Consider the following 250001-nt stretch of genomic DNA (forward strand, 5'->3'; position numbering starts at 1 on the left):
CAACGGGTCGGGTCGGATCAGGTTGAAGACCGACCCGCCCCGACCCGACTGACCCGAACCGTGATTGACCTGAGCCGACAACCCGACCCGAGCTGACCCGACCCGACAACCCGACCCGACATTTTTTTTTCATTCGCTTAGCGGCATTCAAAACCGGCGAAGTATCATCATTGCGAATGATTTCTCTTTTGGGTTTATTTATTTCATAATTTTGAAGAAGGAAAAGGAAGGGGAAAAGGACGTGAAACCAAAACAAGGGATTGGACAAAAAAAGATAAAACGAACAAAAAAACAAAAACAAAAATAACTAAACAATATTTGCTTAACTCTACTCTCATTTCTAGTCTTGTGAGATTTTGTGTGTTTTTTGTTTTATTGAGTTTGTTTGTTACGTGTGTGTTGTTTTGTATGTCGTATGTTTTGTGTCTTCGTGTTTACCTATTGGTCATCTTCTTTTCTTCAGGTTTTCATTCTGTATGTTTGGTTTCTCTGGTTGCTGCGTGCATTTCTCTCCTGTGTGTTCTATTTCACATTTGCACTATTTACACTGGCTTTTCACCTGTATATTTTACCTCCTTTCACTATCTTGCATCAACACTACACTACACTCACTACATATATTGACACTGACTGCTTTTGGTGAAATCACTAACCTTCACCAACTACTACTTACACTATGAAACACACACACTACACTTACTTTTATCTAAATTTTCACATTTTCAAAACTTTTAATTTTCTGATGCTACTCTATAAGCGTTTCCTGTTACTTTTCCTTTGATGCTTTAGTGTTCTCACAAGTAAACCTTACGTTTGGGTGAATCGAGTTGCTGACGGAGACACATATGAGAAAGTAGTACTAAATGTGGTCAGTATTTCAGTGAAGTTATAGGTGCGAAGCTCCAGGGGTTTAGGACATATAGCTACCAGAACATTACATGGAAGTACAGAATAGTCTTCATACAGTTGGAGGTAAAAGCTCTATAAGACCTCTTGTAACGACAAAAGATGAATAACAAATATATGGGTACATATTAGAACTAGGGGGAAGTCATATAGTAAGGGTATACCTGACGGCGGCCATCTTGAAATCCGCCATTTTGAATTAAGGTTAAGTTTTTAAAATAGGAATAGGGTCATGTGATACATGATTTAAGACTCGAATTTAATCAGAAGAACAATGGTGACGCTAATTTTGATTTACGGGCAATTGGTAAAAAGTTACAGGGAAATTAAATATTGTTGCAGCATATGTATTAGTTCTTTACCCCACCTTGTAAATTTTGTGTTAATGATAATAATTAAATAAAAAGCAAGTGGATAAATATTAGGTCTATGGTAAGAGTTGCCTTGATGGCGGCCATGTTCAAATCCGCCATTTTGAATCAGACAAAAGTTTTAAACAAAATGCATAACAGTGACATCTTATTAATAGCAAATTTGCCATAAATCCAACGGTATACCCATTTTTGCTTTATCATTATTCAGCACAAAATTAAATGGGAATAGAGTAATGCAATAGATGACTTCGGGCTAGAAGTTAATCAAAAATAGAATGTTGGCGTTACAATGTTAGTTGTTTGATGCTGTACTTGCACGCCATTTCGTTGTTTTTCTTGTATCCTGTTCACATCTATTTCTCGTTCGCTATTTAAAACTTTGTCTGATTCAAAATGGCGGATTTGAACATGGCCGCCTTCAAGGCAACTCTTACCATAGACCTAATATTTATCCACCTGCTTTTTATTTAATTATTATCATTAACACAAAATTTACAAGATGGGGTAAAGGACTAATACATATGCTGCAACAATATTTAATTTCCCTGTAACTTTTTACCAATTGCCCGTAAATCAAAATTAGCGTCACCATTGTTCTTCTGATTAAATTCGAGTCTTAAATCATGTATCACATGACCCTATTCCTATTTTAAAAACTTAACCTTAATTCAAAATGGCGGATTTCAAGATGGCCGCCGTCAGATATACCCTTACTATATGACTTCTCTTTAGTCCTAATATGTATCTATATATTTGCTATTCACCTTTTGTCGTTCCAATAGGTCTTATAGAGCTTTTACCTCCAACTGTATGAAGACTATTCTGTACTTCCATGTGATGTTCTGGTAGCTGTATCTCCTAAACCCCTGGAGCTTCGCACCTATAACTTCACTGAAATACTGACCACATTTAGTACTACTTTCTCATATGTGTCTCCGTCAGCAACTCGATTCACCCAAACGTAAGGTTTACTTGTCAGTTGCGTATCAATGCCAGTTTCCACCCATTTGTGCTGGCTTGAGGTCCAGGGCCCACTCAGAGCACTTAGTGCAGGCCCTGGTCCGTTTTATCCTTCGGCCGGCACGCCCGGGATGGGCCGTCCTATTGGCGAGAGTTACTCTACGTTTTCTCTCTGAGACACTATCCTCGCTTCACCTCTACTCATGCACTCACGCAACATTCACGCTTGCACCGGAGTTCCTTTCCAAACCGAGAGGCTGGAGGTGCAGCACACATTCTGGTCCTCGGCGAAAGCACGGTAATCCAGTGCTTGGGTTCCAGGAGTCTTTTCTCCAGTCCGAGGACCTCTTCACACATTCTTGCACTTGCACTCATCCTTCTATTCTTCTTCTGTAAGTTTTTGTCTTAGTTCGGAGTATTCATTTGTCAAATTTTCCAATTTTTGCAGTCTTCCTCTACTTCTATTATTTCTTTCAGCGGTTTTTCTCTTATTTGAGTTCTTAGTTCTAAAATTTCTTCTAATAATGGACACCACATGACATGGTGCTCAGGAGTTCCTTCTTCGCATTCACGTTGGGCTGGGTCTTAACTTGATTCTGTGGAGGGGTTGTTCGTATGGTCCATGGCCTGATAGATAAGGAACCAATCCATATGTTGGATTTAAGTGATTTATTTTTAGTCTATCGACGATGCTACGAAAAATTCTATGTAATCGCTGCGCTCCATTGTATTCCTGCCATTCTTTATCCCATAGTTGTATTATGTTGTCGTTAATTTCTTTCTCATCTTTTAGATCCCTGTTAAACATTTCTCTAATTTTCCTTTTCTCTTCTTTCCTTAACCAGTAATTAGTTGCCCTTTGCAATAACACATAGCTCATTGCTTGGATACCAAGGATTATACAGAGTGCGCTATGCGAAGTAGTGTTAAAAGCTCCAGACATTCTGATTAATAGGTTTCTTTGTCGTCTATTGATTTGATTTTTGTAGGTCTTATTTCTTAATAGTCTATCAATCCAAACACTGGATGCGTACGCCATGTTAGCTGACAAAATAGTTTCTTGGTATAGTCTTAGTATTTTTAATGGTAGCCTGTATCTGTTTCTTGCAATAGTGGTCAATTTATTCGCTACACTGTTTCCCCTTTTTACTATCTATTTCAAATGTTCATCAAATTTTAGTCTATCGTCTAGCATTATGCCAAGGTATTTTATGCTTTGCACTCGTTCTACTCCTACTCCATTTAATTTTATAGTAGGATTTCTTTATAATTTTGTGCCGAAAATTAGATATTTGGTTTTCTTTGATGATATCCTTAATTTACTCTCCATACTCCATTCTTCAAGTGTTTCTGTTTTCTTTTTAACTGTTTCTTCTAATTCCCTTCGGCTGTTTCCTGATGTTGTTATTACGACGTCATCGGAGAATGCCACTATTTTATCGACTTCTTGTTTTTTGTTTATTTTTTCCAAGCATGGTTGTAATTCTATGTCCCATAGTAGGGGTCCTAATATTGATCCTCGCGGACACCCTTTCTCTGTTTTAATTACTATGTCGCCCTCTTCATTGAGTATTATTATTTTTCTGTTTTCTAGATAGTTTCTTATCAAATTCAGTAAGTATTCTGGCATTTCCAGTTTTTTTTTTTTTTTAACATTTTCAATCAAGGATGGAAACCATAAATTATCAAATGCTCCTTCGATGTCAATGAAGAGCGCTAATACATATTTCTTTTCGTATATCTTTTCTTTGATATCATCTAGAAGAGTATTTATGGCGTCTTTTGTTGATTTTCCTACTCTGAATCCAAATTGTAGTTTGTCTTAAGTTACGTTTCTGTATTTTTGAATTCTGTTTAAATTACTCTCTCAAAAATTTTTGATATATTTTTAATAAGCATATAGGTCTATATGAGTTTACTTCTGATGGATCCCTTACTGGTCCTTTTGAGAGAATAATTAATTTTGATGCTTTCCACAGCTCTGGAATTTCTTGTTTCTTTATTAGTAAATTGAAAAGCTTCGTTAGGTAGGGGACCCATAAATCTTTAGTCTTCTTGTATATTTCGTTTTTGATGCCATCTACCCCCGGAGATTTCTTGTTTTTAAATTTTCTAAAGATCTTTTCTATTTCTTCGTTAGTGACTTTGTCCGATTCTGGTACAGTTCCTGTATGTTGTTCACCCACTTTGTTTCTTAGTACTGTGTTTCTTTCTGTGTCGTTATTGTTTTCATCTCTGGGAAAAATTTGTTCGCTAAAACTTTTAGAGTTTCTTCTCTGTTTGAGGTGTATGATCCATCTAATTTCTTGACTGTATTTAATACTAATGGGTTTATTTTTTGTGTTATGAGTTTGTATGGAACACCCTATGGATCTATTTCAATATTTTTCTTGAGGTAAAGATCCCAACTTCTTTTCTTAGCCTCTAATATCGCTTCCTTATATTTATTCTTTGCGTTTCTATATTTTTCTAATCTTTTTTCCTTTAGTATTGGGTTATAAGTTGCTTGATAACTTTTCCGGGCTGACGTTGCAAGTCTTTTTAATCTTTGTAGTTTAGGTGTCCAAAAGTCCACATATACTCTTCTTTCTTGACTTTCCGGAGTAGCCTCTTTTAAAGCTTTTTTTGTTGCTTGTTCAATTTCGTTGATTATTTCGGTCAAGTTTTCATCTTCATTTATTTGGGGTAGATTTAATTTGTTCTTGAAAGTAATCCAATTTGTCTTAGCTATATTATTTTTTTTGTTCTTTTCCATTTTTTTCAATTTTCATATCAAATAGTATTATTTCGTGGTCGCTGAGGGTGAGTTTATCTTCAATCTGCCAATTTTCAATCCTACTTGTTATTTCAAATGTTCCGCATGTCAAATCAATATGAGAACTGCCTCTATTCCCTACAAAAGTTGGTCTGTTTCCAATGTTTGAAATTACAAGTCCGTTTTGCATTACAAAATATTCAACTATTTCTCCTCTATCATCTGTTTCCGGGGCACCCCATAAGATTGATTTTGCATTTGTATCGGCAAGGATTAATATTTCCGTATTATTCCTCTGCCATATTATCTCTTGAATTTTGTCTATGAAGTCACGTGTTTCTAAGCTGTATTGGAAATACGCATTTATTAGCCAGAATTTCATGTTTCCACACTTAACTTCAGCTGTTGTTATCTAATTGTTACTATATTGGGTTAGTTTAAGTACTTCAATTTCTCTATTCATGAAAACTATAACTGTTTTAGATTCCTGTCCTCCGTACATTATTTTTGAGCTTGCTGGAAAGGTTGTTAATTTCCCTTTTAGTAAATATGGTTCTTGTATTGCTACGATATCAATCTTTTGCATTTCTATTAATCTTCTAAGTTCCATTGTGGCTATTTTACTTCATGTGCGTTATTCTGCATAATTTTCAAATACTTCTGATTTTTATCCATATCTCGTATATATGTAGGCATCCGTTCCTGATTTCGTTGGGTCGAAGTATACTCTACCATGCGCACGCACCAGTTGTTTGTAAACATTTTCTAGCGTCCAGTATATCCCTCGTCTCTCAAAAACCTCATCCGACCCAACAAGACCTGACCCAACACGACCCGTAACCCGACCCGAGCTGACCCGATCCGAGTCGGGTCGGGTAGGGTCACGGGTCGGGTCGGGTCAACCCGATCCGTTTGAGAGCACTATAATCACGGCACTGGGTGAACGCCAAAATACATTCCCATTGGGAATTAAACCCAGACCACGTGTACCGAAGTCTTACACGTTAACCACTAGCTAGATCAAGCGGGGGATTTGTATGCATCTTAATGAATATTTGGCACTTTCGAGGTTTGGTTATTTCTTTTTATAACTGATACCATTGTCCGACGTGGGAGAAATTTATTTTTTTCTTGCTTTAGTTCTATGTGACGAAATTTTTATTCAAGGTCAGTGTTCTCACCTGCTTGGACGGCAGGGGGTCTTCTCGGAAGGCAGTAGCAAGAGTCTCTTGGCGGAGACAAAAGGAAATCGTTTAACTACAATGATAAGTTGCCGATACCGAGCGAAGTTGCTCAAGTGGTAGAGCGTTGGCTTCGCATTCGGGAGGTCGCGGGTTCGAATCCCGTTGCCGACCATGCTGACCGAGGTTTTCCAGGGTTTCCCTCAGTCCTACCAGGCAAATGCCGGGATGGTACCTACTAAACAGGCCCTGGCCGATACCTTCCCAAATCCTTCCATTGTTGTTGTTGTTGTATATCCAGTGTAAAATGGCCTCTGAGCTGTATCTGGTGATTGTTAAATAAATAAAATAAATAAATAAATAAATAAAATAAATAAGGTTAGAGGAAACAGGAGAACACCTGTGATTTTTTCCAACCCTTCAACTTTCATTCCAAAATAGAATCTTATGATTCCGGGACCCGTGCCACTTTGATTTTTCTTTCTCGGTAATTAAAACGTATTTTACAGTATATATAGTTGCACGTAAGAAGATACATAATATGAATTTTGTAATTTAAAATTTAAAAATACAGTATGATATTTAATTATAAAGTACTAATTTTATTTCATCACTTTCAGCCCAACAAATGAAATTCAAACAATTCGCTCCCTGGGTCTTGGTCATCAATATTGCGTCTTATTCTTTGTCTTGCAGTCAAGTCTTGATCCTGCATTTCGTAATCTTAGTTGTCTTTCATGCTATACAACAGCCAAGAATGCTCGTCTCATCGGTACAAATGAAGACCAAGTGTGATTTTGATTATGGTCTTTCATACTATACGAAAAGCAAGAAAATATGCTCATCGCTACTTAGTGATCACCAAAACAAGGCCAAAAGCAAGATTACTATGCAATTCGTCTTGCATATCCAATCTTTATCTTGTTCTTGTATCGATGTCATTGGGCTTGGTGAAATAAAATGAAATATTCAGTTTAAGGTCCCTCGATTCTGCATCGAGGCTAAGGGATACGGTGACCATGAGAAATGAATGAAATGGTGGAATGAAGAAAGTGGGAGGAAACAGGAGAACCCCGAGAAAACCCACTACACTGCGTTTCTCCACCACAAAGTCTACTTAGCACAAGCTGGGATCGAACCATGGACACCATGCACCAGACATGAATTCTCTACCACTGGCCACCGCAGCCCTGCTTGGGCTTGGTCGTCCATATCCAATCTTTCTTTTGGCCTTGCTTAAACAACTTCTAGTTTTGTTCTAAATCCAGACTCCATATTAGCGTAGATATTAATATTACAGTTGATTGGTAAAATCAATCTTCCACATTTACAAATTAAAGTACACACAAGTACAAAAATAAGCATTTACCATAAAAGCACTAGCTGCAAGTGTTCAAAATAGATTTATGGCTTTATAAAATCAATTGAAAATTGCTATTTTTAATTAGGCAGCTAGTGAAAAACAGCAGCTTTCGACTCCAGCCGAGTTTAAGCTCAACCTAAACTCAGTTGACCAAAGTGAACTGACGCGACTGACCCGACCCGACCCGAGCTGACCCGACAACCCGACTCGAGCTGATCCGACCCGAACCGATCCGTAACCCGACCCGTTTGATATCACTAGCGTGGACACATCAAAGCTCATTCACATCATCATCTAATGTTATTCTTTTTCCAGGAAAACACTCAGACCTACATTCACATGTGGCAATTAACGTCACACACTTTCTAAACCTTGTCAAACATGATGAATCCATTAAAATAATGGAACTCAAAAGTCTTTGACGAACCGCTGCCATCATTCTACTTACTACTACTACTACTACTACTACTACTACTACTACTACTAATAATAATAATAATAATAATAATAATAATAATAATAATAATAATAATATCAGCTGTTAGCAGTAGTAGGTTTAATAAAGGAAGCTCACACATTTAAGCATTTATTATTAAACTAAGTAATACAGTGAAACCTCTCAAAACGGACATCGATGCAACACGATATTTGTCCGTAAATGAGAGTGTCCCTAAAAGAAAGGGTTTTCTCTTAACACCACACCATAATATTTATGGCATGGAAGAATAAAAAAGTTTGTCCTCTTATGAAGGTGTCCACTATTGAGAGATTCCCGTTAAGAGAGGTTTCACTGTATTAGGAATTAACCACCACTATTTTACCCAGTAATTACATATGAATTGATTACATACGAATCATTGTAATCATTTTGCAAAATTCTGCCATTATTTCATGGATGATTTTTAAGAAAATATTATTATAATTGGGAAAAATTCCCTCGTCTCATGCTGAAATCACATTCGTTTAGTAATTAATACTGTACATAGTTGCAATTTCATTATTTTAATGTTCTAACACTGTTGTTAACGTTAATTGTTGTGATATTATTTGATCTCTTAATCTTCTCTCCTGCCCCTTCCTGGCTACGTTATTGGCTCTGAATATATTTCATAAGAAATTTATTCATTGATTTAATTGTTTTCCAGAAATCCAGTTTCTCAATTTACAAATATTTTGAATCTTTCTTTTTTTTTAATGCAGCGTAATTTTAATAATCCACTCAATGAATTTACGTGAATAAAAATGTACTTTACAAAAAATTAAACTAGCAACAAATGCGTTCCAGCATAACACTTGACTCAGTCTAAAATATAAATAATTCTTCCTTCGATCGATCCCCTCATTTCTAAAAACGTTTTGACTACACCCTTCTAACTTCCGTCCGTTGATACACCACTTGCAGAGTAGCACTTACCATCTTATTCTGATACAGGTTTATTACTTATTGTAACATTTTTCTTTTTGAGGAGGAGGTAGGTGAATGACCGCTCAAGACGTTGCCAATCAGTCATATGCATCTGTCCATCAAACTCTTTTCTCGGCAACGACCGCGGAGCCCAGGAGGGTAGGTATTAATGGGTATGTTTTGTCAATTGTTTTGATGGAAACACCGTCCGGAAGAATGAGGTCATGTGGTTCTCAAAGCCGTTCATGAGAACGAGGTCACTTCGTATTTTGAAGTGAAATAAATAAATAAGAATATTGCCTTCTTTCCTAAACGTTATACGTTTTTTAACTTGATGTCATAAATAACCTATGATACCGATTGATACGATTGGATTTGGGGGATTATTCCTTTTCCATCCAGGGGTGTGTGTGAAGAAATTTTGAGGTGTGCTAAGGGGGGAACTCCCTGTTCACTCGTAATCTACAAAAAGAAAAAGGAAATCAATAAGCATATAAGAGAAAGTCTAACTTGAAACTTCGTGACGTCATCGTTACGTAAATACGTTGTTTTTCAATTTGGGCAATAGGGGGTGCTACTTGAGCCTTGTAGACTATTGGATGATAGTCAGGATTAGCGAAAATTCTCACAGGTAGGAATAAAGCAACATTCGGGAAATTCCCGAGTGCTAACGTATGTTTATGGTGTCAAATTGCGACGTTATTTCGTTTATTCATTTCATTTTTAATTTCATTTTTTCTTCTTACAATTTTGAAAAAGATTGTAAGAAATATAAATTTTCTTAACTGGAAAACCTGGAATTAGATGAAAATTAACTCCTGCAGTGTTGCAAGTTCCACGAATATTTCTCTTTTTTAAAAATAGATATAAGTTCCGTATCAACTTCCGTCAAAATCAACGATACAAAGACTTTATACAATGTTTCTTTCAGGGAATGTCCAAGGAAATAACTTCTTACACCCCAGAATTCGATATTAACTCTACAGAATATTGTTATGGTTGCTACAGTAAAAGCAGATTCTGTAGAAGAAAAATGTTTGGAAATACTTCTTAATTTTACCATCAAAGTTGACAGAAACGCAGTACATTTGACCGCCATGTATTCTTTGTTTGTAACTTTTGATCATATTCAGCTGATTAGAAAATAAAAGAAAAAAAAATAAAAGAAAAGCGACATAACTCTTTGTCGATTTCCATAGCATATGCTTTCAAGGTCATTTCCAAGCAGGTGTACAATTCTGCCAATTCCTGGCAGAAGTCTGCATGACAGTGTATGAAATTAAAATTCGTTCTGAGTTTAATTCTAGGTTATGATACACTAAAAGCTGCTGAAAGGAACGCTGATCTACAAACAAACCAGACGCCACAGACAGTTTTATCTGTTTTAACTTGCACACACATTACCAAAATTCTGGGTTAGTTACTAGTGGGCGTCAAGAAAATAAGAGTTTAGATCAGGGGTTCTCAACCTTTTCCATACCAAACTATATTATTGACATTATCATAAGTCATATGTATCACCAAAAGCAGCTCACGTACCACAGGTTGAGAAATCCTGGTTTAGATTATACTAACATAATAATTAGAGTAATTTAACGTATAAACTTAACATTAAAACAAATTAATTATCTTATGGTCCCAGGATTGTTAACTTATATGCAAATTTAAGAACGAAATAACCATATGGGTAAATACAACAATACTGCAGATAACCCTTTACCAGGTTTGACTTTAGGGTCTTAATTTTGAGTAGGCCCGCTCCATCGCTTATGGATACAGATGCACATTTGATAGATTAATGCCAGTAGGAAATTAATTTACAGTAGTGTTAAATAATTATCTACCATTATTATCTACGGTTAAATAATTATCTACCATCATAAAATAAATAGTGAAAAATATGTTCACTCTTTATTGTATCTTTTAGCGTTTATATAATTTTCAAAATTTTTGGGTAAGCCCGTGCCTACCCGCAAAAGCCGCCACTGCTATCTTCTATGTGATAATACTTGAGATGTATATTAATTCTTTTTGTAGATTGTAAGTTCGAAAAAAAAATAAATAAAAAAAAAAATGCGAGACTTAAAATAAGTGGAGATGGCAACTCTGCGAAGTTAAAAGAAAGCAGCGTTTGTATTGTTTTTATTTAACAACAGATGACGACGGATGGTTTTTAAAGATAGAATTTATAGTTGAGCAGAGACAATTCAGGAGTGTTCTTAAGTATGTGTAATAGATAATATTGTGATTAATAATTAGTGTTTAGTGCGAACAATACTGTAGTGAAAGGATGGCACCTCCATTTGTGTATACAACTATATTCTTTGGTGTTTTAGTAGGATCTCTCATATATTACGTGTACAATTCACAGAGAGAGCGCCAAAGATATGAAAATTCTTACGAACCTAGACAACCACCACCATCACCACCTCAAAATGGTGATAGACGCCATGGACAGAGGTAAGAAACAATTTTAAATTAAATATTGCTATATTTAATACTAAAGACCGTGCAGATTAAGTTTAAGTACACCACTCGAAAGAATCTTCGAATAATTATAATTATCTCAGTGTCTTAAATTCTGCAAAAGATTTGCGTTGAGCGACATGGCAATACCAAACTTAGCATAGGCAGAAGTGATTGCTGAAAAAGATAGAATTCTTTCATGTCAGTGTCCAAACTTACGTCAAAAACTAGTGGACAAAAGCCACAAACCGATCCTATTAGGTGGCCACTATGAAGCACGAATGCTATCTAACCGCGTCAGAGCGGGGCCACGGTGGGTCAGTGGTAGAGCGTTTACCTCTGTTGCGTGGGGTCCATACTTCGTTCCAGGCCAAATAAGTTTGGGCTAATATTTAGTAAGGCTTGTGTATAGCCCGCTCCCCCCAGTTCGTTGTCACCGGAACTGGAAGAGTCACTACTACTACTACTACTACTGCTGCTACTATTACTACTACTACTACTTCTGCTACTATTACTACTACTACTACTGTTACTACTAATACTAATATGTATATCAAGAACAGAACCCAACCAACCCCTGCGGGGCTTCTAACCCGTTCCTACTACTACTACTACTTCTATTGCTACAAACTACCACTACTACTACTACTACTTCTATTGCTACAAACTACCACTACTACTACTACTACTATTGCTACTACTACTACTTATACTAAAGCTTCCTTACTGCAAGATTTACATCTTAAATCTTTATAACATGCGATTCCGATTCATTACGAACTAGTATGAATCGTTGGAATCACTATGAATCGTTAAAAATCACTGGGGGGAGCGGGCTATACTCAATCCTTTAGTATTTCCCCCAGTCTTGCACATATAAGATTTACAATGTGTTACGTACTTTACAAAATATAGCTGAGCTAGGGACACCTAGCGAAGGGAGTTAGAAGCCCCCAGAGCCCTTGTACTTCTACCTTTATTACAATTTAGACAACAACTAGGTACTCGGTTCTGGAACCATGAAACGAGTTGGGGGAGATACTAAATGCCATCCACAAATTCTTTCATTCACTAGCTTTAGGTATCGTCTCCCTTAGCTTAAATGGCATAGGGACCTAAGCCTTGGACGTTAAGCTGGTGGATTTCATTTCAGTAAGTGCTTCCGTAGTGAGTATGTGCGCAGGCGGCGAGAGCAGTGAAAACATGTGTGTTTTCGCAGTGGTATGAGGGGATATTTTGGGATTTGGGGGGCCAGAATTGTTTTGGTTAAAAGTCGTACTTTTTCGCTATATTTTCTGTATTTTTTCTTCAGATTAGGTAAGTTTAGGTAAATTTAGCATTTAACTAGTAATTACATTTTCGTAAGATCAACTCGTTTCCCCTGTAAAATTTATTATTGTTATTATAATTTACCTGATTCTGGCCCCTCAGATCCAAAATTATCCCGGTTCGAGTTACTGACACTAGTAACGCTGCACTTGTAATCTAAAACTTTGGGTTTCCTGTACCTTGCAGAGGGTTAACTGTCGCAGATAGTGGTCCCGAAATACAAAATTTACGGAAAAATTAGTAGAATCATACGAAATGTCAGCATAAGAGTAACAAAAAGGGCAATAACGATCCACAGTGTAAGATGACTAATTAGGGAGAAAGACTAGGTTAATTCTGGACTATATGAGTTCACGGATTGATGCGATAATAGGCAAACAAGCAACAAAGCATGTTATGGCAGTGTTTTAAATCCATTATGGCAGTATCTTATTAACTATCCCAGGACGTATATACTGCTGTAATGGAGGGAAATAAATGTAGAATGGAAATTAATAAGAGGGGTGCTAAATCTGAACTGAATGTACTGTACTGAAATGGGGCAAGATTTTGAGTGCTATCAATTTTAATGTGTGTGTTTAAGTGGGGAGTATAAATTTGTAAAATCTACCGTACGGAAAAAATATATTAGGCCTACTTGATTTTACTGTAAGGTTGCGCAAGTAATGCAAATACAACGGGATCTTATATCTTACATGTATATTAAGGCAGAAATACGAAATGAAAGGTGTGTTCTTGTACTCCAGGGATCACATAGCGTTCGTGCTTTTTAGTGGCCACCTAACACAAGTTGGTTCGTGTTTTTCATAGTTTTTATACCATACGTCCAAACTATATTAACACTCAGTCCTCCAGAAGTCAGTCTGCAACTAGTAATCGAGCTCATCATTTTGTGTATGTTACGCTAAAAGAAAAAAAAATATTAATATAAGTATGCATAAAATGAGATAGCACGCAGGAAAAAAGTATTTTTGTATGAGTTTTGTATTTTTTAATTTCTAGGGACATACGTTTGATAAGGAGCACCGCCCTGTAGTCCCCTCTAAAGGCTATTTATGTAATACTGTAAGGATTCATCGTTTTAGTAATTTCTGAGCAGTGCGTACTTAGGAGCACTTAACAGTTGGAGGATATTAATTTTGCGTTGGAATACTTTATAGATGCATACGAATGTAGGAAAGAGCAAAGGTAGCATAAAAGTAATTGTAATTGATAGTAAAAAGTGAACGTCGGAAATGAAACAGGAGTAATTGTAGGTAAGTTATACTAATATAACAGCAGGTTTTGTATATCTTATCTAGGGCCACCATGTGCGGAAGCTTAGGTAAAGTCATAATATCTAATGCAGTCCTTTTTCATATACACTTACTGAATATAACAGCCCTATAGCATTTGTAATCATTTTACACTAGTAACTCTGTTTATGTGAACAAAAACTACAGCTGTATTACGTACTATTTAATTCAGTCGCTTGCGAAAATTTGTTCCTTGTAAACATGTCTTTCCATGCCGTGTGTTGAATTTTACCTGTAAATTTTGTAAAATGTGGTCCTGCACCCTAAATTTAATGTTATACAATTATATTGATATACAGGTTCTCTCACAATCTAATTTGATATTAGGGTGTTTATCAAGGTAAACGAAGTTAAAACGTGCTCCTGAGATATATTCGGGAAATGTAAGTAATTTGTTAAGGATTTTCACTTAACAAATTGTTTAAAAATGCAATTTGTTGATTGACTTTAGGAAGGGTAAGCTTTATAGGTGTAAGTACGACGTATAAGCAAATGCCGAAGAAACTACAGTGCAACAATCACCAACCAACTTGTGCTAGATTTCCACTAAAAAGCGGGAATTGCATCTGAGTTAGCGCAAGAAGCATATAGCAGTTGAGCCCGCGCGATAAAGCGGGGTGCGTTCGTAAGGAGGAGGTGCGATAGCGACAGTGAGCATACGGGTAAAAGATGATGTTGCAGAAGAGTAATGTCGAATATAAACCCTTCACGGTGAACAACAAGAAAACGATGGGGTTAGCTATCGTATGGCGGCCCCGAAATACAAAAGTTATACGGAAAAACGATCCGAGCTGGACAAAATTTAAGCATCAGACTAAGAAAAATGATAATCAAGTGAATAAGGACAAATAGGCTGTCCCTCATTATATCTTGTTGGCTGCCGGTAATGTGTGGGGTACCCACTTGCTTAATTTGTATGACTTCCCTATCCCATACAGTCTGACTGTTCCGCCAGAAACATGGAGTCTTTCTGCAAGTTCATTACACGTTAGAGCACTGTCCTCCTTGGTGGCTGCTGTCAAGGCCTCGTCATCCACTGTGATGTTCATCCGGAAGACTCACATCTCCCGAACGGAATTTCTGGAACCAATGTCTGGCGGTGTGTTCGTTTACGGCATTCTCTCCAAATGCCTGGCATATGCGGCGACTTGATGCAGCAGCTGATAGGCCCACTTTGAGGTCATACAACAAAGTCATAAAGTCATTCCTGAAGGTCGATGGTCAGACTAACCCTGATCGCTTGGCAGATACATCCGTCATTTCGTTTCCTATCTGCGAACGTATGATTAATTGGACGTCAAAAACGGCAGAAACATTTATTGTTACCTTGTAGTATGACTCGCACAAATTGTGTAGTGATTTATAATATGCGTGGAAGATATACCATAAAAACAATTGGGAAAAACGCACGATCTGTGCTAGGTGGGTATTACAAGCAAGATTTTTACCTATTCATATTGAGGATAGGGCGAAGCTGATGTGCTGTGACCGTAAGAAGCAGGCGCGAGGCGACGGTAGGGATGCGTATAATCGAAAACTGCATTACAAGCTTCAGGCACTACAAAGAACGTCTTCCCCTTCTTTAACCAAGTTCAGGCAATTTTTTCGCTTAAGGGTCATGCCAGGTTGAAGCAATGCAGTATAGGGTATAATCCTCACCATCTCAGATTATCATGAAATTTCGGACAATTATAGTGTTCGTATAAACTTGAAAAAATATTAGATAACATGATAGTTCCGAAGACATCCATTAGGCCTAAGTTTTGTCAAGAACTTAAGAGACGTTGGAAGTATATAGTTCAATTAGTAGTGAACTTAAACATTTTTTGTAAGATGTGTATCCATTTTTGTTTTATGCATTTATGGATAGAATGTTACATTTTTCTATTAGGAATAGTATTGTATTTGAGATTGTTGAAGATAGCTACTTTTTATTTTCCAGGCGCAAACGCAGGTCAAGTGGTTTCGATGTCTGCACAATTTGCCAGAGTGCCATATCCAATAAGGCTGAAGGAATTGAATTTTCATGTAACCATGCATTTCATATTGGGTGCATTCAGAAGTGGCTACGAGAGGTTAGTTATTTTCATGTTATGATGATAGGAATTCAATACATTTTGGCTTGACTTTGTGATACATAGCTTAGAATAAAAGAGAACTTGAAAAATGACTGCTTCTAGAGTTTATATATATATAACGTGTGTGTGTGTGTGTGGGGGGGGGGTTATATTCGAAAAAAACCCTGGTAAGTATTACATATGTTGATTTCTGGTCTTTAAAAAAAATCTAGAAGGAGGGAATCTCACCGTCTGAAGTATTATCTCCGAACCAATCCTCGTGAAAGAATCACCATTTTTCCTGTTTCCAAGGAGATAACAGTTTCCTCTGCAGTGACATTGCATTTCTTTCATCTGATTCTTTGTTTCAGACGCTCTCAACAATCGTGTAGCAACTGGAGCAAGTTTAAACTTCTATTGAGTCAATGGAAAGGGTTAACTGTCATGTGAAGGTGGAAGCAGCAGCGTTGTCGGATCATCCACAGTGTTGTTAGTATCGTTTTTTAAAACCACCCAACTACTTTTCTTCTCTAGGTCGAAGTAAGAAAAAGAAGAAAGAAAAAAAAAAAGCAATTATTTTAAGTGAGAAGTCCAGATATCAAATTTCTTGTCTGTAATCTTAAGGACTCCGAGATATGGATAACTTAGCAAAATAATTGCAATCCTTATTTTTCCCTCTTACACATCGAATTTTCAGAAATTCTTCTTTAGTAACACCTTACGTCACAAGTCATATGTACTGCCCAAATTTCAAGTTTCTAGCTTAAGCAGTTTGGCTTCGGTGTTGATAGTCAATCACTCTTCTTTTGTACATGGTGAGTTTTTTAACTTAAGACAAAATTTGTAATTTTATAGTAATAAAAGTCACGGAAAAGCAAATAGCAATAGGGGGAAATTGTTTATCTTCTTCCGCGTCTAACACAGTGTCCACTCAAACTCAATTCTGAAATTCCCTGGCATTTTCCGGTTTTCCCTGACAAACAATTTCAAACCTATGAAAGGCACTTTTCATACAGTATTAAATCCAGTGATTAAAAGATGAAATGGTAATTCATACACTAAGAACGGGGATCCAGCAAGGATTGTAATTACATGTACAATGATAAACTATTCTACACAAAATATTAAACTCTTTTTTGTTCATGTACCTTTGTATCAGTTGAACACTTTGCTTTGTACATGCCATAAATATGAATATAAAAAGGTACGTACTTTGTTTCATGTTTCTAACTGATGATCCTGGTCCTGGTTATGGGTTTTGCATCTTTCTCCCTTTCTCTTTTGTAACTTACAAATAATAATAATAATAATAACTGGAAGTGCCAGTTACTATATTCTGTTAATTAATACCTACAAAGTCAACACAACTTTTATACATTGGACAATTATTGCAGTCCTCTTTTTTTTCCACTTGAAAACATATTTAAACTCTTGTACATACAAAATATAACTATATAATTGATAACCTATATACATAACGTACATTATGTAACACCTATCTCACTGTTTAATTGCCACAATTTCTTCCTTACTTGCAGCAAGGGACTATCGCGCCTCCTCCATGATCTTCCCTTTCTTCTCTTCCAAATTCTTCAGCTGTAGGCCTATTGTCCTCTCCTTCAATTTCTCTGCATCACTTATTGCTTTTGTCTGATTCTTTTCTTTCAGCTTCTTGATGTACACAGTATGAACATTGTCTGCAGCATGGATAGTAGGGGAGCTTAGGGGAAGTATCCTGCACTTTGTGTTAAAAAGGTACCACTCGGATATGTTGTTCCCCTGATCCAACTAAGCAGGAATCGAAGTGGCCCCACTCCGACAGGTGGCCAGAATCCAATATGGCGGCTATCAAAGATGGCCGCCTCTGCGAATTCATAGTGTTGGTTTTAGAGGCATATATCTCCTTAACTAATAGTCCAATCTTTACCATTCAAAAACTAAACGATGTAGAAGATAACAGGGTCTAATAAATTGGCAAAATGTTTTACCTAACACTGAAATTAACATCTACAGAAATTATTTAATTTGGAACTTTACATTTTTTATGATCGAGTTTACTCATATTTTTTAAAATAACAAGTAAACGGCTGGGATTATCGAAAACCATGTCGTATAACTTTTCAAAGAGTGTTAAATTATCTTTCGTTTGGTGTATATCTCATTCATATTGGTTAATAAACAACGAAGTTATGACAATTTAAAAATTCGCATTGAGTCGATTGATTTTCCAAAATGTCAAGCGAGAGTTCATTTACCCTAATAAAACATCACTGATGGATGCTGCATTGTACGAAACAAATCATTCTTTTGTGATGTATTCTTCATAAGTCTCACTTTCACTAGAAGCACAAAGTAGCCTGACCAACAGGCCCGTATCCAGGGGGGTCTAGGGGGGGCGCCCCCTAAATTTTTGCTGGCCCCCTAAAATTTTCACGGTAGGCTTGCAAATGAACTATAATATGGTGATGAATTATAATACGGCTGGCTACGGGCCCCCTACATTTTTGGGCTGGCTACGGGCCTACTGACCAAGCCCGGTTATGATTCCAATATGGCGGCCATTAATTATGATTCATAAAAATTAGTTTCTATCGAAATATTGACCTGAGTATCTAGATTTGTAAACGAATACGGACAAAGTAATATAACCTATTCTATTGCTATTCACTTTTATACATGAATCAAGTTTAAGAATATCTTAAGAAATTACGTGCGTAGCGTCACGATAGAAAAGTTTTATTGTTTCATCTGAATTGAAAGAGAACTGCACAGGAAGACTAAGAAGTAAGTTCATGTCTTTAAACCATAGACATTGTCTTTATATCTTTTACAATATTATAAGGAAATTACATAAAGCAATATTTTTTTTTTAATTCTTTAATAATTTCTTTCGTATTGAAGAACAGAAACACTTGGTTCGATAATTTGAAATTCACAATATATCTTTTGGATTTTCTATGTGTACAAACAGTTTTATGATTTCGACGAACAGTTAATTACTTTTTGTACAAGCTATTCTATAAAGAATCATACATGTAAGTTTATCTATTTATTGGTACGTTTCCAACGTGGTGTAAATTTAGTGTGGATCAACTGAATATTCAAAAATAATGAGTGCTACTTACATGAAAGTTCTATTGGTCTAGATCTTTGTTTTCAGTTTCCATCACCTTTCCACATGTTCCCCTACACATAGAACTAAAAAGCAGCACGGGACGCTTGCACTTCTACAACGACATCTTGGGGTACATGTCTTGCGGGCACATTTCAAAAAGAGTTTCCTACATGCTTCGTATACAACTGGAATGGAAGTCCATGTTGAAGAAAGTTCACTTCCATTGTCAGTCCATCCCCAGTTTACTGGTGAAGGTATATGTGCTATCTTCTTTATTGCCTGGCCCCAGATTTGTCCAGCTTGGTATGCTGCACGCTTGGTGTGAATAAGCAAGGCATCACAATTTGGAGAAAGTGCAGTAAGAGGTCTGCTCTTTTCCAAAAAGAATTCTCGCCGGGCTTCATTAACTTTAAAATTTTCACTTGTTTTTGAATATAATAGGACAACATATCGTTGCAGTGAATTAAAACAATCTTTGCGTATGTTGATTACAGGGCGTGAAATAGTTAAGAAAGCTGTGGTCACCTCTGGATACAAAAGCCGTGTTTTTCATGCTTATAATTTTCCATGTCCGAGAAAGTATGACATTGTATCACATCCTGTAAACGCGTGGAGGCCTCGTAACGCAGTTGATTTTTCTTTTCTTCATGCTTTTGAAATATGATGAACTGGGAGAAATCAATGATGTTTCTTGGTACCGAAAGATATCCATAATTCTTCTAAACCGTGTCGCTCAAAGTCGTGGAAAAACGATACAGTAAGTACACCTGTATCTACATCTGTGTCTACTGTGCGGATAACTATCTTCTTGTGTGCATTTAATGCTGCATCAAAGCAATGTAACATGATCCTACTATCAGCTTCTTCTAAATGATTTCCTGATGATTTGTTTGAAAATGTTGGAAGAATTCTTGAAGTTTCTATGTGATATCCATTACTGGTTTCTACCTCAAAGTTACTTCCTTCCTTTTCACACAGACTTTCCAAAAAAAAGGAACAGTTCTTATTTATTTGCGTCATTACGAAGGAAATCGTTCCACTTGCTAGGAATTGGTGTAGTTTGTGTTACTTTTGTCCTTACTCCTACACCTTTGCTTTCTCATGTGGAAGATTTTATGCTCTTTGAAGAGTATCTATCCCATATCAGATCCACTTGCTCTGCATGGAATGTGTCTGCATCTCTTTGAACATATTTAGAGAAATTACACTAGAAATGATCACAAAATGTTTCTACTGATACTGGTTGCAAAATGTGAATCAAAATTGCTCCATCAAATAACGAAACATCACAAGAATTAGGAAAGTGTTCTTCTTTGATGTTGGCTTCACTCTCTAGAAGCATAACTAAGTCGGACTTTTTTGAGGATTGTGAATTATGGCAGAGAGACTGTGGAAATGGTTGACTCTCGTGCTGAAAGAATTCATCAATGTCAAGTCGTCTTGTTTGACTGACGCGTAGTAAGCGAGAGAATAGCTCAACGTCCATCTTAAGTAATTTTATTTGATTTCTATTTGTTTTATTCTTTTGAAGGGAAGAATGAAGCACTTGAACAGATATTTTTATGGGCGAAAAGAATGGCTTGGTACATTCTACTTATATTTCTTGCACAAATTCCTTGTACATATTAGACCCTTTTTCTTCTGCTGAATATAGGGATTCAATTATATTACCGCTATAGATGATTCTGGAAGCAACATTAACAAGTCCACTATTTTCTTCAAACGGATTCCCGAATTCGACGAAAACTTCTTTCATCTTTTCAACAGACGATTTAAATCTTTCTTGCATCGACGAGTAATCTTCATGGTGCTTATTATCAGGATCATATTCATTATATGGTATTTTGAATTCATTAATTAGTCTACTAATTTCTGGTCCCGTTGTCATCCATTTGACAAGATCATTGTCGTCGTGTAAGAGTCCAATCGCTCCGCCATTCCCTTTTATAATTTTGTTATTTTATTCATGAGCTTATCTATAGCTATTGCAGAGAAGGGTTTTGATGTCTTTCTTATCACAAAGTAACCCATTTCGAAAGCATAATCTCAGGATGTGTTTCTTCCAACTTCTTCAAATCAAAAATGCGAACGGGAAGCCAACGAGCATAGTTAAGGTAATCCATTCTGCCATTAGTTTTAGTGTTTCAACGTAGAGCTTAAAATTTCCTTGACGTATGGCTCTGATGTAAATTAAGAGTAAAATGACGAGACGGTAATATATTATCCAAAACTTAAACGTTGGACACGAAGATTCCTTTTCAGATATCAGTCATTGAAAGATTGCCCTGATGAAGAGTTCTGATATGCATCACGCAGCAAATGATGTAAAACTGTCAGAGTAATCTGATGAGCAAAACGAGCTTTTGTAATGTGAGTTACTTTTGATATACTGTCAGCGGTTCCTGGTGTTGCTACATCTGACTTGTATAAAATTTCTACCCAACCACTTCCATCTAACCATTTGCCTATAAGATGCAGGAAGGCTTGTTCGATGTGCAATCCTCCCAGCATCAGAATTTGATGATCTCCGCCATATAACTCTGGCCAATTCCATTGAATTCGTTTCTCCAAGGCAAGTAGTGGTTGATCCATTACAAGAACCGGAACTTGTCCTTTGTTGACTTTGTCTGTAAGTTCTCGTACAACATTCAATTCGTGCCGTATCATAGCAACAGATATAGAGTCTTCCCTAAACAACGGAAGCAGGCAGCATATGCTTGGCAACTGCAGAGTTTCAGTTTTCGAGGCATGGTGTACAGACCAAGTGCAAATAGTGTCATTTTTTTTAGCATGCTTCAAGCCAACACTCCCAGCTTTTTTTTCTTCTGCGAAAAATCCATTTCGCGGAAGAACTTTCTCTACAAACTGCGGATTCTGTTGAGGTAAAACTGGTTCCTTATTAGTGATATAAGCAGGAGGTACTAGAGCAGGGATGCAAATAACCACTCGCTCGGAGCGAGTGGTTCATCGGTGCGTTCGAGTATTTAATATCATAACCAAGGTAAGTAAATGATTTCTATTGTGGGATGTAGGTTAGTAGCTTTTTTCTTGGGTGAGTAAAATTTTGTTGCTTATTTGCATCTCTGTACTAGAGCATAATTATCGGGGAGAGCAGGAGCAGTTCTCATTTTTATATTCACTTATCCAGTGAGACATGGTCACGTCGAATGCCACGGTTATCTTTAGAAGGATGCTGGAAAATAGAAATGCTCGTACCATGAAAAGAATCCCTTGATGTTGTGCTAGAAGGATTGTAGTCAATATTATCTAATGTTGCAACGGTTAAAATGCCTCGACGAAGATTGGAAGGACAAACCCATTTCGCCACTTTGATTTATCAAGCACTGAGAAAGACTTGAAGATATTTCCTGTACACGTGTAGACGAATTGTCTTGTGAATGCAGTTCATTTATGAGAGTTTTTTTTACGAGTTTTAGCATACACGCTCAGCCCAACATAGAGGAAGAGGTGGCTCGCGATTGCTTTATGCCTTGCTGCTTCTGTTTCAATATCGCCTGCTTTCCTATGTAAATTACAAAATATAAGTTGGCTTGCTATCAGGCGATAAGCTTGAAGTTGCTTGACTGCGTTGCTATCAGGGGTGACAGATGAATCATAAAGTAACATATTAACAGCAGCTAGCAGCTATTATTGAAGGAGGAACAGAATCTTCCTGGCAGTGATTCTCAAATTTTCTTGCAAAATGACTCTTGTGGTTTGCCATATCCTTTCGAAGCATCTTAACAACACAACTTAGCGCCATAGCATCTTCATCTGTCTTTCTCCAGCTCACTTATTATGTCAGATCCTTCTGAAAGCAAAACATCTCTGCCGGACAGATGAGCTGTTAGCTCTGGCCTGTGACGAAAAATCCTTTCACGAAATCTTGTACTATGAACTTCTATTTCTTCTGATTTAGGCTTCTTCATAATCGTCATTAACCGTGTTTTGTACAATTCAAAAACATCTCTCATTTTGAATCGACGACTTCTTGGTATCACAAGAATTGCGTAGGCGCCTCGAACTTTGCCTTTTTGTGTGATTCCGAACTATTCCCGTCGAAACATTACACGGGATTTACGCCATCGTTACTTTCAATGGAAATACTTCGAGAATAGTGCAGTTGTTATTACTCCAAGTTTTTTAAACACTCAGTTCTATCCGATTCTTTTGACGTATTTCGAAACAAGATTTGGAGTTCATTCCTTCCCATACTTACTCTGTAGGGCAGAAGGATGGGGGAGAGAAAAATGTTTGTTATTGCTTTGTCGTACTTGTTTATAAATCTAGATATTTCAATAAATATTTCGAAAGAGACTTATCCTTATGGATGATAATTAATGGCAGCCATATTGGTTTCATATAACCGGGCTCGGTCAGACTGTCTTGTGCTCTGGTGAAAATGGGACTTATGAAGAACACATCACAAGAGAATGATTTGTTTCGTACAATGCAGCATCCATCAGTGATGCTTTATTACGGTAAATGAACTCTCGCTCGACATTGGGGAAAATCAATCGACTCAATGCGAATCTTTAAATTGTCATAACTTCGTTGTTTATTAACCAATCTGAATGAAATATACACCAAACGAAAGATAATTTAACACTCTTTGAAAAGTTATACGACATCTTTTTCGATAATCCTAGCCGTTTACTTGTTATTTTAAAATATATGAGTAAGCTCCATCATAAAAAATGTAAAGTTCCAAATGAAATAATTTCTGTAGATGTTAATTTCTGTGTAAGGTAAAACCTTTTGCCAATTTATTAGACCCTATTATCTTCTACGTCGTTTAGTTTTTGAATGGTGAAGATTGGACTATTAGTTAAGGAGATATATGCCTCTAAAACCAACACTATGAATTTGCACAGGCGGCCATCTTTGATAGCCGCCATATTGGATTCTGGCCACCTGTCGGAGTGGGGCCACTTCGATTCCTGCTTAGTTGGATCAGGGGAACAACATATCCGAGTGGTACCTTTTTAACACAAAGTGCAGGGTTTGGCCATTTTTTTGCCTTAAGCTCCCCTACTAGGATCATATCCTTTGTAATTACAACCTTGTCAATGCTTCCCATAACAGCTACATCATCATACACTTGTCTCTGGTTCCAGAGATGCATTCCCATAAAATAAAATGAGTACCATTTTGAGAAATGATCTCAAACTCTCTGTGGTAAATGGGACTCCAGGAAGAACACTGCGAAGGCAGAAGTAATATAACCTCTTATTTTTTGGAACAAAATTCACAAGCATGTCACTAAATGCTTCTTATTACAGACAAATTCTTGCTTTTTTTAATCAGCTTCACTCTCTGAGGTCCACTTATTTTCCACGAACACATCCAATGCAAGAGGCATACGCAGCTTTTTTTTAAGTGTAAGAATGCCTTGTATTTTACGAACAATCCATCATATTTTTAAAAAAAATCTTTCTCATATTTTTTTAAATTAAGTTTTGTATTATTAATAGAATCTACCTTTTTTAACGTTTCACGATTCTTTTTCGAGGTAAAGAGACGGTGGTGACGACAATTAAGGAAATGGTAACAAAGAAATTGGGAGAATATGGGAAAACCCACGCACACGATATTGCTCCACCACCATTCTGTCTGATGTGTTTACAAGTCTAAATTAATGTACTATTGAACTTCCCTTTGTATCATACGTTTGCTTTCTGTATTGCATTTGTTTTCTGCCTTTTTGCCCTCTTACCTTGAAGTTTACTTAACTTGTCATAGCCGTGTTTCCTTTGCAATCAGTCCCTATTACTTTTTGTGCCCTAATATAAGCATATTTAGTTATTTATATTAGTCCTCTACAGAACCAAACTCCATTTACAGAGGAACATAGGTATAGTCATATAATTACATATGAAATACATATATTTATCTATATATTGAGAAAAAGAAATTATACATGTAAAAAAGGAAAAATTCAAATTAAATAATAAAAACAATATTAAAATACTAGTAGTATAAATATTTAAAAAAATGAAAAATAGTCTCCAGTACAAATTCAAAATTCATAGAGATAACGCTTCTTACTTAATTAATTGCTATTCCATACATAGTGTCTCTTCAAAATAATATTTTTTAGAGTAGGCAAATATACAGAGATAGAATAACAGAAGTCAAGATCCAGGACTGATTGAAATTTTTACAAGCTCTATGAATGACTCCTGGTGGATTGTAATGTAAGATCTCGTTATGTTAAATACTAAATTCCTACGCAGTGAACTTTCTGGGATATTGAAATTAATATATTGGAGTAAATTACAATTATCTGCCACTGAGTTTATTATTTTGTACAAATGTATTTGTTGAATAAGAAAACGTCTATTGTAAAGAGAGTGCATATCAAATTTAAGTGAAAGAGAAGAGTAAAATATCTTATTTTTAGTTGCTGATATATGACACAATTTTGAATAAAGGTGTTTCAAAAATTTAAATTGGACTCGTTTTATGTTATTTGCTTGTAATTTATGAATAGGATCCCAAAGAACACAACAGTATTCCAACTTATTTCTGATCATCGCTAAAAAGAGGTGTTTTAAAGTTTGGATATTGTGTAGATTTCTTATACTCCTTATTAAAAGCCCTGGGCTCTGTACGATTCTGTAATAATTTTATTTATGTGACATTTAAATGTAAAGTGTGATCTAGTAACACACCTAAATATTAATATAATATACTCTTTTTAACTTTTCATTATTAATCTTATACTCAAAAGATGGACAATTAATTTTATTTGAAAACGTTATAACATTACATTTTTTAATATTAAAATATAATTTGTTCCTGATACACCATTGCATACAACTATTAATATCACTTTGTAGTTCATGCAGATCATTATTCACTTTTATAGATTTTGTTCGGGCCATTCTGCCCTCTGTTTGTTTCATAAAATTAATTTTAAAAAGGAGGCTTATGTTTTTTCAGTGTTTGAGCCTATTGTGAGCATTTCCAAAACTTGGAACAAAATATATGTTTTATGTAGTGTCAGTTTTGCTGTAGAGATGTCTCTGCAGGTCAATATGGTTTATATTTGTAGTATCTTACTCTGGCGGTCTCTTGTCTTTCTTTTCAAAAATACCGTTAGGCCGCCTCCCGCATCTTTTGTCAGTGTTGTGTTGTGCTTTCCTGCAAAAGCCTCGTGTGCGGGATCTTCAGTGTTTGTGCATTGGATTTTTTATTAGAACAATTATTAATTCCAGCAACTATACAAATTTATACAGTCCACAAGTCCAAATGCAAAATAAATTATTGTTGTTTTCAGTAACCCATTATCTGTTTAATTAAATGCGCAAAACAATAAATTATTGTTTGGTCGGCGTATACATGGTCCTCCGGGCCGGATTACTAGTGCCTATGTGAACTGTTGCTGTGAACAATAATAGACTAGTGATTGAGTGTTTTTTTTTTTTCTCACGAACATAGTGCAGTGTTTTAGAGATGGAGCCGCTAAAATTTAAGAAAAGAACATTAAAGTCAAGAATTACGCGCGAAGAAAAAGCCATCACAGAGTTGGACGCTACCGCAGCGGCAGCCATCTTGGTGCATCAGGCGAAGGTCAGTGAACTCCAGCAGGAGTGTTCAAAGCTGTTGGATGATATTTCGGCAGTGGCAGGAGACGAGGAGTTCGAAAATGAAGAAGAAGAGTTAGCGGAAATGGACAAGAGAATAGTCCAGATGTGTGTTCAAGTGATGGATTTTCAATTGGAGGGAAGTAAAGGAGCTCAGGCTTCGTCTTCGTCTGAAAGGCAACCTGCTAGTGACGTAAGACTACCGCAGTTTCAGTTGCCAGTGTTTTCGGGAAACCTCCACGAGTGGTTATCGTTTCACGATTTATTTGTGGCTTCAGTACACAATAACAAAAATCTCTCAGGTGCTCAAAAGTTGCAGTACCTCAAAACATCCTTGAAAGGGGAACCAGCACAACTTCTTCAAGCGATGCAAACCACGGACAGCAACTACAAAGAGGCGTGGAACATTTTAAATGCACGGTATCACAATAAGAGGGAAATAGTGAACGCGACAATTAAGCGCTTAGTTACGCAACCCGTAATACAACAAGAATCGCCAGCCGTCCTACGTAAGTTAATTGATACCACAATGGAGTGCACGCGGTCCCTCAAGGTGCTCGACCAACCAGTCGAACACTGGGATGTTATCTTGGTTTATCATATCACGGATAAACTGGACAGTGAAAGTCGTAGACAGTGGGAACTTTCATTGAAAACAAATGAACAGCCATCATTTGAGCAGCTCGCAGAGTTCCTCGATAACAGAGCCCGCGCGCTCGCAGTGTCTGCCGGCGGGAAAACACGCGTCGCCGGAAGTAGTGAGCAAGTGAAGAGTCGCGACAAAAAACAAACTTCCTCCCATGTTACCACCAGTGAACGTGGTCAAACATTATGTGACGTATGCAGTGCAATCCACCCCCTCTACAAATGTGCTGAGTTCACAAAACTCAAAGTGTCTGATCGTGTCACCCTAGTGAAAGAGAAAAAACTGTGTTTTAATTGTCTTCGGAAATCGTGTAGAAAGGATACGTGCGCATCTAGTACGTGTCGCAAGTGCGCTAAAAAACATCATACTCTCTTGCACTACGAGAGAGCTGAGTCACCAGTGCGTGAATCAAATATCACGGCCCATGTTGCAGCGGACGCAAGTGTACCACAGGTGTTATTATGTACTGCCATCGTGAAAGTAAGAGGAAATAATGGTGTGTATTACCCCTTCAGAGCGATGCTAGATTGCGCGAGTGAATCTAGTTTCGTCACCGAGAACTGTGTACAAAAGCTGGGTCTCAAGAAAAAGAAATCCAGTATTGTGATTTCCGGGATTACAGGAGCAGGAGTGACGACAGCAAGTGCAATGGTGGACTTAAAGTTTCAGTCATTCGGGGGAACAAGTGAAACTTTTGAAACTCGTGCTGTGGTAGTTCAGAAAGTGACATCTGATCTACCCAAACAAAAGTGTCCTAGTGCTACAAACTGGTCTCATTTAGAGGGCCTAAGATTAGCAGATCCCACTTTCAACGTAGTGGGCCCCATTGACATTCTGTTGGGAGCGGACGTGTTTCCATCACTTATGTTGAGCGGGAAGTGTATGGGGCCACCCGGGACGCCTGTCGCATTAGAAACTAGTCTCGGCTGGGTGCTATCTGGCAATATAGGTCCGACAAGTGGGAAGCTAACGGTGACGTCACATCGAGTTTCCTGCGAGATCGATGAAGCTCTTCGCCAATTTTGGGAGTTAGAAGAGCTCCCACTTACAAAACACATGTCAAAAGAAGAAAGGAGCTGTGAAGAACACTTCGTAGCTACACACCACCGTGACGAGCACGGAAGTTATGTGGTGAGACTACCCTTCAGGGGTAACACAGCCCCATTAGGCAGATCACGAGAAATTGCAGTGAAGAGACTATTAAATACCGAACGAAAGTTAGCCAAACAACCCTCCCTTCAGCAACAATATCGCGACTTCATGAGGGAATATATTCAGTTAGGGCATATGGAACTCATTCCCCCAAGCGAGAGAAACGTTCCAGTTGAAACTAGTTGTTACCTACCACATCATGCTGTTTTGAAGCCCACTAGCTCTACTACGAAGGTGCGAGTGGTCTTCGATGGGAGTGCAAGAACAACTTCGGGTGTATCTCTGAATCAGAAGCTCATGGTGGGGCCAAAATTGCAGGACGATATTTTCCCGATTCTTGTTCGTTTTCGTGAGCATCGTGTTCCCTTATGTGCGGATATTGCAAAAATGTACCGGGCAGTGTTAGTGCACAAGGACGACGTCGACTTCCAAAGAATTGTGTGGAGAGATTCTCCAAGTGCTCCAATCGAAGACTACCGTTTGTTAACAGTGACGTACGGTACTGCGTCTGCTAGCTTCTTGGCAACCAGATGCTTGCTCCAGGTAGTTGAAGAAGAAGGGGAGAAGTATCCTTTAGCAGCGAAGGCGGTGAGAAGAGATTTTTTCATGGATGATTTCCTCGGAGGTGCAGCTAGTGTGAGCGAAGCAATTGAGCTACAACAACAGCTGATTCAACTTTTGCGAGAAGGAGGCTTCGAACTTCGAAAGTGGCTATCTAGCGAACCGGAAGTGCTCCAGGCTGTTCCTCCCCATATGCGTGAAATTGACCTACAATTCAACTTCGACACCGATAACAACATCAAGACCCTCGGAGTACAGTGGTCACTTGTTAGCGACGAGTTTGGGTTCAACGTAGTGCCTCCCTCTCCCCCTGCAGTGTGGACAAAACGAAAAGTGTTGTCAGAGATTGCCAAGATTTTTGATCCCCTTGGCCTTCTCTCCCCAGTAACCATCAGGGCCAAGATGATGTTACAATCATTGTGGAAGGAAAGTTTCGGTTGGGATGACCCCCTCCCCTTTGAAATAAGTACAGCCTGGCGAGAGTACTGCGATGAGTTGTTTTTGCTCCGTGAAGTGAAGGTCGAACGAGCATTGTGCCCTCTGACGCCGTCAGCTGTCAATTAATAGGCTTCTCTGATGCTAGTGAGCGGGCCTATTCTGCAGTCGCCTATTTACGCGCAGAGCGTCTTGACGGTCGTGTCGACGTGAGACTTATCGCTGCAAAAACCAAGGTTGCTCCCATCAAAACTGTTTCCCTACCCCGATTGGAACTGTGCGCCGCATTGTTGCTGGCCAAATTGTTAAAAACAGTTGCAAGTTCCATCAGTGTAAACGTCCAGGATACAAGGGCTTTCACTGACTCCACTGTTGTGTTGGCCTGGTTAGCCCAGTCACCTGACAAGTGGAAAACTTTCGTTTCAAATCGGGTAGCGAAAATACAAGGAATTTTGCCTTCGTCACAATGGTCACATACCAAGAGTGAAGATAATGCAGCTGATTGTGCGTCAAGGGAGGTAAAGCCCAGCGAGCTCTTAGAACATTCCCTGTGGTGGAGCGGTCCAGAGTGGTTGCGCGAAGCAATGTTGCCAGAGCCTCCATATCCTCTCGCTGACTTTACTACAGAAGTGGAAGAAAAGAAAAAATGTATCACCGTTATGTGTGTGCAGTCTGAAAATGACATTGTGAACCGTTTCTCCTCCCTAGTGAGATTGAAGCGTGTAGTGGGTTGGTGTCGCAGGTTTGTTTACAACTGCAGGAATCCGGTGCAGAAACGCCAGGGGGCACTTACATCGGAAGAAATGGAAGAGAGCCTTTTGTGTTTGGTAAAGGAGGTGCAGAAAAGAGAATTTCACACCGAAATCCAGTGTTTAGTGGATGAAGAGCCCATTTCAAATAAGAATAATATCTTATGCTTGTCTCCCTTCATTGACGAAAATGGCATCTTGCGTGTGGGGGGGAGATTACAAAACGCCGACATTTCTGTGGATAGAAAGCATCCCGTGCTGTTGCCCAATAAGCATAAATTAACGGAACTTCTGATCAATCACGAGCATTTAAACACTTTCCACGGTGGCCCTCAATTAGTGTTATCTACGCTACGGCAACATTTCTGGATTGTGGGTGCGAGAAATCTAGTGAGGAAGATAATCCGGAAGTGTGTAAAATGTTGTCGGTTTGAAGGAAGAACAGAGACGCAACTAATGGGTTCCCTGCCCCCCTCTCGCGTAAACCCAAGCCGATGCTTTTCCCACACAGGTGTGGATTGTGCAGGGCCGGTGCTACTCAAAGCCAGCCGGGGGCGCAGCCGTTTGAGGTTTAAGGCATACATCTGTCTTTTTGTGTGTTTTTCCACTAAGGCTATACACCTAGAATTAGTAGCGGATGCAAGCACTACTTCCTTTCTCGCTGCCCTAAGGCGTTTTGTGGCTCGTCGGGGGCGTACCTAGTGACATCTACAGCGATTGTGGGCGTAACTTTGTAGGAGCTAGCAAAGAGCTAAAGGAATTGTTAAGAGTGAGTGTTCACACGGCCAAAAATGAAGAAACTGCTGCCTACCTCAGCAAACAAGGAATATCTTGGCATTTTAACCCCCCGTCCGCACCTCATTTTGGTGGGATTTGGGAAGCAAATATACGTAGAGTAAAGCATCATTTCAAGCGCATCGTGGGAGAGGTGGCGTTGAGCTTTGAGGAAATGTATACCACGCTAGTTCAAATTGAAGCAATTCTGAACTCCCGCCCCCTCACTCCTCTCTCGGATGACCCCAACGATCTGGCCGCTCTTACACCTGCTCATTTCCTTGTGGGAGAATCATTACTTTCTATCCCGGATAAGGATTTCACTTCATCCCAGCTCTCTCATCTGAAAAGGTGGCAATTGGTGCAGCAGTTGTCGCAGCATTTTTGGCGCCGTTGGTCCCAAGAATATTTGTGCAGTGTCCAGTCAAGAACGAAGTGGCGGAAAAACCGAGACAATATCAAGATTGGTGACATGGTTATTTTGAAGGAATCCCATCTGCCTCTCCAGCAATGGAGATTAGGGCGTGTTCAGTGCATATTTCCAGGAAATGATGGCTTAGTGCGAGCAGTTACTGTAAAGACTGCCTTCGGGGAGTTGAAGTGCATCATTGCGAAGCTGGTTCCATTGCCTTTCAACCCTTCAAAGTAAAGTGAAGTCATGCAAAACGCTACAACCTCGCTCATCAAGCAGGTCTTATCATTGCATATGAATATTTGTCTTGTGTTTGTTTGTTTTTTTTTTTAATTATTACGCATTATTATTATTATGTTGTAGTGTATTTCCGGTGTGAAACTAGAGCGTTTCAAGGTGGGGGCTATGTTCGGGCCATTCAGCCCTCTGTTTGTTTCATAAAATTAATTTTAAAAAGGAGGCTTATGTTTTTTCAGTGTTTGAGCCTATTGTGAGCATTTCCAAAACTTGGAACAAAATATATGTTTTATGTAGTGTCAGTTTTGCTGTAGAGATGTCTCTGCAGGTCAATATGGTTTATATTTGTAGTATCTTACTCTGGCGGTCTCTTGTCTTTCTTTTCAAAAATACCGTTAGGCCGCCTCCCGCATCTTTTGTCAGTGTTGTGTTGTGCTTTCCTGCAAAAGCCTCGTGTGCGGGATCTTCAGTGTTTGTGCATTGGATTTTTTATTAGAACAATTATTAATTCCAGCAACTATACAAATTTATACAGTCCACAAGTCCAAATGCAAAATAAATTATTGTTGTTTTCAGTAACCCATTATCTGTTTAATTAAATGCGCAAAACAATAAATTATTGTTTGGTCGGCGTATACAGATTTAAATAGTTTCATATCATCGGCATATAATAATTACTATTGTTACAACACTTCGTAAATCATTAATGAATAATGAAAATAGTAATGGGCCCTTTGATCCTTGCGGTATACCTGAATTAGCTACGTAAATAAGATTTTACAAAATTATAATTGACAAAATATTCTCTACCTCGTAAATAAGAGATAAAAATATTTATCAAAAGTTTGAAGGTCCCATAGCCAGAAGCTTAAAATCGTATGGTTTAATTTATCAAATATTTTTTGAAAATCCGTATAAATTACATCAATGTAATATCCATCATTCATAGTACCTGAAATAAGTTGGAAAGAAGAAGTTAAATTAGTTGAGCGTCCTGGACAGAAACCATGCTGAAAAGGTGAAATATAGGATTTGACATGCGAGAAAATTCTATTAAATACAATTTGTACAAATGTTTTTGAAGAAAATGAAATTAGGGCAATAAGTCAATAATTTTCAATATTCTTAGAGTTTTGCGAGTGTAATATCGGTGTTAATTTAGTCAGTTTCCATTTATCCGGAAACGATTGAGTTTTCAAAATTAAATTAAATATAGTGGAACTAATAAAGGTTCAGCACAGCCTTTAAACCAATATGTGAGAAGTTTATTTGGACCACTAGCTCTACTGGATTTTAATTGCTTTATTGATTGTTGAATTTCATTTTCAGAAATATGTGTTATTGCTGAGCTATGGCTTATAACTGATTCATAATTTTCACTCAAAGTATATTGTAAAACTTTGTCCCATATAAGTTGTAGGTAGAGCGTTAATAAAAAGGGAGTCTGGAATCGACTCCCACTATCGGCTTTTATTATAAAATTTCCACTATAAACAGTATTTTACAAAAATACTATACAGATAGTTTCTCCAAGTTTGTAAGGTTAGATATAGGTAGTCTTTGACCGTGAGGTCGCAGACAGGATCTCTACAAAGCCCCGTAGCATGCTAAGCAGAATGGAGTTACGGACTCAATGCTCTGTGACAAGCAGAGGGATGGTTAGGTGTTCAACAGAGGCCCGTAGCAGGTTAAGCGGCTGAGGTTGGATTCCCAAACAGAGCCCTGTATCAGACGAGGCCTGGGGTTAGGTTACTCTTAATGTTCCATTGCAAACAGTAGAAGGGACGCCAGAAGACTGGTACCTATTTGCTGTCGTCCATCATATTTATAGGGATCCTCGGGTGGCGGTGGCGCTGTTGCTCCGTTGTCATCGTCTGCTCCGTGGGAGGGGCCAGAAGTCCGTCATTTCTAGGTGATAGTGGATCCATCTGGTGTGTAGAATCCTCTTGCTAAACCATGTGGTGTTTGTAAACATTAGTGTGAAGAGTTGGTTATACACAACACCACGTGGGACATTACACCCTTCTGGCTTATTTAAAAAATAAGCCGAAAGGTTATTTTTCTTCTCGTGGAGTTGGCAACACTGTGGAGCTACACACAAAAAATCACTAACAGCACTAATAACACTGGAAAAAAATCACATTTCGGAGCTCTATTAAGGCAATGGAAGAAAGCACTAAACAATTATTCCCTAAACACAGGCATGTATCAGGGCCTTCCGTACGTGTCCCGAGTATTTAGTAAGGTGTAGGATATTGAAAGGAGGCGGGAATTCTGTTGCATGTTTGCACCGTCCTCCGGAAAAGTGTTTTTTCCTGACCTAGTATGAGGCATACACTAAAATGAAGTCAAGTCCGAGTCACTAATTTCACAGATAAGAAAATCACATACCTATGAGAAAAAGTTCACTTCCAGTTAATAAAAATACCGTCCGGTAGGGGAGTATTCAGATCAAAACTGAGCCGGTCAAAGCCTCGACCATGTAAAACTTTGTCTCATATAGGTTGTGTCCCATATAGGTTGTAGGTAGAGTGTTAATAAAAAGAGCGTCCGGAATCGACTCCCACTACCGGCTTTTATTATAAAATTTCCACTATAAACTGTATTTTACAAAAATACTATACAGATAATTTCTCCAAGTTTGTAAGGTTAGATATAGGTGGTCTTTGACCGTAAGGTCGCAGACAGGATCTCTACAGAGCCCCGTAGCAGGCTAAGCAGAGTGGAGCTAGGAACCCAATCCTCTGTGGCAAGCAGAGGAATGGTTAGGTGGCCAACAGAGCCCCGTAGCAGGCTAAGCGGCTGAGGTTAAGATTCCCAAATAGAGCCTCGCAGCAGGCTAAGCCGGGAGAAAGGATAGGCCAAGAGTCCCGTAGCAGACTAGAGGCCTGGGGTTAGGTTACTCCTAATGTTCCGTTGCAAACAGTAGGAGGGACACCAGAAGACTGGTACCTATTTGCTGTCGTCCACCATATTTAAGGGATCCTCGGGTGGCGGCGGCGCTGCTGCTCCGTTGTCATAGTCTGCTTCGTGGGAGGGGCCAGAAGTCCGTTGTCTACAGGTGATAGTAGATCCATCTGGTGTGTAGAATCCTGTAGCTAAACTATTGGTGGTGTTTGTAATATTAGTGTGAAGTGTTGTTTATACACAACACCACGTTGGACATTACAGTATGTAGATGGCTAGGATCATAAACACTGCCAAAATACTTAGCGAACCCATTTGCAATTTCTTGAGGTGAATTTGATAAATCATTCATATATTGCATTACATAATAATTAATTTTCTTTTTCTTTTACTATTCAATAAATTCCTAATTTTTTAAGGATCGTGTTTGATTATTTCTTCAAAAGATTTAATATAGTTATTATAAGCAGTTTTTATCATTTTTTTCGAATATCTACGAAATTCATTATATTCCACGTCATGATAATTTGAAGTTTTTCTCCGTCTCTTATGATACTCTTTTGTTTTTAGAACATGAATTATTTCAGCATCAAACCAGAATGGAAAATTTTCTTATATTTCTATTATTAAACTTGCATACGTGTGTTCGAATGATTTTACATAATACAGTATATCGTAGGAAATATCTAAAGCCTCATTTATATTTCTAACATTTCTTAAGTCATTCCATGTTTGATTCTTTAAGTCTCTATAGATACCACAAAAGTCTGTCCTACGATAATTATAATAAGGAGAGTCACATCTCTTTCGGATGTCCTTATAATTACATGGACTATTAAATACCAACGGCGGGTGATATACACTCATGTCAAAATTATTGTCGCATATCTATAACTGTCTTCTTGTAAGAAAATAATTCGATAATGATTTTGCAGGGTACTTTTAATACTCATACTATGTGTATAATCGGGAAATGTATGTTCGTGATAAATTTCATAGGAAAAGAATTATAAATACGAAAATCAGAATGAGTTAAACAAAATGATGATAAATGAACAAGAAAATTTTATTTTCGTTTTATTGTTCTTATTTACTGCTCTTTCGACATGAAATTTGTCACATAAATGTCTGTACCGATTATACACATACTAACATTATAAGAAGTATCGGGCGAATTCGTTGTCAAATCATATTCAACAACAACATATTTATAGACATGCGACAATATTTTTTGACGTGAGAGCACATCAACTGATACCAGCGGTGAGGTACATAACTCAACTTTAATTGCATTATCACGGCCGCATAAAACCAAATCAAACATTTAAGACATTATTTACATTTGTTAAACCTAACAGTGATATAAAATTATTAATTTCTGTGATGAAGATATCATTTGCATTCTAATTTGTTGTAGTACCAGTAAGTAATGGTATGTTAAAGTCGCCTATAATTAATAATTTATCATTATACTTGACAAATAAATATTTTATTTTTGAATACGACTCTGTAAATATCAATACTTGTGCCAGGAGGTATATAAATCACAAAAACCATTATCGTAGTAGCTCGAATGACAATTCGCGTACAAACAATTTGAATCTTACCCTGAATATACAGGGTGGCCCAAAAGTATGTATACACTCCTGCATTGATCAAGTGTAACATTCTAGTTTATGGGTTTATTTGTTTCGGCTGTTCCGAGCTTAACATATAAGTAAAAATACATTAAGAACAAATAATAAAGAAACTAAGTCTACCTGATGGATAACAATAAGAAATTATATAAAATGCAATGAGCTGATCAGTACTGTACTGTATACCTACTTTTGGGCCACCCTGTATAAAGATTAAGAACCTTCTTCAGTGAGTTCCTGTATTAATTTCTTTCGAATTTGAAATGCTTTTACTGAGTGTTTTACAGGATAAGAACTGGTTATTGTGACTCAGTGACACAGTCAATACAGTTAGTTCACTATTGTTGACTACATAAGTTAATTTCAACCTGGAACACTTTTATCCATGGTACGATTAATAATGCTTAAGACTCATAAATCGAAACCACATAATAGTTTATACATTATTCTTGCAATTTGCATTTTCTTGCAAGTACAGTAATTGTCAGAATTTTAAACGCTACGGTCCCCTTGTTCCTTGCAATTAATAATAATAATAATAAAATGAGTCAAAACCGCCTTCACTGTGTCCCACCGACAATCTCTGCGACTTCTTGGGTGTTTGTAAACTATCAATTGAGAATAACTGACCTAAAAACATGTACCTGCTGTTTCCGAACGAAGAAAACTATGAATCCTAGATATTGATCGTCTGTATTTTTTGTACACTGATTTATCATCCATAGTATTTATTGGATTGATATATCTATCGAAATCCTAGTTCTTCCTCCAATATGGAGGCACGATGGCTGTGATGAAACTGTCACTTCTTGTGCAAGATATCCGTGATTCGATCCCTGATTATAAAAGTTTGTTGGACAACAGCGTTTCCGTGACTTTTCTTGGAAATTTCTCGTTTTGTCTCACACCCTCATTCCATGAATTCTTTCGTAAACCGTGAGACTTTCAAGATTTCGTTTCATTTCAGTTCTTCCTCTGAAAGTTTATTCTGTACTGAAACAAAGTAGATTAATTGAAGATTGTCATATTCTGACGGTGTTCTTCTAACTTGAACAATGTATTATGATTTTGACTCGTTGAAATATTGTATTTGATATATTTTCTTATTGAACTTTGATAAAATATCCTGGGAATTCTCCAGTTTTTGTGGGGTCTACCGTTGCGCCACCCATGCATCACACTCGATTGTGCATTAATGGAATCTACAACTAAAAATAATTAACATTTCTGCTGGTCATAGGGCTGAAAGGAAATTTTTTATACCCAAAGGAGTTTATACCTTATTTTGGTATTAGGAATCATCTCTCAAATGTCGATGTTGTGTAGAGACACCCTGTATAAAATAAGAATGTTCAGTATTTATCAAAATACAGCTCAGCGATTTTTTTTAAATCCACTTAAGTCCTATGGTTCTGCTTTTTAGACTCAAGGAGTGGATGAAAAATGAATGATGAAAGAACAATACATTATATTAATTCCTCAGGTGAGGTTCGAACCCACGATAGACAGGTCTGGCGATCGTACTTTATTATTTTTATCTTTTATATACCGTTCGACCACGTCAGCCGAAAATAACGTGCCATAATAATGAGAGGTAACTAGTAATGATATGGTGGTAACAAGGCTGAAGATCCTCTGTAATCTACTTTTTTTAGTATTTGCATATCGACTGATTTTTACTTTTATATTTTACAGAATAAGAGCTGTCCCAATTGTCGCAAGCAGTTGTAATATGGGCTTGCAGATACCTTCAGTGGTGTGATATTGTGACCCATTTAAGGCTGTGGTGTGGTCTGAAGACGTATGGGAAATGGTATACCTCATATTGTTGGTTCATGACTGGAAATTTACGTTTGTAAAATGGAAATGGAGAGCACGTTATTCCTTTTTAACTACTAGTTACCTTGACAAATATTTTAGATTGTGTGACATTCTTTGCAATAAGTTCCAGCAATGTGTTAGTGGTTCAAGACATTGACTGACATTTATTAGGTTGTGATGAACCCTGTTGAATAATTTCCAATAACTTGCCAAATGCTCATTGAGATAAATTTTTTACTTGTACATTCGAATATATATATCAAATGTTTGATGTACTATATTTTAAAATAAAATTTTCCACGTAACAGATACGTTGTTAATTATTGTAGCAGCGGAAATTGGGTTAGTAAAACTTTACTTTTTGCATAGTATGATTACGTAATTAAGAGCATTGGTTAATCCCTTTATCCTGTTTCCAGTTTTAATGAAAACATTTTAGAAATTTAAGAAAATTTGATGATTTTGCATCTAAGTTTACTGATTACCAAAGCTCGTATTTCTAAGATGTGGTATTTTTGTGTTGGCATCTTCCAACGTGTCTAATTGAATGTAAACAAGTTTCTGACTTGCAAATATGAAAATACGGTTTCTATTGGTCACGTAAATACATATTTGAACCATATTTTAGCTTTTGGTTCTATATGAGGTCGAAGTGATAAAGGCATATTTTTTGGTCATGTATTGGCATCTAAATTATTTTGAACTTTTTCTCAGAAATATGTGGTCTTGTGTGACGGGATTTGAAGGAATACTGTACAGAGTGAGTGGCAGTGGTTCTTGAGCTGGTATAGCGTCAACCACCTTGAAAAGAGAAATCACCACTTCATCCTCCAGGGTTTGCCCAAGTAGGCCCAGTCCGAAAAAACCCACCTGGGTTTTTTGTTAGTATATTATTGTTATAACTAACGTGATCACGTTGAAAGATTTTTTTATCATCATATTTTGGTCTTTCCTTGGGTGAATTAGATGCTTTCACGTTAAGGTACACAACAACATTCATCATAATATTTATACGGTTCTGAAAAAAAAAAAAAAAAAAACTTGCCTTAGCTTGAGACAATTATAGAACAAATTACTGTATGGATTATGCTTATACGAGGGCCATTTATATTTTGAGCCTAATAATGAAAAAACAGTAATTTGTCATTGAAAATTGATTTATTGTTTTTCGAAATATTCTCCTTTATGATCAATACACTTTTGCATTCGTTCGAACCATTTGTCAAAGCATTTTTTCCAGTTTTCTTGAGACACCTCCATAACATGGTTTTTGAACGCATCAATGGCTTCTTCCGCCGACGAAGGTCGTTGTCCACGCAATTTATTCTTGACATTCGGGAACAAGAAATCATTGGGTGCCAAATCAGGACTGTACGGCGGATGACCCATCATTTCGATTTTTTGAGAGTTCAAATAGTGTGTTGTTAGACGAGATGTGTGAGAGCTCGCATTGTCTTGATGAAGAATGATTCGACGGCGCTTGTTTGTTTTCCGTATTTGACCGAAGACCCCCCGCAAACAAATTGTTGTGTACCATTCAGAGTTGACCGTTCTACGTTCCTCAAAAGGCACAGTTGCCACATGACTGACCAGTTTTCCCGAAGGAAAAAAAAAAAAAGGTGACCATTTGTTTCGATGTGCTTCGAGCGCGAACACCTTTTGTTGGATACAGTCCACTGCTGTTCACGTTCCGGCTCATATGCATATGTCCATGATTCGTCACCTGTTACAATCTTATATACGTCTTTTGAAGCACCGCCATTGTATTTATTGAGCATTTGTGTGCACCAATCGACGCAAGCTTCTTTTGAGTTTCTGTCAAATTATGTGAGATCCAACGAGAACAAACCTTTCTCACAGCTAAATGATCATGGAATATTTTATATATGCTGGTGGAACTAATGCCTAGGGTTGCCTCAATCTCACAATATGTCATATGATGATCTTGCAGTATTAGGTTCTGCACAGCATCAATGTTTTCTTGAATAACAACTGATTTTGGACGACCTTAGCAAATTTCGTCATTGAGCGAATGGCGGTTACAAGTAAAATCGTTATACCAGCGTTTTACAATGGCAAAGGATGGGGCTTCATCGCCAAATGTGGAAGTTGATCGATGTATCTTGTCTTGATAATCCACGTCGAAAATCGTAATAAATCATCGCACGAAAATTTTCATAAGTTAATTCCATTTTTCTGTTGTCACGCAATCTTCAAGTCAACGTAAACAATACAAATACAGCTATTAACAAACCATTTGAAGTACGTTATGGTCAATAATGTCAAACGTTTCTGTGCAAACAAAAAATAGCGCCTAACTACAATCAGTGTTGTCAAGGCTCAAAATATAAATGTGGCCCTCGTAGCCTGTTTGAAGTAAAATATGCAATTTTATATTTTAGAAAATACTTTCCGTGAATAGTGTGTACTCGACGACGCCAAGGGACGTTATCCCTCATACGTTTGACGGGTTTAAGGCCATAGGCGCCGGTACTACCAGTAAATATGTAAATACATTAGTAAAACTATTAGTATTATTTCTTACCGTTGACGGTAACAATTATTTTTCAGTAAAATTTCATTTTCCAACAACAATAGTTTAGTTCAGTCTTTTGTGTTACTCTTCAAATAAGTATTCTGTAGAATCAATACTGGCAATAGCATAAAAATTCTTGTCAAATTTAAGAAGCTTAATGCTTGGAGTTCCGATGACTACGTAACGCTTACTATTTCAAGTGCTGAATTCAAACTTCTGTACTAGTGGAAGTTTCGATATACAGTAAAGAAAGATGCATTTTTGGGAAAAACCCACCGTAAAAGAAGTGCTCGGGAAATTCCCGCAATTGAACGCACAAAGCATTGGAAACGAATACTTCAACAATAAAACTATTTATTTCACGCTGGAAGATATTTAATTTCATGTAAGACATTGTGAAACATTTACTTCATAAAATATAAGTTATATCTTTGTTTTAAATTAATATCTTTGGTATTCTTATTTGGCGAACGTCACTGAGGCTCCTAGGATGACTCAATCTACATTTGTTCGTTTGTCTCCCTGTACCACACACACACACTACAGGGCACAACTTTCGGTCTTTAAAACTTCCCGCTATTTAAAACTTCTAGGGTACAAAGACGAGACACTCTAAATTTCCTGTATATATTTTTGGCGGCGTACCAACTTAAAATTTCAAAATGGCGGTCTTTTTTTTTTTTTTTTTTTTCAAAATAGCGGGTATCCACGCTACAGGGTGCAATTTTCGGATTTTTAAGTTGAAATTTTGAGGGTAGGAGCACGAGACATTCTAAATTTGCTGTATAGATTTTCTCGCCGAAATTTCAAAGTGGCGGCCACTTATTCAAAAGAGCAGTGAATAGAAAATTGTTACAAATTGTGACAGTGAGAATCTTGAAATATAAATCATATTTTAATACTTTTACCCCAAAGACATTGAAATATTTTGAGGGGAAAAAAAAACGAAAATATCCGAAAAACCCGTATGGGGCCCAGGTGAGTTGATTTTTTTTTTCAAACGCTGTCAGTCTCTTTCCTGCAGTCAGGATTTAAAAAACTAGACCCATTTGCCATTTTTCAAGTTTCATTTTTTTTTTTCGGATGTCGTTGACGGAAGTGTTTAAATGTAATTTATGTATGAAGATATCATTGTCATCATTTACAGCAATGTTCTCTTCACTGGTGTATTATTCATTATTGTCTATTTTAGACCTCCAAACTATGCAATGCAGAAGGATCGTGTTTTATAGAACGCCTACGTCCATCTGCCAATAAGTATCAGAGCAAAAACGGAAAGAGATATCGAGAAGCAGTCTTTTAGAATTGATTCAGGGTTCCAACAATAGATCTTTCGTCCGTTAACCCTTTATTCAACCGGAAAGTGGTAAAAGTGGATTATTTCCGTTTTTAATGCTGACCGCCATAGAATAAGAAATATTACAGGTAGACAAAATTTTTGGGAATCGATTCAGTGTCTCAAGAAAAGATTACAGAAGGTTGTTCGCTTTATATTCGACCATTTTTGACGGGTACTTACCTTAAGAAATACTGCGCCATCACCATCGATCATGTTCTATTGGACCCCCAGCATTGTGGACTATCAGACGGCATCGCAATTTCCATTGCAGCAAGTTCCGGCACAGGAGAGGCATGGGAATTCTGTCCCACTCCTCCCTGCAATCTTTCCATAGACCATCTAATGTGCGCGGGCAGCGATGTTGAAGACGTTTCAACAGTTCAAATGAGCAAAAATTCATTGGACTCGCATCTGGGTTTTTCACAAAAATATCTTCAAACGAAATGACATGAATTTCTAATTCCTCTGCCATTTCCTGATAAAAACGTAGTGATGTTCTGGCGGTATGACTCAAAGCCTTGTCCATATGGATCATTACCTGGTTCGTGTCCATTCCATACAATTGTGGGATCTCTCTCCGATAGATAGTTGCCAGAATGGATTCTTGGAAGTATCTTGCATTTACCTTCACGTTTTTGTCCACTTTGCGTATCAGTAACTTACCCTTATATTCGAATCCCGTAACAACCATAAAGCCACGAGAGAAACTTTTCCTGCACTGACAAAGTTGCTACGCCTCTTGCCGTCAATATCACGGTTGTGATCGCCCGAATATGACCACCAGCAGTGAGATGCACATGTTTATGCATTATGACATCTTTCTTCTATTTGGAACCCGCCAGGTACTTTTCATACAGTTTCCTGCAGTTCGTCTTACGCTCGGCAATGTGTACACGGGCCTTCCGCACACACTTCAACCTGAGGCGCTTACGAATTGTTTTGTTTACAGCTGACGGTGCGAGGTGGAATCTGTGATCCATGTCACGTTTCGTCGGGGGATCTTGCACGCCAATCGACGAATCCCCCCTAGCACTACAGGTGTCACTTTGCTTGCACACCCTTCTCCTGGTGGTTTTCGTAGGTGAATGTTTTGCAAGGGGAGCCTGTTGTGTGTAACGTGCCATAATAGCTTTTGCAGTAGTCATTCCAAACGTTAACCCATTCTCCCGATACTGTTTTACAATGCGTACGTATGAAAACTTAGCATGGAAAAGGGTCATTACGTAACCCTCCCAATACCGGTTGATTTTCGGCGCCATTTAATAACACTCGCGCACATACATGGTCAGATACAACACTGCTCCCACTAGCAAACCTTCAATTCCAGCATAATACGCCAGGTAGCACCGAATTGAAAACGGTCGGGTATTCAGCGACAAATCTTTTGTATATCGTCATTCGCTTCTCTCCACTATAACTGGAAGTGGTAAAAATTTACTACTACTTTCGGCTTCCATATTGGTCTCCGTAGCGCTAAAACGGTAAGAGAACGAAAAGCGTTTATATATATAAAGGTATCTATTGATAAAGGTATCTCAACAATAGTTCTATCTACTCCGTTTATCCTCTAGTCAAACCAAAAGTGGTGGAAACAGAGAATTTCCGGTTCCAGCATTGATCGTCAGAGTGAAAACGGTTAGAAGTAGCTAGATTTTTTTAAAATCATCGATTCAACGTCTCAAGAACATGTACAATTTTACCCACATTTCTCTACTGAAACTGGAAGTTGTAGAAATTTACAATTATTTTCGGTTTTAATACTGATCTCCATGAAGCAAGAACGATAAGAGAGTGAGTGGAGCAGTTTTCTGTAGTCAATCAAGCTACTTCTAGTGCGACAAATAAATCTACTACCACCTTCCTTCACCTTCACATAGCAAAATCGGTACTTTTTTTTTTTTTAAATAATTTGTCTTTAGCATCCCAGGAATAAGTTCCGTCTATGAACTTATTCGCGCATTAAACTGGAAGTTACACTGTGGAGCTCAACGAACAGTTTGAGTATTGTAATGATAGAGACGGTAGTTTTTTTTCTCACCCTTTTATTACAAAAGTTCTATGTCCTCTAAGAAGTTAGACCTGCATGAATCAGCGCGGAGGTGGGTTGGTGTCCCCTGCCCAGTGCGGCGCGGAGATAGGACAGAGGCCTCTTGCGCGAGCACGGCAGAGGTAAAGTTAGGGAGTCTCTCTTGGTTAGAGTAGCGCGAAGACAAAGGTAGGAATGATCAGCTGGAACTGATGACTTCTTGGTTTCGACGTGCTCTTTTATAGCCGTAATTTGGAGGGAGAGCCTGTGAAGAGCTTGTACGAATTCTTCGTGGTTCTCTCTCTCCTTCGCACTTGTTCGTAAATGGTTTCTGTCGGCTGCTTGATGGCCTTCCTCCTACTTGGTTATAGTGATTCAGATGTAGAGGCAATCATTTAGATGAACAACTTTCTTCTTTACATTCCGTTTTCAGGAGTCAACATTATATATATATCTTCTTCCTTCCTTTAGCTGATAGACATAATGCAACAACATTCCTATCTTCCGGATTTCTTGGTTCTTCCATTTTCTGTGACATTTCTGCAATAAATATATTTTTTTAAAAGCAAAAAGTGCATTCACTATGATTTCAAGCTGCTCGTGCTACTCCAACAGTGGTATCGCAGCGAGACAAAACCAATCGTTGAGTTGACTTTGAGTTTAACGTCCCATTCAGCAGTAAGACTATATGAGACGGGACCTACTGATTAACGCAGGATCCGAACCACATGAGCTCCTACCGGGAATCGAATCCGGGTCTCCCACGCCAAAGTCGCATACGCTAATCGCTTAGCCATGAAGGAGCTCTCAAAAACCAATCGTTGAAACCTTTTGAAATTTTGCAGTTATAAACGGTAATATCACTTAACTCTTCCGAGGTAGAAATGAACGCAAACCCCGCAAAATTCAATTATTTACCGTTATTTTCTTTCTTCTGTTGCACTGCGTAGCATTCGGACAAGAAAAGCTTTGAATCAAAAGCCGCTCATCTTCACTTTGCGCTTTATTGTTGTGGACAAGATCCCTCATAAACCCAAACTCACTTTCCAAACTGCTTTTGTAAAGGTTTATAGATGGTTTTAACAGGAAAATCAGTGAAGGAACAGAAAGATATGCTCTCGAATGATTAAATGCTACTGATATCTCAATTTTCGAAAAAAGTGGACAAGAGCAATTTTGATAACAAACTCGACATTTGTTCGGTTTCGCTTTTACGTGTGTGAAAAAAAATGGTAAAAATTGACAGAGATCTAATAAAGAGATAACGTCACTCTCAATCACTGTTATGTGAGGGATTAAAATAGCAACTATGTGCATCCGGTTAGGTAAATGGGAGTACCAAGATTGATGGATTAATCTGTATCAATGGTATGGGCAGGGCGCTTACTCGGCTCAAGCCATCACTTCTTTAGTACAGTGATACCGAAATGGATTCTGCTTTTATGTAGTATGTTCCATTTGTGTCTTCAATGTTATGAGTCATGTTTTACAGAAAAACATACTTCCCTTAAGCTCTATCTTTAACCCTACACAAGATTTCAGCAGGTTAGTTATATACTGTATTATTATTATTATTTCGTTTTCTTTACCATATGCATCAAAATTTACCATCTGATGATGCGAATAGAAAGCATTAAAAGGGAAAGTAGATTTTAAGTTTTATTATTATATTATTACTGTTTAGCTCCAGTTTAACCGCATTGTTAGTGTGCGTGACCTCGGAGTGCATACCGTGGTTCTGTTCTGGCTGGAAGCGCAAAAATTTCCTATTATTGACCTAGCATCACCAGACAATTGTAAAGCTCCCTGAATTTAGAGGAAGCGAACTCCGATTCAGAAAATCAGAAAAAATGGCGTTTGGGAACCGATGCGCTGGCCACTTCTCATCCAGTTAAACGTGAGCCATCTGCCTGGCCATAGCCTCTCATAGTTGTGGCGCTATGAAGTTTAATTTAGTACTTCAATATATGAACTAAAGTAATGAAAAGAATGTGACTTCTTTCTTATCTCTCCCTCCTTAATTGACAAATCTCTGACTGTTGACAAATGCCATTCCAATCGGAAAGGGCGGAGAGCATCATTGCTAAGAACAGCATGGGACACAATATTGTAAGGTTCCGCATGTCTCCGTAACATGCGATAACCATGTGTGTACTCCACGTGCCAATAATAAACAAAAACAACGCAGACGACGGATCCGAAGAGGAGTCGCCAGCAGTCGGCAAGACGTAGATCACCGATGGCAGCCGACACTCCAGGATAAAAGAGAGCGGCACGCATCATCGAGCATCTATCTACCCAGGTTGATCAAACCACCTGAACGCCTCTCACGACGCTTGGTCAGCGAGAGGTATCTCACCTGCAAAAGCCCTAAGACGCTTGGTCATTGGGTTCCTTTCTTTAAAGTATTAGTGGAACTGCTTATTGTATACCTTTTGTATTTAAGAAGACATTTTTATAATAAAAGGTGATGGGAAAGTCCAAATTCCCGTGTACAGTAATTGATCTACTTCTTTAAACTGAAAGAATTTTACACTACACTGTGGCAGTTGAATACCATTTTTTTCATTAAACATAAAACCATATCTAATGTAATCTTTACTATAAAAATCTTCTTTTTGAACTGGAAGCTGTCATTTTACTTCTCCCACACACTGACACAAACGAGAAATTACAAAATTAATACAACATTCACAACACCACAAAATAAACTCAGATCAGAACACAGGCTGAAAAATTAATGAAGGACAATAGCCTGTGAATGGTTCCAATACTGTAGCTGTAGACAGTTTGCGTTATGTTTATTATTCAGAAGCACAATAGTGACGCTGTAAATTAATATAGGCTTTTCATATGTTAATTATTACCAACAGTGCCCAAAATAAATAAATAGTGCTCTACCCTCTTTCGACATTATCCGAAACCCTTCGTTTTTAAAGCTGTTGAACAATTAACATTAGTTTAGAAACAATTCATAACTTGATTTACAATATATATATCAGGGTTGATATGTTTAAAACAAAATGTTTAAAACAAGTGTTTAAAACGAGGGCTGTTGTTTTATTCAGTTTGTTTTAAACAAATTGTTTTAAACGTGTTTTTTTTTCGATGCTGGTTGGACATGTTTAAAACAACTAAAATATCAGATTGAAGAAGCTAATTTAATTTTCTAACAAACAACCCATCCTCCGCAGGGTTTGTGCATGGAGTAAATTACAAGCAGAGTTATATTCTTATTATAACAGCAATTACTGAACGAAATTCTGCACATCAGTGTGCTTATAACTAAACCAACAGAAGTTCAAGTGAAGAATTTGAACATTTCATGAGATATACACCATTGAAAAGCTTATAGACCACAACTTCCAACGAGATAATATGCGTGACATTCCCGCCGTATTCGTAGAAAAAGAACAGACATAAAAAATCATTAAAAATATGAAAATATTGACTTTGCGGGGCCCTGGCAACCCTTGCAGTTACCTGCGCTGACAAAATGATGCTAATGTGTAGGCCACATACTTGTGACAATAATATAAGAAATGGTAGCCATTGCTGCCATTGCGTAATGAATTCGTTTTATGTAGGAAATATTAAAAAAAAAAAAATATGCGCAGAAAAACATTCATTGAATTAGACATTCTCTCCCCTCCCCCACTATAGTACCACGTCCATATGCAAATCATTTTTGCTGCACACATCATGTATACGAACAAGAATTATGCTTCTAGACCACTTCAGTGAAATATATCTTGTGTTATACGGGACCGTCCCGAAAATAAATGTAAATTAACCAAATTTGACCCCCTCTTCCTCTATAAACAACAAGTACACATACAGGTTACTATCATGTAGGGGACTACTTCATTGCTTCACATACCAATTTTTATGGATGTACGACACAGAGGGGAGGAATACCCGCCAAAACCTGATGAAAAAAAAATTGATGAAAAAAAAATTGATGAAAAAAAAAAAAAACTTCATCCTCCCTCTCTCGGCCGTACATACGTACCCCGTATATACATAAAATGCAAGTGACGGAAAGCTTTATCTCTCAAAAATACTTTGGTACCAAATCACCTTTCTAGCTTAATTAAGGACTGAGCTATTGATGTTTGTTGTAAAAATAAATGTAATTTACGTCGAAAAACTGAAACTCCAAAAATTGGCTAACTTTGTCCCCTCCGTGCTCCCCATAATAAGCAAGAAGTACAAATCAGGGTTGGCAAAAACCATGGTTTTTATTGAAAAAACAAAAAACCGTTTTTTTGGTTTAAATCAGGTTCTTTTGGTTTAAATAATTTGCTCTATATATTCATATCATATATGGACAGAAATAAGTTTGTTTCGCCTTGATGTTATTATGCAACTACCGGGTTATGCTGGAAGGGATCACATAAGCTTAAAGCAGAATAAAAATCGTTTCTCGAGTTACATCCGAGAGAAATTGTCCTCCATTTGAACTCGGAACCAGGACTAATTGGCCACAAATGCGATACGTCTGCCGACTCACTCACGAAGGAATCCTGATAAAAATACGTTGTACTGATCTTTACATGCTTCTTAATATAACTGTCAAGAGTCATTTCAGAAGGACAAAAAGATAAACAGTTGCACAAGTGAAACCATTATACAGAATTACATATGGACAATTTCAAAGTACTACGGAGTACAGAAGAACTAATTTAGTTCGAGTTAGTTAACAGCAACTTTTATTGGTCCAAATTAAAGAAATACAACGACTTAATTTGCATATTAGTAAGAAAAGTGAATAAAGATACGAATTATTTGAGTCCACTTTGGCTCAGACTCATTTATACATAAATAAATACCAAAGAGACTTCTCATTTCACTAAATGTCTCTCGTGGGGTCTGACCCCCCTCCCTCCACACACAAAAAGTACGGCATTTCGATGTATTTTATCAATAGTAAACATTGAAACGAAACAATATTTAGAACTTTTCTTTGATTGCAATTAAATAAAAACAATAATAACAACTACAAAAAAAATCACAAAACAAACATTTATAAACTTATATATATATATATATATATATATATATATATATATATATATATATATATATATAAGTTGCTTATGCAGTATAATCTTTTTGAGCAATGAATGGGGAAATTTAGGTCTGAATATAATACGAATAATATACGGGAGTGAAACGTGATAACCCACAAACGTGTGTTCATCAAGATTTTACAAACACTTACACTTTTAGGAACATTTTTCGTTTTTTGGTTTAAACCAGCCAACCCTGGTACAAATACACGATATTACCATGTAGTAACCTACTTCATTGCTTCATGTAACAATTTTTATGAATCTATCCCCCAAGAGGGGGAACAGCCCCAAAAAACTGTTGAAAACAAAACAAAAAAAAAACACGATATTTACCCTCCTCCCACATACATAAAATGCACACCAGGAAAGTTGCATATTTGAGGAATAAATTAGTACCAAAACCATCTTCCAGCCTTAATTTGAGGTTTAAGACTGAGCCATTGAGGTTTAAAGCCCTGACACAGCAGTTGCGTCAATGGGAGTTTAAAGATGAAGAATGCAGACGACCAGTAGAACGTAACACAAAGAAACTAAACTACATATTCTGTGAACGGAGATCGGGAAAATCCCGATTTTTTCTCCGGAATTGAACATTTGGGCGGATCGAGATTAGGGAAGTTCCCGAAATTTGATCTAGCGGTTGAATATAGATGGCAAGCAGTACCTAAGAGTGTAAAAATGTAATATATATGCTTATGTAGATTATTGTTTTAAACAAAATAAACGTTTTAAACATGTTTTTTTCTTGTTTAAAACAAAGTACTTTGTTTTAAACGTTAAAAACGTTTTAAACAAAAAAAAACATGTTTTAAACATAAAAAACGTTTTTTATGATTTTTTTTAAAAAAACATGTTTTTTTTCAACCCTGATATATATATATATATATATATATATATATATATATATATATATATATATATATATATATATATAGGGGTTAGACAAAAAATCTAAAAACACTTCATACAGGACACGTAATTTTGGCCCTCCACTGTACAACGTGTGTTGCGATTGCCGATCGTTTTTTTTTTTTTTTTTTTTTTTGTTTTGTTTTGTTTTCAATGTGTCATGTAGACCTTCCTCTTCCGTCAGCAGTAACCAGTTCACCTGTGAGTGTCGTGGTGTGAAAGTGGTGCGGTAAAACGGGCGACCTGACAGACTTCCAAAGAGGCATGATCGTTGGTGCCCGTCTGGTTGGAGCTTCAGTGGCAACAGTGGCGAACATTGTGGGGGTATCAAAAGGCACTGTGTCCAATGTCACGAGGGCATACACAATTCATGGGCAAACGACGTCTGCAAAGCACAACAGTGGTCGAAAGACAATCCTGTCAGATAGGGACCGGAGGGTATTAAAACGGATTGTAGCTGCTAAAAAGAAGACCACTGCAATGAAAATTACGTCTGAGCTCAATTCCGGCCAACAGAACCCGGTTTCGTCGAAAACAGTGCGATGGGAACTTCATAAAATGAAAATTCATGGCAGGGTCGCTATCGCCAAACCCCTGGACACAGCAGTAAATGCGAAACGGCGTATCCAGTGGTGAAAGGACCACAAGGCGTGGACTCATGAGCAGTGGAAACACGTAATGTGGTCCGATTAATCGACCTTCACCTTGTTTCAAACAACCCGTCGCGTTTACGTATGGATAACACCGTGGCAGGCCTATGATACACACTATCTGCTCCCAACTGTAAAGCATGGGGGTGGTTCTGTTACAGTATTATCGTGATATCGTGGTTTTTCGCAGGTCCCATCATAGCCCTGCATGGAATGATGAATGCTAAGGCGTATGAGGCCATTTTTGGGGAGCAGGTTCTACCCATGGCCCAAACCTTGTTCCCTGATGGTGATGGCATCTATCAAGATGATTTGGCACCCTATCACCCTGCAAAAACGGTGAAATCATCGTTTGAGGAGCATGACCAGGAGCTATCACACCTCCCCTGGGTCCCACAATCACCAGATCTGAACATCATCGAGCCATTGTGGTCTGAGTTAGAAAGGCGTGCTCGGTCTCATTACCCTCCACCAGCATCCGTTAAGAAACAGGAGCATGTTTTTGGAGGAACAATGGTACTGATTAAAATTAAATAAGTAGAATTAGGTATGGTAGATGATTTACACCAATTTGTAATTTACAATAAGATTTACGTTAGGAGATTAATTATTACGGCTTAGAATGTTTTTTTAGCTGAGTTTTACTAGAGGTAATTGAACTTGCAGGTGAAGGTAGAGACCTCTCATCAAAAATCCTTGGATTAGTCCTATCCACATGATTCACTTTAATTACCCTTGACGTTTAGGCTGTATTAGTCCTCCTTTTCTTTTTTTTTTCGTCCCCTTATATTTTTAATTTTATTAGTATTTTAATTTGACATTAAAGATTTGATTTTTTTTTTTTTTTTTTTTTTTTACAAAAAAGTCGCATTACTTTCTATTTTAGGACAAGTTGTTATGACATATTAATGTTCCTCTTTTTAAGTTTTTTTTAATTATTTACTAAGGCACTTACTTTTTAAACAACTTATTATTTCCATTTATTCATCTTATATATATATAAAATCCGGTTACAACACAGTACAAAATTCCACACACCACGATTTAGGAGCTGTATACGTCCATTCCACGTCGGATCCAAGCTGTTTTGGACGCAAAAGGAGGTCCCACACCATACTAGGTATGATTTTCTCACTTTTGCAAACGTTTTAGATTTTTTTGTCCAACCTATATATATACTAAATTACGATTTTCCTTATGGTTATTTAACATGCAAATATTACAAATGTTGTAACAAAGAGGTATTAAATCAAATATCGTACAAATGCAAAATAACTTAGTAAGAATCGTGGTTTCTTACAACCAGATTTGATAATACTGCACTACAATGCCATGCAGAAATCTTGCTGCAAACAAATATAAACTCCTGAGAATAGGATATTATTATTATTATTATTATTATTATTATTATTATTATTATTATTATTGAAGATTTGATAATTGAAAGCTGTATCGCAAGTCGCAGAAAGGATCAGCCAAAAACCACGTATGGCCAACGAGCAGAGAGGACGAAAGACGTAGAGCATGAAATACGCAAGGTTTATGAAGGGGCCGCCAGGTAAACAACGCTGAGAACCACTGCATTAGACGAATAAAGTGCATTTAAAATAATACATAACTTTAGCACTGAATTAAATAAACACCAGATGCAAATGTATCATATTTAACTATTATAATCTATCTTTAAAAACGTAAATCCTACGCTGAAATGAGAATATTGAGAACTAACTTTCGTGTGACAAATACACAACACAGACATGTAATGCTATTACACTTTTTACTAAACTAGTATTTAACCTCTACATATAATATACCGACGTTCTGTGAACACCCATCACATCTCAGATCTTATATTTTAAACATAATAATTACTTATGTCTTGAAATGATTGTATGAATATACTGTATATACAACTGATTTATTTTAATGTAATTATTTATGCATTAAGGAATATACCATTAAATACCAAAAATTTAACCCAAACGGGAATCAAACCCGTGAACTTAAAATTAGAAGTCCCATGCTTTACCACTGAGCTACCATGAACACTCCTGCTGAGTTCCTTCTGAATATAACTAAATCTTAAAGACGATGCGATTTAAAATCTGTTGCAAATGTTTTTTCTCTTCTTTTCATTCTACTATGGATGTGAGAACCATGTTCGCTGTCTTTCCTTTAATTGGAAATGTTCTTTTACATATTGAAACGTAAATGACAAAATCAGCGTTTGCTCACATGTGTACACAGTTTTGAATGAAATACTATTATCATTATGCATTTCAATGAATGTTACTTCTTTTCTACACTTAATAAAATTTCAGCATATCTTATTACACTTAAAACAAGAAAAACACATCTGTACAATTTTTCCTGATTGCGAAAGTTGGCTTGAGGCTCGAACTTGCCATTTTTGGTTTACTATTTCCGAAGATACCCGAAGTTGGACTTGGAAAATTTGTAGCTCAAAATATCCATAATCGATGCGCTCAGTCACTTGAAACAATTTACACTCGATTTCACTGTTCATAATTATTTTAATGGAGCTATTTATACTTCTGAAGTTATACAAACACCGTACAAGTCTCCAATCTCTTGTTGGTATTTACCAAATTACAAGCCTACCAGAAGGTATGAACAAGTATTAGTAGTCTAGTAGCTTTGTGAAATACTTCCTGGAAGATTAAACCAGCTAATGAGATTCCAAATATTCCTAACACTAGACGCTATGGCATCTATTGACAGTATGCAGAACTTATTTTTCCTTCTTTCCTTATAATGGTTTGAGATATGTTTTTCACATACATATTGGAATACTAAACAATACAAAGTCATCCACGAAGTTTGCAATATATAATCTCAAATGCAGATTTACATTAAGCTTGTTCTTACATTATTAGGGTAAGAGAAAGAATTCACTAACTCGGTATTTGTGAATGATAAGGGGAACTTAAATGCCTTTACACTAGGTTACTTATAATCATCATTAATGTTTCTATCTAAAAGCTGGAAAGATACTGAAATCAGTATCTTTAAAGAAGAACGAGTAGAACATTTAATCAACTATTTTTTTTTTTTTTTTCCTGTGATTGCTAACTTTCTGCTTCTTTAAAATGATCTTTAAAGGGGTCCGCAATACAGTTTATTATTTTCATGTCCATGTTTTAGGAAGAAATGCTCGAAAGGTAACTTATGCCCTTTTAATACTTTACTATTCTTTACTTCCTATCTTTTATTAGATAACAAGGTGTGTAGTGTTTCAAGCACCTCAGCCTGTTTTTTTTTTTTTTTTTTCCCTCTCTCTCTCTCAAACGCACGACTTCTTAAAGTGAGATTATTACTTGGACTCGATTTCGCGTAATACTTTAAATATCATAATGAGGAACTGGTCTGATGTTCTTCGTTAAGTTTATTTAGTTTTGAGATGTCTGATAAATACACAAGATCTTTGAGCCAATCATCGTATGAAACTTCTAGACGACAGGAAAGGCTGAGAAAGGGAGGAAATGGACTTCAGGCTTGTATTCTTTGTTTTATATGTTTTATAACGCTGGATAAAATGACTGTTTACAATGTAGGTATTTAGTTTCCAACTCGGCTGTTGCATAGTGAAGAATGTTTCACGCTGCCATTGTACAGTATTAAACTTACTGACACACAATACATAAGGTATTTGGACACACTTTATCCCCCATAAATGAAAGCTGATATATACCAGAAAATAATTTTTATATATCTATCCCATCTGAGAATAACTTGAGACTTCTAAGGTCGACGGAATGATTACCCACATTAGGTTTCTACTTTTTAACCATTGATCCATTATTAATACATTCCAGAAATAATCGAATATTGTAGTGAAACTCGAGAAAATTAATGGCTAGTATTTTATTTATTCATTGAATAACCTTTATTCACTAATAACAAACGCTTGAATAGTTATTTGTTATAACAAATTTATACAATAATAATATTTTACAATATAAGTATTAACATATAAGTCAACAATAAACTACAACTTACATTCCATAATACTTTGGCTGCCGTATTTGTCGTGTTCGTGTAGAACTAAGCATTGCAGGGGTGACTGGATAAATATGTCTTACACGTCGCCCTTTTCCATCTACACTATCAGTGGATGATCTCCTTTGAGGTGATGGAGAAGTAGCTTCCATTTCATCACTCGTATCGCCTCGTTCACTCGGTTGGTCCACACTAACATCACACACATTTAATTGTTCATCTGAAGTCTCACTAGGTTGTTCGGTTACCGAAATAGTACTTGATTCAGAAAGCCCGGATTTTTCCTCTTTATTAGTCACTGATTCCGGAGCATCGTTTATACCATCCTCCGATTTAGGTTCTGGAAACAAATTATCACTCCCCACTGAGAATACAATAGGTGTTTCTCCACCGCCATCTTTGCTATATACAGACGGGTCCTCATCATCTTTGGCAAAAATAATTGGAAGTTCCATAATGTTTGCGGGAGTTAATGTATCGGTGCTCTCTTTTAAACCACTTTCTGAAGTTTCTACCGGTTTCCCCCTATCTGGTGATTCAGTAATAGTAGTAGTAGTTGTTATTGGTGTTGTACTGACATGTGTCATCACAGATGTACTGGTCTTTTCAACTTTGGTAGGTGTTGCAGCAGCTGATATTTTGGGTACCACAGCCATAGACCTTCGTATATTTTTCTCTTTATTTCCAGTTAACGGAAGAATGGTTAATGGAGAAGTAACACTGGAAAGTGGGACAAGAACTTGGCTTCCAGTTACTCCTTGAGTCGTTGGTTCAGCTAACATCATGACATTGCTACCAAGCAAACTTTTGCTTCCAGAAGTTGTAAGCACTGTCAATTTGGACAAGTCGACCGTACGACTAGAAACCATGCGGGCAGGGGTAATGACTGAAGTACCCACTACACTTGATACAGGGGAAGTTTCTTCACTTCCAATCACTGAAACATACACATACGTATTAATAGTTTAGTTTAGTTACGTATCTTTTATTGGAAAATTCAAAATAGTGTAGCCTAATCATTTTGCAATGACATTTAAATTTCAAACACATTAACGAACAAAAGATAACATGCAGAACTATAATTAACCAGATGTTACGGGAGGAAGCAATATTAAAAATCTGCGTGTTACGTACATTTTAATCGCTCACTCATTTACATGAAACAGTAATCATTATGCTCTCTCAATTTTAAAATAATATCAGGTAGTCATAGCATGTGGATAAAAATTATGTAATTCTACATATGATTTTAAATATATTGTAAGTGGAGTTGTATTTAAGAACACCAAGTACGAATCCCGGATCCAGCCAAAAGATGTAGCAACTGTATAGGTGGAGCAATTCCAACATGGTGCTCGAATATCCCGAACATGTTACACAGGGAGTTCAAAAACGTACTCACTTTACTACTACGTGTATCAACCTGGGACGACTACAAGTAGGTGTTCAGACAGGAAGCAAGTCGTACAGATGCTGAAATATATGTTTGAGGTATTATATACCGCTTCCCTGTAGATTTTGGGTCAGTTGGGCAGTGGTTGTTGCTGAAATTTAGTTGCTGGCTACGTGCCATCCCACCATGTTTCTCGCATGCTCGATGGAGTTAGGTCTGGAAATCTACGAGGCCAGGGTTGAAAGTGTATACGGAATAGAGCATGCCAGGTTGTTCTGGCGGTATAGGGACGCCGTTATTCTCCTAGAAGATGAAGTCCCGCAAATGTTCAGATAAGGTCAGAGAACATAATAGTTGACGTCACAGTCCATTAATTTCCCTGAATAGACTAGAGGCCAACGTGACGTGTAGCTTATTGCTCCCATACTAGAATGCGAGGTACTAAGTATGGCGAGTGCGAACACATACTGGATTTTCTCACACCTGCACGTCTACTGACACTCACACAGTAGTCATTGTGCGCAACATAAAAATGACTCAACAGAGTACTACCATTCTCCATACGCTTCATCACTTCAGTCTCTCCCGATACCACCGAAAACCTTCTTGCCGATGAGGTGTGGTAGTGATCGTCCGAAAGGAACGCATGAATGTTCATCTAGCTCCAACAATCGATTCTGCGCTCATATGGTGTTTCACGGTGGCTGTGATTACGCTTGCGGTCACCGTTCTGTCAATTCTGTCACTGTTTTGTATATCGCTGAATGACCACTGATACGTCACGACTCACGCGACGTTCTGTGGAACGATCACCTATCCTCCTGCGGGACAATATATGCCCTCACCCGAAGTTACTTACACATTTGATGACATCATTCTAGTATCGTTAATGCAAATTTCTTATTTCACAAAACTCGTGTTGTCGCATGACATTCAAACTACTAGCAATATGATCTCTGCAGGGATTATGAATAGCTTACCCTCTACGATTCCCGGTGTGCTTGGATCTTCAAGACTGCATGTCCTTATACAGCACATTCTGTGATTTTGCTGAATTATACGATATATACACGGGGTGTTCTTAAATACGGCTCCATAATTAAAACCGTCAGTTACACAAAAATTAATGAATGACCAAAGAATAATAAAAAGAAATAATGTCTGAGTGGCAAGACATTCTAATTCTCACCGTTTCTAACATTTTTTTTGATATCTTCTATTTTTTTTAACAAAATCATAGAAATTTTGTACAAATATAATTCTTGAGTACAACCAGGGACGTAGTGTCCATTAAGGCTATAAGGCTTAGCCTATCCATTTATTTATACATCAGCCTGAAATGTTGCTTTTGGATATTGGTACAATTAATTTTATTGAAATGGATTTATTTTATGATGCACTGTTTAAACATCACGCCAGAATAGATTGAAGCTACTGCAAGAACGCATTGTAGGCTATGGGCCGTTAGCCTTCCTCCTTTCTCATGTAATCTTGAGAATGGGGCGGTGCCAATCGCTTTCCCGTCAACCTCAGCAGACGAAAACCACGAGCAATACACAAATTCAACACGATGCAACAAAAGTGGACGAATGCTGACGAAAGGCTAGCCATTCGGGTGTTTCGGAAACAAAAGCGACAGGACAGTCTTGTAAGAAAGTATAAAAGATATACTATGAAAAATTTAAGGGCTCGCATTCAGTCACAAGTTCTGACAAAGCAAAAAAAGAGAAAGAGAATAAAAATCTTATGAATACTACTAAAACATCAGAGATCTTATTGCGTACCGGTTTGCGTTATCCCAGCGTAAAATTTACATTTTAGTTGATGATAATTGACATAGCAATTATAACTGCTTGTTGTATTTTTTGCGTTGCGACCCGCAAGTTTTGCGAAGATCGATACTGAATGAAGTCTCAGATGAGGTATATTTTCTTTCTTTCTTTCTTTTATTGTGCTTACAATCTAAAAATAGTTTTCTTTCCGTAAAAAACATCAATTGACTGTGAGCTGCAGCACTACTGTTTTCCATTAGTATGCTGATATGTGTTGTTGTGGGTGATGAGCTTAAGTTTGTGTCTATGATTTGGGGAATTTGAAATGAAGATAGCCCTATATCCGTTTTTATTTGTTTCTTTGAAATAGTAATACAGTGTATGTGTGTTATGCGAGTATCGCATACGTAAGGAAACCGTATATGTAAGTGAAATATGAAGCAGAACCAATGTTATACTTTTTCTTGCATTGTATGAAAAATATATTGCACGAATTAGCATTTTTCTACCAAGCATTACAGCCAGGTCCGTGGTCAGAACACTAAGACGTCATCGTTTAAATAAGGGTGGGATAGTCTCTTTTGGGGGGGAGGGCAACTGGAATTCATTTTATACTCATATATACATACAACAAACAATTGCAAGTTTCAGGGGACTGGGCCCCTCCTAGCCACCCTCTAGCTACGAATCTAATTTCAGCCTACCCATTTCAAAACTTCACGCTACGTTACTGAGTACAACATGGATAAACTACGCACCACGCAAAATCAGTACGGACTGTTCAATAAGTCAAGCAATTCATAACAATACGAAGGAATGGTGTTTCTCTACCTTGCAGATGAATGAAGTTGTCTTAACATGTTTCATTTTCTTAACGTTATTAATACAAAGCTGGGACAAAATGCACAGATGTAGGTAACTCCTCAGATATCGAGTAGCAAACACCTTTGCAACAAATGTGAGGTCAGAAATATTACCGTTTCATTGAGAAAAGGTAGTCCTGTAATAGTGCTAACAGAGTATGTAACTTATACAGAGGTTTATTCAGCTATATTGAACCAAATTATATATGCAACTGCACCGCGTATGCGCAATGCATTGCCGTGAGATCACCACGAAACAATATGTATCTCGTTAGTCATGCAATAGAGCAGTATGGTAGAGTGCAGTCTGATGCGATCGGAACTGAACAGATTCTGCAAAAGGTTCATTATGGCCATTTCCGACGCTAAGTTCACGGTGTCGCGCATCGTAGAAATGTGCAAAATGAGTAATTTTCGTGTAGATCGTACTACTGTGAACCGTATTATACACAAATATGCGGCACAGAGTCCTGGGCCCACTACATCGACGCGAGCAACTACAACCGTTTCCCAAAAGTGTTCATGATTGTGGCCGGTTCCTTGTACAGGGACAAACTGCGTCTCCGAAAGGTAGAACGATACGTTAAAATCAATGCTGCGTACTACCAGATGAATGTCCTGACTGAAATGTACCAGCATGAAATCCTAGCATTGTACGAACAGGACTTGAATAAAGTTGAATTGCACCAAGACAACGCATCCAGACACATGGTGAAAACATCGCTGAGAATTCACACAAAACACACTAATATAAGATCATCAGCAAAACTACGAGAACAGCAAAAGTGCATACGTTATGCACTCATAAAAATTTTTCTATGAATAGCTTTGTATTAAGTGGTCTAATTTTGATACAATTTTCTGCTATTTAAATAAAATTAGACTAATGCAAAGACTTATTATTAATAATGTGTTTCAGTTTCGGGAATACATCATTGCCTTCATCAGATAATGTGTCTGCTGTGAAGGCATTGTTGAAACACGGATTATTTAATAAGTTGTTTGCTTTGATCAGATTTTATTCTTATTTAATTTATATACAGTACCCAAGTTAGAATGAACACTGTTCTGTAATTAACAAAAAGCGCATTAAGATATATAGTATAAAAAAGTATACTTAAATTATAAAAACACATCAAAGACACTGCCGGTATAAACTGAAAGGATATCATCTAATTTGCTGGAGAACTATACACTATATATTCGTACATGATAAGACATTAGTATTAACTCTATATTACTTTAACGTACATAATTTGTGTAGATACAAATTTTCTTAATTTCGTGATACAAGTTTTTGCATTAGGTTTGAAGCGCCCTCTCACAGGAAATGATGCGGAATGAATTTGCAATTAATGCGATGATTTGATTATGTTTAGTATACCTATGAACTGTTTCAACTACTTAGAGTGAAAAGACTACGTAACTCCTTATTGCGAAACCGGTGATATTACCTTTCAAATGGTAATTGAACAAAGACCGCGAACCAATCTGCGATCACAATATATATCGGGATTTCTTCACAAGAAATTATTGTGCACTTCGCAGTTCACTGGTATTACGAGTATTTTCATTTATGTTCTATAGTGTCTGAGGAAGGATACGTTAGGTATCCGAAACTGTTACATATTATAGTTTAGAATATAGTGGGTTTGAAGCTTTGGCCAGTGTTTCTTTTGTTAAAATTACGAGTATATATCTATCAACTGCAAAATGCATAAAAAGGTCTTTCATTATCGAAAATCAGCGCTTCTTTATCATCGAAATGATTTTAGTGTATTTTTTTTTTTTTTTTTTTTTTTGTGTGTGTGTGTGTGTGTGTATTGTGTAGTTCCTTTGAGTGTGAGATAAGGTTCACAGCGCCATTCTTGTTGACCCATGATGTTCAGATCGATTTCTATTTTGGTCTTCCTTGCAATCCAATTTTCAACGAACTTCAAAAGTTGGTTACTGAATTCTCTATGTCTGTCTGTCTGTCTGTTATTTGCGATTTTTTTCAATTTTGAACCCTGCAATCGATAGAGCATCAAAAACTATCTGAGAAAGTGGTTAAATTTTCCGCGTCACTCTTACCGTTCCCAAGATACTGGCCAAAAATGGCCGATTTCCAGAGATTTAAGGAGCCATATCTTGATCAATATCTAACAGGATGGTAAATATTTTGGTACCAAATAGCAACCAGTGGCCACTGGCCAAACCAGTGCCCAGTTGGATAGTGGCCATCAATTAATGTCGGTACGAAAATGTTTAACATTCTATTAGGGATTGATTAACACCAATATCATCTTAATATGACTTAGTGTTCCCGTGATAGCCAAAAATGGCTAATTTCTAGATATTTAAGGAGCCATAGCTCGGGAACCATAAGTTGTAGAGATGATATTGATGTTGATCAATATATAACATGATGGTAAATATTTTGGTACCAAATAGTAACCGGTGGCCACTGCCCAACTGGCCACTGGTTTGACCAGTGGCCATCGATTAATATCGGTATGAAAATGTTTAACATTCTATTAGGAATTGATTAACATCAATATTATCTCTCGATGATTTACGGTTCCCGTGATATTGGCCAAAAGATCATTCCAATTTCGGGAGATTTAAGGAGCTAAATCCGGCAACCGTAAGTCACACAGAGGTCATATTGATGTAGAACAACACCTAAGAGGATGGTGAACATCTTGGTACCAAATAGTAACTGGTGGCCACTGATTAACTGTCTACTGGCCAACTGCCCACCGTTCACCAGATATTGGCCAAACAAGTTCGAATTTCTAGATATTTAAGCAGCCGTATCTCGAGAACTCATAGAGAGATGATATTTTGCTAATTTTTGCTAGAAAGAGAAGAAGGTGCGGATAAAAAGATTTACTTTTACATCTAGGGACAGTGACAAGTTATCTTTCCGCTCCATCTCTCCATTCTTTTTAAGTTTGTTCTGGCAATGCTCTTGGAGCATTCTCAACTGGTTAATATTGGGGCCGAAATTCATATTACCTTTGGTCTATATACATGAGAAAACGGTAACGAGAATACGCATAGCTTGCAAAGCTAAAAATAAATAAAATAATAAATAAATAAATAAATAAAATAAAATAAAAATAAAAAAAAACACTATATGGTGCACTTCATTTAATGACACTTAAGAACTTTCAGTTTCTCTCACACTGTTTACTCAGAGATTCTTATAAAAGAACACTAATTTGACGTTTAGTGTCATGTTAAAAGATTTGAGATGAAATCTGTCAGTTTTACGTCCCACGATTACGCCGGCTAGGCTAAAGGAGACGAAAGATGATGAGAAATGAAGTGGGAGGAAACGAGAGAACCCCGAGAAAACCATGCACACAGTGTTTGTCCACCACGAAGTTCAACTGACACGAGCTGGGATCGAACCAGGGTTCAAAGATTTGTTGCAAGCAATCAGATCATAAGTCATTTATATTAATACAAGTGAAATAGCCAACTACTTCAATTTAATGGTTTAAACCGGAACTGCAACTACGATATTTAGTACGCTCCCAATACTCGACATCAGCACTTTTATTTACAAGAAACACATATACAGTATACAATATAATGCAATCAGCACTTTGTTTTTACGACACAGAATAATATTACGTAAAATAATCAAACTAAACGTAAAATTTGATGATAAAATTACTGTACTTCATCCAAAATTAAATAATTGATTACACAGAAAGAAATAATTACAAATCATAAAAAAGTGGCAACATTTAAAAATAAAAATTAGAACAAAAAAGTGACGTTTAAAAACTTAACAGAAATTATTTCTGTTTTCGTCACATTATCAACATAACAAATCACAGTAGAATTCTTTGTACTTTTTTCTTCCTTCCCCTTTTCATTTGAGTTCTAGGGAAGTTTTAATAGATTTATTCCTGGAAGCTACGGTATCAAAGGAAACTTACATTTGATCTGTCCACCAGTTTGCGTGATGGGAGATGCTAGAACCACATTGGATGTTGAAGCAACCAATTTACTTCCAGAGTTGAGTAGCGACGACAATGACGCCAATGATCCTCCTACTCGATTCCTTTTTCCTTGCACGGAGACTGTCCGACCTTCGGCTATTTGAGCAATCGGTCGAGGCTTCTCTTTATTCTTTGCAGCTTTATTTTCTTCAGTAGGATTCAACTGGAGTGGTCCTACGGGGGCTAGACTTGCTATAGAGCCGATATTGACTGTAATTCCACTCTGGTTTGTCTGTAATGAATTGAAAGACAAATACAGATAATTTCAATTAATATTGTTTCACAAAGGTATGTGTGTGTCTCAGCTAGCAACCAGCCTGAACAAATACTACTTTCTCCATTTCCAATCAAATAGTGTAATTGTAACGCATGAAATACATAAAAAATGTGCTCTAATTTTTCGTTATACCGATGACAAATTACATAATTTGTTGATAATTCATAACTGAATATTTAACTATTATAAGCACTACTAAATTACTGGAAGTAATTTTTATCGTATTTTTCGAATTTTCAAGCTCAATTCATTTTAATATTTGCTATATTAAGTTAAAAATTTCTCTTCGGTTCAGCGAAAAGTGGGTGCTTAATGATCTGGAACCTCTCTGCTTATGAACAAAGTCAGTTTCAAAAAGTATCAAATGAGTTAGGACAAAGTTTTAGTAAGAGAATAAATAAATAAATAAAAATTGTATATATAGGGTAAATCATTTATTTTAATACGCCTTTGTAACTTTTAAACTAATATACAAAAAATGTTAAAATTTTGTAATACGCAAACATCGGCAAGGAGACGTTGTTCGGCATACTTTTCAATCTACCAGATTAACTGTGTTGGCAACCCAACATTTTTTTTTTTCAAACGGCACTATGTCAGGTTATTATATATTTTAAATCTACATTCAAAACGACAACTTACAATATCACATTTGTTATTCAGTTTTTGTTTTATATGGAGATTTGAAATATGTTAAATAATGTGACGTAATGCCATTTAAAAAATACAGCTTTATGTTGGGTCGGCAACACTGTTAATCTGGTTGTATAATTAAGTATGTCAAACAATGTTCCCTTGTTGATATTAACGTTACAAAATTTCAGAGTTTCGAATCAATTAGTTTAGAAGTTATAAGGGCGTATCAAGATAAATGGTTCACCTTATATATGTATATATACTTCATATAAAGGGAGAGGCAGCGTTCATAGCGTACATCATATGCAAATAAACATTTTAATGTATTACACAATGTCAAATACCAGTTATAAGTATACCATTTGCGAATTTGTAAATCAATGTTTGATTGGATTAATTAACGTTTGAATATGACTGTCTCTAAATGATATCTCCGCTTCACAATACATTCATCTAAGCGATGTTGGGAATTGTTCATAACTCGTAACATATTGCCTGAAATATGCCCACGGCAGTTCTGATGCGGCCCTTCAACTCAGGAATGGTGGTGCAGCGTGTTCGAAATACTTCTTGCTTGAGGTGCCCCCAAAGGAAGAAATCAGCATATGTGAGGTCGGGTGACCGCGTCACCATAACGAGAAATTCCTCTCTCCGGAAAGGTCTGTCGCAAAAAAGTGCAAATCCCGGCTGTATAGAACGTCGCTCGTTCTTGTTGAAACCACAATTGGTCCATATCCACATTCAACATTCGTAATTGAGGAACAACGAAGTCTTGCAGCATCCTTAGATAGCGTTCATTGCTAACAATTACAGCTGAACCTGTATCATCCAGGAAAAAATAAAGCCCAATAATCCCAAATGAAGCACCACCATACTATATTGTGACACGAAAGCTGTACTAGGGCTTGATGTGCAGTTCACGCGCGTTTACATCGCTCCAGTAACGTAAATCCTCTTTACTCACAGAACCATATAACTCTAAATGCGCTTCCATCTGACATCATTATGGCGTGCAACATTTCTGGATTTTCGCGGAGATCTCGCATGGCTATGCAGAACTGTTCTCGTGAAACGCAATAGCAAGGCTTAATTTCATGAACAATTTACAGCTTATAAGGGTGGAAATGAAGATCGTGCAATATTCTCCCGAATGAACGATGGACATTTGTAAACACTGGGAATGCGAACGAGCAGATCTTTCTGGGCTACGCAACACCTGTCAATGGCTTCCGGTGTCCGCACAGTTCTTTCGCTTCTTCCTGGTTTGCGATTGCGAGCAGAAGCTGTTAATGGATATGAACGTACTTATCTTACAATGGTCCGTCCACTTGGAACTTTCCCATGACGCCCCACGTTCAAATGTTGCCTGAATAGATGCCGGGCAGCAATTATAAAGTCTTTAATTCTTGAAATAACTTTCAACGACAGAGACACGTTACTCTGCACTCCACCGATCCATGTTGAACTAACAACAGAAATAGCAGCGAATCAAATTACGTTATGAATGCTTTTGTATACGATTCTCACGGATACGGATAGTATTTTGCATAGATGGAAATATTTCTTTGATAATCTGCTCAATACACAGCCAAAAAATGATGATCGCGGAGAAAGTGAAATGTATACAGTAGAACCGTATCCAGAACCAAATCGAACAAAAATAGAAATTGCTATCAAGAAATTAAAGAAACACAAATCTTCGGGTGTAGACGAAATTCCTGATAAGTTACCTTTAGCTGGAGACGAATAATTATGGAACGAGATACATAAATTCATTCTTCTCATCTGGAACAAGGTGAAATTGCCACAAGAATAGAAAGAATCAATGTTCCAATTCACAATAAAAGCACGATTGGCACCATTTCTAATGAAATTACTGGAATTATTAGTGCAGATATAGACGAAATCAATCAACAATCAACCACATGTTTACCATTCGTCAAATACTCTAAAAGAAATGGGAATACAATATCCCGGTACATCCCTTATTTATTGATTTCAGAGAGGTTAGGATGGAAACATGTATAACATTCTTACCGAATTTCCTATACCGAGGAAGCTAGTTAGATTCATTAAGAAATGAATTCCGAAGTCAGGTCCGAGTAGGAAAATACCTGTCCGCGAGCTTTCATGTAGAGAATGACTTGAGACAAGGAGGTGCATTGTCGCCATTTTATTCAATTTTGTTCTGAAATGCGCTATAAGAAAAATCAGATACCAACCAAGGACTAGTGCTGAATGGCACTTACTACGTTAAGGCTATTGTTGATTATGTAAATCTGATACGAGATGATATAAGGACAAAGGAAAGAAACGCTGACGTTTTATTAAACTCCTGCAGGGACAGGAGTTTAGAAATAAATGCAGAGAAAACTAAACACATAAAATTCACCGTGACTATAATACTGCAAATAATGGACATGTTAAAATATCAAACAATACTTTCGAATATCTGAGATCAACATTAACAGACTTAAACCATATCCACGACGAAACTAAATATCGACTGAAAGCAAGGAATTCCTTTTACTGTTCAGTTCAAACTCTTTTGACCCCGCGAATTCTGCCGAAGATTTGAAGCTTAAAATATACAATATGATAATTAAACCTGTTGTTCTGTATGGTTGCACAGCTTATGTGGCTTATTTGGAGGGGTAAAACTCAGACTAAAAATATTTGAAAATAAATCCTCAGGCAAATATTCAGATTCAAAAGGGACGGGAATGGTGAAAACTTCATAACGAGGAAGTGAACAATTTATACGGTTTATCTAACATTGCTAGGGTCATTAAGTCTTGAAGTTAAGGTAAGTAAATCATGTAGCCAGAATGGAAGAAAGTAGGAACGCTTTCACAATTTTATCTTGAAACCCAAACAGAAAATGACCATTAGAAGACTTGGGTGCAGATGGGTCCAATATTACGATAGATCTCGCAGAAATAAGAATACAAAGTAGAAATTGGATCCAGTTAGCTAAGGACAGAAGTCAATGGAGAGTTTTTGTGAATGCAGCGTTGAACCTCAGGGTTCCATAGGCCATAGGGTTAGTTATTTAATATATACTCATCATTCGAACAATCTCTCTCATGAAACTATATTTTCCACATTTATTTGTCTGAAGCCTTTATTTCACACCTTAATATCTAAAAATGTCCTTGTGTATGAGATAACTTTCGAAATAAATGATGACCTTTGTTCATTATCGCTGTACCTAATACGTTGTACAAACTAGAAAATTCACAAAGAATGAAGCACATCTATTGAAATTATAATAGTATTCTTCAACACGAAATTACCATCTTCCTTTAAATTCTGATGCGTTGCACTTCGATGCCATCGTTTCACATCACGCGCCTTCTTCATGGAGAATAAAAATAGAAGTAAAAGTGACAAAAACATCAAGGAAATATAAACGAATGGATTCACCGGGTTAGAGCAGTACAGAAGCACCTTGTCAATTACTGCAAGGCAGGGGCGGATCCAGGACCGACTTCTGGGGGGGGGGGGCGGTGGGTTGTCATACTGCTACTTTTAAGGGCTCCAAACTTTGGGATGGGTTTTATTTATATATAAAAAAATCAGAAAACTTCCTCTTCTGGGGGGGGGGGGCGATCGCCCCTTCCCCTGGATCCGCCCCTGCTGCAAGGATTCTTATGTTCAGGCAGAAAAGGCTGCCAGCTTATGTTGTTCTTCCAACTGGATGTATGATTTGATTACCACCTCCCATTCCTTACTTACTCAAACTTTATCTATATTAAATTTTGAATGGTTTGAAGAAAGAAAAAAATCCAAAAACAAGTCTCTATTTCATTCTTGGCTTCAAATAAAATTTTTGAATCTATAAGATTATGGTGTGTTCTTTTAAAGATTTCGAGAAATCTACAACTGGGTGTTCTGTTGTAGCATCTTTTAAGATGTTCTTCGACACAATTGTTAAATGTATTTCCATCATGCCTATATAAGCCTTCAGGTTTATATAACCTTCCTGTATTTTATATCCTAGATTTTCATTGGAAACCAAATAATAGCTCTTAAATTGGGTAATACTAATGTTTCTTTCGGAATATAACACTGTGTAAACCATCCTGTGTGAAAATCATATTTAATGGAAGAGATCAATCTAGGAAATATAGTTTTAAAAAAAAATCTAGGGTCTGTTTCAGATCTGTCGAAACATTTCCATTTAACCTGATTGTACCAAATTAATAAAGTGTAGAAAGGGTATCTACTCAAAACTACCTAGCCGCAGCAAGTAAGTGATTTTTTTAAAAATCAAATTCTAAAGAAGAAAGCCTTAATACGCAGAAAAAAGGTTTATATATATATATATATATATATATATATATATATATATATATTAGCTAATACTAGTGAAAGCTGTGACGAACTTACTATCATGTCTTCTACTGTTACGATCAGAGTAGATAAGTTTGTTGCCCTTTTTAAGTTTTAATGTAAATTTCAGTAAAAGACTCCCACCTTTTCGTAAACAGATCACTAATAAAAACACGGGACTTTAGCAGTATTCCCCTCAACTGCCCTTCTATGTTTTTTGAAGTTGTTTCAAGTTTTGATAAAGAGTATAAATGACACATAATAGTTGTTTCATACTTATTTTTTATTAAAACAGTGAAATAAAAGTAGTGTTTGGTTTAGACGGAAATGGAAGAACGAACTGGATCTAAGCAGCGTTTGACTAATTTGCAAATTAGAATAGACCAATAAAGAAAGAGAAATTAACATTTGTGAGACATAACAAAGGTTATTTCCCCAGAAATGGAAGTTTTTCAAACAACGAAGGTTTAATTTAAAAACTTGTAATTTCAATTCCCGTTTCTTGACGGCATTACAGATTCCCACTTCTATATTTCAATCAATCACTCAAAATCTTATGCTACTAGCTTATGTTAGTTGAATGACACAGTTAATACTTTTTAAAATATATAGTGTGATTCACGAAATCCGTAACAGGGCCTTAACGCAGCTCCAAGTGCACAGAAATTTTTGAAACAAAAAATGTTAATCTCCAAGTTCATGTGCCGAATCACATAGTGATGCTTCTGAAATCAGGGCGTCTCGGGAATTCCTCTACGGGGGGTAACTCCAAAACTTTAAATGGAAAAAGAAGGTTGATTTTGTCCTCATTGAAACAATCGCTACATTTTGAACAACTTTGAGACGAAACACTTTGCCATATCTCTTACCATTTAGCAGCTACGCGAGCTCATTAATAGGTCAATGCCAGGGTTTCCGCACGCTGCAATTCAAAACAAATAGTAAATGATTGTTTGAAACTAAAGCGAAGTACAAAATTGCATATGCAGAAACAAACGGTGCAATTTTCGAAAATCTCCGGGAATACTTCTATTGGGGAGCGGCCAGTCTCGAAATGTCAAACAGAAGCAGCAGTCGACTTTGTTTGCGATGAAAGAAACGCTAAATACTGTACCACTTTCATAGACACTAGTTGATGACAGTTGGTAACGTGTTGTTGATACAGAAGCTTGGTAGGCAAAAGCAAAATGATGAGATATGATTTACGATGTTAGAACAAAACGAAATAGGAAACAACTGGTCGAAACGAAGAAAACAATAATGAATCTACAGTTACCAAAGAGTTGAACACAACATGGGGGCATGAACTTAATTATTTGCAATAGAGCAATTTCAGAAAGATGACTAGATAGCTACCTCTGTGGAGTGTAAACGATAACCCTTCGCTTCACAAATATTCAAAGTGATGTCCACGAACATCAATACATCGATTTATTTGCTGCAGGCCCGCCGCCAGCCCAAAAATGTAAGGGGTCTGATCCAACCATATTATAGTTCATTTGCAAGTCTACCGTGAAAATTTTAAGGGGCAGCAAACATTTACCCCCCCCCCCCAACCCGTGGATACGAACATGATTCGCTATACATAATTGTAAGCAACAGCTTCAAGCTTGGCCACCAGATGTTCCAGAATGCGGCTGTAATGTGCTGTTTCATGTTGCGAATTGTAGTTGGTCTATTAACATAAACAAGGTCCTCAATTCGACCCCAGAACAAATAGTCCATACAAGTAATGTTGGGAGACGTCTGAAGAAACTGTGGATTGGAACCTCTCCCGACCCAGCGATGCCGAAATAAACATTTTACTCTTTCCTACAAATGTCAGCATTATGTGCTGGACAGCTATCTAATTGAAACCACACTGCCCGACATATATGGAAAGGTACGTTTTCCAATAGCGGCTGTAATATGGGGTTGATCACGAAACACTGCCCCTGTTAAATGACCATCAAAAACTATGGCCCAATGACCTGTCTCTAGAATGCAGCCCCACACATTAATGATCCATCGTCGTTGCCGATTGACTTCTCGCATCCAATGCGGATTCCCCACTGTCAAGCAATGTACATTGTGGAGTTTCATGTTGCTGTCACTGCAAATCCAGTTGCAGAACAGATGCCGTAAATTGCAGTCAGCATTACTTATTCCTGATGCAAAGAAAGATGGTACGCATGAAAAGTGTATTTCCACAGGATACACAGTACACTACCTTGACTGACACCTCTAAAATAACTACTCTTAAACTTTCTCAACTTTCAATAACCTTCTTCCAGCACGTTTTTGACTAGAGCATTTTGTTCTTCTGTAACTTTCATAATTATTTTTTTTTTTAAATATACATTTTTAATATCTAAAATATTTCCAATGTTAGAACATTTCAGAGAACTTATCGAGTATTTTAAACTAGCTAATCAGAACGCGTTATTTTTTTATTGAACATCTACTTCGATCTATCTTTTCTAAAAGTTATTAGGTGTATTCATGTGTTATAGGGAAAAAAAAGGAAAAAAAAAAACTGCTACGTAAAAACAACACTGAAACCTTCTACAAGGTTACAGAAAGAGGAACTAATCCGTGGCATCAAACCAATTACAGGTTGTTTTTCATTCCGTGAAGTAAGCAGTGCATTTTTTGCAAGTTTCGCGCTTTATATCTCCGTAACTAAGAAATATTACTCCGACATTTTTAGTATACGCTATATTAAAGATTGTGTTAACATGAAGAAATCATAAAATTTAAATCTTCATAAAATAAATACCCATTGCTTCATCACATTGAACGCGATCTCGAACAATCGTAACATGTTTCGCACTTATTTCTCACTTTGCACATCCCAGTTTTATCATAACGTATCGTAACTGCTTCCTTTATATAATATTGCCTGAACATAATTACTTTCGTATCTAATTTTTGTCAGATTTTTAAAAAGTCAACCTGAAGGAAGTGATATGATGGCATGTTTTAATTCGACGTAACTTACTTGGAATAGTTGTGATGTACCTCTCACTAAAAATAATATCAATCGTGGCACGTCTTATAAGATTTTCTTATTACATATGAATTGTAATTAGTAAAACAATTGTGAGTTGAAGTACGCATTTTTACGCTAATTTTGTAACAAAGAATTTGCTTCTCTTATATTACGTGAATTTTATTTATCCTTGACAATGATTTCAATTGATTCATCTTTAATCTTCGTCCGGTAAACTTTACTGTACATGACTACAAATCTATTATTAATCAACCGAAATCATTATCAACGATAAATAATATTGACACAATATATGAGTATAAACCGTTGTTTCGACAGAGCGAAGCAATTTACACAAACATGTTGCATTTATACTAACTCATTAGTTCTTTAAATACTAAATATCAAATAAGGAACTCAGAAAAGACAGACACGAAAAATCCTTAGAAAATATGGATGGTTTCAATCAAATGCAAATCTTATACAAAGAAATACTAATAATGAAAGATAGCAATAAGTAACACTCCATACAACAATCAAGACAATATATTCAAATTCCCACGAGAAATGACTTTTGATTTTCCTTGATATTCCGAATACTCTTCCTAGCGGATCATGTCGAGGAAGAAAGGAGTATAACTACTCAGTACAGCACTCTTTAATAATCACGTTCTTAAACAATTTTTACTAACTCTAGTCGGTATTTGGTCATTAACTTCACGATCAACTATTTAATATAATTTAGAATTTGCATATATCCAATGAAACTAATATTTCGATGAACATTAGGGGGAATCTGGAAATTTCAAACCTGTCTAGAACTGATAACAACTATTAAAAAATTAATTACTAAGCAGTACACCTTTTATAGTAGTAACTATTTCATCAATATACAATGAAAACTACTGAACTGCCATCAATATTAAAAGCGGATTGAGAGTATAATTAGTTGTTAACAGTCGAGTATAATTAGTATGTCGTAGTATTACCAGTAAGAATGTCTAAGATCAACAAGCTACCAAAATGACGGAAGATAGTGTGATCTATTGTCAATCGTATAATGTTTATTCCATTCCATCTCTCAGGGAGGAGCCAACCGTTTCAAAGGCATATTTCACATTAATGATGCTACATTACAATAGCATATAAATCGCTATAACCACATATGAAATGATACATATCCGCAAAGTCAAAGTTATCTATGACTATCAAACAAACAAATCAGTAAGATCTGGGCTAACGTTGTTTATTAGTACTTTTGCCGCCACGCTTGGAATAGACATAAATGAAGTTCCAGCGATGTTTTGCCGTATTGTAGAGAACATATCTTATCAACACATTAAATTCCACAACGTTATCACAACGTCCCTCTTGACCACGACAGGTGGTAGTTCCGTACGTGCCTTTGGCGTGGGAGAGCCGGGTTCAATTCCCGGTGGGAGCTCATGTGGTTTACATTCCACGTTAATCAGTAGGTTCATGTCTCATAGCCTCGCTGCTGAACGGGACGTTAAACTCAAAATCAACTCAACAGGTTGTAGTTCCAACACCACCGCGCTACCACAACGTCTACTGTCACGCAGACATATTCTCTTATTGTTAAACAGTACCAGGAGATCATATTCCTTGGTCACTGCCTTCACCGGACCTTATTCTTCCCGTCTGAAAGCACATTACGTCGTTGGTATACGAAATCCTAAGAGAAATGACGTAGTTGCTAAAACCGTAGATACTTGATGCTGTGAAAGGAGCTTTGAAAGTTAGTAATGTGTTTATGCAGCTCAGCATTTGTTGACACCGGTGGTTGCCAATTCGAACAGTTAGTATAAATTACACGATTCTATATTACGTCATAACAGAGGTTACAGAAAGGTTTTGAAACTTATTACCCGGGACCTGTTCATATCTTGTAACAACGGTATGACTCAACAACTGTATACGAAATACTAAAAGTTAACAGCACTAGCATTTATAAATGATAATTACCAATTACTTCTGTTTGTAACATTGTACTATTTACAAGTTTTTAGAAACGGGACTCTTGAATCAAATTCTAGGGAATCTAAACAGACATGAAAACCTTAACTCTAAACAAGAATCCCGAACCCCTCTACCATTCACATCATTTTGAACTTTTTGATATGGTACAACATATTTACATGAGTGAATCCCCCTCCCCCCTCCTATCCTCGGACTATAGGTTTACATAGTATTCGAAGTGCAGAGGAAAATCAAAGGACATTTTCGAAGAAAAATATAAAGCATAAATTTGGAGTAAAATATCACGGTTAATTTTCTGAAACACGAAATTTTTTACTATATGATAAACCACTTATAGAAACATATTTGTCTCGCCTATTGCCCCATCAGAAAGCACCCTAAACCCTCACCTCACTCTGTTCAGTGGTGCTTCCCTCGTTGCCTTTCTCTGGTGTAACGGATGGGGATCCAGTCCAAGTGTCCTGCTCCAATGGAGCAAGGAACATCTTTTGAACGGACCGCCGGGGCTTGCGTTGAGTGCCTGCAACATTTTCAGCTATGTACTTGAAGCATCAACACAATTAACATGTCATACTTTACAATAACATTATTACAATGTACTATCAACAATTACAGACTGGAACCACAATTTACTTTGAGGGCAACAATTGACGACACATCGATCACAATGAAACAAGTCACAAAATACGCCTATATATATGTATATCAGGGTTGGCAAAACTCTGAAAAAAAAAAAATGTTTAAGTAGATTTGCTTTACAGAAAAAAGTTTACTTGGCCTTATGTGACAATAGAGATATGAAGAACGGGACCTACAGCTTAAATACGGCAAGATCTTACGTCTTCTCCATGTCTTACGTTCTTCTAGAACGTTATATGTTTTTTATTATTTTCCCCGTAAAATAACTTTTCCGTATTCCGTATTTCCCGTAAAATGGACAAAATTATAGTCCTGAAAATTTTAAAAATGTTTTCATACGATTTTTTTTCTTTTTTTAATTAGATGATCTCATTTCTCACAAACTGCTGACAACGCAACCCAGCAACGTCACTTAGTATTCAGTGAGAAAATACAAGTTGCCTTTTTACCTCCTACGTATCTCCCCTCCCCCCCAACCCAAACCTTATGATTAAATTAATCTGGTTTTAGAATTTGTCAATATCTTTTCGATCATATCGCAGTTTCGGTCGATCGTGATACACTGATGCGAGGAACAGAAACTACTGTGAACCAATAAAAGCAGAATTTCAAGTGTTGTGTGTAAGTAAATATGTCCCGCAAGTATTTTTGAACGTATAAAAAAGGATGTGGGACTGTTACGAAATGCAATCTTCTTTAAAAACAACTAAGAATTGTGTAATATAGGATTTGGGTGATTGGATTTGAGTGTAATGTCTCTTTCAGCATTGCGGTTATGTAAGACGAGGACGTGTGGCTTAACATGTGATCTGTGCCACATGATCTCCCATTGGGAACTGTAATATACTTTTTTGTGTTCGTTTTGTGTGTTGCATTTTTTTATTTTTATTTTTTTTTAAATAAAACTACTGGTTTCAAATTAAATTCATTGTGTTACTATGTGAAATAAAATCTCTTTGTTATATGTAAATTCTCCATATCACACATCTTGTTTTATTATTATTATTATTATTATTATTATTATTTTTATCCTTAAAAATCGTAAAATCTTCCTATATTTTTCTCTGAAAAACTGCCAACTCTATGCTTAAAGTGGGATGCGAACCAATACTTGGTCTGCACCCGAGGAAATTAGTCCTCCATCTGAACTCGAATGCGGGACCCCTTGAATACTAAAGCGGCGAATTTACCGACTTATCCAGGGAGGACACCTAATAGCAATACGTTGTACTGATCCTGCATACTTGTGAATCTTTTAGTCACTTCAAGACAAAAAGGCACATAACTGCACAAGTGAAATCACATACAGAGTTACACAGGTTATTAAAATAAATGGACAATTTCAAAGACTGCAGAGAACAAAAAGATCTAATTTAGTCCACGTTAATTCGAGTCAGAAATACAATGATTTAATTCACTTTGCATATCAATAAACGAAGTGAATATCAATACAAATCATTTGAGTTTACTTTGGGTCTCAATCATTCATACATATACATATGCACAAAACAGTTTTGATTTCAATAAAGCATTTACATCCATATTTCCTGAATTTGTAATGTATAAGTAAAGATTTTCTAGATTGGTTTGGGATACGAGGAAATTTCAACATGAAGTTCATACGATTTGTGGCATATTTGCTCTTAAATTTATTTATTTCGGTTTAAATATTTAAAAAAAAAATAATACTTTGTTTAAGCCAAACAACCCTGATGTATATATATCAAAGCGCAAAAAGGCAGAAGCATCCAACTCAGTTACATCCTATCTCATTGTTTTTCTACCGTTCCTCAGAATTCATTAATATTATAAATTGTGGTGATTTTACTCAAACTCCAAATATAATCTTAAAGTAAAAGCTCTGGTTTGATTTTGAAAAAGTTCTATGGCTTACCATTTCATAGCTCTCCTTTTCAGATATTAACTTCAATTGACATTTACACGTGAAGAGAACAGCAGTGAAATAGCAAGTCGTAACGAACAGGTTCACTTTTATCTGCTTTTTGTCTTTATGTTTGGAGTTTAGTAACACCCACACAATTGACGAAACATTAACGAATCCTGAACAGGTATAGAAAGAGATTACGAATACGTGTCACTCAATTTTACGTGAAAAAATAATTCTCGAACACTTAATGAATATCAATTTATCAAATAAATAAGAATCACTTAAACAGCGCTTCAAACCTCTCTCTCTCGATTTATAAAATATGAAGAATAAAACTGAAATAACAGTCGCAGACACTAAATATACGAAAATAAGAAATCTTCAAATGGAAAAGTATCCTCTCAATGCACTGGTTTTTCTTCAAACTTTTGTGGAATGGAAAAAATCGGTTCGATACCAAAAATAAGAGGAATAATGAAACGCCTGAACAAACGAAAAATAAGTGAGATCACTGGTAGGGAAAAGTATACGAATACTGAAGAATGTACTAAGAAAAAAGATGACACAAAAAGGGGCCAAGGTAAGACATTTACAGTATAAGGGAAAAGAATGCGGTAACAGAACCATAAACAGAACAAAATAATAAATAAGCAGAGCTCTCAACAAAATTATTTCACAAGGAAAATATTTTGTAATGACAAAGTGTATTTCCTGACAATCTCGCATTTATTCATATTTTTATCCACTATGCAAAACTACTCGAAGTATAAATTACAATTCTAAAGTAGCATAAGCTAAACATTTGAAATACAAAGTATTAATTAAATTTACACACACACACACTGTTTATATTCCTTATGCACTGAATTAATCTATTTCAACCTTATGCAACTCACAATTCACGGATAAATTTATTATTATTGTGAATTTCATACTAAATATTTGTATATAAAATTGTCAATACAGTGCACAAATTGCTTACCCTGAGATCCAGCTGTAGATGTGACTATTGTAGGAGCTAGAGTTACCAACCCAGTTTTGCTTGCAGCAACATTGACGTTCACTGGCGTTCCTAAAAGAAGAGAAAATTTTTCATAATAATTACACGAAATAAAGATTTGGTAGGGTGAGTGACATGTCCGTTCATTTTTGAAATCATCCGATCATATATTGTTACTATTATGCGGAAACACCAAGCATAATTATCGGTTAATAGACGTGGAGCGTATGGCAATCATTACGTAAATATTTCCACGTTTCCGCAATATAGTCAAATTGAGACGGTCAAATATGGAGCTCGATTAAGTATTCGTATACTATTAAAAGAAAGTACTGAAAGCTAGGAAAATTCAAAGGAAATGTGTACTGCGGAAGAGGAGAGAAATGTGAATATTTCGGTAGCCCAAAAACGGTTTAGGCAATTCAGGTCAAGCAACACAAACGTTGCACTGGGAGACGTTATTTGTAGAAACACACGATAGCCAAGTGCTAGACTAGTTCTACATTTGATTACAAAATATCAACGTAATATATGTATCTATTTATTTAAAATTATATTTTACTGTTTTCAGACTGAAAACTATTAGCATTAATTTGGAAAATTTTGATGATCCTAGAAGGCGCTACAATAAAAATATTTTTACCAGTTGCACCCTTCTGAGTCTTGAGCTACCTGAATTTGAAATCAGAATTTTATATTAATAGCCGCTTACAAGTAATCTGCATTCACATCTAAAGTTACCTTAATCTAGAATCAGAATTTGTCTACCTTTAACGGTTCCCCAGATCATATGGCTACAGATGCAGGGACGGAAAGACGAATATACGAGTGTAAGTGTTTTGTCACTTCATTAAAATAATGCCAACTAAAAAATACGTAAAAAAATGGCTTTAAGTTTTACGTCCCACATTTATGCAGGCTAGGCTAAAGGAGACGGTAATGATAAGAAATGAATGAAATGGGAGGAAACAGGAGAACCCCGAGAAAACCCACGAACACAGTGTTTGTCCTCCAAAAAGTTCACTTGGCGCAGCTGGGATCGAACTAAAGACCCCATGTACCAGAGGTGAACGCTCTACCACTAAGCCACCCCCTGAACCACCCAACCAATCTCGATCAAATTTTTAACATATATGAGGGTCGGGCATCGGGTGTTTTTATCGTTTCACTTTGACAAGCCAACGTAGGGGAGGGGGAGGAGAGAGATATATGTAAAAAAAAAAAAAATAAATAAATAAATAAATAAAAATAAAAATGACTGCCTCTGTGACTTCATCACTCTTGAACCACCTGACTGATCTCAATCAAATTTTCAACATAGATTAATTTAGGGGCAACGATTACTTTATGCTATTTTTTGACGATGCAACGTAGGGGAGGGAGAGAAATTTAAAAATGATAAAAAATGACCGATATTAGTGTTGAATCAATAGTTTTCGGGATCGATGAGAGAAACAGTGACATTTCTTATGCTGTTTCAATCCAAGTTCACCCCTGATAGTTGGGAAGGGGGAGGTTACAACGTAGGGGAGGGGAATAAACATTTAAAAATGACTGAAAATGTCAAGTTGAGTTGAATTTCAGTTTAGCGTCCCTTTCAGCAGCGAGGCTATTTGAGACGTGGACCTACTGATTAATGTGGAATCCGAACCACAGGAGCTCCCGCCGGGAATCGAACCCGGGTCTCCCACGCCAAAGGCGCGTACGCTAACCGCTTAGCCACGGAGGAGCTCTAATATTAGTGTCGAATCCATAGTTTTAGGAGTAGCTGAGATTAACAGTGACAATCCTGATGCCGTGTGCCGCAGCACGGAGGAGGGGGAGCTATATATAATAATGATCGAAAATGACCAATATTAGTGTCCAATCCATAGTTATCGGACTCATTCAGATGAACAGTGACATTTCCGATCCGGTTTAAATCCAAAATCAGCTCCGCCACTTGGGGAAGAAAGAGATATATAATAATCATCGAAAATGACCGATATTAGTGCTCAATCCACATTTTTTGGGGGTCGCTGAGATGAACGGTAACACTTCCGATGAGATGGAACGCAACATGGGGGAGAGGGATATATATATATATATATATGTAAATGATCAAAATTGACTGATACTAGTGTTGAATGTACAGTTCTCGCGGACGCCGAGATGAACAGTGACACTTCTGATACTGTTTAAATCCATTTTCAACCCCGACACTTGGGGGATTAGGAGGAGTGACATACATGAAAATGATCGAAAATGACCAATATCATTGTTGAATCCATCATTTTCGGGATCACTAAGATGAACATTGATACTTACGATGCAGCGTAGGTTCAAATTCAACCATACAACTTGGGGAATAGGGGAAGGGGGACATCATACTTCAGCATAAAATGTAAGTTATTATCAATCTACAACATCGTATTATATGATTTTCGGAACTTGGTTACAAGCTACATGATTCGTATCGTAAGACATAAATATAAAATGGTAAGAAAAATGGCAATAAATGTGCATTTAAATTATTTATTTCAACCCAGCAAAGCGGATTATATATGCTAGTACATAAATAAATAAATAAATAAATAGCTATCGAATACAACACTTTAATAACTCAAAACAAAAGTACAACCATTGCCGTACCAATTGTTACAATGACAACCTAATGTTATAAGCCTTCTACAAAGTTAAAAGTGTAAACTTTGGAAAGTCATAACAAAAATGATACATTGTGCACTGTAACACCAAAAAACTTCTGAAAAATAGAAACAGACCGTGGCCTGCTGACAAAAGGTGTCCGCCTCCTGGAAAACATTGCACTCGTTCATTGATCGAATGTTGGCCAGACAGATGCACGACCCTGGGTATGAAATCCGCCATAGTTTGCGTTTTCTTTTGGCCGCACACTAACTTCATTCCATTTCTTCCCAACCATGGAGTCATTTCCTAGAGGCAATATTTCTGCGATGTTATCCGCTGCTTTCTGAGGTGCAGTAATGGATTTTGGACCACTACACCTTACTTCACGTTCGGACCTCACAACATAGCAACAGTGCAGTTACGAGCTGTACATTATCACATGACCTACAAAGGTATGCAGGATTACACATGTAAAATTTCATCGCTCTACGATATATGAAAAAGGTTCAACGTAAAACTTTCTCGCACACCTCTCGTTAGTCGGCAAATTTCAAAGAAATCACACATGTGCAAATTACTCATAAACTATTGATGTGCGATCCCCGGTTCATATAGGTAACAATGTTCCAAAGCACTTGTAGAATATCCCCTTGCAAGGAATGCATCGAATTACCAGTCACCCTGTATATGATAATTAAGCCTGTTTTCTGAATGGATGCATAACATCATCGCATACTTTGAGAGAAAAACACATACTGAAAATATCTGAAAATAAATCCTAAGGCGAATATGGGACAATGGGTGTATTTGGACCCAAGAGAGACGGGAATGGCGGAAACTTCATAAGGAACTGCATAATTTAGATCGTTTACCTAACACTGTGAGAGTCATTAAGTTAAGGAAGCTCAGGTGGGCAGGTCATGTCGTCAGAATGAAAGAAAATATGAACGCTTTCAAAATTTTAATCCAATCAAATGAAAAAGAAGGAAGAATTAGGCGAAGGTGGTAGGACAATATTAGCTGGACCTACGAGAACTAGGAATATAAAGCAGATACCAGGTCCAGTTAGATAGAGACAGAAGTTAATGGAAAGCTAACTCTATGGCCTATAAACCTTAGGCTATAGAGTGAGTTAGTTATTTAGTTAACCTAACACTGACATCACAGGAATCGAGAACTGTTACGAGTGTATTTCCACAGCTGATACGATTTACACTTGCAGAACGAATCATGTAGGTTCTTAATAGTACAAGATCTTACCTGGACGAGACCTCTTTGTAGATGGTGACGACGGTTCGCTGTCAACGGAACTGCCAGCTGAATTTTTTCGTCTTCTAAAGCCACTACGTCGATTTCCCAGGTCTACAATTGAAAGGCCTGAAGATCCACTTGCATAAACTGATGTATGCATCGAGGGTGGTGGGGGTGTAGGTGGTGGCGGCTGAGTCAGAATTGTTCCCAAAAAATCTCCCACTTCATCCTACACATGAAATAAAACAGAAAATTTAGCACTGCGTGATTTATTCACTAAGCATAGTACATTTCTCAATATTTTAAATTCTATTCTCATCACTTTGAGTCTTTAATTTATTTAGCTGTTCTGAATTTAAATTATAGTAACTTTAACTGATTACTTTTACTATCTGTCCTCTTTGCTAGTCCTGTGAGTTATGTGCGTGTCATCATCGGTGTTTCTACGGCCGCGTTTAAATTCAGCAAACCACTTCTCTACCATTTGTCTCGATGGAGTCGAGTCCGAATAACACTTGTCAAGCCACTGCTTTATTTGAACGGTGATTTTCCCCATTAAAAACCAATGCTTTATCAACACACGAAATTCAGATTTTTCATTGTTTTCAAAATTACAGAAGTTGCCACTAAAACCACTATAACTTGTAAACTACACGTCAGATTGTGCAATTGTGACACGTGTCATTTGAAGGTTAGTACTTCCTAAACATTGTATGGATTTGTGAATAGTGGCGACATCTGTATATCATCCCACGAACTTATTCAGTAATGTATTATCTAGAAAATGGAACGAAGGAGAGTACATACGGAAGATGAGGCAGAAGCTATTTCACTACGTGGTAGGATTAAATATATATGGTTTGCAGATATGCCACTTTTTGCGGGAGCTGAGCAAAGAATTGATATATTAGAAAATGAGGAAATGATGCAAAGAACATGAGATGAAAACAAGAAGACAAAAGCAATGGGCACTGGAACAAAGTGATCAGTTTCAAATATAGTAGAAGGAGAGAGAACAGGTGACTAGCTTTCGGTACCTAGTCACCGAATATTGATGGGTAAAAAATAAATTTGACGTCCCACGGTTGTGCCCTCTAAGGACAGGAGATGGGTGATTAATGAACATGTATGATTATGAATCAATTGGTGGGGTGATCATGTGGGAGGAAATGGGAGAATTCCGTGACAACCCACGGACACAATGTTGTCCATCACAAATTTCACACAACCTAAAATCGAGCCAGGAACCTCCCTACCAGATGTAAATGCTCACTATTGAGCCCCCGCTTCCCTTATTGGTGAAGATATGACGTGCAAACGTGCCACACTTCACAAACGCAAGAAATGTTTATATTATATTTCATTTTCACTAAGACAGATATATATATATATATATATATATATATATATATATATATATATATATATATATATATATATATATATTACTACTTTTGTTAACAACAGTTTTGTCTCCTGTTTATCGAAGTTTAACACCTTTACGCAAATTAAGACACGTAAGATTAAACACACAGTTTAATTCGGGATTCGAACTTCATATTGTTACATTTCATACGATATGGAGAGAACGACTTTCGAAATCTTTAACTGCCTATTGAAGCTCAGATTGGAAGGCAAATAACTAGTATGAATTAGTCATGAAGCATGATAACTGACAAAGTGATGAAGTAAAACTTATAAGCTAGTATACAAAACTCCACGGAGTAAAGTGTAAAAGAGCAAATAAAGCAAAAAGTTGTCGACATATAATGAGTTGTATGGAACCTGGTTACATACCACAATGCATCGATCCACCATACTCTGGGTCACTCCATCCATTCTCTTTTTGATACTAGATACCCGTAATTGATCGTCGGCTGATCCTACAACCACAAGCCCTGTTTCAACGCGCATTTTTTCACGCATCTCTTCTAGATCATCTTGGCTACGAGAGAATAAGTTTGAGATCAATTACATGAATAAAGTTGGTAATTAGTTTGTATTACACATAAATAAATGGTTACGAAATTTCACACCTATATAAATATTATTGAAGAAATCACTTATCTTATACCCACAAAATTCAACATATACCGGTACCGACTTTTCTCTCCTCCTTCACCCTCCCACACACACAAACATATATATACAGGTTAACTTGTTTTATGCATATCTGTTTATCTAGAAACTGAAATTCACGAAACTGTAGTTATTTTCAGCCAGAAGAAAATATAATTATCTGCAGAAAGAAAGAAATCTCAAAGAAAAAAAACCCTAGAATGAACAAAAAAGACTGATCAATCAACAGCGAACAATTAAGGCAAGTGTCGAATTGTAAGAACAAATTTCAGTTGTTATAATCGACGCCGCTTGGTAAGTAACTTCATTTGATTAATATATATATATATATATATATTTTGACTGAAATATAAAAGTAATTGACCATTTTTATTTTGTGTACAAAATTACGTTCACAATCATATCAACATTTAAACGCAATCTCTTTATATGCTCAGGAAACAATGAAGAGCAAAAATTGAATATGAATTAAAGAATACGTGCATCATCTCTGTTGCCATTTAGAAAATTAACTTTGTCAGTTTATAAATTTCAGTTTCAATATAATGTTTTCTCCCTAAACCTCTAGCTCCCTGATAGAAAAAGAACTATGTTTTTCAGCAAGGATTATTTATATCCGTAGATCAAGTAACCTAGTTTTTTTTTTAAAATAATGATCTTTATAATACTATAAATACGATAATTTTGTTCAATATTGTAACTTAATGTCAAATTACGTTTATTTGCAATTTACAATGGAATCTACGTTACTTCTGACTAAATACTGACTCATTTAAAATTGTAATTAAACAAATATTAATAAATATTTAATGTGCTCAATGGCGAATTTGTTACCAGAAGAAAAGGAAAAATGAATATGCTTGAAATTTTTTTCGTTTATTGCCGAATAGTTAAAACAGTAGATTCGCCTACTAATTAGAAATAATATAAGTTCGTGTTAGGTATATAGCGTACAAAAAACTTCTGCTACATAATTTTTTTACTGTTCTGATTCGAGATTTAGTGCATATGATAATGTGCTGATTTAGCAATAAGGTGCATCATCTATGTCTTAAGTAGCTGATGTTTGCTAATAAATTATTTTCTTAATTACTGGAGAATTCATCCTGTAAGTTTTATTAAAAAGAGATGATATATCTTGTATAAATTACAGAAATCATGGAAAGTGTGGAAGGTTGCTTACACATTATTAAGACTGTACCTAGGGCCATTTTTTTATGAGGCTATGATCCAATTTGCATCTGTAATTTGCATTTTGGAGGAGATTTAAGATTTATACATTGAAAAGAACGATTTGTATAAGAGCTATTCTGTCGGATGAGTCCGTACCTCCGAGCGTATGCCACGTCAGAAGCTTAATATAATTTACAGTTGTCTCCCAGTGCTCGTTCCTACATATATGGGCTGCCGGTATTATATTATGTAACCCGTTTCTGTACAATCATTGAGCATAATGTCAGCTATCAATACACAGTGTTAACTTCCTATAATATATGTTCGATAACGCATCCTTTAAGTTACGACAGATTTCATTCCTGTAACAAAATTTGAAAACTAAGAGATATCTCTCCTAACATGTTACTCATTTTAAGGATAACAGTCCGTTTTTTCTTCTTTTTTCTTCAGCAAAGGCGAGCTTGAGAAGATTCTGAACGGATACATCCAAAACAAATTATATTCTTATCACTCTCTTGTTCTTGTCCCGGTTGTTTAGTGAGGAAAGGATGTTTTTCGGCTAATTTTGATAGTTTCCTGATAGCTTCATAGACTCGAGACTTCAATGGGAAGAAGCAGCGGCATAATTATATTTCCGAAGAGCTAACTTTCCTATGCTAATAGTTACAATATAGTAAACAACTAACTCACACATAGGTAGTTACTACTCATTACCCTTTCACAGGTATTCTATATAGAAACTTCGACTGATACTGTTTAAAAAGTACTCACTTGACGGTCGAAGAGTTTTGTCCTATCACAAAAAGAGTTGGAGTTCGTAAATCGAGTATGCTATCATCTGGTTCTCCTCGTTTCCCTTCCACTGAAGACAGGGGAAACCCTAAACACACAATGGCTGTTACTTGTTCTACCAGCGCTACCTGTTAATTACAAAAGGAGTTCCCATTATATTATTAAAATAACATTTGGCTTATAACTTCATACTATTCTAACATGAAATCACTGGCCAATCCATTAATACTATTCTTACACTCTACAATATATATATATACACACTTGATAAATTGAGGAAATAACTGATTCAATCAGATACAAAATTATAAGAACAATCTTAATAACACACTATGCTTGAACTCTAAGCATTAGGGGCGCCACCTTTTGGTAAGCCTAAAGCAAAACATTTATTAAGCCATGTGCAGAGCGCCAGTTCCTTATACCCAAATTTGTACACAGAACAATTTATTTAAAATAACAGCAAGGAACAATTGTATTCATCAATGAAAATTTAAACCTAAAACACCCGAAAGAGAACTCAGCATTAGCTTGTTGGCGGTTAGATTAACAGAGCTAATGAATCACTGAACCGGTATATAAAAAATCACTGGCATGTTACCAACAGAACCATATCGATAATTTGATAGTCATAGGACAGACAAATCGTGAGTCGAAACTTACAAATGTTCCTAAGAATTTATGTTACATATTTATAAGTGTTTTGAATAATTTGGCATCCCACCATAAAATGCGTCCCTCTTAGGCGCCGAGACGCACAAAAAACTTAAAATTCGTGATGTTTCACCTAATTCTGGAAGGTGACGCACTCGTATTATTATTTACTTGTAGAGTTGGTGAATTCTATGGCACACAACCGTTTCCTCCTTTTCATATTTTTGATTTAATAATTTGTAGATGAGGAACTCACTATTTTAATTCTGAGCCCATACTCCAAAAAGCTTACTGGGATCAAATTATCGAAATAAAATGACATGGAATATCATTCCCTGTTTGAAATCTTTGAACTTAGTGTCCGTTATGGTGATGGGATTTCTTTTTCGTAGAAGTACAGTTGTAAACTACACTAATATAATATAGTATGCATATATATATATCTTAACCAACGGAACGTTGGAATGTTCTTTACTTTACTGTGGCTTCTATCCAAACTTGAAACCTGTGGTCCCGCGTAGCGTAGTCGCTAACACTCTCGCCTTCGGTGCGAGTGGTCCGGGTTCGATTCCCGGTGGGGGCACTCGATCGAAAAAGTGTAAAACTCTTTTTCAGGCCAGCCACCCTGAATGAGGTTTTCCTCATTCACACCAGGCAAATGCCGGGGTGGTACCTAACTTATAGGTCCCAGGCCGCTTCCTTCCGTCCCCAATCCTTTCTTTCTTCCCTTTCCCCGGAGTGTGTGCTCGCCGAGGGACTTCATCCCTCAAAACGTGAAGGGCTAAATGGCCTTAGATGCAGAAAGCCCAGAAATGTAAATCCTAAATCCCAAACTTGAAATCTAAAATTAACATTTGTAAAGCTTAAAAGAGCGCCTTCAATATTGTAGTCTAGAAATTCGATGTTTAGAAGTTATTTTGAAGGAGAAAAAACGAAACCAGACAGTATTCCGAAACTTACACGTCACGTTTTCAATCAGTGTATACATTTCTAAATTATCACGTACTGATGATGATATCAAGTCATTGAAACGTCTACGAATATATATATATATATATATATATATATATATATATTTAATACAGTCCCTAAGTGGAGTTCATTAATAGATATGGATTCTATCAGTTTATTTAGTGATTTCAAGAAAAGTCGTGTACAATATATTGATACAGAATAAATATGATGTCTTCTTAATTGTAGTTTATTCGCATCACTTTGAACCTTTAAAAATCTGTTTTACTTTGCTATTTATAACAGATTTTTGGTCAATTAAAAGTAACAGTCAAAATTACAAAGAGTTCTCAAATATTTATTTAAAGGAATATGTTCATTACGGTATGTACGGCACTGAATATTAATTGCCAACATTGTTAATAAGAAAGAAACAAATATAGTCAAATGATATTTTACAATCGATGTTAATAATACAACTGTGCACAGGGAAGCTGAAAACCAAAAGATAGGCTTATATTGACTACTTTACAGAGATTAGACGAATACGTCGATATATAGGGTGGCTAGTCCGAAACAAATGGTCATATTGTTTTCTTATTTTGGAACTAGTAAAATGCAACCGAGTAGATATTATTCTTCATCCAGGAGAAAAATAGATGTACTGGGAAGGGCCGGGCAAGTTCAACAATTAAAAATCGGGGAAGTCAATAAGGTGTAGTGCAATCGAAATAATAATAATAATACATATATTGCGAAACAGCCACCATTGTAGCAGGCAACTAATAAATAGAGAGATTAGAACAGGTAACTTTAATGTCAATCCTACAAAATCTGTAAATACACGAGCAAAGAGATGGATCTTTTACGGAGTGCACTGCAGAAATATTTTGAAAGTGGTAACTTCAAATCTGCATATGACGTTCATTTTGTCTCTCCTTATATTCAAAGAAATTCATCATCCTTTGAAATATGATGATGTTCGACGATGAAACATGTTACCGGAGAAGTGGTCAAACAGTTTCCAGTACTCATAAAATACGAACTACCATTGATTCATCAACAGCACGCTGTAAGGGTCTCCACAATTGGAAATTTATTTCCGTATAATGAGTGCCCTTGAAGGGAAAGACCGCCATCCTTAAGATTTCTGCTAAGACAGGGCGCCAACTCATGCAGAAATCGTACAAGCTACACAAATTTATCTGGCGCTGGTTTGCGAGAACTGTAAGATGGCACCACAATCACTTGACTTTTTAATACAAAGATTCTTTCATATGAGGAATTTTGAAATCGCATATATATATATATATAGTCAAAATCTGGAGTCGGGATCATCTCCAGAAGTGATATTCATTGCAACGGCTGCTGTGGATTCTCATATGATCACGCGAATTGCGAAGTTAACAAAAACAGATCTGAAAATTGTGGCTAGCAACTGCAGCAAATTTTGCATTAAGACAACATTTTTGTCAGTTCTATCGCTTGTTCCAAATTTTATAATCATCACCTATTTCGAATAATAGCTTTGGTCACTTTCAGCACGGAAAAGGCAAAGCAACACACGCAAAGTTACGTAAGAGTGCATTAATACAGCGACAGCGATAAAAAAGCATTGTCGATAAATATACGAATTACGAAAAACGGTAAGTTCGTATCGTGCACATACTGTAATGAATAAAACTTACAAATTGTTTACCTAAATGAATGCAGTTTATTTTTCTGAATACATCATCTAAAAAAGAAAAGAACTGTACATTTGTAGCAAGGTAACCCAAAATACAGACGAAAAAAATAAATTGAGTGCGTCTAGGTAAATAATTTAGTTTTCAGCCAAAAAACATTATTTTATCCAATATGGTATAGAAATGTGCTTGACGTGATAAAAAGTGAACTCTTACTTTGCATTAGTTCTTTATTAAATTGAAACAATTAAAACTAAATGTTGAATTCAGTACAGTTATACATTCATTGATTGACCAATTTATCTACTAGTCGCATCAGATTACAACATCGTAAGCTTTCATAATTAACTGTTGCTATCACTTTAAATAGAAATAAGGAGTTTCTTTTAGATCAAAAACTTTATCATCAGTTTAATCATTCTCAAATCATATTAGATACATCACTACAAAAAGACATAATTTATACCTTTTTCAACAAGTCCCTTTTGTATGTCTCAGCATTCTTACTCTACAATGTTATTTTACCTGAGTTGTACTACCTTTTTCCAGTTTGAATATCAGCAAAATTATTGTTCGAAAAATATTGATGTGTTTTCTAACCTCTGGAAAATTAGTAAGGTAAGACTAATTATTATTATTATTATTATTTTAAGAACAGTATTTATTACCTGACATGCCATAAGACCCCCAACATTCCAGCCAACCATGATAATGGGCCTTCCTGGACAGCTACTTCTCAACTCACTAACTTTGGCACGCATCACTGAAACCATCTGATCCAGGTAACTGCTAATGCTCATCTTGCCACTACCAGAAGCTGGAAAGAAAAGTAAATACACATGAACACGCTGTTTATTTGGTTTCTTGATTCTCTGGTTTATTGCTGTTAAGAACAAAAACAATTATACACGCTTATCTGCAAACCATCGAATATTCAGATTTTACCTAAACACAGCTCATAGATTATTGTCTGAAAGTAAGTACTACACAGATCAAGTAAAACTGCTACACAAACTGAGATCTAAAATATGAACTGAATTTCAAAGTTGCACCGCATAATTTACAACATTAGTATATACATATATTATCCGGTAATCTCACTTCTTCCACTCAACTGTACCGCAGTTCAAGACCTAATAATTTATTTTATGAACAACGAAATAATGGCCTATAGCCCGTGAAGCCAGCCAGATAATTTACTGCACGTCTTACGTCAACAAATTAACTGCCGTAATTTCTGCGTTTCTAGAAAGAATTCGCCACCTTTCAGTTAAATTTGTTTCCTATTGCCCAACAATGCTAGGTGAGCATCGAAAATTCTGGGCCCCACCGAGAATAGAACATTAGACTGTGCACATTGAAGGCAAAAGCCATTTGGCAACACAGGAACTACGTCTTACATCTCTCTTTTAATGTTTATTATTATATTTTCATATTTTTTATTTTATACTTATTCATTATTTTTTGTTAACCTCTTCACTAGTTTTTTATTCCAATTTTTCTCTTAATTTGTTATTCCTTTGTTTTCCGGCACTTCTACCGAGTTACCCATCCCATTGCTTCTGTCTTCCTCCACTTAACTTCGTCTACTTACAGCCTATTAACTAGATCCTAATCACGTGACCTTGCATTTCAACATGCTTGTTTTTTTTTTATAATTTTTTCTCTATACTTTTTCCCGTCCCTATCTGACAAAGTGCTTTAGCAAAAAAATTAATCTGATTTTATTGTTACTGTAATGATTTTTTTTAAAAATTTATTCGTTATATGAAGTAAAATTCTCATATATGCGTCTACTGTGGAAGGTTACATCGGGGAAAAACAATAGAAATTTGTAGTTTACGTTGAAGTCGGTAAAATAAAAATTAAGGCAACATCCTACGTGCACATTAATTATAGTTTCGCTAAAACACTTAATAAGACGCTTAATAATTAACACTCAGCAAATCTGGAGGGCAAGAAATAAGGAATAAGGAAATATTAAAGAACAGAAAAATAACTGAAGCGGTCAGGAAGAAGGCATGTTGGAATAACAAGGTCACGCGTATATTTCCTATTCTGTTTTTCCTCTGACGAAGTCTTCTGCAGCAATGAATACATATATAAAAATTAAGTTTCCTATTTAATGGAAGAGTTAAAGTCAATAATTGTTTCACAATGAAACACTTCTATTGCGACTGGCAGCGTCGTTACTACGCTTTAAGTTGAACCATAAACAAGGGTTTGGGTACAAAACCTCGCGGCCAGAACATCGCGGCGACAACCTCGCGGACCAAAACCTCGCCTCCCAAAACCTCGCGGCCCAAAATCTCGCCAGGCCGAAACCTCGCCGCCCAAAACCTGGCGGGACAAAATCTCGCCAGGCCAAAACCTCGCCGCCCAAAACGTCGCAGGGCCAAAACCTCGCCCGGCCAAAACTTCGCGGGCCAAAACCTCGCGCCCCAAAATATCGCCATACCCAAAATCTCGCCTCGTTGTAATGATCTCGCGACACAAAATCTCGCCTGGTCTAAATTAAGCGAGACGTAATGTCGCCTGGGAAGAAATGTCGTCAGGATAAAACTTCTTCACGACGATTTCTTCAATGTAGAATGTTCTATCGCCAGATTTACAAAACTTATTAGGTTTTGAAACTTGACATTTTGTATAAATCTTCTTGCTCCACAAGGGCACAAGCTCCAGATAAGACAATATTTTGCGAAATGCATGCCCTAAGGAGGAATGGAATGGAAGGCCTTGAATGAATTTTGCCGTTCTCCAGATCTAAAAAACTACTAAGCATAGAACCTTTACGTTTTGGTACAAATCTTCTCCTTGTACCATACGAAGGTATGTTGCAAAATGCTCCTCGTAAGGGAGTGTTGAAGTTTGGATAATTCTTGAGTGTTGGCTTGATCTCAGGACCCACGAGGTTTTCGCGGCGAGGTTTTGGCCACGCGATGTTTTGGGTGGCGAGGTTTTGGCCCGGCGAGATTTTGGGCGGCGAGGTTTTGGCCAAGCGAGGTTTTGGCCCGCGAGGTTTTGGCCAGCGAGATTTTGGGCGGCGATGTTTCGACCGCGAGATTTTGTCCGTATCCCATAAACAAGTGCTCCCCTATGAACTGCATAATCGCGCTCAGAAGAGAATTTAAACGTGCTACTATTTTTTACCTCTTCCGTGGAAGACATGTTTAATCCATATCTCTCGTAGTCTTAACTGCCTTCTTCAGTGACAAGTACACTAAGAAGGTTGTTTTAAGTATTTGCTTGTGAAATAAAAATCGTTTCAATAAATCAATTTTTTTAAAAGTGAATATTCCTCGCTACCAATGACTGCGTTGCAATTACAATTATAGGAAGATTTTGTGACATATTGGATGAGAATTCACGGGAAAGTGGTTCTGGTAGCTCACAGTGGCGTGTTGTGAAGGACTTTGGGTAAGCAATCCTAATTATAATATTATTACAACGATTCCCCCCCCCCCTGCTAAACTTAAACCGGTTCTCTCCGCATTGAGTAACTCCAGAAAATACAGGGACTCCAAATTACTGAATCTTTCTCTCAGTTGCTGTAATGTTACGTCGAATATTTCACAATACAGACGTTTATATTGCGTTTTGCAATCCACACTACCAGCGCTCTTTTGGCGTTTTGTTGGTGGTTCTTGGACTTTACGTATTTTAGTCCAAAATTCCTCAAATACTTCTCTCTTGTTTTGCAGGACTCTTTCGAATTTCTTCACTTTATCTACACAATAACCAATGCCAGAAGCTTTAGTCTGCAAGATATCATAAAGGGTATCCGTAACTGGGAAAATACAGGCACATACCTCTAAGAGAAATATGAAGTTGAAGTCACCCATTGTACTTAAAATTCCCCGAGTTGCTGTAAAACACTTTTGACCCCAATTCTCTTTGAAGCTGGAAATAATTTCGAAAAGGTCCATAAGTTCTTTCTTGTGCTCATAGATCGTTTGAACAAGACGAGAATTGTAATTCCAACATGTCTGTGAAACACGAGGCAGTCTCTTTTGTATCTCTACATCTAGAGCGTGGTTCTCTTTGTAGATGTAGAGAAAAATGCAGCAATTCCATTGAGAGTTAAGAAAAATATCCGACACTCTCTAACTTGAGATGCTGCCTGAGAGAGAACTAGATTCAATCTATGAGCAAAACAGTGAACAAACAAAGCCTGTGGATATGTCTGTTTTACTCTAGCTTGTAGACCGTTCAAATGACTCGCCATCAGAGCTGCACCATCATAACTTTGCGCGACGAACTTTTCTCCACAGTTATATTCTTTCATGAGGTCACTCATAATATTGTACAAGGATTCAGCTGTCCTATTCTCAGAAATATTTAAAAATCTAAGAAACCTTTCGTGAATTTCCCCTTCTACTGTAACGTATCTCACGACTACAGAAAGCAGAGCCAAACTAGCGACGTCTGTAGTTTCGTCTACTGATATAGCTATAAACTTTGTTTCTTGGATTTCTTTTATAATATGTGTCATCATAACATTACTGATTGATTCAATTAAATCATTTTGTATAATATTTGACAATCCAGTGAATACTGTTCCATTTTCTACGAATGTTCTCAGGTTCTCATCATACTGACACAACAACTTCACAAGCTCGACATAATTTCCTCTGTTACTAGAATCAGATGATTCATCATGTCCCCTGAAAGCCAGTTCTTGTTTACCTAAGAAACATACGATGTCAATAAGGCGTTTCATTATTTCTCTGTTTCTTCTTACAAGTTCGATGTGCTGAGAGTCCCTCACTTTCTTCTGAGAATCCAACATGTACTCTATTCTTGCTTTTCCAAATGTTTTCTCATTTATTATGGCCTGAAGATGATTTTGAGTTAAACTATGCTTTTTATGGCCTTGTGAACGTTTCCAATATCACTGTAACCACAACTTGACCGCACACTTTTCTCTTTTGAAAAAAGAAGACAAGACAACAATAGAGCTTTCGTTTTTCGGGGCAAGCGGTCAGCCATTCGTTGCTTTCAAAAAGTTGAATATTAACTTTTCTTATACATGTTTCTGAAGCAGTAGTTATATTAATGTCGGGCGTAAGTCTGTCTGCCGTAATAATGTTTTTCTTTTCTTCAAAGTTCCGCGAAGCAAAACTCTTCACCAATATATCACAAATCACGCACTTCTGTTCTCCGTCTACACCACTGCATTTACGAGAGAGATCCATGTTCATTCTCCCTGCCGAACCACTAGCGAACGCAACTTATTGGATTGCTTATCTTTGAGTACAACTCGCGAGCAAGTCTCCCTTATAAAACGTACAGCAATAATAATTGAATAGATGCACTGGAACTAACACTTATATACAAAAATGTACCATACACTAAGTATTACGTACTTAATATTATACATACACCTATAAGAATTAACCACTAAAAGCCACAATTTTTGTTTAAAACGCGGTTTACGATTAAACTGAATATGCAACCAGGTTCCGCAACTAAGAAGATTGCTTTTCTTCACGAAAGGAACCGAGCTAACACGATCGCATCCGATCCACCGGACGATTTCTGCTAACCTCGCCGTAAATGACCGTGCAGTGCAGCTAGAAGATGAGAAATAGAAGCAAGCGAGAGCGTTTCATATGGTAACGTACAGCAATACAAAGCTTTCGATAAATAAGATAATTTTTATAGCAAATAAAGTAGTAATGATTGCTTTAGGTTTTAATTTATAATTTAAAGGTAAGCAGTGCTTACCTTGCGTATATTAAGAACACGCCACTGGTAGCTCAATTGGTTAGACTAAACGAGAGATCAGGTTCGCGCCCAAGGCAGCACAGTGTCTCAATTTTTCAGTGTTAATAGACCGTACTATATAGCATATTATGACTGATTTACATCAAATTTTGACACCTTCCATTTATAAGTATTTCTTATATTGTAACTTTTAAACACACAACATTTTTTTTTTTTTTTATTTTATTTTTATTTTATTTTATTTTATTTGTTCACTGATAAACAAGTGAACAACTCACCTGGATGTGCAGAAACTGTGACCACTTTTCCCAATGCTGCGAGATGGGAGCTCCAAAATCGAGCTCTTCTGGAATGTTGCATTGAAAAACTTCCCGGACTTGACGGAGCTACAACTATTATAGGGTTTCCAGGTAACTTCCTCTGCAAATTTAAGTTTTATCATTATTATTATAATAAATAAATTTTCTCAAGTTGAAGGCAAACAAATTTACACAAAAACCTTTATATATAATTGTATGTAAACATCTAATAATGATCAAAGGAAACTTTCTCGAATGAATGAATGAATGATTAGTAATTGATGTTCATTTTTCCCACCAAGTCCATACAGGACAGAACCTACTGCTTATAAAAAGAACATTACAATCAAAAGTATTAAGATATTTCATAAAAACTGAAGAAAGAAAGAAGGAATAAAATAACTTACTTAAAGAAGATCATTTGATTCAACCAGTCCTTAAAGCTTTGCTGTGAATGATGGAGGGGATGGGTCGTAACTATTTGGAAGAAAAAATATAATGGTTTAAAAAAGGGGAAACAAAGCGTGATGGTGGTGTATCAATCTGAATTCGTTATCTATAAGATGGTAGAGTGCGTTCGAGTTTTTGTTCATCTCCTATTTAGTCATCGTCTAATAACATAGGTCTAGAAGTATTGTATAGAGAAAAGAATCTTTTAAATTCACGTTAACGGATAATCGTTAATCACTTGTAAGTAAACAGGTATTAAATCAATAATAGCAGTATATAATTACATCAATAAATAAGCAAAGAGGAAGGGACCGCGTCAACGTGTGCGCACACATCTTTGATACTGCAACTGCTGTTTCCACAAACTACTACTGATACTTTTATGCATAATAATATAGAAAGTCGTACGCAACATTTACAGAGAAATATTTGAACTGCTATGATCAACAGTTTCTAACAAACATTAGCTCCACAGATACGTGATAAAGATATTCATGGATGCTAATACACAAAAGTACAGTGAGAGATAAAAAAGATAGATCTGACTGATCGAAGTCCCTCGAAAGCTGTAATGTTACCGAGTTTCATTGGATACTCATGACGAGTAGTGAAGTATTTACAAATGTCCTAAATACGAGAAGTTTACTCGATATTCGTAACACACTTTATAGAAGTAATTTTCAAAAACTAATTTTGGTATCCTCTAACGAAAATGGATTGTTCGAGTAACATATAGGTGTCCCCGTCCCGTGACTAGCGTATGTGCCTTTGGTACTGCACGAGCGTTCGGATTTGACTCGGTGGGAAAGCAATGAACAAATTACGGTGGTTCGGATTCACTTTAAACTGTAGGTCTAGTCTCCTATAGCTCGATCGGAAAACATACAGCTTATCAAAACAATACATGTCAAAACAAAACAAACAATCGCACTCTTCACCTAGAGTTATACTGGATTATTCATAATGAACTTGCAATTGCTAACGTTAACAATTTACATTTATTATCACGGGCATACATAAAGAGGTATCAGTATCAAAGGAAGAAGAAGAATAAACTTAAATAGTTTAGCAGTAAATCTGATGGATATTTACGCATTACCACCAGGCAACAGTACACATGACGGCAGAAAATTATGAGAGAAAAACTTCTTGTGTGCAAATTTTTCACATCAAGAAGTCTGTTATTACCGTCCAACAAAATTTTAGAAGTAAGTTTGAAGGAGATCCTTCCAACGGGCACAGTATTTTTAAGTATTACTCCAATTTAAGACAAGAGGATGCATCTGAAAGAAAAAATCGTCCGACCGCCCATCGGTAAGTGAGGAAACAGTGGAATGTGTTCGTGCCAGTTGCACAAGAAGCCCACACAAATCAATAGTGAGAGCAAGCACAGGATTGAACCTACCGCAAGCGACAGTGTGGAAGATCGTTCGTAAACGTCTAAAGTTTTACCCATAAAACTAAACTGTTGTTCGCCCTGAAGCCAAATGACAAGAAGAATCTTTCTGCTACAACATGCAAACCCTAATGAAAACTGATAATTTCATAATATCATTAGTGTTCAATGATAAAGATACCTTCCACTTACCATGTAAAGTGAATAAACAAAATGCGACAATCTGGAGTTTGGAAAATCTTCATGTGTATGACGAGCATATTCACGATTCCCTCAAGGTAAATGTGATTTGCGCTGATAGCCAAAAGAAATTGTACGGCTCTTTCTTCTTCGACGAGGATACTGTTACAGGACTTTCGTACCTAGACATGTTACAGACATGGCTTTATCCGCAACTAGAAGGATAACAGGAGGATTTTATATCACAGCAGGATTGGGAACCACCATATTTCCAAATTCCCAATAACGTCTAGTGATATGGCATGAACTGGCTTTGTATAAAATAGAATGAGGTGTTGATGAAAATATTTATATGTTTATCTCTGGTTTATTGTCGACTCCGAGTAGGTTTGTTTGTGGATTACAGCTTTTGAAAGAGAAATGTTAAAATCTATATATATAAAAGAGAACGTACAAATCCTTTGTGAACTCATCACGCTAATACGGCTGAACCGATTTCTTTCATTTTTGGGGGGTTGTTAGGATTTGGACCCTAGATGGTTTTTATCATATCACTTTAATTTTTAATTACCAGTGTCTTGAGATAATGGACCATTCAAGTCTCCATAGTTCATCATAGGTAAAAATAAACGTATGTATATGCAACCCGCATGAGCACGTGACTCGGCGGGTTAACATAAATGACAGGCGCTTGCAATTTGAAAGCGAAAAAGTAAAAATTATCTAAGTAACAAAGTTTATTGCGTTCCGGGGTGACCGCAGCGAAGCGGGGTGAACGCTGCTAGTGTTCAATAACTGAAGTATGTGAATCAACTCAAGTCCTGACTGAATGTGCATCTGCTCAGTGGATCAGCAGACACGCTGTCGTTTTTGTTTCTAACTTAATTGTGTAAAGAAGAGTTATGAATTGAAATGAATTGTGTGAATTGGAGAAATTTGAGCGTATAATTGTACATATTAAGAATGGCTGTGAATTGAAATGAATTATTCTTGGAAGGCAGGTTTCCGTTATTACTGTATAATAGTGTAACTTTGTGCACACGAGTTTTATACATAAGGAAAAGCAGCAATTATCAACAATCGGAATTTAGTGGTAAGTGTGTAAGTGGATAAATTGTGCCCTTGTAGTTATAAGACTTGCATAAGCAAAACAAGGTTCTATCAAGGACCTGAGTGGCCTACTTCGGAACTAAATAGTGATGTCCAAGAAACTTATAAATAGACTATAGGATTCTTGAAAATTCGTTCACAAGAAAAGAACGCAAACTAGGTGGTAAAGTACATATATAGATTTACATAAAAGGGTGTAAAAAAACAGATAGCACAGATAGATTGCAGCATGTGCATCGGGTGTAACTAACACTTTCTGATATAGCTAATAATATATCTTAGAAACTTAATACTTTAGTAGATAAATAGTGCATGTTTTTTTTTCTTTTCTAAATAACAGGAATTGGGAAAAGAGTTATCATATTTTAAGTCTAAATTTAAAATAAATATGGATAAGAGTAAAAATACCTTTTACTTTCAAAAATTCAAATATAAAGGAAAGGACAGTGGAGACAAAATGGTTGCCTGTGATCTGTGTGGTAATTGGTTTCACCTACTCTGTATAGGAATAGCAGCTGATGAAACAGAAAGTAGAGACATAAAAATGAAGAAAGTAAAACGCAAAATAGATGAAAATGAGATAGATGGCTTTTGGAGCTGTGAAAACTGCAAACGGGAATGGATAGATTTAAAGAACGGGAAATATAGTAAAACAGAAGACGTACAAAACTTATTAACTATAATACAGCAACTTCAGACAGAAATAGACGAACTGATGAAAGTAATACAAGAAAAGTCATGTATATGCGGAGAAGAAACCAACCAAACAAACACAGGTAAGCACTTAGGAGATAAGAAATCGGAGACGGTAGAGGATAAGAAACAAGACAAAACAGTGATGAAGAATCGAGCAAAGGAGGTGCCAAAGTCAAAAAGCAAGGAACAAAATTTTAAAGAAGCTACAAAAGAAAGAAGCTCCGAAGTAAGTGAAGAGAGTACATACCTACAGAGAGAGAGCATACCTGGAAAGGAAACAGGTAAAAAATTCAACACCAAACATAATAATCCTGAGGAAAGAATACACAGAGACAATTGGAGATAATGAAAGGAAAAAAGGAAACTGAAGTAAAAGAATAGGAAAGAGAAGAAAAAACTAGGGAAGAAAAACAGCAAGTTATACAAAATAAAAAAAATAGGCAGTAAGTGAACAAGAAGAAAAATACTGGAAAATAGTAAAAAGAGGAAAAAGATCAAATGTAAATATAGGAAATAAGCAACAAAATCCAAATGTTAAAAATATTTTACAGGAAGATGTATTAGTAATAGGGGATTTAATGGTAAAAGGTGCAGCGAAACTCTGCGAAAAGAATGGAGTAAAAACCCAGGTTTTCCCAGGAATTAGAAGAAATGAATTAGGGAAAATATTAGAGAAAAATAAAGAAGAATATAAAAATCCAAAAGTAATTGTAGTGCATGTAGGAACAAATAATATAGGAAGAAGAAACGGAAAGCACCTAATCCAAGAAATGTGAGAGTTCCTAGAAAAAGGTAAGGAACTATATCCTGAAAGTAAATGGGTCGTAAATGGATTAATATATAAAAATGATGTTTATGAGGATACTATAGAAAAGCTGAATGATGGCATAAATTGAGTCTGTAAACAGTTAGAAACGGTATATGTAGATGCAAATAGAAGACTAATCAAATATGAAGCAGCAAATGATGGTATACACCTTCACCAGAGAGGAGGGTGTTTCTTAGGACAACAAATCTTGGAAGAATGCGAAAAAAAAATCCTTGAAATAAGAATTATGAATCGGAATTACTGACTGGAAGGGAAAGCAAGATGGAATAAGGTTGCTAGAAATGAAAAAGTAAATAAAAATAATTTCTGTGAATATCATAAAAATAGGTTGTTTAAATATTCAGGAAGGGGGAAATCAAATAGAAAAATGGAAGGAAATTATTGATAATATGGAGGAATTAAATACGAACATAATGCTAATTACAGCAACAAACATGAGGGATGAAATTACCACACCTTTGGAAGATACTAAGTATAAGTGGGAAGGAAGAAATAGAAAGACTGGAGATATTAAAGGAGGAAGGAGTTGGAGTTATAATAAATAAAAATATAAGTATCATAGAAAACAAATTAAGATGCAAAATCAAGGACGTAAATGATCATTTATGGATAAAGGTAAAACTAGAAAAAAAGGAATTTTATGTAGGTGTAATATATATAAGACCCGAAAGAAATCTAGAGTGTAAGACGGAAATATATAATTGTGTAAATGAAGATTTAAATGAAATAAGAAAAGAAATTGTAGATTATATAATAGGAGAAGATTTAAATGCGCATTTGATAGAAACGAAAGGAGAAGTAAACAAAAATGAGCAGCTTTTATGCTCACTAGTAGAGCATTTTAATTTAGAAATAATAAACATAAGTTAAGAAGACATACTTCAAAAGAGAGATAGCTACTACTATTGATTACTTTCTTGTTAGTAAAAAAAAGCAGGAAAATGGTTAAAGAATTTGATGATGAAGAGGGAATTTACAGTGTAGGAAGTGATTATAGATTACTAAAAATGGAGCTATTTGATCAGGAGGGCAAGAGAAATTACTCAAAAATAAATAAATAAATAAAAGAGATCAAAACAAACCTACTATTAGAAGACTGGAAAAAGAAGAAGATATAAAAAATATAAAGAGAAGTTAGAAAAATAATACATAAATGAACAAAACTATGAATCTCTAGAAACAAAAATTAAAAGTGCTGCAGCTGAAGTCACAAATGTGAAGGAAGGCAAGAAAGGTTATAGAGAAAATAGTAAGTTCATTTGGACCAAAGATACAGAAGCAAAAATTAATAAAAGAAAGGAAAAAAGCCGAACCCATAGATTAATACTAAAGAAATTTAGGAAAGGAGAAATTGGGAAAGAAGAAGTAATTCTAGCATGGAATGAATATATAAATAGCAAGAAAGATGCGCACACAGCTAAAATGAAAGAAATAAGAAATTTCAATGAAGAAATAGCAGAAGAAATTAAGTCAGGAGGGAGAGAAGCAGAGAAAAGATTTTGGAGATATGTCAGACAAAAACAAAACGAAACAAACAAACAAAAAAAAAAAAAAAACACGAAAGAAAAACATTCTTAGAAATGAAAAGGGACAAATGCTGAAAGACAAGACGGAAATTGCAAGACTGAAATTGAGGCGTACTTAACAAATTGGGCGATGAAGCAAAATTATGAAGAACAGATAAATGAAAAAAATGAAATCTTTGAGTTTTACGTCCCATGGTTATGCCGGTTAGGGCATAACGGGAGAACCCCGAGAAAACCCACGCACACGGTGTTTGTCCACCACAAAGTTCACTTGGCGGGGGCTGGGATCGAACCCGGGACCCCAAGCACCAGAGGTGAACGCTCTACCACTGAGCCACCGCGGCCCCGAACAGATAAATGAAACAAATAAATTAGCAAAAATAAGTAATAAGAGTGTTGAAGAATAGAGTCAGGAATTAACATATAATATTAAAAATATGGAAATAGAGAAGGCTAGGAAAAAGCTAAGAGGGAAAGCAACAGGAACAGATGATATGTTAAATGAGATGTTAATAAACCTAGATAATAAATCTTTGGAAAGTTTAAAGGATATTATGAGTAATGTACTTGAATCAAGAACCATTCCTCCAAGTTGGAAGCAAACAAAGATTAAGCTAATATATAAAGGAAAAGGAAAAAAAAAAACATGACATAAAAAATTATAGACCAATAGTTATTACCAGCTGTGTATATAAGTTCTTCGCAATTATTCTAAGAGACAGATTAATGAACTGGCTAGAGAAAAACAAAATATTAAGCGAGTTACAAAATTGATTCAGAACAGATAGAAGAACAACAGATAAGATTATAACACAACTGATAGAAATATGCAGAGAAAGAAAAGATTTTACAGTAGCATTTATTGATATTGAAAAGGCGTATGATACAGTCAAGAGAAAGATATTATGGGAAGTAATGGAAAACTTAGGAATATCAAAGAAATTTATTATGCTCCTTAAGGAACTATATAAGGAAAACAAATACAGATGTGAAATGGGAAACATTAAATCAAAATGGATAGACAGTAACAAAGGTTTGTAACAAGGATGTCCTCTATCACCAGTTCTATTCCTCATATACATACACGAAGTGGAAGAAGCACTGATCAAAACAAACAGAGGGATAGAATTAAGATTGCAAGGAAAAGAAAAAGTAAGAAAAATCCCTGGCACTATTTGCAGACGATGTAGCATTGATGAGTAATAATACTGAAGACCAAGGAAATGTCAGAAACAGTAGTTAGGAAAGGAGAAGAAATTAATTTAAAAATAAATGAAGAAAAAAGCAAGTTCATGGTTTTTAGTGGAGACATAAAGGATCAAAATATACAAGAAGGAAACATAGTAATAAACAGGACTGAAAAAATAGAATTTTTAGGAATTACACTTGAAGGAGAACAATACTTACTTGAATACGAGAAAAAACTGAAAAATAAACTACAAAAATATACAGCAATTATAAAAAAAAAAAAAAGCAATGTGGTCATACAACAGATATGAGATGTCAAGAATACTATGGAAACAAGTAGCAGTACCGGCGCTAACATATGCAAATGAAGTAATAACTTTAACGGATAAAACCAGGAATATTTCACAACAAGCACAAAATCAAATAGGTTTGCCCTAGGAGCAAATAAATTAAGTGCAAATGTAACAATAACAGGAGAGATGGAATGGAGTGATTTTGAAAAAAGAGAAGTTATGAGTAAAATAAAATATCTTGGAAGATTAAAATTTATGGAAGAAACAAGATTAGTAAAAGTTGTGCATGAAGCCACTAAACATATGAGAAAAGGGGAGAACACAAAATGGTTTAGGAGAGTTAGGAAATTAGAAAGAAAATATGATCAAACTACCCGCTGGCACGGAGAAGAGAATTATAAAAATTGGGGAAAAAATCACCGAAAAAACAATTAAAAAGAAGGAACAGGAAAAGTGGTATGAAGAAGTAATACACATATAAAAAGCGTTATGAGAAAATAAATTATATGGACAATGATTTACGGAGCATTTTACTTTCCAAAGCCACGTCAAGGAGCCTTGAAACAGGAGTAAAATTGAAAAAATTTAAAGAAGTGAACGAAAAATGTCAACTATGTTTTAAAGATGATGAAACACTAGAACACACTGTTAAAATGTGAAGAAACCCTAAAAATAAGGGGAACATGGAAATGGAACGATGACATGGAAAAGGAAGGGAATTTGGTTAAATTAGCTTGGAGGCTAGGCTTTAATGTAAATGGAAAGAAAGTAAGAAAAAAATGAAAAAAAAAAAAAAAGAAACCAAAGAACTTCTTGAATTTTGGTGGAAAAAGAAAATGGAAAACGTTAAATGAAAAATGAGTAGTACATGTTTTTTTTCTTTTTTTTCCTCATGATTTAAAAAAAAAAATATTTTCAGAAACCAAACTTCTGAAGAGAAGGAAGAAGAATACCTTGAACCTTGAACCTCCACAAAGATGCCAAAAGTGATCTGAACAGAAGACTACCATAATAATTGACTGGAAGTGTACAAATGAAGTGCTTCTTTCTTAACTGTGAAACTCATCACTCATTGTTTATTTGACCATAGCAAATAAGAAGTATATAATGGAACTTGTAACACAACATTACTTACAGGTTTGTGCTGGGTAAGACTAGACAGAACAGGATCCCACGGTCGTTTCATCAGAAAGGTCATGGTTTCCGAACTCATGGTGCCTGTACGATTTGTTCCTGTTGATATACTTATCATCTTATCCACAAGCGACGGAACTTTGGATTTTAGGGTCTGTAATAAAGTTTTTAAAAATATAAAACAATAGCTTTTCTACTTCTTAACAACAATGTCGCATATGAGATATTTTGAGTTACGTCTCGTTCCCATATCTGGAAATTAGTTAAGTAGATACATAATTATGTACATAAAAAAAATTATTTACCTGTATGTCTTCTTTCTTTATTACTATTATTATTATATTTTACCCTATATTTGGTAACTATTCTGTTATCTTTTGCGAGGGCGAAAAATTTGACGAAGATAAGATTTTCCTATGGATTTCATCCCTGTTGTGATTTCTGTTTTTCTAAACTCTTGGTCCTTAGTTCTGATGTAAAAAGTTTCCCCTGAAGTAGCTTCTAGTCCTTTCTTACAAACGTTTCTTGTGTTCATTATCACAAACAAATAAATAATATCTAAATATGATGCTCTTGAGCATAAGTATAGTATTTCAGTCTTCCTGTAATTCCATATATTGTTGCAGTGTTGCCACTCTTTGATTCCACCTTTTTCTTATTGTAAGTTCAAAAAACAACTAAATATTGTAATATCCTATGTGATGTCGTAAACAAGCAGTTCCACGCTTCAATGTTTACAAACAACACCACATGGTTCGGCAAGAGGATCTTCCACCAGAGGGACCTGTAATCACATGCAGACGACGGCTTCTGGCCCCTCCCACGGAGCAGAAGACGACATCGGAGCAGCAGCGCCACCGCCACCCAAAAGGACCCTATAAATTGGATGGACGAAGGCAACTCGAGACCAGTTTTCTGGTGACCCTCCACTAGTCTGCTACGGGACTCTTGGAGTAACCTAACCCCAGGCCTCTAGTCTGCTACGGGACTACGCCTATCCTATCTCCTGGCTTAGCCTGCTACGGGGCTCTGTCTGGGTATCCCAACCTCAGCCGCTTAGCCTGCTACGGGGCTCTGTTGGCAACTTAACCTGCCTCTGCTTGCTACGGAGCATTGGTTCCTTAACTCCACTCCTCTTAGCCTGCTACGCGGCTCTGTTGGAGATCCTGTCTGCGACCACTCGGTCAAAGACTACCTTTTACTCACCCTTTTAAATAGAGACCAAATTGTATAGTATTTTGTACAAATACTCATATTTTTATAATAAAACTGGTAGTGGGAGTCGATTCCGGACACTCTTTTTATTATCTGCTCTACCTCTTCCTTATATTGTAAACGCTTACTTTTTTTTTTTTATAATGTTAATTTAATGTAAATATTTTATTTTACATTTATATCTAGTACGAATCATAAAATTTTAAATAAATTTTGGAGAAAGAAAAAAAAAATCCTATTCATGATGTTTTCCTTTTAGGACATAATTACTGGCTCGTCTATACCCCACTGAACAGATGCCCGAAGAGTAGTGTGGCCACCACCACCATTCGCGCGCCAATCCAATGCAGTACAGAACAACCACAATGGCCTAAAAGGATTAACTCAAATTCTGACCAGACAAATTTTGTTTCAAAAATTAACGAACGTTTATTGCATCTGACTATTTAAAAAAAAATGTCGTGTCATTAATTCCAAGATCTTGCTGAAGCGACACCCAGCATCGAAACCTTTAAGCTTTACTTAAACGAAGACTATCATTAATCTTATTTATAGTACTTCAACTTGAAGACGATATTAATCAGTCAACTGTATGTACAAATATGTACTGTTTCGATTTGACCAAATAAAATTTTAAATATTTGTATATCTTTTATTGCAATTTCATATTCTTTAAATAACAACAATACTCCTTCATCTCTTAAGGAGTCAGTTTCAAGAACGGATAACAAAATTCCTTTAAGAAATTGGAAAAGGAAAAATAACTCATTGCTATCACTAAACATAGTATCATTTACAGTTGAGGTTAACTCCATATCTCACCAGGCGTGCCCATCTTATAATCTCCAATCAATAAACACACAACAAAAAAAAAATGTTACTATTATTTTCCCTATAATTCAGCATATTTGAAATACTGAATACACTCCCTTTTACGGAGGGCAAAAGCTTGATATTTATATCTCATTTCATTTAACGATATTCATTTAGTTATCCGCGAGACCGTGCATGACATTAATATCAAAGCAATATAACACACAATAATAAAGAAATCTACCTAACTAATCTAATCTAACCTAACCTATAGCTATTCTACTTCTACCTCATTTAGCACAAATATTTAAACCACATTTCATATTTAAGAGGGCGGATAACTTGCACATTATATATATTTATATGTTCACATCATACAAAATTCACACAATAATAAAAGAAATCAGACACATAAATAAATTGCACGCTGGAGTTGCCTCAACATCTATTTACGCTATCAGGAATAACAAATTTGTTTTTCAATAGTTTCTCGAAAGTATGCAAATGAGGTTTTAATTATACAGCATAATTCAATTTCTGTGGAATTTTGAATTTATGTTAACCGTATCACAAACGCTCATGAAAGAAAGAAAAAAAAACTAACTTAAAGTGACTATGGAATCAGTACCGTCAACAGTATCAATATATATTTATCAAATAACGTGCTTTTAAGATGTCAACATCAAGACGATGTGCAGAGCTTTCACTATCTGGTCTCATAGCAGCAGCTAATTATAAGACTCGAAGTTCGTGACTATTAGATTTTGTCATTACTCATTTCCTTCCCCTCTAAAGACTGTCTGAAATTGTGTGACTTAGCGATACGCTTAACAACTCTTCATCATAATCACATACATAACGGAGAATTGACTATTGTCCCAGATTAACAATTTTGAATTCAGTCATCAAGACAATGTCACTGATACCCCAAAGTCACTAATACTTCAAGTGGTTTAAAAAGGAGTTCTCATGCAACTTCTAGAAGTCAACAAAATGGAGGATAAAGTCACTGACCTGTATTCTGAGATGCTCACACAGTACCAAAATTTTACCACCTGGTTGACTGTCTGGTTGGTTCCAACATTACCTGAGCATCCTTCTTGTTCCCAAATTACCCTGAATAGCACCGAGAAAACATCTTGGACGGCTTCTCTTCATTTTGATTAACCTCCGTTTGAATTGCCATGTTAAAGATAGGCCGTCTCCAAACGAAACACTACTCGTTATTATTATTATTTCCCAAGAGCCCCATTCTGCCTAATTGTGCCAGGTTAGTCAAATTTCTGGTTTTGACAGGGTTTACGGTCCAAAATTTCCTTTTAGATGCACATTTTCCTTTTATATTTTAGAAGGGCTCTTGGGCTCTTTCACTATTATGTTATTTATAGGATCTTCTGTACACCTTACACACCCCCTCTTGACAACACTAGATTTAACTATAATAAGTGTTGATATTTAATTTTTATGACTCTTAATATATAAAATCAGTTTTAACAAAAGAAAAGAGAATTTATTTATTTATTTCCGCATATTTCATTATTCTTTTTCTTCTATATTAATTATTTAATTTGGCTATTCCCACTTTGAGACATACCAACATGGCGAACGTTTGTTTACATTTCGAAAAGACGCACAATTCATGCAAGGTCAGACTTCAAAACCCCAGACCAGGTAAGCTTGTCACGGAACACATTAAGGTGTTCGTACTTTTATGAGAATCATGGCAGTTATGCTAAATATACTTTGAATCTCTATAAAGGTAAACAATAAATTCTATCTTTCTTCCGGTCAAACATTAGGCCTAAAATTATGTAAACAAAATTAACCTATAACGTTCTTTCGTACATTAATGCCGAATAACTTTTGGATTTAAAACAATTTCATTATTATTAACTACAATCGTAATAATAAATAGGTTATCTCATGTCATCGTAGTATAATTCCGTAATATTAACAAGATAAATATAGTGACTTAAATATAGTTACTGCAAAGCACACCATCTGAGCCGTCATACTACATCACTTACGTTATGCAGCTATCAATGTTATATTGTCGGTACTGATTTACAATATGCTAGTCAGCAGTGATACATATTATAATAAAAATAACCTACCGATAAAATGTACAAGGAATATAACCTACCGATAGAATGTACAAGGAATACTGTAATATAGAATTTTATCTAATGTTACCGGTAGTGAAAAACATACCGTAACATTTTTCCCCGGCCGTTAAGAAAAAAAAATATGAAGCATGTTTAAAGCTGAATAATTTTTTTTTATTTGTAATCCTTTAATAAATCTACTCTCTTCTCCACCGAACAATCAAAAAGTTTTACATTACTTAAATTTTGTTTCGGTACTTCTCTCCCTTTCAAATCTTTCAAAAACACAGAATTGTGATGAATTCGAACCACTACATAAGGACCCGTGTATACGGGCATATATTTATGAGTGATTCTTTTATATGCATCTGAAAGAAAGTGGGTCTTAACCATTACTAAATTACCCTCCTGTATAACTACAGGTTGCGCCGATTTAGCACATAATTTCCGCTTACGTTTGGTTAACATTCGAGGAAACGCCTGTAGATATCGCCTTGATTCCTCTACCCCCTGCAATTCCAATGCCCAAGGGAAACTTTCTTTAAATCTATCAATAGCTGAATATGAAATGAAAAGTTCAGCTGGAGTACCATTTATCGCGCTGTTGTACGAATAATTTAACAAATCTTGAGCATCTTTTAATACATTTTTCCATTTAGTGTGATTCTCGTAACACATTAATCGAATAATTCGGTTTAATTCCCGATGGGAACGTTCCACGATTCCGTTGGCCTTAGGATTATAGGGTGTAGTAAGAATATGATGCATCTTATGCTCCAAACAATAATTTTTCCAGCGATTGGAGACAAATTGTGGTCCTTTATCTGATACTATTTGACAAGGGTAAGGGAACAAATAAAAATAGTCTTTATCTAATACTCGAATGAGTTCATTAACTGTAGCTGTTTTCAAAGGTAAGTAACAGACAAATCTAGTATAAACATCTATGATTGATATGAAATAATACCCATAACTACATGGAAGTTTTCCGACAAGATCTACACATAATTTTTGATGGGGCTTTTCGGCTTCAATATGTAGATCTTCCCGAGCAATTATACGATTGGAGAATTTTGTTTTAGCACACAATTCACAGTTTTTAATATGTTGTACAAAAGTACGTCTTTGGTTTTTCCAATGGAATAAGCTTCGTGCAAGCTGTACACATTTATTTATTCCAAAATGACCAGTGTTATGTATTCTCTCAACTACTTTGTCTATTAGGGTTACCGGAAGGACTAACAACCACGTATGAAGTTTTAAATTCTTTATAAATACCAAATCATCTACGACTTTGATAGTTTCACAGTTTGGTGTTGAATGCAGTTTATCTTTCAACTGCATACAATAAGGGTCGGACTGTTGTAACTCAATGATTTCTTGATGCTCAAACCAAGTTTTCTCTTCATATCTAATAAAATTTATTTGATAAGTGTCTAATTCGGTTGGAATCTCAGGAGTATTCCTACTTAACGGATCAGCTATTTTATTATCTGTACCCTTAATATGTTCGAAAGTTAAATCAAATCTTTGTAATTTTAATAAAATTTTTGTCGTTCGCATATCCAAATTTTGGAGAGTAAAAGCATACGTAACAGCGTTGTTATCACAATGGACCGTTACATTTCGTCCTAGAATATAATACGAAAAACGTTCGCAAAGGAACAATACAGCCAAAAGTTCCAGTTGGAAAACAGAATAAGATATTTCATATAATTTTAACTTTCTACTGGCATACTCAATGACCAGTACATCTCCATTCTCATTATATTGTGCTAAATATCCCGCCAAATTCTCCAACGACGCATCTGAAAATAAATGGAAAGGCTTTGTAAAATCCGGCTGGCTTAGCGCAGGAGGTTCACTTATCAGAATTCTCAATTCCTGAAATAGATCTAAAATTTCTGACGTAAGCCGAAATTTTCTGTCTTTCTTTAACAGATCAAATAATGGAGCAGTCAATGCTGCAAAACCTGGGATAAACTTCCTTCTCCAGGAAAGAATTCCAAGGAAAGATCTTAATTTCTTTTTAGTAGTAGGTATCGGAAAATATTTAATGGCCTCGTTTTGCTTGGGATTTGGTTTTATCTCGATCCCATTCACAATATGACCGAGGAATAAAATTTCGGTTTGTAAAAATTTGCATTTCTTGAAATTCAGAGCGAAATTTCCATAATCCAAAATTTTGAACACATTTTCCAGGTCTTTAAAATGATCCGAAATGTTGGAACTAAAACATAAAATATCATCCAAGTACACCACTACGAACTTTCTTGTACTTAATCCAAAGTATGAATTCATGATTTTTTGAAAAATGCTTGGACTAGACTTAAGGGGATCTTCTACCATCTCCGCTTAGGTTTCTAACTCTCCATTTGATAACATGTAAAATTTAATATGGTAATTTCTAACAAAGTATTGCAGGTAATAACTTGAAATTTTTAATACAAATACACAAGACCCATATAAATCCAACCACGGTCTCCAATTTACGTTACATGCGTTAGATTAATTGCAATATATTCTTCAGTAAGTTTGGCAACAGAGAATAAAAAGTATGCTGCAGAGGGGAGAGGGCTGACCATCTGTTTGCTTATTAGCTACTTTTAAAAGGACGCTCTTACCAGAAAAATCACGTTGTGATTCTCACTTCTCAGTGGTTAGAATGGTCTGGACTGGAAGAGCCCAAAACCTCTTCTTTCTTCCTTTCACGGTTTGTTTGTTTCTTCCACCCCCTGCTGTCACAAGAAGACAACTTGTTTCGGAAAGCACTTTGAATTAGTAGCGAAAAGCCAAACTGAATGACACCACGGACGGATTAAATGGAGGGGCGGTCACTCCCTCCGAGAACATTTGAATACTTTGAATAATCGGAGTAAGAAACTAGAAATTGCGTAATCTAATAAGAAAAGTTTGTTGAAGTATACAAATCAAGACGCATTTTAAGTGTCACAGCATTGTACTCTCATCCCCTCCCCTCCCAATTCCCTTCTGAAGAAGTTCTCTTTTGTTTCTCTGTTCCATATTAGCCTTTACACTTACACTTTCATTATCCAGTATTGATTTTTACCATACCATCTGCACAGAAGGCGAATAAGGTTTACGAGTCCTTCCTGCCCCCTTTTTTTTTAAAATTGCTAATTATAATAAAATTTATCGAAAACAATTCATCTCAACGATAAAGACTTATACACATTCATTATTGCAATTTTAAAATAAACTCGCCGCCTGTCGCGTATGCTAGCGATCTAATATATACGAATAGATGAAAAGTTAGTTTGAAGCGTATTGTTTTTCTGTAATTAAGTCCGAATTCATATTTGTTTCTATTGTTGCATCGACAAAAGTGAGTGCTAAATCGATTTAGGCTCGTTGGTCTTTGCGAGGTCCCTCAAGATGCAAGGCCGTGGGCAGTCGCCCACCACTTGAAACGCCTCTGCACTAGAGGTCTGCACGTGCTCGGGCCTACAAAGAATGTATCACTTCGGGCCCGGGAGGGGTTCGGGCAGTAGCGTCATTTCAGATTTGGCTTGGGGGGCCAAGACCCCTTGATATATGTAAAATTTCGCGTTTTTCACTGATTTACTACTATGCTATTGATAAAAATTATATAAATCTCAAACTCGGGAGGGGGGCAAATGCCTCTCCCTGTCCTCCTAAATGACGCCCCTGGGTTCGGGCTGTGAATTTTTAAATATACAACCATATTTCTCGGACTTTTTCGGGCCTAACTTTGTAAATATAGTGTAAAACGATACAAATTGCGCTGTTCTTTCTGGAGGACTTTTAAAACACAACTGCAAAATCAAACCTCGAATTGCTGTAAATAAAAATACAATTTTGCATTAATAATTAAGTTTCTGCAATTCGGGCTTATTTCGGGCTCATTTGATTATCACAGAGCTCAGTCCGGGCTAGGGCCTAAATGCTAAGACATATTTTGGACTCGGGTCGGGCCTCACATTGTAAATTCACAGGCCGGGCCCGGACTGAAAATTCCGGCCCGTGCAGACCTCTGCTCTGCACCCGCACACATTCCTTCCTAGTCCAGAAAATCTCCTCCCCTCCGCATCGTCAATAATGGTAAATTTGTTCCTCGTATATTTGCTTATTATTGTAAGAGAAGTTCAAACCAGAACTCTAAAATTTGTTCGTTCTCTGGGGTAATGTGAGTAATGCAAATTAAGAAAGATATGCGTAATATACAAATGTCAGAAAAACTTGATATCAATTTGAATAACCTTTTACGTAATGTTTATTTTAGAAATAATAAACTTATGCAAGTATATCGAGGCATCTGAAATTTAATGTTAAATAGTGGCGAGTGAGCCAGAAGGGGCGTGCACTATTCAGTTAGTCAAAGAACTCATATATGTAGCTTGAAAACTAATACTATTTAAACCAATATTGAATTAGACAAATTTGATCACTCTGGCCACAGAAAAGGCGTCACCTTCTATGGCCCACCCATCGCATGATGGGAATGAAAGACAGAGGAAAAAAAAGACAAATTTGTAAAAAGTAGGATAACCATAATTGGAAATAGTGTGTGTATTTTTTAAGGAGGAAACCCAGAAGTACATTCTCGATATAATAATAATAATAATAATAATAATAATAATAATAATAATAATAATAATCTTTCTCACTTCAATCATAGGTTGATGCGCAAGAAGGAAATTTTAAAACTTTTCTCTCCCCTGGGAGAGCTGTTTTATAATTTGATAAGGTCTCTTCTTCGTAACTGCATCTATCCCTGATCGGGCCGCGGTGGGTCAGTGGTAGAGAGTTCACCTCTAATGCATGGCGTCCTTAGTTCGATCTCAGCTCGCACCAAGTGAACTTTGTGGAGGACAAACACCATGTGTGGGGGTTTTCTCGGGGTTCTCCCGTTTCCTTCCACTTTCTGCATTCCAGCATTTCCTTCTTTTCACAACATCACTAGCTCCTTTAACCTACCAGGCATAACTGTGGGACGTAAAACTTATAGATTTTTCTATCCTTGATCTTCCACTTCCTGGTTTTTCTTCTACCTTTTCCCCTATCAACATGGTGATCCAATCGGAGTGCCGAATAAGATGTCCAAGCATGCTGTTTCTTTTTTTTTCCTATTATCTTCATGATCTGTCGTCCTTCATTAGCTTCCTTTAGTACGTCTTCATTCCTTTTCCTTATACAGTATTATTATTATTACACAACCACACAAAATAAATAAAAGTTCTGTGCACTGGACCCCAGGGTATTGATTCGATGTATTTTGGTACCCAGAACCCAAATTTCGAAACTCCAGGACGATTTGATCGTGTCAACTTTGTTTTATGGGCGAAGAACGTAAGTGCTGTTTTACGTTTGCTTATGTTTATCGCCCATTTAAAAACATATCACGGTCAATCGTCCTGGGGTTTCGAAATTTGGATTCTGGGTACCAAAATATTTTGAATCCATACCCTGGGGTCTGGTGCACAGAACTTTTATTCTTTTTGTGTAGCTGTGTTATTATTATTATTATTATTATTATTATTATTATTATTATTATTATTATTATTATTATTATTATTATTTTCCATGCGTACATTTTCTCGAAAATATCCTCCCCCTAAGAGATGATCAACAATTCATTCCTGAATAGTACTCAGCTTCTTTTCCTACTAATGACTATTTAGGAGTTTTTCCTTAGCTGAATCTCGTTATATTGTGTCTCCATTGTACGTAGAATAGGATTCGATTGCCAGTGTAAGCTCACAACTTCCGAAGTTGAGTCAACATCGTGAAAGAAATGGAGAACTATCCGAATAAAGTGGTAGCGATCTCTGGCCAAGAAAGACGAAAGGATTGTTTGATGTCATTGCACTGATCACGATCTTCTAGGTTGTGAATGTTTACCAGCTGGCATGTCCAGGCCCCTATGGGCTGTATTGCTGAGTTTAGATTTTAGACTAATAAACAGCTGTCTTTAGAAAATAACCTTGTAACACAAATATGATAGTCATGAGTTCCGAACCATAGTGTCAAGTGGTATAAATCTCACTTGGGTGGTAAAATTTGTTATTAGACATTCGTGGAAATCAACTGCTCTGTTAAAATATTTCAGTTTTCTAACATTGTTATGCCTAATTATTATTAAGCATTAATAATTAATTATTATTAAGAAGAAGCTGAAAATCGAGAAACATGGAAGAAATATTTCAAGGTCCAAACTGAAAATTAAGAAGAAACGAAAAAAATCTCATCTGTCCCAGGACCGGCCAAAAGGCAGAATACTTAATAATAATAATAATAATAATAATAATAATAATAATAATAATAATAATAATAATAATAATAATAATAATAAGAATTTTAAAATTTCTTTCTTGATTATAAGAATACATTATACATTATAAAAGTCGTATACAAAGAAATGTATACATCCTAGAAATAGTATATACATATCAACGAAATGCCTTACTACTGTCAAACAACATTTGTACTGTGTATACATTTATATTAATTCTATAGACTGTCACGTCTTTTAATCACGTGGCTTCCCAGCTTGGCTCACAACGATGAGCAAACGCCAATGATTTGAGTATTCTAGTAGGGAATCGAACCTAGAATCACGCGAACAGGAGTCAAAAGTTCTAATTACAAGACTATGGAACCCCTTAGTATGACGTTATGCTTGAAATTCAAATGATTCTACCAAAAACAATTATCAACGAAATAGTTTATTACATCTCTAACACATTACATTTATACTGTGCATACATCTATATTAATTACATTATGAAAAGGAGTAGAATGACTATATGCCTGAAATTAAAATGATCCTACAAAAAGCATATTTTTCAACGAAATACCTTCCTATTGTCATGTATACGGGTAATTTTATTCGTGGGTGGAAGGAGGAGTCGCCCGAAGTAATGAAGAAATACAATACTCTCCTATCTGATAATTGAAATCATGAATAAATTTTATTATTATTATTCTTTCTGTATATGTTCATTTTCGAGTTAATCATTCCATATCGGACTCCCGAAGAAAAAAAAAACCTATCGAAACAACTTATTGACCGTGCTGATAGCGACTACTCCCCGTCACGACACCGATTTTCAGTTTTGTTAGTGTTAGGAAAAAGAAGAGTGAGAAAGAAGAGTAGCAGAGGGAGGCAGGGAAGAAAAGAAAAAGAGAAAGAATGAAGAAAGATAAAGGATTGGAGGAGAAAGGATTACTGGATAATTCAGGAAATATAGTAATGAACTTGAATGGTTATTAACGAAGGATCAATTCCGAAGTGATCCGGAAATAGACACATGTCCATAAATACGAGCCTGGTCTGGGTCCAGGCGACTGCACAAGAGGGAGTTGCCCAAACCCAGCCCAAGCTAGGTGAAAATGGAATTTAATTGGTTGTAAGGTAATCCTGAATGGTAAATATTAACTATCCAGTCTCTGAACTCCATACTCTGAGATCGACCACACATATGAATTAGCTTGGCGAGACTTCTTTTTTGGAAGGAGAGAGTACCAAATTCTTTTCCTCTTTGATTCCTTCATTTTGTCACACTTCTTGCAACACAGATATTATAGCACAACGACAGTAGAATTTCCAGTAAGTGCACTTTGCAGTTCGTTTCAAGACTATTCTAAAACTCAAGGGTCACAAAATCACCCTCCCCTCTTTCCCTTTTCGAAGGGATCTTTCGGGGGAAAAGGTGAAAAATGTGGAAACAATTGGATACAATTACTAAGAACATTTTCCTTCTTCCTTCACAAGTCTCTTGTTTATGGTCATTTCGTCTTGTGTGATAAGGCGGACTTCAGAACACAAAATTGCAACGCTCCAGATTCCCTACCCAAATTGTCACGCGGTTCGTATGTCAGTCTTCGAGTTTCTTCAAAGAATGTTACATTATCTGCTATGAATCTGCAAACGATCTCCATTGTATAACTGCTATCTCGATAGAGGCAGTGGACAAAACTGAGGACAAAGCTGCCCAAAACAAGTTTTTGACAAAAAAAAAAGAAAAGGAAGAAACAGAGACAACATTTGTTTTTAGCCAGAAGCGCTCATAAATCACTACCACGTGACGCGAAGACTATTAGGGCTAGAGGTTCAGCAGAGAGCTCTCAATTCCTGGAGAAATTCTATCCTCTACGTTGCCAAGTGTAAACGGAAGTATACATTATAATTAATCTAAATTGATCTAGGGCATTAAATCAAAAACAGAAACCATGAACATATAGGTATTGCTGTTGGAAAATATCATGGAAAATTTTGAGACGGTAAGTGCAATATCTTGTTAAATATTCACATAGAAATATCTACGTGTTATCTTATAGGGATCCTGAAACACTTGCAAGTGGGTAGACATCCCCTTAAGCCCCATAGGCAAAAGGCACAATACGTATTGTCGACCTAAATAAATAAAACTAGTACAATCATAGGAATCAGGGTGTAATTTTACGCCATAATAGCCCATCGTTGCATCCATTGAACTAAAGATATTTGATCCAGAAATGCGTGTCAATATTTCGTTAATGGGTTCTACCTGTATTTTAGGCGTTATTACTTTGTTATTCAACAATCTCAAATCAATTACAGGTCTAACTCCTCCTGATGCTTTTCTTACACAGTGAATAGGGTTCCGATAACAACTTGGTTTCTCCTTGGCAATTCCTAATTTAACCCACTTATTTATTTCTTCCTCAAATTCCCTTTGCATCGCCTGGGGAATTGGGTATAATTTTCCAACAACCGGGATTTGATCTGTTAATTCAATTTTATATGGGTCACATTTTATAGGTTTCGGATATTCACAGAAAAGATGCTTATACTTGATTAGCAGTTCTAGTAGTTTAGTTTTAATGTTTGAATCTAAATCTTCACGATGATTGACGTACTCTCTGAGTTCAGATTCAGATATCTGACCATAATTCTCATCGCCGGAAAAAGAAGATGGAATATTGGACTCATTAGACATATATTCACTGTTCAACTGTACCAATAATACTTTCGGGTAGGCAATATCTAAAGTTACTTGCTCCTGACTACTATTCTTTAATATCAATGTGCGATTTTCGCTGGTCAATATTACGCTAAATTTTTCAAAGAAAGGAGATCCTAACAACATATCGGCTTTCATGTCCTTAACAACAAATACTGGGACATCAAATAAGCTACCCTGAATATTTAAGGTTAATTCAATGGATCCCTTTACTACAAACCTATCTGTTCCGGCAAATGCTTTCAAACATATTCTTGATGTAGGCTTAAGCTTTGCAGACCGAAAAGAATTTTGTAATGTTTCCCAAATTTTTATAATTTAAGAGATTTACTTCAGCTCCTGTATCTAATATACAATTTATATCTATTCCCCCTACTTCACAACATATTGTTGGGGATGGAAACACTTCAACACCATGATGGCCATTTTCGTTTTCCTCCTCCTTTTTCAATACAAAACGAGTGAAAAATTGTATGGGACCTACAAAGCTAGAATCTAAGACCGTATCTATGTTATGTATTAATCTTTCACTTAATTGATTTATTTGTGGGGAGAGAAGTCCCGACGAGCAGACGCCGTCTCCCCTTAATGGCGACTGCTCATTATGTTTTCCGATCCAGTATTGTAATTAGTATTTGAATTACCAGATTGGAAAACGTTAGAAGTACTTGGATACACTCCTACTGCAGAATATGGGGGAGTCAGAGCAGATGTCACTGTAGTAATTCCCGGAACCGGTAGAGGGGTATTCGGTGTAAACAACGTGACCGGAGGAAATGCGCCAAATGGTGGCTTCGCTCCATATATATTGGTCACATATGGTGGGGGAATATTCCCATAATTTATTCCTGGAACAAAAGAATTACTGTTATTCGTTCCGGAACGCCAACCTTGGTTAAAGGAACCGAATCCTCTATTCGTACGTTCATTTCTACGTTGAGTATTATAATTTTTATTTCTGGAAAAATTCTTTCTATTTCCAGTCGAGTAATTTTTTTCAGATTTTGGTTCTATGTTTATAGGTTCCGTTTGAGCCGAATTGTCAGTTCTCAAAAGCTTATGCTGACCTATACTAGTTTGTCTAATATTGGGTCTCTTTAATTGAATCTTCAAATTTGACGCATTTCCGGAGTTACCAGTAGATTCACCCTCCAATTCTGTTAATCTCATCATTAAATCGTGAACAGAATTTACAGAACCCAATTTTAATATTTTTTTCTCGTCAGCAGGTAGACAATCAAGAATTAAGTCCTTTAATTCCGAATCTGACGGTGAACTTACGACCAAGTGATATGAATCAATTATCGACCAGGCAAAGTCAGATAAAGAAGAAAACTTAGATTTGTCATATCTCATCGAATAGAGATGGCGTTTCTGCGCCCTCTCCATCCGAGGAGATATATACTGATTCCTGAAGAGGTTGACGAAATCCCGGAAAGTTCTTATTTTGTGCGAAATACTACGATACCAGGATTTCGCAGAGTCTTCCAGACACCTAGCTATAATGTATCTTCGATCTTTTTCTCTTAATTGATACATACTCATGGTTTGGAGTAAGTCCTCCAGGAATATTCTACCCGAAGTAGTCATTTTACCATCAAATTTTGGAAAATTGTGCATTTCCCGAAGATACGCACCAATTGGCCTAGGTGGTGGAGAATCATCAGATTCGTCACTCTCTTCAAGAGTTGTTTTTGCCGGTACTTCGACTATTCCTAACTTATCATACATATCCGTACCAGAATCTAAATTAACATCATGCGGTTTAACCCGGTCACACCGATTTGCATAAATTTCTCTGACTTTTACATCTTCGCCGGATATATTTCTTTCGCCTATTCGCGGAGGAATTTTCTGAGTTTCTCGGCATATTATGCTCATCAACCGTATCCTTCCCTTGGTCGGATTCGGATGTTGAGCAATCATTTGAGGCTCCTATCCCATTACTGGTATTCTCTCTATTTGTCTCTGTCACCGCGAACTCTTTCAATAATGTTTCTAAAGGACCTTCAGAAATTGGTTCCTCTACTTTATCACGAGTGGGATGAACTTCTACCCGTGTCCTTCGACCCTTACGAGAAAGAGAGTTCTCCCGGATTACCCGCTCGCACCTAGCTTCCTGATTATCGAGTCGATGCGACAACTTTTCTATCTTTTTCTCAAATTTATTAATATTTTCAGTAATGAGACCTTCGCATCTAGTTTCCGCCATAAGAAACCTTTCGTTTACTGTCTTTTCAATACTTTCCCTAGTTTCACGGCATTTTTCTAAACTGTGTTTAAACGCAGCTACTGTGTCACGTTCTAAAATTTTCACATTGTTAGCTATTTTCTCATTTGCATCTTTCAGGTCTCTATACTCTTTAATTTGTTGTTCCTTTACATGATTGTAATTTACATTACAATTCTCTTGACAATTCTCTATGTCAAGTCTTAATTTTCCTAAATCACTATTCACATCGTCAATTTTGGAATTGATTTCTTGGGATACTACCTCTCGATTCTTTTCAACATCATTTGCTAATTTTTCTAAATCAGATTTGACTTTATTTACATCACTCACTGCAGAAGCTATCTCACCCGAAAGTTCTAATCTAACCTGGTTTAAGTTTTGCATTAACTGTAATTTTACTGACTGAATTTCAGAGTTTACAGTCGACAATTGACTCTCAACAGAAGACAACTTTTTGTCCAGTTTTGTTTCCAAACTCTCAACAGAAGACAACTTTTTGTCCAGTTTTGTTTCCAAACTTCCTATTATACCTTTCAGACTTTCCAATAGCGGCCCTCCTGCTATTTCAATTTGAGGGACCGATTTACGTGACACTACCGTGTGTTCTCTGTCAATTTCACTGGGGTTATCACTCGTCTTGTTCATGGCTGAGCACTTTTGACAAATCCATTTACCTTCATTTTCTTTAATATTTGTCACATCAGCCTGACTTAACTTAATACATGTTGTGTGGAATAGTTGTTCACAACTATCACATCCTACAGATTCCACACAATCGGAAATTCGAGTCTTTCCACAACACTTATGAGTATCTGGCTCACACCTCTCTTCATCAAAATTAATGAACATTATAATATCATATTTCGCTTGTCACACAATCTCAAACAGATCAAAAGGGGGAAGAAAAGAAACTAATTTAACCTCATTTGCTTTTCGCTTACTTACCCTAAAGGTTTCGTGCCAGTAAATGTACACTCCCGCTTTTATTTTATTCCCATATATCCCTGGCTAAAGGGTCGCCATTTTTGTAAACGCTTACTTTTTTTTTTTTTTTTTTTTATAATGTTAATTTAATGTAAATATTTTATTTTACATTTATATCTAGTACGAATCATAAAATTTTAAATAAATTTTGGAGAAAGAAAAAAAAATCCTATTCATGATGTTTTCCTTTTAGGACATAATTACTGGCTCGTCTATACCCCACTGAACAGATGCCCGAAGAGTAGTGTGGCCACCACCACCATTCGCGCGCCAATCCAATGCAGTACAGAACAACCACAATGGCCTAAAAGGATTAACTCAAATTCTGACCAGACAAGTTTTGTTTCAAAAATTAACGAACGTTTATTGCATCTGACTATTTAAAAAAAAATGTCGTGTCATTAATTCCAAGATCTTGCTGAAGCGACACCCAGCATCGAAACCTTTAAGCTTTACTTAAACGAAGACTATCATTAATCTTATTTATAGTACTTCAACTTGAAGACGATATTAATCAGTCAACTGTATGTACAAATATGTACTGTTTCGATTTGACCAAATAAAATTTTAAATATTTGTATATCTTTTATTGCAATTTCATATTCTTTAAATAACAACAATACTCCTTCATCTCTTAAGGAGTCAGTTTCAAGAACGGATAACAAAATTCCTTTAAGAAATTGGAAAAGGAAAAATAACTCATTGCTATCACTAAACATAGTATCATTTACAGTTGAGGTTAACTCCATATCTCACCAGGCGTGCCCATCTTATAATCTCCAATCAATAAACACACAACAAAAAAAAAATGTTACTATTATTTTCCCTATAATTCAGCATATTTGAAATACTGAATACACTCCCTTTTACGGAGGGCAAAAGCTTGATATTTATATCTCATTTCATTTAACGATATTCATTTAGTTATCCGCGAGACCGTGCATGACATTAATATCAAAGCAATATAACACACAATAATAAAGAAATCTACCTAACTAATCTAATCTAACCTAACCTATAGCTATTCTACTTCTACCTCATTTAGCACAAATATTTAAACCACATTTCATATTTAAGAGGGCGGATAACTTGCACATTATATATATTTATATGTTCACATCATACAAAATTCACACAATAATAAAAGAAATCAGACACATAAATAAATTGCACGCTGGAGTTGCCTCAACATCTATTTACGCTATCAGGAATAACAAATTTGTTTTTCAATAGTTTCTCGAAAGTATGCAAATGAGGTTTTAATTATACAGCATAATTCAATTTCTGTGGAATTTTGAATTTATGTTAACCGTATCACAAACGCTCATGAAAGAAAAAAAAAACTAACTTAAAGTGACTATGGAATCAGTACCGTCAACAGTATCAATATATATTTATCAAATAACGTGCTTTTAAGATGTCAACATCAAGACGATGTGCAGAGCTTTCACTATCTGGTCTCATAGCAGCAGCTAATTATAAGACTCGAAGTTCGTGACTATTAGATTTTGTCATTACTCATTTCCTTCCCCTCTAAAGACTGTCTGAAATTGTGTGACTTAGCGATACGCTTAACAACTCTTCATCATAATCACATACATAACGGAGAATTGACTATTGTCCCAGATTAACAATTTTGAATTCAGTCATCAAGACAATGTCACTGATACCCCAAAGTCACTAATACTTCAAGTGGTTTAAAAAGGAGTTCTCATGCAACTTCTAGAAGTCAACAAAATGGAGGATAAAGTCACTGACCTGTATTCTGAGATGCTCACACAGTACCAAAATTTTACCACCTGGTTGACTGTCTGGTTGGTTCCAACATTACCTGAGCATCCTTCTTGTTCCCAAATTACCCTGAATAGCACCGAGAAAACATCTTGGACGGCTTCTCTTCATTTTTGATTAACCTCCGTTTGAATTGCCATGTTAAAGATAGGCCGTCTCCAAACGAAACACTACTCGTTATTATTATTATTTCCCAAGAGCCCCATTCTGCCTAATTGTGCCAGGTTAGTCAAATTTCTGGTTTTGACAGGGTTTACGGTCCAAAATTTCCTTTTAGATGCACATTTTCCTTTTATATTTTAGAAGGGCTCTTGGGCTCTTTCACTATTATGTTATTTATAGGATCTTCTGTACACCTTACACACCCCCTCTTGACAACACTAGATTTAACTATAATAAGTGTTGATATTTAATTTTTATGACTCTTAATATATAAAATCAGTTTTAACAAAAGAAAAGAGAATTTATTTATTTATTTCCGCATATTTCATTATTCTTTTTCTTCTATATTAATTATTTAATTTGGCTATTCCCACTTTGAGACATACCAACATGGCGAACGTTTGTTTACATTTCGAAAAGACGCACAATTCATGCAAGGTCAGACTTCAAAACCCCAGACCAGGTAAGCTTGTCACGGAACACATTAAGGTGTTCGTACTTTTATGAGAATCATGGCAGTTATGCTAAATATACTTTGAATCTCTATAAAGGTAAACAATAAATTCTATCTTTCTTCCGGTCAAACATTAGGCCTAAAATTATGTAAACAAAATTAACCTATAACGTTCTTTCGTACATTAATGCCGAATAACTTTTGGATTTAAAACAATTTCATTATTATTAACTACAATCGTAATAATAAATAGGTTATCTCATGTCATCGTAGTATAATTCCGTAATATTAACAAGATAAATATAGTGACTTAAATATAGTTACTGCAAAGCACACCATCTGAGCCGTCATACTACATCACTTACGTTATGCAGCTATCAATGTTATATTGTCGGTACTGATTTACAATATGCTAGTCAGCAGTGATACATATTATAATAAAAATAACCTACCGATAAAATGTACAAGGAATATAACCTACCGATAGAATGTACAAGGAATACTGTAATATAGAATTTTATCTAATGTTACCGGTAGTGAAAAACATACCGTAACAATATGAGACGAATTTACACAAAGTTTTACATGGTAGAGGCTTGACCGACTCAGAATAAACTCTGAATACTCCCCTACCGGACAGTATTTTTATTAACCGGAAGTGGACTTTTTTTTCTGTGGAAGGTATGTGAATTTTTTAAAGTGTTAGTGCTTTTAAGTGAACTGAATTTTGTTTATGCCTCAAACTAGAACTGGTAAAAACACTTTTCCAGAAAACATTTTTAACATGGAGCAAAATTCGCGCCCTTCTTTTAATATACCACACCTCACTAAGTATTCGGGACACGTTACGGAGGACCCCGATAGATTTTTTATGCTTTTTGACCATCTTGCATTATTGCATTCGTGGAATGAACAGAAAAAGAAAGAACTATTACCTATGTACTTACAAGATGTAGCACTTGATTTAGTACTACAGTTAAAGGCCCAGAATCAGTTAGACGCGCTTAATTATGCCCAATTAAAAGACAAATTAGTTGCACTGAGTAGACCAAGATTACCGGCATATCGAGCGGAATTCGAAATTTTTCAAGTCCAACAAGGTGAAAACGAGCCAGTAGATGCGTATTTTCTCAGAAAATTAAGGGTCATTAGGCAAGTTTTGCCTCAGGCCACCGAGGAGCAGAAAATAAATTATTTATCCTTAGGTTTAAAGAAAACTTTTTTGCAAAAGATAGCGTTAGAAACATTTACAACTGTTCACGCCTTACAAACGCATTTACACAACCTCGAGAAAGCAAATGACCTCATGAAGAAACGTGATTACGTGGAATTACAACAGGCATTCTATTCACTCTGCGATCAGAGTACACCAGTCAGCAGTTTACATTCATCAGCAGTCGCTGGCGCTTCCTTCCCTGTACATCATCAACAACTGACCTATCCAATATGTAACCCAACACCTAGTTGGAATCAATACCAGCAACCAGCTTCAGTTTTTCCTACACCTTCAGCACCACAGCTACAGGGTGCATCACAAAATCAGATAATTCCAAATCCTTCCCCCCAAGTTGCTAATCCGAATCCCCCTCCCGAACCCCCCGCGCCTAGCACATCTAGTAATTCCAGTGCAAACAATTCATTAGATTTTACTAAATTAGCAAATCAAATGGCTGAACTATCTCTTCTTGTAGCTCAAAATGCCATTAAGAACTCACAATTTAGAAGAGGTGGCCGTAACAATTATAGGTCGAAAAGTACAAATAACGGAAATCAAAATCGGCAGAGAAATGGAAATAAGAGCAATTCTAAAAATAATAATAAAGATAATAATAGTAATCCTAGGCCGGAAACTGTTACAGTATGCGGTACGTGCTATAAGAAAGGTCATTCTTCCAGTACATGTTATAAGAACAATCAGCAGGGAAACGCCTAGGGGGGCCCCAGGACACACCCTCTCAAGAACATGTTCTGAGGGCCGAGAACCAGGAAAAAAGTGAACAACAAAGATTGACAAATGCATCACTTTATGCAGTAGCTCCGTTATCAGATAGAAGGGAGAACATTAAAATGTTAAACCAGGAACATAATTATTAATTAATGTAACAATTAATAAAGAAAAGTATCCTGTGATCATAGACACTGGCAGTTCATTGAGTCTTTGGCCTAAAAATTGGCTTCCACCAAACACAAAATTGATTCCTTTTAGCACTAATCTACGAGGAATTGAGAATTCTGTCGTAAATTTACGCTATATAGCTTTGATTACATTCAGAATTGGCTCAACAACATTTTCTCATTATTTCAGAATTTTAGAGCATGGAGATTTTTTGCCTTTATTCGGTGAAGACATTCTAAATCGATTACAGACCAAAATTGACTTAAAGAATAACATGTTGTCAGTATACAAGAAACCACGGCCTCCGCAGTATCCAATTGAAATTGATACCCAGGAAAAATTATCTGCTAACGCTATGCATACAATAAACAGCACAAGTCGGCTGATGTTTATACAACACGAAACGTTACCATGCCAGCCAGGTCACATTTCTTTTTACCAATTAATATCAAGAATCGGCAAAAGAATAATAAATACTTTTTTATCTCTCCATTAGAAAATTTGCTGGACAAATACGGACTACAAACGTTGCCTACTAAAGTACCTAAGAATAATTTGACTTTATTGATATCAAATCCTACAAGTAGACCGGTAACGTTAGTAAAGAGCACCCCAATTGCGTATGTTGAAGAGAATGTTCAAGAAGTAGATTTACAGGGTGATTACCAAAAAGATGAACAAAATGACGAAACATTTTATAGAACGGAACAAGAAATTCAGAATAGGCTGGAAGAGACCAAGTCACTTTTTGATATTAAACTATTTGACATCAATCCAAGTTTAACGAGTCAGCAAAAGAAAGCTGTGCATGATCTACTTTTTAGATACAGGGATGTCTTTTCTTATACACCAACTGACATTGGCTACTTTCGTGGCTATGTACATAAAATAAGAATAGATAAAGGAGCCTTTCATCAGAGATCACCTCCCATTCCATTGGCAGTAAGACCCCAAATTGACTTACAAATTAAACAACTTTTAGATGCCAATATTATTAAAGAAACTAGTGACAGTTCTTTTTCCTCGCCACTTCTCATAGTGAAGAAGCCAAATACTTCAGAGTTCCGCTTAGTTCTCAACCTCCAAGCTTGCAATAGGTTCTCACACTACTTAAGTATACCATTTCAAAATACGGAGGATATTCTACACGTTTTAAGAGGAAAAAGCTCTATATCCACAATTGACATAAAAACCTCGTATTTCCAGCTATTATTGCATCCCAAAAGTCAAAAATACATGACTTTTGAGCTCAATCATACTAGGAAGGCATATAAGTTTCAACGTTGCGTAATGGGACACACTTCGTCCGCCGCTGCCCTAAGTATAGCTGTACGAATGCTTTTAGAGGGACTACCACCGCGCATAACAGCCTTTGCGGATGACCTCGTTATAGGAAGCAAAAACTGGAAACAACAATTGTCAGACTTGGAATTGCTCTTTAAAAGGTTAAGGAAACACGATTTTAGAGCAAACCCGAACAAGACCCATCTATTATACTCGGAATTAGAAGTTTTAGGATTCACAGTTAATGGAAAGGAGATTAAAATATCGCCTAAAATTTCCAATAAAATACGCAATTTTAAGAAACCAACCTCTAAACGCACCTTGAAGAGTTTCCTCGGACTATGCTCTTATTTGAGGGCACATATTAAAGATTTCACGGAAAAGGTGGAACCATTTCAAATTCTTTTAGACAAAAATTCAAAATTTAAATGGACAACAGAGCATGATGATCTATTTGAAAAACTTAAAACGGATATTATACAAGCTCCATCTTTATTTCATTTTGATCCATCATTGGAAATCCGAGCATATTCAGATGCTTCGTCAACCTCCGCAGGCGGCATATTGGCTTGTTATGATACTAAAACCAATCAGGAACGTGTTGTTTCCTATTGTAGTCGACGTTTTACTAAAACTGAGAGAAAGGCCTCCACATGGCAAAAAGAACTATATGCACTCATATATGTTCTTCGAAAATTTCGTTATTTCTTACTGAATAGAAAATTTAAATTATTTATAGATGCTAAATGTTTGACTTCACTCACTACCCAACCGGACAAAGTCGGAAAATTTAGTCGTTATAAAATATTTTTGGCAGATTACAATTTTGAAATACAGCACATTAAAAGTCAACAGCATCCTGCAGACATTTTTAGCCGCTTAGAAGACAAACAAGATATACAAAAGGACGAGAATCAAGAAGTTGATAACTTCTCCGACACAGAAGACGCTAAAGTTTTTGCTTCACATTCTTTAGAGCACACTTTTCAAATCGACCAGTCCATTATGTTACCTAATTTAGCAGATGAACAAAGGAAGGACCCTTCATTTTCGGACATCATTACTGTATTGGAAAATAAAGAACCTAGCAAATTATCTACACTCCGTGCGGCGAAATATTTTTCTCTTAAAAATGGATTATTATATAGGACTCAGAAACACCCTCAATTAGGACTGCTGTATTTACTTTGCGTACCAAAATCTTTACTAGGCAAATGGTTCGAGGCTATTCATAACAACCCAATGGCACCACACTTTGGTTACACCAAGACATACCAGTCGGCGCTTAGGAAATACTATTTTCCTAACATGAAAGCTTACATAGCCAATAGAATAAAGACATGCAATCTTTGTCAAAAACTAAAGAAGTTACCAGCTAAACCAGCGGGCCAATTGCTGCATCACCCATCTAAACCCATTGCCACTGCTTGGCAGTACGATTCAATTGGGCGAGTGCCAGTCGGAGATGGAAAATTCAAACACATACTAGTTGCTATAGAAATGTCCACGCGATACTGTGTCACCAGAGTTGTAGACAACATCACAGCAGAAGAAATTGAACAATTTCTCATATATGACATTATTCTTAAGTACGGAGCTTTTTCATACCTGTATTTGGATAGACACCCTGTACATAACGCTAAGAGACTGCAAAACTTAGCAAAATTCTACAATTTTGAATTTAAATTTTGTCCAGCATATGACCACAAAAATCTGGGTGTAGTGGAAACATTCCACAGAATAATACAGAACGCTCTTAAATTTTTTGTACAGGAGAATCAAAATCAATGGCCAAAACTAATTCCATACATAACATTCGCAATTAATACATTTGTGCAAGCCGGAACTAAATACTCATCTTTTTTCCTCATGTATGGATACGAACCTAAGACCATCTCTGATATTGCATTAGCGTCAACTCCAACATTATGTGTCAACAAAGAACATTTGAATAAGATACGAGGGATCGTTCAGGATAATTTAATCGCAAGTTATAATAAACAGAAAAAATATTTTGACAGCAGACATTAACAAACTAATTTTGATAAGGGACAGAAAGTACTTGTATTCTTTCCCAATCGTCAAGTTGGGATACCAGAATCATTTTCATCCAAATATGTAGGACCTCTAGAAATTATCGAAAGAGTTAATCCTAATCTTTATAAGATCAAATTTCCAAATTCATATCGTCAAACAATACAGGAGATTTCAGTGGACCGGATCAAGCCATTTCATGAATATAGAGATCATATAGAACAAGAATAAATAACTTCATTTTATTTTCTACACGAGCGAAAAAAAAAAAAAAATGCAGTACTCACCACTAAGAAGAAAGAAAATACAGAGACGCGAGTTCAGCAGATAAAACACTCTTCATAACGACACAAACATTCATTTCCTTTTTGTTTTATAAAAAGCTGATTCATTTATTTTACGGCTGAAGAAAAGAATGCTGACATCTCCATTTTTGCATTTAAAAGGCAACTGACCTTCACAGGGACAATCAACTTATAATCATACAACTTCTTTATTCTTTGAGCTAAATAGTGCTACCAACATAGAATATAAATATTCTACAGGACGTTCCAAAAGTTATGACCACTTCTACATTATACAGGATGATCAGGAATTCAGGACCATTATTACTATTGTCACTGACATTTAAAATTGGATTATTTTATTGAAATACATATCTTTAGTGCAAATATTTTAGAAACTTTTACACCTTATACAGGGTGACCAAGAAATCACGCCGTTCGAATCAGAACTTTCCAATATAAATTATCTTTATATCTCAGTGTCAATAGCAGCTTTTTTAATAATTCTAACTCTTATTATTTTATACATATTATATCGTCATCTTCGCTCGTTACCAAACAAATCTAGAACGAACCGCATAGAAATTTCATCTCCTATTCCCTTGGAAACATTTAATACCAATAATACAACTAAGGAGCAACAGCTAACACAGACTCCAAACCCACTTACTATAAGTGAATTAGTATATATTTATTGACGCCAAGCCAAAAACAGCCCTACCTCGAGGGAAATGAAGTGACATATTAAAATGCGCCGATCCTGCCTGTGATTAGGGACTAACTGTTTAGTGCTTTCTTCCGCTACCTTATTACTGCTCCGAAAAGTGATTTTTTTGTGTGTTGCAAGTGTTATTAATGTTTTAGTGCTTTTTTTGTGTGTGTGATACCTCAGTGTTGCCAACCCTCATATAAAGAAAAATAACCCTTCGGCTTATTTTTTAAACAAGCCAGGGGGGTGTAATATGTGATGTCGTAAACAAGCAGTTCCACGCTTCAATGTTTACAAACAACACCACATGGTTCGGCAAGAGGATCTTCCACCAGAGGGACCTGTAATCACATGCAGACGACGGCTTCTGGCCCCTCCCACGGAGCAGAAGACGACATCGGAGCAGCAGCGCCACCGCCACCCAAAAGGACCCTATAAATTGGATGGACGAAGGCAACTCGAGACCAGTTTTCTGGTGACCCTCCACTAGTCTGCTACGGGACTCTTGGAGTAACCTAACCCCAGGCCTCTAGTCTGCTACGGGACTACGCCTATCCTATCTCCTGGCTTAGCCTGCTACGGGGCTCTGTCTGGGTATCCCAACCTCAGCCGCTTAGCCTGCTACGGGGCTCTGTTGGCAACTTAACCTGCCTCTGCTTGCTACGGAGCATTGGTTCCTTAACTCCACTCCTCTTAGCCTGCTACGGGGCTCTGTTGGAGATCCTGTCTGCGACCACTCGGTCAAAGACTACCTTTTACTCACCCTTTTAAATAGAGACCAAATTGTATAGTATTTTGTACAAATACTCATATTTTTATAATAAAACTGGTAGTGGGAGTCGATTCCGGACACTCTTTTTATTATCTGCTCTACCTCTTCCTTATATGAGACGAATTTACACAAAGTTTTACAATATTAATGAGTAATTTGTTGAATTTTAGGGCTGTGTTAATTCTATGGTTTATCGTATTGAATGATTTGTTTCCATAACTTATCTAGCATTCCGATATCATGGTTTATTCACGGTTTCTCATTCTAATAAAATATGCGTCACACATAATTCTTTCTGTTTATGAAGACATCTTGTGAGGTACGTTTGCCTTGTTTATGAAGTGCTTAGTTTCCATTAGATGTCTTGATAAGCCTGACACTGCTAGATCTTTTTACCTTCGAGTCTCTCAGATATTCTTTTATTCTTGTTGCTATATATTTAGTCATGTCTATGTAAATATACTTACACTGACACGTCACCTAGTAAATGCCTGAAAGGCTTTGGTTTTCTAAATAATAATAATGTTTATAATCTGTTAAATACTTTTCTAAATCTGTAGATGCTTTTAGGATATAGGATATCTATCTATCTATCCTAAATCTATAGGATGGATGGATGGATAGATATCAAACATAGATAATGTACAGTTAAATAATTTACCTAATATTATCATATACTTAAATATACATACAACTACGTATATAAAGATGAAGACTTTATCAATAGATACATAATTATCATTTTTCATGTTATATTTATTTATGAATATACAACTAAAATTTTGAAATTTAAAAGCCTTGTAAATACAATTATATAATAAAGGCTCCTAATTTCAAAATGTTTCCAAAATTAACATCATTAATTATAATATATTTCGTTCGTTGATACCTGACATAGATTAAAAAGAAGGAAAGAAAAATATTTGAGCAGGATAAAAAGGGTAATTGACTCAATGCTTATGGTCGGTTTTCCAAGACGGATTGTGTGTGAATATGACTTTTTTTTTTTGACGTCTCTTGACGAAACGTAAGATTTCTACTAGTTATATGTTTTAATTGAGAGTTTTCCTTTCAAATCGATTTGTTTTATTTATATCTGATGATTTAACATTATTATTATTATTATTGAATGGTGATAGAATATAGGAAGTTAAATTTTAATTTAAAATCTGGCCTATAGATTAATGGGCATTGTACTCCATAAAGGTCGACCTTGAAACTTATAGTCACACGGCAAGCGAGTGAATGATAATCACTTACATTATTTGGAACCTTATAAACATTAATTTAATTACTACAATTTTATTTTAAAAATTACAAACCTGTAAAATATCCAGATATGCCGCTAAATATGGTGCATTAAGATTTTCAGTTAACAACAGGTGCAGCCATTGAGTAAGTTTTGTGTCCCAACCAACACTTGCCAATGCCTGACGGAGCCTCCATGCACTCTTGTCCACAGCAATACGACGAAGAACAGGCTCATTGAGATGGTCTGCATATGCAAGCCTCGCTAATCGATCTGCATTCAAGGCACGAATGACTTTGTTATACAAACGATTCTGAGTTGGTGTCCAACCAGTTCTATAAACCAAAAATAAAGCAAAGAAATTAAACTCCTTTAAACCTGTATGTAATGTTAGACATATAACAAGTGATATTTATTATTGTATTTTGGACAGCGCATTGACAGCATCCATTAAAATTAGCTGATTCAGTATCAATAAATATGAGATTTCCGCACATCTATTTACACATTCTGTCAACATGTAGTGACAGACAAAGTTTTTGTAATGTTAACTTTCAAGAACAAGAATCCATATTTTATCAAAACGATTAATGTCTTTAAAAATACATAAACATCTACCAATTTACAAAGTTATATGCATATAGTACTCGCTGGCATAAGCGCTCAGTATAGATGCTACTATATATATAAAAAGTGTTCAAATGAAAAGGTTCGAAACGTCGTACAAACTAAGCCGGTTGAAATCGGAACACGCCGCTTTGGGTTGTTGAGTTGATTTTGAGTTTAACGTCCCGTTCAGCAGCGTGGCTATATGAGACGTGGACCTACTGATTAACGTGGAATCCGAACCACATGAGCACCCGCCGGGAATCGAACCCGGGTCTCCCACGCCAAAAGCGCGTTCGCTAACCGCTTAGCCACGGAGGAGCTCTACGCCGCTTTGGGATAACGTAGTGCGACATCTAGGGAAGAGAATGTAATGTCCAGTGTGGTTGTGCGCACGCGCAGGCGCCTCTCTCACATGACACAGAGACGAATTAGGCAGTTGTGTGTTCCGTCTAATTGATGCTGCAGTGCATGTGAGGAAATCATAGTGTCTACACTGAAAAATTCTCCTATTGAGGAGTAGTGAGGTGTTACCAGATTTCTGACTACGGAATGAGGTAAACCAGCCGATCTTCACCGGATGGTGGCCGTATACGGGGGAGACTGTGTCCAACAAGACAGTGAGAAAGTGGAGTGTTCGTTTTCGTGAAGACAGGGAGAGTTTGAATGATGACCCGAGACCAGGCAAGCAAACACGGAAATCACGGCCGAACTCATCGACAAAGTGAACGATTTGTGAGAAGTGGTCGGCGTGTCACAATGCAAATATTGGCAGTGATGATGGGAGCCAGCAATTAAAGTGTGGACAATTGTGCACGACAGGTTGGGTTACTGGAAGGTGTGCGCACAGTGGGTTTCGAAGATGCTCAGTGAACCGCAAAAGGAACTGTGTGTTGCTAGCACTGCAACACTGTTCCGATATCATGAAAGACCCCGCAATCCTGGAACGGATCGTCGTCAGCGACGAGAGCTGGTGCCATAATTTCAAGCCAGAGACAAAGCGAGACAGCATGCAACCTCCTCCTAAAAAATTCAAAGCTGTGTTCTCAGCAGGCAAGGTGATGCTCACCGCCTTTTTCGACGTTCGAGGTCCGATGCTCATCAAATTCCTCGAGCATGAAAAAAACATTAACAGTGACGTGTATTGTGAGACACTCCGTAGCCTACTCAAGCCCATCAAGAGTAAACGGCCTGGGCTGCTTACGAGGAAGTGATTCGGCTTCACAATAACGCTAGTCTACACGTCTCGCAGGTCACACAAAGTGTACTGGACAAGTTCAAGTGGGAGCAGCTTGAGCAATCGCCCTACTGCCCGGACATGTCGCCCTGCGACTTCCATCTGGTCCGCTAAAAGAACATCTCAAAGGGAAGTGCTTTAACAACATCGGTTAACCTTTGTAAATTAATCCTAGACTGTTTAACGTCAGAAATTGACGCAAGTTATTAATAATTACTTTAACTTGCCATTTATTGCATCCTGCTATAATTCTTCTATACAGTTTCGACAGATTACCATAGATTACCAATTAAGGTTCGAGCTTTTACTAGAAAATTATTCAAATCAAAAATGAAAGGTCACCTTGTACTTTTGTACGTACAGAATTGATTAAAAATGAGGCAACAAATTTTAGCAAACTGGAGACTCATTACTTCAGAAATCTTTGAACTAGAATACTAGAGACGAGAACTACAATAAAACTTAAAGACGAGAACTACAGTTCTTAGAGATTCACGAAGTGGAACACAGCTTAAACTTCACACTTATTGCTGTAAATTTCACTTTAACAGAATATGTGAAATAATAACTCAAGACTACATTGAGTATTAATATGCTGACGGCTATGAATATTTACTTCCTATAAGCGAAAAACATCAAAAACTAGCTTAAGACAATGAATTGAATTTCTGTTGTTTTTGAAACGTAATGAAGGAAGGCCAATCTGCCGAAATTGTACACAAAAAGTATAACACGACACAGTAAGCAAAAAGTTAAACTAATTAATCACAGACTACGTCTCTGCAATGAACCACACCACTTTCTTTCTGTATTTTAATTGCGCACGCAGCGAAAGAAGTCATAGAAACTGAGAATTACTGGGAATATAACTGAAATTTATTCTTGTACGATTCTTACCTATTAATATTTTCCTCCCAATCGTCCAGAGAATCTTCCCCTCGTTTCGAGCTGACATAGTACTCACTCTCCGTCATCAGTCCTTTCGCTTTGGTGCCTTCGTAGGGAGGTGCTTGCGCTGGAGGTACGCTTTCCACATCAATAAGATCATCTTGACCTCTGCAATATTAAAAATTTACTATGATTAATCCCATTTTCAACCAAAGCCATATAGAAATTTTCAGCTCTCTTTCCTTCTCTTTCTCACTAGTTTTCAGCACTATATTCTATGTTAAACACATCACATTCGTTCTAAACCTTCATCTACATCATTTGGATAATGGCAGGACACATATGCAGAGACTTATTGGTAGGATTTGATTTTGAATCTCGCCCCTTCTATCTCTAGAATTATGTCAAAAGAAAAATTTTCTTCCATTTCTATTTCTAATGTCATATCTTTCTCCTATCTTCGATTTCTTTAACACACCTCTCCGGTTACCTCTTCGTGCCTTTCCAAATCCCCCTTATATGCTACAATAATGGAAATAAGCTTTTTAGCTCTTCTAATCAAAAATGTTTAATTAATCTACATTTTCATGTAATCTTAGCACCTCTATAAGTCTCTACTATAACTTACATATGTTAAAAGCCAAGACGAGGCACAATTCTTGAGCTCATGAGGCACACTCGTAACATTTTATCAGCCTATAGTAAAAAACATAAATTCATCAAAATAATAAACAAGAATAACAAATTCAGAAAAATCTGTTTATTTTTTGAGAAAAGGCGAAAAGTTACGTAAGTGAAAGTGAAATGACAAGTGAAGGATTACGAAACATAAGCTCGATTGACGATTATAGGACATTTAGAACCCTAAACACAATATCTGGGCTAAAAACTTGATTACATCGCCTTATGGAAAAAGCTAATTAATGTTACGTAACTAGGTGTGGATAATTATATAGGTACATAAAGAGACCCAATGCGTATTTGTGAAATACATACCCGAAGTTCTGTGATCTTGGAACTCGATGTACGAATAACCTTTTCGCTGGTTTAGCTAAACAATTATCAGATCGACAATTCCAAGGTTTGGAATAACAATGGTCCATCATTATAAAATCTGCTTCTCTTTCCTGTAAAATAACACTCAATATTATAACATATCGCTAATAATCTTACATGAAGTACTTTAATTATAATTTCTCAAAATGTGTTCTAAGAGAATCCTCAAATATACTCATTTGATTCAATTACTTTACTTTTAAGGCTCCCCTACTCCCTATCTTTTTCTTAGATGCACTTCCACGTCACACCTCTAAAATAAGACTGTCATACTTCTAAAACGTCAATTTTACAGGTAAGTCAAAAAATATCTTTGTATCTGAAGAAACTTTATTATCTTTAATGTTTTTGGGAATTGTAACGCTATTTCAATATGTATAGTATTAATTATTGTACATAAAACCTTTCTTAAATACATACAAATTACAATTATTACACATTAAAAATTGATAACAATTAAAATCTATTCTGAGTTACGACAGCCTTATTCTGGAGGTGTGATGTTAAATATTTTAAAGCAAAAGTCAGTGAAATATATATATATATATATATATATATATATATATATATATATATATATATGGGTGAAAGCAACGTGACGTACGTAACATGTTGACTTCCTTTTCTGACTTTCTTTGAGAGTAGCGACCTTCATAGTAACGATATCGCTTTACTTCTTTTTTTATTGGACAGATAGGAAATGCAGCTTTAAGATGGTATAAAATACATATCAATCAATTACCAAAAACAAATTGCATAAATGTGCAAAACTTCGTGACGTACGCACAATGAAATGGACATTGAAGTCAGACATCCAGAAGAAAACGATAAATTCTGCTCTGCTGTTGCATGTGTATGCTCGAAGAAAATTACGTGTATAGGTGACTACTGCTATGCTATTTCTGCATTGTAACCGGAGTTTTCGATGCATCGGTATCTTAGCAAAAAAATCATAACTAGCGTGACGTACGCACATATTTCGTGACGTACGTAACAGCGTGCACTTTGACTAGAAGAAACAATTGTAGAGTGGAGACTCAAAATTGAAAGTTTCGAAGAGAAATCGATCGGAAAGCCACAGAACAAACATAAGTTACTGATATTTGTTGATGATAACGGACAGTCGTTTGGAAGTAGCAGACATCGTAAAATTCAACATAGTATGAAAAATATAAAAATGTGCATACAAATGTACAGTGTGCATTTTAATTTGTAATGTTCAAGTCCTTCAGGTACTCGTGGGCAAAAGTGTAGTGATCTCGTTTCTCACGGGGTTTGGAAGAACTTTCTGGATACGATTTCGTTCCACAGAATCAAAGTCATCTACACGTGGATGACAAAAGAATGTGTCTTTTCCCTGATCACTTTCACGCATGTATTTCACTCGGTGCATTCCATCACTTTCGACAGTAGGTATGTGTCCTACATGTTTTATGTTTCGGTCCGACTACATGCAACGTAACTTCCGACTCTGATGTCAACATTTTAGGAGGGAAGCAATTTGTCTCTGACACTTTGCGAAATATTTTTTCTCAGGTTCATCTCGATCTGAATATGTATCACTTGCACTGGTGCTGTAAATTGCAATGTGCAATTGGTACGAGTTTTTCAAGTGTTACGAGTTCGAGTCGGCACTTGTGTTTCATATATCACAACAACAAACCTTTTAGCAGGAACAACGTATCTTGCGGACTTGATTGTTTTTAGTTGCTGTAAGTTCACGTCCATGAAGTGTATAACAAAGGGAAAGTCGTAGTTGGCTATGTCTTGATGCAATATAAAAAGGTATTCAATTTGCTGGGTGTTTTCGAGAGCGACGGAATGGAAATCACTAGCGTTTTTCATTATTATTTTACCTTGAAGAACACGGAACCAAACTTCTCTTTTCACCTTTGCTCCAACTCCATCATGTGTCCATCTTCCATGATAGCTTTCGTGAAAGTTCCTTTCTGTTGGCACAATTTCATTTAGTAGCTTTAGATAGACAATGGATTTCCAGTTCCTAAAATGTTGGCTCGCTCTGCCTGTCCACTGGTGTATTTTTTAATGGACACTTCCAGCAAAATCTTAAATCATTGAAGACGGCTACTTGGAAAGTACCATTGTTTTTCGTGTCAGATATTACTCCGTAACTTCACTCTCCATTGCTGAAGTATGCTACTGTGATGTAAATAGTGACAGTAGGATCGGCTGCGTTTGACCAGTGGGTGGCCATAACTTCGTTTTGATGCTTAATTGCGTAATTTTCTGCGAAGTCTGTCTTCAAAACCACTTCATCTATATGGAGCCGTATTTTCATTTCTTCTTTGAAGGTGCTCAGCTCCTGGTTTTGTTTTCTTATGTTGTATATGTGACACCGATACAATAGTCACTGTTCCACCATTTCTGTCACATATTGGAAGTCAAAATGAACAATTTCTAGGTTGCCTCTCTTCCACTGATAAACTTCAACCAATTCCTCACGATCTTCCGGTTCACACAACAGACTTGGATGCATGTTTTACGTTCGTACATGTCATGCACTTATTCATACATATCTCACTCTCTGTATCGCATACACTTCCCTCAACAAGCACGTTCTTTGTCATGGTAGCTGATTCCATTTCACTTTGGCGCCAATCATTTTTTGAATGTTCTCACAGTATGGACAAGCAAGACAAGTGATCCTACTTAGATACAGTAATGCATTCTTTGGGGCGAAGGTTTACGAAACTAGTTTAACTCATAGGTATATTTTTGCAAATTCGGTAATGAAGAGCTGATAAGTCTCGCTGATGTAAAACATCACGAGTCTCTTTTGCATCTTTCCTTTTACCCATCATTGCTGTACATGAAAACGGTATACTCTTCCCAGGGAACATTCAGAATATATTGTCACTCTTGTAGAAATTAATTACGGTTGCTTTTGCTTTGCTTCTTAGTACGATGCTTTTACATTGTTGTGTTTTCTTTTGTGCCACACCAAACAGCTCCACTATTTTTTTAATCACTCTGAGTTTTCTTCTAGGGCTACTGGGGAGGGTTTTTCTCGCTCTTTGCACTGATTTTGCTAACGATGCAGCATTCTGATAGCCCATACTCGATCCAGATAGGACAGATTCTTCTCGGTTCCTTTCGCTCCGGACTTCTGCATGCGTATTTTTGTCTGTCGACGCACTTTTTGCCTTCGATGCTTACATTGTCTTTCGGTACTGCTGCATTCTACGCTTTTCTTTCTCACGATTTTCTGCTTTTTCTTCTTCACTTAACTTCTCTAGAGTTTTCCATTGTGGACTTCTGGGGCTAACCGATGCCATATTTATATATGGAAGTTGCAGAAAAGAAATGAGAATGATGCACTTTCAACACACACCATAACTGAAATCAACGCTAAGACAATCCTGTCTCTAATGAACACACAGCAGTCGATGCAATGCTCCCATTTGTACTAACAATACTACTCGATTCAGGAACAATTAATATATATTGTTTCCAATGCTAAAGAAGGCTAGTATCAGGCATGACTAGACATTATTTGCCGTGACCTACGTAACAAATACCGTTATGTTACGTACGTCACGCATTCAGTTCGTTGGTCACGCACTTTATTGGCTAATCAGATGTCACAAAGATTTGCGGTAAATTCCTACTGTTAGAAGGTATGTTCTATTTGAATAATTTAAGAAACGAAAGTTGTCCACGCGCTTTTCATTGTACAGGAAAAACTTAACCCTCTTTTCCGTGACGTACATAACATAACACCACGGGTCTTCTCGATTTCACTGCTACTAGCGATGCCTACCCACACAGAGCTGATAATTTCTGTTTTGGCCTGGAAGATAACGTTCCATAGACGACATTTCTATGAAGAATGGTGAAAGTATTTCACAGATGCTCAGTGGAACAATAACTAAACTATGCACTCCCCTTTCATTTCAGAACAGCACATTAATACACTTTCTGTTACAAAGAAGCTGATTACTTTACAATAAACAACAATTTCATAACAAATTCTGCAAACCATGTAACTACACTTCATTCTCTTTCTATTGATGTATAGCATGTTATGGTGGAAGCATTATGGTTTTTGCCCTTCAATCTCCTGAATTGTTTGCTTTTACCCATATATATAAAACTACTTTATTACTGCAGGCATATCTGCCAGATGTAAATTAATTGTAAAATTTGTAGCTTTATGAAACTTAATATTATTTTTAATAAAATTAACTGTTCGTATGTTTGAGACCACCCTTCTATTTCTAGTCTTTGGAAACAATAAATTCAGGTCTGAATTTCAACTCGATAATGGGAAGTTGCAACTTCTATTAACGTTTTCGTTCCGACATATTGTATATATTGTTTAATTATTGTCTTCAAATTTCTACTAAACCATTCCTTATCTATCGAAGACCAATCTTTGAGTTTTACTTTTGTTCAAAGTAAAATTCTTGAACCTGTATTTGTTTCTTTTAAACGCTTCGACCATCTGAACTACTTCCGGGAAAAGTTACAATAAGTCAGTTCATTCCCTAGTCATATCTATATATCTATCAGCAAGAATTCCTCCCCTTTTGATTCTTCACAATTAATTTTCTGAAGAAAAACAGTATTTTTACAAGAGAAAGCTTATTTTAATTTAGTTTATCTAAAATTCCCTGCACAACTATACTTTTCGGTATTATGGGAGTAGAATTACCACGTAAAAAAGAATGTAGGACTCGATAGACCGAAAAGAAGAAACCGAAAATAAATGGGGTGAGACTATCCCTATATTTACCACTATGTAAGGTATCTTTACTGTATGGACAACGCGTAACAAAACAATCCTATCAAATATCATAATCACCTACTTAAAGAAATATCATTTGATAATAATAATAATAATAATAATAATAATAATAATAATAATAAATCAACAGTTTATGAAATATAATGTGGTTGTCAAGTTAATTAGATATAATAATATTAATCCCTTCTTCCCATAAGCTTGAAGAAATCTTTTACCTCAGATAGAACACTTTAACCTGGCATAAGGAGAACACGCGTCAAGCCTGAATCCCTAAAAATAAACCCACAAAACACGGATCCCTTCTATAGTCGACGAAGGGCATACCACGCAATATATCAATACCTCGTGAATTAGTAGGGAAAGACTGATGATTCTTTCTACCAAAAGAATCCAAAGATCAAAGGAAAGGTGCCCCAATGGATGTTCTTTAAAACTGGAAAGCTTTACCAAAGTTTTATGAACATCAACAATCTTAACTTTTTTGGAAAAGAGAAAAATCTGGACGCGAACATGCAGAAACTGAGGGAAGCCCACGATTTCCTAGATAACTTCTAGGGAAATAAGATGTACACAGGTGGAAATTCTTTGAGAATCACTATGTTGACTTGAAGAACAATCCTAATTTTCCAATTCTCATCAGGGAGAGCAGCGGAATTCAAGCAAAGATGTTTGCCAGATCTGAGCGAGACGAAGAGGGCTGCGTAGTTTTGAAAAATTTGTAACCTGAAAAAAATAGCCATTGTCTTTGTCAGGTTTCTAGCTTTTGTGTTTTCAGCTGTTGTGTTGTATAGTTTCTCCATGTAAATATCAATAAATTCTAACACGTGCTTTGAAAAAAAAATGTGCTGATAGTGCAAAAAAAAACTTTAAATTGTTGTTCACATTATTATGTTCATCACCATAACGCAGAATTGCAACAAAAAATAGAAAGTTTTAGCTTTTTTTAATATTAAAAGTTCGTGTAACAGAACAATTCAGGGACGCTACACTTGATATTCTTCACTTCCACGTCTCCATTGTACAAAGTGTTTTACATTGCTTTGCACTGACAGTAAGCTTATTTCTTTAATTTCTCTAGGTTTTTATTACTTTTTATCATAATGATAACGACCATGGCCAAGCATTCACGAGCAGAAAATAGTCAATGAATGTACATAAATTAAAACTAAGAACGAATGATATGATTAAAACAACTCCCGAGCGTGCATTCATATCATCTGGTGATCAATTTATTTCCTTACGAAAATAAAAAGAAAGAAAATTAGAAGAGATAACGTTTACATATTGTTTCTAAGGAGAAAAACTAATGTTCAAACCAATTTTCAATAAAGTCAATCGACAATGCTTTTTGTACAGCTTGGTCAAAAAATGCATGTCACCAGATACAATTCTCTCGTTTAATACGTTTAACATGCGTCGTGTCTTACATTATATTTTATTCGAGTCTAGTAAAGAAAAAGGAGGACAAAAAAGAGTTTATCCGCCAATCTAAACGAAAGTTATCAGTAACAATTAGCATAAGAGAGAAGCAACCTTCCAAACTATTCATTCACAACAGATGTTCATCATCATTTAATTCCGCATGTATAAACAATAATATGATTCAAATTTGTGACGACAGAAAATTTAAACTTTTATATTACAACGATTACAAAGAAAAATGAAATGAAATCTTTGAGTTTTACATACCACGGATATGCAGGTTAGGCTAAAGGAGACGGTGATGATGAGTAATGAATGAAATGGTGGAATGAAGAAAGTGAGAGGAAACGGGAGAACCCCGAGGAAACGCACGCACACGGTGTTTGTCCACCACAAAGTTCACAAGGCGGGGGCTGGGATCGAACCCGGGATCCCAAGCACCAGAGATGAACGCTCTACCACTGAGCCATCGCGGCCTCTACAACGATTACATGGCAATTATAATCAAAGAGGGAAAAACGAAGAAACAGAATGAAAGAATGACAGACTAGGGAAAATACATTCCATGAATGACTGGCGAAAAGAAGTCTTTCAATTTGACAGACGTAAAGATTTGAAATGATTATCTTTGAAGTATATACAACATTGTACTGAAAACACTTACTTGGCCTGCCAACTGATGTAAATAGCTGGTCAGCTTTCCTCCATTGTCGTCTCCACTGTCACTAGTTCCACTTGGACTTGGCAAATTTGACATTGCGGCAGAAGTCATAGTAAGCTGGCTCATCAGCGGAGAAGGAGGTGAAGATGCCTAAACAATTATTATCGACAATGTAAATGGTAACACACAGCACAATTTACTTAAAACACAGCAGTAGTTTGAGTAGGAATGTATTAGACCATATAAACTATTAACATTTAACGACAAATAATCTTAACACACCAACAATTATATCAACACACTAGTGTTATTCGTATGTTACAAATGATTATTTTGAATTCTATTGATCCTTATATTATTATGGGGACATGAATAATTTTACACAATATATTAATATACGTATATTCATTTCTTATTATGTCTGTACACAATGCAAACTTATAGATACATTTATTCATTACTGTAGACATCGGATGTCTGTGAGATTATCAACGAACACTATAAAACTGATTTTCCGGAAAGAATGTCATACATCGTCACCTTATTAAGTGTCAACAAGCCCCAAGCGATTCAATCTATACAAAATAAACGCAATTACGTCAGTAACTAACCCTCTATATTCATCTTATGTTTTAAAGAAATAGTTAATAAGCTCCCTGGGACAACCCAAAAAAAGTATCTAAGATTTTAAAAAAATATGAAGGCTTGGGTATAACGTATGTTTTCACCATATCTCTATTACCAATGGATGAGGCAAGTAATTTTGTCACTTTCGGTGACAAAAGTGCAAGTCCCAAAAGTCGCATGGCCAGCTCCAAACAGTGTGGCTGCTGGGTAAAGATAGCACAGGCTGGGTATAGTTCGCGTTTGTTTTCATGTAGTATGTTTACTTACCTATTTAGTTTTTAAAGTTTCTTGTTTTAGAAATTCACACAAAAATTATAATTTTTTCTTTCACTTTAATGTCTATGGAAACACAAAACATATGTGTTGTTACGTTCTATGTGTAGCCCATTTCTTTGGATCCACCGGAAATAAATGATGTCAGAAGTGTTGATGGAAGCACGCCATGCTTAACCCATATCTATAATAACGACTTTTAACTATTACCATATGACTGGATATCAAATGCAGAAAGTGATCGACTGGACAGCGATCTATCCTGTTCTCCGCTTGAGTTACTCTGCCCTCCCGCACACCAGACATACATTTTCTCATTTGAATGTGGTATTCTGTATATACCAATAATTAAGCGTTGGAAAAACGAAAGAGAGAAAGAAACAGTTATTGCTTTCATTTCTCAAATATAATACAAGTAAACTTAAGAATATTTTGAAAATCAAAAGATTTTGCCTTATCTTTGCTACATTTTCTGAATAACATTATATAATTAATTGCTTAAATCTTTTTTACCTTTACCACCTATTCTCTTCCTACTTATCTGCTAGCTAATAAAGGAGCTGAAGGCAACAAATCCAATTAACTAGAGAATACAGCCGTAGAGAGAAAAATGTGAAGAACTTTTGATTCTGAAAAATGTCTACCCACATAAGGTCGTAAACAATAATGTTACTAATCACATTTTAAAAAATAATAATTTGCTATTGTCAAAAAGTAGATCGAGATTTCAATGCTCTCTCATTGATACAATTTCAGTACTTTCTAATGTTTAAGAACTAATTTGTAAACGAAAACCGAATTACAGCAATGCATTCATCTTTTTGTACTTTTATCTCTTAACGCTATGAACATTAATATATGATACGCATGTAGATAATTCCTTCCTAAAGATGTATTACTGAATTAGTTATTACGTTCTTACTTCATTACTTTCGTAGTTTGCAATACTGCAGACAGACAGTTTATTATATAAATAACTAGTGTTATAGTACTACTATACAAGGTGGGTTTCTTAAATTGACGCGTAATTTCTAAACTAATAGATAAAAACGACTAGCATTGTGTACAAAACGAATATCAACAACACGAAATCGAATCACAGTTTGAAATACTAAAGTATGAATATTGTTGCTAATTCAACATAAAGTTATATTTTTCAAATGCCACTACGTGAGTTTATAACATATTTCAATAAATGAAAAACATATTAAACGAAAGCTTACAATAATACATTTATTATTTAATGCTGTCAATTAAAAACTCTACAGCATCACAAACTTCCGAATGTTGGAAGCCTACATCATACACCAGCACAGCTGGGACGGACACGGAAAATGCACATCGAAAGTACCATACCACTGGTATGATATGACGTATTTCGAATAAGTGGAAACTAAGTTACAAAGGCTTGAAACTTAATTTTATTTCGAGAGGTTTGATTCCGAAAAAAAAAATGCTTTGATAAGTGTCATATCTAAGTACTTTTATGGTTTGCAGTGGACGAATAAATCATTTTCCGTTTATATTAATTTGATATGTCAAACCATACAGGAAATATGATAAACATTGGTAAATTGTTGATTGATTGATTTTGAGTTTAACGTCCCTTTTCAGCAGCGAGGCTATATGAGACGTGCACCTACTGATTAACGTGGAATTCGAACCACATGAGCTCCCGCCGGGAAACATTGGTAAAATTGACAACACTGATTAATATTATGTATTTGGGAGAACTTGCTCTAATTACAGCTACCAAAAGCTATTGTTATAATGTTATAAAAGCAAAGGAAAATTATCATTTTAAACATTTTTCATAATATGACATTTTAAGAAGTGTTGATACCTATACCAATATTTATCACATCTCAGGAATGGTTTAATATTGAGATAATAAATTGCTGTAAACGGAAAAATGATTAGTTTGTCTGTTGAGAATCATGTAAGTTTTTATATATGATACTTATTTAAGCATTTTTTCGAGATAAAAGCCTTTCGAAAAATATCAATTTTTCAATCCCTTGTAACTTCATTCGAAACATGTCTTATCATGATGATGGTATCCAACGCTAAGGTACTTTGAATGTGAATAGCCCATTCGCCTTATGCTGTTAGTGTGATAGAGGCTTCCCAAATTTGGAAGCTTGTGATACATATAGATATAAAATATGTAATAATCTATATATATCATTGGAAAATGAATTGACTTGAGCACAATCTATTTAGAAATCAGTTAACTACAATTTTTTACCACTAAAGTATGCATATCGAAGTATTAAAAGATTATTCTTATCAAAGACGTATAATGGAAACGATGTATAGGCATTAATAGGTTACAAATTATTTCTTAGATAAAGAAACGCTGTCAGTAGTTTATCAAGTCACATGCGAATGTAAGGAACATAATGACAAATATCAAAACCATGGTAAAAACACATCTAAGAGCTTCAAGAACTATTCAGACCGTTATATCTGGCCTTTCCAAACATTTATTGTAGGTAAAAATCTGCTTATGATTACTGACACAGAAATTTTCCACTATTCTAAATCTTATAACGTAAGAAGTACTTACGAAGGTCACTACATGCGTGCAATTAACAATTTACTATTACAAATAGCAACGCTTTTTATACTTTGAAATTTGGACCATACATAATGTACAGTCTTCTTCAACGAAATCTAGCCATTCGCCACTCTTTTAAAAATACACATTCTAGCTACAGGATATAGAAGTTTTAATAATTTAACTTGAAATAAAGATACTACATAACCGAAGATGATTCACATCCGTTTAATGCCTGAGCGTGTACATGCACACAGATCGGCGTACTCTGAAGTAGTAAGTGTTTATTGTTCTCACTTATTGAAAAACACTAATCGATGAAGTAATGTCAGCAGTAAACCCAGGAGAAGTCTAGAGCCACACACCCGTCGATTAAGTTCAGCACTTGATCCTTGACGAATAAATGAAAACCAAAAGGATTTTATTAGACGTGATATAAAAGGTCCTCCTAAAATATCACAGGAAAAGATCCAGAATGTAAAGGACCCATGCTGACTTCTCCCAATAAGTCACTACACTGACTTTCACAGGAATCAGAGTTGTTCAAAACACATTTGTCCTTGTGCTGCGAAAAACATGAAGCTGTAGTTGTACCTATCTCTGGTCCACGAATACAAATAGACCCACTAACAGACGAAATGGTACACTGCAAAGGGTTTTAGACATTCCTTCAGGAAAATTTAGGTATTCTAGACATTTGGTTCTCGACGAGGTGCAGTTCTACTTGTTGAGATGCGCTTCTTCTAAAAATTCCCTATCTGATTATGTGAAAATCCCAACGCGATATATCAAGAACCTCTTTATTCCGAGAAAACTTGCATGGGTTGTGTCGGCAACGAATAATTAATTCAATCTTCTTCGATACAACCATCACAACTGCACATAAGGAAATCAACATCTTCGTAAATCAACTGGAAGACGAAGAACTCCCCTCTGGACATTTCGAGTATGATGGAGCGACATTCCACGTTACAATGGGTGAAATTTATTCCTTTGGTGACCACGTACAGTGGACGTCCCAAACTAAATGTGCGCTGGGTTTCATATAGGCTCGATGTGTAAACGGTAACCACTTCTGGGACACGTTCTGATATAATCACACTTCGTTACAATCCTTTACTTAGTGTCAAGATTGTCAGAGAATGTCGGCTTCGGCAGCGAGTGGATCATCCTCTATATGTACTACAGAGATGCATACTTTCGACATGAAATTCATTCTTGATTTTATCTTCTATCTCACCCATCATATTTCAAGAAGAAGAAGAGACAGTACCTATCCCGAGAAAGTGGGAATCATGATAATATAGAGACATCCAGTTGAACTCTACGGTCAAATAAAAACTAGTAAGCAGCTCTTTCAAGCGCAACAATGACATCATGAGAACACTTAGCTCTGTCTCATACACACTATTGATAAACAGGAGTTTCAGTTTTCAAGTTTCGTTTAAGTAATTATAGCAAACACCAAAACAGCATCCCTAATAGCGCATTTGTTTTCTTATACCTTGCCTTACGAGTGGATAAATTAATCAACCTTAAGATGAACCGAAAACCGGCGCTAAGGGTAAAACTATACATATATATATAAAGAACGTTTACGTTTTAATTAAACTTGTAACGAAAGTAACACCTTCAAACTTAGTAACCCAGATTAAAACAATATTGCGAATGACATAAGGATTGCTTCTGGGATTGACTTATTCCTATCAACAACAGTTAATAACATATGCTGGCCCAATTATCGACGCTATCTTAACACACTAAATTATTTTATTTCATTTAAAAACTTGGCCATATTTTTTCTGAATAACCTGGAAAGATTAATAAAATACATAATCAAAATCTTGTAATTTCAAATCGAAATGACTTTTTCTATTACCTGATCTTTTGATATATATATATATATTTTAACTTACTGGAGAAGAAGCAGGTGCCGTAGATAGAAGCATCTTCATCAATCTGTCTTTCCCATGCCATTGATCACTCATTTTAGTAGAAATCTTCTGTAAAACCAAAAACGATTATTGCTATGATTAAAAAAGTTAGTCATGCAACGATCTTTTATTTAGTTTATCTACTAAAATTTACTTTTGGAATCTATTTTGTCAAATTAGTGCTACAATGTTTTTATAATTTCATTTCATATTCAGATTATCGTCTATATATACATTTATATTTGTGTGTGTTCAGAAAAAATTAGGTTCAAAATGTCCTTTAGTCAAAGTTAAAATAAATTAATTAAATAACTAAACTGAGAAACCACCTCATGTTGTCAACACTGGTTGTCGATGTTTGCCTAGTTTCCATAAAAGATTGTAACACATCCAAAGAAACTGCCTTATTGCTACAGAATTTCGGCCTTCCCGATCGCACACGGTCTTTACCACTTCCATTTTCTGCAAAATGTCGAATAGTTCTTTCAACGATTGACTTTGAAACTGGGTAATGATCGGGGAAAGTTGCTTTAAATTACTGTCACATCTCGATATACAGTCGCTTGCGATTTCCTTAGCCACATATCATTAGTAACATAGTACTTTCTCGTTCACTTTGCTCCATTCTGACCACTGACATGGGCACAATTGTCCTTCCTTTCACACAACACTCGCCAACACTAGCACCTACATGCAGAACGTTCGTAAATATGATAACAAGTGCAACCGACTATTGCATTCTAAGGTTAACTAAAGTTGCAGTCGTTATGAGTTAGTTGATCTAATAAATAACCGTGTTTGTCGCCTACTCTACAAACTTCTCACCTATGAAAAGAAACTAACCCAGTTTCCTTTATTTGGGTTCTTGCTTAACCTCCTCAGTAGATTTGTACAGTATACTGTACATCGAAACTTAGGTATGCTTTAGGGACATTTATTTAGTTGAGATAATAATTATTCGTTTAAACATTTATTTTGGACCCTTAAGGAACATTATAATCAAAATTTTAAAAATATATACATCTACATATATTTTTCAAAGTGTACACTATAATGTACATTTTCCTTGTAGCGTTTGTATATAGCACACACATAAAATGACCAATTTCTGAACATTCTACTAGATTTTCGAGGTTTCTTTCGTGATTGCGAAACATTTTTAGTCTTGCGCATCATTTTAGATTGCGCACAATCTTTAAAATTAGTCGTATTGTTCTGCATGGCATACATGTTAATAAAATCACCTGCCTTCTCTAGTCAACTGGTAGGCACGTATTTCCGAAAGAAATTAATTGATGTAGGAAGATTTAGGATTTTGGATTTAGACTTCTGGGCTTTCGGCATCCATTGCCATTTAGCTCGTCATGCTTGAGGGATGACGTCTCTCGGTGAGCACACTGTCTGGAGAAAGGAAAGGAAGGAAGCAGCCTGGGGCGTATAAGTTAGGTACCACTCCGGAAAACCTCATTCAGGGTGGCTGGTCTGAAAAAGCGTTTTACACTCTCTCGACCGAGTGCCCTCACCGTGAATCGAACTCAGTACCGCTTGCACTCAAGGCGAGAGTGTTAGCGACTACACTACGCGAGAAGAGTTGTATATTCATGGTATGGGTTTGTCCCATTCTGGTGGAACCCTAGTAGTAAACATTTTGTTTCTCCACTGAATGTCTTTTTTTTTTTTTTTTTTTTAATCAGTTATCAGGTCAAAGTAACCACGTGCCTCTTCACTATCTGTTACACCATTCCCTGAAACATTTCTTCCGAGAGTAGAACCCGGAACAAGATCGTGTTCCAAAACACCTTCTATAACAGTATCTGGTGTTACAATAATGTCCATTGCTTCTACAAGACGTACTACAGGATCTTCTACTTTAAAGTCTAATACGGAATCAGGACATAATTTCTTAGCAATATCTGGTAAAGATTCTTCTACCACTTCGCCACCAAAACACACGCCATTTTCAGTTTTGTTCTCATTTGTGTTTATGTTTGCTATATTATCTTCGTTATTACTTAGGTTTTCAATATCTGATATGTTTCCACTTTCAAGGAAAGAAAGAATATCCGATCCACAAAGAGTTTTACTACTCATTTTTACCTTCATTGCAACTACAATCCAACAAAATACAATGCACGGAGTAGAACTTCTCCACGGGACTAAGGTAAAATGTACTGTATACTGTACATGTTTTTCTCAAATACATTTTAACGCAAATAAAAACAATGTGTGTGTTATTGTAATATAACATCCAAAGTTAGTATACTGCAATACACAAACGAGCAATTGTTTATTTTGATCAGCCCTGTTTATTCAATAAAACACAGTTTTAAAACACACGAGGAAAGCACAATTTTCACCAAGTACAGACAGTGCACATTAGTACTTCAATGGACACCGAACACTCCACTTCAATCAGCACCAATGTACTTGAGTAACTATAGGGCGGTTTTCATTATTAAAACAAATAGTTGAAAAAATATGTACAGTATACTTCAAATTGTGTAAAAAGAAAACGTAAATTTGCCACGGAGGAGGTTAAACCTACTCAAAGCTACAGATAACCACTACGGTTCCTTTACACTAATACTTCAATAACTGCCAATTTAATTATTCACTAAGAATACTCATCATCACGTATGTTCTTAACGTTGTAAAGTAACATCACCTCAATTCTCTGACCTAGTTCACAGTCATGTGGCAGTTCATCTGGGAGTTCATACAGTTTAGGTAATTCATGGAGTTAGTTCAGCACAGTGGTACTTGGTACTTAGACATAAGATCTCTATCCATCCTCATCATGGACATAACGAATAGTTCTGTAGTCCTTTCAAGTGTAATGCCGCCGAAACAGTGCGTGTTCGGCATAACCACTATACGACTAATAAAGGAGTCATCAGTACTCTGTCTCCGAGGTAATAATCCACCATCAACAAGAACTATATCAGGGTCGGAGCTGAGCAGTAATCAAAAACATGGAATTGGAAGATTCATCCTTAATAGAACTTACCAGGTATGTGTCAGAGAACTCTTGTTTGTGCTAGGCTTTCCATGTGCATAAGACAGTTCATTCACAGACACACAAACTCATTCTGAATCAAATTCCATTAAAACTCCGATCTCTCGCAATACACCCCTAAATTAGAACCTTAGAATTATAAGTAATCTCATATATCAATATGGTCCTAAATGACGTCCCAAGTCCAAATGACGCATCTTCGAAAACAAATGTGGCTGCCACTTGAAACCTGAAGTTACTACTCCTAAAATAATACTTTTGAACTAACGAGATAATAAGGTAACTGCACATCAAATATTAGATTTAAAAAAAAAAAATGTCGAGAAACATGCAGTGGACCACTTGACATGGTCTGACATATTCTTTACCAGTATCTACTATGTCTATACCCAATGTCTGTGACTCGCCTGTCCCTGAGAACGCACCCCCGCGCTTCAGCGTGGGTCGTCTTCTGTGCCCTGAATGTGCCGAAACTATATAGTATTCGTGATTTTTAGTGGCCATAGAGCAGAAGTTGGGTTGTGTTTTTAAGTTGGCTCGTGTTTCATGCATCGTAGTTTTTATTCCACGGTAGAATATACGAGGGTTGTTCAAAGTAGACCAGGATTTAAGTGCGTAAATAATCGATGAATAGCCGGATCATGATGAAATTTGCAAGTGACATAATGTATTCTTTCTCGAGTAACTAGGGGGGCCGCGGTGGCTCAGTGGTAGAGCGTTCACCTCTGGTGCTAGGGGTTCCGGGTTCGATCCCAGCCCCCGCCAAGTGAACTTTGTGGTGGACAAACACCGTGTGCGTGGGTTTTCTCGGGGTTCTCCCGTTTCCTCCCACTTTCTTCATTCCACCATTTCATTCATTTCTCATAATCACCGTCTCCCTTAGCCTAACCGGCATAATCGTGGGACGTAAAACTCAAATATTTCATTTCATTTTTTTCGAGTAACTAGCGCCCGGCATGACGTATTTGGCGCATGCGCAGCAGTTGCAGCGAACATGCCGGCAAGCAGTGTGTCTGTGGAGCAGTGGTGTGTAATCAAATTTCTTGTGAAGAAGAAAATTAAACCAACTGAGATTTTCAGAAGATTTCAAGCACAGTATGGTAAACAAACGATGTCACGGACAAGAACATACGAGTGGTGTGAACAGTTTCGCGAAGGAAGGGAGCTGGTGACAAATGAAGCGCATGGACACATTCGCCCGACTGCAGTCACACCAGTGAATATCGCACGTGTTGAGCAAATGATTCTTGAGAACCGGCGAGCAACAGTGCGGGATTTGATCAGAAGCGGACACGCATGACGGTCTCTGAACAGCTTCTGAATCGGCTTTGAGCCAAAGGTAATGAATTGTTGCAATCCATCATCACATGTGATGAAACATGGTTGCACAATCCAACCCCAGAGACCAAAAGAAGCAGCATGGGGTAGCGGCATAAAGGTTCCCCGCCGCCCAAGGAAAGCAAAACGCGGCCGTCCGCTGGAAAGATCATGGCAAGCGTCTTCTGGGACATGAAGGGTGTTATCCATGTGGATTTTCTAGAAAAGTTTTGCTACCCACTGTCCAGATTTAGCCCCCACTGATTATAATTTGTTTGCACCCCTTAAAGATCATTTGGGATGGAAGAAATTCACGACAGATGAAGCACTGCGGAACGATGTCCTCCAGTGGCTACAACAACAAACAAGTTCTTTCTACGCCAAAGGAATCAGGAGCTGCTACAAGATGGCAACGGTGCTTTGACGCGCACGGAGGATACTTTGAAAAGCTGACATACAGTGCGCGCGGAAAGTATTGACGCCTAAAGCTTAGTGTTAATATTTTTCGCGTTTTTACACACCTTCCGTGTATTTCCTTAATGACACCGCGTAAAGTATTGTCGCTCGCTGGCAGGAAACACCCGCCTGTTGTGTTACTTGCTGTAGAGTAACAAGTTTCAATTCGCTCTGGTGGGTCGACAGGATTACTTGGAGTGTGCACGTGCTCTTGGTATTTCATGTAATTTTGATGCTGCTCTATGTGTGTTGCGATCTCATTTCTTTGTGACAAGATACCTTATTGCGTTCTGATGCATGGTGAATCTGAGGCGGTGATTGCCCTGTTTAAAGCTGGTAAAAAATCAAAGATATCTTTAGGCAAATGGGTCTGAAGCTGAGAACAGTATATAGCATTTGGTGAAACGTTTTAAGGAGGAAGTCTCGTAGGTCTAGGAAAGTGTCTCAAAGAACGCTAAAGATCATGAAAAGGTAGGTGCAGAAGCAACCTTCTTTACCAGCTAGGGAATTAAAAGAAAACAATCCTGCATTGCTTGATAATGTGTCCCTACAGATGGTGCAGGAGAAAATTCATGACAACTTAGGGCTACGAAGATACAGAGCTCCCGGAAACGCCTTCTTACAGAGGATCATCGTAACAAAAGACTGACTTTCTGTAAATAAATATGTTTGGACTGTTAATGACTGAAAAAAAAAAAAAAAAAAAAAAGTGTTAGGGACTGATGAAGCCACGTTTTTCGTTAGTGGCACTGACTGCCAGCTAATGGGCCGTCTTCCAGGTGACGATTCCACCCTTCTTTAGCACACATGTCCATCTGTAAAACACCCTGCCACTATCATGGTCTTGGGTTCCTTTAGTTATGGTGGTGTAGGAGAGTTAGTTACTCTCTCTAGAAACCAGACTTATGAATCAGTTTCTCTATTTTGAGCTATTAAACGATGTATTGGAATCGTCCTTTGCAAAAAAATGGAGCATCTTTTTTTATGCTATATGAGCTCCTTGTCATACAGTCAAAAGTGTGGTATCTTGGATTAAATATGCTTGTATCTCATTTGTTGAAGATTGGCCAGGGTATAGTCCAGTCTTAAACGTCATAGAGAACCTATGGTCTGTCATGAAGAGACGTTTACAGGGTATGGATATCTCAACATTGCCTCTGCTGGAAGCTGCCATCAGGGAGGTTTAAGACGTCCTGAGTGTTCCAGAGCTACTGAAAGCATGCAAGAAGACGAAAGGAAGTCCAACAAAATACTGACTATCCCATAAGTATTCTAACTTTTATTTTGTAATGTGTTCGGTGTCTTTTTATTTGTGGTTCTAGGTTTCACTTGCGTCGCGTTACTTTCCTCGCGAACTATAGTTTGGTGCTTCTTGTGCTATCTGTTTCCTCTGAAGAAATAAAAGTCCCGGTCAACCTTGAACGACCCTTGTATATTCAAACGCAACAACAACAAAAAAGATAAGATATCGTTTACGAATTCTTAGTAGGAGATTTAAAGCCATATCCTACGTCCCAGTAAGGAGATAAGGATTGTTTTCGTTATTTGTCAATAGTGTGTAGTTTGCAACACTCAGCTGTATAAAGTATTAATTTTGCGCAGTAATATAATACAGATGCATGTACGTATTTAAGGAAAAGCAAAGAAAGCACAAAATACTAAATATTTATGATTTATCGGTACAGCTAGGAATAAAGGATAGAAAAGAAACAGGAGTAATTGGAGGTTGAGTTGAGTTGAATTTCAGTTTAGCGTCCCTTTCAGCAGCGAGGCTATATGAGACGTGGACCTACTGATTAACGTGGAATCCGAACCACATGAGCTCCCGTCGGGAATCGAACCCGGGTCTCCCGCGCCAAGGGCGCGGAGTAAATGGAGGTAAAACATATTAAAATAGCAAATAATTACATAATAAAATACAAAGCTGAAAAAGGTTTATGTGGGTGTTATCTAGGACTCTCATCAGCGGAAGATAAATCGACGTTATTTTCCAACGGAGTGGTATTTTCAAACATATACAAAATATGTATTTTAAGTGTCAAACCATTACAAATAATATAGGAATTCGCATTACGCGAAAACGCACGTGATTTCATTACCATCGCTTAGGTCAAACGCACCATCGCTAACCCACCTGTTACCTGCGGTCGCACCCCCGCAGAGACCAACTAGGTTCATCTGTTACGACTCGGTTAGCCGAGTGCTTTCTAGTGACCACCTAGCTCGTTTTTTTTTTTTTTTTTTCACTGTAGTTTTAACCCATTCCGGACGGGCCTTTTAATACCTGATTTTTCCCTGTAGACGACGGTTTTTTTTGGCATATTTTAAAAATTCGTAGAAAATACAGTTTTCGACACAATGCTATTTATTATACCATTTTATAAACTACAAAATTGTACCATATGATCCCCAAAGGGTTACTACAAATACACGAAACGAGGTGCGAGCGTCGCCCATCGTTTCATTGCTACAAAAAAGAATAGTAGCTCGCAGCCTGTCTACAGGGACAAAATATTGCTCGCAGTCCGCCCGGAATGTGTGAATGGTATATGTCCAGACGCTGTATGCAATTTGTGAATAAAATTGTAATTTTTAAGGTTTAAACTGCCGCAGATGGAGGCCCCGGGAAAGACTCACATGAGCCTCTTTTCAACGTTGTATTACTATTTATTTGTTCTTTCTTTAATGATGACCATTCACTTTCGGTATCTTTTAGTTTCTCCCCCAATCTTGCACATAAACATCACCAGTTTTCTTACACACTTAACAAGTTTAATGTGTTATTTTGAAATGTTAAAAGCTGCGTCTCCTTGGTACTATTTTAAGTAGGGGCATGCTGATGTCAAAAAAGTGTAATGAGACAATTAGTTCCCGGTAAGAAACTTACTTCTACTCCATTCTTAAATGAGACACAAACCAATTACGTTTCCCTTAGTTCATTCCCCCTCCCCCACACACATAGTCATTGATAAAGTACAAGGGCACTACACATGCAGATATAAAGTACAGGTTCGTTCTTTTTTATTTTCGTATCAGTCGATAAGTAAATAAAAGTCGCTTTGTTACCCTCTTTGTAAGTTCATACGTACTCAGTGAATAATCCCTAAAAGTATGAGCGTCCTGCTCCTTTGGGAACTGATGCAGCTTCACGTAAACTATATCCTGTCAAAATAACCACACCAGAACTGTAATGTATATTTTAAGCCTTCACGGATAATACTCATATGAAAAGAATTTAATGTTAATTTTCCTTCATCTATTTCATAATGTTAGTTCATGTATAGAAAATGAATTCAAATATGTAACTCACCTACTTCTCCAACGCAAAAGAAACTTTACATAAAATCCACAATATAACAGAAGAGCGTACTTTACGACCGTTTCCTCTTACTACCCATAATGATGCGATCCATTATTGTTTCCGTTCTTACAATGCTCTGTCTATGTCTTGTCTTCTTCACCATTTAAAGGTGTTTCATCACTTTTGCACCCTCCTATTATTGTGCAACAAATGTTAATGTTTTTTTTTTTTTTTTTTTTTTTTTTTTTTTAAGATTTCGTTATTGTTATTTAATTTTTCCTTGGAAGTAATATACTAGCCTTCTTTTCCTTGTGCCTTCCGTTCAATGCCGTGAACCGTGCGGAATGATCACATAGATTTACAATCTTCTTTTTCTTCTTCTACTTAAAAATGTTATTAATAATACGGATGCAGCTTTTGAGCAAACTGAGATTACTACGGTATATAGAGGCTGCGTCGACACAGCAACTGTTGTCATTAATTTGAAGCGTCTGTGAAATATTTAAATGATTTTTTTCGTATATTAGGTCTTTTCAAAAGGACATTAGGAATCTGTTACCACTATTTTTCCGCCATTACTCCTGTATTGCCAGATCACACGGAAATTGAGAAAATTGAATGTTATTTCTCCCTCAAAATAGTTTGTTGTGACCCTTGCTCATGGTCGTATGGAATAAAAACTAATGCATAAAACACTAATCAACTTGTGCTAGGTGGTCACTGAAAAGAACGAATGCTACATAACCGAGTAAAAGCAGGGGCGAAATAGGGGGGCCAAGAGTGAGCGAGAGGATGCGCCCGAAGGAAAAAGGCACGTTTGCGGCGATGAGTATATGCATAAACGAGGATAGTGGAAAAACACTTTATATTCATAAAATGTATGGCTTATGTGTTGCACAGCTTTGGGGAAGAAAGAAAATGCCATCCAAAAAAAGTTGATATTCCTCTTCTTTTCTGTAGCTCCAATTCATTTCTATACTAACTGTTCGACTGTTTAGTAGACCATGCCTTTCATACAATTTCAACAATTGACACTCCTTATTTTTGTACATCTCGAAAAAACTCAAACATAATACGTGACAATCTGTGTCATTTATGAACCATTTCCACACGGCTTTCTCCATAAATCATATCTACTGTACATCTCGGCCAAATAGCTCATACCGCCTCCACTTAGCCCGCGCTTCTATTGCTTCCGAATGCGATTGCGAATACGAACTTCGAAATCATGTGCCTCTACTACATCCGAAGTTTTGCGAATGCGAATCAAGTTGGAATGTCTCTTTCAAAGCTTCAATGTGATATATTTTTGCTTGAGAATTCGTACCTTAAAGTCTTGAGAGCCTAAGTAACAATAATAACATCAACTACTACTACAGCATCAATCACTACTATAAAAGTAATTTCCTATTGTTGTTAATCAATCAAATGTGCATATGTATCCAGTGTGCGAATTGAAAAATTTTCCCAGGGGGGGATGATTTCACCCATATGCGCACCGTCCTCTCTCTCTCTCTCTCTCTCTCTCTCTCTCACACACACACACACACACACACACACACACACATATATATATATATATATATATATATATATATATATATATATACAGTGGCGGCGATTGGACGTTAAAAGTGGGGGGGCAAGACATGATCTGAATATTTGTATATCAATGTTAATATACAAATTTCCCTGGTTGAAACTATATACATTAATAGGCCATTTCAGAAAAGTGGGGGGGCAACTGCCCCCTTTGCCCCCCCAATCGCCGCCCATTATATATATATATATATATATATATATATATATATATATATATATATATATATATATATATATATATATATATATATATATATATATACACACTAACAAGTACAAAACAGTTGAGATGTGAGATGTTTCATAAATTTTCACTCAAGCAATATTTAGGTTAGTTACGCAAAGTAAGAATTGTTCCCTTTTTCTATCTTCATGTCCATTTAAAAATACTCCAGAGGGGAAAAAGTTATCCCTGCCAGGGATAAAATTTTTCTTCTCCAGGGGGGGAAAGATTTTTGTCAAGGGGGGAAATCCCTGGCATCCCCCCCGCCAATTCGCACCCTGTATGTATCCATAAGAGAGAGAGCGGGTGTACCCAAAAAATCCTAAAGCCGCCCACGTAGGCAAAAGAATTAAATGCAACGCAATACACCAATATTTTACGTTTACAAATGTAGGGTTATTAGTGTAAAATATTTACATGTGTTTTACGGTGGGTAAAATTAATGAGTGCATACGAAAGATAACTATATTAGATACTATGTTTTACCGGCGGTGTATTTCTGCACAATGTATAGAAGCTGTATTTTATGTTTACAAGTGGAGCGCCAATAATATGGAACCATGATAATTGCCATTGACACTCGGATTATTGCCAATATCTATTTGTTTTCACTAACCTCGCTTACACGTAAACCCACCGTCGCTGACGCGCCTGCTCTACTCGGACGCATTCCCTCGTTAAGCGTTCGGACCGCCAAGCTTCGCCCTGCTGAATTCCTTAGATATAATTTGTGGTTTTTAATGGCCACCTAGCACAGGTTTATTTGCTTTTTGCAGTATAGTTTTTATGCTATACATCTGGACGCCATATTTATACGCAAATCGTAAAAAAATTGTAATTGTTCAACTACAGCTACTTTTGATGACCTCTTGAATTTTAAGTATGGCAAATGAGATATTTTCATGTCGCTCAGCGCAAATCATTTAGGAGACAGAAATTTAGAATTTTTTTTAACAATTGTTCCAAGTGGTGCGCCAAAGATAAACCTGCGCGCAATATCGCTCGATAAGTAAATAAAAGTCGCTTTGTTACACCCTTTGCAAGTTCGTACATACTCAATGAATAATCCCTAAAAGTATGAGCGTCCTGCTCCTTCGGAAACTGATGCAGCTTCATGTATACTATATCCTAACCTTTGTCTTAACTTCGAATATTCCCCTCACCGGACTCACCTACTCTTCCTCACAAAGCAAAATAAATTCTCCAATTCATATGGACCAATTTTCTAAATATCATATATCTCGACCATGGGGTGCAATATAGCAGTTAACCCTTTTTCATGTCAGGACACAAGACAGTCAAAGAAGGACTTTTGAAAGGCCAAACCGAATTTGACACAACCATTTCTAATTTTATATCAATTTTATGTTAACAAATTCTAGTGTATGGGCGATTTAGCAAAAAAGGCTCAAATTTTTCTAATTAATTTTTTTTTCGATAGGTCGATTCTCGTAATTTCTCATTCGAGATTTTATGCTTTCGAAGATAGTCTGTCCGTGCTCCAGCCGATTCTACCCTGATGAAAATATGGAGAAGATAGTCGAAGATATATTTAATAGTGAGGGGGATGAAGAGGCATTTGGTGCAGGATGTCAGCGTCTTGCGGCAGGTAATAATAAATAATTAATATAGTTTTGTCACACCAGTAATTTCAACGTCAACGTGCAAATTTATGTAAACAATTTGACCTCACGAAATTATAAAATCCACCTTTGTATTATTTTTGAAATGTTTTATGTTGCGGAATTAGGTATGAAATCTCTCAATTCACATTTATTTCCGATATCTTTCGTTTATTTTTGTTAAAACTTACAAAATCTCTTTGGCATGATTCTATGAGGGTTCCCGTTCGTAACATACCGCGAAATGGGATCGAAGTGCGAAGGTAGGTTGATACCATAGAAGGTTAGAGCAGCGGGCAATTTTTTCTTTAGGCAAAGCAGTGACAATAACCAATTCATCTGAACCGGTTCCCGCAATTATAGTTACGGTTTCCAAGAAAGAAGACAAAACAACGTGCCCTGCGGGGCTCTAACCCACCTTCGCTCGCTGACGCTCGTTCGGCAATACTATATACTCACAGGATATCACTGCCTTGCCCCAAGTAAAGAGTTACGGAGCAGCGAAGGGGCTATAGGGGAGTGGTGCAAAGATCGGGAAAATGAAATGAAATGTTTGGGTAAACTTTACAATATCCGCTCCAGCTGCGCATTGATAAGTAGGGCCGTTTTAAAAGGGTATAGTAGAGTAAGATAAGAGGGTAGGGGTAGAAACGGGTTAACTTAATGGGTGCAGTTTTACTATTAGGATCTATAGATTGTAAAATGCACGGAAAAATGTGGGAAGTCTTTACTTTGCCCATTTTATATCGAACAGAACCCAACGAACCTCTGCGGGGCTTCTAACCCGTTCCTACTCGTGCTACCCGTACTCCTACTCCTACTTATACTTATACTATGGATCCGTACAGTAAAACTGCACGACTTAAAGTTAGGTTTGTTTTGAACTTCCCTAAATTTTGAACTAATTCTCATTGTAAAGTTAGTTAAATCTTATCCCATGATCATGCGCTTTTAGGCTAAGGGAAACTCAGATTAAGACAAATAAATGATATTGGATGAATTGATGGAATGACAAACTGGGAGGAAAGAAAGCACGGCCGGGTATCAAGCCAGGGACCTCACGCTCTCTACTACTAAGCTACCGTGTCCGGAGTAATGTTACAGAATAAGGTGTTGGTGAAGTTTAGGCACACTATATTTTGCAAAATTGAGTTAAATACGGGTTAAGTGTTGTATTGCCGGACCCATTTTAGGAAATGTAGTGGGTCACTTAATTTTTTTTGGTTTGTGAGGAAGAGTGAGTGAAGCTCAGGGGGGGGGGGATAGTTGAAGTTAAGAATGTAGTTGTTGTTGATTGTCTTTGGTGTAAGTGGCACTATATGTGGATGCGGAAAGGACTATATGGTGGAGAGGTACACTTGTTATGATTTACGCGCCTGTGGTTTGAAGATATAATCTAACCTAAAATAATTTAATTTTTTTGATACTTTTTAAAATACCATTTATTATCTCCCCGAAATCCACACATAAGGCGTTTTATTCGGACCCATCCTCGTATATGTGCGTACCTACCGTCGCTGATGCACCTCCTTGCTACCGGTCGCGCTCCTCCGATGACTGGGTTAGATTTTTATTTATTTATTTTTTTATTTCATTGTTATCTCATATATATCAAAACCTATTTTAAGTGGCTGCTAAGAGGCTGTGTAATACCATAAATTTGTTTGCCAATAAATCTGAACAGTACTTAAATTACAAAAGTAAAATAACATTGAGGTAAAATTACTCCCACGCGCTTACTAACGGTGAATGAAAGAGCGGGCCTGGTTAAGGGTTAATGTATATTTGAGAAATAACTGAAATCTCTCCCTGTATCCTAGTATGTAAAGCTGTATTCTGTCGTTTATGTAGTCCTATAATCTTGTTTCTTAGTAACTTTCAAAGTTGTAGACCTACATTATTTTGTTGAAAATAGGTAGGCTGAGTATCAATAAATTAAACATAAAGAAATAGAACTAGTCTAAGTTGTTTTAGTGAACAGCCTAGAACTTGGTCTAAATTTGTTTCATAAGCTTGTGTTATAACTTAAAACTATCTAATATAGGCTGTTACTCTATAAACCTATTATAGTCAGCTCACAAAAATGTAAGAATAAGATCAGTAGCTATTTCCATTTTCTTTGTTAGTTATATTATTGTAATTTGGTCAAATATTTGTATAAATATGTGTATATTTATGTATTAAACACAAAATAACAAAACTTCTTTGTCTCACAAAGACTTCTTTGACTCATTCATACCTCAATATCAGATACGGAAAGCTGAGGACAGCAAGTGCTCATAATTACCCTTTTGGAGGAAAATTATGAGATGATAGGAAATTCCGTGGCAGCAAATTGGTACTCTATTGACACTATAAACTGCTGCCTAGGTTAACTGCTTTCAAAACTATTGTAAGCTGAGTAACGTGGAAAAACTGTGAAATCTGCTTCATAATTACCCTCACTGACCCAATAATCATTACAAATCCCTTGCGATGGATAAAATAAATGAGTATATATTAACCCGGGATTGGTCGAGTGTTGATTTGTGACGCGAGCGGTCGACAGGTGAGCGCGGCGCTCACTTACAAGATAATCGTTGCTATAGCTGCTTATGACTTTATATGGGATTTATTTTGCACACATTTCTATTTGTGACATTTTGCGATTTATTATTATTAAAATAAAATAGAAAATAAAATTATTATGGGTTTGTATAAAACCATTTCTTATAAGTTATAACTATTTTTATTTTCAAAGTTTTTATGAAATCAATTCCTGTTATCCCATAAACTACACAATTAGTTGATTATCATTGTCTCATAAAATTACATTTTTATTATCATTATCACATGAGGATCACATATATTCTAAAAAAATATTTACATACGGTAATTAGAGCGAGTTTTCAATATATGCTCTTCATGTTTTCATACCATTTATATTTTGAGTTGGAAATTTCTAATGAAATTCAAAATATAAATATCTTAGTGTAAACACTTTATTTATGTCCCTTGTTACATACAGTAGGTATTTGCATAAAAAGCTGTTCTACTCCATGTTTCACCACTGTCTTGATGTCACCTATTACACTTCCAGCAGTTACTGACAGTTTTTTTCGCAAGCTGTAGCTGAATCTGCTCTTTGTTGTTGTCCATGATCTCGGAAAAATCACTCATGCCGTCGGTCGACAGGTGAGCGTGGCGCTCACAAATGACGCATAGTCACATTTATAAGGCCAGTGCTACTCCAAGAGAAGAGAATGACAAGGTTACACTTGACTCTCACTCTCAAGACACATCAAGAGACAGCTAGACGGCGCCTCAAGTTTGTGAGCTCACCTGTCGATCGTTCCCGGGTTAAAGAGTCTGTATTTGATACCACTTTTCACAGTATTTCTGCATAGTTTGCAAAAGCAGTATTTTATGTTTACAAGTGTAGCGTTACTGATGTGTAACAATTACAGCTGCTATTGGAACTCGTATCATTGCGAAAACACTTGTTTGCACTACCATCGGTTACACGTATGCCCAACATCGCCGACGCGCATGTTTTGTAAGCCTTACTGCGCGGGCTTTCCAGCTTTGCCCTGTCTTGCCTCGGTTAGATGGCATTAGTTCATTTAAGTGGCCACCTAACCCAGGTTGGTTTGTGTATTTTGCACTGTCGTTTTTATGCCACACTTTCGGATGCTTTATTTGCAAATCGTAAATTAATTGTAATTTTTCGACAGTTACTTATGGTGGCTCCTTTGAATTTTGTCTGTTCTAAGTACGGTAGTGTCATGTCGCCCAGTGTAGATCTTTTGGAGAACAACAAGGAGTTAATTAGTGAAAGAATTAATTTTTCAACAATTATTTCGAGTGAGTGAAAGAATTATAGTTTTTCAACAGTTATTTCGAGTGGTGTACCTAAGCTTGACCTGCACTCAAAATAGACCTAGTCCGTCAATTTAAATAGAAAAAATCTAGTTTCAAAAGATTCCTTGAAGACGTTCTAGACTGTTATTACCATGGCACATGGCCGAATAGTGAGTACAGATTGATAATATGCGTTCAGATTGATGTGCTTCTGGACGTATAGCATAAAAAAGACTGGATGCTATTCATTGTATGGAGACTCTCTTTTGGAAAATTTACTAAGGCAATGTGAATTCTGATATCGAAAGAACTTCTAAAAAAATCGGAATATATTTGGATCTTACGTGTAACATTTGTAAGACGCGAGAATATGTATTATGAAGTCTGCACTTGTAACACATAAGAACGTACTGGTAAACATGGAATCCGTACCAAACAGTGTTATAAATCGTGATCCCTAATGAGCGAATTATCCCAAAGGTGTCCATAAATCGTGATCCCTAATGAGCGAAGTATCCCAAAGGTGTCCATAAATCGTGATCCCTAATGAGCGAAGTATCCCAATTGTATCAAAAGCTTTGGATAAGTCGATGAATAGGCCAACAACATATTTACTGTTTTTTAATTCAAGAGCTATATTGGACATGTAATCAAACAAGGCTGTTTCAATACTTTTCTTATTTTGGAAGCCATGTTGTGATGGTGATAGTAAGTTACATGACTTCAAAAAATTGCAGAGTTGTGACTTCATCACATATTCAAAAATTTTTGAAAACGTGGAAAGAATGGAGACTGGGCGATAATTTCTTACATCATGCATACTCCCCTTTTTATGGAGAGAAATTACTTTTGCCACTTTTAACACTGATGGAAAACATCCTTTCTCAAGCGATAGGTTAACTAAATAACAGAGATGATTTACAATGAAAGGAAAACAAAATTTAATAACAGTCACTGGAACTTCATCAAAACCTGAAGATCCCGAATTAGATATCTTACTCAATATTTTCCGTAACTCCTGTACTATTGCTGGAATTAAAAAGATCGTATGTGAATGCATTTGAAATTTCATCGAGTCGTCATAACTCGCTTGTATGGGGTCAGGTAATGGTACACTATCTAGAAAATAATCATTGAAGACATCTGCAATCCGCTTAGGTTCTTTAATAATTTCGTCCCCAACTTTAACATACTCAAAGTCGCTCTTTTTGTTGTTTGTTCTACCATTTAAGATTTTCCACATAGTTTTAGCTTTATTAGTAGAATTAAGTATTATGGAGCTATTTGATAGTAATTTAGCTGTTTTAATTACTCTTCTGTATATTTTCCTGTACTTAAAAATATAATTTCGAAAGCTGTGAGGAAGTGATGTATTTATTTTGAGTAATCTATTATATCTAAATAGGTTACTTTTAGAAATTTTAATGCCTTTAGTTAACCACGATTTAGTGGACGACGTCCGGATTTTACGAGTAACTTTTGGAAACGCCATATTGAAGTAATGTAAGAAAGTTTCAAAGAAGTATTTAAACTTATATTTCTGATCTTAACTTGCATCTTGGTAGGAGTAAATCACTAAAAAAATATTTTAAAAAAACTGTTACATTTTTTAACCTCTAAATGACTGAGTTAATTTGCAAAGTATCTTATCAGAGACTGATTACTTTACAAAGTCACCTTTTTTATATTTTTTTAAAACATGATTTAGTCAACAAAGTAACTTTTTTCAATATTATTAGCCGTTCCGATGTCTGTAATTGGGAGCACAATGGTTCACTGGTAGAGTCTCACCTTTAGTGCTGCGAGGGATCCTGATTGGTCATGAGAGTTTGTGGTGGACTACATTGTGCCCGTTGGTTTACTCGGGACTCTCCCATTTCCTGTCACATTCTCATTCTATCAATGTTTTATGATCATTCACTTTTAGTAATTATCATCTCCTGTAGTCAAAAGAGTATAATCGAGAGAAATTTCATTTTTCGAGGTTAATTGAATTTCAGTCTCTTGTAGTAGTTTTGACCATGACTGTGCATAGATTATAAAATAAATAATGGAGTTTGATGGTATGGTGAATATAATAGGTTGAATATGTGAAAGGACAAAGATTGATGTATTTAATGAAATATTCCATTTATTGTCAATGTGTCTGTAGGAGCAGGAGTTGTACTTAACTGCTGTTATTGTTTTACAGATATCACCTCTGGAAGGATGCAGTTGTTCGCTGCAGTAGAAAATCTGACTGATATAGTAACAAACAAGGAACCAAAAGTCCGTGAACAAGGCATACGGATCCTTGTCGGTATACTTAAGGAGCTTCCGGTAGATTTCTTACTAGAGCGAGAACTAGAATTCATAAGCAGTTTTCTATGCAACCGTCTTAAAGATCATCATTCCATCATTCCCAGTGCGCTTCAAGGGATCTTGGCAATCGTGAGTACTTTACCACCATTGACTATGTGTGATGGATAACCAGTGCTGGGACCTATTTAAAATACAAAATACCATTTTGCACTTTATATTTTAAATACCTTTTCAAAAACTATTTTATATTTTATATTTGAAATAGGTTTTATAGTATATTTTATTTTCCATAATATACAAAATAGGTCTGATCTTGGCAATAAAATGTTACGCAGTTTACGAACCTACACACAGTATACTAGAAACTACCAGTTCTAACATTACGTGGCGGCACCATTGTAGATTGCCTGCTTTTGCGGAACTTGCAGTCGAAATCCCCGAAAGTTTTAAGCGAAGTTTTGAAAGATATTGTTGGTGTGTCTCCCCCAATACCTTGTTGTACAAAGTGGAATTCTTATTTTGATAGCTTAATGAAGCTTCAAAACGTAAGAGTGAGTTAAATTATGCGTGCCTTGCTCTGAGAATTCCCACTGTTAAAGATAACAATTTGGAATTTCTCGACGAATACCAGAGCCGTAGCTACGGGGAGGCGAGCGGGGCGGTCACCCCGGGGGCTGATATCATGGGGGCACCCAACGATCAAGAAGAAAGGAAAAGTATTGGAAATGAGTAAACATGCGTCGCTCCGAAAAGGTATTAGCGCCCTATTAGATCAATATTATTGCCGATTTGCAAAGAAATAGATGTTAAAAATCAAGGTTGGCTGGTTTAAACCAGCTGTCTTTTTTTTTTTTTTTTTTTTTCAAAAAAAAAAAAACTGGTTTAAACCAAAAAAATAAAGAACGAAAAATGCTTTAAATCGTGTGAACTTCATGGTGATTTTTCCACATATCAAGCCATCCGCATTACGTTTATCTACTTTTCACCTTTTAATCAAGGGGTCCCGTGTTCAATTCTCGGTCGAACCACAACCCATCTTTCAAGTGTAAACTAAGTAACGATTCGAGGTGTCCTTTTGAGCGAAAGTCTTCGTGATAACCTTGATATTTCATAAGGATTTTAAGCCTAAACATACGAAATGAAACCAAATTATATATATTTCTACTTGAATGAATGCCTGTTGTTTTATAAAGAAGCCAAGGTTGCTTAAATATATTGATAAAAATTGGCAAAATTTATCAACTGCCTTCGTAGCTTCCAACATTAGCTTGGATTTGACTTGGTTTTAATTTTATTGAATGATATCTACATACCAAATTTGTAATTTAATACCTCAGTTTTAGCGTAGTGATTATGATACGTTGACCGTAAAATTTTACGTACAAATACATTTAAAGTAATAACAGGATTTTCCCAATGGCTAAGGCGGGAGTTTCCCGATTTATATATGGTTCTGTATAATGTTTTTACTTGTGTAACTGTTTATCTTTTTGTCCTTCTGAAATAACTCTTGACAATTATATTAACAAGTAGGCCTATGTAAAGATCAGTACAACGTATTTTTATCAGGAGTCCTTCGTGAGTGAGTCGGCAATCGCATTTATGACCAATTAGTCCCGGTTTCGTGTCCAAATGGACAATTTCTCTTGGATGTAAGCCGAAAAGCGGTTTGATAAAATTAGTGATACCTATTTTATATTTTGCAAATGTATTTGAAATATATATTTTGTATTTTAAACACACTTCTTATAAGTATATTGTATTTTTGTATTTTGCATTTCAAATAGGTTTGTTTACCTAATTTGCCAAGTACTGTGGATAACGGTAGATTAGTAATAGTTTATCTCGACGCCAGTTCGTTATTTCGAACTTTGGTCATACAAAGTTTGTTTTGTAGTGGATAAGCCTGTTCACCATTTCGCTAATTATTTTATATCAGCATTTATTGCTTTATAAGTTTCCCCTCGACCTTAAAGAAAATCGTTGCCTGACTTAAGATTTTGTTTCCAAGGATGTTTTTCTTAATTTGGTTTGTTCTTGGTTTTTACTGTGCGAAATGGATGTGAAAGTTGGACTTTGGAAACAGACAGAAAATATATGCCTCAAAAATAGATGATTAAGTTGTTGAATGAGGAAGATTACATAACGCAGAACTCCACGGTGCATAGTATTTAGAGATGACTGCTCTAAGTACGTCTTAATTTAAAAATACCGAAGGCTCCTACAAGGCGCCATCCTTAGCGACTTTGCAAATTTCTACTGCAAGCATAATAACGTCTTATGAATGAGTAACACTACCGTGCGTTGTCATCTGTAGTGCACAGGTAAAAAATGAAGAATTGCAAGTTAGTTTTTAAATTATTATTATTTTTATAACTAACAATTTAATATTAGAAATCGAAGTTGAGTTATTGTGAGTAAATTAGAAGACACCGAAGTATTCACTTCCGAAGAATTCGAAGCTGTTGAGGAAGACAAAAGGTCTGTTCGGAATTTTTAAAGTAAGATGTATTTACAAATAAGTCATTGCTAAATATTAAATATTGATATGCGTCTCGAGGTATTCCAGTTTCCTCCCATATTCCACCAATTCTTTTATCATCGTTCACTTGGGTTAATCATCCGTCTCCTTTAGCCTTAAAGGCATAATTGTGGGACGTTAAACTGAAAGATTTTTTTTTTTTTTTTGTCATGTCATAAAACATCCTTTCCGCTTGAAAACAGTTCTAGAAATTGGATGATAGTGGATATTGATTAATGCTGAATGGAGATCGAAATTTTGAGTAGGAAGGAGACATGGTATAAATCGTATTGAATTTGTGCCAAAAATTCATTTTGTCATCGGTTTTGTTTGTAAGTTTATAAATTAGTGAGAGAAATGGTTGCAGTAAAGATTATCATTATACAGTCTGTTTCAAACCGTTTTAGAAGTAAAAACCGTACACCTATCAATTGATACATGTTGCTTGGACTACCATCTTGAAAGTGGTTATGTGAAATCGAGGTCGAAAATTTTAAATAATAAGAGAAATGGGTGATATATCAAATTGAACTGAAATTATTAGTAGAAATCCATTGTTGTCAGTTGGCTTTGCCATATTTGTTTTCTGGTTAGTGTCAATAACATGACTTGAATGTGAAAAGTGGTTACATAAATATTTCAAAATCATTAATGTTATAATGTACGAAATCTTCCCGTGTCGTTGAAACAAGCATACATTGATAACTACAAAAGTATTCTTATTTTCAGGCAAAAATGGTCCACCTCCCTAACAGTGCACCGACACAACTTCTACATGGCATATTTCAAGAAGTTAGTTGTCAGTCGCTTGCTCAAGAAGATAGAAGAACAGTATATTTAATTTTCCGTACTTTTTTTGAAACCAGGCGGAGAGGTAACATGTGATTTCTAATATTAAGCCTTCTTAATTGTATTATAGAGCTTTTCCTGTTTGCACAAAACGCTTTTCATATGTGTTTCGAACATTGAATTTTTCTATTCACAATGAGTAAATGAAGTTCTAAAAGCAAAACGAATGAACTTTTTATGATTGAAATATTTAGTCTGAAATATAGTCGTAAACTCGTCATAATTTTACTTAATAAAAGCTGTAGATTAAATATTACACAAGAATGTCTATGTATTAAGTAATCACAATATTTGAGTGCACTGGGAGTTTTCCCAAGGTCTGTGCTTTACTGAAAGTCCATTATTTGTTCATTCAATTTTGTGATTTATTATTCAGTTGCTTGATTTATTGTGTCGACAGTTATAAAGAGTAATGTTAATATTTTTTAATTTTTTTTTTTTTTTTTTTATCAGAATACTTTGTGGTGTCAGTTTTTCATAGGACATTACAATAAATTAGACAATTAAATGGGCAAAAATAATAGAATTCCAGTAAAGAAAAACAGTTGATCTTGAGAAAGATCCAGTGTGGATTGAAATATTAAATTTAATTAATACATATACATTAAAAACCAGCGGTGCAAAGGTTGGTCAGTTGTTCATCATAGTGTTAATTGCTTATGAAAAAGATAAATGCAAATGTGTTAGTGAAAATGAGTATCCAATTCACATAAAGAAAAATAACTTTGCGTTGGGTACAGATCATGTATACATTCTGATCGAAAATGATAAGTTCAGAGATAAACGTTTTTGATCATAATATTGGTAAAATAATGCTGGTTTTTAAATGTATGACTATCGAAACTTTGCTTCGTAGTATTTGTGAATGTCTGTACCAACTAACAGAAGTACCTGTTCTATGCGCGACAACAGATAAGATTGCTGAATAATAGTGAATTTAGAATAAATTTCCCAAATTATTCCATATATAACCTTTCCCAATATTTTATTGCTCAGTTTTCATGCGCGTTAAATTACGAATTTAGTTTTTTTTTTTTTTTTTTTTTTTTTCGCACTAAGAAACAGAAAATTTTTTATTTGAGAAAATGTTATGCCAAATCCTTGGGTCTTAGCGAAATTTGATATTTCAGATACCCGTAAGGAACATTTCTTGAAGTCTATTCCTAGTTATATCACTTTCTCGCTTCTTAAAATGGTAACTTCATTCTATTTAAATGGAAATCCGTAGTACAAATTACAGCTCTAAAATGGATCTTTTCATTAGATCTCTAAATAAATTTTTGTATACTTGACCGACTTAAATCACTGTTTAGTAGAAAACGATATATCCAACCGATTTCGTGGAAATATTTAGGCAAAACCTTCAGTTTATCCTCTTCTTTCTTCTAAATAAATTTCTTCGAAAGTAAGACTAAGTGAAATCGCTTCTTACCCGAAAAAGGTTAATTCTCTTCGTATGGTGGAAATTCTTAACCCCTAATTATCTGAAAGAGACCCCTAAATAACTTTTTCACGGGTTCAAGAAACAGCTTACTTATTTTTTCACACTCAGAAACTGGAGATTCACCGCAAACCGTTTAAAGTTTTATGCAAAATCATTAACCGTTCATGAAATGAATCTTAGAATTGCAATATGATTGATGTTTTTTCAAAAGATAAAACTTAGTTATTTTTTTAAATACTTAAAAACGGTAATTTCACTTAATATATATTGAAAATTGTCACGTTTCACTGTAGTCAGTATTCATGGACCCCTCAGCTCTCATGTACTTCCCGTTGAATTTTTGCAAGTGAATGATAAATCATATTCTGTGAAACAAAAGTACACAGATTCCAAATTAATTGTCGTTATATCGATTGTTGGATTAGATTAGAAGTTTGTATCTCTTTCAGTACCAATACTATATGACACGTAGACCTACAGTTTAACATGGGATCCGAACCACATGAACTACCACCTGGAATCGCCGATGACATATTCTCTAATCATATAGCCACGAAGGAGCTCTGCCGTTATATGGAATGATTCATGATTGATAAGTGATGTCTGGTGGAAGTTTCTGTTGGCGCAAGGCCCGGTGAATATGGTACATGGCACAGTGTATCCTATCCAAATTGCTGACGTGCAGGAACAGCATACCCTTGCGATTCACCAATGCCGGTTCTTTCTGCCGCAATGTATACTTCACCTTTCGCAACTGCTGAGAGTAGAGGTCAGCACTGATGGTCTAATCAGGTAAAAGGAATTCGTAATTCTCCACTTGCAACAATTGCATTATACAGAGAGCATAACCTTTATGGGTGCAGAGGTGGTCTTGAGGTATGAGGAACAGGGTCACGTGGCAAGAACCAATGCCTAGTACGCTTGGGAGTCTCGCAAAGGACCCATTTTTCGTCACCAGTGAGCAAGCGATCCAAGATGGGTCTGTTCAGATGCTGAATGTGTAGGGTACGCATTTACTTAACTTGCATGACTTCCCTATCCCGTACAGGTGCTGTCTGACTGTTTTTCAACGGAAACATGGAACCATTCCGCAAGTTTATAATACATTAGACTACTGTCTTCCTCAATGTGTGCTTTCAGGACCTCGTTATCCAACACATGTGGTCGTCCACTGTGAGGTTCATCCGAAAGGCTTACATCTTCGGACGGAATTTCTCAAACCAATGTTTGGCGGTGCGTTCGTTTACTCTAGAATTCTCCCCAAATGTCTGGCATATGTGGCGACTTAATGCAGCAGCTGACAGACCCAATTTAAAGTCATACAACAAACAAACACACGCGAACAAACTGCTTCGATACATTCATTTTTCGACAATGGACCAGCTATGACTGCTGTGTGTACGCAACTTGCCTGTATTACTAAAGGTCGATGCTCAAACTAACTCCCGGTTGTCATTTACGTGGATCATTCGTTTCCTCTCTCTGAGTGCATGATTAATGGGGTGTCAAAAACGGCAAGAACTTTTTTCTTATCTTGTAATACGGAGTTTTTGAGAAATTCCACCTTGAAGAAGTGTTTATAAAGTGAATTAAAATATTGTTTTGTCTATTTTACATGCTACTTTTGAAAAACTGGACGTATATTTAGTATAGTGTATGCTTTTTAATATTTAAAATATAAATATCTCATGAAGAGAAAAGGAGAAAGAGAAAATTATAGTTGTTATAGTTTCTTTGGACTGTCAAGGGTATGAAATTCTGTATATAGGGACTTTTTATTTCAGAGAATATGGCTGTCGTTCACTTGCATGATTTTAACTTGGCGGAACCAAAGGGAGAAAGAAAGGTCAGGGGTCGCAAAATATTAACTGCTGGTTGCAATGCAAATATAAGAGGGAAATGCCACTTAGTTGATTGAATGTTACTCTACTTTGACAACTCTTCGATCGAAAGCTTAGCTGGATTGTTATTCTTTGACTTATGGGTGCTTGCTAAGAAAGGACATTAAAAATGTGACTTGAAAATGGATTTTGACCAGCTGGACATAACATGTGTGAAATTTCTTATCTCGGGAGTAATTATTTAGACCTGTTAGAAGTAACTTTTTGAATCATAGGAGGGACAGTACAAGACTTTTTGTGTCTGGATATTTTTGTTTTAGAGAATACTAACGTGCTATTATTTGTCTTAACGAAGAAAGCCGGAGTTAAGGCAGAGATACTTATGTACTCCTAGTGGACAGAGCATTAAATTTGATATGTAGTAGCTTTCTTTTAGGAAATACGAGTCTACCGTTCACCTGCACGAATTCCAAATAGAACATAAAGTGATTATATTGATCGCAGTAAAACATGGATGAATAATCTATTTCGGACAAACGATTGAGTGGATCTATTGTTTTCAGATGTAACAAATCTAAGAGAGAGATCATGCAGAGGTTACTTTGGGAAGGGGGGCGGGGTAACGAGTGGTACGTTTTCTGTGAAATGAGATGAATTTGCCAGTTTTGGCTGCGAGAAACAGATTTGCATCTTACGTCTCAGTTAATTAGATTATGTAGAAAAATTCAAAAGAAAGGCGAATTTTAAAATTAGTTCGCACATTTGAATTTGGGGGCCCGGAAAGTAATATTATTTTTCCACATGTCGATATTCGTTGGTCTTTTAGCAGCTTATTGTGTACTTCAAAGTCATGCCGAATATACTTGTCGGTTAGAGTGACTTAGATGGTGAAATAGCCAGCCAAATACCAGAAGAGATCCATATCCGGCACTGTATGCTGTTTGAGTTTCGCAAGGGTAGTAATGCAACAGTTCTACCAAGAACATTTGTGCACTGTGTATCCAAGTGCATTAGAAGTTTGTAAATGTCAATGGTGGTTTGCGAGGTTCAAATCCAGTGGTTTTGATCTTTCCGACTCGTTTCGATCAGGAAAGCCAACAGCTTTCGACAATGACATGTTAAGGGCGGAAGTGGAAGCAAATCCGTGTTAGACAATCAAGAAACAGTCACACGCTCTTAACCAACCTTGGTCGACTGTTCAAGAACATTTGCAGCAGATTGGGAAGGTTAACAGAACAGGTGTTTTGGTCCCGCATAATCTATCCAAAGAAAACAAAGTAACCGGTCCAACACATGTAACTTATTACTTTAGTGGCACAATACAGAATCGTTTTCGATTACTTGATCACGGGAGATGAAAAATGGGTTCTATATGATAATCCAAAACGCAAAAGGCAGTGGCTCTCTCCGAATGACTCGCGATGCAGTACAGCTAAGCCAGGTTAACTTCCCAAAAAGTGCTTTTATGTGATTGATGGAGTATTCACAGGGTCGTTCAGTTTGAAATTCTGCATCCTGGACAAACTGTGAATGCAGATCCTTACTGTGAACAATTGGATCATGTACAGTAATCTTTAATTGAAACGTTGCCAGTGATTGTCAACAGAAAAAGCGTTATTCTGCAACACGATAATGCAAGACCGCACTACACAAGAATAACCGGCTGGTAAAAGTTAATGACTTAGGGTGGGAGTAGAAGTTTTATCGATCCGGCATTGAAAATTTGCACACTAGATGGCAAAATGTTATTGATAACGAAGGTGATTACATGATTGATTAAAAATAAAAACTTGTTCACAATTTATCTGTTTGCATTAACTGTCAAAAAGCGACATTACTTTCCGGTCCCCCCTATATTCTAATTTATGTACGTGAAACACACACTAAATTGTTACCATCTTGAATGAACAAAAGCAATTGATGATTTTAACAGTCGTTTCTTAACTATGAAATATGGATTTTATGGAACTTGGGAAAGTACAAAATGCATTGTTTTATTTCAGATATCGAAAGCATGGGTCTTGATCTCGTATTGGGAGTAATTCAAATGATGGATAGCGAACGAGACCCTCGGAATTTGATGCTTCTTTTTGATATTCTTCCGAACTTCGTAAGTTCTGTGCAATTGAGTCATCTTGCAGAAGAAATGTTCGAAGTAATGTCATGTTACTTCCCTGTAGATTTTACGCCGGTAAGAGAATTTTTATATTTCTAATTTGTTTTTAATTATGTTTTATTGAAGACCTAATTAACATTCTTTCTTTCATATCAGTTCAATGAAAACATTTTCGTTCCATTACATGCATATTCAGTCTGTATGTAGTATTATTGTTAGAAAGTTTGTCTAGGTATATGAAATGGCAAAGGAAACGCCTGTGTTTTTAATTTGGATGTATTTATGTGGGGTAGCAGAAGACAGAGACTTGTTTATTTTATTTTTTTTTTAAAGGAATTATGAATAGAATAAGAAAAAGGAATTATGGATAGAATTCAGACGCCTTACAGTACCGAGTTAGTTCCGTACTCATTAACGTTAGTGGTTTCAGTAGTAGAAAATATTGTTGCTGATGGTACAAAAATCACATTTTAGGTAAATAAACAAAATACAAATAAACTCAACTCTCAATTGCAGTGATTATTATCCTTTTATAGATATTTTCTCTGTAATCTTTACAGAGTGAACCATTTATCTTGATAATTTCTTCCAACTTTGAAACTAATATATATATATATATATATATATATATATATATATATATATATATATATATAACTGAAATTTCGTACGATGCAACTGTCAATAGGAGGACATTGTTTGATAGGCTGCAATACAAAGAGATTAAAAATGTTTCCAACCCAAACAGCACTACATATTAAATTAGTAGAATAGTCACATATTAAGTTAGTCAAATAGCACTACATCAGGTTATTGTATATTTCAAATCTACATATTAAACGGAAACTCACAATACCGTACTTGTTATGCAGTGTCGCAAACTAAAGACACTACAGTATCACAAACATTCCAAAACAAACAAATTTTGGAGTGTTCTATAACAGTGAGAATGTAAATGAAACGGACGGGATAATGTACATGAAAGTATCTTAGTATCGAATGCTACGATCACCATATGAAATATTTCGAACAAGTAGAAACTAAATTGAAATGAATAGAAAATTTGGCTTTCTTCAAAGGACTTTCTTTCGTAAAAGTGCTTAAATAAATATCACATCCAATTACGTAGATCGCTTTTAATAGACAAATGTCATAATATCGTTTGCAACAATTTGATATCTCAGACCATTCCGGAGATAACGAAAAATTGTAAAAATTGCTGTATTGCTTAAGATAGCTTATTTATGGGAGCTTTTTAAAAACGGTTGTTTCTTTTGCTTCTATAATATCCCAAAAATAGCTTTCAATAGGGATAATTATGACAAGTTATTGGAATAACATAGTTTTAAGTAGTGTTGCAGACCCTACGAATGTTCGTCATATCCTTAGAACGGTTTAAGATATCAAATTATGATTTGTGCATCTATTGAAAACCAACTCTATGATTAGATGAGGTATTTACCTAAGCATATTTTCGAGATAAAGACTTTTGAAAAACGTAAAATTTTCAATCCCTTGTAACTTTGTTCCTATTCATTCGAAATCCATCATATCATGATCATAGTATTAGACAATAAACTACTTTAGATATATATTGATCAACGCAAGGCTACAGACTTGAAACTTCGATAGTGCATAAGATCCATGTTGTAAGATACCATTATAGACCAAGAGTCAAGGGGGTAACTCCACCACCACCATTTGGGAACTTTTGCCACCATACTAGAAATGTTCCTTAGTGCCCTTAGAACCAAAAAATAGTTGTTGGTCAGTATATAAGTGCAACACGAGGGTCCTGGGTCCTTAACCCTTTAGCACCCGTGTATATTTAGACTTCGATGCTATCTCTTTAAATGACTGTAGATCAGACTGTTAGTGCAACACTGGAACAAGTTATACCTCAATCGATTTGTAAAAGTGTAGGTTTCAGTTTACGTAATGAACGCGACATTTCTGCGTACAAAGGAAAAGTAATTGAGTGATATTTAAGAAAATGTCCCTTAAAAAGTCCCTTCTCGAGATTCTTTTAATTATTACGTGGCAACACTGCAAACTAGGTGAATAATAAAATGCATTTTTGTGTCTTATTTTACGTTCAACTTAGACTGAAAATTTCATCTTGATCCATCAAATAACAGCATTGAAAATATGTTTTTTATTATTTTCACAGAGTTCATAATAATAGATTTTCATGAAAGTGCAAGTACGACTTTGTGTCAAGATTACGACCGTCAGTGCAACACTGGAACAAGTTATACCTAGATCGATTTGTAAGAGTGTAGGCTTTCAGTTTACGTAATGAACGAGACATTTCTTCGTATAAAGGAAAAATAAAAAAAGAAAATTTCCCTAAAGAAGTCCCTTCTCGAGATTCTTTTAGTTATTATGTGGCAACACTGCAAACTAGGTGAAGAATAAAATGTATTTATGTGCTCTCCTTTATGTTCAACTTAAACTGAAAATTTCGTCGTGATCCTTCAAATAGCAGCAGAAGAAACATGTATTATATATTCTTCACAGGGTTCATAATAGTTGATTTCGATGGAAGTATGCGTATGACTGTGTCAATGTACAGTTATTACGTGGCAACACTGCAAACTACTGTTTCGTACAATAAAAAAAAGTTGGTTTTACTCTTGAATGTTAAGACTATAAGAATATGAATATTTTGAATATATCCCTCTGGTTTGTAATGAAAGGGTTAAGGAATGTTACCTAACAGTTTTATTGTACGATATTAAACAACAACACAATTAACAGATTCTGTGTATAGCTACTTTAAAGCACAATTTATGGGAATATTCATTCCTGTCATTAGGTAAGTGCTATTAGCTCATACAGAAATCTACACATATTAAACACATTCAAACAACAAGAATGCGTTTAACTTTGTCTGTTTAGGAGCCATTATACAAGATGAATCTTAACAATCTATAACTAATTTACAACGAATACAAAACACATTTATAGTCGCTAGTAATAGTGAAATATCAGAATTGAGCAAATGTAATAATGAACAGATGAAATATATGCCTGTCGGGAAAACCATCCTAACACTATCAGCCAGGTCTAAACCAAAGTATCTAGCCAGAAATATTTGAAAGGATAACTTACGTTATTCCAGGTAGGAAGATCATAGTGGTGGTTGACGTGCGTTCAGCCAATATCCAAACAATGAAGAGTGAGATTGAGAGTTGTAAGAGATTTCCAAACTCAGTATTTATATATATAACAAGACTACGTACTTTCTCTTTTTACTTCCATACGTCACCTGTTCTTTTTTCTTTCTATATTCCTGTCTGTTTTTATTTTTACATACTCAAGTTTCTGGCTATGAATTACCTTTATGAATTTATTTATTTATTTAATATTACAAATAATCGTTCCAAATTATACCATAGTTGTATTAAACATGACACTACATGAATAATAAAATGTATTTGTGTGTCCCATTTTATGTTCAACTTAAACTGAGGATTTCGTCTTGATCCATGAAATAGCAGCAGAGGAAATACGTATTTTGTAGTCTTCACATGGTTCATAATAATTGATTTTCATGGAAGTACGAGTATGACTTTGTGTCAGTGTTCCGTTTTATTTTTGTATAGAAAACAAGTGATACAAAATTTTTCTAGTGGATTTTCTCATTCGTTATATTATGACAGATTCCCAGTACAGAAAAATCCCCCAGGAAAGTTTTATGGTTTGTTGGTCCATGGTATAATAAAAAAAAATCAAAGCAATAATTTTACTGTTGTGCGGTTACATTATGTTCTTTTGAAAATACTTGTTGTTTTGCTATTCTACAATAAACACAACTTCCAAATATGTCTGCTGATATGTGAAGTTATCAAACAACTCTCAAATGTTATTGCGTAGGGCATGTATTCTGATTACATGTGCACATAGTTAATCGCACTTAATATAGTATGTAATATGTAGTTTTTAAGTGGCGTAATATTAAACAATCGCTATATTCTTTATATTCTTGTCTGTCTGTAAGTTGATAATAGTAGCACATTCGCCATAAAATCCACGTGTTCACACTTATTCTGGAGAAGAATGGCAAACAAAAGGAAGCAAGTCAGACAGACGACAATTGCAACAAGAAAAGGGATTGCTGTTGTGAAATATCGAATATTCTGTGTAATACACTACACATAAAACGAAACTGACATAAGAACGAGAAATTTAATCGAAAAAAGCTTCCATAAAATCTTTCAGGTCAAAGAACTGCGGCAAGAGAGTGACACTGCAAAACTGCACCGCGTAACATCAGTTTGCAACCAAACTCCTACAGAATACGACACAAACACGATCTATCGCTGGGACTACCAAAGTTTCGCAAAAGTATTATGGTTGCTAAGTCAGTCTGTTGGACCATGTGTAGCAGGAAAATTTCACACTCTTAGTAGATAATTCGCCATATTTGGAGCGTACTGCTATACGACAGTATGTAGTAGGCATCCTGTTTAACGAAGAGCAGTGGGTATTTTGCCAGAAATAGAACTAAAGTGGAGATCACAAAAAAAAAAAAGGGACAGGATGTTTCATGGGAAACTCGAGTGACATGTGTCATTAGAACAGCTGAACATGCCATTAAAGAAACACCTGTTCGATAAGAAGATGAATCACTACTGTTACAGATTCAAGAAGTAAATCTCATGGCAGCCGAAATGAGATACCACAATTTGTACCAGATCGTCGAGCTGAAATTGCTCATGAATAACGAAGGTTAGACACACTATACACTATTCTAAAATCCAGATTACAAATTTAAAACTTGAGTATTGTTTAGTCATATTTCCATAATAATGAACAGTTCTCATATCATAAGCTATAAGAAATACTTTGATAAATACAATACAACTCAAAGAAAAAAACAATGACTAGCCTACAAGGATCAAATGACACATTATAACTAAGCAGTTTTCAAGATTCTTTTCTATCTGCAACATGGATAACTAACAATGATTAGTGTCTACTGGATAAAAACACAGTTAACCTTTAAAGACGCCTGCCAAGGCTTTTAACAAAATCATAGACTCTCACGTTTGGGGCTCTGGTGACCCTCCTAATTATCACAGTCATGATTCACACGCCGTTGGAAATCTTACTAAAGCACAAATTCCAACGAGGTAACATTCATGCAATTCCTGCCATATTCGTAGAAGAATAAGAAACATATACACACACACATAAAAAAAAAAAAAAAATGAAAACTGATTTTGCGGGGTTCTGGCAACCCTTGCAGTCACCTTATGCTGACAAAATGATGCTAATGTGTAGGCCAGACACTTGTGACAATGATACAAAAAATTGTAGCTATTGCTGCATTACAAAGCGAGATAAAAATACATAACGGAATTCCTATAAAAACTCCCTCTATATCAGTTTCGAAGGGCTGTTGCAGACTTTCGCGTTGGCGGCCATGGTGATTCCCCTAATTATCACAGAGTCATGATTCATACACCGTTGAAAAACTTATAGAGCATACATTCCAACGAGGTAACATCCGTGCAGTTCCCGCCATATTTGTAGAAGAAGAAACAAAAAAAAAATCATAAAAAATATGAAAAAAGTGACTTTGCGGAGCCTTGGCAACCCTTGCATTCACCCTACGCTGACAAGTGTAAGCCAGACACTTGTGACAATAATATAAAAAATGGTAGCCATTGATGCAATACAAAGAGTAATGAATATTCTCAAAAAGACATTACGCGCAGAAAAAAATCATTGAATGTGACATTCTCTCCCCCACACACACACACACCACGTCCATACGCAAATCATTTTTGCGTCATGCATCATATATAGGAACAAGAATTATGCTTCTAGACCAATTTAGTGAAAGCTATCTTGTCTATATGGAACTGTCCTGAAAATAAATGTCAATTAGCCAAATTTGCTTCCCCCCCCCCCCCCAGCCTCCTCTATAAGCAACAAGTACACATACAGGTTATTATCATGTAGGAGACTACTTGATTATTTCACATACCAATTATTATGGGTGTGCCAGAAGGGTGAAGAGTGGTCTCCAAAACCTGATGAAAAAATAAAATAAACGAACTTCACCCTCTCCCTCGGCCGTGGTAACTCCCCCCACATACATAAAATGCATACTAGGAAAGCTTCATCCCTCAGAAATACGTTGGTAGCAAAACATTTTTCTAGCTTAATTAGAGGCAGAGCTATTGATGTTTGTTGTAAAAGTAAATGTAATTTAAGTAAAAAAAGAAAAAAAGAAAATTTGCCCCCTCCCTACTCCCCCACATAAGCAAGAAGTACAAATACAGTAAGATATCATGTAGTGGTCTACTTCATAGTTTCACATACCAATTTTTATGAGTACCCCTAAGGGGGGAATGGGATCCCAAGAACCTGTTAAAAGAAAACAAATAACACGACTTTTTCCTGCTCCCACCTCCACTGTGGTACTTTCACATACATAAAATGCACACCGGAGGAAAACTGCATCCTTCGGAAATAAATTGGTACCAAACTTATCTTCCTACCTTAATTAGAAGCTGAGCTATTGAGGTTAAAACCCCGACGCAGCAGTTGCGTCAATGTTTGTTTAAAGGTTAAGAATGCAGATAACCAACAGAACGTAACACAGAGAAACTAAATTACACATTCCGAAAACGGAGATCGGGAAACTCCTATGTCTTTCACCGAAATTAAACTATTGGACGGATCGAAATTAGGGAAATTCCCGAAGTTTGGTCTAGCGGTTATATGGCAAGCAATATCTGGTAATAATGTAATATATATACGGGGATGAACAAAAAAAATCTAAAAGCATTTCATACAAGACACGTAAGTTTGGCCCTCCACTGTACAACACGTGTTGCGGTTGCCGGTCTTTTGTTTTCAATGTGTCATTTAGACCTTTCTCTTCCGTCAGATCCGTTAATATGTACAAACTGTTTCACAGTAAGATGATAGACTTCATCTTCCCAGCCCAGAGATGTGTAACTGCGTTTTTTCTTTCCGTGCCCTCCATCTGCTTTACCTATATTTAATCTGTGAAAGTGAATGATATATTCGTATTATCTGAAGCAAAGAGTCCACATGTATTCAATTTAATCTTTTTGTGCCCAACAGCTCAAAAGAAACACGTACGTAATTGTAATTTTTTTTCCACGTAGCCTTCAAACTTAATGCAACTAAATGAAACATTAGAATCATGTGTATCAAAAAAAAATCCATAATACATACAAAATTATGTGGTCAATGGTTGAAGACAAACATGTAATAATAATGAACGAATTTTACAGAACTTCTCTTTCCAGCAGCATAAGGATTAACAAGAAACATATTTACAAATTGTTTTAAATTTCTAGACTCAACACTATCAAAAATTTGACGAAGAAAAAAAATGTTAACCCCTCTTTCATTTCCTCAGGAGTAGAATTTCTCAAAATTCTGTCTTAACCATATCTAGGGCTTAAGGAGAAAATCCTGTTAAAATTACTCTTGTTCAGCGGTTTCGGAGATTTGGTTTATAACCACTGAATGAAATAAACAGTACTTCATGATATAGCGTATTTTCTTGTCAACATTTAACTTAAGCTTGGAATGGTAAGGAGAGTCAGCTACCTACTTAACTCCATTTCTTTTAGTCTGAAAAAATAGTTTAGAATTTACATACAATTCGTGTAATAGAATGCTTAGAAATATTACACTTATTTCTATTTTAAATAATATTTGCATTGATTTAAAGATTCAGCAATAGATCATCCGATTTAAATCAGTGATTTGTCCATTTATTAACCACTTTTCTTAGTTTAGAGTATATAACTGACAGTTCAAAGTAGATTTAATTTAAAGATAGTAATTTATGCATTTTTATCTAATTATTAAGGAGACAAGGGAAACATTTACTTTGTTGATTACGTCTTCAAGAGTTTTCTTCTGCAGTTTCAACCAAGGTTTGCTTAAAAAAATAAAATAAAAAGAGCTTTTATTAGTATATATTTGTTACAACTAAGCTATATCACATCGCATATTTTTTGTACGAAATTTTGCACCTGTTCGACGAATTAAGACCATGGTTGTAAAAAACCGTTTTTAAATGTCCCAGGCCAGTGGATTTTATTAAGGCGAATTCTTTGCTTCATCCAAGAAGTCAGATTCTTAACATTATCTGATTGTTGGGGGAGCACTTGAAGCAATAAATGGGAATAGACACAGATTGATCAAGTCTTTTGTATCATTTGAAATCCTTATTTGATATAACATTTCTGCGAGGGCACCAGCCACCGTTGATCGAATTAAGTATTGAACTTATTTCCTTAACAATTAGATTTAATTTAATTAACAGGTGAATGAAGGATACTCACAATGGTTTCTACTCTTAATTTGCTCCAGTCAGCGGACTGTATAGGACAATAATTTTTGTCTTAATATAGCTAGAGGATTTCTTTGTAGCAATTGTGAATGATTTTATTTTTCTTGTGAGTGTCCAATAATCTTACTTTGGTAATAGCGATAAAATATTATTTTAGAGCTCCCTCGTGGCTAAGCGGTTAGCGTACGCGCCTTTGGCGTGGGAGACCCGGGTTCGATTCCCGGCGGGAGCTCATGTTCGGATTCCACGTTAATCAGTAGGTCCACGTCTCATATAGCCTCGCTGCTGAAAGGGACGCTAAACTAAAATCAACTCAACTCAACTCAAAATATTATTTTGGTAATATTTGTAAGATTGTTACGTCGGTTATAATTGGATGGCCTGTACCATCACGTACAAGCATACAAATTTTTATATTCAAATGTTGACATCTTTCAGTAGTAAATACGTATGCAATATTAGGTAGCGGATTTTTGCCATTATAATACTGATTTTGTAAATTTATTTTTGAGAGGCTTGGGTATTTAAGACTTTCTCTTTTACATTTTACTTTCAGCCACCTGGTGAAAAACATAGTGTAAGTCGAGATGATTTAGCTGAAGGCTTGAAGAAGTGTTTAGTTGCATCTCCTGAATTCAGTGATTTCTGCCTGAACCTTCTTTTAGAGAAATTGGATTCCACTTTAAAGACTGCAAAAATGGATTCCTTGAAACTTCTGGTACGTTTTACATATTTTTCTGGTAAGTTTAACTGTGAAGCATTCTAAGTTAGCCACTTAAATAATTTGGTCACCCATTTAAAGAATACATATATACATTGATAGATGTACAAAAGTTGGGAAAAAATGGCAATACATTCATAAAAAAGTAACGCTTATTGTAAAATGTATAAATGTTTACATGCCTTCAACGTACCAAATTTATGATCCGTTATACACTAGCGAAAGGTGCGGGACACCAGTAGTAGACCTGATTTTAGTGATGTTCATGGCAGAGCGCAAATCTCCCTCTCTGGTGGAAAACTGCTGTTCTCTGACGTCCTTCGAGATCAAAGCCGCATGCTCCATATCAGAGGAATATGGGGGATATTCAAGGACCCCACCGTTGGACTGAATGGCACGCAAGAGCAGCATTGTGATAATAAAATTGTCACATAACAAGTGGGTGGTTGTGCTTGGAAATGTCGCTAGTTCGTTCACAAAGCAGGATGAAGATAATGTGAAAAATTCCAGCGATATTACGCCCTATTCACTGTCTTGACATGGAGGAACAGCATAATAGAGTATGACACTCTGCACGTCATACACTACTGACTGTCGTTTTCAGATTCGTGGGTTGTTGGGGCTTGTTTTTTGACTTGGAGGATCCTGGATGGCGTCACTCATTGGATTGTTGGTTCTATTGTGGCACATATAATCGTACCTAGGCTTCATTCATGGCGAGCATTTGGTTCCGGAACACGAATCCATCCTTGTAACGCGCCAAATAGTCACTTGCAGAAGTGTAACGTGTCCAGTTTTGAATCTCTGTAAGGTGATGAGACACCTAACGCGATGCAATTTTGGTGCGTGGATTCAACACATGGAATACTGTTGTGTGCGCGTTCGTCCTACCTCTGCGGCTAACTCCTTCGCCGTTAGCTCAGATCCACAGGCTTCCTGGAGATCCTCAAGAGATTCCCTGACATTTTTGCCACGTGCCAAGAGATTCCCTGACATTTTTGCCACGTGCCACCACAATCTTTATCCATGTACGCTGTTCTAACTTCGAAAACAAAGCTTTAGCGTCGTCCGATTTCACACTAACTTCACAACTCTGTCTCTGTATCCAAACACTCCACGAGCGGTATTGCCTTTTCGCTATACGTACTGAAAATAGCAACTCCCTCATGTGTTTATATGCAATGTGGCGACAGTGTTACGAGTAATTTCTTTCCAGCCCTTGTAAAAATTTGCTGACATTATTTTGTTTGGTCACTTGACTAAATGAGTGCTCTCGTTGTGCTAGTAGTTGCTAATTTAGTGAGTTTTACAATTCCATAATAATTACTATTGAAACGTTTTTTGTTTAATGCTAGATAAAATTTCACAAGGGCAACAGCGCATATATCCAAGTAAACAAATGAGATTTAACGAAGTATCATTGTATATAACTGAATTTAATTTTAAAAAATCTTGCTATTACTTTGAACCTCCTACTTTTAATTAACCCAAAACAAAACAAAATTTTCACTTTATCCTAATAAGACTTTAACACACAGAAACACAAAATCCAGCCTGAGGACGTATACAACAGAAATAAAATTTCGTCTTGCTCAGCAAATATATATATATATATATATATATATATATATTTTCTATTATAATTGACACTATATGAGAAAGAGTTTTGAAAATCCTAAGTACTGGTATTCAGCTGTCTTCTAAAGAGATCAAAGACATTTAAGAGTGATCTTTGCTCCAAAATTTCATACACTGGATTTTCTGGCACTCACCAGGAAAACAGAAGACCTCCAATGGTAGTGATAATCAGTTTTGTAACCAGAGGAGTCGAATTTAAGTAGCAGTTTTAATTCATAAGAGTCGAAGAATACTTTAATTAAAACCAGGCACATCAAACATAACGAGAAGAATTTCAACGTAAAACTAAAATAAAAGTTTTTCGACTATTGAAAATGTTACCGTGGCATTTTCCTGGTAGAAAATTATAGAGATACGGTAACTAATAGTAATATAATCCTAAGTTAATTGTGAATTTCTAAATTTCTTCAACTTTGTAAGAAGTTATATTGATTTTTCGTTGTGATTCAATATTTTAGGAATCTGCATGTAAAGCATTTGACTTAGCCGCATTGAAACCTCATATAAGCAATATATGGAGTGCCATCCAGAGAGAGGTGTTCTCCGGTTTTGATGAAGATGTCAAGAATGTAGCATTATCAAGTCTTACAGAACTGGTGCGAGCATTTGCAGTTGTTCCGGTGAAAGCTGGGCAGGAGCATCCTCTCGAAGCATTTCTTACTCAAATTGTTGCTGGTCAGTTGTATGATTATTTTATTGTGAATATTTAGTATTAATTTCTGTTATAGAACCTTTGCACTTCTTGCACGGACTTCTATGTTCATACTATGGTTTAAGAAGAATTGGACATCGATATTTTATTTTTTAATTTAATTTTATTTATTTATTTATTTATTTATTTATTTATTTATTTATTTATTAATTATTATTATTATTATTATTATTATTATTATTATTATTATTATTATTATTATTATTATTATTATTATTATTATTATTATTATTATTATTATTATTGGCGTACATCAACGATATTTGAGTAACTCTTTAAATTACAAGATTACTTCCATCAAACCTACTAATTTACATCTTACATCATTTCGTATAATCTAAAGTGATATAATAGTTTAGTGACCTTTTTCTTTGAGTTTAGCGTTCCTTAGAGGCTATATGAGACGAGGACCAACAGTTTAACGTAGAATCCAAACCACATAAACTGCCACTGGGGGTTGTAATATATCTTTTTACTTGTATTGCAGTTATTTTTAATGAAACTGCTTTAGTTTCTTTCTAATTAAATATGTTGTACGTTACAATGTGAAATCATACGTGTATTATATGTAAATTCTGAATATCGCAAGTCTTGCGTTTTTTCCCTCAAAAAACCGTGAAATCATCCTTTTTTGTTTCTAATAAAATCTGGCAACCCTAGTGACAAATATAATTTACTTTCAGGATATTAACCAGTGTTTCCTATTTTAGTGATATTCCTTGTGCTAGTACAAGTTTGATCTCGTACACAACGTTTTCCAACTATCGTTTTCTGTTTTATGAGTAATACAGACTTAAGTTATTAATATAATTACGTAGCTATTACTTCGATTCAAGACACAAGATACATAGTGTTACAAGAACTGGGCTTTTTTTCCGTGCACATAATCATCCAATTTCTACAAGTCAGAAGAAACTTCATATGTAATTAGTTAAAAAGTGTAAAGTTTTTCACATCGCACTGATGATGGTGATAGTGAATCATCGCGACTGTATGCAGTTTATTTTCATGTAAAGGAAACTTAGTCTTTCCAGCTGCTTGTGAAAAAATTCACACCTATCTGATTCATGCCTTTTTATAGGATAATATTATGTTTTTATAACACTAGCAAAATCAGTGTATTGGGGGCGCGGTGGCTCCGTGGTTGAGCGTTCACCTCCGGTGCTTGGGGTCCCTGGTTCGATCCCAGCTCGCGCCGTGTGGACTTTGTGGTGGACGAACACCGTGCTCGTGGGTTTTCACGTAGTTCTCCCGTTTCCTCCCACTTTATTCATTCCACCATTTCACTCATTTCTCATCATCACCGTCTCCTTTAGCCTAACCGGCATAACCGTGGGACGTAAAACTTAAAGATTTCATTTCAAGATTTTCAAAATCAGTGTATTATTATTCTCAAAGGGAATAGAGATCGATTTGTAGAATTTCTTGATCATGTTGAGAGGAATTTTCACTATTACATTAATAGGAACATTTGTATATATTTACAGAGTTGCAGTCTCACATAGTTGAAGTCCAGTTACGACTATTTCTACCCTCAATGGAATTACTTCATGCAACATCAAAAGCATGCCCGCTAGCATCAGAAAGAATTATTAAGGAGGTATGTGTATTTCGATGTATTTTGTATAAAATATTGTCCTCTTTAAATTATACGAGGGCTTTTCAGACAGCCATAGCAATACGCGTGATTGTAGAATAATTGCTGGTAAACTTGTCTGGCCCATATCCAGAAGTGTCAGTTTTCATTTTAAAAGATTCGTCGTCAGAGCGCTTAATTGATTTCGCATGACTCGTAGCAAATTTCCTGTTTCTCGTTAATTGTTGGAGGATATCAGTTGTTTCCAAAGTCATGTTTCAGCAAACCAAAAGCATTATAATCTGTACGTGATTCATTGGGGGGGGGGGGGGGGAGAAGAAAACGGTATGACGTGGTTGCGATCGTCGTCTGCCATCTTGGTGACGGCATAGATTCAGCTTCGTTATTTCAAATGTAACATAATCACATAATACATCAAATGACATTTTCTTTTAACGAGAGTCGAATGTTGCAAATTTTTTTACGACACTGAAATGGTAATGAACTTACAAACGATTCTATGAGGATTTGGACACTGCAGAAGTATTAAGTCCTAAAGGAAGTATTACGTGCTATGCTCATCTTTTAGCACCACAGCAACCACACACATCTCTAAGAACATAAATAACTAACGCTTTCTGACCAGAGCTTAATACACTTACTTATTAAAACTAAAATAAAGTGTTTCATATTAGCCTGAAAAAGATGAGTATAGCACCAGGGTGTCTATTGGTCACGAAAGTCACGAAATTAGAAAACAGTCACGAAAAAGTCATGAAAATTAGCTTTTGGGTCACAATTATATATATATATATATATATATATATATATAATATGGAAAATTTTGTTCTATAAAATGTCAAAATTCACCGCCAGCAATGTCTATGATCGACTTTAGACGCTACCAAATCGCAAGCAGAACACGCTTGTATCGCATGCATGAAAATTGGGCCCAATTCGCACCCGAATTCGCTCTTGAGATTGTCCTTCAGTTGACATCATTGAGCAGTGGCGGTGCAAATCGCATCGTATCGCCGAAACCACCTACGCACCTAACCGCACCTGAAATAACGATAAAATAAGTTATTTCAGTTCAAATTTCTCTGTGGTTCTGTCATATAAATATTCAGTCGTGAAAGACGCTGATGGAAATATCCTGTTCAAAGTATCTATATTTTCTGCTTAAACTTAATTAAGTGTTACTTTCAGTACCTCCTAATGTTCTTCTTCGTTTATTTATGCACAAATGTATATAATTAAGGAACTCATTATTTTTATGTAGGTTTTTCCGTTGCTTGTAACGCAGTATAAGAAGAAATCTGTAGCCGAATGCCTAACAGTTCTTGAAACTCTTAATAATATGTTCCAAGTGTGGGATCAGCAGAGAAGGCATACCGAAGTAAACGAAGGTTAGTATTGAAAGGTTTATGTACATTATTTGGTAGTAAGTTTTAAAAAATCTATTATTTACTTAATTAACTTTCGAGGTAATTTCTTTGAGGTTGAAGCTTTCAGCATCAAGGCTATGTATGATGTGATCCTATAGCTTAAGGTGGAATCCAATCCGAATCACCGTAGTGAGCGTAAATTTCAAGATTCTTCCATCAGGAGTCGAAACCGGGATCCCTGTACCAAAGACTCCCGCGCTAGCTACAGGGCTAACTTGGAAGGTTCGGAGTAACTTCTGTGTATGTATTTAGAGGTAACATTTTATAGAAATGTTCGGGATTTTTAGTCTCTGTATTTTTAATTTTCATTTTGTTGTCCAGATTTGGCCTGGCGTGACCATAGTTATAAAAAAAAAAATATATAGGATAAGTACTTAAAATAGCCTACCCATCTATCCTGCTAGAGTGCAGTAGCTGGTAGGTCCTTTGATACCACAAGTATGCCATCTAGTTAACCATCCTGAGATTCCTAATATTTGTACATGCAGGATTTCAAGTACGAAAAAATCTCTCTGTCACATCACACATGTACTGGATTGAGTTGAGATGTGATGTGATCATCACAACATTCATCTGCTATCCTGTAGGAAACATTCCATCATTATGATATAAAATGTCCATGATAGCCTGCAACTGTAGACATGCTATGCAACATAATGATCAGCGGTCAGTGACATGTTTTGAAGGTCCAGTAGATTTAATCCATACAACCTGAACACACCTTGTATAGTAGCTTGTTGATAGCTAGAGATATAAAAATAAATTATATTTTTATATCTCTTTAGAGTAAATTTGCCTTTTAGAGTAAACTAGACGGATGATTACTTAATAAAAGTAATATTAAACATTTTTTGTATGTATGTATTTTTATATTAATTAAATTCATATGGTTATAAAAGAATTTGTGGAATGAAAATGTTGTAGAAGAAAATTGGCTTGGGATAGAACCAGGGATCTGTAGCACCAGAGGTGAGCATTTTTACTATTTGAGCCAGTATGCTCCCCAATAGCTAGTGATAGTTGGAGAACATGGCTTTATGGTGTCTGAGCCGTATCCGAACCTTACCATTAGCAATGCAAGCTGGCCGGTCGAATGACATACGACAAGCTGGCGATTTAAAGACTGTCGTTCGCGGATTCCTTTTTCATTGTCTCCCGTAGTTGAAACTTCACAGCCAAGGAACTTAAAATAGCCACTAATATAGAATGTCCATATGCCCGATTATTTTTTCTCAGAGGCAGGTTCTATCTCGCATACTTTGTAGTTACATGGGATCACAAAGCCAATATAACAGGAGTAGAGCGGTCAGTTTCTTTCTACTGTTGGTAGGCTATAACAAACTAAACTAAGAGCTTGAGTACAGAAAAATTGAGAATTAGGATTAGGGATATCACGTAAGAACTATGTAATTATATTTGTGTACTTGAGCGTCAGTTGTACACGTCAATTAAACACGTCAGTTGTACATATTCCTGAAATATGAAACACATTTGATTTTCTAGTGTGTCAGGGAGTCAGAATCTTCATAAGAGGGAATAATGTAAAAAGACTGTATAAACCATCTTGACTTTCTTCTAGGGGTATTCGGGATTGATATTTCAATTCCGGAATTTCGAAATTCCTAAATTTCCGGAATTCCGATCTTCCGAAATTTCCGATGGAGTTTTGAGATTCCGGAATTCCGACCTTCCGAAATTTAGTATCGTGTTCTGGATTCCGGAATTCCGATCTTCCGAAATTTCAGATCTTGTTTCGAGATTCCGGAATTCCGATCTTCCGAAATTTCGGATTGTGTTCCAAGAATCCGGAATTCCGAACTTCCGATATTTGCGATGAAGTTCCGGAATTCCGATTTTCCGAAATCAAATCTATTAGAGGTTTTATATTTTAGTATAGATATGTGGGAAATACCAACTGAAAATGTTCGTTGTGTAACAGCAGTAGTGCCATTATTGTAAAGGCCATTGTTGACGAGCGATTTCCAACATTTGAGCTCTTTCGGCCATACTTTGAATATTAGAGTAAACAAAGCCCTTGAGCTACAGGGATCTTCGGAAACAAACTATGAGTCAAAGCAGGAAAATGAGACATGCGCTGCAAGAAGAGTAAGATACATTAGGCCTCCTGCGTAAAATACTTCTGTCTTGCACGCCAACAAGATGATTGTTTACTCTCCCTTTGATGCTGGTAGTTTTAACACACCAAGAGGAAATAGCAAAGGTTCTGTCTCAAACAATACATAAAAATCTTATCCTTCAGAACGAAGAAACAGAATTATTAGCTATGATTATGTCTATTATCGTCCTTACAAATGCTTTGTGACAGTATGTCAGCAGAAACATCTGTTACAGCGTCGGACATATGGCCATCATATGAACAAATTTCAAAAGATTTTCCAAGTCAAAGAATCTCAACAGATAGACGATATATCAGAACAAGATGAAGCAAGTACGCAGGAAACGCATTTTTCACTGTATGACTCTTTGACTGAAGAGGGAGATAGTGAACAGATCTTAGAAGCAGCACTCAAAGAAGATGAAAGAAGCATGAAAATAGAAATTTTATCTCCTGAAATCGCGATTCGAGAAGGATGAAGAAAGCAGAATTCTGTTGAAAATTTGTGCTTTCTTAGATCTCAGGTTTAAAGAAGATAATTTGGGTAAAAATATTGAGATAACAGAAGGTAGAGTACTGTATAAGTTGAGACTTATTCCAGCAGGAAATCCTAAAAAAGATAATCGAGAGAATGTTGGTACTAAAAGATTAGGCAGTTGCCTAAAACGAAGGAAATTTGGTGACAGGATAAAGAAGGCAGTCAAATAAAATAATTGAACCTGTACCTAAGCCTTAGGGATGCAGATTTGGAGGAAGAGCCACTACTTTGGTGGAATAATCATTCCCATCATCTTTCAAGATTAACAAAAGTAGCGAGAAAATATTTATGTACACAAATAATCTTACCGCTGAGCATGCTGGACAGTTAATATTTCTGTTCATGAACAAAGCTATTGTCCCAAAAACATTTTAAAGTGCTATTGAATATAAGCTAAATTTTCTCATTGTTTCACATCGCTGACTTAACAGGGGATTAATAACATGGGGATTATAACAGGGGATTCATAAATCAACACGAAGTACAGAGTCCGACATAATTATTCTAACATAAACATGTTTACTAGGTTTATCATTTCTATAGGTATGCAAAGAAAGTAGACAAAAATACAACTGCTACAAAATAAAGTTGAGTCTTCTACTAAATATATAAACTCATGAAAAGCATCGGATACCTATTTCCACTACCAAAAAGGATGAAAATAGTTTGTTTACATCTGGATATCAGCATTCAACAGAGAACAGCTAGTAATTAGTCATGTTTCCCTCTCTATGGATTACTACGATATTTTTTTGAACATGACTACTTTTTTGTGGTGACTGCAGAGTTCATATTTCTCCACTCTGAAGAAGTTCTTTCAGATGGTCCTTACTTCTAATGTGATGTTTCCTAACACGATCTTCGAGCTCGTTCCAGATGTTCTTTATAGGAGTTAAATCTGGTGATTGAGTCGGTATCTTCAAAGTGTGAGGAGTGTTATACACCATCCAAAGCCTCATAATTTCCCCAGTATACATTGGGTCATTGTTCTGATGGAAGTAATAACCATTTCCCAATTCTAGCTTCTTTGCACCCCTCTTAAGATTGTTTTCAAGAATCCTCTTGTATTCAAACTTGTCCATGATTCCATCTATGAGCACCAGTTCCCCAACGCCTGATGAAGCCATACAGCCCCATACCATCACACTGTTGCCTCTATGTTTCACTGTAGCTACCATGTTCTTAGCTGTATTTGATAGCCTCCTCACTGTAACACGTCCATCATCCTTGTATCAGCAGAATTTGTTTTTATCCAACCAGAGAACGTGATTCCAGAATTCTGTTGGCTTTCCCTATACAGGTTAACAAATTTTAGACCCTTTTTCTGATTCACACAATTGACATAGTTTCCTCCTAGGAACACTGGCATTGTAACCGGCACTATATAAAACCAGTCCAACTGTTCTTGTGTGCATCACAGTGCCAGAATATTGTTCAAGGCTTCCTCTAATCTCAGATGCCGGATTCTGCTTGTTTGGCTCCTGTCTCTAGTAGTAAGTTTAGAAGGAGAGGCATATCTCGGCTTATTCACAACACTATTAGTCTGTTTGAAGTGCTGAATGATGGAGAACCGTGATTTTGCTTCTGTTGACTGCACTATCAATTTCGGAGAGGGGTTTGTATTGTTTACAGATTAATTATAACATTTCTCTCTTCGATTGTTGTCTCCTTACCTTTACACCCCATGTCACTTGTGGATGCTTAGCTCTACCCCACAATTGCGAGCTGCTGTTGCGAGGCACAGTATGAATGCAACGACTGTGTGGTGGGGGCAATAAAACATGCATCCAGTCATGTGTCTACTCGTTTGGAGACGTTATGTCGTCCTATGAGACCGCAGGATAAATATAGTAGACTCTACAGATTGTGTGCTAAATACATGCTTATGATATTTTAAATATAGTTTCGGAGACACACAATGGTAACATTTATATGTTTACAAATTCAACACTACTAAGCAAATATGATGTATGTTGTTTATAATACATACAATGTAAATAAAGTATTAATTATATTATTCCAATACTTCTGTCGGTCTCTGTATCTGTTTTTTCTTATTTTCAAAGGTACGGTAAATTTAAGCTATTGAGAAGGGTATAGTTACCAGTGTCATTATCACTGCATATATATATCTGTATATTATTCAAATAGTATTTCCTTAGATTTCATAATGTTAATACATTATTTGAATATAATATTTCAATTAATATATTTCTTAAGTTACATAATATTTCGTGTTTAAAATGTTGTTTGTACAGTATAACATTTTCGTGGTTTTCTAGTGTTACGTATTAAATATGCGTAATGTATATTATGTTATGTTTCATCATGATAAGTACTTTTTATTTTAATTTGTAGCTAATGTACATTTCCATTCTGCCTTTTATATATGTCCTAGTAAAACTAACCAGACTGAAAACGCTATGAAAAGATAAAAGAATTTTCAAAAGTAAAATTTTGTAGTAGAAATAATTTACACATACAATCAGGTTTAATGGCATCCATCAAATATATAGGATATTATTTCTAATTTTTAAAACATTTATTCTTTTGAAAATTGTCGCGAACATAACTATCCTCTCACGAGTCGGGATCGAAGAACTGATTTTATACATCAGAGTCCGACGATATAAAGGTTGTTCTATCACCCGAATACCGTGTTCAGGAAAGTATTAAAATCTTGTACAATGATAGTATTGGATTTGAGTTTTTTTTTTTTTTTTTTTTTTTTTTTTTTTTTTTTTTTTTTTGTAAATTAATTGTAATGTATATTCTAATCTATGAAAATTTATATTGCATTAACCAACATCTTTAAACACAATTAGGTATTTTTTGTTTGTTTATTTTATTGATCTTATGAGAGGATTAACATTCTATTGATATGGCATTTCATTATTACTTTGTGTTGAAATCTAGATTGATTGTATATTTCTCCACTGTTTTTTACAAGTATTAAATACAGTTATTATAAATATATTACATTGTGTTTCCAATTTTCCGCAGTTCAGATCTATCATATTTTTATTTTTTCATATTAACGCAAAATACATTTGACATTAAGGAAAGTTTTCATTTTGTGTATTAATACATTATTTGAATATAATATTTCAAATGTATCAATTTCAATATCATGGTATAATTGAATTAATTTTTGTGCCATGCTATCTACAAAAATTACATAATTATGATACAGCATTATGCAAAACCTACGTTATGAAAAACTATTTGCTATCAGCTAGTTACGGGATCAACTACATATGTGAGCTCCGAACCACATATTTTCGTTGAAAAGTTGTTTTCTAATACAAGAAGTTAAAATAGTAAGACTATTCATGGCTTTGGATTGATTGTTTTAACAAAAGAGACACTGACCAAAGTTTTTTTTTTTTAATATCTTTCTTCCTCCTAACATCATCTTCATGTTGTTTTATCCTTTCTTTCATTCTCTTTCCTGTCTCTCCTATATATGACATATCGCAGTCCTCACACCATACCCTGTAGATAACCCCTTCTTCCTCGTCATTAATCTTTTTAGTTCCTTTTCTATTCTTCTTCTTTATTGATCTTAATAAAGTTTCTCCACTCTTTCTATAAGTTCTGACCCCTCCTTTCTTCAATAAATTCTTCAGTTTCTCCGTTTCTTCTCCCATACTTTCTATGCCATGCCATTTTCCACTCTCGTCCTCTTCATTCTTCTTTCTCTCTCTCTTCCTCTTCCTGCGTTCTTCTTCCTTCTCTAACTCTTTCTTGCTGTAACCGTTCTTCTCTAATTGTCTAGAATTTCTGTATGCTCTGCTTCCTTCCTTCCTCTTCGTCCTCCTCCATTTCTATTCTTCTTATCATATTTGTTATGAAATTTCTCTTTGTACTCCTATCCACGTCGCTCCTCTCATGGCAGTACACTTCCGCTGAGCACTCTTTCTGGTACCACCTCGTAACCAGGCCTTCTCCTTGTTTTATTATGGTCATGTCTAAAACGTTTATTCTTCCATTTTCTTCCAACTCCATTTCCAAGCTTATGCCTTTTTCTTTATCTTCCACACTATCTTTGAAGTTCTCTAATTGTCTCCTAGTCCCTTTGCACAAGCCTAGACAGTCATCCACATACCTACAAAATATGATCAAGTTCTTACACCCTTCTTCTTTCACCTTTTTCTCCCATTTGTTCATAATTATTTCTGCCAGTACTGGGCTCAGCCTCGAACCTATACTGATTCCTTTTCTTATTTTTACCACTTTCTCACCGATTATACAATAACTGTTTTTCCATATTAACTTCAAAGCCTTAACTACTTTCGCTCTTGTCCATCCTTTTATACGTTTACTACCCATTTCTTCCTCTATGACACTTATTATTGCTTCTCTACTAAGGCTCGGGAACATAGCCTTAACATCAAGACTAAACATAAGTTTTCTGCCTCCAATAAGATCCACTCTTCTTAACAATTCCTTGGCTTCTTCTGTGTTCTTCACTCTGCACGATTCTTGTCCTTCTCTTATGCTTTCACAAATCTCCTTCAACTCCTTCTCTAGAGGCTCCCAGTAGTTGCCTCTACAGTCTAGTACTGGTCTAAGCTTCACTTCTTTCTTGTGTAATTTTGGGAAACCTTTCATTCTTGGTATCCTTCCTTGTATATTTATCCATTTCTTGAAACCTCTTCCTTCTTTCATTACTTTCTTCAATAGATCCTCTTCTTTCATGTCCTTATCCCCTATAACCTCATATGTATTGCCACATAAATCTTCCAGTTTCTTCTTGTACAGCGGGGGACACTTCTAAATGGTACACCTTAGCCGTAAATCTCCATATGGCTGTACCATTTAGAAGTGTCTCCCGCTCTACCATTCTTTCTCCATAACTACCACTGCTCCACCTTTGTCCGCCTGTTCTATTACTATGTCCTTCCTACTTCTCAACATCATAAGACCCCTTTTTTCTTCCTTCTTCAAATTCTCTTTACTCCTTTTCTTCATGCTGTTCTTCACTACCGCTACTGCTCTTCTCCTTATCTTCTCTCTCTGTTCTTCTTCTTTAACGTCCGTTAAGGCCTCTTCCACTGAGTAAATCAGCTCTCTAAAATCTATTTCCCCTTCTTTCACCTTGAATCTGTGACCTAAACTAAGAAGTTCTTCCTCCTCTTCCGTTATTCTCACGTCTCCCAAGACCACTACTCTCATTTTTTCTCTCTTTCTTTGCTTTTTTCTCTACGCCATCCTAAGGTTTTCCCTTTCTTCATCAGTCTCTCTTTCACTTTTTCTTTAAAACTTCTCTCCCACTTCTCCAAATTCTTCATAACCACTTCTTCCAAACACATTTTCAGGAACCATATTTGCTGTATCTTCACGATCTCCCTTCTTCTCCTATCTTCCCATATGTATATACTCCTTTTCAGTCTTGGAGTCACTTCGATAGTAAGACTATTCATGGCTTTGGATTGATTGTTTTAACAAAAGAACATCATTTATATATATGTCTGTATTTTCATTAATTTCGATAGTGTCTGAAGAAGGATATGCTAGATATCCGTAACAGTTACAAATTATAATTTAAAATAAAGTGGGTTTTAAGCTTTGGTCAGTGTCTCTTTTGTTAAAAGAAGTTAAAAACTAAGAAAATTATGAGGGAGAAGAGCTAGATGCTTTGTCTTATAAAAATGGATGTATGTTTGTTCCAGCATAATTCTGGAACATCTGAAGCAATTTCAGACAAACTTGATACACATATGACTACAACTTGGAAACAAATTGTGACTGTAAGACCCCCTAGCTCCACAAGGAGGTAGATTGAAAGAGGGTGACATGTAAAAATAGTTAGAAACGACTGATATTAATTCGGAATTCATAGTTTTTTCGGCCGCTGAGATGAACACTGACACTCTCGATTCCATTTAAGTTGAATTTAGCTCTCAAGACATCATGGATAGAGTGGGAAGAGGTGGCATGTAACAATAATTGGAAACTATCGATATGAGTGTCGAATCCATAGTTTTCGAGATAAACCGTGAAATCAATCGTTGAAATGTGTATCTTAAGGGTAGTTGGGGGTTCAAATATTTTTGATAAACTTAATATCCCCGTGCGCAGAACGAGCATTTCAGCTACGTGTCCAGAACCTGATTTCTAAACACTAAGGAGTACGAGGGTGAAATAATAGCAGAGGAATATCGGCTCTAGTGTGCAAGTAAATATATAAGTAATGAATACGAAACTCGCAATCTATGGCTTGGCCCTGGTTCTAAATTTTTCATTTTCTATGTCATTTTGAACTCACGCAGGGAAGAAACTGGTCGATACTCCATCAGTATTGCACTAATGGCCCAGCTAGCAACGATGTATAAACATGTTACAGCCTGTCCTTGGGTAGAATATTAGAACAAGACAACAACCAGTTAATGAAGTCTTTACACTTCGTTCAATGAGTCCTTCTGCTGAGCACTTTTCGTTCTGCAGAAAGACTGAGTATTGCCGCCACTGACAATGAGTAAAAGGGAGTAAGTTTCATCATCATTACATTGTCTGAGTGTTGAAGTCTATCTCATAATCATGTTACTTGAAGATTTCAGATTCTGACATTTCAGCATTCTGAGATTCCGATATGCTGGATCGACGTACCGTTATTGGGCATTCCGAATTTCAAAGATTCAGAAGTGCTGAACCGAAGTCCACATATTCTGCAATTCGGAAATTTCTAGCTGAAGTTTCGAGATTTCGGAGTTTCGGGTTTTCGAAATTCCGAAATTTTTAACTGAAGTTCCGAGATTCCGGAATTCCGAGTTTTAGAAATTCCAAAAATTTCTGACTGAAATTCCGGAATTTAGAGATTTCGAAATTTCGGAGTGAACTTCCGAGATTCCGGAATTTCGAATTTCCGAGATTCTGGAATAACTAAATTTTTAATTCCGATTCCGGAATTTAAGATTTTCATTCCCAAGTATTCCGGAATCCAGAACACCCCTACTTTCTTCACAACTATTATTGTATACGATCTAACCTATTTTTTCAATATCAATCTTTTTTTCGAGAACTGACTCCTTTTCAAGATTTCAAAGCAAAATTTGTATTATTATTATTATGCTTAATACGATCTTTGTCAAGCTTTATAATATTCTTAATGCTTATAAATAAATGTTTTTTTTTCTGTAACTTTTTTTTCTTTGTTTTGTTTCATGCTCGCAGTGCTTCCATATCAAGAAGAAGCATACACATTGTATTTAGAGGCTGCAATAGATGCGAATCCCGAGTTGCGTCAGCTAGCCTTTCGTGGTTTCTGCTTCCTTTATCCGTGGATGAAGAGTAGAGAAAAGTTTTACAGTACACTCATACATGCGTTACTTGAGGAAGAAGCAGTATCTGTAAGGTAAGATAAATAAATAACTTCGTGTTTTCAGATTTGTAACTAGTTTTTTGTAACTATTAGTACTTTTGCATGATCTGTATTTGTATGAATACCCTAAGTCAAATAGTTGGATACACGAGATATAAAGAAAGAGTGCAACGGAAAAAATGTAGAAAAAATCAGGATTTGCATTATAAAATCTGTCAGTGGATAAGCAAAGAGTATATTTATTTTTCTTTTAAAACTATGTAGCTGTCTATAGAAGTATATTGATACTACCTAGTGAGATGATGCTGTTTGTGATTACTTTATTATCTTTCATGTGCTGGCAATTTACTTAGTTCACTTGATACTATTAAAATCTAAAACACAAAGTATGGCTATTATTGCTATTGTCCGGTAACCTTCTACAGTCAAAAACACAGATATGTTGTCTGGTCCATTTATTCTTAATCTGTACAGTACAGTAATCAATATCTGTTAAATCAATGGTGAACTACAAACTGAATATTGTGGCCCCGCGTAGCGTAGTCGCTAACGCTCTCGCCTTCAGTGCGAGCGGCCCCGAGTTCGATTCTCGGTAGGGACACTCGGCCGAAAAAAAAGTGTAAAAAGCTTTTTCAGGCAAATGCCGGAGTGATACTTAACTTATAGGTCCCAGGCCGCTCCCTTCGGTCTTCCTTCCCTTTCCCCGGATAGTGTGCTCCCCGAGGTCATACGTGATAGGCTAAATGACCATAGATGCCGAAAGCCCAGAAATGTAAATCCTAAATCCTACAAACTGAACATCCTAATCTTACACTACAATCTTAAATCTACGTCAATAACATATGAAATATGTTTTCTTCAATCTTGTTCGTTCAATCTATTTGTTTTCACAGACTATAAACTCTCTCAACTACGGAAACGATATGTGCCACTTTTAAAAGCACTTTGCACCACGCTCATATGCCCAACAGATAAGAAAATAGAAAAAAAAGGGGGGGGGAATATTTCTTCAAAACTTATCCGATCAGATTATCGAGTATATTCAAATACCCTTCTAAGAAGTTCTCTCTCATATACGGTTGAAGAAAGTATTCAACCGGGTATTGAAACTTTCGACGAATTGAAACAAAACAATAGAGATAAGCAAAGGAATTTAAGGAAGAAAAAAAGTTTTTTGTGCGCCAATTATATGACGTTAATTCCTCACTAATTCCAGTTTTTCTTTAACTGTTATTTTCTTATACAAAATAAAATTAAACTGGCTTTGTAGTGTTCAGCATTTCTTTTTTTTAATTTTTTTGAACACACAAAATCAGTTTAATTTTTTTGTGTATAATACGTATTCTTTGCATATTATAACTTATTTGCTTAGCTTAACGCACCATCTTGAACTGAGTGAAGTTACAAAAACCTCAAGTTACGTAAAACTACCGCCTGGAACAGAATAAGTAAGTGTAGTGATAAAAGTATTAATTATACCATGCGCTCCATTATATCTTCGCAATACGCATAAGTATGCGGATCAGTTAAAGACACTGTTTGACATTTGCCTCCAATGTTCAGTGTTTCGAAGAAAAATCTTGGCCAGAAGGCCGATACTATGGATTAAAACAGACATTAAGATAAAGTGATTATCAAAAATCTCATCTGTCGGGACTGGTAAGTAGTACTTTAACCCACCTCTCTTGGAGAAGAGAGAACGTGGTGGGGGAACGTCGTGTAACGTAAGAGTTGATCGTGCATGATGGTCTGCACATACACCAACTGCACTGGACTCAAGTACCTCAGCAGTGGGTCGGAGCCCATATTATTGGTGGACCCTGTCCTTGATAACCACGGTGTCGTATAAGGACGTCTACATGTAGCAGACCGTCGTCGTCGGGGAGGAGGTGGAGCTGAGAGGGCAGCTTTATTTTTCATGCCTGCATCACCCTTCATCCACATGTTCTCGCATGTCCTTTCAGCCGCAAATACCGCTACAGAACTCGCGGGTGGTTGGTGGGAGTCTTGAAAAGTGGCTGGACGTCTTCCTCCATCTGGGGTGGATGTGCACTCATCCCGACCTTCTGTTGTGTGTGTCCAGTGTTTGTGTTGTCCGGTGTCGAGTTTTGAAAACATAAATAATCCAAAAAATAATATACCAAAACAGAAAAGTAATAAATAAATAATAAAGACTGAAAACTATAAAGAAACGTCTTTTGTTCTTTTGCTCTCTTGTGGGCTGGGGAGGGTCTATCTTTCTCGTTTGACAGGTTCTCGTTCTTTTAGTTCCAGTTCTTCTTTTTCCGGGGCCACGCGTTTCTGTTGACGGGGATGGTTTTCTTGCATCTCCATTCCCCGTGACCGCGTCGGCCTCACACTGATCCTACACTGAGAGCGTGCTTATGGGATAGCCAGGGGAGTAGCGTAAGTTCCTCGCAAGCGCCGCGGGGTGAAGTTGCTGTTTTCACACACAATTTTTATTTATAGATGATGGGTACTAAAAAATTATTAAAATCGGTTCCGAGCCCACCCTCTCGTAAAAAGCCCAAAACAGGCGAGAGCAAGACAAACTGTCAACTTGTAAATAGTGTGGAAAAGACAAATATCACGACGCGTGAAAAGTCCGTAAGATGCTGATAGTGCTAATGCTGAAGGTAACCGTTCGAGTGCTATTAACGGTTTGTCCCCTTTCCTCATGAGTAAAGTTATTACTTATAACGCCAGATAGATTAAAGATACCAAGAAATTACGGAATGGCACTTTATTGGTGGAGACGGTCGACGAGAAGCAAACAGTGAAGCTACTCAAATTAACCTCCATTGGACCAGTAAACATGTCTGTAGAACCGCATCGTCTACTGAACGTCTTTCGTGGTGGTATATCATGTTGGAACCGAGGAAGAGTTTAAATAGGAGCTGGCTGACCAACATGTTGTAGAGACAGCTCGCCTCAAAACTAGGAAGTCAGTTGAACTCATTGCTACTCAGTCACTGATTCTTATTTGCAGTTTGCTTATACTTCCGATTACGTAAATCATAGTTTTTACCGACTTAAGGTACGTCCTATATTCCCAGTCCCCTGCGCTGTTTCAAATGTCTACATTTCGAGCACACAGCACGTCGTGTAATGAGAATGGTGCTCTTTTTGCAAATTCCGGCCAGGATAGTTATGGTGTGGGACCCTGTACAGCGACCAAGCCCTTTTGTGTCAATTGTAAGGGCGAGCATTCAGGATTGGTCTCGAGATTGTCCAGTCTTTCAATGTGAGAAACGTATCCGAGAGCTAATGGTGGTTGAGAAGATCTCTGCCACCGATGCTAAGCGTCGTTTAAAAGAAAGCGTACCTTTCTCGCTTTCTGTTCTGTTTCCTACTGTTGCAGCCACCTATTACAAATCTGTGGCAACTCAGATGTCCGGCGTTTCCACCCAAACTGATGTTGTTCCTGACAAAAGCTCAGAAACTGATTCCAGTCGCATCGACTAGCGAACCTCCAAAAACCCACGTGTTTCTGTTACTGTTGGTTTTCGGTGAACTCCAGCTCCTCGGCGCTTACCTTATATGGCCTGCTTAAAATTTAGTTAGTATATATTCCAACTCAATGATGCGGCCCTTTCCCCGAAAAGAACAAAATCTCCACCTGTTCGTAAGTAAGCCACCTTCAATTTTTTTGAAATCTGATACGGTGGAAGACAAGCTGATGGATACTGAGTGAATGGTACTTGACCCACATGGAAATGTTCGCCTCATCGTTGATTTCTATTTTTTTTTTACTACTGTTATATATTTCCTTTATTGTTACTATTATTAGTATTTATTGTTATATATTTTCTCTACTATTATTATTACTATTTATTGTTATTCTCGTATATTTATTATTTTTTCTCTTTTGCAACAGTATTTTTGTTATATTTTAATATGTTAGTTTTTAACTTTTATTTACGGCAGTCGTGTTGATCGTGACGGGAACAAATAGCCTCGTTGCTCAGGTCCCCATTAAGCCTCAATTAATTAATCAATAAGGACCTGAAACAAACAGTCAAAAATGTTAACTTACTAAGTGATAAGATTATCTTTCTACGAACAATTTGGTGTAACAATTCGAAACTTTCATGGCAAAGGTGTTTATAGAAGGTGTGCAAGAATTGCTTTTCTTCTAGATTTAAGCCTAACAGCACATGTAAATCAAGAAATTGTTTTATATTACAAATAATTCTAACATTTATCGATTTGTTTCAGACAGGAAGCCATGAAATGTTTGAGAAGTGCTGCCGAAACCAAATTTTGTGAAGATCTAAGATCTCATGTTATAGACAGCCATCTACTCAATTGCCAAGGTAAGTAGCAAAGATGATTTTTTATCATTGTTGACAAATTTCTGGACGGTTTACGCGAGGATATCTTTATTATAGTGTAGCGTCCCTTTTCAGCACCGAAACTAGATGAGACATGAACCTACAATTTAAGGTAGAGTTCAAATGCTGTAACACGTTCAGATTTCAATGCTTTTCCATTGGTATCGAACTCGGAACCACGTGTACCAAAGGCGCACGCCACTAGACCAGCAGAGAGGGATTATTATTATTATTATTATTATTAGTGTGCTTTTACTTGTCTTGCTTCAGTGTAATTGTAAAACTGCTTTTCGTAATTACTTCACGATGAATGAAGTGGACTACTTCACGATGCAGAAAATGAATAAAGTGGACTCTTTCCATTTAAATAAATGACACTCTTAGATAAAATCTTTCCACTCAGAAAATTCAAAAATCATTCAAATCACCAATATTAGTAGAACTTAGAACTGCTAAGTTATGAGGTTACAGTTTCATTGGGTGATATTTTTACTTGTAGAATAGCATGAATAGTTTGAGAAAAGAAGGAAGTATTAAACACTTGACTTCATTATGAAGCTATTATTTATCTAGAATATGGTATATACATTTTAAAAACAGAATTTTCTAAATGGTATTCTTTTCGTGCTTTTATTTTTGCAGATGATCAGCCAGATGCAGGTGATCAAAGAAGGAATAGAACATCGGATAAAGTAGAAAGATGTTTAAATGCATTAGCGGAAATAGCCACAGTAGAAGTTTTAATCCCACATATAAGTCCACGTCTTGTGGATTATTTAATAAGTCCAAATTTAGTGAACCATCACAACGCTCTAGTGACTTGTTTAGCCCGCATTGTGAACAATGGAACTGCAGTTCGAGACCATCTTTTTAGTGAGTGTAGAACAGTTGAGAAAATTTTACAGTGGTGGTTGGTGGGTGTATGTGAAGGAAAGAACAGAAGTCTGTTTGAAAGTGAAGTGTTGCTAAGAAAAGCAGCTGAAATTATTAGACGTATAGTGCAGGTGCAGGAAACCAGGTAGTGAATTAGTGTTTTATGTGGATTAATGTGTGTAATCAGAAAATAATCAGGAAGGTGTAGTTTGTTGTATATCTCATTCTTGACGTCGTTGTTTTTCCACTCTATAATATTTGTTCCTATAATGTCTTCCCCTGTTTGTCTTAATTATGCCTTCTTTGCTGCAGATCTTGCACTTCATGGTTAGCTGTTGCTCCACTTTATTGTAGGTCCTCATGGCCGTACTGTCCCAGAAGGATATAAAGAACATTTCAACCCAAGCCGAAGAAATATTTTATTTTATTTATTTATTTTGTGCTAGATTGAAGGCATTTATAAAGCACTTAGTTATTAAGACAAACATTAATCACCCTGACAAAATCCATGAATTTCATTTACTCAATAAGAAACACATATATATATATATATATATATATATATATATATATATATATATATATATATAGTGTGTGTGTGTGTGTTTAATACTGAACATTCAGTCAAAAGTGAACTGAATATTTGTTGAAGCGTTTATTAAACAAGCAATGCCAGCTTTTACAAACCGGCATCATGGACAGCGGCACACTTCTGTCAACGTTAATACCGCTAATCTAAATTTTGCAGGCCATTTTGTTGTGAATTCCTTTAGAGTGTGCATCACATCTTTATCTCCCTTGCCATGACCAGCAAAAATAGCCCCTTGATCAAGATTTTAAGCTAGGTTCATTGGAATATTTTATTCCTATTTCGCTTGAATTTCAGGGACTTGGGGAGAAAAGGATTTTTTTCCTAGAAAATTATTGCTGTATGCTGAAGAAAAAAGTATGAAAAGTTTTCGAGAATCCAAAAAACAATTTTTCAGTCCATAAGAGAGGAAATGGGTGGACGCAGTGAATTCTACAGCTGCAACGAATTATGTGTAGAACTATTTTAGAGTAATGAACAACGACAGAAATGTTTAGTAGAAAATAAATGTGTTAGCACTAACTGTAATGGAAATGTTATGGTTAAATTTTGTTCCGCGAAATTATTAATTACAGCTTAATCATAAAATAAATCTTCAGTTAGTTATGCTTCAAGAGCTGAAATAACATTTTATGTGGGACTATAAGCCGAACATTGCATTTGTTGAGATATTTTAAATTCGAGGAGGACGATGTTTTTAGCTTATGTTATTCCCAAGGTTTCTATTTCAAGTGCATTGACAAACTAGCTATGACAGTAAAGACAACAAATTTTGTACTTTAATGATTTTTTTTTAACTACCGTCCTAAGCTTTTACGGCTTTTACAACATATCCAAAATAGCAGTTCATATCTTTCATTTTATAATTAGAACTCACATTAGGCTCTTTTAATAGAATATTTAAAGCTCAGAGAAAAGTGTTTACGCACTGAGAACGTAATACAAGCGTAATCTTATATCTAAATTATATTTTTTCCACAGTAGTAATGTTTTTTTGCCTGCAAGTCTGAATTTAGGCGATCCAGAAAGCTCAAGTGACAACTTGCGTAACTTTTAGGTACTGTAAGGTGGGTAGGTAATCAAAAGTATACCCACCAGTTTGCACAGTAGTTTGTTTGAACAGTTGTACAGCAGTTTGTACAGTAGACAAATAGGCGGAAATCACATTGATTGGCTTTGAGAGCTTTGATATTTAAAAGATAGGCATGAGATTTGAGTGTAAAAAGCAACTGGAGACTGTAACATTACTTTTCCAAGTTTTGTGAAAGAAAAGAAGGAAAAAATAATAAAAAACAATGTCGAAATTTGACCAAATTCGGACTGAGCTTTTTTTTCTCGGACTAATTCACCTGTGAAACCCCAGTTAAGATCTAATTTGATTTAATTTTGGATTTTTAAAATCATTATTAGAAGTAGTTTCTGTGAACAGTTCGCGTCTTTTATGAAGGACCAGTTAATACTATCATCATTACTGTGCCTGTCATGCTTGTGAGCTTTCTCGGGTTCATTGTTCACCCGTCTCCTTTAGTCTAAAAGACATAGTGGTGAGACGTTTAACTAAAGATTTTATTTCATTTGTTTCTCGTTCTATAGTTATATTTAGCAACCATCATCTTTATTTACTCCGAGTGGAATTTATGACCTCTCAAACAAATGTTATTTTTCATTTGTTATTTTTCATTTTCGTAAAATTACGTAATTACAATTCCACCAATATTGTTGCATAAATTTTATTCAAATTCATGCCACATCATTTTCTTTTAACAATGAGACCCAAAAAGAGGTAAAAATAGATAAATAAATAAATAAATAAAAACTTTGATTTGTCATATCTTGTTCTGGGCATTTGTTTATATGAATTTTTAATTCAAGTTACTCCTAAGAATACTTTTTTTTCTATGAGTGGCTTAGAATATGTGATTTTTTCGACATACTTTTATGTAACACGGAAGCTATAAAGGATGTAACCTACTTTTAAGGTGAGATCCGAACTCCTGGAACAAGTATCCGAGACGTTATCATTGTCAGTAGAATTTAAACATTTTAACACGCACACCGAAAGTGTGCATTAGTCCTGAAGCTATGAAAGAGCCCGTAAAACGTTATGAATCACTTTTTGCTTACATAAAAGTAGTAACTGCAGAAATTGAGAGAGTAGAATGATCCGATACTGTAACAGACTCTGTATTAAGAAGAGCTTCCTCGTGGCTAAGCCGTTAGCGTACGCGCCTTTGTCGTGGGAGACCCGGGTTCGATTCCCATCGGGACCTTATGTGATTCGGATACCACGTTAAGCAGTAGGTCGACAGCTCATATAGCCTCGCTACTGAAAGACGCTAAATTCAAAATCAAAAATCCATATTAAATACAGAAAATAAGTAAACTTGTTTCGAAATGTAAAACACAGAAGAGCAAGGATATGCTGTTACGTTTTATTTATTCTCAATTTGAGTTTATCTGCGACTTTCTATTTTAATTTTGTTACTGTCTTATTGTGCACACTTCTTCTTCTACTTCTGTTCTAATTACTTTCAATTCTAATTTAATTTAATATCACTGTTTCATAAATTGATTTATGTACGTATATGTAAAAGCAATATCTTTACGCCTTCTTTTTTGTTGTTTTCTTGCAGTAGAATAAGTGAACTGGCCCACCATAGTACATTGTTTTTCTTGGATCCGGCTTCAGCTCCTGAAGGGAGAATTAAATTAACTAACTACAAGAATTTTAAACCCTTATGTCACTTGTCACCAACATCGCACACGCAGACGGTAAGAAAGACGGAAAAGGAAACTTAGATAGATATACAATTTTCATGACTTGTAAATTTTAAATAGGACTGACAGGAACCTACTAGAACCAAAGTTAGCAGCAGTAGAATTATATGGCAGAAGTGAAGCAAGTCATTTTCAGAAACCCTGGTCGCCAGCTTCTCTTTTAAAATCCACTCACATTCTATGGAAAATTCTAATATCTAGGCTTGTAAACGTTTGAAAGAGGTTTGGGTAGGGAGGTTTGGCGTAGTTTGTTATAATTCTACTTACACATTTAACAGCATACTTTTTTTAAGTAACGTATTCAAACCATTTCGTTGATTCCAGCTTACAGTTCTGGTCAGCCCTATTGGCCTATTCGTCATAGTATTTGTTTGAAAGGAAAGGATCATTATTCGTAGATATAAGATAATGATAATTTTATATTGAATCTGTGGTGGTGTAGGACAAATATCATTTGGTATTTGAGAAAGATTGTGGTTCACAACTTTTCACGTAGAATTCTAGGAAAGAGAGTACTGACACCACTAACATAAAGAAAAGGGAAATCGTGCTTGATTAATGTCTTGCTTCATTTAAACAATATGTGCTCGAAGGGAAAATTTATTTACACATTCTTACCTATATCCTTGTGCATATAGAACTTCTGCGTTGAATATTTTGAATAAAAAATATTACTATTTTTTATGAAATAAATTTTATTTGGAGAAAGATGGGAAAATGAATATTTTTTTAATTTTGCACTTTCAAAACAGGCAAAATTCAGATAAGCCGTATTTTTAAACCTTCGAGGTAGATTAAGCTGACTGGTCAGTTCTTAATTTTTTGGTTAATGCTTTTACATTAGTCGAAGTATTGAGGGGTGGTGGAAGGAGTGGTGAGTTAATGCCATTTTAGTACTGTATTTGTGGAATATGAGTTTCAATTTTCGAGGTATTTGGAGTAGATTGAAAGACAAATAAATTAACATTTTTTGTAGTTCCGTATGGTATCAAACTTTCCTCCATTCAGAAAGATATGTCAGAAATTGAATATTGTGTCAGGTCAAAGAGTATACTTTCTCGCAGGTTCCATATGAATTTTATCAAGATCTAATGACAGTCTTTGGAGTTGGACCGTGAAACTTCTTAAGAACTGATAGTCTTAATACCGTGTGTATGTTCTTGTATAATTTCATATTACGTAGACCGATTAATATATATATAATATTTGGTTACTCATATTTTCTAGGCCGATCTATTTTATAGGAAATCATTGCCCTACCTTTAGTTTAGGTATCTTACTAAACTAATGAGGTTACGAAAAAATGGAAAAAATAAATGAACTTTGGACAAGGTAATTTTTGTCAGGGGAAAAAACAGTTCACAAAAATATGGGGGAACCCTGGGAAACTTCCCTCCAGTTTCTGCAGGAAAGTGGAGTCCGTATTCTACCGCACCCGGCTTATTCTTAAAATAATAATAATAAAAAAAAAAAATAATAATAAAAAAAAAAAAAACGGAGACCACTTTCAAACAAGTGAAGTTATCGTAGCATATAATAATGAAATTTCTGATATTCCAAAATTCTAATTTTTAAAAATATTTGCCCTGTGGTTTTAAGAGTGTAAGAGTATATTGATGCTTGTGGGGACTATTTTGAGAAACTGTAGTTTTATGTGTATAAATTAATTTTTCAAAAAGTATCTAAAAAAAACTTTCGGCATGCCCCTCGTAAATAATTAAAGATTTCTATTACTAGTTCACATGGTATGGAATTATTTTTCTTAGATGCGCGCACAAGAACTGATGAGTCTTGAAAATAATGTATTTTGTTTATTTTCTCGCTATTTAATTCTAGGTTACACTTCTAGAGGCTGTGATTGGTTGTGTAAGAAGAGATGTTGAGATTCCTTGTATAACGCATCTTGTGCATAATCTTCTTACCTTGTCCATAGAAACTACACATTCCTGTACACAGGTTTCTGCTTCCCGGCTTGCTGCTTGCATTATTAATAAAACAGAGAAGGGTAAGCAAAATTAATTTTAATTCAATGACTTTTTTTACATTGTTTTATTTAACTTTAATATCTCTATATCTCTACTTGCCCTAAATTTCGAGATAAATTTTTTATCCACTTTTCGAAACATATCTTCTATAAATTTTAGCTAAACGTCTATCTTCAACGACAATACAATATTTTAGCAGTTTCGACCTATGTATGTGAATTACATCAAAATTAAATTTTTGGATTGTTACACAGTTAGTCTTACCTCTAACCAAAGATTAGTTTCTATCTTAGTACCCGTCAAGCACTTTGCAAAAGAATTATCATCTGTCGATTCCCGAGTACGAGTTAGTAGCTCTTTCCTTTAATGGACTTTTGAACTAATTAAAAAACGGCTGCCAGAAAGTATAAAAGTATATAAGATTGACAGTTTTTAAGTGACATAATTTTATTCAAAAAGTGTACTAAAAGCTTACGTTTTGTTTGTTTGTTTGTTCGTATTGTTAGTTGTGTGTGACTAGGAATAAAACCGTGAGAGGGCTACCTATGAGTTTAATTCGATTAAGTTATATAGATACTAATGAAAAAGAAAACAGTCAATTTTTAATACACTTATATAGATGTAAATTCTATAACGCACAAAGGGTGAAAAAGTGACTGGCTAGACCGAGACTCGAATCCGGCATATATCATGTGTCCATATATTGAGCACGTATGACGGTTGTAATTTCATATAGATATTAATGAAAGAGAAAACAACCGATTTTTAACACGCCATTTTCTCTAGATATAGTCCAAGCATAGCAGTGGTCAATGGTACAATACACGTGGTCCGAGTGGGGAGCACCGACCTCGAAAGTGAGAGAGTGAGTAGTGGCTGTTCTAGGAAGCGGACAGGGTGGCGTTAATGGTTAAAGCATCGGCACGGTATGCCGGGTTTCGAGTCCTGGTCTAGTCAGTCACTTTCTCTCTTTGTGCGTTATCGGGAGCTCCATGAAAGAGAGAGCATTAACGGTGAGGTGAGCCGTTGTGTTGACCAAACATCATCCCAAATGCATGAGTGTCAGAAGCCGGCTAGTAGACTCTGCCTCCCTAAGGACTGTTACGCCAAGAGCTTAGTTTAGTTTGGTTTAACATATAGTTATATGTTATCCTTTTCATTACACGTCTGGAATCCTACTTACTTCAGTTTAGTCATCACATGAAAACTTACCCAATTGAAATGTGTAGATTAACCCTACCGATTCTCCTCAAAAAAGCTGATATCTTATTTCTGCTTTAGAGGAGATTGTCCAAGATCTTCTGGCCACTGTTTGGAGGAGGCTTACGGAAGTGCTGAATGGTGATGATGCCGGCAGTCACAGAAGAAGAAATGCTGTATGGCTGCTTGTATGGGTTTCTAAGGCACTTGTTTTAAGAGGGCACATTTATTCCAATATGTATGTTGAAAAGGTGAGAAGAGAGCTGTTTATTTACTTATTTATGTTTGTAAATTAGTATATTGACCTAGGTACTTCATTAAAATATGTCTTGTCACAAAAGGAATTCATTTGTTTGTTTGTTTGTTTGAAGTCGTTGACCTTTATGTTCAGAGATAAAACTATACTCAAGGATGCTTACAGATTGATTAAAAAATAGTGAAAATTAGTCTTAAAATTAATGCTGGTAAATGTCACTTTTATTAATTATTATTAGTATTCCGTAACTTTCTTTTCTATTATCCAATATTAGCTGAAAATGATTCTTTATAAATTTTAAGTTCTGGGAAAGTAAAACCGATTCAATTGTATATCATGCTAACTTTTCTTGTTGCTATAATATAATGTAATCAAATCATATAAATAAAATGAAACTAAGTTGTTTATCACTAGAAAACGACTGAACTGTTTGATATGAATTTTTACGTGTAATTAATACCTACATTGAACTGTGACTTTATCATGTTAATTTTATTGAAATGCGTATCCTAAGAAAGGTATCAGGGGGAGAGTTCATAATTTACATCAAAATTAGAATATCTCACTAGCCCCAAACGGACACGTATCCCTGCGTTTTCTAAATTTCCGCTTCAAAACAAAGGGGAAGCAATTGCTAGTTATTTTTCCGCGTGTAAGTCAATGTTATCTGTTTCATTATCACGGGAATACGAGTGAACCGTTTGAAATGAATTTTTAACTATGAGTGATTCCATTTCAAATCGTCCAGGGTGGTCCACACACCTGTCTCAGATTTAGTTCATTTTTTAAAATAAGAAACTACATACAAAATTATTAAACCCATATTTTTTTCTTTTTGCTGAAAAAAATTTTTTCTTCGACATACAGCCTTCCAAAATGGCCGCCCTCCTCTCAGATTGCTCGAAAAACTGAAAAACATGTCAGATTAAAAATTTTATTGTAGAGAAACGAGTGTACTTAGTAACGTAATCGCAATAGCAGGAAGAGTATAAAGTTGTATGTTTCGTTGGAGAGCCAAAATTCGTCTATAGGAATCGCGCAATTCACTCGCAATGTTGCCAACATTGATGAAATTTTTGCTAACTTCAAACCTTTTTTTTTCTGTCCTCGCGAGCAATACCAACCATCTGCTTCTAGCATCGAAATCTACTCCATAAGGTCTCTTGAAAATGTAAAGGACTTACGATTCTGATTATTACATCCCACGTTATAGCATGATGAAAAGCTGAAAATTGCATTAAGACGCCATGTTTGGACGCCATTTTCTCAAAAAACCCACCTTTTAAAAATCTGAATTTTTGACATGTATTGGAGAAGTACCTAAGTATTTAAAATCCGTTAACCGTTCATGCGGCTGCAGCCCCTAACATTTGCAATTAATTATATTGACATTTCGATTTTTGTACTTGCAATGTAAATATTTCCTATGGGCATTTAGGTCCTATACACAAGGCGATTTGAAAGGGAGTATGAAAATTTTGAGAGTAGAATCCTGACATCAAATCCAGTAGAAATGTTCCAATAAACATGAGTCGAATTCCGCTTCGTTTTCGAGTTACAGGGTTTCCAACTCGGGATAAAAAATCGGTTCGGGTCAATAGAAAATGAAATATATATTTCGCGTTAAATCAGAAACTGTGTGTTAAAGCTTTGATAAAGTTCAGAAAGTTGATTTGTATCAATATGATGATTTTTACGTGCGTTGCAATTCAGTTGGCAGTGTTGCCAACTTGCTAGAACTTTTATTTGTTTCCAAAAGACACTACTTTCCAAAAGAAAAGATGTGGGTAATCAATTTTCTTAAAAGATGCAAAATTAAATTCTGACCAAGAAATTTAGATAAAATATGAATACCGTTGCTGATTAAAACTCAGTGTTGGGAAATAACAGGTATCTAATCATAAATAAGTACTAATCAAGTAATCATCAAGTAATAAAATAGTATTCATTGGGTTATAATAATTCGTACAAAGCGGTTTTAAAATCTTCATTTTTCTTTATTTTTTGCTTGTCAACCCAAAATCTTCAAAACTACCTCATCGTATCTTCATGATGAATACCGCTTTGGGGATCTTGTGGTACAATTTGTATCATATGCGTTTTTCATGATACATTGCGTTATTTCTCTTCTATTTGAGCTTTTTCGTCCGTTTTTTTTTCCAAGTCCAGAGGCATTGTAGAAGACATTACGTATGGTTTCAGACCTTCCTGCATCCAGACATAGGAGGTGATGACGTCATAAGTCAAAAGTTCATTTTCTCATTTACTAAGCCTATGTTCAATATTTTTTGGCGGGCTTATTTTTCCACGTAGAAGATTGAAATTTTGCACAAACATTCAGTCCACCGAGTAGTATTTACCAGATTTTTTTTCAGATTTGTGAGTTGAAACGGGGGGAACCAGAGGGGCAAAGGGGTGAAAAAAGGGATATTTTTACCCCCAAAATCCCGTTTTTCAGGATTTTCCCGCCTCACTTACTTGATGGGGACACGTGAGTCATACCGTCTGAAAGGCAGTTCCATTCTGAAGAGAGTGACGGTCGAATCATTATCCTAGGGTAATTAGGGACGTCTCAAGGATTTTTTGAAAAATATATATCTATATAGGGAAAAATGGGACATGGTCGGTATATTTTTTTTGGCGGGCTTACTTTTGCACCTAGAAGATTGAAATTGTGCATAAACATTCAGCCCACCTAGTAGTATTTATCAGATTTTTTTCAGATCTCTGCATTAAAACAGGGGGGTCCAGAGGGGGAAAAAATTGAAAAAAGGATTTTTAAACCCAAAAAAAATCCGTTTTTCACGATTTTCCCGCCTCACATACATGATGGAGACACGTGAGTCATACCGTCTGAAAGGCAGTTCCATTCTGAAGAGAATGACGGTCGAATTATTATTCTAGGGTAATTAGGAACGTCTCAGTGAATTTTTTTTCAAAATATACTTCTGTATAGAGAAACATGGGGTATTTTCTGATTTTTTTTTTTTTTTAATCTTATTTTTGCACTTGTGCACAAACATTCAGTCCACCGAGTAGTATTTAACAGATTTTTTTCAGATTTCTGCGTTAAAACAGGGGGGTCCAGAGGGGCTAAAAGTTGAAAAAAGGGAAATTTAGATCAAAAAAATCCCTTTTTTCGGGAATTTCCCGCCTTAGATACATGATGAAGACATGTGAATGGTACCGCCTGAAAGGCAGTTCTAAGCTGAAGAGAATATGGGCGACACATGACCGTAGGTTAATTAGGGATGTCTCAGGAAATTTTTTCCCTGAGATCATAGTGTTTTGTGGTAATTTGGGGCATTGTGGGAATTCTTGATAAAATTTCTCCCGCCCTTACTATTCAAGATAGAAACTTGAAATTTGGCACACACATTCAGTATACCAAGTACTATTTATCAGATTTTTTTTAGATGGCTACGTTCCCACAGGGGGGTCCAGGGGGACCAAAGTTCGAGAAAAAAAAATTCCCCGAAATTTTCACTTTGACATTTTTCCCGCTTGTGGTATATGGTATGAGCATGCAAGTGGTACCATTTGAAAGCCAGCTCTATTCTGAAGAGAATGAGGTATGAACCATGATCCTAGGACAAATAGTGACGATGCAGTAGCTGCTTGACTGAAAGTCTAAAAAATAGCCCAAAAAGCCAGCGTCCCAAAAGGAATACTAATGATTTTCAGCCGAAATATTAGTGAAATGAAATGAAATTTCTAGTTTCGTCTCACATGGTTATGGCTTTTAGGCTAAGAAGACGAGTGATTAATGAAGGCGAACAATCATGAGATAATTGGTAGAGTGAAATGTGGGAGGAAAGGAAGTTCTCCGAGAAAACCCACGGGTCATGACGTTGTCCTTCAGAAACGTGTGTGTTGTGGGATCAAACCAAAGCCTCTCATCGGAGCTTAGCGCTCTACCACAGTCCCGTAACCCTCAAAATATTAAAGAATTATACAGGGTGGCCCAAAAGTACGTACCACACCCCTGCATTGATCACGTGTAACATTCTAGTTTGTGAGTTTATTTACTTTGGCTGTTCCGAGCTTAAGGTATAAGGAAAAAAGGCTTTAAGGACAAATAATAAAGAAACTTAAGTCTACCTGGTAGATAACAACAAGAAATGATATAAAATGCAATGATCTGATCAGTACGGTACTGTATACTTACTTTTGGGCTGCCCTGTATTTATTCACATACACAGAATAGAGAGAGAAAAATGTGAATGTTAAAACGGACTGCTTTATAATAAAGTTTCATTATATATCTTATACTTCTGTTGTTTCTTTCAAATACATGCAGTATTTACTTCAATCGTTTTAGATGTCCACTAATAGAGACATAGGGCTGCCTGAGCTTAACTGGAGTGTGGTAGAGTCCTTGTGATTGAATGATTGACCACGGACTTAAAAAACGTGTGGCTGATCTAGGGGGGCACTAGGTAGCCTTAGCGCACCGGTACAGTTAGCCGGAAAGCAAGGTTCGATACCCGGTCATACTCTGAATTTTATTGTTTCTTCCTACAGATATAAATGGTTGTTTCATTCGTGTAGCCAGTGGTGGCTGCTTTTTCCATAAACTAATCCAAAACATTTTTTTGTTGATTGAAGCTGATCCAGCTGTTGAGCGAGAAAGATGTTAATGAAGTTGCAGCTACTGGGTTCGAAATCATCATGTCAGATACGGAAGAATGCCTGAATAGTGCATGTCATGCAAAGATTGGGTAAGTTAATTTTTTAAGTTACTGTATGACTTTCTTTACATGTTTTGTCAAAATTAAGAAAGATTTTGTTGTTTTAATGTGTTAGAAAATCAGGCTTCAGCAGGTTTGTTACAGATTTCAAGAAAAGATCTGCGTACCAGTATGTTATGCCAGAAAAAGAACCGTTAGTTTTCTTTATGTGCATCTTTGCACACTGAATCCGAACCTGGAGTCGTCGGAACGTCTTGTCACCTATGATCCAACATTTTTGAATTCAGGATGTATTCTCTCTACTATGTGTTTCAGATGACAAGCGGCATGACCTTGAGTTGGCTTCACACGGCGCCCAGTTGGCTTTGAGCGGTGTTGACAATTCGCGACAAGCAGTTCTGCACACTGATTTCTCGCGCTACTGCGAATTTTGACAATACCAGAGGGGATACTTAGAAGTATTGTATTAGCACATAACTGCTTACTTTACGAAGTAGAGAAAAGAATCACGAACACATAGGTGAAAACTACATCTCTTTATGTCAACTGGTTGTCATGATACACGCTTTTAAATGTTTCCATATAAAACAATCAGTAAAACAAGCGTTGAGTCCCGTGTCTGTTTTCCAGTTGATTTAGTTTCAATTTGGAAATAGAACTCACAGCTTTTATTACAGGATAATCAGGGGTGTCGCCAGCAGGTTGTTCTATGGGAACATTACTTTCAGGGGGAGGCAAGCTTTTCACACATTAAAAGCAGAACAAATTACCTCTTTCAGAATATGAAAGCATTTTAACTCACCATACATACATACATACTACACACATATTATATTTTCACAATGCTACCTTATTAAAAGACGGATCTTGACAGTACTGAAGTTGAAAACCGTATTTAAGAGATGGATCAGTAAGCTATTCATAAGAAAACAAATGCTGTTTATAGCACTATGTTTATCTACTTTCTGTGTATGTGGGTTAAAATAGTAAAGGAAAAAAAACTTCGAAAAAAAAATATCGACTCAGATATGATTATGCAATAATATACTAATGACTTCACACGGTGTGCACCCAGTTAGAGAAATGAGAATATAAAGCATATGATTAATTTTAGTAGTTTTAATTAGGTACAGAAACCGTATTGATGATGATTGATTATTTTTTTTTTTTTTAATTTTCATATTTTATTATACGTCTGTCATTTGCATTAACTATTAAATAAGTTTATTAAACATATACCAGACGAACCTCATTTCGGGGCTGAAAATAGTTTGCAAAGTTAGTCCCCCCTTTTTTCCCGTGGCTACACCCCTTTTCAATTTGATTATATATATATATATATATATATATATATATATATATATATATATATATATATATATATATACTATGTGATCAAAAGTATCCGGACACCTGGCTGAAAATGAGGCGTCCTCCGTCGGTACAAGTTCGTCGACAAGTTCGTGGCGCCCTCCGTCGGTACTGCTGGAATTCAATATTGTGTTGGCCCACCCTTAGCCTTGATTGACAGCTTCCACTCCCGCAGTCATACTTTCAATCAGGTGCTGGAAGGTTTCTTGGGGAATGGCAGGAGAGGTATCGATGTAGGCCGGTGAGGCCTGGCACGGAGTCGGCGTTCCAAAACATCCCAAAGGTGTTCTATAGGATTCATGTCAGGACTCTGTGCAGGCCAGTCCATTAGAGGGATGTTATGGTCGTGTAACCACTCCGCCACAGGCTGTGCAGTATGAATAAGTGCTCGATCGTGTTGAAAGATGCAATCGCCATCCCCGAATTGCTCTTCAACAGTGGGAAGCAAGAAGGTGCTTAAAACATCAATGTAGGTCTGAGCTGTGAGAATGCCACGCAAAGCAACAAGGGGTGCAAGCTCCCTCCAAGAAAAACACGATCACACCATAACACCACCACCTCCGAATTTTACTGTTGGCACTACACACGCTGACAGATGACGTTCACCGGGCATTCGCCATACCCACACCCTGCCATCGGATCGCCACATTGTGTACCGGGATTCGTCACTCCACACAACGTTTTTCCATTGTTCAATCGTCCAATGTTTACGTTCCTTACACCAAGCGAGGGGTCGTTTGACATTTACCTGTGTGATGTGTGGCTTATGACCACCCGCTCGATCATGAAATCCAAGTTTTCTCACCTCACGCCTAACTGTCGTAGTACTTGGAGTGGATCCTGATGCCGTTTGGAATTCCTGTGTGATGGTCTGGATAGATGTCTGCCTATTACGCTTTATTACCCTCTTCAACTGTCGGCGGACTCTGTCAGTCAGACGAGGTCGGCCTGTACGTGTCCCTTCACGTTTCCACTTCACTATCACATCAGACACAGTGGACCTAGGGATGTTTAGGAGTGTGGAAATCTCGCCTACAGACTTCTGACACAAGTGACACCCAATCACCTGACCACGTTCGAAGTCCGTGAGTTCCGCGGAGTGCCCCATTCTGCTTTCTCACGATGTCTTAATGACTACTGAGGTCGCTGATAATGAGTACCTGGCAGTAGGTGGCAGCAGAATGCACCTAATATGAAAAACTTGTTTTGGGGGGTGTCCGAATACTTTTGATCACATAGAGTATATATATTATGCCTAGCGTCGTAAGAACAGAAAGTATGGGAAGTTCGTAATGTTGTTTTGAAATTTACTTCGAGACAAGTTCTTTCTTATTCGACAGAAGAAACGCAGTGTGTTTTCTGTTTTTTCACGTTTCACTAAAGACCAGACGTCTGAATGGTGTCATATGTTATCGTACGTAACCCAAAACAAACTCGACCATATCGAGTTGTTTAGGAAACAGATGGATTGCTTTTGTGAGACCTAGACCAAGTCTAAGTGTATGTTATTTCTATGAAAAACCGATAAGGAATCAGAGGCTAGTTGTGTAGGAACGTAACTTCTCTTCTAGCATAAACAGAATTCATAAGTGTCTGGGTTTCTTTCTTTCGTGGTAGTTCGTTTATTCTTCAAAATTATAGTTGACATTGTCTTTAAGTACAAGTGTGGAGTTCTCTTTATAAAAATAATAATAATAAGAAGAAAAAAACCCTATGAAGTCAAGCTTGAAGAATTACTTTTTGTGTTTACAATTTTTGGAACACATAACAATAAATTTACAAGACTCAGATTCAGGCAGTGACGAAATATTAACTGACATAGGCGATAGTGAAATTAGTTTAGCAGTTCCACTGGAATAAGTTAACAGATAAATAATTTAGTTACTATATATACTTCCAGAATGCACAGTCAAAATTCTAGAGTTTGCTGGAATAATATATTTACATTGTGATAATTTTGCCAATGTATGTGTCATAATCTCAGCTGGAAGAAGAGCGAGAAGGGAAAGGGGAGTCCGCAATCCAGCAACACCGCGCGAGATATCGCGTACCATTGACTACTGCCTGTGATGCTTTACATCTGAAACACACAGTAGGTATTACTGTCAAAGAAGAAAGTTTTAGAAAAATAACACTGCCACTGAAAGTTCTATATTTTTACACGCAAGTATGTGTAATCTGTATTTGCCATTGTCAAAAGAGAAAGTTAACAATAAAAAATGCAGGCCATTGTATAGCCCTGCTAATTATCGCTTTTTTTAATTGACTCACGAATCATGACCCACTGTAAATGAAATATAATCAAAATTGTTATATACATTTTCCAGAGGCTTGATAAGAAATAAATTATTGAAACATCAGTAAATCATACTTTTGAGCTTATTCGCCACTATTTTCTAAGGACCATGACAGGGAATTGGGGAGAAAGAAAGGTATGAGGGAGGATAGAAGTGGCTTGGCAGCATTGTGTTAGGTACCATCCCGGAATTTGCGTGGTTTGAATGAGGAAAACCTCATTCAGGATGGCTGGCGGGAAAAACTTTTTATACTTTGTCGACCGAGTCTTCACAGCGGGAACATAACACGGAAGCATGAGCGTCTACGCGACACGTGGCCACTGGACCATGAAAAGAGCCACAACCATTGGATTTACATTCTGCAGAGCACAGTGTCATTTTCGTGTGTTTTCTCGACATCTTCCTAACTGTTGAAGTTATATTTGATGGGACAACAAGTCTGAACGTTTGCTTCGTCGAATGCTATATTTTAAACTTCCAAACTATATTGTGCATAAGTATTGGATCTTATAGAACGAATATCCGTCTGTCGACAGGTATCAGAACAAAAACACTAAAAAATGGCGAGAAATGGTATTTTGATGTGGACATCTCCACCATTATCCTTCCATTTCCAGTTTTTATATTAATCACCGTAGAGCAAACATGGTAATAGCAGGGTTCCCATTCGTCCTGAAAATGTCCTTGAAAATGCATTTCTGTCCTTGAAATTTACAGAAATACTGAATGTCAGATTTTTATTTTTCACAATTATAATGAAGATTTTAATTGATTGCTATTTTTTGTTTGCTATTCCTGTTTTTGTGCTGAGTAATAATTTGTCATGGTCCTGCATGTGTGTGTGGTTGGTGGGCTTTCTTTCTTCCAACAGGATGGTTGTTGGGAGAACTAATGTTCTTCTTCTTTCATCCACTAGACTGTCAACCTATTCTTGGATACTGTCTTCACTAGCACTATCCTCCAAAAACTGTGCTTTGTACCAGTATCAATCCTTCATAGATTGGTGTATGATAGCATTTCCCATAAAGACCTTACTTCAATCAACATCACGAAAGAAATGCTGCATCATGCCTTCCATGCAAGGCAGCGCTATATGGCAGAGCTGAGAAAGAGAAAGTCAAGTGCAGAGCAAGAGGAAAGAGATAAGCAAAAATGTACGGCAGCTGCAGAGAAAGAAAAGGAAATTGATGGAAACAAGTGAAGCTTTGGAGACTGAAGCAAATCAGCTTTCACATGAAGCAGAACAGAATTCTTGCTTTACTTTATTGACAAAGTCAAATGCTACCCGTAGAGCAGCTTTGGTAAGGAAGAAAAAGATTATGTCTATAGATGAGGAAATCACACAATTCCATACTCGGTTGAAAAACTCGGCGGGAGCTCATGTGGTTCGGCTTCCACGTTAATCAGTAGGTCCCGTCTCATATAGCCTCGCTGCTGAAAGGGACGTTGAACTCAAAATCAAGTCAACTCGGTTGAAAAACTCGTAATATAATTTCTTATTTCCCCATATTATGTGTCACACTGTCACGCTATGAAGATACAATAGAATGAAAATACATGTGCCGGATGTGGGTGGATCGGGTGGCTATAAGGGTAGGCAAAAAAATAAATAAATAAATAAATAAATTACGCTCCGCTTTGTGTATTTATTGTGTATTAATATGCTATTTTTAATACACTTGTATTAATATTCACTGCGTAAGCTACTATACTTTTCATTTCACTGTTGTGACTTTTGAACCTACAGTTGCAATCCTGTTATACGTTTCTTTGTCGAAGTCCTGGAAAATTGGTGATTTGACCTGGATTTTGGTTTGGAAGGGGGGGGGGGGGAAGAGTGGGAACCCTGTCACAGCCTTTTTAATATGAATTCAGCGTTACAGGAATTTCTGTCACCATCCCTATCTCTCTACCACAACCGTAAGCGGTAGAAGTCTTATAATACTTTTAGTTTTAATATTGATCCCATTAAAAAAATGAAAAATTCATGCTATTTCGAGAAGCAGTTTCTTGATATAAATTCATGGTTCCAAGAATAAATTCGTTTCAACCGTTACCCTTCTATTGGAACCGAAAATGGTAGAAATCTGTTACTTCTTTCGGTTTCAGTATTGGTTACTTTAAAATTAAAATAAAAAGAATAAATAAATAACATACAATAGATAGGGGGAACGATTTTTGAAACCGGAAGTAGTTATAAATTTCAATCACATCCGGATTTGGTAGACTGTTCGACGTTGTCATGGTACGTTACTTTGAGACGATGAATCGTTTGCAGAAAACCGCTTCTCCCTATATGTTACCGTTTTCGTTTTATGGCGATAAACATTGAAACTGGAAATAGCTTATTTTCGCCACTTCCGGTTTGAAGAAAAGGTCAATGGAGAAGATAGAACCTGTTCTTGGGACGCTGAATCGATTGCAGAAAACCACATCTCTATATATCTTACCGTTTTTGCTCTGTGGAAATCAGTATTGAAACCGGAAACAATATTAAATTTGAACGACGGCTTTCGGTTTTGATAGTATGTTTTGAGGTAGTCACAGTACGTTGCCTTGAGACGCTAAATCGTTCGCAAGAAACGGCTCCTTGCTATCTGTTTCCATTTCGTCCTATGACGATAATCATTGAAATCGGAAGTAATAGTAAATTTGAACCACTTCCAGTTTCGGTAGAGAGTTGTGGATAGCCATGTTATATTGTCTTCAGACGCTGAATCGTTAAAGAAAAAACAGAAAAAGAAAAAAATTCTTGCTCTCTGTTAGCGTTTTCGTTCGATGGTGATAAATTTTGAAACCAGAAATCGCTAATTTGAACCACTTTTGGTGTGACTAGACAGCTAATGGAGGAGATAGAAACTATCCTTGGGACGCTTAATCAATTGTGAAAAACTACATTTTCGATATCTCTTATCGTTTTTGCTCTGATTCCTGTCGACAGACGGACGGACGGACAAAGCAGTTCTATAAGAATTCCGACACTTACGCATAGCGTAGGTTGGACGTATAATAATAATAATAATAATATTTTTTTTTCAGAATCCTTTATCGTCAAAGATTCTTCTTGTGTGTACCTCAGCTTGTGAAAGGTTTCGAGAAGGCCGCTCAAGACATAAGGCTGTATTACTTACTAGCCTTGTCTCATCTACTACGTAACGTCCCTCAACAAGTGCTGACGATGAATCTGAATCAGGTATGAAGGAAAATAAGAAAGTATATTTGTTGATGAAAGAGTGTAGCATTAATTTTTTCCAGAATTGATTGAACAGAATATGAGAAGTAACAGTTGTGATAAGTGAAATATGTTCTTGTTTCTTGCTTTTAAACACCGTACCCTTACCATTTAATCTACGATAATAGTACACTTGAGCAACTGCAAAACATTCTGTATTATACAGATAATTTCATGTAATGATGCTCGAAGTTTTCTTATTTCATCTTCTAAAATTTGTGGACTTCGAGAAAAACTTGAAAGAATTAACCAGTAAACGGCCTTACAATATATATTATTAGTGCAGAAATCTTTGAGGCAAACGAAAATTCAGTACCTATAGTCGTTTATCATTTGAGTTAAATTTCGTCTACCTTCCTTCTTCATCTTTGTTTCGCCTTATCCAGGTATGGTGGACCGCTTCAAGTGTGTTGCTTTGTAAGGTATTAAGATATAATTTCTAAATTGTGCTACTCATAATGGCTGTTGTTTACGAAAGCCATTGGAGAGTCACTAATGTATCTCTCGATTTTGTTCATCCATACTGGAAATAAGTCCAATAATTATAAAAACCGAATTGTCCGTTTCAGTAGAGTGTATGAGAATGCTTCCTTTATTTAAGCATAAGCAGTCAGCCATTAAGTGTATGGAAAATCAGTTCTTATTGACCTTGCAGATGTTTTAGTTAGATTTAATTCACAGAAGTCGTGAAAAGTTCTTCATGCAACGTTCTTACATATTCTTCAGCCTCCCTCACATGTTGCTCCCTCAGCAGATTTGAAATGGTGCTATTTCAGATAGATTCTTTCGGTTTTAGTTACTGTGTTCCCGATAGTGTCGTAGCTCAAATGCAAGTATCTTTCTGAGAGTTAGTTCATATGTATAAAACTCAGTTACATGGTATCATAGGTCTTGGGCCATATTTATAGAATATTCTAATTCAACAAGTACATACATTTGATTTTCACTAAGTCGTCCCTTCGTGGCTCACAGTTCTGTGTTTATTGTACATTTCTTCTTATTCTTTCAGATGTCAATCCCTAATTATAAGAACTAAAATAGCTTCCCATAAAACTGCGTTGTATTGATGACTTATATTGTTCAGTTTCCCATGAAACTGTGTTCCATTGATTATTTTTCGCTCCCTGTTTATTAATGATGTGCTCATATAAGATATGCATTGGCGTCTGTTACTCTTCGCACTAGTATTGTTCGCTGTCTGTTATTCGCAGTTTTGTTGAAGTAATCCTCCCGAAAGGCCCATGTCACTTACAATCTATATCATACCTCTTTCAGGATTAAACTTGTCCTTTCTCAGTCTTTGTTCTAACAACGGTAGCAAGTTGAAAATTATTTCGTTTGTTGAATTTTCCCCTTCTCTTTGTCAGTTTTTTTAATTCATATTTTTTCAAACATTTCAGCTGCTCTTATATTATTGTCCAGTATGCGTAGATGTTATTTCCTTTGAATTCCTATTTATAAGGATGTTAATGCTATATTTATTTGAAATGAGAATAGGGGAGTTGTTCCGTATGCTCATGTTAGCGTATTGGTATTTTTCTTTGAGCGCTGTATTTTGTATAAAATGATGATGTAAAACAAAGAAAAATATAAGCCAATATTTACAGAAAATTGTTTCTGATAGTAAAAGAAAAGTATGAAGATCTCAATCAGCGTCGAAAATGTACAGGGTTTTTGCTAATATGAATGTGTCATTCTTAGGATAGTTTGTTTTGGTAAGTTTTTAGAAACAATATTAATGCAATTTGACGGTGATTTAATTTGATGTAAAATTCAATTTTAGTAATTGAGTATATACTTATATTGTTTTCGTTCTGTCTTTTGCAGATCCTGCCATTATTGGTCGAAGGTTTGCAATTGCAAGAGCAGATGGACTGTTTAATACTGTCAACTCTGGAAACCCTGGCAGTACTGTTACAACATTCACAGCAATTGCTTGCTTGTCACTTGTCTACGTTCATACCAAGATTCATTGCAATTAGCCAAAATGCACATTCCATGGTAAGTGAAATCTTTTTGGGACACAGAAATCATAGATAGACAACACATACAGTTCCTTTATGGGAGAGTTAGGAAATCCAAATTTCTTTCCTAAAGAAAAATAAGATTTAGCAAATACTTCTCTACTACCATATAAAATTTGTAAAAATAAACAAACAAGTAAATAAATAAATAAATAATAATAATAATAATAATACGACATTGCAAAACTACAAACCGGAAACAAAATAAGAGTAAAAATATACAGTGTCTGGAAGTAAATATGCTGTAAAGTGGAACAAAAATGCCGAGAGGGAAATGTGTGGAGATGCAGTATGATTTAGTTGCTGGAAATGAACGGTTGTATAGTACAGTGGTATGCAGTAGGACTACTTGTGGACATTTCTGTGTTAGTTATTTTCACTTTCAGGCAACGATCGTAATCGTGAAGAAAGAAAAAAATCGATGGATTTATACTTTTCAAAGCCTCTGCATTTAAAAAGTGATTTTGGATGTATGTATGTTTGTTTCTTCGCGCGGTCGTCTCTCTCGATGTATGCACAGTCACCTAGAGGTCATACTGTCGAGCATTCCTGAGCCAGATTTTAAACTGAAAGTTTTTATAAAATTGTCTAGGAAGAGAGGGAATTTGGGTTTTGTTTTAACCTTAAAAGTGCTTGTACTAAAAAAAAAAAAAAAAATGTCTCGATATTGGCTCTAATGATTTTGTTTATATTTCATAAATTAATATTCATTAACAATCCTGTTACAGCGTGTACATATACAGGGGTTGGAAAAAAATCTAAAACATTTGCAAAAGTGTGAAAATCATACTTAGTATGGTGTGGGTCCTCCTTTTGCGTCCAAAACAGCTTGGATCCGACGTGGAATGGACGTATACAGCTCCTGAATCGTGGTGTGTGGAATTTTATACCATTGTTCCTCCAAAACGTGCTCCAGTTCGTTAAGGGATGCTGGTGGAGGGTAATGAGACCGAACACGCCTTTCTAACTCAGACCACAATGGCTCGATGATGTTCAGATCTGGTGATTGTGGGACCCAAGGGAGGTGTGATAGCTCCTGGTCATGCTCCTCAAACCATGATTTCACAGTTTTTGCAGCGTGACAGGGTGCCAAATCATCTTGGCAGATGCCACCACCATCAGGGGAAAATATTTGGGCCATGGGTAAAACCTAGTCCCCCAAAATGGCCTCATACGCCTTAGCATTCATCATTCCATGCAGGGCTATGATGAGACCTGCAGAAAACCACAATATCACTGCCCATACTGTAACAAAACCACCCCCATGCTTTACAGTTGGGAGCAGACAGTCTGTATCATAGGCCTGCGACGGTGTTCTCCATACGTAAACACGACCGGTTGTGGGAAACAAGGTGAAAGTCGATTCATCGGACCACATTACGTGTTTCCACTGCTCATGAATCCACGCCTTGTGGTCCTTGCACCACTGGATACGCCTCTTCGCATTTACTGCTGTGACCAGGGGTTTGGCGATAGCGGCCCTGCCATGAATTTTCATTTTATGAAGTTCCCGTCGCACTGTTTTCAATGAAACCGGGTTCTGTAGGCCGGAATTGAGTTCAGACGTAATTTTCATTGCAGTGGTCTTCTTTTTAGCTGCTACAATCCTTTTTAATGCCCCGCGGTCCCTATCTGACAGGATTGTCTTTCGACCACTGTTGTGCTTTGCAGACGTAGTTTGCCCATGAATTGTGTATGCCCTCGTGACATTGGATACAGTGCCTTTCGATGCCTACAGAACCTCCACAATGTTCGCCACTGTTGCCACTGAAGCTCCAATCAGACGGGCACGGGCACCAATGATCATGCCTCTTTGGAAGTCTGTCAGGTCGCCCATTTTACCGCACCACTTTCACACCACGACACTTACAGGTGAACTGTTTACTGCTGACGGAAGAGGAAGGTTCACATGACACATTGAAAACAAAAAACGATCGGTAACCGCAACTCGTGTTGTACAGTACAGGACCAAACTTACGTGTCCTGTATGAAGTGTTTTTAAATTTTTTGTCTATCCCCTGTATATATATATATATATATATATATATATATATATATATATATATATATATATATATAATATTTTTATTTTTTCCTGAGAAAATTCAGAAGGACTCCGAGAAATTCTTTATGGACAATATCTTGAAGATGATTTCATAAATGTTTTACTAACAATCCTAAAATATAGCATACGTCATTTTTCCTGAAAAATTTCCATATGGCATAGTTTATTGTTGGGACTTTTCTTTCTTTCTTCGAAAGATATTCTCAAAAATGACTTAGATCGACTTTTTGCATATTTCACAAATGAACAGTTCATTTTTAACTACAGTAAGGAATGATTTAGTTTAGTGTAAGAAATGAGTGCTGCGAAGTTTATTACGAAAGTATATGTTCGTTGACAAAATATGTTCTTCCATTGTAGAATGTTATGGAAAGTACCTTTGAAATAATCAAACTCATGTTTTACACTAAAATTTCCGGAACAGGTGGTTCCGTATATGAAAAAGTAATGTTCCATCATGAAGAGCACCTCGCGAGTGCTTTGCATATTAGTGTACAATATGACCATTCTATTGAAGCATAAACTTTATACACCATCCTCTGTCGTCTCGGCGATGTCTATGAAGTACAATGTGTGGAGAGGTAATATATTTATTACTGGTCTTGTGAAGAAGAAAATCAAATACATATTTCGCTGCAAGTAGAGGAGCAGAGTATTTGCATGGGAAGTATAAGAATCAGCACATTTAAAAATACAATGAATAAACGTAATAAAAGAGTGTTTAAAAATTACATAAACAGTAAATGATAAGTTTTCAAAAGACTATACAAAACTCGTAGGCACGTATCAAATATATGCTTGATTCTTAAGTGTGATTCCTTGTATGCTTCAGTATTTGTAACAATTGTAGTTACTGACTGAATTTTAAAGCATTGTCATTGGTGTAGAAAATGACTTTTCCGTTTTATTATTGTGCCGGAGTAATACCTTGACGAGCTAGCCGCACTAGAATACCTCTTCTCGTGAGATCAGCGAAGTCAAGCAGTACCAGATCTGGTGGTCAGAGGAAAGATGATGACAGATGATGACTCACCAGATGGTGTTGGCATTGTTGTGTCCACCCAACATCGTGAGAACAAGTGGAGAGCTACTTGAAAGAAGTAAGTGCCGAACTCCGATCTAGAATAGAGCATTAACGGCGAGAGAAGCCGATATGCTGACCACACATTCCCCAAAGGCATGAGTGTCACAAACCGTGTGGTCAGCTCTGTCTATCTCTGGCTGTCTAAGGACCGATGCACCCGGAGCTTTTACTTTAAAGAGTAGATTGCGAGAGAGAAGGATTCAATATGTGATGCATAATACATGGGTGTGTTTGCAAACATGAAAGATGTTCGGCATACTATAAGCCGAAATTAAAAAAGATCTAACATACTGGTTCATGTTGTTCCTCTCTTTTACGAGGAAAGAAGCCTTCTGTTATTCCAAAGATTACATACGCGAACTATAATATTTTTGCGTACTAGATCGGTCTTAGTTGAAGCGCCCGTTTCATGCGTAATAAAGTAGTCAGTATTCTCACTCGTCTGTCTCACAGTTAATGCTAAGAACCTTATTCGTACTTTATTTGTATTAGTGGGTTTAACCATCTAAACTACTAAAGGCAGAAGAATAGTATAATTTTAAATGTAGTCTTACGGTGTTAGTAATGAAAGAAAAACTACGCTTACATTGTATGTGGCCAAAGGAAAGCCTTAGTCAAGATTATAGACTTAGTATTCCGCTCCGAGATAAGTAGTAGGGTAACCGCTTGTCGACGTAAGATGGCTAAAGTCCTTGTATCCTATATAAGGATAACAAAATTTGCCAATTAACTTAAAGACTGATATTATCCTTATAATGAATATATTTTATGTAAGAACACTTATTTTATTGACATTATTCAGGTATTGAGTTTGATGATTGTACGTTTGTTTGAATAATGTATTGATTGTTTTCAGTTTTCACAATTGAAACATTGTTATAATACATACTTTTTTTTTTTCTTTCTTTCTTCAGAAAATCCGAGTTGCCGCCCTTCAATGTTTGTGGTATTGTTCCGCTTTCCCAACACATCTGTTGTTGCCGTTTAAGAATGAGGTAAAGATTTGGAATTTTGTTTATGTGATATAAATATTTCATAAGTTGGAATTATAAGAAAATTGCATAGAAAACCTATAACGTAAATTTCCATATAACGAAAATGATCTTAGAAAAACTCAGAAAAAAAAAAAAACAGTAATAAGCGTTATCTTCAAAACTTTTATTTATTGATTAGGTAGTAGTTTGTAGTGGTTAGATCGCTGTAGAATAGTGGAAGCTTTTTACTTCTTTTCCCTAGTCATACAGTGAATTAAGAAAATAATGAAATAGTACAACATTTAACTAAAAGACTTCATCTCTTAGTATCAGGCTTGAGATATCGATATTAATGCATCTGCTTGAGATATTTGATACACTTACGAAAGAAAGTATGTGCGATCACTTTATCAAGCCCTCTTGCTATTTTAGGAAGAAATACAGATGGAAGGATAACAAAGCTTGTTCTTTCAGGAGCTGTGCGCTACATAAATTGCTTTTTACAGAAAGCGCCAAAATACCAGTCTTGTAGCTTAATCTGAACATTTTGGGACTGTTCACTGTATGAAACTAACTCTCTGGAGTAGCACTATTTGAAAATAAGATTTTGTATGTGGGACTGTCTACTTTATGAGTAAAAAATCATTGGCTTTTCTCTCCGCCTTGGAAAAAGGATTACGGTTTCCGAAATGCATCTGTGGTAGAAAACATGGGACGAGCAAAGACCATTCTTTTTATTCATAAAGTAGACAGTCCCACATACAAAAATCGACTTTCAAATAGTGCAACTACTTCAGAGAGTTACTCTCTCATACAGTATTTAAGTTACTATCCCAAAATGTTCAGATGACTACCGTTTGTTGAGTGCTGTATTCGCTATTACTCCAAATTATCACTTGTATTGATGAAAGAAATTTCTCTGGAGAACTTCCAGCGGGATCATCCTCCGTTTCTCTTGACAGGCTTTTTCTAAGTCCGCAGGATACTGATGCAATAAGAAGTCTGAATTTCGGCTTGATTTTTTAGAAATGGCACAAAGAGAACTGAAAATTACGAAAAAAAAAAAAAAAAAAGAATGAACTAGTATCATAAAGAAATATGTCAGATTTTCAATATTTTTTCAGAATTTTTGTGCATGGTACATGTATGTTATGTTCGTGTCTTCAAATTATAAATACGACGTAAAAGAAAAGTAAGGAAAGCATTGCCGAACGAAATACATGTCTCAAAATGGAAGTCTACAAAGATTAATAAAAATTCGGTTAAGAATAAACTTGCCCGATTTTTCTTCGTATTTCCCATCAAATTTCCCAATATTAACTGTATTACAATATACATTGTTGAAAAAATGATAGAGCAGGCTTACAAATGATTTTTCACTTATTTCTGACTTGTATATATTGCCGAAAAATTCCTAATTATCTCCCCCCCCCAAAAAAAAAATTCCGTTTCCACGTACAGTGAAACCTGTCAACTTGGCCACCTCTCTAAGTTGGCCACCTGCTTATCTTGGCCTAGTTCGTCTTGAACCTGCATTTTCCCATAAGACATTCGTTACTTACTACTCTATAAGTTGGCCACCTGTCTATCTTGGAAGTTGGCCACACTGAAGCAATGTTTACCCTATGATGATAATGATAAATTTACCTGCGTATCTTGGCCACGAAAGATACAGTTTTGTTATTTTTCTTAACTCTTTCGAATTCCCATATGAGAGGCAGATGTTCTGTATTTGTGACTGCACACAAAGAAGCATAAATTCGCACGATTTGTTCTTGGAGGTCAATGGCCAGAACACTACCCTCATAAAAGGGTGGTGAAGGAAGATGTGAATAAGAAAAAGCACGTACAGGAATACAGGAAATGGTTGTACGTATTTGTTTACCCTGTCTATTTTGGTAAAACCATTAGCTATATCGGCTCCTTTCATCAGTGGGAAGCTTTAGTAATTTCGGAAAATTCTCAAGGTTAAAGCTCAATTGTCATTTAATGGCACCTGACTGCATGTCTAAAGGTAGCGGAGGTTTTGAGATATGAATTCCCTCAAGATTTTCTCAAAACATCTTTTGCTCCGAAGGAAACACTTCTATGCCATTAACAAGAGGTAGTTAACTACAATATTAGAATGTGCATATCTGCCAAAAAGAATAAAGCAAATATGTCTAGAATGAACCACCATTCAGTAACAACTGAAAAGAAGTCATATAAATTGCATATGAATTTCTCAATTTATAAATTAGCTTTTCTTGTTTTCTATCTGAATAACTCAGTGTGCTATAATATCAATTTCAATAAACTGCGTACATACACTTTTATTTCATGGTTGTTTGTGTTATTGTGTTTTCAATCCGAATAATCTAATGTACCAGACTAGTTTTCAGGAAGAGAAAGGTATGCATATATAATAAACATATCATCAAGAGCGCCGATCCTGCGGGACCCGAGGGGGGCCCCCAAAGCTCATGTGGCCCCTATTTTATTTATGAGTATGCAATATTTGGTATAATTTGAATGCAATTTGTCTTAAAATCTTCATATATATATACCTTCTGCATCTGAATGCCCCCCCCCCCCCGAAATTTACAGAGAAATCGGTGCTCTCGCATACTATAGTAATATTTTCTAGTACTTATATTTTTATGATTACTCTATATACATTATTTATAAGTAGCTGTCGTGCCACTGCTTATTAAAATTTTACAATTAAGTAATACTAGAAATCCTATTCTAAAAATACACAAATTACACTTATTTTCTGTAAGTTGGCCACCTGTCTAAGTTGGCCACTTTTCGATGGAACTGATGGTGGCCAACATAGACAGGTTTCACTGTATAAGTTTAAAGGAACTGACAGGTCAGTGTGTCTCGATTTTCTGTTTTAGAAAAGTTGGTTTTGAGTTTAGTAACCCTTTCAGCAGTGAGGCTATATCAGACGGGACTTACTGGTTAACGTGAAATCCGAACTACATGAGCTCCCGCCGGGAATCGAACCTGGGACTCCTATGCCAAAGGCCCGTACGCTAACCGCTTAGCCACGAAGAAGCTATTTTAGAAAAGTAGTAATAGTAAAAATAGAAAATGTAATATGCAATAGTATTAAATGAATCGAGAAAATCAGTAACTATCTACGAAGTACGTACTAAAATTACATGCTGTTGTCCCATTTGTATCAAGTCTTAAGTAATTTGTCATAGCTTTTCTGTTTTCAATATAATCCTGTACTTGTGCCTACTGTTTACCCAACTACCAAAGGCGCCTAAGAATTTTTTGTTTGGAAGAGGGAACAGGGGTTAGAGACCAGAAAATGGCATCTCCGAGGGCATTGGACACAGAGCATCTGTTCTGCAGTAAATCGTTTGTTTTTGACAAGAGCAAGACTTGGTGAAAAAGATGCGTGAAGACACACTTCACTATTCTCCGATAAACAATGTATGTCAATGCCGTATCGTTGAAGCGATGCATTCTCCCAATCGAGACAAAACCTGCTGTGGTAAGTTTCGCAGTATTGCTGTACTACAGGAAATAATCGTTTACCCAAAATTTAAATAACTTATTAACTATTAATAATTCGTTCCGTTGAGCATCCAAAATTAGTTTTCTCCTCATTCGGAAGCACCAGGCAAATCATCTTGATTTTAGGCAAAGAAGAGTGTTTCCACTGTTTGGACTGCCATTTTGTTTCTACTTTGAATTGGGATATGAACAGAGCCGTAGCTAAGGGGGGGCCAGTGGGGCGCCCGCCCCGGGCGCTGAGAGCAAGGGGGCGCCGAACGAGCAAGGAGAAAGAAAAAGTGGTGTTGGACATGAGTAAAATACGAGTCGCCCCCAGAAAGTATTGGCGCCCTATTAGATCAATATTGCTGTCGGTTATCAATGAAATACGCAGATTTCTTAAAAAATTTTCTTGCTCGCTTCGCTCGCAATCCAAGAGTTTAAATAAGTCACAACAAGTTTTTACTTATTACTTAAAGAGTTTATTATAGACGATTTCTTAATGACATGTGGTATACAATGTCCCGAGTAATGACTTATAGTGTATGCAGGATAGTGGCGTATTTACGATTTTGTTTCGGGAGGGGCTTTGCTAACTTTCGGGGAGGGGGAGGCTTTGCCTGAAAATGTGAAAATTCTGCAAGATATTTCATATACTTTACTATAGTAAGTAAGATTTCGGGGGGGGGTTAAGCCCCGAAGCCCCCTTAAACACGCCACTGATGCAGGAGCATTTTAAAAATCAGAAACGATCAAAGTCGGCGTTTTAACAGTGATGAGTTTGCTTAGTTCAAAACGCTTTTTTTATCTACCCAATCGGATTAATCACGACGCACAGTGGGGCCAAAGCACTGAATTCTTGGCAAAAATAAGAATTCGCAATATGAAGCAGAACATTGAAAGAAAACAAATTAATTTGGTGTGTGCAGTGGCTACAATAATGTTATTTGGACATTATTTCATCAAAAGCATAGAGTTTTACATCATAAAATGAAATAGGTCTATTCCTTATATTCGCGCCTAAATTATATAACAGATTATGTGATTGGCATAAAGAAACGCGTGGGCAAAATGCTTTCATTTGGCAATTTATGATTGGCTTATATTCTTACGCATGAAAGGAAAAAGTGTACTTATTCATTTTACAACTGAAGAGTAATAAAATTGAAGAAAAGTTCTTGCTTCTCAAAATTATTTCAAAGTTGTGGAGGATTCGTTATGACAATGAAGATGCAAGGACGCTTCAATACATAAAAATTATCTCATCAGAAGTTCTCGATATGAATATATTATCAGATATATTAAACATATTATGATTTACAAGCATCAGTAACTTGTTCAGTTTGTTTTATATATTGCATCGTGCATTACTTGAGCTCATTTCAGGGCTTGATTGGAACATTCTCAGCTGGAGCGAGCGGAGGCTCATTACAGTTGATTCCAATGTCACTTCTGTGCACGCATCACAAAAAACACAATACTAAATTGATCAACACCATTTTTAATATGCTTCTGCGTTATGGTCCATAGATTGTTTAGCATTGGCGTTTCAAAATGTCACAGATTTGACTAGAGTTTAGTTCTGTTGGTGAATGCCAGAGAAGTATGACTAGATGTTGGAAACAAGATGGGTCCTGGAGGCGAAACCCCCAACGAGGTCTGGGGGCAAAATTCTCAGAATCGACCTATATTCAACTTCGTCACTGCTTGCATAGGGATCACACGTCTAATAATCTAACACTTACTCTCACATTCATCCCAGCTAAATTCAAAAGCAGCATTGCATCCAGAATGCGGTTTTCTTCAAACATTTTCATGTGCTATACTTCCCAAAAGTGCGAATATGTGCAGGTTTTCTCTTTGCATACAGTAAGAACTATGTTTCCGCTACGACATATTAAAAAATCACAGACTTATTATGCCATATTTTCTACTAAAAAGTCATCCTATCGTTTGACCATAGTTTATATGCTTTCAGTATCACAGCATTTTCCAAACATGATATTAAGTAGGAGATTACCATAGGGATATGATAATGATATTAGCATCATTGCAAATATGACTATTGACTACACATCACATCAACATTCTAAATATACAAAACGATACATACATGTCGGTCGTGTCACCATGTTTACCAGCCACTGAATATCTACACGCAATGTAGGAATAGTAGCATTCAAAGTCAATTTCCTATCTTCTGTCGCTAAGCAGCGCCTCTCCGGCTTCGGCGGATAACCACATATACACGTCCCATGAGTTCATTGTAAACTGCTATCACTTCTTTTCCTACACACTATCTTATGTGTACACTATTAAGCTTTTATTAGAACAAATCATATCGAGTCAATCTTTTACTTCATTTTTCGAGTTTTTGCTCAGAATTGCCGCGTTTGGACCCACTTTGGTGCGACGGTGAGAATGAAGGTATGAAAGTGAGAAGAGTGAAGGGACATTCAAGATGCTGTTTGCGTGGAGTATTAAAAATAAAGGTAAACAAGGGGAACAATAACATTTTCGAACTTTAAGCAGTTGTAGAATAGGGGCTTAAGGGATCAGAACTTAGTCCAACGAAGTTCGACTTTTTCAGACACTAGTCACTACCTATGATTTATTTTAAAATTCCATTGACATATCAAATGCTTCCAATTTGGAGGAATTTATTGGGGTCATTTTTTCATCAACTTTTTGTATGGCCAGCATATTATTTTGTGCATACGTGTCTAGTTGTGTGATGTTTTTATCTATCTACATACACACATTCTTTATATATGTACGTGTTAGTGTATTTTAATATGTCAATTAATAATAAGTACCTTAAATTCGGAACTTTCATTCATTAAGAAATTAAGTACTAAATAATTACTTTAATTTCAGGTATATGTAGTAGTCAAATATACACAGGGTTTTCATAAAGTCTGGACTAATTTAATTTGCTTATAATTTTCTCATATGAATCAAATAAAGTGCTAACGGTAGCGAAAGGATTAAATTTTTACCTGTAATCTGCACCAGCTCAGTTCATTCACCGCCACACCTCCAACTGGGCACCATTTACGTCCACATATTACGGTACATTTACGTCCGGTACATTTACGTCCACACATTGATACGGTAAAAAAAAATAGTCATCTCAGAGGAGTTTTTCATTTATTTATTTCTTTAATGACACACACACCAATACAGCTTACAACTTACTTTTAACAGTCAACATTGAAACAACAATGAAAACAACAATGGATGGAATTTGGTAAGAAACTGACCCTTGCTCTCCCTCTCCCTCTCTCAACGTGTTCAGAGTTGCCGCTTATCTAACAGTGTTGCCAACTAAAAATTTAATCCTTCCGCTACCGTTTGCATTTTATTTGATTTCATTATGAGCATTTTTATAAAATTATAAGCAAATTAAATCCGTCCAGACTTTATGAAAACCCTGTATTTTGGATTTTAAGTACAAACATTGAACATATTCTTCACCTATATCGATCAGTATTTAGAAATTCACAAAGAAGGCTCCTTCTGAATTTCCATTACATTTCACAAAATATTTTTTACCGTAAAAAGATCGAAATTAAAATTCTATTGATGTCGTCACATACAGAATAAAATTAAATAGTTTACAATTATTACTGGGAATTAATACTGTCACTCATTTCGAACAATTAAAAGAGCATAGTCTAAATGTATTGAAATTTCATTTCTTATCGTTAGTACGAAGCATTGTAAATAGTAGTAACTTTCGATAACTGTTCTCCTAGTGAATTTGTATACAACCAAAGGTAGTTTTAACAAGTTTAACAAAAAAGTCCAAAATAACACTCTTGAAAACAGCTCTTATTTGAAAAAGGTACATAATGATCGCGTTTGGTTCTTGCAATGGTCTTTCCAAGAAGATTAATAAAAATTCAACATAGCATAACAACAAAAAGCTGTTTTGCTTATATATATATATATATATATATATATATATATATATATATATATAATGATAGGTAAGTTGAGTGTAGGGGGCGCCGAATTCTGCTTCGCCCCGGGCGCCGAAATCTCTAGCTACGGCTCTGGATATGAACGCTTCATCCATTATAATAATAGAATCGAACAATTGCCCATTGATTTTACAGTTCCATCTCAGGTTACTGTCTTTTTTTCATCCATCTTGTGAAAGGATCCTTCGAGAATTGACCTTAGACAACTGCAAGATGATGTCATAATGCTTTTGACAGTAGCATGAAAGAATCCTATGAGGTTGCAGATACTTGTAACAATACGCTTCCTCTCGATGACCAAGATCTCAACACAAGCAGTGTGTTTTCTGCAACAGTGGCGCAAATTAGGCGTCCAGATCTTGACAAATATAAAATGGATTCAGTCACGTCTTATCAGTGGATTCACAAATATCCCTCAACTGATAGTGAATATTCACAGTTTTTTCACTAGTAACATTTGTTAAAACTAACACCAAGCTCTCACGCCCCGACTTGAAAATTGAACACAAACCTTTGCTACTTGACATCTTAATATATTGAGATTTTCGAAACGAAAGAAACACCCAAATATTAATATTTGTCAGTGTAAAGTAATATCCGTCCCTTAGACAGACAAAATATATTTTCTTTACAGTAATATCCGCTTGCGAGACGGCGTGAAACGACATTATACACTTCGAAGTTTGTAACAATGAGCTAGATATGCGACCATCTGCACAAAACAGCACAATCAACCCACAACTGAAGCATAGGTGAAATATCAATTCATAGCGCAAAATGCGTAGACTTCATTTCAGACGAACTCACAGAAAGTTATTACAGATACAAAGTTCAAGTTTGACACATTTATAGGTTAAAATTATACAGTTAATTCGCACACATGCAGTAATATTTATTTACTTCAACTAGAGCAGACGACACACAATCTTGATACTCATCTCGTGCATAGTATAAGTTAAGAAAGTGTAATCACAGTATTGCGCGCGGTGATGATATTTAATGAGAAAAGCAAAAAGGCTAATACTCAATGCAAAAGATATATCGTAGGGTTTTCTATACAAATTACTTGTTACATGTAGAAGAAAAGTCTACTATATATCTTTTCCGGTGAGTATTAGCCGTTTTGCTTTTCTCATTAACTTATTCAATAATGTTGACTATCACATATATTTGTGTATTTATTCCCGTGTTAAATAAATAGTTTTTGTTTCCAGGTAATCAGAGGTTTAACTTCGTGCTTAGATGACAAGAAAAGAGTGGTTCGTCGTGAAGCCGTGAATGCAAGAAGCCGATGGTTTTTGATTGGTGCACCTGGAGAGCCTGATAACAGATGATCTATGTTGAACAATAACTACAGTGATCTATATTGTTGAGCATTTCCTTTTTATTGTTAGTAATACATGTGAATATGTACAGATTTACAGAGAATATAAAATGTGGAATTTTTTTTGTCATTCATTTTGTTTCATTTATGAAGAGTTACAGCAAAATATCGGAAACAGATATGTAGAAAAAGCAGCATTTTACTGATCCATTTTCCATAACATAACAAGTCATTTCCGATCTAAATTATTTTCAATGCTTATTATTGTCTACTCTATATACCTTAAAGTTTTAACTCCACTAACCGATGGGTAGCAGTGGTAATGGAAGAATAGTAGATAATCTTTACACCTTAAGGCTGATTTGTTCGTCACTTGGCTCGTAGACTGTCTGTACTCGGAAAAGAGCTTTTCAGAAGAAAAAATAAAATAAAAAAGCTTGCTGTTTTTCTGAGCTGCCAACATTTGAATTTTATGCCAGTGGATGTTATTGTGGTTTCATTCACAACTTTTTAACAATTCAATTATTGTCATACAACTATTAAATTATATTATTGCTAAAATGATTTCAATTTAGAAACTAGCTTAGAATTCTTATCGAACACTGTGACATGGCCTGTCAAATCTTGCAGAACTTTTCGCAACAAACAAACAAACAAAAACTTCTATAGGGTGTACAGCAACGTCGAATAATATATGTGTACTAAGGTAGATATCTGCAAGGATCAAACGACTCAAAAATGGTTCTGATTTTATTCAATACTGCTGAGGAGAAGGTTCCAAATGTTACTTTTTTAAAAATAAATTGAAAGATAAAATGAAAAATAAATAAATTAAAAAATAAGTTTATTTTTTAAAAATAAATACTAGTTTAAAACAATTGAAAGAATATCTGTGTATTTTTCTTAGTTCAAAATGTAGAAATTAAAGACTTCCTCTGTGTAATCCGTATTATCATACAAGAACATCTCAGCCTGTTCGCGCTAATGGTAATTCCTGATAGTTCACAGTCGTCCTAATAGATGTCCCTATCTTCGCTGCCTCTCTACCTTATGCAATATATAGTGCTAGGGCGCAGGCAATTTGAAGACTTAACTACAACCTAAAAACTGCATTGTTTCAAGTCAATTATTTTAAAATACGACAAAGCACGATTTTAACCTATAGTGTTAGCATGTTGATGGTCAACAGCTAGTTTCTAGTAAGTACAAAACACTATTCAGGAAACTCATGAACACTTTGAGGTGGCCTTTATTCTTTCTTAGTTCTTCATATAAGTCTCGTTATAATTGATTTGAAGACGTATTCTCTGACAGTACGTATTCTCTGACATTTTCTGATGGTTTACCGAGAACACAAGCTACATCACTAAACAGTATTGTCTAAATACTAAATAATTACGCAGAAAAGTTACATTATACTGTTTATTTTTCAAAATGTTTTGAAAAACAATATATATATAAATAACAATACTCATAGAATCTTTACGTAAGGAAGCAAAGGGTGAACTTATAACAAAGTCTAGAAAGAACATATTTCCCCTTAAAAAGAGCAGAAACTACGACTCTTGTATGATCTCTGTAATAGCACTCTATACCTCTACCACATTCCAGTTTTGCCTTTCACTAGTCATTCTTTATGTTGTTAATATGAAACGTAAGTTTTAAAGCACAATCGTTTTGGAAACCCGAGAATACTCACACTTAGAAGATGAAACATTCAATTAACAGAGACGTAAGAGTTTTTCAGTTTGTATGTCGGTGTTTAAATTCGGTTATGGGACTCAAATGTAAGTTTCCTGGAAATTCAACTGATATTGTGGAAAATATTAATTACAGGCTCTATTATCTCAAGACTGCGATGCTGGTCCTGATAATGTGACCATGAAGGCTAGTGCAAAATTTGAATCGGATTTCTCTTTTAGTGTGGGGGCATTCATAGAGGAAATCATGTTGTGCAGGCATTTCTGGATGAACGGAGAAGACAAAGTGGCAACTCAAAACATGCGCAAAGATTTGCTTGCGTCAACTTTTTTCAGTAACATCATTATTGGCATTGCTTTGAGATGGATTTTTCTATATTCTTAGTGCTTAAAGTGAGCTTGGATATGAGAAAATGAGCCTATTCAGATTTGAAAGATTGATGCGCAAAAGAATCTGTTGCATCATTTATTGTTTAAAGAAAAGTATAGGATTTCAATTCCATAGTGGTAAAGTTTAGATTGTCATCGTGTATTGTACTGTATGTGCATATGAAATCGGCAGAAAGTTGCATATTACTCGAAATTCGCAATTTAAATTATGCCCTTTTTGATTTTTGAGTCGTAATATCAGAATTGAAAATTTTAAAATAAATTATCAAGTGTACTGCAGTACATGTGTAACAATTTTGAGATTACAGCTCCACGCCAAGAGAATTATTTGTTAAGTGGAGCATAACATCCGTAGAAGAAATATGCGCAGAGTATATAATATAATACAATGTGTGATTCGTTTCCTTCCGAGCAAATTGAAATTGTTATCTGTCTACCAGCGATCATGCTCGATGTGGTGGTCAGGTACGGACCACTGCACGATGCCGCATTTTCTACTGTAGCAGGCTTCGTTGTAGCTGTACCAGATGTATATGGGCCCAGGCTTGTAGGCTTACAAGAAGAAGGCTTGTAGGGATTTACTGTACAAACTCGACGTGATGAAAGGCACCATTTGAGAAATTTAAAACCACAGTAATCTATGGGGCTAGCATATGGACTCTAATTGGAGTATCCTCGGGCGAAATAGCATGAATACCAGTTATAGTTGGCATGCGTCAGTGACGTTTTGGCCGTGTCACTTGAAGCGTAGTGCAGTTCTACACGATGGGTGTCGACGCCATACTGCATAAACTGGGAATAGGATATGTTCTTGGTAGTAAGCAGCATTGATTTTGAAGGGTTTTTTTTTTTTTTTTTCGACTTTACAAATCTTGAATTTCCCTTTATAGCAAAAACTAGTAACAATCATACCAGTATGGCAAGTCTTCCGAGAAAGTTTCTTTGGATTGACGACAAAGTTACATCAGTCTTTTTCAGGAACACTTCTGTAAGTGATGGCCCGAACATTTCCAGAATCACTTAGGTAAACCATGCTTCGTCCATTGTTACAGCAAATTTTCAGCGGTCAATATCTAGGTGGCGCTCGTACAGTCTTCTGGCCTAGGGCAGATTTTCATGCAAGCGTCCATTGCTTGCGATTTCTGTGTATAGCCAATAAAGTTTCTTACATGTAGAACCGTACTTAAACAACTTTGTCAGTTGGCTATTCGGCCACATCGCAAGCAAAGAACGCAAGGGACGCTTGTGTGAAAATCCGCCTGTTTACTCTCGCTCCGAAATATTTCGTGGTCTTAATGCATGGACACTTGCCTGACGGACAGTTTACAGCGTTAATTTGTGATAGAACGCACAATTTACTGTTGATTGGGCTATATGTAATCGTTTGGCCACAACACGTTGTAGTACTAGATTCTCACAGGCCTCCATATCCCGGATCTTTTTAGCGTTTAATTATATCACTAACAGTGCCCTCCTACCACAAAGCCCATTGTTCCGGCACTATACTATGCGGGAAATCCTAAAGTTTGCGTGGGAAAGAGACATGAGCCCAAGGGCAATATGACATGTTTTGGGGGGAAGGGGTCATATTGCCCACTACAACACATTTAGAGCTACACAACAGTTGAGAGACTATTACATATGTACATTAGTTTTGTTATTGTGTGAAATCCGTTTTGAAAGGTGTCGCTGTCTGCAAGTTGTTCGGATGGAAATCATCGACCTGTGTAATTATCAATAATTTGGGAGAGAGTTATACATAGGGCAAGGAGATGGAAACACCATATAAGACGGATCTTTAGAAGATTGGTGATTATAACTAAAAGCTGAAATTTACGGAAGAAAAAATGCTATGGAGTTATTCCTAAATCGTTGACAAGGGCGGACTCCGGCAGTGCTCGAGCACCCTCACAGAAATTAAGAAACGAGAATAGAAAAGAATAAAATAAAGCAACGTGTTCATAAGCTAGAAGTGAAAAATAAATTGAACCTAGAAACTGGATAATATTTCATGAAATAATCGACTATTCGATGGAACAATTTCTTTGAGTGAGATGAGAATTAGAAATTCCTCCAAGACTAGTTATTGAGCTAAAGACAAGTTAATCTCAATTTGCTGCATTGTATACATTATGATTATAGAACAACGTACATTTAACTTTTTTTCTATTTAACTAACGTCATTTGCTTTCTTTTCTATCAAAATCTGTAAATCCAAAGGTTAGTGTTCAGAATTGGAGTAACGAGAACTAACACAGGGAGTGGAAATGTAGACCCTTCGTGGTTACCCCCATCAAGCAGCAGACCGTTATCGTTGGAAAGAGGGTGGGCTGAGAGGGCAGCTTCATCGCTCATTTGATCTCTTTCATCTGCATGTCCTTTGCCTCCCTCTCTGTTATGTTATAAGAAAGAAGTCAAGTAAACTGCTTCGAACTCAGTCACTGATTCTTACCTTCATCTACCGGAATTTGTAAAAGCTGGATACTATCGTTTCTGTATTCTAGTCCTCGCTGCTTTAAGTGCCTCTTCGGGCACAGTAACATATCGTGTAACATACCATCTGCTCTTTGTGCGAATTACTGCAAGGAAAGTCATGGTGCGGACTTTGGCCCCGCTTCCAAACCTTACTGTGTGAACAATCAGCTTCGTCGAAAGACTGATGTGGTCCCGCGTAGCGTACTCGAGTAGAGGTATCTGTAAACGTCTCCATTTTTGACCTTGAAAGTACTTACACTTTTGGTACATACTGTCGTTAAAGTACGGTAATGAATATTGTAATTACTCTAAGTACTCTCATTGAAGTAATAAATTGAAGTACAAAGGTTCAATTGAACTTGAATTATTACCGGTACTTTAGGAACAATTACTGACATGTAATTATGCTGTACCGGACTGTAGTTTCATTATTTTGCCTACGTAATAACGACCTACATATTTTTTGTTCACTTTTTTTTATATGCGTTCCTTTGTAGAGCATGTTAAAGTGACAGGATGAATTATTTTTTGATAAAGGTTTAAATATAAAATTAAAGGAAACGGTCGGCTGTGCTTGTACTTTATGTTGAATAATTATTGCTTGTGTACTTTGTAACATTTTGAATGTCTAAACAGAGCTTGCCCATATATAAAGTGATAAGTAAATGAATTTGTAATGAGGGTGTGACATTAGATGGATTGAATCGGCAGACTTTGTAGTGCTTTGAATTATAGCGACAAATTTAAAGAAAACAACATTAGTTACTGAAAATAAATTGTTTTGGGTTTAAATGAGAAAATAATGTTAATTTAGTTCTGGGTAGGGTGGACATTTTAATATAAAAGAAGTAATTAATAATGTAAAGAATTCACGCATGGTTCTTGAAGTGTATAATTAATGTCAACCGTTTGATTTTGAAAGACTTTTTTGAAACGGAAACGCAATCCTTTAAAGATTAATTGTTTGGGTAAACAACAGGCAAACAAAACTGCAACCCGGCAGGTTTAGGACGCGACAGGAAAATTAATTCAGAACGACAAGGGTTCTTTAAGAAAAGAGACCGCCATCTGTTTAAGTGCCCGCAGGGGAGGTTGGGTGACACAGAGGATGTAATATATGAGTCTCGGAGAGTGAGAGAAATAAAATCATTCTAGAATTTCGTAGAATCTTCTGGATTTATTTTCGTTGGTATATAAACTTTGATGCAAATCCAGTGGTTTCATTTGAAGAAATAAAAGCACGATGCGTTTGAGTTGATGAATTGTATTTTATAGAAGTTAACAGAGAAGAAGAATTTATCTGTAAGTACTGGCTTTGTTTTTTTTTCTTGTTTTATGTTTGTTTTCTTTTTTTTCATATGAGAAGGGACATTGGAAATGAAATACACGTAAACACTTGTAATTGTTGGGAGTATAAGGGGGACGGAAGTGTTCGTTTTTTTTTTATCGGGAATTGATATTGCGGATTTTCCGGCATTGAAAACCATATGACTCGGTGTATTTTTATGGAATTATAAATTAACTAATGTATAGTGTAATGTAATATGGAGGCTACAGGGATTTAATATTGGTCATTGCACTTGGATTTGAACCAGGGCTCTCCCATGTGGAAAACCGTACGCTAAATCTTTTGTTCGATGGAGTTTTTACTTATATGGCACTAAAATTGAACACAACCTGTGACGTTGCCGGGAATCGAATCAGGATCTACCGCGCCAAAAGCCAAACACAATAAACAAATAGCAAGGAATTTTGGATTGTTTGGACCTCTCCGTTAGGACGAGGCGTAGTTATTATTTTACATATTAAAAGAATAGATGCATAGACACACAGACAGATAAATTTCATAATAAATATGCGATTATTTTTTGCTCATAGAATTCTAGCATATCTTCAGAATATAAGAAGTTAGTGTTACATGAAAAGACCATTAAATGATGGGTGAAACTGATTACTTATGTAATATAGTATTAATTTTTTATTATTTTTTGTGTGTGGTATTAACATTTACAGTAGGGGAAAGGAACTGGGTAGCCTACACCTGCTTTGAATTTTGCTTGTTTTTATCTTTAGTAATATTGAACTGAACATAAGTTTGAATTTTGATGACGAATAATATTTTTATATTTGTTAGCATATGTCAGTGGTTCCCAACTTTTTTCATTTTGAGGCGCACCTGGAAAAAAAAAAGTTAACTTTGTGAAATGCAGGAGCGGAATAAAGCTTGGTATGTGATACTTTTGTAATCATTTTATGAGAAAATTTAGATTTTTCTTATCGTTCATTGAAGGTACAAATAATCGTATTTGATTTGGAGTTTAGTGTCCCTTTTTAGCACCATAGTTATGTGAGACATGGACCTACTGATTAACGTGGAATTAGAATCCTTGAGCTTCAGCAGGAAATTTATTCCCCACGCCAAAGGCGCGTACGCTAACCACTTAGCCACAAAGAAGATTTATTCGTGTTTAAAACTGTTACGTAAACTAAAATACGGTATATTCACCTCGTGATTTACAGCGGTCGTAATTTAATAGATAGGAGTTTTGTGTTGTAAATGGGAGGAGAGTATTTGAAAATGTTATTTTGCTCAAAGTCACGTTTCAGTTTCATTAATTGAATACCGGACAAGCGCCTTTTGTAGGTATAGAGCATATGTTATTTCACTTTAACGCCTTAGGCTTGCACTTCTTGGCTATGAAAGATGGGAAACTAGTTTAAAAAGTAAAACGATTACTATGGTTTATATGAAAGAAGCACCGAGAATTGAACTTGGGCCTACGTGTACGAAAAGCGCCCAAACTAGCCATTAATTTATTGGAATATATTAGACAGTATGGAGAATAAGAATTAGCACCAAGAATGTAATTTTGCGTGCGTATGTGACATACATGCTGGGACGTTTTTATTCTAACATTATCAGTGAGATTATTTTGTTTTGCTAGTATTATATATCTAGGGTTTAGGGTAAAGTAGACGGATGAAAGCGAATACTTATAAGTAATTTATGAAGGGAAGAAATAGTAGTGGTAGAGGGAAACAGACATAATGTTTCTTCGGATGAAAGGAAGACATTTCGTATGAGACATAACCATACTATTTTATTGAGGCATTAGGTCATAGATTTTTAGATCAAGAATTTTTAGATGGGGATAATGTAAAAGTAATTAGAACATGATACGGTATTAGTTAACGAAGAATTCTCTTTATTGAAATTCTGTGTATGAAATTAGTACACAGTACTAATACTGCGTACTGCAGTGTGCTAAAATGATCCGAGAATAATAAGTTGACTAATATTAATCACGATGATTGCATGGTTTAAAGGCACTTTTAAATATAGAAATCATATTTGTTTTTCGCCGAGCGACTTTGTATGAGAAGTGACTAGTAAGAGGAGATATATATGTAATAACAGGTAGTGTACGTCAGAGACAACTTGTAGTCATCTAATCAAGGTAGGTAGCGACACTTTTTTTTTGTTACGGAATATAAGAGATAAACGTTTATTCGGCAGTGCAGGCAACGACATCTAATAGTGTGATTAATGTACTTATTATTGGAACTAGCCTTATATATTGATTATAGTATTTAAGTTTATGACAAGATTTACTAGCTTTGAAATTCTGTAGGGCGTCCGCAATTTTCCTGTACACTAGCGCCGTGTTTGCCGTCAGATACGAGGCAGCTCAGATAATAACAACTATTGGCTTAACCGACCTATTAGGAATTACCGTGACTGAGTTACTGAGACGCCTTGTTGTTACAATAAGGATAGTAGTTTTAATTCGGTAACAATATCTACTGTATAAAAACAAGCAAATGAGAAATGGCTTGTTTTAAGATAGCACTGGATAAAGCACACCCTTTAATTGGCCTACACACCGTCTGCATGATGTAACTAGCTCTATTAAGAGTTAGGATGGGTTGTATTTTAGATATAACGAAAGCTTTACGCAGTATACTTGACATTTATGCTACGTAAAAATAACGTATTTTAAGTAATGTTTCATAAGTTTCTTTTTGGAAGTTTGTGATTTCTGTGACAAAAATTGCATTAGGAAGTGTGCTGCAATCTATTTTGTATTTATATAATTATTACTATAATTATATTTGCTATACTTCAAACAAAATCGAGACTTAGCCCTAATAAATGACTGCTTAATATTTTTAACAAAACATATTGCATTTAAGTTGTTTTGTTTGAAATATAATTGTGTTCTTATATTTGATATTGAGGAATTTCCGGCTGTACTATGATCGTAAGACTTCTAAGAAGGAAGTGAAGAATAGCAAGCGAAACGAAAATGGCCCCAACTGTGTGTAAATCAGCAATTCACAACTTTTAATGCAAGTTGGCTACTAGTATGTAACTGACAGATTGTTAGAATCTTGCAGATGCTCGCTTGCTGCTAACTTAGAGATCAGAAAACTTTTTAAAGTTCTGCAAGTCTAGTGCAAGTGAAGCGCAAACTTATGCTATGTAGGATGTGCCATACTCTGCAATGAAGCAGAAAGGGAACTGGTGGGTCACATACCTAGAACAGATAGAAGATGGACGAGAAATAACATACATTGGATTTTCTAGAGATAAGAAGCGATGTACATAGAAGACAATCGAATACAAAATGTATAGATATAACCTGCCGTTTAGCAGAAACTGTACAAATGGATGGAGATCAGCTGATGGAAACATGTAGAAGAAAATGATGGAGACCTTCGTTGAGGAGATGATTGATATCATTTGAATACATATGAAAGTTACACTTTTATATTTAAGCTGAACGTTACAATTTTTTCTACAGCGATAGGAAAATGATCTATCAGTTGGCAACACTGAAAAACGTTAGAAGCACAGACGGTGGATGATTTAAATTATTTACTTTTACGTCCTAATAGTTTTTTAGTCTCACATACATTAATTGTATTTTCGTTTTTTTTTATTATAAACATGAACATGCAAAGCATTTTGTTTATACAGTTAGTTTTAATTATTTGATATTGTACTGATTGGTATATTATTTTAATTACTAGAAGATAGTTGAAAAGTTTTGTGTAGCTAGACGACTATGGAAACCTTAGAGTATTGTGATATGAGCATGTTTTAAGTTACAGAAGAAGGGTGAAACAGAATCATGATGAAAATTTGTAGAAGGAGAATGTGTAAGGAAATAAGAGATTCGTGAATTTAGAGAGACAATTGAAATCATATTTAGTTATTAAACTAAAATATTTGATAAAGATTTTTAAAATTTTCTATAATTTTATTTGACATATCCAGTTAAAAATGTGCACGCTATTCACAAGTAATGTAGTTAGACACGTATTTGAAGACATTTAGTGGTATTTTGATACATTTTTTAAAGATATGCCTGAATATTATTTTTAACGATATATAATTGTTTTGACTATATAGCTGAAAAGTAATCATACTGATATGTATTTTGGCTATATGTTTTGTTTTCCAAGGTCCTAATACGTGATATAAGCTATTCAGCATTTTATGAACTTATTTTGTTCATCCACTACTAAATTACATCCATCAGTTGCACATTTAAATCAGTAAATTTTTAACTGATGAACCAACTAGTTATTACTGTGAAGACTACGTTACATCATAATAAATTATAATTGAGCAAATCAATTATTTCTAAATCTTTAGCAGTGGAGGTTTAGATGTTAACTATCTCAATTGTTCAAAATTGGATTCCAATTGTAAGTGCACTTGTTATGATTACTTTTTGATATTTTAGTTTCATATTTAAGTATAAAGTTTGTTTGTTTATTATCTATATAAGTAAATGTTTGTATTTATACTATTTAAAAAGTTCCTATAATACATTTTCAATGAAAGGAAAATTTTCTGCATCTTAGTTTATCCGAAGAAACAATATGTAGTGTATTCCCCTGCAAGAGAAATGTTTCTGAAATTCAGTTTAACAGAAAAAGTTGGTAAAAAAATATGTTAATAAAAATTTTAGTGCAAAAGTTAATGTATATTGTAACCAAAACGTTTCTACATTTTAGTTTCTCAGAAGTTAGAAAAAAATGTAATGTCAATTTTCTGCAAGAAAAGTTTCTGGAATTTAGTTTAACAACAAAAAATAAAGGTTTGTAACGAAATGTTAGTAAAACATTTTTAGTGCAAAATTTATTTGTATAGTGTTGTAACAAAAAAGTTACCGATAAGTTTATTTATTTTTAGTTTATCAGAAAAGTTAAAAAAAATATATAGTGTAATTTTCTCAAGAAAAGTTTCTGGAATTTAGTTTAACAGAAAAAGTTGGTAACAAGATATGTTAATAAAAATTTTTGGTGCAAAAAGTTAATGTTAACGTTGTAACAATAAACATTCTACATTCTAGTTTATCAGAATCGTTAGAAAGAATATGTGGTGTAATTGTCTGCAAGAAAAGTTTCTGAAATACATTTTAACAAAAAGTTTGTAACAAAATATGATAGTAAAATTTTTAGTGCAAAATTTTATCTGTATAGTGTTGTAACAATAAACATTCTGCATTTTAGTTTATCCGAAGAAACAATATGTAGCATAATTTTATCAAGAAAAGTTTCTGAAATACAGTTTAACAAGAGTTAGTAACATAATGTTAATAAAAAATTTTTAGTGCAAAAGTTAATGTTTAATGTTCTAACAATAAACATTCTGCATTCTAGTTTATCAGAATCGTTAGAAACAAATGTGGTGTAATTGTCTGCAAGAAAAGTTTTCTGGAACTTCGTTTAACAAAAGAGTTAGTAACAATGTTAGTAAAACACTTTTAGTGCAAAAGTTAATGTTTAATGTTCTAACAATAAACATTCTGCATTCTAGTTTATCAGTAGCGTTAGAAACAATATGTGGTGTAATTGTCTGCAAGAAAAGTTTTCTGGAACTTCGTTTAACAAAACAGTTAGTAACATAATGCTAGTAAAAGAAAAATTTTTAGTGCAAAATTTTATCTGTATGGTGTTGTAGCAATAAACATTCTTCATTTTAGTTTATCCGAAGAAACAATATGTAGTGTAATTTTCTGCAAGAAAAAGTTTTCTGGAACTTCGTTTAACAAAACAGTTAGTAACATATTGTTAGTAAAACACTTTAATGCAAAAGTTAATGTTTAATGTTGTAACAATAAATAATTCTGTATTCTAGTATATAAGACTCATGCCAGAATAAGTGTTTTTGCTTTGCTCTCATGCCAGAAAAAGAAGAAACTCGTATCCACGAAGTGAAATTTCTCGAGTTGCTACTCGCCAAATTTCACAAGTTTCGTGGATACGAGTTTCTTCTTTTTCTGGCATGAGAGCAAAGCAAAAACACTTATTCTGGCATGAGTCTTATATACTAGAATACAGAATTATTTATTGTTACAACATTAAACATTAACTTTTGCATTAAAGTGTTTTACTAACAATATGTTACTAACTGTTTTGTTAAACGAAGTTCCAGAAAACTTTTTCTTGCAGAAAATTACACTACATATTGTTTCTTCGGATAAACTAAAATGAAGAATGTTTATTGCTACAACACTATACAGATAAAATTTTGCACTAAAAATTTTCTTTTACTAGCATTATGTTACTAACTGTTTTGTTAAACGAAGTTCCAGAAAACTTTTCTTGCAGACAATTACACCACATATTGTTTCTAACGTTACTGATAAACTAGAATGCAGAATGTTTATTGTTAGAACATTAAACATTAACTTTTGCACTAAAAGTGTTTTACTAACATTGTTACTAACTCTTTTGTTAAACGAAGTTCCAGAAAACTTTTCTTGCAGACAATTACACCACATTTGTTTCTAACGATTCTGATAAACTAGAATGCAGAATGTTTATTGTTAGAACATTAAACATTAACTTTTGCACTAAAAAATTTTTATTAACATTATGTTACTAACTCTTGTTAAACTGTATTTCAGAAACTTTTCTTGATAAAATTATGCTACATATTGTTTCTTCGGATAAACTAAAATGCAGAATGTTTATTGTTACAACACTATACAGATAAAATTTTGCACTAAAAATTTTACTATCATATTTTGTTACAAACTTTTTGTTAAAATGTATTTCAGAAACTTTTCTTGCAGACAATTACACCACATATTGTTTCTAACGATTCTGATAAACTAGAATGTAGAATGTTTATTGTTACAACGTTAACATTAACTTTTTGCACTAAAAATTTTTATTAACATATCTTGTTACCAACTTTTTCTGTTAAACTAAATTCCAGAAACTTTTCTTGAGAAAATTACACTATATATTTTTTTTAACTTTTCTGATAAACTAAAAATAAATAAACTTATCGGTAACTTTTTTGTTACAACACTATACAAATAAATTTTGCACTAAAAATGTTTTACTAACATTTCGTTACAAACCTTTATTTTTTGTTGTTAAACTAAATTCCAGAAACTTTTCTTGCAGAAAATTGACATTACATTTTTTCTAACTTCTGAGAAACTAAAATGTAGAAACGTTTTGGTTACAATATACATTAACTTTTGCACTAAAATTTTTATTAACATATTTTTTTTACCAACTTTTTCTGTTAAACTGAATTTCAGAAACATTTCTCTTGCAGGGGAATACACTACATATTGTTTCTTCGGATAAACTAAGATGCAGAAAATTTTCCTTTCATTGAAAATGTATTATAGGAACTTTTTAAATAGTATGAATACAAACATTTACTTATATAGATAATAAACAAACAAACTTTATACTTAAATATGAAACTAAAATATCAAAAAGTAATCATAACAAGTGCACTTACAATTGGAATCCAATTTTGAACAGTTGAGATAGTTAACATCTAAACCTCCACTGCTAAAGATTTAGAAATAATTGATTTGCTCAATTATAATTTATTATGATGTAACGTAGTCTTCACAGTAATAACTAGTTGGTTCATCAGTTAAAAATTTACTGATTTAAATGTGCAACTGATGGATGTAATTTAGTAGTGGATGAACAAAATAAGTTCATAAAATGCTGAATAGCTTATATCACGTATTAGGACCTTGGAAAACAAAACATATAGCCAAAATACATATCAGTATGATTACTTTTCAGCTATATAGTCAAAACAATTATATATCGTTAAAAATAATATTCAGGCATATCTTTAAAAAATGTATCAAAATACCACTAAATGTCTTCAGATACGTGTCTAACTACATTACTTGTGAATAGCGTGCACATTTTTAACTGGATATGTCAAATAAAATTATAGAAAATTTTAAAAATCTTTATCAAATATTTTAGTTTAATAACTAAATATGATTTCAATTGTCTCTCTAAATTCACGAATCTCTTATTTCCTTACACATTCTCCTTCTACAAATTTTCATCATGATTCTGTTTCACCCTTCTTCTGTAACTTAAAACATGCTCATATCACAATACTCTAAGGTTTCCATAGTCGTCTAGCTACACAAAACTTTTCAACTATCTTCTAGTAATTAAAATAATATACCAATCAGTACAATATCAAATAATTAAAACTAACTGTATAAACAAAATGCTTTGCATGTTCATGTTTATAATAAAAAAAAACGAAAATACAATTAATGTATGTGAGACTAAAAAACTATTAGGACGTAAAAGTAAATAATTTAAATCATCCACCGTCTGTGCTTCTAACGTTTTTCAGTGTTGCCAACTGATAGATCATTTTCCTATCGCTGTAGAAAAAATTGTAACGTTCAGCTTAAATATAAAAGTGTAACTTTCATATGTATTCAAATGATATCAATCATCTCCTCAACGAAGGTCTCCATCATTTTCTTCTACATGTTTCCATCAGCTGATCTCCATCCATTTGTACAGTTTCTGCTAAACGGCAGGTTATATCTATACATTTTGTATTCGATTGTCTTCTATGTACATCGCTTCTTATCTCTAGAAAATCCAATGTATGTTATTTCTCGTCCATCTTCTATCTGTTCTAGGTATGTGACCCACCAGTTCCCTTTCTGCTTCATTGCAGAGTATGGCACATCCTACATAGCATAAGTTTGCGCTTCACTTGCACTAGACTTGCAGAACTTTAAAAAGTTTTCTGATCTCTAAGTTAGCAGCAAGCGAGCATCTGCAAGATTCTAACAATCTGTCAGTTACATACTAGTAGCCAACTTGCATTAAAAGTTGTGAATTGCTGATTTACACACAGTTGGGGCCATTTTCGTTTCGCTTGCTATTCTTCACTTCCTTCTTAGAAGTCTTACGATCATAGTACAGCCGGAAATTCCTCAATATCAAATATAAGAACACAAT

The 250001-nt window shown here is 35.9% G+C and overlaps 3 protein-coding genes across 3 annotated transcripts; 2 read left to right on the forward strand and 1 right to left on the reverse strand.

Moving 5' to 3' along the window:
- Positions 1-11039: 11039 nt before the first annotated feature.
- Positions 11040-38433, forward strand: LOC145688381 (uncharacterized). Its single transcript, XM_081762554.1, has 3 exons — positions 11040-11404; positions 15977-16109; positions 38001-38433. Exons 1-3 carry the CDS (start codon positions 11235-11237, stop codon positions 38034-38036), a joined length of 339 nt encoding a protein of 112 aa, XP_081618680.1. The 5' UTR covers positions 11040-11234; the 3' UTR covers positions 38037-38433.
- A 15534-nt stretch (positions 38434-53967) lies between these two features.
- Positions 53968-154357, reverse strand: Rcd1 (Reduction in Cnn dots 1). The gene is made up of 16 exons (XM_081762566.1): positions 153822-154357; positions 145705-145791; positions 140332-140478; positions 133418-133548; positions 132431-132589; positions 129764-130025; positions 102500-102652; positions 93676-93817; positions 88339-88487; positions 84360-84508; positions 82131-82278; positions 80343-80562; positions 76437-76526; positions 73317-73447; positions 62645-62939; positions 53968-55618 (listed from the first exon to the last, which is right to left on the reverse strand). Exons 2-16 carry the CDS (start codon positions 145774-145776, stop codon positions 54678-54680), a joined length of 3189 nt encoding a protein of 1062 aa, XP_081618692.1. The 5' UTR covers positions 145777-145791; positions 153822-154357; the 3' UTR covers positions 53968-54677.
- A 2730-nt stretch (positions 154358-157087) lies between these two features.
- Positions 157088-235282, forward strand: Mms19 (MMS19 nucleotide excision repair protein). The gene is made up of 19 exons (XM_081762579.1): positions 157088-157246; positions 163291-163529; positions 166651-166795; positions 172059-172246; positions 181081-181242; positions 183342-183558; positions 185083-185195; positions 186454-186580; positions 196450-196630; positions 200816-200913; positions 201574-201949; positions 205027-205165; positions 207008-207176; positions 208438-208607; positions 213221-213333; positions 220011-220164; positions 222031-222204; positions 226291-226371; positions 235043-235282. The coding sequence occupies exons 1-19, from the start codon at positions 157111-157113 to the stop codon at positions 235160-235162; spliced, it is 3102 nt and encodes a 1033-aa protein (XP_081618705.1). The 5' UTR covers positions 157088-157110; the 3' UTR covers positions 235163-235282.
- The last annotated feature ends 14719 nt before the right edge of the window (positions 235283-250001 follow it).

Source organism: Thermobia domestica, chromosome 1 (genome assembly GCF_964235325.1).
Source record: "Thermobia domestica chromosome 1, izTheDome1.hap1.1, whole genome shotgun sequence".
Lineage (NCBI taxonomy): Eukaryota > Metazoa > Arthropoda > Insecta > Zygentoma > Lepismatidae > Thermobia > Thermobia domestica.

Bases quoted from the DNA above. Each gene is read 5' to 3' on its own strand.
- LOC145688381 (XM_081762554.1), top strand. From the start codon at position 11,235: ATGGCACCTCCATTTGTGTATACAACTATATTCTTTGGTGTTTTAGTA. The intron at 11,405-15,976 runs GTAAGAAACAAT...TTTATTTTCCAG, and splicing joins GATAGACGCCATGGACAGAG to GCGCAAACGCAGGTCAAGTG. The intron at 16,110-38,000 runs GTTAGTTATTTT...TATATTTTACAG, and splicing joins TTCAGAAGTGGCTACGAGAG to AATAAGAGCTGTCCCAATTG.
- Rcd1 (XM_081762566.1), bottom strand. From the start codon at position 145,776: ATGAGTGATCAATGGCATGGGAAAGACAGATTGATGAAGATGCTTCTA. The intron at 133,549-140,331 runs GTAAGTGTTTTC...GTTATTTTACAG, and splicing joins TACATCAGTTGGCAGGCCAA to GAAAGAGAAGCAGATTTTAT. The intron at 93,818-102,499 runs GTAAGTAATGTT...TTAAATTTGCAG, and splicing joins GTCTTACCCAGCACAAACCT to AGGAAGTTACCTGGAAACCC.
- Mms19 (XM_081762579.1), top strand. From the start codon at position 157,111: ATGCTTTCGAAGATAGTCTGTCCGTGCTCCAGCCGATTCTACCCTGAT. The intron at 181,243-183,341 runs GTACGTTTTACA...TCAATATTTTAG, and splicing joins TGGATTCCTTGAAACTTCTG to GAATCTGCATGTAAAGCATT. The intron at 213,334-220,010 runs GTAAGTTAATTT...TTTTTTTTTCAG, and splicing joins GCATGTCATGCAAAGATTGG to AATCCTTTATCGTCAAAGAT.